Source organism: Bombus flavifrons, chromosome 17, assembly GCF_040668555.2.
Source record: "Bombus flavifrons isolate JBK064 chromosome 17, iyBomFlav1_principal, whole genome shotgun sequence".
Taxonomy (NCBI): domain Eukaryota; kingdom Metazoa; phylum Arthropoda; class Insecta; order Hymenoptera; family Apidae; genus Bombus; species Bombus flavifrons.
The window spans coordinates 137827-426184 of NC_138458.1; positions in this window are offsets into that span (position 1 = coordinate 137827).

The window sequence follows — 288358 nt, forward strand, 5'->3', positions numbered from 1 at the left end:
ATATAGTATAACGTTATATGGTATTACGTTAGAACGTATTACGTTATATAGTGTAACGTTATATGGTAGAACGTGAAAACGTATTACGTTATATGGTACTGCGTTATAACGTATTACGTTATACAGTATAACGTTATATGGCAAAACGTTATAACGTATTACGTTATATGGTATAACGTCATAACGTATTACGTTATATAGTATAACGTTATATGGTATAACGTTATAACGTATTACGTTATATAGTGTAACGTTATATGGTACTACGTTATAACGTATTAAGTTATACAGTATAACGTTATATGGTAAAACGTTATAACGTATTCCGTTATATGGTATAACGTCATAACGTATTACGTTTTATAGTATAACGTTATATGGTGTAACGTTATAACGTAATACGTTTTACGGTATAACGTCATAACGTATTACGTTATATAGTATAACGTTATATGGTATAACGTTATAACGAAATACGTTATATGGTATAACGTTATATCGTAATACGTTGTATGGTATAACGTTATAACGTAATACTTTATATGGTATAACGTCATAACGTATTACGTTATATACTATAACTTTATATGGTATAACGTTATAGCGTAATACGTTGTATAGTATAACGTCATAACGTATTACGTTATATAGTATAACGTTATGTGGTACTATGTTATGATGTATTACGTTATACAGTATAACGTTATATGGTGAAACGTGATAACGTATTACGTTATATGGTATAACGTCAAAACGTATTATGTTATATAGTATAACGTTATATGGTATAACGTTATAACGTAATACGTTACGTGGTATAACGTCATAACGTATTACGTTATATAGTATAACGTTATATGGTATTACGTTAGAACGTATTACGTTATATAGTGTAACGTTATATGGTATAACGTGAAAACGTATTACGTTATATGGTACTGCGTTATAACGTATTACGTTATACAGTATAACGTTATATGGCAAAACGTTATAACGTATTACGTTATATGGTATAACGTCATAACGTATTACGTTATATAGTATAACGTTATATGGTATAACGTTATAACGTAATACTTTATATGGTATAACGTCATAACGTATTACGTTATATAGTATAACGTTATATGGTATAACGTTATAACGTATTACGTTATATAGTGTAACGTTATATGGTACTACGTTATAACGTATTAAGTTATACAGTATAACGTAATATGGTAAAACGTTATAACGTATTCCGTTATATGGTATAACGTCATAACGTATTACGTTTTATAGTATAACGTTATATGGTGTAACGTTATAACGTAATACGTTTTACGGTATAACGTCATAACGTATTACGTTATATAGTATAACGTTATATGGTATAACGTTATAACGAAATACGTTATATGGTATAACGTTATATCGTAATACGTTGTATGGTATAACGTTATAACGTAATACTTTATATGGTATAACGTCATAACGTATTACGTTATATACTATAACTTTATATGGTATAACGTTATAGCGTAATACGTTATATAGTATAACGTCATAACGTATTACGTTATATAGTATAACGTTATGTGGTACTATGTTATGATGTATTACGTTATACAGTATAACGTTATATGGTGAAACGTGATAACGTATTACGTTATATGGTATAACGTCAAAACGTATTATGTTATATAGTATAACGTTATATGGTATAACGTTATAACGTAATATGTTATATGGTACAACGTCATAACGTATAACGTTATATAGTATAACGTTATATGGTATAACGTTATAACGTATTATGTTATATAGTATATAACGTCATAACGTGTTACATCATGTAGTATAACGTTATATGGAATTACGTTATTACGTATTACGTTATATGGTATAACGTTATATGGTATAACGTTATAACGTAATATGCTATATGGTACAACGTCATAACGTATAACGTTATATAGTATAACGTTATATGATATAACGTTATAACGTATTATGTTATATAGTATATAACGTCATAACATGTTACGTCATGTAGTATAACGTTATATGGAATTACGTTATAACGTATTACGTTATATGGTATAACGTTATATGGTATAACGTTATAACGTAATACTTTATATGGTATAACGTCATAATGTATTACGTTATATAGTATAACGTTATATGGTATAACGTTATAACGTAACACGTTATACAGTATAACGTCATAACGTATTACGTTATATAGTATAACGTTATGTGGTACTAGGTTATGATGTATTACGTTATACAGTATAACGTTATATGGTGAAACGTGATAACGTATTACGTTATATGGTATAACGTCATAACGTATTACGTTATATAGTATAACGTTATATGGTATAACGTTATAACGTATTACGTTATATAGTGTAACGTTATATGGTACTACGTTATAACGTATTAAGTTATACAGTATAACGTTATATGGTAAAACGTTATAACGTATTCCGTTATATGGTATGACGTCATAACGTATTACGTTTTATAGTATAACGTTATATGGTGTAACGTTATAACGTAATACGTTTTATGGTATAACGTCATAACGTATTACATTATATAGTATAACGTTATATGGTATAACGTTATAACGAAATACGTTATATGGTATAACGTTATATCGTAATACGTTGTATGGTATAACGTTATGTGGTACTAGGTTATGATGTATTACGTTATACAGTATAACGTTATATGGTGAAACGTGATAACGTATTACGTTATATGGTATAACGTCATAACGTATTATGTTATATAGTATAACGTTATATGGTATAACGTTATAACGTAATATGTTATATGGTACAACGTCATAACGTATAACGTTATATAGTATAACGTTATATGGTATAACGTTATAACGTATTATGTTATATAGTATATAACGTCATAACGTGTTACATCATGTAGTATAACGTTATATGGAATTACGTTATTACGTATTACGTTATATGGTATAACGTTATATGGTATAACGTTATAACGTAATACTTTATATGGTATAACGTCATAACGTATTACGTTATATAGTATAACGTTATATGGTATAACGTTATAACGTAACACGTTATACAGTATAACGTCATAACGTATTACTTTATATAATATAACGTTATATGGTACTACGTTATAAGGTATTACGTTATATAGTATAACGTTATATGGTATAACGTTATAACGTAATACGTTATATAGTATAACGGCATAACGTATTACGTTATATAGTATAACGTTATATGGTATAACGTTATAACGTATTACGTTATATAGCATAACGTTATATGGTACTACGTTATAAGGTATTACGTTATATAGTATAACGTTATATGGTATAACGTGATAACGTATTACGTTATATAGTATAACGTCATAACGTATTACGTCATATAGTATAACGTTATATGGTACAACGTGATAACGTATTACGTTATATAGTATAACGTCATAACGTATTACGTTATATAGTATAACGTTATATGGTATAACGTTATAACGTATTACGTTATATAATATAACGTTATATGGTATAACGTTATAACGTAATACGTTACGTGGTATAACGTCATAACGTATTACGTTATATAGTATAACGTTATATGGTATTACGTTAGAACGTATTACGTTATATAGTGTAACGTTATATGGTATAACGTGAAAACGTATTACGTTATATGGTACTGCGTTATAACGTATTACGTTATACAGTATAACGTTATATGGCAAAACGTTATAACGTATTACGTTATATGGTATAACGTCATAACGTATTACGTTATATAGTATAACGTTATATGGTATAACGTTATAACGTAATACTTTATATGGTATAACGTCATAACGTATTACGTTATATAGTATAACGTTATATGGTATAACGTTATAACGTATTACGTTATATAGTGTAACGTTATATGGTACTACGTTATAACGTATTAAGTTATACAGTATAACGTTATATGGTAAAACGTTATAACGTATTCCGTTATATGGTATAACGTCATAACGTATTACGTTTTATAGTATAACGTTATATGGTGTAACGTTATAACGTAATACGTTTTACGGTATAACGTCATAACGTATTACGTTATATAGTATAACGTTATATGGTATAACGTTATAACGAAATACGTTATATGGTATAACGTTATATCGTAATACGTTGTATGGTATAACGTTATAACGTAATACTTTATATGGTATAACGTCATAACGTATTACGTTATATACTATAACTTTATATGGTATAACGTTATAGCGTAATACGTTGTATAGTATAACGTCATAACGTATTACGTTATATAGTATAACGTTATGTGGTACTATGTTATGATGTATTACGTTATACAGTATAACGTTATATGGTGAAACGTGATAACGTATTACGTTATATGGTATAACGTCAAAACGTATTATGTTATATAGTATAACGTTATATGGTATAACGTTATAACGTAATATGTTATATGGTACAACGTCATAACGTATAACGTTATATAGTATAACGTCATAACGTATTACGTTATATAGTATAACGTTATATGGTATAACGTTATAACGTATTACGTTATATAATATAACGTTATATGGTATAACGTTATAACGTAATACGTTACGTGGTATAACGTCATAACGTATTACGTTATATAGTATAACGTTATATGGTATTACGTTAGAACGTATTACGTTATATAGTGTAACGTTATATGGTATAACGTGAAAACGTATTACGTTATATGGTACTGCGTTATAACGTATTACGTTATACAGTATAACGTTATATGGCAAAACGTTATAACGTATTACGTTATATGGTATAACGTCATAACGTATTACGTTATATAGTATAACGTTATATGGTATAACGTTATAACGTAATACTTTATATGGTATAACGTCATAACGTATTACGTTATATAGTATAACGTTATATGGTATAACGTTATAACGTATTACGTTATATAGTGTAACGTTATATGGTACTACGTTATAACGTATTAAGTTATACAGTATAACGTAATATGGTAAAACGTTATAACGTATTCCGTTATATGGTATAACGTCATAACGTATTACGTTTTATAGTATAACGTTATATGGTGTAACGTTATAACGTAATACGTTTTACGGTATAACGTCATAACGTATTACGTTATATAGTATAACGTTATATGGTATAACGTTATAACGAAATACGTTATATGGTATAACGTTATATCGTAATACGTTGTATGGTATAACGTTATAACGTAATACTTTATATGGTATAACGTCATAACGTATTACGTTATATACTATAACTTTATATGGTATAACGTTATAGCGTAATACGTTATATAGTATAACGTCATAACGTATTACGTTATATAGTATAACGTTATGTGGTACTATGTTATGATGTATTACGTTATACAGTATAACGTTATATGGTGAAACGTGATAACGTATTACGTTATATGGTATAACGTCAAAACGTATTATGTTATATAGTATAAAGTTATATGGTATAACGTTATAACGTAATATGTTATATGGTACAACGTCATAACGTATAACGTTATATAGTATAACGTTATATGGTATAACGTTATAACGTATTATGTTATATAGTATATAACGTCATAACGTGTTACATCATGTAGTATAACGTTATATGGAATTACGTTATTACGTATTACGTTATATGGTATAACGTTATAACGTAATATGCTATATGGTACAACGTCATAACGTATAACGTTATATAGTATAACGTTATATGATATAACGTTATAACGTATTATGTTATATAGTATATAACGTCATAACTTGTTACGTCATGTAGTATAACGTTATATGGAATTACGTTATAACGTATTACGTTATATGGTATAACGTTATATGGTATAACGTTATAACGTAATACTTTATATGGTATAACGTCATAATGTATTACGTTATATAGTATAACGTTATATGGTATAACGTTATAACGTAACACGTTATACAGTATAACGTCATAACGTATTACTTTATATAATATAACGTTATATGGTACTACGTTATAAGGTATTACGTTATATAGTATAACGTTATATGGTATAACGTTATAACGTAATACGTTATATAGTATAACGGCATAACGTATTACGTTATATAGTATAACGTTATATGGTATAACGTTATAACGTATTACGTTATATAGCATAACGTTATATGGTACTACGTTATAAGGTATTACGTTATATAGTATAACGTTATATGGTATAACGTGATAACGTATTACGTTATATAGTATAACGTCATAACGTATTACGTCATATAGTATAACGTTATATGGTACAACGTGATAACGTATTACGTTATATAGTATAACGTCATAACGTATTACGTTATATAGTATAACGTTATATGGTATAACGTTATAACGTATTACGTTATATAATATAACGTTATATGGTATAACGTTATAACGTAATACGTTACGTGGTATAACGTCATAACGTATTACGTTATATAGTATAACGTTATATGGTATTACGTTAGAACGTATTACGTTATATAGTGTAACGTTATATGGTATAACGTGAAAACGTATTACGTTATATGGTACTGCGTTATAACGTATTACGTTATACAGTATAACGTTATATGGCAAAACGTTATAACGTATTACGTTATATGGTATAACGTCATAACGTATTACGTTATATAGTATAACGTTATATGGTATAACGTTATAACGTAATACTTTATATGGTATAACGTCATAACGTATTACGTTATATAGTATAACGTTATATGGTATAACGTTATAACGTATTACGTTATATAGTGTAACGTTATATGGTACTACGTTATAACGTATTAAGTTATACAGTATAACGTTATATGGTAAAACGTTATAACGTATTCCGTTATATGGTATAACGTCATAACGTATTACGTTTTATAGTATAACGTTATATGGTGTAACGTTATAACGTAATACGTTTTACGGTATAACGTCATAACGTATTACGTTATATAGTATAACGTTATATGGTATAACGTTATAACGAAATACGTTATATGGTATAACGTTATATCGTAATACGTTGTATGGTATAACGTTATAACGTAATACTTTATATGGTATAACGTCATAACGTATTACGTTATATACTATAACTTTATATGGTATAACGTTATAGCGTAATACGTTGTATAGTATAACGTCATAACGTATTACGTTATATAGTATAACGTTATGTGGTACTATGTTATGATGTATTACGTTATACAGTATAACGTTATATGGTGAAACGTGATAACGTATTACGTTATATGGTATAACGTCAAAACGTATTATGTTATATAGTATAACGTTATATGGTATAACGTTATAACGTAATATGTTATATGGTACAACGTCATAACGTATAACGTTATATAGTATAACGTCATAACGTATTACGTTATATAGTATAACGTTATATGGTATAACGTTATAACGTATTACGTTATATAATATAACGTTATATGGTATAACGTTATAACGTAATACGTTACGTGGTATAACGTCATAACGTATTACGTTATATAGTATAACGTTATATGGTATTACGTTAGAACGTATTACGTTATATAGTGTAACGTTATATGGTATAACGTGAAAACGTATTACGTTATATGGTACTGCGTTATAACGTATTACGTTATACAGTATAACGTTATATGGCAAAACGTTATAACGTATTACGTTATATGGTATAACGTCATAACGTATTACGTTATATAGTATAACGTTATATGGTATAACGTTATAACGTAATACTTTATATGGTATAACGTCATAACGTATTACGTTATATAGTATAACGTTATATGGTATAACGTTATAACGTATTACGTTATATAGTGTAACGTTATATGGTACTACGTTATAACGTATTAAGTTATACAGTATAACGTAATATGGTAAAACGTTATAACGTATTCCGTTATATGGTATAACGTCATAACGTATTACGTTTTATAGTATAACGTTATATGGTGTAACGTTATAACGTAATACGTTTTACGGTATAACGTCATAACGTATTACGTTATATAGTATAACGTTATATGGTATAACGTTATAACGAAATACGTTATATGGTATAACGTTATATCGTAATACGTTGTATGGTATAACGTTATAACGTAATACTTTATATGGTATAACGTCATAACGTATTACGTTATATACTATAACTTTATATGGTATAACGTTATAGCGTAATACGTTATATAGTATAACGTCATAACGTATTACGTTATATAGTATAACGTTATGTGGTACTATGTTATGATGTATTACGTTATACAGTATAACGTTATATGGTGAAACGTGATAACGTATTACGTTATATGGTATAACGTCAAAACGTATTATGTTATATAGTATAAAGTTATATGGTATAACGTTATAACGTAATATGTTATATGGTACAACGTCATAACGTATAACGTTATATAGTATAACGTTATATGGTATAACGTTATAACGTATTATGTTATATAGTATATAACGTCATAACGTGTTACATCATGTAGTATAACGTTATATGGAATTACGTTATTACGTATTACGTTATATGGTATAACGTTATAACGTAATATGCTATATGGTACAACGTCATAACGTATAACGTTATATAGTATAACGTTATATGATATAACGTTATAACGTATTATGTTATATAGTATATAACGTCATAACTTGTTACGTCATGTAGTATAACGTTATATGGAATTACGTTATAACGTATTACGTTATATGGTATAACGTTATATGGTATAACGTTATAACGTAATACTTTATATGGTATAACGTCATAATGTATTACGTTATATAGTATAACGTTATATGGTATAACGTTATAACGTAACACGTTATACAGTATAACGTCATAACGTATTACTTTATATAATATAACGTTATATGGTACTACGTTATAAGGTATTACGTTATATAGTATAACGTTATATGGTATAACGTTATAACGTAATACGTTATATAGTATAACGGCATAACGTATTACGTTATATAGTATAACGTTATATGGTATAACGTTATAACGTATTACGTTATATAGCATAACGTTATATGGTAAAACGTTATAACGTATTACATTATATGGAATTACGTTATAACGTATTACGTTATATGGTATAACGTTATATGGTATAACGTTATAACGTAATACTTTATATGGTATAACGCCATAACGTATTACGTTATATAGTATAACGTTATATGGTATAACGTTATAACGTATCACGTTATACAGTATAACGTCATAACGTATTACGTTATATAGTATAACGTTATATGGTATAACGTTATCACGTAATACGTTATATAGTATAACGTCATAACGTATTAAGTTATATAGTATAACGTTATATAGTATAACGTTATATGGTATAACGTTATAACGTAATACGTTACATAGTATAACGGCATAACGTATTACGTTATATAGTATAACGTTATATGGTATAACGTTATAACGTATTACGTTATATAGTATAACGTCATAACGTATTACGTCATATAGTATAACGTTATATGGTATTACGTCATAACGTATTAAGTTATACAGTATAACGTTATATGGTAAAACGTTATAACGTATTACTTTATATGGTATAACGTCATAACGTATTACGTTATATAGTATAACGTTATAACGTATTACGTTATACAGTATAACGTTATATGGTAAAACGTTATAATGTATTACGTTATATGGTATAACGTCATAACGTATTACGTTATATAGTATAACGTTATATGGTATAACGTTATAACGTAATATGTTATATGGTACAACGTCATAACGTATAACGTCATATAGTACAACGTTATATGGTATAACGTTATAACGTATTACGTTATATAGTATATAACGTCATAACGTGTTACGTCATGTAGAATAACGTTATATGGAATTACGTTATAACGTATTACGTTATATAGTATAACGTTATATGGTATAACGTGAAAACGTATTACGTTATATGGTACTGCGTTATAACGTATTACGTTATACAGTATAACGTTATATGGCAAAACGTTATAACGTATTACGTTATATGGTATAACGTCATAACGTATTACGTTATATAGTATAACGTTATATGGTATAACGTTATAACGTAATACTTTATATGGTATAACGTCATAACGTATGACGTTATATACTATAACTTTATATGGTATAACGTTATAACGTATTACGTTATATGGTATAACGTCATAACGTATTACGTTATATAGTATAACGTTATATGGTATAACGTGATAACGTATTACGTTATATAGTATAACGTTATATGATATAACGTTATAACGTATTACGTTATATAGTATAACGTCATAACGTATTACGTTATATAGTATATAACGTCATAACGTATTACTTTATATAATATAACGTTATATGGTACTACGTTATAAGGTATTACGATATATAGTATAACGTTATATGGTATAACGTTATAACGTAATAAGTTATATAGTATAACGGCATAACGTATTACGTTATATAGTATAACGTTATATGATATAACGTTATAACGTATTACGTTATATAGTATAACGTCATAACGTATTACGTCATATAGTATAACGTTATATGGTGTTACGTTATAACGTAATACGTTATATAGTATAACGTTATATGGTATAACGTGATAACGTAATACGTTACATAGTATAACGGCATAACGTATTACGTTATATAGTATAACGTTATATGGTATAACGTTATAACGTATTACGTTATATAGTATAACGTCATAACGTATTACGTCATATAGTATAACGTTATATGGTATTACGTCATAACGTATTAAGTTATACAGTATAACGTTATATGGTAAAACGTTATAACGTATTACTTTATATGGTATAACGTCATAACGTATTACGTTATATAGTATAACGTTATAACGTATTACGTTATACAGTATAACGTTATATGGTAAAACGTTATAATGTATTACGTTATATGGTATAACGTCATAACGTATTACGTTATATAGTATAACGTTATATGGTATAACGTTATAACGTAATATGTTATATGGTACAACGTCATAACGTATAACGTCATATAGTACAACGTTATATGGTATAACGTTATAACGTATTACGTTATATAGTATATAACGTCATAACGTGTTACGTCATGTAGAATAACGTTATATGGAATTACGTTATAACGTATTACGTTATATAGTATAACGTTATATGGTATAACGTGAAAACGTATTACGTTATATGGTACTGCGTTATAACGTATTACGTTATACAGTATAACGTTATATGGCAAAACGTTATAACGTATTACGTTATATGGTATAACGTCATAACGTATTACGTTATATAGTATAACGTTATATGGTATAACGTTATAACGTAATACTTTATATGGTATAACGTCATAACGTATGACGTTATATACTATAACTTTATATGGTATAACGTTATAACGTATTACGTTATATGGTATAACGTCATAACGTATTACGTTATATAGTATAACGTTATATGGTATAACGTGATAACGTATTACGTTATATAGTATAACGTTATATGATATAACGTTATAACGTATTACGTTATATAGTATAACGTCATAACGTATTACGTTATATAGTATATAACGTCATAACGTATTACTTTATATAATATAACGTTATATGGTACTACGTTATAAGGTATTACGATATATAGTATAACGTTATATGGTATAACGTTATAACGTAATAAGTTATATAGTATAACGGCATAACGTATTACGTTATATAGTATAACGTTATATGATATAACGTTATAACGTATTACGTTATATAGTATAACGTCATAACGTATTACGTCATATAGTATAACGTTATATGGTGTTACGTTATAACGTAATACGTTATATAGTATAACGTTATATGGTATAACGTGATAACGTATTACGTTATATGGTACTGCGTTATAACGTATTACGTTATACAGTATAACGTTATATGGTAAAACGTTATAACGTATTACGTTATATGGTATAACGTCATAACGTATTACGTTATATAGTATAATGTTATATGGTATAACGTGATAACATATTACGTTATATGGTATAACGTCATAACGTATTACGTTATATAGTATAACGTTATATGGTAAAACGTTATAACGTATTACGTTATATGGTATAACGTCATAACGTATTACGTTATATAGTATAACGTTATATGGTATAACGTTATAACGTAATATGTTATATGGTACAATGTCATAACGTATAACGTTATATAGTATAACGTTATATGGTATAACGTTATAACGTATTATGTTATATAGTATATAACGTCATAACGTATTACTTTATATAATATAACGTTATATGGTACTACGTTATAAGGTATTACGTTATATAGTATAACGTTATATGGTATAACGTTATAACGTAATACGTTATATAGTATAACGGCATAACGTATTACGTTATATAGTATAACGTTATATGATATAACGTTATAACGTATTACGTTATATAGTATAACGTCATAACGTATTACGTCATATAGTATAACGTTATATGGTATTACGTTATAACGTAATACGTTATATAGTGTAACGTTATATGGTAAAACGTTATAACGTATTACGTTATATGGTATAACGTTATAACGTATTACGTTATATGGTATAACGTCATAACGTATTACGTTATATAGTATAACGTTATATGGTATAACGTGATAACGTATTACGTTATATGGTATAACGTCATAACGTATTACGTTATATAGTATAACGTTATATGGTAAAACGTTATAACGTATTACGTTATAAGGTATAACGTCATAACGTATTACGTTATATAGTATAACGTTATATGGTATAACGTGATAACGCATTACGTTATATGGTATAATGTCATAACGTATTACGTTATATAGTATAACGTTATATGGTAAAACGTTATAACGTATTACGTTATATAGTATAACGTTATATGTTATAACGTTATAACGTAACACGTTATATAGTATAACGTCATAACGTATTACGTTATATAGTATAACGTTATATGGTACTACGTTATAAGGTATTACGTTATATAGTATAACGTTATATGGTATAACGTGATAACGTATTACGTTATATAGTATAACGTCATAACGTATTACGTCATATAGTATAACGTTATATGGTATAACGTGATAACGTATTACGTTATATAGTATAACGTTATATGGTATAACGTAATAACGTATTACGTTATATAGTATAACGTCATAACGTATTACGTCATATAGTATAACGTTATATGGTATAACGTGATAACGTATTACGTTATATAGTATAACGTTATATGGTATAACGTCATAACGTATTACGTTATATAGTATAACGTTATATGGTATAACGTGATAACGTATTACGTTATATGGTATAACGTCATAACGTATTACGTTATATAGTATAACGTTATATGGTAAAACGTTATAACGTATTACGTTATATGGTATAACGTCATAACGTACTACGTTATATAGTATAACGTTATATGGTATAACGTTATAGCGTAATACGTTATATAGTATAACGTCATAACGTATTACGTTATATAGTATAACGTTATGTGGTACTAGGTTATGATGTATTACGTTATACAGTATAACGTTATATGGTGAAACGTGATAACGTATTACGTTATATGGTATAACGTCATAACGTGTTACGTCATGTAGTATAACGTTATATGGAATTACGTTATAACGTATTACGTTATATGGTATAACGTTATATGGTATAACGTTATAACGTAATACTTTATATGGTATAACGTCATAACGTATTACGTTATATAGTATAACGTTATATTGTATAACGTTATAACGTAACACGTTATACAGTATAACGTCATAACGTATTACTTTATATAATATAACGTTATATGGTACTACGTTATAAGGTATTACGTTATATAGTATAACGTTATATGGTATAACGTTATAACGTAATACGTTATATAGTATAACGGCATAACGTATTACGTTATAAAGTATAACGTTATATGGTATAACGTTATAACGTATTACGTTATATAGTATAACGTTATATGGTAAAACGTTATAACGTATTACGTTATATGGTATAAGGTCATAACGTATTACGTCATATAGTATAACGTTATATGGTATAACGTTATAACGTAATATGTTATATGGTACAATGTCATAACGTATAACGTTATATAGTATAACGTTATATGGTATAACGTTATAACGTATTATGTTATATAGTATACAACGTCATGACGTATTACTTTATATAATATAACGTTATATGGTACTACGTTATAAGGTATTACGTTATATAGTATAACGTTATATGGTATAACGTTATAACGTAATACGTTATATAGTATAACGGCATAACGTATTACGTTATATAGTATAACGTTATATGGTACTACGTTATAAGGTATTACGTTATATAGTATAACGTTATATGGTATAACGTTATAACGTAATACGTTATATAGTATAACGGCATAACGTATTACGTTATATAGTATAACGTTATATTGTATAACGTTATAACGTAACACGTTATACAGTATAACGTCATAACGTATTACTTTATATAATATAACGTTATATGGTACTACGTTATAAGGTATTACGTTATATAGTATAACGTTATATGGTATAACGTGATAACGCATTACGTTATATGGTATAATGTCATAACGTATTACGTTATATAGTATAACGTTATATGGTAAAACGTTATAACGTATTACGTTATATAGTATAACGATATATGTTATAACGTTATAACGTAACACGTTATATAGTATAACGGCATAACGTATTACGTTATATAGTATAACGTTATATGGTACTACGTTATAAGGTATTACGTTATATAGTATAACGTTATATGGTAAAACGTTATAGCGTATTACGTTATATAGTATAACGTTATATGGTATAACGTGATAACGTATTACGTTATATAGTATAACGTCATAACGTATTACGTCATATAGTATAACGTTATATGGTATAACGTGATAACGTATTACGTTATATAGTATAACGTTATATGGTATAACGTCATAACGTATTACGTTATATAGTATAACGTTATATGGTATAACGTGATAACGTATTACGTAATATGGTATAACGTGATAACGTATTACGTTATATGGTATAACGTCATAACGTATTACGTTATATAGTATAACGTTATATGGTAAAACGTTATAACGTATTACGTTATATGGTATAACGTCATAACGTATTACGTTATATAGTATAACGTTATGTGGTACTAGGTTATGATGTATTACGTTATACAGTATAACGTTATATGGTGAAACGTGATAACGTATTACGTTATATGGTATAACGTCATAACGTATTACGTTATATAGTATAACGTTATATGGTATAACGTGATAACGCATTACGTTATATGGTATAATGTCATAACGTATTACGTTATATAGTATAACGTTATATGGTAAAACGTTATAACGTATTACGTTATATAGTATAACGTTATATGTTATAACGTTATAACGTAACACGTTATATAGTATAACGTCATAACGTATTACGTTATATAGTATAACGTTATATGGTACTACGTTATAAGGTATTACGTTATATAGTATAACGTTATATGGTATAACGTGATAACGTATTACGTTATATAGTATAACGTCATAACGTATTACGTCATATAGTATAACGTTATATGGTATAACGTGATAACGTATTACGTTATATAGTATAACGTTATATGGTATAACGTGATAACGTATTACGTTATATAGTATAACGTCATAACGTATTACGTCATATAGTATAACGTTATATGGTATAACGTGATAACGTATTACGTTATATAGTATAACGTTATATGGTATAACGTCATAACGTATTACGTTATATAGTATAACGTTATATGGTATAACGTGATAACGTATTACGTTATATGGTATAACGTCATAACGTATTACGTTATATAGTATAACGTTATATGGTAAAACGTTATAACGTATTACGTTATATGGTATAACGTCATAACGTACTACGTTATATAGTATAACGTTATATGGTATAACGTTATAGCGTAATACGTTATATAGTATAACGTCATAACGTATTACGTTATATAGTATAACGTTATGTGGTACTAGGTTATGATGTATTACGTTATACAGTATAACGTTATATGGTGAAACGTGATAACGTATTACGTTATATGGTATAACGTCATAACGTGTTACGTCATGTAGTATAACGTTATATGGAATTACGTTATAACGTATTACGTTATATGGTATAACGTTATATGGTATAACGTTATAACGTAATACTTTATATGGTATAACGTCATAACGTATTACGTTATATAGTATAACGTTATATTGTATAACGTTATAACGTAACACGTTATACAGTATAACGTCATAACGTATTACTTTATATAATATAACGTTATATGGTACTACGTTATAAGGTATTACGTTATATAGTATAACGTTATATGGTATAACGTTATAACGTAATACGTTATATAGTATAACGGCATAACGTATTACGTTATATAGTATAACGTTATATGGTATAACGTTATAACGTATTACGTTATATAGTATAACGTTATATGGTAAAACGTTATAACGTATTACGTTATATGGTATAAGGTCATAACGTATTACGTCATATAGTATAACGTTATATGGTATAACGTTATAACGTAATATGTTATATGGTACAATGTCATAACGTATAACGTTATATAGTATAACGTTATATGGTATAACGTTATAACGTATTATGTTATATAGTATACAACGTCATGACGTATTACTTTATATAATATAACGTTATATGGTACTACGTTATAAGGTATTACGTTATATAGTATAACGTTATATGGTATAACGTTATAACGTAATACGTTATATAGTATAACGGCATAGCGTATTACGTTATATAGTATAACGTTATATGGTACTACGTTATAAGGTATTACGTTATATAGTATAACGTTATATGGTATAACGTTATAACGTAATACGTTATATAGTATAACGGCATAACGTATTACGTTATATAGTATAACGTTATATTGTATAACGTTATAACGTAACACGTTATACAGTATAACGTCATAACGTATTACTTTATATAATATAACGTTATATGGTACTACGTTATAAGGTATTACGTTATATAGTATAACGTTATATGGTATAACGTGATAACGCATTACGTTATATGGTATAATGTCATAACGTATTACGTTATATAGTATAACGTTATATGGTAAAACGTTATAACGTATTACGTTATATAGTATAACGATATATGTTATAACGTTATAACGTAACACGTTATATAGTATAACGGCATAACGTATTACGTTATATAGTATAACGTTATATGGTACTACGTTATAAGGTATTACGTTATATAGTATAACGTTATATGGTAAAACGTTATAGCGTATTACGTTATATAGTATAACGTTATATGGTATAACGTGATAACGTATTACGTTATATAGTATAACGTCATAACGTATTACGTCATATAGTATAACGTTATATGGTATAACGTGATAACGTATTACGTTATATAGTATAACGTTATATGGTATAACGTCATAACGTATTACGTTATATAGTATAACGTTATATGGTATAACGTGATAACGTATTACGTTATATGGTATAACGTGATAACGTATTACGTTATATGGTATAACGTCATAACGTATTACGTTATATAGTATAACGTTATATGGTAAAACGTTATAACGTATTACGTTATATGGTATAACGTCATAACGTATTACGTTATATAGTATAACGTTATGTGGTACTAGGTTATGATGTATTACGTTATACAGTATAACGTTATATGGTGAAACGTGATAACGTATTACGTTATATGGTATAACGTCATAACGTATTACGTTATATAGTATAACGTTATATGGTATAACGTTATAACGTAATACGTTATATAGTATAACGTCATAACGTATTACGTTATATAGTATAACGTTATATGGTACAACGTCATAACGTATTACGTTATATAGTATATAACGTCATAACGTATTACTTTATATAATATAACGTTATATGGTACTACGTTATAAGGTATTACGATATATAGTATAACGTTATATGGTATAACGTTATAACGTAATACGTTATATAGTATAACGGCATAACGTATTACGTTATATAGTATAACGTTATATGATATAACGTTATAACGTATTACGTTATATAGTATAACGTCATAACGTATTACGTCATATAGTATAACGTTATATGGTGTTACGTTATAACGTAATACGTTATATAGTATAACGTTATATGGTATAACGTGATAACGTATTACGTTATATGGTACTGCGTTATAACGTATTACGTTATACAGTATAACGTTATATGGTAAAACGTTATAACGTATTACGTTATATGGTATAACGTCATAACGTATTACGTTATATAGTATAATGTTATATGGTATAACGTGATAACGTATTACGTTATATGGTATAACGTCATAACGTATTACGTTATATAGTATAACGTTATATGGTAAAACGTTATAACGTATTACGTTATATGGTATAACGTCATAACGTATTACGTTATATAGTATAACGTTATATGGTATAACGTGATAACGTATTACGTTATATGGTATAACGTCATAACGTATTACGTTATATAGTATAACGTTATATAGTATAACGTCATAACGTATTACGTTATATAGTATAACGTTATATGGTATAACGTTATAACGTAATATGTTATATGGTACAATGTCATAACGTATAACGTTATATAGTATAACGTTATATGGTATTACGTTATAACGTAATACGTTATATAGTGTAACGTTATATGGTAAAACGTTATAACGTATTACGTTATATGGTATAACGTTATAACGTATTACGTTATATGGTATAACGTCATAACGTATTACGTTATATAGTATAACGTTATATGGTATAACGTGATAACGCATTACGTTATATAGTATAACGTTATATGGTAAAACGTTATAACGTATTACGTTATATGGTATAACGTCATAACGTATTACGTTATATAGTATAACGTTATATGGTATAACGTTATAACGTAATATGTTATATGGTACAATGTCATAACGTATAACGTTATATAGTATAACGTTATATGGTATTACGTTATAACGTAATACGTTATATAGTGTAACGTTATATGGTAAAACGTTATAACGTATTACGTTATATGGTATAACGTGATAACGTATTACGTTATATGGTATAACGTCATAACGTATTACGTTATATAGTATAACGTTATATAGTATAACGTCATAACGTATTACGTTATATAGTATAACGTTATATGGTATAACGTTATAACGTAATATGTTATATGGTACAATGTCATAACGTATAACGTTATATAGTATAACGTTATATGGTATTACGTTATAACGTAATACGTTATATAGTGTAACGTTATATGGTAAAACGTTATAACGTATTACGTTATATGGTATAACGTCATAACGTATTACGTTATATAGTATAACGTTATATGGTATAACGTGATAACGTATTACGTTATATGGTATAACGTCATAACGTATTACGTTATATAGTATAACGTTATATGGTAAAACGTTATAACGTATTACGTTATATGGTATAACGTCATAACGTATTACGTTATATAGTATAACGTTATATGGTATAACGTGATAACGCATTACGTTATATGGTATAATGTCATAACGTATTACGTTATATAGTATAACGTTATATGGTAAAACGTTATAACGTATTACGTTATATAGTATAACGTTATATGTTATAACGTTATAACGTAACACGTTATATAGTATAACGTCATAACGTATTACGTTATATAGTATAACGTTATATGGTACTACGTTATAAGGTATTACGTTATATAGTATAACGTTATATGGTATAACGTGATAACATATTACGTTATATAGTATAACGTCATAACGTATTACGTCATATAGTATAACGTTATATGGTATAACGTGATAACGTATTACGTTATATAGTATAACGTTATATGGTATAACGTGATAACGTATTACGTTATATAGTATAACGTCATAACGTATTACGTCATATAGTATAACGTTATATGGTATAACGTGATAACGTATTACGTTATATAGTATAACGTTATATGGTATAACGTCATAACGTATTACGTTATATAGTATAACGTTATATGGTATAACGTGATAACGTATTACGTTATATGGTATAACGTCATAACGTATTACGTTATATAGTATAACGTTATATGGTAAAACGTTATAACGTATTACGTTATATGGTATAACGTCATAACGTATTACGTTATATAGTATAACGTTATATGGTATAACGTTATAGCGTAATACGTTATATAGTATAACGTCATAACGTATTACGTTATATAGTATAACGTTATGTGGTACTAGGTTATGATGTATTACGTTATACAGTATAACGTTATATGGTGAAACGTGATAACGTATTACGTTATATGGTATAACGTCATAACGTGTAACGTCATGTAGTATAACGTTATATGGAATTACGTTATAACGTATTACGTTATATGGTATAACGTTATATGGTATAACGTTATAACGTAATACTTTATATGGTATAACGTCATAACGTATTACGTTATATAGTATAACGTTATATTGTATAACGTTATAACGTAACACGTTATACAGTATAACGTCATAACGTATTACTTTATATAATATAACGTTATATGGTACTACGTTATAAGGTATTACGTTATATAGTATAACGTTATATGGTATAACGTTATAACGTAATACGTTATATAGTATAACGGCATAACGTATTACGTTATATAGTATAACGTTATATGGTATAACGTTATAACGTATTACGTTATATAGTATAACGTTATATGGTAAAACGTTATAACGTATTACGTTATATGGTATAAGGTCATAACGTATTACGTCATATAGTATAACGTTATATGGTATTACGTTATAACGTATTACGTTATATAGTATAACGTCATAACGTATTACGTCATATAGTATAACGTTATATGGTATTACGTTATAACGTAATACGTTATATAGTATAACGTTACATGGTATAACGTGATAACGTATTGCGTTATATGGTACTGCGTTATAACGTATTACGTTATACAGTGTAACGTTATATGGTAAAACGTTATAACGTATTACGTTATATGGTATAACGTCATAACGTATTACGTTATATAGTATAACGTTATATGGTATAACGTGATAACGTATTACGTTATATGGTATAACGTCATAACGTATTACGTTATATAGTATAATGTTATATGGTAAAACGTTATAACGTATTACGTTATATGGTATAACGTCATAACGTATTACGTTATATAGTATAACGTTATATGGTATAACGTGATAACGTATTACGTTATATGGTATAACGTCATAACGTATTACGTTATATAGTATAACGTTATATAGTATAACGTCATAACGTATTACGTTATATAGTATAACGTTATATGGTATAACGTTATAACGTAATATGTTATATGGTACAATGTCATAACGTATAACGTTATATAGTATAACGTTATATGGTATAACGTTATAACGTATTATGTTATATAGTATATAACGTCATAACGTATTACTTTATATAATATAACGTTATATGGTACCACGTTATAAGGTATTACGTTATATAGTATAACGTTATATGGTATAACGTTATAACGTAATACGTTATATAGTATAACGGCATAACGTATTACGTTATATAGTATAACGTGATATGATATAACGTTATAACGTATTACGTTATATAGTATAACGTCATAACGTATTACGTCATATAGTATAACGTTATATGGTATTACGTTATAACGTAATACGTTATATAGTATAACGTTATATGGTATAACGTGATAACGTATTACGTTATATGGCACTGCGTTATAACGTATTACGTTATACAGTATAACGTTATATGGTAAAACGTTATAACGTATTACGTTATATGGTATAACGTTATAACGTATTACGTTATATGGTATAACGTCATAACGTATTACGTTATATAGTATAACGTTATATGGTAAAACGTTATAACGTATTACGTTATATGGTATAACGTCATAACGTATTACGTTATATAGTATAACGTTATATGGTATAACGTGATAACGTATTACGTTATATGGTATAATGTCATAACGTATTACGTTATATAGTATAACGTTATATGGTAAAACGTTATAACGTATTACGTTATATAGTATAACGATATATGTTATAACGTTATAACGTAACACGTTATATAGTATAACGGCATAACGTATTACGTTATATAGTATAACGTTATATGGTACTACGTTATAAGGTATTACGTTATATAGTATAACGTTATATGGTAAAACGTTATAGCGTATTACGTTATATAGTATAACGTTATATGGTATAACGTGATAACGTATTACGTTATATAGTATAACGTCATAACGTATTACGTCATATAGTATAACGTTATATGGTATAACGTGATAACGTATTACGTTATATAGTATAACGTTATATGGTATAACGTCATAACGTATTACGTTATATAGTATAACGTTATATGGTATAACGTGATAACGTATTACGTTATATGGTATAACGTCATAACGTATTACGTTATATAGTATAACGTTATGTGGTAAAACGTTATAACGTATTACGTTATATGGTATAACGTCATAACGTATTACGTTATATAGTATAACGTTATATGGTATAACGTTATAGCGTAATACGTTATATAGTATAACGTCATAACGTATTACGTTATATAGTATAACGTTATGTGGTACTAGGTTATGATGTATTACGTTATACAGTATAACGTTATATGGTGAAACGTGATAACGTATTACGTTATATGGTATAACGTCATAACGTGTTACGTCATGTAGTATAACGTTATATGGAATTACGTTATAACGTATTACGTTATATGGTATAACGTTATATGGTATAACGTTATAACGTAATACTTTATATGGTATAACGTCATAACGTATAACGTTATATAGTATAACGTTATATGGTATAACGTTATAACGTAATACGTTATATAGTATAACGGCATAACGTATTACGTTATATAGTATAACGTTATATGGTATAACGTTATAACGTAATACGTTATATAGTATAACGTTATATGCTATAACGTGATAACGTATTACGTTATATGGTACTGCGTCATAACGTATTACGTTATACAGTATAACGTTATATGGTAAAACGTTATAACGTATTACGTTATATGGTATAACGTCATAACGTATTACTTTATATAGTATAACGTTATATGGTATAACGTGATAACGTATTACGTTATATGGTATAACGTCATAACGTATTACGTTATATAGTATAACGTTATATGGTAAAACGTTATAACGTATTACGTTATATGGTATAACGTCATTACGTATTACGTTATATAGTATAACGTTATACGGTATAACGTGATAACGTGTTACGTTATATGGTACTACGTTATAACGTATTACGTTATACAGTATAACGTTATATGGTAAAACGTTATAACGTATTACGTTATATTGTATAACGTCATAACGTATTACGTTATATAGTATAACGATATATGGTATAACGTTATAACGTAATACGTTTTATGGTATAACGTCATAACGTATTACGTTATATAGTATAACGTTATATGGTATAACGTGATAACGTATTACGTTATATGGTATAACGTTACAACGTATTACGTTTTACAGTATAACGTTATATGGTACAACGTTATAAGGTATTACGTTATATAGTATAACGTTATAACGTAATACTTTATATGGTATAACGTCATTACGTATTACGTTATATAGTATAACGTTATATGGTATAACGTTATAACGTATTACGTTCTATATTATAACGTCATAACGTATTACGTTATATAGTATAACGTTATATGGTATAACGTGATAACGTATTACGTTATATGGTATAACGTTACAACGTAATACTTTATATGGTATAACGTCATTACGTATTACGTCATATAGTGTAACGTTATATGGTATTACGTCATAACGTATTACGTTATATAGTATAACGTTATATGGTATAACGTGATAACGTATTACGTTATATGGTATAACGTTACAACGTATTACGTTTTACAGTATAACGTTATATGGTACAACGTTATAAGGTATTACGTTATATAGTATAACGTTATAACGTAATACTTTATATGGTATAACGTCATTACGTATTACGTTATATAGTATAACGTTATATGGTATAACGTTATAACGTATTACGTTCTATATTATAACGTCATAACGTATTACGTTATATTGTATAACGTCATAACGTATTACGTTATATAGTATAACGATATATGGTATAACGTTATAACGTAATACGTTTTATGGTATAACGTTACAACGTATTACGTTATATAGTATAACGTTATATGGTATAACGTGATAACGTATTACGTTATATGGTATAACGTTACAACGTAATACTTTATATGGTATAACGTCATTACGTATTACGTCATATAGTGTAACGTTATATGGTATTACGTCATAACGTATTACGTTATATAGTATAACGTTATATGGTACTACGTTATAAGGTATTACGTTATATAGTATAACGTTGTATGGTATAACGTGATAACGTATTACGTTATATGGTATAACGTCATAACGTATTACGTTATATAGTATAACGGTATATGGTATAACGTTATAACGTAATACGTTATATGGTATAACGTTATATCGTAATACGTTGTATGGTACAACGTTATAACGTAATACTTTATATGGTATAACGTCATAACTTATTACTTTATATACTATAACTTTATATGGTATAACGTTATAGCGTAATACGTTATGTAGTATAACGTCATAACGTATTACGTTATATAGTATAACGTTATGAGGTACTAGGTTATGATGTATTACGTTATACAGTATAACGTTATATGGTGAAACGTGATAACGTATTACGTTATATGGTATAACGTCATAACGTATTACGTTATATAGTATAACGTTATATGGTATAACGTTATAACGTAATATGTTATATGGTACAACGTCATAACGTATAACGTTATATAGTATAACGTTATATGGTATAACGTTATAATGTATTATGCTATATAGTATATAACGCCATAACATGTTACGTCATGTAGTATAACGTTATATGGAATTACGTTATAACGTATTACGTTATATGGTATAACGTTATATGGTATAACGTTATAACGTAATATGTTATATAGTACAACGTCATAACGTATAACGTTATATAGTATAACGTTATATGGTATAACGTTATAACGTATTATGTTATATAGTATATAACGTCATAACGTGTTACGTCATGTAGTATAACGTTATATGGAATTACGTTATAACGTATTACGGTATATGGTATAACGTTAAATGGTATAACGTTATACCGTAATACTTTATATGGTATAACGTCATAACGTATTACTTTATATAGTATAACGTTATATGGTATAACGTTATAACGTAACACGTTATACAGTATAACGTCATAACGTATTACGTTATATAATATAACGTTATATGGTATAACGTTATAACGTAACACGTTATACAGTATAACGTCATAACGTATTACTTTATATAATATAACGTTATATGGTACTACGTTATAAGGTATTACGTTATATAGTATAACGTTATATGGTATAACGTTATAACGTAACACGTTATACAGTATAACGTCATAACGTATTACTTTATATAATATAACGTTATATGGTACTACGTTATAAGGTATTACGTTATATAGTATAACGTTATATGGTATAACGTTATAACGTAATACGTTATATAGTATAACGGCATAACGTATTACGTTATATAGTATAACGTTATATGGTATAACGTTATAACGTATTACGTTATACAGTATAACGTTATATGGTAAAACGTTATAACGTATTACGTTATATGGTATAACGTCATAACGTATTACGTTATATAGTATAACGTTATATGGTATAACGTCATAACGTATTACGTCATATAGTATAACGATATATGGTATTACGTTATAACGTATTACGTTATATAGTATAACGTTATATGGTATAACGTGATAACGTGTTACGTTATATGGTACTACGTTATAACGTATTACGTTATACAGTATAACGTTATATGGTAAAACGTTATAACGTATTACGTTATATGGTATAACGTCATAACGTATTACGTTATATAGTATAACGATATATGGTATAACGTTATAACGTAATACGTTATATGGTACTGCGTCATAACGTATTACGTTATACAGTATAACGTTATATGGTAAAACGTTATAACGTATTACGTTATATGGTATAACGTCATAACGTATTACGTCATATAGTATAACGTTATATGGTATTACGTTATAACGTATTACGTTATATAGTATAACGTTATATGGTATAACGTGATAACGTAATACGTTATATGGTACTGCGTCATAACGTATTACGTTATACAGTATAACGTTATATGGTACAACGTTATAAGGTATTACGTTATATAGTATAACGTTATAATGTAATACTTTATATGGTATAACGACATTACGTATTACGTTATATAGTATAACGTTATATGGTATAACGTTATAACGTATTACGTTCTATAGTATAACGTCATAACGTATTACGTTATATAGTATAACGTTATATGGTATAACGTGATAACGTATTACGTTATATAGTATAACGTTACAACGTATTACGTTATATAGTATAACGTTATATGGTATAACGTGATAACGTATTACGTTATATGGTATAACGTTACAACGTAATACTTTATATGGTATAACGTCATTACGTATTACGTCATATAGTGTAACGTTATATGGTATTACGTCATAACGTATTACGTTATATAGTATAACGTTATATGGTACTACGTTATAAGGTATTACGTTATATAGTATAACGTTATATGGTATAACGTTATAACGTAATACTTTATATGGTATAAAGTCATAACGTATTACGTTATATAGTATAACGTTATATGGTATAACGTTATAACGTAACACGTTATACAGTATAACGTCATAACGTATTACTTTATATAATATAACGTTATATGGTACTACGTTATAAGGTATTAAGTTATATAGTATAACGTTATATGGTATAACGTTATAACGTAATACGTTATATAGTATAACGGCATAACGTATTACGTTATATAGTATAACGTTATATGGTATAACGTTATAACGTATTACGTTATATAGTATAACGTTATATGGTATAACGTGATAACGTAATACGTTATATGGTACTGCGTCATAACGTATTACGTTATACAGTATAACGTTATATGGTAAAACGTTATAACGTATTACGTTATATGGTATAACGCCATAACGTATTACGTTATATAGTATAACGTTATATGGTACTACGTTATAAGGTATTACGTTATATAGTATAACGTTATATGGTATAACGTTATAACGTAATACTTTATATGGTATAACGTCATAACGTATTACGTTATATACTATAACGTTATATGGTATAACGTTATAACGTAACACGTTATACAGTATAACGTCATAACGTATTACTTTATATAATATAACGTTATATGGTACTACGTTATAAGGTATTAAGTTATATAGTATAACGTTATATGGTATAACGTTATAACGTAATACGTTATATAGTATAACGGCATAACGTATTACGTTATATAGTATAACGTTATATGGTATAACGTGATAACGTATTACGTTATATGGTATAACGTTACAACGTAATACTTTATATGGTATAACGTCATTACGTATTACGTCATATAGTGTAACGTTATATGGTATTACGTCATAACGTATTACGTTATATAGTATAACGTTATATGGTACTACGTTATAAGGTATTACGTTATATAGTATAACGTTATATGGTATAACGTTATAACGTAATACTTTATATGGTATAACGTCATAACGTATTACGTTATATAGTATAACGTTATATGGTATAACGTTATAACGTAACACGTTATACAGTATAACGTCATAACGTATTACTTTATATAATATAACGTTATATGGTACTACGTTATAAGGTATTAAGTTATATGGTATAACGTTATATGGTATAACGTTATAACGTAATACGTTTTATGGTATAACGTCATAACGTATTACGTTATATAGTATAACGTTATATGGTATAACGTGATAACGTATTATGTTGTATAGAATATAACGTCATAACGTGTTACGTCATGTAGTATAACATTATATGGGATTACGTTATAACGTATTACGTTATATGGTATAACGTTATATGGTATAACGTTATAACGTAATACTTTATATGGTATAACGTCATAACGTATTACGTTATATAGTATAACGTTATATGGTATAACGTTATAACGTAACACGTTATACAGTATAACGTCATAACGTATTACGTTATATAGTATAACGATATATGGTATAACGTTATAACGTAATACGTTTTATGGTATAACGTCATAACGTATTACGTTATATAGTATAACGTTATATGGTATAACGTGATAACGTATTACGTTATATGGTATAACGTTACAACGTATTACGTTTTACAGTATAACGTTATATGGTACAACGTTATAAGGTATTACGTTATATAGTATAACGTTATAATGTAATACTTTATATGGTATAACGACATTACGTATTACGTTATATAGTATAACGTTATATGGTATAACGTTATAACGTATTACGTTCTATAGTATAACGTCATAACGTATTACGTTATATAGTATATCGTTATATGGTATAACGTGATAACGTATTACGTTATATGGTATAACGTTACAACGTATTACGTTATATAGTATAACGTTATATGGTATAACGTGATAACGTATTACGTTATATGGTATAACGTTACAACGTAATACTTTATATGGTATAACGTCATTACGTATTACGTCATATAGTGTAACGTTATATGGTATTACGTCATAACGTATTACGTTATATAGTATAACGTTATATGGTACTACGTTATAAGGTATTACGTCATATAGTATAACGTTATATGGTATAACGTTATAACGTAATACTTTATATGGTATAACGTCATAACTTATTACGTTATATACTATAACTTTGTATGGTATAACGTGATAACGTATTACGTTATATGGTATAACGTCATAACGTATTACGTTATATAGTATAACGTTATATGGTATAACGTTATAACGTAATACGTTATATGGTATAACGTTATATCGTAATACGTTGTATGGTACAACGTTATAACATAATACTTTATATGGTATAACGTCATAACTTATTACGTTATATACTATAACTTTATATGGTATAACGTTATAGCGTAATACGTTATATAGTATAACGTCATAACGTATTACGTTATATAGTATAACGTTATGTGGTACTAGGTTATGATGTATTACGTTATACAGTGTAACGTTATATGGTGAAACGTGATAACGTATTACGTTATATGGTATAACGTCATAACGTATTACGTTATATAGTATAACGTTATATGGTATAACGTTATAACGTAATATGTTATATGGTACAACGTCATAACGTATAACGTTATATAGTATAACGTTATATGGTATAACGTTATAACGTATTATGTTATATAGTATATAACGTCATAACATGTTACGTCATGTAGTATAACGTTATATGGAATTACGTTATAACGTATTACGTTATATGGTATAACGTTATATGGTATAACGTTATAACGTAATATGTTATATGGTACAACGTCATAACGTATAACGTTATATAGTATAACGTTATATGGTATAACGTTATAACGTATTATGTTATATAGTATATAACGTCATAACGTGTTACGTCATGTAGTATAACGTTATATGGAATTAGGTTATAACGTATTACGTTATATGGTATAACGTTATATGGTATAACGTTATAACGTAATACTCTATATGATATAACGTCATAACGTATTACGTTACATAGTATAACGTTATATGGTATAACGTTATAACGTAACACGTTATATGGTATAACGTCATAACGTATTACGTTATATAGTATAACGATATATGGTATAACGTTATAACGTAATACGTTTTATGGTATAACGTCATAACGTATTACGTTATATAATATAACGTTATATGGTATAACGTGATAACGTATTACGTTATATAATATAAATTTATATGGTATAACGTGATAACGTATTACGTTATATGGTACTGCGTCATAACGTATTACGTTATACAGTATAACGTTATATGGTAAAACGTTATAACGTATTACGTTATATGGTATAACGTCATAACGTATAACGTTATATAATATAACGTTATATAGTACTACGTTATAAGGTATTACGTTATATAGTATAACGTTATACGGTATAACGTTATAACGTATTACGTTATATAGTATAACGTTACATGGTATAACGTGATAACGTATTACGTTATATGGTATAACGTTATAACGTATTACGTTATACAGTATAACGTTATATGGTACAACGTTATAACGTATTACGTTATATAGTATAACGTTATAACGTAATACTTTATATGGTATAACGTCATTACGTATTACGTTATATAGTATAACGTTATATGGTATAACGTTATAACGTATTACGTTATATAGTATAACGTCATAACGTATTACGTTATATATTATAACGTTATATGGTATAACGTTATAACGTAATACGTTATATGGTATAACGTCATAACGTATTACGTTATATAGTATAACGTTATATGGCATAACGTTATAACGTAATACGTTATATGGTATAACGTCATAACGTATAACGTTATATAGTATAACGTTATATGGTATAACGATATATGGTATAACGTTATAACGTATTACGTTATATAGTTTAACGTAATAACATATTACGTCATGTAGTATAACGTTATATAGTATAACGTTATATGGTATAACGTTATAACGTAATATATTATATGGTATAACGTCATAACGTATTACGTTATATAGTATAACGGCATAACGTATTACGTTATATAGTATAACGTTATATGGTATAATGTTATAACGTAATACGTTTTATGGTATAACGTCATAACGTATTACGTTATATAGTATAACGTTATATGGTATAACGTGATAACGTATTGCGTTATATGGTATAGCGTCATAACGTATTACGTCATATAGTATAACGTTATATGGTATTACGTTATAACGTATTACGTTATATAGTATAACGTTATATGGTATAGCGTGATAACGTATTACGTTATATGGTATAACGTCATAACGTATTACGTTATATAGTATAACGTTATATGGTAAAACGTTATAACGTATTACGTTATATAGTATAACGTTATATGGTATAACGTTATAACGTAACACGTTATATGGTAAAACGTTATAACGTATTACGTTATATAGTATAACGTTATATGGTAAAACGTTATAACATATTACGTTATATAGTATAACGTTATATGGTATAACGTTATAACGTAACACGTTATATTGTATAACGTCATAACGTATTACGTCATATAGTATAACGTTATATGGTAAAACGTTATAACGTATTACGTTATATAGTATAACGTTATATGGTATAACGTTATATCGTAATACGTTATATGGTATAACGTTAGAACGTAATACTTTATATGGTATAACGTCATAACGTATTACGTTATATAGTATAACGTTATATGGTACTACGTTATAAGGTATTACGTTATATAGTATAACGTTATATGGTATAACGTTATAACGTATTACGTTATATAGTATAACGTTATATGGTATAACGTTATATAGTATAACGTTATATGGTAAAACGTTATAACGTATTACGTTATACAGTATAACGTTATATGGTACAACGTTATAACGTATTACGTTATATAGTATAACGTTATAACGTAATACTTTATATGGTATAACGTCATTACGTATTACGTTATATAGTATAACGTTATATGGTATAACGTTATAACGTATTACGTTATATAGTATAACGTCATAACGTATTACGTTATATATTATAACGTTATATGGTATAACGTTATAACGTAATACGTTATATGGTATAACGTCATAACGTATTACGTTATATAGTATAACGTTATATGGCATAACGTTATAACGTAATACGTTATATGGTATAACGTCATAACGTATAACGTTATATAGTATAACGTTATATGGTATAACGTTATATGGTATTACGTTATAACGTATTACGTTATATAGTATAACGTTATATGGTATAGCGTGATAACGTATTACGTTATATGGTATAACGTCATAACGTATTACGTTATATAGTATAACGTTATATGGTAAAACGTTATAACGTATTACGTTATATAGTATAACGTTATATGGTATAACGTTATAACGTAACACGTTATATGGTAAAACGTTATAACGTATTACGTTATATAGTATAACGTTATATGGTAAAACGTTATAACATATTACGTTATATAGTATAACGTTATATGGTATAACGTTATAACGTAACACGTTATATTGTATAACGTCATAACGTATTACGTCATATAGTATAACGTTATATGGTAAAACGTTATAACGTATTACGTTATATAGTATAACGTTATATGGTATAACGTTATATCGTAATACGTTATATGGTATAACGTTAGAACGTAATACTTTATATGGTATAACGTCATAACGTATTACGTTATATAGTATAACGTTATATGGTACTACGTTATAAGGTATTACGTTATATAGTATAACGTTATATGGTATAACGTTATAACGTATTACGTTATATAGTATAACGTTATATGGTATAACGTTATATAGTATAACGTTATATGGTAAAACGTTATAACGTATTACGTTATACAGTATAACGTTATATGGTACAACGTTATAACGTATTACGTTATATAGTATAACGTTATAACGTAATACTTTATATGGTATAACGTCATTACGTATTACGTTATATAGTATAACGTTATATGGTATAACGTTATAACGTATTACGTTATATAGTATAACGTCATAACGTATTACGTTATATATTATAACGTTATATGGTATAACGTTATAACGTAATACGTTATATGGTATAACGTCATAACGTATTACGTTATATAGTATAACGTTATATGGCATAACGTTATAACGTAATACGTTATATGGTATAACGTCATAACGTATAACGTTATATAGTATAACGTTATATGGTATAACGATATATGGTATAACGTTATAACGTATTACGTTATATAGTTTAACGTAATAACATATTACGTCATGTAGTATAACGTTATATAGTATAACGTTATATGGTATAACGTTATAACGTAATATATTATATGGTATAACGTCATAACGTATTACGTTATATAGTATAACGGCATAACGTATTACGTTATATAGTATAACGTTATATGGTATAATGTTATAACGTAATACGTTTTATGGTATAACGTCATAACGTATTACGTTATATAGTATAACGTTATATGGTATAACGTGATAACGTATTGCGTTATATGGTATAGCGTCATAACGTATTACGTCATATAGTATAACGTTATATGGTAAAACGTTATAACGTATTACGTTATACAGTATAACGTTATATGGTATAACGTTATAACGTAACACGTTATATGGTAAAACGTTATAACGTATTACGTTATATAGTATAACGTTATATGGTAAAACGTTATAACGTATTACGTTATATAGTATAACGTTATATGGTATAACGTTATAACGTAACACGTTATATGGTAAAACGTTATAACGTATTACGTTATATAGTATAACGTTATATGGTAAAACGTTATAACATATTACGTTATATAGTATAACGTTATATGGTATAACGTTATAACGTAACACGTTATATAGTATAACGTCATAACGTATTACGTCATATAGTATAACGTTATATGGTAAAACGTTATAACGTATTACGTTATATAGTATAACGTTATATGGTATAACGTTATATCGTAATACGTTATATGGTATAACGTTAGAACGTAATACTTTATATGGTATAACGTCATAACGTATTACGTTATATAGTATAACGTTATATGGTACTACGTTATAAGGTATTACGTTATATAGTATAGCGTTATACGGTATAACGTTATAACGTATTACGTTATATAGTATAACGTTATATGGTATAACGTTATATAGTATAACGTTATATGGTATAACGTTATAACGTATTACGTTATATAGTATAACGTTACATGGTATAACGTGATAACGTATTACGTTATATGGTATAACGTTATAACGTATTACGTTATACAGTATAACGTTATATGGTACAACGTTATAACGTATTACGTTATATAGTATAACGTTATAACGTAATACTTTATATGGTATAACGTCATTACGTATTACGTTATATAGTATAACGTTATATGGTATAACGTTATAACGTATTACGTTCTATAGTATAACGTCATAACGTATTACGTTATATAGTATAACGTTATATGGTATAACGTGATAACGTATTACGTTATATGGTATAACGTTGCAACGTATTACGTTATGTAGTATAACGTTATATGGTATAACGTGATAACGTATTACGTTATATAGTATAACGTTATATGGTAAAACGTTATAACGTATTACGTTATATAGTATAACGTTATATGGTATAACGTTATAACGTAACACGTTATATAGTATAACGTCATAACGTATTACGTCATATAGTATAACGTTATATGGTAAAACGTTATAACGTATTACGTTATATAGTATAACGTTATATGGTATAACGTTATATCGTAATACGTTATATGGTATAACGTTAGAACGTAATACTTTATATGGTATAACGTCATAACGTATTACTTTATATAGTATAACGTTATATGGTACTACGTTATAAGGTATTACGTTATATAGTATAACGTTATATGGTATAACGTTATAACGTATTACGATATATAGTATAACGTTATATGGTATAACGTTATATAGTATAACGTTATATGGTAAAACGTTATAACGTATTACGTTATATAGTATAACGTTATATGGTAAAACGTCATAACGTATTACGTTATATAATATAACGTTATATGGTATAACGTCATAACGTATTACGTTATATAGTATAACGGCATAACGTATTACGTTATATAGTATAACGTTATATGGTATAATGTTATAACGTAATACGTTTTATGGTATAACGTCATAACGTATTACGTTATATAGTATAACGTTATATGGTATAACGTGATAACGTATTACGTTATATGGTATAGCGTCATAACGTATTACGTTATATAGTATAACGTTATATGGTATAACGTTATAACGTATTACGTTATATTGTATAACGTCATAACGTATTACGTTATATAGTATAACGATATATGGTATAACGTTATAACGTAATACGTTTTATGGTATAACGCCATAACGTATTACGTTATATAGTATAACGTTATATGGTGTAACGTGATAACGTATTACGTTATATGGTATAACGTTACAAAGTATTACGTTTTACAGTATAACGTTATATGGTACAACGTTATAAGGTATTACGTTATATAGTATAACGTTATAACGTAATACTTTATATGGTATAACGTCATTACGTATTACGTTATATAGTATTACGTTATATGGTATAACGTTATAACGTATTACGTTCTATAGTATAACGTCATAACGTATTACGTTATATAGTATAACGTTATATGGTATAACGTGGTAACGTATTACGTTATATGGTATAACGTTACAACGTATTACGTTATATAGTATAACGTTATATGGTATAACGTGATAACGTATTACGTTATATGGTATAACGTTACAACGTAATACTTTATATGGTATAACGTCATTACGTATTACGTCATATAGTGTAACGTTATATGGTATTACGTCATAACGTATTACGTTATATAGTATAACGTTATATGGTACTACGTTATAAGGTATTACGTTATATAGTATAACGTTGTATGGTATAACGTGATAACGTATTACGTTATATGGTATAACGTCATAACGTATTACGTTATATAGTATAACGTTATATGGTATAACGTTATGACGTAATACGTTATATGGTATAACGTTATATCGTAATACGTTGTATGGTACAACGTTATAACGTAATACTTTATATGGTATAACGTCATAACTTATTACGTTATATACTATAACTTTATATGGTATAACGTTATAGCGTAATACGTTATATAGTATAACGTCATAACGTATTACGTTATATAGTATAACGTTATGTGGTACTAGGTTATGATGTATTACGTTATACAGTATAACGTTATATGGTGAAACGTGATAACGTATTACGTTATATGGTATAACGTCATAACGTATTACGTTATATAGTATAACGTTATATGGTATAACGTGATAACGTATTACGTTATATGGTATAACGTTATAACGTATTACGTCATATAGTACAACGTTGTATGGTATTACGTTATAACGTATTACGTTATATAGTATAACGTTATATGGTATAACGTTATAACGTAATATGTTATATGGTACAACGTCATAACGTATAACGTTATATAATATAACGTTATATAGTACTACGTTATAAGGTATTACGTTATATAGTATAACGTTATATGGTATAACGTTATAACGTATTACGTTATATAGTATAACGTTACATGGTATAACGTGATAACGTATTACGTTATATGGTATAACGTTATAACGTATTACGTTATACAGTATAACGTTATATGGTACAACGTTATAACGTATTACGTTATATAGTATAACGTTATAACGTAATACTTTATATGGTATAACGTCATTACGTATTACGTTATATAGTATAACGTTATATGGTATAACGTTATAACGTATTACGTTATATAGTATAACGTCATAACGTATTACGTTATATATTATAACGTTATATGGTATAACGTTATAACGTAATACGTTATATGGTATAACGTCATAACGTATTACGTTATATAGTATAACGTTATATGGCATAACGTTATAACGTAATACGTTATATGGTATAACGTCATAACGTATAACGTTATATAGTATAACGTTATATGGTATAACGATATATGGTATAACGTTATAACGTATTACGTTATATAGTTTAACGTAATAACATATTACGTCATGTAGTATAACGTTATATAGTATAACGTTATATGGTATAACGTTATAACGTAATATATTATATGGTATAACGTCATAACGTATTACGTTATATAGTATAACGGCATAACGTATTACGTTATATAGTATAACGTTATATGGTATAATGTTATAACGTAATACGTTTTATGGTATAACGTCATAACGTATTACGTTATATAGTATAACGTTATATGGTATAACGTGATAACGTATTGCGTTATATGGTATAGCGTCATAACGTATTACGTCATATAGTATAACGTTATATGGTATTACGTTATAACGTATTACGTTATATAGTATAACGTTATATGGTATAGCGTGATAACGTATTACGTTATATGGTATAACGTCATAACGTATTACGTTATATAGTATAACGTTATATGGTAAAACGTTATAACGTATTACGTTATATAGTATAACGTTACATGGTATAACGTTATAACGTAACACGTTATATGGTAAAACGTTATAACGTATTACGTTATATAGTATAACGTTATATGGTAAAACGTTATAACATATTACGTTATATAGTATAACGTTATATGGTATAACGTTATAACGTAACACGTTATATAGTATAACGTCATAACGTATTACGTCATATAGTATAACGTTATATGGTAAAACGTTGTAACGTATTACGTTATATAGTATAACGTTATATGGTATAACGTTATATCGTAATACGTTATATGGTATAACGTTAGAACGTAATACTTTATATGGTATAACGTCATAACGTATTACGTTATATAGTATAACGTTATATGGTACTACGTTATAAGGTATTACGTTATATAGTATAACGTTATATGGTATAACGTTATAACGTATTACGTTATATAGTATAACGTTATATGGTATAGCGTTATATAGTATAACGTTATATGGTAAAACGTTATAACGTATTACGTTATATAGTATAACGTTATATGGTAAAACGTCATAACGTATTACGTTATATAATATAACGTTATATGGCATAACGTCATAACGTATTACGTTATATAGTATAACGGCATAACGTATTACGTTATATAGTATAACGTTATATGGTATAATGTTATAACGTAATACGTTTTATGGTATAACGTCATAACGTATTACGTTATATAGTATAACGTTATATGGTATAACGTGATAACGTATTACGTTATATGGTATAGCGTCATAACGTATTACGTTATATAGTATAACGTTATATGGTATAACGTTATAACATAATACGTTATATGGTATAACGTTATATCGTAATACGTTATATGGTATAACGTTAGAACGTAATACTTTATATGGTATAACGTCATAACGTATTACGTTATATAGTATAACGTTATATGGTACTACGTTATAAGGTATTACGTTATATAGTATAGCGTTATATGGTATAACGTTATAACGTATTACGTTATATAGTATAACGTTATATGGTATAACGTTATATAGTATAACGTTATATGGTAAAACGTTATAACGTATTACGTTATATAGTATAACGTTATATGGTAAAACGTTATAACATATTACGTTATATAGTATAACGTTATATGGTATAACGTTATAACGTAACACGTTATATAGTATAAGGTCATAACGTATTACGTCATATAGTATAACGTTATATGGTACTACGTTATAACGTATTACGTTATATAGTATAACGTTATATGGTATAGCGTGATAACGTATTACGCTATATGGTATAACGTCATAACGTATTACGTTACATAGTATAACGTTATATGGTATAACGTTATAACGTAATACGTTATACGGTATAACGTTATAACGTAATACGTTATATGGTATAACGTTATAACGTAATACTTTATATGGTATAACGTCATAACGTATTACGTTATATAGTATAACGTTATATGGTAAAACGTTATAACGTATTACGTTATATAGTATAACGTTATATGGTATAACGTTATAACGTAACACGATATATAGTATAACGTCATAACGTATTACGTCATATAGTATAACGTTATATGGTATTACGTTATAACGTATTACGTTATATAGTATAACGTTATATGGTATAGCGTGAAAACGTATTACGTTATATGGTATAACGTCATCACGTATTACGTTATATAGTATAACATTATATGCTATAACGTTATAACGTAATACGTTATATAGTATAACGTCATAACGTATTACGTTATATGGTATAACGTTATAACGTATTACGTTATATACTATAACGTTATATGGTAATACGTGATAACGTAATACGTTATACGGTATAACGTTATAACGTAATACGTTATATGGTATAACGTTATAACGTAATACTTTATATGGTATAACGTCATAACGTATTACGTTATATAGTATAACGTTATATGGTAAAACGTTATAACGTATTACGTTATATAGTATAACGTTATATGGTATAACGTTATAACGTAACACGATATATAGTATAACGTCATAACGTATTACGTCATATAGTATAACGTTATATGGTATTACGTTATAACGTATTACGTTATATAGTATAACGTTATATGGTATAGCGTGAAAACGTATTACGTTATATGGTATAACGTCATCACGTATTACGTTATATAGTATAACATTATATGCTATAACGTTATAACGTAACACGTTATATGGTAAAACGTTATAACGTATTACGTTATATAGTATAACGTTATATGGTAAAACGTTATAACATATTACGTTATATAGTATAACGTTATATGGTATAACGTTATAACGTAACACGTTATATAGTATAACGTCATAACGTATTACGTCATATAGTATAACGTTATATGGTAAAACGTTATAACGTATTACGTTATATAGTATAACGTTATATGGTATAACGTTATATCGTAATACGTTATATGGTATAACGTTAGAACGTAATACTTTATATGGTATAACGTCATAACGTATTACGTTATATAGTATAACGTTATATGGTACTACGTTATAAGGTATTACGTTATATAGTATAACGTTATATGGTATAACGTTATAACGTATTACGTTATATAGTATAACGTTATATGGTATAGCGTTATATAGTATAACGTTATATGGTAAAACGTTATAACGTATTACGTTATATAGTATAACGTTATATGGTAAAACGTCATAACGTATTACGTTATATAATATAACGTTATATGGTATAACGTCATAACGTATTACGTTATATAGTATAACGGCATAACGTATTACGTTATATAGTATAACGTTATATGGTATAATGTTATAACGTAATACGTTTTATGGTATAACGTCATAACGTATTACGTTATATAGTATAACGTTATATGGTATAACGTGATAACGTATTACGTTATATGGTATAGCGTCATAACGTATTACGTTATATAGTATAACGTTATATGGTATAACGTTATAACATAATACGTTATATGGTATAACGTTATATCGTAATACGTTATATGGTATAACGTTAGAACGTAATACTTTATATGGTATAACGTCATAACGTATTACGTTATATAGTATAACGTTATATGGTACTACGTTATAAGGTATTACGTTATATAGTATAGCGTTATATGGTATAACGTTATAACGTATTACGTTATATAGTATAACGTTATATGGTATAACGTTATATAGTATAACGTTATATGGTAAAACGTTATAACGTATTACGTTATATAGTATAACGTTATATGGTAAAACGTTATAACATATTACGTTATATAGTATAACGTTATATGGTATAACGTTATAACGTAACACGTTATATAGTATAAGGTCATAACGTATTACGTCATATAGTATAACGTTATATGGTACTACGTTATAACGTATTACGTTATATAGTATAACGTTATATGGTATAGCGTGATAACGTATTACGCTATATGGTATAACGTCATAACGTATTACGTTACATAGTATAACGTTATATGGTATAACGTTATAACGTAATACGTTATACGGTATAACGTTATAACGTAATACGTTATATGGTATAACGTTATAACGTAATACTTTATATGGTATAACGTCATAACGTATTACGTTATATAGTATAACGTTATATGGTAAAACGTTATAACGTATTACGTTATATAGTATAACGTTATATGGTATAACGTTATAACGTAACACGATATATAGTATAACGTCATAACGTATTACGTCATATAGTATAACGTTATATGGTATTACGTTATAACGTATTACGTTATATAGTATAACGTTATATGGTATAGCGTGAAAACGTATTACGTTATATGGTATAACGTCATCACGTATTACGTTATATAGTATAACATTATATGCTATAACGTTATAACGTAATACGTTATATAGTATAACGTCATAACGTATTACGTTATATGGTATAACGTTATAACGTATTACGTTATATACTATAACGTTATATGGTAATACGTGATAACGTATTACGTTATATGGTATAACGTCATAGCGCATTACGTTATATAGTATAACGTTATATGGTAAAACGTTATAACGTATTACGTTATATAGTATAACGTTATATGGTATAACGTTATAACGTAATACGTTATATAGTATAACGTTATATGGTATAACGTTATAACGTAACACGTTATATAGTATAACGTCATAACGTATTACGTTATATAGTATAACGTTATATGGTACTACATTATACGGTATTACGTTATATAGTATAACGTTATATGGTATAACGTGATAACGTATTACGTTATATGGTATAACGTCATAACGTATTACGTTATATAGTATAACGTTATATGGTATAACGTTATAACGTAATACGTTATATGGTATAACGTTATAACGTAATACGTTATATGGTATAACGTTATATGGTATAACGTTATAACGTAATACGTTATATAGTATAACGTCATAATGTATTACGTTATATAGTATAACGTTATATGGTACTACGTTATAACATATTACGTTATAGAGTATAACGTTATATGGTAAAACGTGATAACGTATTACGTTATATGTCATAACGTCATTACGTATTACGTTATATAGTATAACGTTATATGGTATAACGTTATAACGTAATTCGTTATATGGTATAACGTCATAACGTATAACGTTATATAGTATAACGTTATATGGTATAACGATATATGGTATATAACGTTTAAGCAATAGAAAATAGGATAAATTCTAAAAATTTATAATAAAATTTGCAAAAGACAATCGCGATATCGTAATTCGCAACTCTAAAGCAAACGCGATTATCATTTTATCGCAACTCTAATTCAAACCGTAATCATTTTCTCGCTACACTAATGAAAAGCCGCGATGTTGTTTCGCAACTTTAATACAACCCGTGATTAATTTGTCGCAACACTAATAAGAAAAATCGCGATTTGCCCAATGGGACGATGGACCGATATACACATCGGGCAAAAAAACAAAGACTACTACTACTACTACAAATACTAAAAGCGAGCATAGTGACAAAGTAGTAACAATGATGACTTCCCATGCTCTGGATTACCCAGAGGATGGGGAGCCATTAGTAGTTGCCCTCTTGAGTGTCAGTTTGCCGGGCCTCTTCGGCTTATAGCCTCTTCTTTCTTCGGGCGCAATGCCCGCTGAAACTTAAATCTAAGCTCGAGACTTCTAAATCGCAAACAAAAGAAAAACTCATAAAGGTGAAATAATAATATAAACCGCGGAAGCTGATTGAAGTGCACATGGACTGACCAACGATCACGGCAGTGATCGTTGCCCACTCGCATGTGCGTGCTCGAGCAATATGCGTTCGTTTCGAACTCACTCGCGACCGCGACCGCGACCGCGAAGTTCGAAAAATCGATAGGTAAAACCAGAGACGAGAGCATGCTCTACCCGTGCCAGTTTCACCGTCGATTTTTCAAATTAGATTTCCAGAAACAGGTTGGTCACACGAAAACGCGCCTACCCGACCAGAGACTGTGCCAACCTGCCCGGCCCTACCTACTTATAATTAACAGACATACCAGAAAGTATACTACCTATCCTACCTAGCGCTATATTTAAAAATGGCAAAACAGGCACACCAACACACTCGCTCCACGGTTCTCACACAAACGCTCGGGCGCAAAGGTCCTACACTAGAGAGGACGTCCCGGGACGCCTCCGACACCCGAGCTTAACACACACCATGCACACTCTAAGGTACGTACCGTTTTCCTGAAATCGACTGACGAAGGCTAGTGACCATTGCATAAAACGTGATAAAACACGTCTGAGGAAATGATATCGTTAAAATAAATGTAAGTAAACTTGGAATTATGATTGTAATTTACGGCAATATTTAAAGCGTGGTAACACTTAATCGCGTGGACGATATTATCACAAATTACGATTCTATCGAGACGTAAATTGAATCGATATATGTCTCGACATTTTTAATATTTGAAGTTTTAACGAATGAGAAAAAGCGACGCAATTCCACGGCCTAACAACACACACACATAATGTGGAAAATACGTCGTGCACGATACACTAACACATCGTCAGTCGCTGATCAATTATTACATTACTTAATTCTAGATCATCGTGCCCAATGTCTCTCTCCCATTCAAGTAGCACCTGGGCACGTGAATGAGATCCTGACAATGGGCACGGAAAGGGTTAAACCTGAAAATCCTGATCTAAAAAGATGATTAGTTTGTGTAATTTTTATTTAACGGACTAATGTTCTTTGATTTTATATTTTACTACTTCGTTTCTGATTAAATCAACTTTATTAATTTAATAGTAACTAAGTAACTCTACTTTATTAATTTAATAAATTACAACAAAAGTTTAATACTGCAAAAAAGGTAGCGTTAATTGAAAAAGACTGAGACTCGATCAAATGGAATAATTGACTCTAAATATATTACTAAGAAAGAAACAATCTCAGGCGATCTCTTTATCAAAGCATATACTCGAAAGTGCAGAAGCAGTGTTCAAAATTATTGCTTTGATTCAAAAATCCGCCTGTCGCGAAGTGCCTTCTTGCACGTAAAATTTCACACATTCTTCTACGGGAAAAAATGAATTTTAACTCATATTTTAAATTCTAGCCAAAGTGAAATAAACGAACGTGACTTAATATTGTCACGATTAATTCATTGCTTAAGATCAAGTATATTTGTGTCAAACAGATATATTCGTGTAGATATTTGCCATTTGCAAATATTCATACGGAATATTAACATGCATATTTATAAATAACACGAATATATTCTCAAGTGTATATGTTTAAACTAATTATTATAATCGCGCTGTGCAAGAAGACCTATCCTAAACTAATAAATTTAAAAACAGAATGTTACTACTCACGGGTATAAAAAATACCCGCGGTCACTATGCTCGCAAAAAATTCTACGTCATACAACCAGTCACCCGTGTCGATTCGGACCTTTCGTCCTACGACATGATTGAGTGACCGGAGGGACAAAAATGCATGCGACTCACCGTTCGAAGCGGAGAAACAGAGGACGTACCATGGATGCTGCGCCATCCCAGCGAATATTATCAGGGAGACTAACATCAGGCAGGAACCGTGTAAAGTCCAGTGGTGGAAATGGCGGTTGTTTAAGGGCGGGTGGGAGGGGGGTGAGGAAGAAGCGAAAGGTCGTTTCGACAATTTTCTTCTTTTTCCTATCGAACGTTTATTTAGAAAATACTGCTACTTCTTTTACACTTAAAAATTATTATTGAGTAATTGGAACAAGTTTGAAAAATATTATTTACTTGAAAATTGTGAGATATTTCTCGATAGCAAACAAATGCTTACGAATACCGTGAATGCAATGCAATCGTTTGCAAGAATTATACTATTCGCAATTAGAATATATACTCTGAATTTTCGTTATTAGAATACGAAATATACATTCCACTAATATACTATAGTCGCGTGTTATAAATATTGGAAAATATTTGCAAGAATTCAAAAGTTCGCCACTTAAATATACTTAAAGAATACTGCAAAAACACGCGCGAAACCTTGTTTCGAGGTATTTGAATCTAACTGTTACTAAGTTGCAAGTTTATGACATTATAACTCAATTTGAAACAATAAGATAATACGATAAAAATTCATTTGAAATAAGAGAAGAGAATAATTTTATACATCGGGATCTTTCAAAAGAATCGATGGACTCACATGACGCACTCTTGTGCACAAAATAACTGCAAGATTCAGAGGAAAAGAAGAATAGATTTTTATATCTCGTTCCAAGTGAGATAAGTATCATTGTACAGAAAGGCTCAGAATGGATTCGACACAGTCAAGACATATCCAACGGTGTCCAACGGTGTCCAACGGTGTCTAACGATGTCCAACTGTGTCCAACGGTGTCCAACGGTGTCCAACGATGTCCCACGGTGCAGTCCAGTCTAGATCATCCAAAATTCTTTTAGAGGCTTTTGGTGATCCAAACTGGACTGTTGCGTAGTTCTTGGCTTGGTATCGTTTGACAAAGATTAATCGACTGATTAATTTTTGGAAATCGATGCCAATTACCAGGTCTCACCACGAGGAGGTGACTACGCACGAGACCCGCCCATGGGTTATTTAAAAACTACACATCGATCTCGACATTCAACCTATTGGCAGAATGTCCAGTTTTGACTCTACTTGACCATGGGCCTGCGTAAAGAAACAGTTGCCTCGTAGTCTAACTGCGAAACACATATCTCCAACGCAGCGCTTACATGAATCTTTACAAACGTAGAACAAGGCATACGTAACGCAACATCTATCTCCCACACAACGACTACATCGATCAGTACAAATATTATACAATAATTCGCATGCCTACTGGCAGCATTCGGTATCGAAGACACATTTATCTAACTTGGAACGAAAAGAAGAAAATGAAGCTATTGACACTGTATATACCATTTCGTGTCTTGCAGAAGGGACATACGAGTCGCTGTACTAAACTGTTTAACGTTCTTCTTTTGCGACGCTATAAGATATTGAAGATATTGAAAAGTTATTTAACGTGATTTCAATAAGTTTCCCTTAAAAATGTGAAAACAAGAAGATGCCCGATGTATCAGATGATAAAGGAAAAAATCGCGGCGCGCCCGAAACGAACGAGATCGCGATCTCTCGAAGGAACTAACAAACCTACGCGACGTACTCCCGTGTACCAGATAACTCTAAGGTTCAGCGGAAAGCCCAAGCATTGACCTTCTCTCGATACCTGTCAAGTAGTCTGGATCTTATCACGGTCGATGGCAAAGACCGATGATACTAGTGACCCAGCAAACAGGCCTGCAATTTAACACACTCCAACTGAAACAAGTGAGTACCCGGGGAGGGACCGCTGAACAGGATTACGAAGGCAAGAGGCCTCAACTGCACAGTGGGGTCCACTCACGAGGATGGACCGCTGAACAGGATTACGAAGGCATTACCCCAACTGAACAGTGGGGTCCCCCCGCCCGCGAGTTTGTCACTTAAACAGGATTACGGAGGACGTGAAATGCAGGTCTCTGACCGAGTACCGAAGTACCAATCGGACAGTATTGCGGATCCCAGGTATCACCAGTGCGATGACAACTCCCGTGATTCGAGGCAAACGACGGGCAGTTTTCGAGCAGTTACTAACCACAGAGGTGTGCTTGGGGCGACTTACGAATCCAAAGATTTGTCCAGTACACGTTGACTCGCACGTACCCGGAATACGCGCGAACGAGTACGTCACGCTACGGTTTGAAAGAACTGAGCGACCGTGATCCGATATATCGAGGGAACAATTTTTCCAGTGTGGTAAGCGAGGGGATCAAGAGAGACGAGATATTTATTTTTCGTTCCAAGATAGATAAGTATCTTTGTACAGAATGAGCTTACAATGCACATAACATAGGTATCTGTCTTATGATTAATTAATTTTGGATGATCAAGACCAGATTATATTCAAGTAGTTTATAGCTTGATATCGTTTTCAAATAATAATACTAATATTCAAAATAGTACTTGGTGTATTATTATTTGGAAAACGATACCAATTACCGGGACCCACCACGAGGAGGTAACTACTTTCGGGTCCCATTTACATAAAGAGTTTCTAAGCATTGGAAGCAGAGATGTAAAATTATTTTATAATAAAGAAGTGGCGTGTATTGATATTTATTAATTGGATGTAGAGTTACAAATTAATGGCTTAAGTGTTATAAATTAATAGCTTAAATGTTGTTAATTAATGGGTTAAATGTTATAAATTAATAGTTTAAATGTTGGAAATTAATAGTTTAGACGGTCTAAATTAATTGCTTAAATGTTACAAATTAATGGCTTAAATGTTATACATTAATAGTTTAAATGTTAGAAATTAATGGCTTAAATGTTAGAAATTAATAGTTTAAATGTTATAAGTTAATGGCTTAAATGTATAAAATAACAGTTTAAATGTTGTAAATTAATGGCTTTGATGTTGTAAATTAGTAGCTTAAATGTTATAAATTAATGGCTTAAATGTTATAAATTAACAGTTTAAATGTTGTAAATTAGTGACTTAGATGTTAGAAATTAATAGTTTAAATGTTATAAATTAATGGCTTAAATGTATAAAATAACAGTTTAAATGTTGTAAATTAATGGCTCTGATGTTGTAAATTGGTAGCTTAAATGTTATAAATTAATGGCTTAAATGTTATAAATTAACAGTTTAAATGTTGTAAATTAGTGACTTAGATGTTAGAAATTAATAGTTTAAATGTTATAAATTAATGGCTTAAATGTATAAAATAACAGTTTAAATGTTGTAAATTAATGGCTCTGATGTTGTAAATTGGTAGCTTAAATGTTATAAATTAATGGCTTAAATGTTATAAATTGATAGTTTAAATGTTGTAAATTAATGGCTTAGATGCTGTAAATTAATAGCTTAATTGTTATAAATTAATGGCTTAAATGTTATACATTAATGGCTTAAGTGTTAGAAATTAATAGTTTAAATGTTATAAAATAACAGTTTAAACGTTGTAAATTAATGGCTTGGATGTTGTAAATCAATAGCTTAAATTTTATAAATTAATAGCTTAAATTTTATAAATTAATGGCTTAAATGTTATAAATTAATAGCTTATATTTCATAAATTAATAGCTTAAATTTTATAAATTAACGGCTTAAATGTTATAAATTAATTGCTTAAATGCATAAAATAACAGTTTAAATATTGTAAATTAGTGGCTTAGATGTTGTAAATTAATAGCTTAATTGTTATAAATTAATGTCTTAAATGTTATACATTAATGGCTCAAATGTTAGAAATTAATAGTTTAAATGTTATAAAATAACAGCTTAAACGTTGTAAATTAATGGCTTGGATGTTGTAAATTAATAGCTTAAATTTTTTAAATTAGTAGCTTAAATTTTGTAAATTAATGGCTTAAATGTTATAAATTAATAGTTTAAATGTTATAAATTAACGGCTTAAATGTCATAAAGTAATTGCTTAAATGCATAAAATAACAGTGTAAATATTGTAAATTAGTGGCTTAGATGTTGTAAATTAATAGCTTAATTGTTATAAATTAATAGCTTAAATTTTATAAATTAATGGCTTTAATGTTATAAATTAATAGCTTAAGTGTTGTAAATTAATGGTTTAGACGTTATAAATTACTAGTTGCAATGTTGTTGTTTGATATTTTTTTTACTTACCTTATTTATGTTCTTCTTAGATGTTCACTCTCCGGAATTTCAGGCACAAAAGAGCTCGCGCGCGACTTCCGTGTTCCTTATATAACTTGACAAGGTGTCGGTTTGTTAATCAAACGGTAACGATTTTTTGACATAGCAGGAGGCGGTTTGTCCATTATAACAAAATCGGATTGAAGGATTTCTTAATTTTTATCGTAAATTGGCATCTTTTACGATTTAATACGATATCCATTTTTATCATTTTAATAGTTTCTACAAACTAAGACTAAATTCACACCTCCTTGATACTAGTTTTCGACTATCAATTAGTTTGAACGAAAAGGGGAAAGAGCCTAACAGCAGTCGATGACGGTACTGTGAAATTAGTTAAGGTATTAAATAATCAGACAGATAACATTCATATTAAACGTTATATTATATTATCGATATTCGTTCACTTTCTCGTGCTAATTAAAAAATAAAATGTTCCTTTTTCCTGAATAACACCTACATCACTGTTTGCGATATTTAAGATTCTTATTTAATGCTTATTTAGAAGTCAGGTACCTTTTTAATTCTTCTCAAGTTAAACCAGTAGATTTACTCGTTATAGTTGTAACATAAAATGGCTTTATTTCTTCAATACCGCCTTCATCGCTGTACGTGATACAGTTATTAATTATGTAGTAAATAATATGATCTAATTGGCTGTAATCGCGGTTAGGTATTTCTTCGTCAAATCTATCGATGTATTGGGCTATTAGCGGGAGACTTACTGATTCCTCGAGGAATGGTTTGATTCTTATTAATTAATGTTTTAAATGTTGCCAATTAATGATTCAATTGTTATAAATTAATAGTTTAATCGTTGTTAATTATGTGCTTAAATGTTATAAATTAATGGCTTAGACGTTATAAATTAATAGCTTAAATGATAGAAATTGGTAGTTTGAATGTTATAAATTAATAGTTTGAGTGTTATAAATTAATGGCTTAGATGTTGTAAATTAATAGCTTAAATTTTATAAATTAATAGTTTAAATGTTAGAAATTAATGGCTTAAATGTTAGAAATTCATAATTTAAATGTTATAAATTAATAGCTTAAATGTTATAAATTAATAGCATAAATGTTACAAATTAATAGTTTAGACGTTATAAATTAATTCCTTAAATGTTATAAATTAATGGCTTAAATGTTATAAATTAACAGTTTAAATGTTGTAAATTAATGGCTTAGATGTTGTAAATTAATAGCTTAAATGTTATAAATTAATAGCTTAAGTGTTGTAAATTAATGTTTTAGACGTTATAAATTAGTAGTTACAATGTTGTTGTTTGATATTTTTTTTACTTACCTTATATTTATGTTCTTCTTCGATGTTCACTCTCCGGAACTTCAGGCACAAAAGAGCTCGCGCGCGACTTCCGCGTTCCTTATATAACTTGACAAGGTGTCGGTTTGTTAATCAAACGGTAACGATTTTTTGACATAGCGGGAGACGGTTTTTTCATTGTAACAAAATCAAATTGAACGATTTCTTAATTTTTATCGTAAATTGGCATCTTTAATGATTTAATACGATATATATTTTTATCATTTTAATAGTTTCTACAAACTAAGACTAAATTCACACCTCCTTGATACTAGTTTTCGACTACCAATTAGTTTGAACAAAAAGGGAAAAGAGCCTAAGGGCAGTCGATGACGTTACTGTGAAATAAGTTAAGCTATTAAATAATCAGACAGATAACATTCATATTAAGCGTTATATTATATTATCGATATTCGTTTATTTACTCCTGTTAATTAAAAAATAAAATGACCTTTTTTCTTGAATAACACCTACATCACTGTTTGCGATATTTAAAATTCTTATTTAATACTTACTTAAAAGTCAGGTTCTTTTTTAATTCCTCTGAAGTTGAATGAGTAAATTTACTCGTTATAGCTGTAACATAAAATGGCTCTTTGTTCTTCAACACCGCCTGCATCGCAGTACGTGATACAATTATTAATTATGTAGCGAATAATATGCACTACTCGACTATAATCCCGGTTAGATACATCACAAGGTTTGCACTGTGTCCACACCGGTGCCAGCCAAATCCGATGCAATTATAGTTTTTTTTAATGTTCATGACTAAAAATTCAATTCAACGTATCTCCGCTATTTTCGGGATACATGGACAATTCGATACGCGTTTTACTCCACATTTGCTACTTTATACAGCGCTCATCAGAAGGTTTGCACTGTGTTCACACTGGTCCCAGTGAAATCCGATACAATTTTAGTCTTTTTTAATGCTCAAGGCTAAAAATTCAATTCAACGTATATCCGCTATTTTTCGGGATACACCCACAATACGATACGCGTTCTACTCCACATTTGCTGCTTTATACTGCGCACATCAGAAGGATTGCACTGTGTTCACACTGGTCCCAGTCGAATCCCATACAATTTTAGTCTTTTTTAATGTTCAAGGCTAAAAATACAATTCATTGTATCACCGCTGTTTTTAGGGATACATGGACAATTCGATACGCGTTCTACTCCACATTTGCTGCTTTATACAGCGCATATCAGAAGGTTTGCACTGTGTTCACACTGGTCTCAGTCAATTCCGATACAATTTTAGTTTTTTTTAATGCTCAAGGCTAAAAATTCAATTCAACGTATCTCCGCTAGATCACACAAAATTCTCTTCATGGCTTTTGGTGATCCACGCTGGACCGACGATGTCCCACGTTGCAGTCCACTCTAGTTCATCCAAAATTCTTTTCGCGTCATTTGGAGATCCACACTGGACCAACGGCGTCCCACGGTGTCCAACGGCGTCCAGCGACTTCCAGCGGCGTCCAGCGGCGTCCAGCGGCGTCCAGCGGCGTCCAGCGGCGTCCAGTGCGTCCAGCGGCTTGCAGCGGCTTGCAGCGGCTTGCAGCGGCGTCCAAGGGCGTCCAAGGGCGTCCCACGTTGCAGTCCATTTTAGATTATCCATAATTCTCTTCGTGGCTTTTCATAATCCAAACTGGACTGTATTAGCGTGGTTCTTAGCTTGGTATATTGTGCAATGTTTTTACTTATCGATGTAGTGGTTTTCCAAAAATTAATCATCTGATTAATTTGCGAAAACGATTACATCGATCAGTAGAAACATTGTCCAATAATTCGTAACCGTACTGGCAACATACGGTATCAAAGATACATTTGTCTAACTTGGAACGAAAGAATGGAAATGAAACTATTGACACTGCATATACAAATTAGAGTCTTGCAAAAGAGACATACGACTCGTTGTACCAAACTTATGAAGATATCGAGAAATTATATACTCCAAAGTGATCGTAATATGCTTCTTTTAAAAATGGAGAAACGGGAAGAAGCCTGCACAATCAGACAATGAAAGAAAAATCACTTGAGCTTCTGGTATACATATTTAATATGCTATGAAATGTTCGTATATGTATCTGATATGTAATTTCTGTAAATTGATTAATCTGGAACAAACACATTTTCTGGTTTCTATATGAAAGAAACCGGCATCTTTAAAACGAGAACAATTTAAAAAATGAAAAATAAACAACTAATAATGGTCAATTATAGATCCATTACTATTGATTAAATTTTAGCAAATATAGAGAATCATTTGTATCTTTTTAATCGAAACTAGGGTTACGTTGAAAACAAGAATTTTAAGTAATTGAATTTAAACTGAATTAAAAATTGAAAAGTTCATTTGGAATAACTAATATGAGGAAAACCCCGATTATTATAAAATCACTTGCTTTGTCTTTTAACTTTTAACTTTTAAGAATATGTCTTATAGCAGTATTTTCAGTAATAAACGTAGTAATAAGGGGCGCTGAAAAAGAAACAAAGCAGTAGCCAGAAGGGCTACTAAAATTCAATCGTCTTCCACTCTATTGGTAAACCCGATCAACACGCCGAGAGTGGAACTGAATATTCTTGTTTCGCAACGCTACTTTACTACTAATATTTATAAAGCAGAAAATTCTCAAAATCAAACGCGATGAGTGCTTTGTTATATCTGCAATATCAATTAATCTACCATTAAAAAAAAAAAAAAAAGAAAAGTCTGAAAATTCCCGATATTTGATACGCATCGCTAATAAGTATAATTCTACGCACTCGTATTTAAGCAATACGCAACACTAATAGCGAGAGATCGAAGTGCAATCATTTAAGAGGTTGCTGATGAACGATCACACTTGCACAGCTCTTGCAGCTGTACGTGTGATCCAGGAACAGTGTCCGACAATTGTAGTCGGAGGGTTGGGGTCGTTTGTGAACGCAACTCTACTCAACAAAACGCGATCATTCATTATCGCAACGCTAACAGGAAAAATTAGCAGACCTCGCGATGGAACAATATCGCAACGCTAACTCTTATAGTGAATTTAATAAAAATTGCTATTTACTATATAAAAAAGCTACTTTAAATATTCTGGTATTGCTTCTTGCAATACTATAAAATTAATTGAAAACTAACACTTTTATAATCTAATTTTAAACAATAGAAAACAAAATAAATTCTGATACGTATAGTTCTATAAGAAATTCTAAAAATTCATAATAAAATTTGCAAAAGTCAATCGCGGTATCGTAATTCGCAACTCTAAAGCAAACGCCATAATCATTTTCTCGCCACACTAATGAAAGGCCGCGATGTTATTTCGCAACTCTAATACAACCCGTAATTAATTTGTCGCAACACTAATAAGAAAAATCGCGATTTGCCCAATGGGACGATGGACCGATATATCATATACATCGGCCAAAAAAGTAAACTACTACTACTACTACTACTACAAATACTAAAATCGAGCATAGTGACAAAGTAGTAACAATAATGACTTCCCATGCTCTGGATGACCCAGAGGATGGGGAGCCATTAGTAGTTGCCCTCTTGAGTGGCAGTTTGCCGGGCCTCTTCGGCTTATAGCCTCTTCTTTCTTCGGGCGCAATGCCCGCTGAAACTTAAATCTAAGCTCGAGACTTCTAAATCGCAAACAAAAGAAAAAAAAACTTGAAAATAAAAATATAAACCGCGGAAACTGATTGAAGTGCACATGGACTGACCAACGATCACGGCAGTGATCGTTGCCCACTCGCATGTGCGTGCTCGAGCGATAAACGTTCGTTTCGAGCCCACTCGCGACCGCGACCGCGAAATTCGAAAAATCGATAGGCAAAACCAGAGACGAGAGCATGCTCTACCCGTGCCAGTTTCACCGTCGATTTTTCAAATTAGATTTCCAGAAACAGGTTGGTCACACGAAAACGCGCCTACCCGACCAGAGACTGTGCCAACCTGCCCGGCCCTACCTACTTATAATTAACAGACATACCAGAAAGTATACTACCTATCCTACCTAGCGCTATATTTAAAAATGGCAAAACAGGCACACCAACACACTCGCTCCACGGTTCTCACACAAACGCTCGGGCGCAAAGGTCCTACACTAGAGAGGACGTCCCGGGACGCCTCCGACACCCGAGCTTAACACACACCATGCACACTCTAAGGTACGTACCGTTTTCCTGAAATCGACTGACGAAGGCTAGTGACCATTGCATAAAACGTGATAAAACACGTCTGAGGAAATGATATCGTTAAAATAAATGTAAGTAAACTTGGAATTATGATTGTAATTTACGGCAATATTTAAAGCGTGGTAACACTTAATCGCGTGGACGATATTATCACAAATTACGATTCTATCGAGACGTAAATTGAATCGATATATGTCTCGACATTTTTAATATTTGAAGTTTTAACGAATGAGAAAAAGCGACGCAATTCCACGGCCTAACAACACACACACATAATGTGGAAAATACGTCGTGCACGATACACTAACACATCGTCAGTCGCTGATCAATTATTACATTACTTAATTCTAGATCATCGTGCCCAATGTCTCTCTCCCATTCAAGTAGCACCTGGGCACGTGAATGAGATCCTGACAATGGGCACGGAAAGGGTTAAACCTGAAAATCCTGATCTAAAAAGATGATTAGTTTGTGTAATTTTTATTTAACGGACTAATGTTCTTTGATTTTATATTTTACTACTTCGTTTCTGATTAAATCAACTTTATTAATTTAATAGTAACTAAGTAACTCTACTTTATTAATTTAATAAATTACAACAAAAGTTTAATACTGCAAAAAAGGTAGCGTTAATTGAAAAAGACTGAGACTCGATCAAATGGAATAATTGACTCTAAATATATTACTAAGAAAGAAACAATCTCAGGCGATCTCTTTATCAAAGCATATACTCGAAAGTGCAGAAGCAGTGTTCAAAATTATTGCTTTGATTCAAAAATCCGCCTGTCGCGAAGTGCCTTCTTGCACGTAAAATTTCACACATTCTTCTACGGGAAAAAATGAATTTTAACTCATATTTTAAATTCTAGCCAAAGTGAAATAAACGAACGTGACTTAATATTGTCACGATTAATTCATTGCTTAAGATCAAGTATATTTGTGTCAAACAGATATATTCGTGTAGATATTTGCCATTTGCAAATATTCATACGGAATATTAACATGCATATTTATAAATAACACGAATATATTCTCAAGTGTATATGTTTAAACTAATTATTATAATCGCGCTGTGCAAGAAGACCTATCCTAAACTAATAAATTTAAAAACAGAATGTTACTACTCACGGGTATAAAAAATACCCGCGGTCACTATGCTCGCAAAAAATTCTACGTCATACAACCAGTCACCCGTGTCGATTCGGACCTTTCGTCCTACGACATGATTGAGTGACCGGAGGGACAAAAATGCATGCGACTCACCGTTCGAAGCGGAGAAACAGAGGACGTACCATGGATGCTGCGCCATCCCAGCGAATATTATCAGGGAGACTAACATCAGGCAGGAACCGTGTAAAGTCCAGTGGTGGAAATGGCGGTTGTTTAAGGGCGGGTGGGAGGGGGGTGAGGAAGAAGCGAAACGTCGTTTCGACAATTTTCTTCTTTTTCCTATCGAACGTTTATTTAGAAAATACTGCTACTTCTTTTACACTTAAAAATTATTATTGAGTAATTGGAACAAGTTTGAAAAATATTATTTACTTGAAAATTGTGAGATATTTCTCGATAGCAAACAAATGCTTACGAATACCGTGAATGCAATGCAATCGTTTGCAAGAATTATACTATTCGCAATTAGAATATATACTCTGAATTTTCGTTATTAGAATACGAAATATACATTCCACTAATATACTATAGTCGCGTGTTATAAATATTGGAAAATATTTGCAAGAATTCAAAAGTTCGCCACTTAAATATACTTAAAGAATACTGCAAAAACACGCGCGAAACCTTGTTTCGAGGTATTTGAATCTAACTGTTACTAAGTTGCAAGTTTATGACATTATAACTCAATTTGAAACAATAAGATAATACGATAAAAATTCATTTGAAATAAGAGAAGAGAATAATTTTATACATCGGGATCTTTCAAAAGAATCGATGGACTCACATGACGCACTCTTGTGCACAAAATAACTGCAAGATTCAGAGGAAAAGAAGAATAGATTTTTATATCTCGTTCCAAGTGAGATAAGTATCATTGTACAGAAAGGCTCAGAATGGATTCGACACAGTCAAGACATATCCAACGGTGTCCAACGGTGTCCAACGGTGTCTAACGATGTCCAACTGTGTCCAACGGTGTCCAACGGTGTCCAACGATGTCCCACGGTGCAGTCCAGTCTAGATCATCCAAAATTCTTTTAGAGGCTTTTGGTGATCCAAACTGGACTGTTGCGTAGTTCTTGGCTTGGTATCGTTTGACAAAGATTAATCGACTGATTAATTTTTGGAAATCGATGCCAATTACCAGGTCTCACCACGAGGAGGTGACTACGCACGAGACCCGCCCATGGGTTATTTAAAAACTACACATCGATCTCGACATTCAACCTATTGGCAGAATGTCCAGTTTTGACTCTACTTGACCATGGGCCTGCGTAAAGAAACAGTTGCCTCGTAGTCTAACTGCGAAACACATATCTCCAACGCAGCGCTTACATGAATCTTTACAAACGTAGAACAAGGCATACGTAACGCAACATCTATCTCCCACACAACGACTACATCGATCAGTACAAATATTATACAATAATTCGCATGCCTACTGGCAGCATTCGGTATCGAAGACACATTTATCTAACTTGGAACGAAAAGAAGAAAATGAAGCTATTGACACTGTATATACCATTTCGTGTCTTGCAGAAGGGACATACGAGTCGCTGTACTAAACTGTTTAACGTTCTTCTTTTGCGACGCTATAAGATATTGAAGATATTGAAAAGTTATTTAACGTGATTTCAATAAGTTTCCCTTAAAAATGTGAAAACAAGAAGATGCCCGATGTATCAGATGATAAAGGAAAAAATCGCGGCGCGCCCGAAACGAACGAGATCGCGATCTCTCGAAGGAACTAACAAACCTACGCGACGTACTCCCGTGTACCAGATAACTCTAAGGTTCAGCGGAAAGCCCAAGCATTGACCTTCTCTCGATACCTGTCAAGTAGTCTGGATCTTATCACGGTCGATGGCAAAGACCGATGATACTAGTGACCCAGCAAACAGGCCTGCAATTTAACACACTCCAACTGAAACAAGTGAGTACCCGGGGAGGGACCGCTGAACAGGATTACGAAGGCAAGAGGCCTCAACTGCACAGTGGGGTCCACTCACGAGGATGGACCGCTGAACAGGATTACGAAGGCATTACCCCAACTGAACAGTGGGGTCCCCCCGCCCGCGAGTTTTTCACTTAAACAGGATTACGGAGGACGTGAAATGCAGGTCTCTGACCGAGTACCGAAGTACCAATCGGACAGTATTGCGCATCGCAGGTATCACCAGTGCGATGACAACTCCCGTGATTCGAGGCAAACGACGGGCAGTTTTCGAGCAGTTACTAATCACAGAGGTGTGCTTGGGGCGACTTACGAATCCAAAGATTTGTCCAGTACACGTTGACCCGCACGTACCCGGAATACGCGCGAACGAGTACGTCACGCTACGGTTTGAAAGAACTGAGCGACCGTGAACCGATATATCGAGGGAACAATTTTTCCAGTGTAGTAAGCGAGGGGACCAAGAGAGACGAGATCTTTATTTTTCGTTCCAAGATAGATAAGTATCTTTGTACAGAATGAGCTTACAATGCACATAACATAGGTATCTATCTTATGATTAATTAAGGCTAAAACGCTCGCATCCTACGGTGTCCTGCGATGTCCCACGATGTCCCACGGTGCCCCCGCGGGGGGTTATTAGTCCAGTCTAGATCACCAAAACTATTTTGGATGATCAAGACCAGACTATGTTCAAGTAGTTTTTAGCTTGATATCGTTTTCAAATAATAATACTAATATTCAAAATAGTACTTGGTGTATTATTATTTGGAAAACGATATCAATTACCGGGACCCACCACGAGGAGGTAACTACTTTCGGGTCCCATTTACATAAAGAGTTTCTAAGCATTGGAAGCAGAGATGTAAAATTATTTTATAATAAAGAAGTGGCGTGTATTGAAATTTATTAATTAGAATAGCTGTAGTACGTGGATCCGCATAATCGTACTTGAATTTTGAACTTATCATCGAAGAAACGAAGCTGTGCGAGGTACCAATTGTAGCGCGTATGGAGAAATTATAAGATGTTGTTGCCTTCGGTTAAATTGCACTTGCTTCGTTGATTCCATGAATATGGTGTTGTCGCCTTGGTTTTGAGCAGAAATGGAAAATTATATCTTAAAATTGAACTCTGTGTTACCACAGGTGTTACGAAAACACCACTGTGTTACGAAATAATGAAATGAGAGATTAAATACTGTATTTAAAATTAAAAGATAATGCTATATAGAAATAAAATAGCACTTCAAAGAATTGATGGATTCCGTTAATAAAATAAAACAAAATAAATCATTAATTCACTCACTACGAATTGATGGTATTGATTTAAATCAATGGATGTAGAGTTACTTCCGAGTAACGGTACTTCTGTTATAAATTAAGAACATAATTACTTTGAATTAATGGGAGAATGTGGTTATAAATTATTGGTATAACTGTTAAGAATTAATGGAGTAATTGTTTTAAATTAATGGCTTAAATGTTATAAATTAATAGTTTACATGTTAAAAATTAATTGTTTAACTGTCATAAATTAATGGCTTAAATGTATAATATAACAGTTTAAATATTGTAAATTAGTGGCTTAGATGTTGTAAATTAATAGCTCAAATTTTATAAATTAATGGCATAAATATTATAAATTAATATCTTAAATGTTGTAAATTAATAGCTTAAATGTTATAAATTAATAGCTTAAATGTTATAAATTAATTGCTTAAATGAATAAAATAACAGTTTAAATGTTGTAAATTAATGGCTTAGATGTTGTAAATTAATAGCTTGAATGTTATAAATTAATAGCATAAATGTTATAAATTAATAGTTTAGACGTTATAAATTAATTCCTTAAATGTTATAAATTAATGGCTTAAATGTTATAAATTAATAGCTTAAGTGTTGTAAATTAATGGTTTAGACGTTATAAATTACTAGTTACCATGTTGTTGTTTAATATTTTTTCTTACTTACCTGATATTTATGTTCTTCTTCGATGTTCACTCTCCGGAATTTCAGGCACAAAAGAGCTCGCGCGCGAATTCCGTGTTCCTTATATAACTTAACAAGGCGTCGGTTTGTTAATCTAACGGTAACGATTTTTTGACATAGCAGGAGGGGGTTTTTCCATTGAAACAAAATCAAATTGAACGATTTCTTACTTTTTATCGTAAATTGGCATCTTTTACGATTTAATACGATATCCATTTTTATCATTTTAATAGTTTCTACAAACTACGACTAAATTCACACCTCCTTGGTACTAGTTTTCGACTACCAATTAGTTTGAACAAAAAGGGAAAAAAGCCTAAGGGCATAAAGCCCTTAAAGGGTATAAAGCAGCAAATGTGGAGTAGAACGCGTATCGAATTGTCCATGTATCCCGAAAAACAGCGGAGATAAGTTGAATTGAATTATTGGCCTTGAGAACTAAACAAACCTAAAATTGTATCGGACTTGACTGGGACCAGTGTGAGCACAGTGCAAACATTCTCATATGCGCTGTATAAAGCAGCAAATGTGGAGTAGAACGCGTATCGAATTGTCCATGTAACCCGAAAAAACAGCGGAGGTACGATGAATTGAATTATTGGAATTAAGAATTAAAAAAAACAAAAATTGTAGAGGATTCGACTTCTTCCAGTGGGAACACAGTGCAAACATTCTGATATGCGCTGTATAAAGCAGCATATGTGTAGTATAACGCTTATCGAATTGTCCATGTAACCCGAAAAAACAGCGGAGGTACGATGAATTGAATTATTGGCCTTGAGAGTTAAAAAAAACTAAAATTGTAGAGGATTCGACATCGACCAGTGGGAACACAGTGCAAACATTCTGATATGCGCTGTATAAAGCAGCATATGTGGAGTATAACGCGTATAGAATTGTCCATGTATCCCGAAAAACAGAAGATCTACGTTGAATTGAATTATTGGTCCTGAGAATTAAAAAAGACTATAATTGTGTCGGACTTCACTGGGACCAGTGTGAACACAGTGCAAACATTCTGATATGCGCTGTATAAAGCAGCAAATGTGGAGTAGAACGCGTATCGAATTGTCCGTGTATTCCGAAAAACAGCTGAGATACGTTGAATTGAATTTTTGGCCTTGAGATTAAAAAAAACTAAAATTATATCGCATTCGACTGCAACCAGTGTGAACACAGTGCAAACATTCTGATATGCGCTGTATAAAGCAGCAAATGTGCAGTAGAACGCGTATCGAATTGTCCATGTACCCCAAAAAAAACAGCGGAGATACGTTGAATTGAATTATTGGCCTTGAGAATTAAAAAACCCTAAAATTGTATCGGACATGACTGGGACCAGTGTTAGCACAGTGCAAACATTCTCATATGCGCTGTATAAAGCAGCAAATGTGGAGTAGGACGCGTATCGAATTGCCCATGTATCCCGAAAAACAGCGGAGATACGTTGAATTGAATTAATGGCCTTGAGAATTAAAAAAAACTAAAATTGTATAGGATTTGACTGGGCCCAGTGTGAACAAAGTGCAAACATTCTCATATACGCTGTATAAAGCAGCGAATGTGGAGTAGAACGCGTATCGAATTGTCCATGTAACCCGAAAAACAGCGGAGATACGTTGAATTGAATTATTGGCCTTGAGAATTAAAAAACCCTAAAACTGTATCGGACTTGACTGGGACCAGTGCTAGCACAGTGCAAACATTCTCATATGCGCTGTATAAAGCAGCAAATGTGGAGTAGAACGCGTATCGAATTGTCCATTTAACCCGAAAAACAGCGGAGATACGTTGAATTGAATTTTTGGCCTTGAGATTTAAAAAAAACTAAAATTGTATCGCATTCGACTGGGACCAGTGTGAACAGAGTGCAAACATTCTCATATGCGCTGTATAAAGCAGCAAATGTGGAGTAGAACGCGTATCGAATTGTCCATGTATCCCGAAAAACAGCGGAGATACGTTGAATTGATCTTTTTGCCTTGAGAATTAAAAAAAACTAAAATTGTGTCGGATTCGGCTGGGACCAGTGTGAACACAGTGCAAACATTCTCATATGAGCTGTATAAAGCAGCAAATGTGGAGTAGAACGCGTATCGAATTGTCCATGTATCCCGAAAAACAGAGGATCTACGTTGAATTGAATTATTGGCATTGAGAATTAAAAAAGACTAATATTGTATCGGATTTGACTGGAACCAGTGCGAACACAGTGCAAACATTCTAATATGCGCTGTATAAGGCAGCAAATGTGGAGTAGAAGGCGTATCGAATTGTCCATGTATCCCGAAAAACAGCGAAGATACGTTGAATTGAATTTTTGGCCTTGAGATTTTAAAAAGACTAAAATTGTATCGGATTCGACAGGGACCAGTGTGAACACAGTGCAAACATTCTCATATGCGCTGTATAAAGCAGCAAATGTGGAGTAGAACGCGTATCGAATTGTCCATGTATCCCGAAAAACAGCGGAGATACGTTGAATTGAATTATTGGCCTTGCGAATTATAAAACCCTAAAATTGTATCGGATTTGACTGGAACCAGTGCGAACACAGTGCAAACATTCTGATTTGCGCTGTATAAGGCAGCAAATGTGGAGTAGAACGCGTATCGAATTGTCCATCTATCCCGAAAAACGGCGAAGATACGTTGAATTGAATTTTTGGACTTGAGATTTAAAAAAAACTAAAATTGTATCGGATTTGACTGGGACCAGTGTGAACACAGTGCAAACATTCTGATATGCGCTGTATAAAGCAACAAATGTGGAGTAGAACGCATATCGTTTTGTCCATGTATCCCTAAAAACTGCGGAGATACGATGAATTGTATTTTTAGCCTTGAGCATTAAAAACAACTAAAATTGTATGGGGTTTGACTGGAACCAGTGTGAACACAGTGCAAACCTTCTGATGTGCGCTGTATAGAGCAGCAAATGTGGAGTAGAACGCGTATCGAATTGTAGATGTATCCCGATGAACAGCGGAATTTTGGGCGCGTGACAATTCTTCACGTGAGTTATCCATTGTTTAACACAACTAAGATTATATTTTCACGTATACACAAGTCTACTACAAAGATTAACAAATAATAAGTCTAGTGAATAATAAACTTAACAAATAATGAAGTTAGTGGAAAATAAATTGAACGAATAATAAATTAAACAAATAATAAATTTAATGGATAATAAGTTGAATGGTTAGTAAGTCTAACAGATAATAAAGCTAATGAGTAATACGTTTAACGGATAGTAAGTTCAATGAATAATATGGTTTACAAACAATAAGTTAATAATCGTTATAAACAATAATTTTGAGTTCAAACGAATCCACGATCAACGGGATGACTCCTTACTACGCGTAGACTGGTCTTAAGCACAGAAACACGACGTGTCACTTTCCAAAGCAGTCACAAGACGAATGCCAGCCTCGTCGAGATTTTTCTCGCTGTACAATTGCATTTGTTTTTCTATACCCGTTTGGAAGCATCGAGAAGGTTCCAAACGCCGTTGTTAGGCAGACTCGTTGGAAGCATCGAGAAAGTTCCAAACGCCGTTGTTAGGCAGACTCGTTGGAAGCATCGAGAAAATTCCAAACGCCGTTGTTAGGCAGTTTCTGCCTGAGTTCATCCCGTGACCGTGGCTACGTTCGGCGACCAATTGTCGCCTCGAACCCAATCTTGATATCACAAATCTCGAACAATTACAGCTATGATAAAATCCAGGCTAGACTACTAGAAGATGTTCCCAAAATTTCCAAGGAACGGCTTCGGCTTTCCTTTCATCTCCGACATATATATGTCGGGGTGTGATTGGAATTTTGGGCGCGTGACAATTCTTCACGTGAGTTATCCATTGTTTAACACAACTAAGATTATATTTTCACGTATACACAAGTCTATTACAAAGATTAACAAATAATAAGTCTAGAGAATAATAAACTTAACAAATAATGAAGTTAGCGGAAAATATATTGAACGAATAATAAATTAAGCAAATAATAAAGTTAGTGGATAATAAGTTGAACGGTTAGTAAGTCTAACAGATAATAAAGCTAATGAATAATTACGTTTAACGGATAGTAAGTTCAATGAATAATATGGTTTACAAACAATAAGTTAATAATCGTTATAAACAATAATTTGAGTTCAAACGAATCCACGATCAACGGGATGACTCCTTACTAAGCGTAGACTGATCTTAAGCACAGAAACACGACGTGTCACTCTCTAAAGCAGTCACAAGACGAATGCCAGTCTCGTGGAGATTTTTCTCCCTGTACGATTGCATTTTGTTTTCTATACCCGTTTGGAAGCATCGAGAAGGTTCCAAACGCCGTTGCTAGGCACACTCGTTGGAAGCATCGAGAAAGTTCCAAACGCCGTTGCTAGGCAGTTTCTGCCTGGAGTTTTGATTACTAATACAATGTATGTCCCATTGCATCGGCACCTCCGAGGCAACATCACACGTGGCTAGGCCCGCTCTCGAGGTCGCATGCCGCCACAACCACATTTCTCGGAGAACACATACAACCACTCCAGACCTCCGTTAGATAAAACATCCATCCCGTGACCGTGGCTACGTTCGGCGACCATATATATATATATATACATATATATATATATATATATATGTCGGAGATGAAAGGAAAGCCGAAGCCGTTCCTTGGAAACTTTGGGAACATCTTCTAGTAGTCTAGCCTGGATTTTATCATAGCTGTAATTGTTCGAGATTTGTGATATCAGGATTGGGTTCGAGGCGACAGTTGGTCGCCGAACGTAGCCACGGTCACGGGATGTATTCAGGCAGAAACTGCCTAGCAACGGCGTTTGGAATTTTCTCGATGCTTCCAACGAGCCTGCCTAACAACGGAGTTTGGAACTTTCTCGATGCTTCCAACGAGTCTGCCTAACAACGGCGTTTGGAACCTTCTCGATGCTTCCAAACGGGTATAGAAAAACAAAATGCAATCGTACAGCGAGAATGATCTCGACGAGGCTGGCATTCGTCTTGTGACTGCTTTAGAGAGTGACACGTCGTGTTTCTGTGCTTAAGATCAGTCTACGCTTAGTAAGGAGTCATCCCGTTGATCGTGGATTCGTTTGAACTCAAATTATTGTTTATAACGATTATTAACTTATTGTTTGTAAACCATATTATTCATTGAACTTACTATCCGTTAAACGTAATTATTCATTAGCTTTATTATCTGTTAGACTTACTAACCGTTCAACTTATTATCCACTAACTTTATTATTTGCTTAATTTATTATTCGTTCAATATATTTTCCGCTAACTTCATTATTTGTTAAGTTTATTATTCTCTAGACTTATTATTTGTTAATCTTTGTAATAGACTTGTGTATACGTGAAAATATAATCTTAGTTGTGTTAAACAATGGATAACTCACGTGAAGAATTGTCACGCGCCCAAAATTCCAATCTCTCCCCGACATCAGAAGTGGGATCAGTGCCGACTATGACAATACAAGAACATATGGCCATCATGCGCGAGTTAATTCAGACGCTGGCGCCGAAGTCAAGTGCGGAACCTAAAAACATCGTGCTACCACGTTTTAACCCCGCGATCGCGGGCGCCGATCCAGCCGCATGGTGCTCGACTGTGGACCTGCTTATGAAGGGTAATCCTCTGCAAGACAGTGCACTAGTTTCTGTTTTAAATAGTGCTCTAGAGGGTCGTGCAGCGCATTGGCTCACGCAGATAGTGACCGGCGAAGGGCTTACCTGGCCAACGTTTAGGGAACTTTTCATTACACGTTTTGGTAGCAAAGATACGGCAACCTCGACGCTAATGAAGACACTCAGGGAATCACCACAAGAGGACGAAAACATGGCTGCGTACGCCATCCGTCTCCGTTCCCTCCTGGAGACGAAGTGGCAAAATGCCACTATGGCTGAAGTAATCAACGCTGTCGTTCTTTGTCACCTGAGCTCACGGGATCAGCGCATCGAAGAGATAGCAGCTATGAAGGATATCAAGACCAAGGACCAATTTTTAGACGAAATGAGAGCTACTGCTTTCGCGAAGAGGCCCGTATTTTCGACGAGCGACACCTCCACGGGTCCTGAAGCCAAAAGACACAAGCCGTCGGCCCACCACGTGAAGTGCCTCTACTGTGGTAAACACGGACACAGAATAGCGGAGTGCCGCAGTAGGATGCAGAAAGAGCAGCGAGGAAATACACAACGCCCGGAAGGAAGACGACCGGCAACATCGCCCCAGGTGGTTTGCTTCAAGTGTAAGGCGGAGGGCCATATCGCACCTGATTGTCCGTTACTGCAGCACAAGAAAACCGGCTCCAAGAACGAACGACGAGTCGACTCCTGCATGGTGGAGTCTCCAGCTGGTAGTTTAAGTCATCTGGCTACACACGAGGACGTATGACAGTCAGAATGGCCGTGTCGGAGATGAAAGGAAAGCCGAAGCCGTTCCTTGGAAACTTTGGGAACATCTTCTAGTAGTCTAGCCTGGATTTTATCATAGCTGTAATTGTTCGAGATTTGTGATATCAGGATTGGGTTCGAGGCGACAGTTGGTCGCCGAACGTAGCCACGGTCACGGGATGTATTCAGGCAGAAACTGCCTAGCAACGGCGTTTGGAATTTTCTCGATGCTTCCAACGAGCCTGCCTAACAACGGAGTTTGGAACTTTCTCGATGCTTCCAACGAGTCTGCCTAACAACGGCGTTTGGAACCTTCTCGATGCTTCCAAACGGGTATAGAAAAACAAAATGCAATCGTACAGCGAGAATGATCTCGACGAGGCTGGCATTCGTCTTGTGACTGCTTTAGAGAGTGACACGTCGTGTTTCTGTGCTTAAGATCAGTCTACGCTTAGTAAGGAGTCATCCCGTTGATCGTGGATTCGTTTGAACTCAAATTATTGTTTATAACGATTATTAACTTATTGTTTGTAAACCATATTATTCATTGAACTTACTATCCGTTAAACGTAATTATTCATTAGCTTTATTATCTGTTAGACTTACTAACCGTTCAACTTATTATCCACTAACTTTATTATTTGCTTAATTTATTATTCGTTCAATATATTTTCCGCTAACTTCATTATTTGTTAAGTTTATTATTCTCTAGACTTATTATTTGTTAATCTTTGTAATAGACTTGTGTATACGTGAAAATATAATCTTAGTTGTGTTAAACAATGGATAACTCACGTGAAGAATTGTCACGCGCCCAAAATTCCAATCTCTCCCCGACATATATATATATATATATATATCTGCTCTATATTTGTTAGTTCGCTAATGGGAATCGTTTAACAATTTTAGTTTCAGTGGTGTAATGTCGTTCATTTTATTTCATTTATATACATTTCGATATATATGTTTCACAATATAGTTTCATATAGAATTCATATAATTTTAAAGTGTTAATTAATGTTAGTTTTGATAACCTATAGATATATATATATGTATTTGTATATATAAAAATATAATTTTCATATAGCATTTGTCTGTTGAAGTATAGTTTCGTATATGTATTTTTATTTTATTTATGTTTGTTAGGTTATATATATACGGTGTTGATTGTTCTTAATCGCTTGATTTGTTAACAGGTTTACTTAGTCGGTGATATTTTATCCATTTTATTCCTTGTATTTGTTAATTAAAAATATGTATTCCTGTTGTTTCAATTATTTTCCTTTTGCTATTATGTCATATGTAGTCATTCTTATTTTGATTCATCAGGACAGTTTACGGCTCGTTCAGTTTATTAATTAGTTTCTTCAGTCATTTTATATATTTTATACTTGTAGATTAATTAAAATGTGTCCTCCTATTGTTCCATTTATTCTCCCTTACTATTATGGTGTATGTAATTGCTTTTATTTCTTGATTTATTTGTTCGGGCCGCGTCTAGTTTAGTTTATTAATCGATTTTATTTATTTTATTTTATACTGATTGTTATTGGTTACATTTTTGAATCATAGTTTATTCTTCGTCGAGTTGTCGAATCATAGGTTATTCTTGCTTAATTGTAGTATTACATTATGTGATATTGAACCATAGGTTTCAAATCGCGAGTCGGTTATTGGTAGGCTTATTTAATGTTACATACATATATTTTGTTTATTGGTTGATTTATATGATATTGAGCCATAGATTTTCAAATCGCGAGTCGGCTATTGGTAGTAGCGCGTGTTCATTTGTGTATTCGAATCCTTACTCGCGCGATTTGCATATAGCAGTTTTCGTTTCTTCGTTTCGGCACGCGCGGAACGCGGGACGTGACACCCCCGCCCCTGGAGTTCAAATTTCCAGAGGAAATTTGACTGATAATGTCCCTGAGTTCGCTAAGGGCGGATGTAGATGCTGTTGGTTGTTGAGTAACTGTTGGTGTTATTAATACTCCTTGAGGTTGTGCCGTTTGATCGTCGACATTTCGTCCTCTTTTGAAGTATAATAGCAGGTGGGTGACTGTGCCGCATATTGCTCCTAGTAGGGCGATTCCACATCCGTAAGTCTCGCTTAACTGTTATCCGTGTATAGCTATATCTACTATCTTGATTAGTTTAAATGTTACAAGTTTTCCAAATATTGCTGCACTGACCGTTCCAAATTCCATAGGACCAGTCCATAATTTCGATGCGGTGCGATTTCCTTGCCAAACCGGTAGTTTCGAATAACATTCCGTTGTATGTCGTACTTTTATTTGTACTGGAATGCATTTGACTATATGGACTACTTCTCCTGCGATCAAAGCCATGTGTCCTGGGGTTTTGGTTATTGTATATATGCGAATTCGTCGGGCAGTAGGGTTGCTAAACTTAAAGCGTTTTCTATTAATTTCTTTTCGGTGGTGCATCTTCGTGTCAGTACATCGTGGTATAGTGCCGTTTGTTTCATAAAATTTTATGTGTATATGTTATCAGTGGAAATAAGTATAATATTACAAATGCTGCTTGGTTTACAAATATATACATATATGTGTATGTATCGGTAGGTATTATAAATGAGATTTGTTTTATAATTATATATATGTATATATATTGATAGAAATAAATGTTATAAATGTTGCTCATTTTACGAATATATATGTCGGGGTGGGATTGGAATTTTGGGCGCGTGACAATTCTTCACGTGAGTTATCCATTGTTTAACACAACTAAGATTATATTTTCACTTATACACAAGTCTGTTACAAAGATTAACAAATAATAAGTCTAGAGAATAATAAACTTAACAAATAATGAAGTTAGCGAAAAATATATTGAACGAATAATAAACTAAACAAATAATAAAGTTAGTGGATAATAAGTTGAACGGTTAGTAAGTCTAACAGATAATAAAGCTAATGAGTAATACGTTTAACGGATAGTAAGTTCAATGAATAATATGGTTTACAAACAATAAGTTAATAATCGTTATAAACAATAATTTGAGTTCAAACGAATCCACGATCAACGGGATGACTCCTTACTAAGCGCAGACTGATCTTAAGCGCAGAAACACGACGTGTCACTCTCTAAAGCAGCCATAAGACGAATGCCAGTCTCGTGGAGATTTTTCTCCCCGTACGATTGCATTTTGTTTTCTATGCCCGTTTGGAAGCATCGAGAAGGTTCCAAACGCCGTTGCTAGGCACACTCGTTGGAAGCATCGAGAAAGTTCCAAACGCCGTTGCTAGGCAGTTTCTGCCTGGAGTTTTGATTACTAATACAATGTATGTCCCATTGCATCGGCACCTCCGAGGCAACGTCACACGTGGCTAGGCCCGCTCTCGAGGTCGCATGCCGCCACAACCACATTTCTCGGAGAACACATACAACCACTCCAGACCTCCGTTAGATAAAACATCCATCCCGTGACCGTGGCTACGTTCGGCGACCAATTGTCGCCTCGAACCCAATCTTGATATCACAAATCTCTAACAATTACAGCTATGATAAAATCCAGGCTAGACTACTAGAAGATGTTCCCAAAATTTCCAAGGAACGGCTTCGGCTTTCCTTTCATCTCCGACACGGCCATTCTGACTGTCACACGTCCTCGTGTGTAGCTAAAATACAGAGTTTTTTTTTTTAACATTAGACTCGTTGTAACTAATATTATCTACCATTCAGTTAAATGTTCCAAATAAGTCAAGGGTCCAGTTTGACAGCAAGATTCCGTTCGAAGGTTTAACAAACAAAGAAATGAAAGAGAACTCAAATTGGTAGTGTCATAGTTTGTATTTCGAAGTGCTAGTTGCATTCTGTGAGTCACCAGTCAGACCGCAACGACACGACAGATCATTTTCGATTCCGTACACGGGTGAATCTCAGATTGTTGGATCGTGTTACCACATTGGGCGTACTACGAAAGCGCAGAACATCTCACTGGACATATTACAAAAGCGCAGAACATCTCACTGGACGTATTACGAACGCGCAGAGCACCACACTGGGTGTATTACTAAAGCGCAGAGGGTCACAGTGGACGTATTACGAACGCGCAGAGAGTCACAGTGGACGTATTACGAACGCGCAGAGCATCTCACTGGACGTATTACGAACGCGCACAGCACCACACTGGGTGTATTACTAAGGCGCAGAGGGTCACAGTGGACGTATTACGAACGCGCAGAGCATCTCACTGGACGTATTACGAACGCGCACAGCACCACACTGGGTGTATTACTAAGGCGCAGAGGGTCACAGTGGACGCATTACGAACGCGCAGAGCACCACACTGGGTGTACGACCACGACGTGGTATTAATGATCCTCTGAGGTCCGTGCACTCGCATCGTTATTATCACCGTCGCTGTCATCGTCGCAGACGTCCAACTCATCAGGAACGCAACTATTTGGCATTTTTCTTAGTTTGTCATGTCTGTCCTTGTATGTCCGTTTACCGTCTAAGGTCTTTAATGTATATCGGTCCCCTTCCAAAATCTCTGCTATCACGAATGGACCCCTGAATTTCGGGTCCAACTTCGTTTGGTTCCTTTCCTCATTTTTTCGTAACACAAAGTCACCAAGGTTAAACCTAACTATCTTGGCTTTCGTTTTGTCGAACCTGTCTTTATCATAGCTAGCGCAAGTCTCCATGTTCCGTATCGCCTGTTGTCTTACACTGGAGATGTCTACTTCCTTTTCCTCGACACTATCAGACAACGTTAAACCGTAGGGCCTTGCTGCCTTGCCAATTAATAACTCCAGAGGACTTGACTTAGTTACACGATTGGTGGTGCAATTCAAGGCTAACTGTATCTCGCCAATCGCGTCTTGCCACGTTCGCCCGGTCGTTTCTACCGTCGAAAACATATTTTTTAGGGTGCTCATAGTACGCTCTACCTGTCCATTGGCCCTACTAGCACCGGTTGCTATTAAGTGGAGTTTAATGTGCCTATCTTGACAGAAGCTTTGGAAATCTTTACCCGTAAAGCATCTCCCCTGGTCCGCTATTACCCGGCAGGGGTTACCGAATAAAAATATAGCGGACTTAAGCGCTTTAATGGTATTTAGGGAGTCTATCTTACGGGTATGGTGCAAATATACGAACTTGGTGAAGGCGTCGACCAGCACAACGACATATTCCTTCGAGTCGCTTTTACCACTTAGTTTTCCCGTGATATCCATGTGAACCGTGTGCCAAGGTATGCTGGTCTTAGGTATGGGATGTAGTTCGGCTTGTGTTTTGCCTGAACTAGCCTTTGAAACTCGACAAGCATGACAGTTCTCGACGAATTTGCGAACGTATTTCGCCATTCCCTCGAACCAATAACACTCGTACAGTTTCTCGAGCGTTTTATCCCATCCTAAGTGCATAATTGACTGGTGCACATGGTTGATCACGGACCACCTAAAGCCTCTTGGGACAATGGGCAAGCAGAGAGTTCTGCCTCTCCTTTGTATCTTACGATACAGGGTGCCGGATCGTAATTCGTACGTGTTCGCAACGTCGTCCGCAAGCTCGTCGTTCCGCAACTTATCGACGATTTCCATAATTTGAGGATCGCGACGTTGCTCCGCCAAGAGCCAATCTTCGGAAATTTCGGCCAGATTGATTTCTTTTTCGGCAATTTTGACGATCGTACGGTGATCCGAGTCTACGGGGTTCCGCGAAAAAATATCGACGTGAGCCATTCGTCTGCCTTCCCGATACATAATGTCAAAGGTAAAAGTTTGTAGGTAAGCCCACCACCTGTAAATCCTGTCATTCAAATGCACCTTATTGCTGGATGCCTTCAAGGAATTGCAATCAGTAACGACAAGGAATTCTCGCCCGTGTAGATAGTGGCGAAAATGCTTGACGGCGTTTACGACTGCTAACGTTTCTAATTCGTAGGAATGATATCTAGATTCCGTTGGGCTAGTCTTTTTGCTGTAATACTCTACTACTCTATTTTTACCTTCGACCTTCTGCATTAGGATAGCCCCGTAGCCTTCTGAACTAGCGTCGGTGTGTAGCTCTATTGGGTAATTGGGATCAAATATCATTAGCACCGGTTCATCGGTCAGAATAGAAATTATTTTTTGCCTTATCTTTTCGTGTTTATCCGTCCAATTTATGTTCTTGTTACCGGAAGTGAGTGCATACAAAGGTTTCATTACTTGTGAGAATTTTGGAACGAATTTTCGAAAATAAGAAGCTAGACCGATGAACTGCCGAAGCTGTGTAACGGTCGTCGGTGCGGGTAAAGAGCTTAAGGCGTGTATTTTTCCCGGGTTGGGGCGAACTTCTCCGTTACAAATTACATAACCCAAATAGAGTACCGAGGTCGTTAGAAAAGAACATTTTGCAAAGTTAAAAGAGAATCCGGCTTTTACAAGGGTATCTAATACGATGTCCAATCGTTCTAGGGCTTGATCTACCGAGTCAGCGATAATTAAGACGTCATCCAGGTAAACTATGACGTATGAATAAGCAAGGTCGCCTAAGGCTTTGAAAATGGCTCTTTGGAAAACGGCTGGTGCATTTTTCAACCCAAACGGCATCGTTACATATTCGTACTGACCGTCGGGGGTGACGAACGCTGTATATTCAGTGGAGTTAGGGTGAATAGGGATCTGATGAAATCCACTGGCCATGTCCAAGCTAATAAAGTATCTCGCACTCTGCAATCTCACGATTTGATCAGCAATAAGGGGTAAGGGATACCGATCCGCGACCGTGTTTTTATTTAGCGCCCGGAAATCTACACACAATCTGTCCGATCCGTCCTTCTTCTTCACGAGTAACATGGGGCTCGCGAACGGCGAATTACTAGGTTTTACAATTTTTGCCCTAATCAGTTCACTTATCCGCTCGCGCACTATTCTCCGCTCTTCCCCGCTAAGTCTGTAAGGACTTCTCTGTACGGTGACATTAGGGTCAATCAACCGAATTTCTAACTGGCCCGTACTCACACGCGTCCGCGGGAAACCCGTAATAAATGACTCTTTGAATTTTTCAAGGACAGAGATCAATCGATCTTTGTCGTTACCAACTACATCAGTGTTGATCTCGTTAATGTTGACCGCATCTTCCACGACTTTGCTACAGGCGTTAACCATTTTTGTCTTGCAAATATCGACGCTATTTCGTGTAATATTCACGTCAAAACCTTGGCTCAAAATTTCACGACCAATCATGATACCATATTTTAAGTAGCTATCAGCAAGGACATGAAAAGTTATCTCCAGTGTAAAACCGTTAATACATACAGTGGACAAGATCTGAAGTGTACTGTTAACACAAGTATTTCCTATACCTCGCATTACTACTACATCAGTCGTTCGTTTGCCGGAAAATTTCGAAGATATAGATTCTTTAATTAACGAGCATTCAGCTCCGGAATCGAAACAAAATGGGTACGACTCACCCAGATGACTTAAACTACCAGCTGGAGACTCCACCATGCAGGAGTCGACTCGTCGTTCGTTCTTGGAGCCGGTTTTCTTGTGCTGCAGTAGCGGACAATCAGGTGCGATATGGCCCTCCGCCTTACACTTGAAGCAAACCACCTGGGGCGATGTTGCCGGTCGTCTTCCTTCCGGGCGTTGTGTATTTCCTCGCTGCTCTTTCTGCATCCTACTGCGGCACTCCGCTATTCTGTGTCCGTGTTTACCACAGTAGAGGCACTTCACGTGGTGGGCCGACGGCTTGTGTCTTTTGGCTTCAGGGCCCGTGGAGGTGTCGCTCGTCGCAAATACGGGCCTTTTCGCGAAAGCAGTAGCTCTCATTTCGTCTAAAAATTGGTCCTTGGTCTTGATATCCTTCATAGCTGCTATCTCTTCGATGCGCTGATCCCGTGAGCTCAGGTGATAAAGAACGACAGCGTTGATTACTTCAGCCATAGTGGCATTTTGCCACTTCGTCTCCAGGAGGGAACGGAGACGGATGGCGTACGCAGCCATGTTTTCGTCCTCTTGTGGTGGTTCCCTGAGTGTCTTCATTAGCGTCGAGGTTGCCGTATCTTTGCTACCAAAACGTGTAATGAAAAGTTCCCTAAACGTTGGCCAGGTAAGCCCTTCGCCGGTCACTATCTGCGTGAGCCAATGCGCTGCACGACCCTCTAGAGCACTATTTAAAACAGAAACTAATGCACTGTCTTGCAGAGGATTACCCTTCATAAGCAGGTCCACAGTCGAGCACCATGCGGCTGGATCGGCGCCCGCGATCGCGGGGTTAAAACGTGGTAGCACGATGTTTTTAGGTTCCGCACTTGACTTCGGCGCCAGCGTCTGAATTAACTCGCGCATGATGGCCATATGTTCTTGTATTGTCATAGTCGGCACTGATCCCACTTCTGATGTCGGGGTGGGATTGGAATTTTGGGCGCGTGACAATTCTTCACGTGAGTTATCCATTGTTTAACACAACTAAGATTATATTTTCACTTATACACAAGTCTGTTACAAAGATTAACAAATAATAAGTCTAGAGAATAATAAACTTAACAAATAATGAAGTTAGCGAAAAATATATTGAACGAATAATAAACTAAACAAATAATAAAGTTAGTGGATAATAAGTTGAACGGTTAGTAAGTCTAACAGATAATAAAGCTAATGAGTAATACGTTTAACGGATAGTAAGTTCAATGAATAATATGGTTTACAAACAATAAGTTAATAATCGTTATAAACAATAATTTGAGTTCAAACGAATCCACGATCAACGGGATGACTCCTTACTAAGCGCAGACTGATCTTAAGCGCAGAAACACGACGTGTCACTCTCTAAAGCAGCCATAAGACGAATGCCAGTCTCGTGGAGATTTTTCTCCCCGTACGATTGCATTTTGTTTTCTATGCCCGTTTGGAAGCATCGAGAAGGTTCCAAACGCCGTTGCTAGGCACACTCGTTGGAAGCATCGAGAAAGTTCCAAACGCCGTTGCTAGGCAGTTTCTGCCTGGAGTTTTGATTACTAATACAATGTATGTCCCATTGCATCGGCACCTCCGAGGCAACGTCACACGTGGCTAGGCCCGCTCTCGAGGTCGCATGCCGCCACAACCACATTTCTCGGAGAACACATACAACCACTCCAGACCTCCGTTAGATAAAACATCCATCCCGTGACCGTGGCTACGTTCGGCGACCAATTGTCGCCTCGAACCCAATCTTGATATCACAAATCTCTAACAATTACAGCTATGATAAAATCCAGGCTAGACTACTAGAAGATGTTCCCAAAATTTCCAAGGAACGGCTTCGGCTTTCCTTTCATCTCCGACATATATATATATATATATATATATATATATATATATATATATATGTCGGAGATGAAAGGACATCGGAGTCCTCCCTTTGGAACCCCGGGAAAATCCCTTAACACCGTAGTCTAGATTCTATCATAGGCGTAATTAAACAATTGTCGTCTTTCGATCCGATTGTATTTGTTCAAGATTTGTGATAATGAGCTTGGGCTCGAGGCGATAGCCAGTCGCCGAACGTAGCCGCGGTCAAGGGATGAACGTTTTGCCTAACAAAGGTATGAAGTAATTCTATAGCTCTCCTTAAAAGAAATATCTCTGGCGACACATGACAGTAAACATTCCAACGGTCTCTGTCCCGTGGCCACACGCAGTTCCTATTCTTCGAGAAAGATGATTGCCAGATGTCGATGTCTCTCGACAGTACGTGATCAGCTAGCCCGAGGGCCGTTATAAACACTAATATCTAGTTACCTAAAGTCCTTCGAACAGATAAACAGTCTTTGTCCCAACTACGGGAAGATAGGGGAGATCTATTTCTTTCAACGAACGGCGTCTCCCACTAGCAACTTTCCCTCGAGGGCGGCTAGCATCTTTTTCTAACCACCGATATGGAGATTGACCAATTAGCAGCAACGCCAATTTCCCTCACCTTCTAAACGAAGGCTATCCTCGACGAATCCAAGAATCTCGTGTCCTTAGACACACCCCATCATAGTTTTCCTCTGCAGCATAATCGCGAAGGAAAGTCATTCTCTCTGGTGAAGTCGTATTAGCGAGTTACGTAACGTCTGCACGCTCGGTGGATATTCCACGTTTTAACAAAGAGTCCGACTTAGATTTTGTGAGCATGTTCATCCACCATCCCGTCGACCGCGGATTCGTTATTGAGCCTAGGATCATTGTCATTAGTTTCTCGAGTATCTAATTACCACGGTTCCTTGTCCAATCCTATAATAATCGTATCTGCACTAGTCAATGTCTTCTCTATTGCTTATCGACAATGCGTAAACCAAACGACGATTCGTTTCACGCCCCTAATCCTAATTGCAATGTAAACCCGACATATATATATATATGTCGGAGAAGGACGCATGCTAGGGCCATGACGGCCATCATGACCTTATCCCGCGTACTTGAACTCGTATTCCGTGAGCAAGCACTCCAGACGCGACAATCAAAGACGGTGACTACACTCGCGATAATCGAATTGGTATCCCTATGTCCCTAACGAATCCGTGACCAACGGGATGCACTTACTCGGATCAGAAGGCGCGACTACCTTCGTAGGCGAGCTCTCCAGAATGAATGAATCTCGTCTCAATCATGCCACCGAGGGCAACTCTGATGCGGGTGTCTCCCAGGACACGAAATCATCGAACTCGTCCAGGATAGCCCTCGTTCTCGAAGTGAGGGAAGTTGACGTCGCTGTCTATTGGTCAACTTGAGACAAAGACTACTTGTCCGTTAGAAGCATCTTAATTACCAAAAAAACCCAGGTTTTATAGCCGGTCCTAGGCTAACTGGACTTGTGCTGTGTACGTGCCTCAATATCTAATATTCCTTGTCCGAAGGAACCGTTAGCGTGTTTTACTGCCGGGTACCTCTATGGGTATCCTTTTAATGAGGGTCATACTATCGCTCCATGCCTTTTTTTCTAAATCGCACGCCCGTCCCGTTGGCCGCGGCTACGTTCGGCGACGGATGGTCGCCTTGGGTCTAGGCCCTATTATCGCAAATCAAACACGACTAGATCGAGTAACAGTACTTCACTCAACCACCCTCGTTACATGTTCATAGCTTTTTCCGAGGCTCCGGCGAGGGTTCTGGTGTCCTTTTCGTCTCCGACATATATATATATATATGTGCATGTGTCGATAAATATAAACGGACTTTATTTTATAAGTCTTATGCATTATCGATGAGAGTGGGTGTTATAAATGTTAACTGTCTTACAAACATGCATGTGTATGTATCGATAAATATAAATGAAAATTATATGCATTGCTATAAATGTTGGTCGTTTTACAAGCGGATAGCATAAATATTTATTTTGTGCGTATACTCAGTTAATAGTAAATACCGTATCCCTGTGTATACTATACTATATATTTATTATAAAGTTATAATAACTAATTATTGTTTATTAGTTTTCTCTAGTTCCATAATAACGAAAGTTAGAATAATATATGATAATAATAATTATTATTTATTAGTTTCTTTAGTTCGATAAATGTATTACATTGTATTAATTATTATTTATTATTTTTCCTTAGTTTATTGAAATAGTAGTTTAATAGTCGTAGCGTTGTTCCTTATGGCTGATTTCCATAAATTCCTAATATTCCTGTTATAATGCTGTATTATATTGCATTAGCTATTATTCATTTCTTGTTATAATGTTCTCTTTGTTTTATTACCATCTTATTAATTATTTATTTCTTCGTTGAAAATACAATTTATTTTGTAACGCATGCACGTGTTGATTATCCAAAATGGCCGCTTGCCTATATCTTCAGTAGAAATATGGTGTTAATTTAATGTCAACAGTAACGTGTCGTCGAAATAACTAATCATTGTGATTTTATTTACTGGATGCCGAATTGAAGGGGAATAATATTGTTTTGTGTTTATAATAAGGTGCGCCTCATTGCACATGCGCGAACGATATTTTGTGTTCGGGTGGAATTTTCAAATGGCTGTTCGTGTGTATCTTTAGTGAAGGTAACGTGTTATGCAGCGTTTTACCAAAATAATTATTTACTTGTGTTAGATTTTATTTAATGAGGTGTGAATAATATTGTTTTATATTCTTTGTAATGTGTGTATATGTACTGTGTGTTGTTTTAATGTAATAGCGTGGATTATATTATTATCGAATTTATTAATTGCTAATAGAGTCGTTTCACTGTTTGATTATACGTGGTTTGTATTTATATAAGTTTCGTTTAATTTGGTTAATTCAATGTGTGCATTGTGTATTGTGTCACCAGTCACTTTTGTGTAGCACAACCTTATTTCCTTATACCAAGTTTAGTATAGCTCAATTCAATATAATATTTTCTAATTCTAATCATGTTTTGTTGTAAATACTCAGTTAATCTATCTTGATTAATTTCTAACCTACTTTTGTGTTTATTGACTGTTCTTATTTCTTTCCTATTAATTTGTCGTTGCTTTGTACTTGTTATTTGTTGTTATTTCATGTATAGTATGAATTTTAAGTTAATCCACGTATTGATGATTAAAATTTATGTATTGAATTACTATGGTCTGTAATTCTTCAGATTCTATTCTTTCGATGCTGCTTCGCTTACCTGGAACATTCCTTCAGCATTATCCAGTTCTTCGTTACACCTTAAATACTTACTGCGGGCGCCTTCAATCATCCTACATCTGTGAGCATAAAGGTATCATTTAATTCATTTAATTTAATATGTGTGTAATGCATTATGTGAGCAACCGCTATTGTGCATTACAAAATCTGTTTCTATATGTTAGATATAATAATATAACAGTATTACGTAGGTTAGTACAGTATAGTATCTTTCTATTCTGGTTATATTTATTATTAACTTTCAATTATCCTGTCTTAATTATTTCCTAACCACTTTCTATACTTATCAGCTATTTTATTTCTTCTTATTAATTGTTTATTACTTCATAACTATTTAATATAAGTCGAAACTAATCCATATCTTATAGGCTAGAACTTATTCACTATATTATTACTGTTTATGGCTACTTTGTCCATTTCTCCAGGTCTACATACTGCGTCGCTCATGCAAGACACCTACACAGTACGCACTTGGCGTCACTGAGTTCTTCAATACGTTTTCGACACTCATTACGAGTGCTTTCATTTATTCTACATTTGTAAGTACTAAGAACGCTATTTAATTAATTTAAATCAATAGGTATTGTATGGTATCAGCGATCGCTGTTGTGTATTATAGAATTTATTTCAAAATACAATAATTTGACAATATTATATAAGCTAACATAGTATAATACCTTCTTATTATAGTCATATTTAGTATTGACATTCGGTTAACCTATTTTAATTATTTTACAACCTCTTTTCACACTTATTAACTGATTTTTGTCTCTTCCCATTGAGATCGCTGCGTTGATGTTGAGTCACTAGTTTCCTTGATTTTTCAGTTTAATTTTCCATTGGTCAACTGTAAGTTTGTTGTCGAGCATCAATTATTGATTATCATTGTGTTTCTTTTAGTAAAATTTTTAATGGTATTATTTTCTTTTGTATATATCAAGGTGGTTGGGGATAGTATATCCATTTGTTCTGACTGACAGTCGTATACTATATTCTACGGAGTGGATGCGTAATTTGTTCCTGCGAAATTCATGCATGTACACTTCCTTGTATGGTGATTGATTGTTCGCAAGGTAAATTACACTTTCACTATTTTAATTATTCATTGAATTAACACGTTTTATATTCAAATAATAATCGGAGCACACATAATAATTTTCATCTTTTTTTCTCTTTTTAGGTTTCCGCTATCTGTATAATTCAACGAACAGTGTCACACTTCCTTTGATTTCCTTCCACAACATTTAGTAATATTGTATTTTGCATTAAAACAATTGAAGTTAATTCATTCATTTATTTCAGCTGGTTGTCGTACATTGTATTCCGCAAACAGGGATCCATAACCTATATTTGCACATACACTTTCTTGTATGATGATTACTTGTTCACAAGGTAAATTTCACTTTCACTATTTTAATTATTCATTGAATTAACACGTTTTATATTCAAATAATAATCGGAGCACACGTAATAATTTTCTTTTTCCTTTTTAGGTTTCCACTATCTGTATTATTCGACGAACAGTGTCACACTTCCTTTTCTTCATTTTAGTTTTACCATTGGTAAACCATGGTATAACGTTATATCGTAATACATTATATGGTATAACGTTATCACGTATTACGTTATATGGTATAACGTTATAAAGTAATACGTTATATGGTATGACGTATCAACGTATTACGTTATATAGTATAACGTTATATGGTATAACCTTATATCGTAATACGTTATATGGTATAAAGTTATAACGTATTACGTTATATAGTATAACGTTGTATGGCATAACATTATAACGTAATACATTATATGGTATAACGTTATCACGTATTACGTTATATGGTATAACGTTATAACGTAATACGTTATATGGTCTAATGTTTCAACGTATTACGTTATATAGTATAACGTCATATGGTATAACGTTATAACGTAATACATTATATGGTATAACGTTAATAGGCCAATTCCGGTTTCATATTTACAGAACTGATATAACGTATTACGTTATATGGTATAACGTTATAATGTACTATGTTATATAGTATAACGTTGTATGCTATAACGTTATAACGTATTACGTTATATGGTATAACGTTATAACGTAATACATTATATGGTATAACGTTATCACGTATTACGTTATATGGTATAACGTTATAACGTAATACGTTATATGGTCTAATGTTTCAACGTATTACGTTATATAGTATAACGTTATATGGTATAACGTTAGATCGTAATACGTTATATGGTATAACGTTATATAGTATAACGTTGTATGGTATATCGTTATAACGTAATACATTATATGGTATAACGTTATCACGTATTACGTTATATGGTATAACGTTATAACGTATTACGTTATATAGTATTACGTTATAACGTATAACGTTATATAGTATAACGTGTTATGGTATAACGTTGTAACGTAATACGTTATATGGTATAACGTTATAACGTATTACGTTGTGTAGTATAAGGTTATATGGTAAAAAGTTATAACGTACAACGCTATATAGTATAGCGTTATATGGTATAACGCTGTAACGTAATACGTTATATGGTAATACTATAATGTTATACGTCATAACATAATACTATATAACGTTATACGTTATAACGTATTACTCTATAACGTTATACGTTATACGGTAATACCTTATAACGTTATACGTTATATGGTAATACTATATAACGTTATACGGTATAACATAATACTATATAACGTTATACGTTATAACGTATTACTATATAACGTTATACGTTATACGGTAATACCTTATAACGTTATACGTTATAACGTAATACTATATAACGTTATACGTAATATGGTAATACTATATAACGTTATACGTTATAACGTAATACTATATAACGTTATACGTTATAACGTATTACTATATAACGTTATACGTTATAACGTAATACTATATAACGTTATACGTTATATGGTAATACTATATAACGTTATACGTTATAACATAATACTATATAACGTTATACGTTATATGGTAAGACTATATAATGTTATACGTTATAACGTAATACTATATAACGTTACACGTTATAACGTAATACTATATAACGTTATACGTTATATGGTAATACTACATAACGTAATACTATATAACGTTATACGTTATATGGTAATACTATATAACGTCATACGTTATAACGTAATACTATATAACGTTATACGTTATAACGTATTACTATATAACGTTATACGTTATAACGTATTACTATATAACGTTATACGTTATACGGTAATACTATATAACGTTATACGTCATAACGTAATACTATATAACGTTATACGTTATAACGTAATACTATATAACGTTATACGTTATAACGTAATACTATATAGCGTAATACTATATAACGTTATACGTTATATGGTTATACTATATAACGTTGTACGTTATAACGTAATACTATATAACGTTATACGTTATAACGTAATACTATATAACGTTACACGTTATAACGTAATACTATATAACGTTATACGTTATAACGTATTACTATATAACGTTATACGTTATACGGTAATACTATATAACGTTCTACGTTATAACGTAATACTATATAACGTTATACGTTATATGGTAATACTATATAACGTTATACGTTATAACATAATACTATATAACGTTATACGTTATATGGTAATACTATATAACGTTATACGTTATATGGTAATACTATATAACGTTATACGTTATAACATAATACTATATAACGTTATACGTTATATGGTAAGACTATATAATGTTATACGTTATAACGTAATACTATATAACGTTATACGTTATACGGTAATACTATATAACGTTATACGTTATACGGTAATACTATATAACGTTATACGTTATAACGTAATAATATATAACGTTATACGTTATATGGTAATACAATATAACGTTATACGTTATATGGTAATACTACATAACGTAATACTATATAACGTTATACGTTATATGGTAATACTATATAACGTCATACGTTATAACGTAATACTATATAACGTTATACGTTATAACGTATTACTATATAACGTTATACGTTATACGGTAATACTATATAACGTTATACGTTATAACGTAATACTATATAACGTTATACGTTATAACGTATTACTATATAACGTTATACGTTACACGGTAATACTGTATACCGTTAGACGTTATAACGTAATATTATATAGCGTTATACGTTATAACGTAATACTATATAACGTTATACGTTATAACGTATTACTATATAACGTTATACGTTATACGGTAATACTATATAACGTTCTACGTTATAACGTAATACTATATAACGTTATACGTTATATGGTAATACTATATAACGTTATACGTTATAACATAATACTATATAACGTTATACGTTATATGGTAATACTATATAACGTTATACGTTATATGGTAATACTATATAACGTTATACGTTATAACATAATACTATATAACGTTATACGTTATATGGTAAGACTATATAATGTTATACGTTATAACGTAATACTATATAACGTTACACGTTATAACGTAATACTATATAACGTTATACGTTATATGGTAATTCTATATAACGTTATACGTTATAACGTAATATTATATAGCGTTATACGTTATAACGTAATACTATATAACGTAATACTATATAACGTTATACGTTATAACGTATTACTATATAACGTTATACGTTACACGGTAATACTGTATACCGTTAGACGTTATAACGTAATATTATATAGCGTTATACGTTATAACGTAATACTATATAACGTAATACTATATAACGTTCTACGTTATAACGTAATACTATATAACGTTATACGTTATATGGTAATACTATATAACGTTATACGTTATAACATAATACTATATAACGTTATACGTTATATGGTAATACTATATAACGTTATACGTTATAACATAATACTATATAACGTTATACATTATATGGTAATACTATATAACGTTATACGTTATATGGTAATACTATATAACGTTATACGTTATAACATAATACTATATAACGTTATACGTTATATGGTAAGACTATATAATGTTATACGTTATAACGTAATACTATATAACGTTATACGTTATAACGTAATAATATATAACGTTATACGTTATATGGTAATACAATATAACGTTATACGTTATATGGTAATACTACATAACGTAATACTATATAACGTTATACGTTATATGGTAATACTATATAACGTCATACGTTATAACGTAATACTATATAACGTTATACGTTATAACGTAATACTATATAACGTTATACGTTATATGGTAATTCTATATAACGTTATACGTTATAACGTAATACTATATTACGTTATACGTTATATTTTAATACTATATAACGTTATACGTTATAACGTAATACTATATAACGTTATACGTAATATGGTAATACTATATAACGTTATACGTTATAACGTAATACTATATAACGTTATACGTTATAACGTAATACTATATAACGTTATACGTTATATGGTAATACTATATAACGTTATACGTTATATGGTAATACTATATAACGTTGTACGTTATATGGTAATACTATGATGTTATACGTCATAACATAATACTATATAACGTTATACGTTATATGGTAATACTATATAACGTTATACGTTATAACGTACTACTATATAACGTTATACGTTATAACGTATTACTATATAACGTTATACGTTACACGGTAATACTGTATACCGTTAGACGTTATAACGTAATATTATATAGCGTTATACGTTATAACGTAATACTATATAACGTTATACGTTATACGGTAATACTATATAACGTTATACGTTATACGGTAATACTATATAACGTTATACGTTATAACGTAATAATATATAACGTTATACGTTATATGGTAATACAATATAACGTTATACGTTATATGGTAATACTACATAACGTAATACTATATAACGTTATCCGTTATATGGTAATACTATATAACGTCATACGTTATAACGTAATACTATATAACGTTATACGTTATAACGTATTACTATATAACGTTATACGTTATACGGTAATACTATATAACGTTATACGTTATAACGTAATACTATATAACGTTATACGTTATAACGTATTACTATATAACGTTATACGTTACACGGTAATACTGTATACCGTTAGACGTTATAACGTAATATTATATAGCGTTATACGTTATAACGTAATACTATATAACGTTATACGTTATAACGTATTACTATATAACGTTATACGTTATACGGTAATACTATATAACGTTCTACGTTATAACGTAATACTATATAACGTTATACGTTATATGGTAATACTATATAACGTTATACGTTATAACATAATACTATATAACGTTATACGTTATATGGTAATACTATATAACGTTATACGTTATATGGTAATTCTATATAACGTTATACGTTATAACGTAATATTATATAGCGTTATACGTTATAACGTAATACTATATAACGTAATACTATATAACGTTATACGTTATAACGTATTACTATATAACGTTATACGTTACACGGTAATACTGTATACCGTTAGACGTTATAACGTAATATTATATAGCGTTGTACGTTATAACGTAATACTATATAACGTAATACTATATAACGTTCTACGTTATAACGTAATGCTATATAACGTTATACGTTATATGGTAATACTATATAACGTTATACGTTATAACATAATACTATATAACGTTATACGTTATATGGTAATACTATATAACGTTACACGTTATAACATAATACTATATAACGTTATACGTTATATGGTAAGACTATATAATGTTATACGTTATAACGTAATACTATATAACGTTATACGTTATACGGTAATACTATATAACGTTATACGTTATACGGTAATACTATATAACGTTATACGTTATACGGTAATACTATATAACGTTATACGTTATAACGTAATAATATATAACGTTATACGTTATATGGTAATACAATATAACGTTATACGTTATATGGTAATACTACATAACGTAATACTATATAACGTTATACGTTATATGGTAATACTATATAACGTCATACGTTATAACGTAATACTATATAACGTTATACGTTATAACGTATTACTATATAACGTTATACGTTATACGGTAATACTATATAACGTTATACGTTATAACGTAATACTATATAACGTTATACGTTATATGGTAATACTATATAACGTTATACGTTATAACATAATACTATATAACGTTATACGTTATATGGTAATACTATATAACGTTATACGTTATATGGTAATACTATATAACGTTATACGTTATAACATAATACTATATAACGTTATACGTTATATGGTAAGACTATATAATGTTATACGTTATAACGTAATACTATATAACGTTATACGTTATACGGTAATACTATATAACGTTATACGTTATACGGTAATACTATATAACGTTATACGTTATAACGTAATAATATATAACGTTATACGTTATATGGTAATACAATATAACGTTATACGTTATATGGTAATACTACATAACGTAATACTATATAACGTTATACGTTATATGGTAATACTATATAACGTCATACGTTATAACGTAATACTATATAACGTTATACGTTATAACGTATTACTATATAACGTTATACGTTATACGGTAATACTATATAACGTTATACGTTATAACGTAATACTATATAACGTTATACGTTATAACGTATTACTATATAACGTTATACGTTACACGGTAATACTGTATACCGTTAGACGTTATAACGTAATATTATATAGCGTTATACGTTATAACGTAATACTATATAACGTTATACGTTATAACGTATTACTATATAACGTTATACGTTATACGGTAATACTATATAACGTTCTACGTTATAACGTAATACTATATAACGTTATACGTTATATGGTAATACTATATAACGTTATACGTTATAACATAATACTATATAACGTTATACGTTATATGGTAATACTATATAACGTTATACGTTATATGGTAATACTATATAACGTTATACGTTATAACATAATACTATATAACGTTATACGTTATATGGTAAGACTATATAATGTTATACGTTATAACGTAATACTATATAACGTTACACGTTATAACGTAATACTATATAACGTTATACGTTATATGGTAATTCTATATAACGTTATACGTTATAACGTAATATTATATAGCGTTATACGTTATAACGTAATACTATATAACGTAATACTATATAACGTTATACGTTATAACGTATTACTATATAACGTTATACGTTACACGGTAATACTGTATACCGTTAGACGTTATAACGTAATATTATATAGCGTTATACGTTATAACGTAATACTATATAACGTAATACTATATAACGTTCTACGTTATAACGTAATACTATATAACGTTATACGTTATATGGTAATACTATATAACGTTATACGTTATAACATAATACTATATAACGTTATACGTTATATGGTAATACTATATAACGTTATACGTTATAACATAATACTATATAACGTTATACATTATATGGTAATACTATATAACGTTATACGTTATATGGTAATACTATATAACGTTATACGTTATAACATAATACTATATAACGTTATACGTTATATGGTAAGACTATATAATGTTATACGTTATAACGTAATACTATATAACGTTATACGTTATAACGTAATAATATATAACGTTATACGTTATATGGTAATACAATATAACGTTATACGTTATATGGTAATACTACATAACGTAATACTATATAACGTTATACGTTATATGGTAATACTATATAACGTCATACGTTATAACGTAATACTATATAACGTTATACGTTATAACGTAATACTATATAACGTTATACGTTATATGGTAATTCTATATAACGTTATACGTTATAACGTAATACTATATTACGTTATACGTTATATTTTAATACTATATAACGTTATACGTTATAACGTAATACTATATAACGTTATACGTAATATGGTAATACTATATAACGTTATACGTTATAACGTAATACTATATAACGTTATACGTTATAACGTAATACTATATAACGTTATACGTTATATGGTAATACTATATAACGTTATACGTTATATGGTAATACTATATAACGTTGTACGTTATATGGTAATACTATGATGTTATACGTCATAACATAATACTATATAACGTTATACGTTATATGGTAATACTATATAACGTTATACGTTATAACGTACTACTATATAACGTTATACGTTATAACGTATTACTATATAACGTTATACGTTACACGGTAATACTGTATACCGTTAGACGTTATAACGTAATATTATATAGCGTTATACGTTATAACGTAATACTATATAACGTAATACTATATAACGTTATACGTTATATGGTAATACTATATAACGTTATACGTTATATGGTAATACTATATAACGTTATACGTTATAACATAATACTATATAACGTTATACGTTATATGGTAAGACTATATAATGTTATACGTTATAACATAATACTATATAACGTTATACGTTATATGGTAAGACTATATAATGTTATACGTTATAACGTAATACTATATAACGTTATACGTTATACGGTAATACTATATAACGTTATACGTTATACGGTAATACTATATAACGTTATACGTTATAACGTAATAATATATAACGTTATACGTTATATGGTAATACAATATAACGTTATACGTTATATGGTAATACTACATAACGTAATACTATATAACGTTATCCGTTATATGGTAATACTATATAACGTCATACGTTATAACGTAATACTATATAACGTTATACGTTATAACGTATTACTATATAACGTTATACGTTATACGGTAATACTATATAACGTTATACGTTATAACGTAATACTATATAACGTTATACGTTATAACGTATTACTATATAACGTTATACGTTACACGGTAATACTGTATACCGTTAGACGTTATAACGTAATATTATATAGCGTTATACGTTATAACGTAATACTATATAACGTTATACGTTATAACGTATTACTATATAACGTTATACGTTATACGGTAATACTATATAACGTTCTACGTTATAACGTAATACTATATAACGTTATACGTTATATGGTAATACTATATAACGTTATACGTTATAACATAATACTATATAACGTTATACGTTATATGGTAATACTATATAACGTTATACGTTATATGGTAATTCTATATAACGTTATACGTTATAACGTAATATTATATAGCGTTATACGTTATAACGTAATACTATATAACGTAATACTATATAACGTTATACGTTATAACGTATTACTATATAACGTTATACGTTACACGGTAATACTGTATACCGTTAGACGTTATAACGTAATATTATATAGCGTTGTACGTTATAACGTAATACTATATAACGTAATACTATATAACGTTCTACGTTATAACGTAATACTATATAACGTTATACGTTATATGGTAATACTATATAACGTTATACGTTATAACATAATACTATATAACGTTATACGTTATATGGTAATACTATATAACGTTACACGTTATAACATAATACTATATAACGTTATACGTTATATGGTAAGACTATATAATGTTATACGTTATAACGTAATACTATATAACGTTATACGTTATACGGTAATACTATATAACGTTATACGTTATACGGTAATACTATATAACGTTATACGTTATACGGTAATACTATATAACGTTATACGTTATAACGTAATAATATATAACGTTATACGTTATATGGTAATACAATATAACGTTATACGTTATATGGTAATACTACATAACGTAATACTATATAACGTTATACGTTATATGGTAATACTATATAACGTCATACGTTATAACGTAATACTATATAACGTTATACGTTATAACGTATTACTATATAACGTTATACGTTATACGGTAATACTATATAACGTTATACGTTATAACGTAATACTATATAACGTTATACGTTATAACGTATTACTATATAACGTTATACGTTACACGGTAATACTGTATACCGTTAGACGTTATAACGTAATATTATATAGCGTTATACGTTATAACGTAATACTATATAACGTAATACTATATAACGTTATACGTTATAACGTATTACTATATAACGTTATACGTTATACGGTAATACTATATAACGTTCTACGTTATAACGTAATACTATATAACGTTATACGTTATATGGTAATACTATATAACGTTATACGTTATAACATAATACTATATAACGTTATACGTTATATGGTAATACTATATAACGTTATACGTTATATGGTAATACTATATAACGTTATACGTTATAACATAATACTATATAACGTTATACGTTATATGGTAAGACTATATAATGTTATACGTTATAACGTAATACTATATAACGTTACACGTTATAACGTAATACTATATAACGTTATACGTTATATGGTAATTCTATATAACGTTATACGTTATAACGTAATACTATATTACGTTATACGTTATATTTTAATACTATATAACGTTATACGTTATAACGTACTACTATATAACGTTATACGTTATAACGTAATACTATATAACGTTATACGTTATAACGTAATACTATATAACGTTATACGTTATATGGTAATACTATATAACGTCATACGTTATATGGTAATACTATATAACGTTATACGTTATATGGTAATACTATGATGTTATACGTCATAACATAATACTATATAACGTTATACGTTATATGGTAATACTATATAACGTTATACGTTATAACGTACTACTATATAACGTTATACGTTATAACGTAATACTATATAACGTTATACGTAATATGGTAATACTATATAACGTTACACGTTATAACGTAATACTATATAACGTTATACGTTATAACGTATTACTATATAACGTTATACGTTATACGGTAATACTATATAACGTTCTACGTTATAACGTAATACTATATAACGTTATACGTTATATGGTAATACTATATAACGTTATACGTTATAACATAATACTATATAACGTTATACGTTATATGGTAATACTATATAACGTTATACGTTATATGGTAATACTATATAACGTTATACGTTATAACATAATACTATATAACGTTATACGTTATATGGTAAGACTATATAATGTTATACGTTATAACGTAATACTATATAACGTTACACGTTATAACGTAATACTATATAACGTTATACGTTATATGGTAATTCTATATAACGTTATACGTTATAACGTAATATTATATAGCGTTATACGTTATAACGTAATACTATATAACGTAATACTATATAACGTTATACGTTATAACGTATTACTATATAACGTTATACGTTACACGGTAATACTGTATACCGTTAGACGTTATAACGTAATACTATATAACGTAATACTATATAACGTTCTACGTTATAACGTAATACTATATAACGTTATACGTTATATGGTAATACTATATAACGTTATACGTTATAACATAATACTATATAACGTTATACGTTATATGGTAATACTATATAACGTTATACGTTATAACATAATACTATATAACGTTATACGTTATATGGTAATACTATATAACGTTAAACGTTATATGGTAATACTATATAACGTTATACGTTATAACATAATACTATATAACGTTATACGTTATATGGTAAGACTATATAATGTTATACGTTATAACGTAATACTATATAACGTTATACGTTATACGGTAATACTATATAACGTTATACGTTATACGGTAATACTATATAACGTTATACGTTATACGGTAATACTATATAACGTTATACGTTATAACGTAATAATATATAACGTTATACGTTATATGGTAATACAATATAACGTTATACGTTATATGGTAATACTACATAACGTAATACTATATAACGTTATACGTTATATGGTAATACTATATAACGTCATACGTTATAACGTAATACTATATAACGTTATACGTTATAACGTATTACTATATAACGTTATACGTTATACGGTAATACTATATAACGTTATACGTTATAACGTAATACTATATAACGTTATACGTTATAACGTATTACTATATAACGTTATACGTTACACGGTAATACTGTATACCGTTAGACGTTATAACGTAATATTATATAGCGTTATACGTTATAACGTAATACTATATAACGTAATACTATATAACGTTATACGTTATAACGTATTACTATATAACGTTATACGTTATACGGTAATACTATATAACGTTCCACGTTATAACGTAATACTATATAACGTTATACGTTATATGGTAATACTATATAACGTTATACGTTATAACATAATACTATATAACGTTATACGTTATATGGTAATACTATATAACGTTATACGTTATATGGTAATACTATATAACGTTATACGTTATAACATAATACTATATAACGTTATACGTTATATGGTAAGACTATATAATGTTATACGTTATAACGTAATACTATATAACGTTACACGTTATAACGTAATACTATATAACGTTATACGTTATATGGTAATTCTATATAACGTTATACGTTATAACGTAATACTATATTACGTTATACGTTATATTTTAATACTATATAACGTTATACGTTATAACGTACTACTATATAACGTTATACGTTATAACGTAATACTATATAACGTTATACGTTATAACGTAATACTATATAACGTTATACGTTATATGGTAATACTATATAACGTCATACGTTATATGGTAATACTATATAACGTTGTACGTTATATGGTAATACTATGATGTTATACGTCATAACATAATACTATATAACGTTATACGTTATATGGTAATACTATATAACGTTATACGTTATAACGTACTACTATATAACGTTATACGTTATAACGTAATACTATATAACGTTATACGTAATATGGTAATACTATATAACGTTACACGTTATATGGTAATACTACATAACGTAATACTATATAACGTTATACGTTATAACGTATTACTATATAACGTTATACGTTATACGGTAATACTATATAACGTTCTACGTTATAACGTAATACTATATAACGTTATACGTTATAACGTATTACTATATAACGTTATACGTTATAACGTATTACTATATAACGTTATACGTTACACGGTAATACTGTATACCGTTAGACGTTATAACGTAATATTATATAGCGTTATACGTTATAACGTAATACTATATAACGTAATACTATATAACGTTATACGTTATAACGTATTACTATATAACGTTATACGTTATACGGTAATACTATATAACGTTCTACGTTATAACGTAATACTATATAACGTTATACGTTATATGGTAATACTATATAACGTTATACGTTATAACATAATACTATATAACGTTATACGTTATATGGTAATACTATATAACGTTATACGTTATATGGTAATTCTATATAACGTTATACGTTATAACATAATACTATATAACGTTATACGTTATATGGTAAGACTATATAATGTTATACGTTATAACGTAATACTATATAGCGTTATACGTTATACGGTAATACTATATAACGTTATACGTTATACGGTAATACTATATAACGTTATACGTTATACGGTAATACTATATAACGTTATACGTTATAACGTAATAATATATAACGTTATACGTTATATGGTAATACAATATAACGTTATACGTTATATGGTAATACTACATAACGTAATACTATATAACGTTATACGTTATAACGTATTACTATATAACGTTATACGTTATACGGTAATACTATATAACGTTCTACGTTATAACGTAATACTATATAACGTTATACGTTATATGGTAATACTATATAACGTTATACGTTATAACATAATACTATATAACGTTATACGTTATATGGTAAGACTATATAACGTTATACGTTATATGGTAATACTATATAACGTCATACGTTATATGGTAATACTATATAACGTTGTACGTTATATGGTAATTCTATGATGTTATACGTCATAACATAATACTATATAACGTTATACGTTATATGGTAATACTATATAACGTTATACGTTATAACGTACTACTATATAACGTTATACGTTATAACGTAATACTATATAACGTTATACGTAATATGGTAATACTATATAACGTTATACGTTATAACGTAATACTATATAACGTTATACGTTATAACGTAATACTATATAACGTTATACGTTATAACGTAATACTATATAACGTTATACGTTATAACGTATTACTATATAACGTTATACGTTATACGGTAATACTATATAACGTTCTACGTTATAACGTAATACTATATAACGTTATACGTTATATGGTAATACTATATAACGTTATACGTTATAACATAATACTATATAACGTTATACGTTATATGGTAAGACTATATAACGTTATACGTTATATGGTAATACTATATAACGTCATACGTTATATGGTAATACTATATAACGTTGTACGTTATATGGTAAGTCTATGATGTTATACGTCATAACATAATACTATATAACGTTATACGTTATATGGTAATACTATATAACGTTATACGTTATAACGTACTACTATATAACGTTATACGTTATAACGTAATACTATATAACGTTATACGTAATATGGTAATACTATATAACGTTATACGTTATAACGTAATACTATATAACGTTGTACGTTATAACGTAATACTATATAACGTTATACGTTATAACGTAATACTATATAACTTTATACGTTATATGGTAATACTATATAACGTTATACGTTATACGGTAATACAATATAACGTTATACGTTATACGGTAATACTATATAACGTTAAACGTTATAATGTAATAATATATAACGTTATACGTTATATGGTTATACTATATAACGTTGTACGTTATAACGTAATACTATATAACGTTATACGTTATAACGTAATACTATTACGTTATACGTTATAACGTATTACTATATAACGTTATACGTTATACGGTAATTCTGTATAACGTTATACGTTATAACGTAATACTATATTACGTTATACGTTATATTTTAATACTATATAACGTTATACGTTATAACGTACTACTATATAACGTTATACGTTATAACGTAATACTATATAACGTTATACGTAATATGGTAATACTATATAACGTTATACGTTATAACGTAATACTATATAACGTTATACGTTATAACGTAATACTATATAACGTTATACGTTATAACATAATACTATATAGCGTAATACTATATAACGTTATACGTTATATGGTTATACTATATAACGTTGTACGTTATAACGTAATACTATATAACGTTATACGTTATAACGTAATACTATATAACGTTATACGTAATATGGTAATACTATATAACGTTATACGTTATAACGTAATATTATATAGCGTTATACGTTATAACGTAATACTATATAACGTAATACTATATAACGTTATACGTTATAACGTATTACTATATAACGTTATACGTTATACGGTAATACTATATAACGTTCTACGTTATAACATAATACTATATAACGTTATACGTTATACGGTAATACTATATAACGTTATACGTTATACGGTAATACTATATAACGTTATACGTTATAACGTAATAATATATAACGTTATACGTTATATGGTAATACAATATAACGTTATACGTTATATGGTAATACTACATAACGTAATACTATATAACGTTATACGTTATATGGTAATACTATATAACGTCATACGTTACACGGTAATACTGTATACCGTTAGACGTTATAACGTAATATTATATAGCGTTATACGTTATAACGTAATACTATATAACGTAATACTATATAACGTTATACGTTATAACGTATTACCATATAACGTTATACGTTATACGGTAATACTATATAACGTTCTACGTTATAACGTAATACTATATAACGTTATACGTTATATGGTAATACTATATAACGTTATACGTTATAACATAATACTATATAACGTTATACGTTATATGGTAATACTATATAACGTTATACGTTATAACATAATACTATATAACGTTATACGTTATATGGTAATACTATATAACGTTATACGTTATATGGTAATACTATATAACGTTATACGTTATAACATAATACTATATAACGTTATACGTTATATGGTAAGACTATATAATGTTATACGTTATAACGTAATACTATATAACGTTATACGTTATACGGTAATACTATATAACGTTATACGTTATACGGTAATACTATATAACGTTATACGTTATACGGTAATACTATATAACGTTATACGTTATAACGTAATAATATATAACGTTATACGTTATATGGTAATACAATATAACGTTATACGTTATATGGTAATACTACATAACGTAATACTATATAACGTTATACGTTATATGGTAATACTATATAACGTCATACGTTATAACGTAATACTATATAACGTTATACGTTATAACGTATTACTATATAACGTTATACGTTATAACGTATTACCATATAACGTTATACGTTATACGGTAATACTATACAACGTTCTACGTTATAACGTAATACTATATAACGTTATACGTTATATGGTAATACTATATAACGTTATACGTTATAACATAATACTATATAACGTTATACGTTATATGGTAATACTATATAACGTTATACGTTATAACATAATACTATATAACGTTATACGTTATATGGTAATACTATATAACGTTATACGTTATATGGTAATACTATATAACGTTATACGTTATAACATAATACTATATAACGTTATACGTTATATGGTAAGACTATATAATGTTATACGTTATAACGTAATACTATATAACGTTATACGTTATACGGTAATACTATATAACGTTATACGTTATACGGTAATACTATATAACGTTATACGTTATACGGTAATACTATATAACGTTATACGTTATTACGTAATAATATATAACGTTATACGTTATATGGTAATACAATATAACGTTATACGTTATATGGTAATACTACATAACGTAATACTATATAACGTTATACGTTATATGGTAATACTATATAACGTCATACGTTATAACGTAATACTATATAACGTTATACGTTATAACGTATTACTATATAACGTTATACGTTATACGGTAATACTATATAACGTTATACGTTATAACGTAATACTATATAACGTTATACGTTATAACGTATTACTATATAACGTTATACGTTACACGGTAATACTGTATACCGTTGGATGTTATAACGTAATATTATATAGCGTTATACGTTATAACGTAATACTATATAACGTAATACTATATAACGTTATACGTTATAACGTATTACTATATAACGTTATACTTTATAACGTATTACTATATAACGTTATACGTTATACGGTAATACTATATAACGTTATACGTTATAACGTAATACTATATAACGTTATACGTTATAACGTATTACTATATAACGTTATACGTTATACGGTAATACTATATAACGTTCTACGTTATAACGTAATACTATATAACGTTATACGTTATATGGTAATACTATATAACGTCATACGTTATAACGTAATACTATATAACGTTATACTTTATAACGTATTACTATATAACGTTATACGTTATACGGTAATACTATATAACGTTATACGTTATAACGTAATACTATATAACGTTATACGTTATAACGTATTACTATATAACGTTATACGTTATACGGTAATACTATATAACGTTCTACGTTATAACGTAATACTATATAACGTTATACGTTATATGGTAATACTATATAACGTTATACGTTATAACATAATACTATATAACGTTATACGTTATATGGTAATACTATATAACGTTATACGTTATAACATAATACTATATAACGTTATACGTTATATGGTAAGACTATATAACGTTATACGTTATATGGTAATACTATATAACGTCATACGTTATATGGTAATACTATATAACGTTGTACGTTATATGGTAATTCTATGATGTTATACGTCATAACATAATACTATATAACGTTATACGTTATATGGTAATACTATATAACGTTATACGTTATAACGTACTACTATATAACGTTATACGTTATAACGTAATACTATATAACGTTATACGTAATATGGTAATACTATATAACGTTATACGTTATAACGTAATACTATATAACGTTATACGTTATAACGTAATACTATATAACGTTATACGTTATAACGTAATACTATATAACTTTATACGTTATATGGTAATACTATATAACGTTATACGTTATACGGTAATACAATATAACGTTATACGTTATACGGTAATACTATATAACGTTAAACGTTATAACGTAATAATATATAACGTTATACGTTATATGGTAACACTATATAACGTTATACGTTATAACGTAATACTATATAGCGTAATACTATATAACGTTATACGTTATATGGTTATACTATATAACGTTGTACGTTATAACGTAATACTATATAACGTTATACGTTATAACGTAATACTATTACGTTATACGTTATAACGTATTACTATATAACGTTATACGTTATACGGTAATTCTGTATAACGTTATACGTTATAACGTAATACTATATTACGTTATACGTTATATTTTAATACTATATAACGTTATACGTTATAACGTACTACTATATAACGTTATACGTTATAACGTAATACTATATAACGTTATACGTAATATGGTAATACTATATAACGTTATACGTTATAACGTAATACTATATAACGTTATACGTTATAACGTAATACTATATAACGTTATACGTTATAACATAATACTATATAGCGTAATAATATATAACGTTATACGTTATATGGTTATACTATATAACGTTGTACGTTATAACGTAATACTATATAACGTTATACGTTATAACGTAATACTATATAACGTTATACGTAATATGGTAATACTATATAACGTTATACGTTATAACGTAATATTATATAGCGTTATACGTTATAACGTAATACTATATAACGTAATACTATATAACGTTATACGTTATAACGTATTACTATATAACGTTATACGTTATACGGTAATACTATATAACGTTCTACGTTATAACATAATACTATATAACGTTATACGTTATACGGTAATACTATATAACGTTATACGTTATACGGTAATACTATATAACGTTATACGTTATAACGTAATAATATATAACGTTATACGTTATATGGTAATACAATATAACGTTATACGTTATATGGTAATACTACATAACGTAATACTATATAACGTTATACGTTATATGGTAATACTATATAACGTCATACGTTACACGGTAATACTGTATACCGTTAGACGTTATAACGTAATATTATATAGCGTTATACGTTATAACGTAATACTATATAACGTAATACTATATAACGTTATACGTTATAACGTATTACCATATAACGTTATACGTTATACGGTAATACTATATAACGTTCTACGTTATAACGTAATACTATATAACGTTATACGTTATATGGTAATACTATATAACTTTATACGTTATAACATAATACTATATAACGTTATACGTTATATGGTAATACTATATAACGTTATACGTTATAACATAATACTATATAACGTTATACGTTATATGGTAATACTATATAACGTTATACGTTATATGGTAATACTATATAACGTTATACGTTATATGGTAATACTATATAACGTTATACGTTATAACATAATACTATATAACGTTATACGTTATATGGTAAGACTATATAATGTTATACGTTATAACGTAATACTATATAACGTTATACGTTATACGGTAATACTATATAACGTTATACGTTATACGGTAATACTATATAACGTTATACGTTATACGGTAATACTATATAACGTTATACGTTATAACGTAATAATATATAACGTTATACGTTATATGGTAATACAATATAACGTTATACGTTATATGGTAATACTACATAACGTAATACTATATAACGTTATACGTTATATGGTAATACTATATAACGTCATACGTTATAACGTAATACTATATAACGTTATACGTTATAACGTATTACTATATAACGTTATACGTTATAACGTATTACCATATAACGTTATACGTTATACGGTAATACTATACAACGTTCTTCGTTATAACGTAATACTATATAACGTTATACGTTATATGGTAATACTATATAACGTTATACGTTATAACATAATACTATATAACGTTATACGTTATATGGTAATACTATATAACGTTATACGTTATAACATAATACTATATAACGTTATACGTTATATGGTAATACTATATAACGTTATACGTTATATGGTAATACTATATAACGTTATACGTTATAACATAATACTATATAACGTTATACGTTATATGGTAAGACTATATAATGTTATACGTTATAACGTAATACTATATAACGTTATACGTTATACGGTAATACTATATAACGTTATACGTTATACGGTAATACTATATAACGTTATACGTTATACGGTAATACTATATAACGTTATACGTTATACGGTAATACTATATAACGTTATACGTTATACGGTAATACTATACAACGTTCTTCGTTATAACGTAATACTATATAACGTTATACGTTATATGGTAATACAATATAACGTTATACGTTATATGGTAATACAATATAACGTTATACGTTATATGGTAATACTACATAACGTAATACTATATAACGTTATACGTTATATGGTAATACTATATAACGTCATACGTTATAACGTAATACTATATAACGTTATACGTTATAACGTATTACTATATAACGTTATACGTTATACGGTAATACTATATAACGTTATACGTTATAACGTAATACTATATAACGTTATACGTTATAACGTATTACTATATAACGTTATACGTTACACGGTAATACTGTATACCGTTGGACGTTATAACGTAATATTATATAGCGTTATACGTTATAACGTAATACTATATAACGTAATACTATATAACGTTATACGTTATAACGTATTACTATATAACGTTATACGTTATACGGTAATACTATATAACGTTCTACGTTATAACGTAATACTATATAACGTTATACGTTATATGGTAATACTATATAACGTTATACGTTATAACATAATACTATATAACGTTATACGTTATATGGTAATACTATATAACGTTATACGTTATATGGTAATACTATATAACGTTATACGTTATAACATAATACTATATAACGTTATACGTTATATGGTAAGACTATATAATGTTATACGTTATAACGTAATACTATATAACGTTACACGTTATAACGTAATACTATATAACGTTATACGTTATATGGTAATTCTATATAACGTTATACGTTATAACGTAATACTATATTACGTTATACGTTATATTTTAATACTATATAACGTTATACGTTATAACGTAATACTATATAACGTTATACGTTATAACGTAATACTATATAACGTTATACGTTATATGGTAATACTATATAACGTTGTACGTTATATGGTAATACTATGATGTTATACGTCATAACATAATACTATATAACGTTATACGTTATATGGTAATACTATATAACGTTATACGTTATAACGTACTACTATATAACGTTATACGTTATAACGTAATACTATATAACGTTATACGTAATATGGTAATACTATATAACGTTACACGTTATAACGTAATACTATATAACGTTATACGTTATAACGTAATACTATATAACTTTATACGTTATAACGTAATACTATATAACGTTATACGTTATACGGTAATACAATATAACGTTATACGTTATACGGTAATACTATATAACGTTAAACGTTATAACGTAATAATATATAACGTTATACGTTATATGGTAACACTATATAACGTTATACGTTATAACGTAATACTATATAGCGTAATACTATATAACGTTATACGTTATACGGTAATACTATATAACGTTATACGTTATAACGTAATACTATATAACGTTATACGTTATAACGTATTACTATATAACGTTATACGTTATAACGTATTACTATATAACGTTATACGTTACACGGTAATACTGTATACCGTTAGACGTTATAACGTAATATTATATAGCGTTATACGTTATAACGTAATACTATATAACGTAATACTATATAACGTTATACGTTATAACGTATTACTATATAACGTTATACGTTATACGGTAATACTATATAACGTTCTACGTTATAACGTAATACTATATAACGTTATACGTTATATGGTAATACTATATAACGTTATACGTTATATGGTAATACTATATAACGTTATACGTTATAGCATAATACTATATAACGTTATACGTTATATGGTAAGACTATATAATGTTATACGTTATAACGTAATACTATTACGTTATACGTTATAACGTATTACTATATAACGTTATACGTTATACGGTAATTCTATATAACGTTATACGTTATAACGTAATACTATATTACGTTATACGTTATATTTTAATACTATATAACGTTATACGTTATAACGTACTACTATATAACGTTATACGTTATAACGTAATACTATATAACGTTATACGTAATATGGTAATACTATATAACGTTATAAGTTATAACGTAATACTATATAACGTTATACGTTGTAACGTAATACTATATAACGTTATACGTTGTAACATAATACTATATAGCGTAATACTATATAACGTTATACGTTATATGGTTATACTATATAACGTTGTACGTTATAACGTAATACTATATAACGTTATACGTTATAACGTAATACTATATAACGTTATACGTAATATGGTAATACTATATAACGTTATACGTTATAACGTAATATTATATAGCGTTATACGTTATAACGTAATACTATATAACGTAATACTATATAACGTTATACGTTATAACGTATTACTATATAACGTTATACGTTATACGGTAATACTATATAACGCTCTACGTTATAACATAATACTATATAACGTTATACGTTATATGGTAATACTATATAACGTTATACGTTATAACATAATATTATACTATATAACGTTATACGTTATATGGTAATACTATATAACGTTATACGTTATATGGTAATGCTATATAACGTTATACGTTATAACATAATACTATATAACGTTATACGTTATATGGTAAGACTATATAATGTTATACGTTATAACGTAATACTATATAACGTTATACGTTATACGGTAATACTATATAACGTTATACGTTATACGGTAATACTAGATAACGTTATACGTTATACGGTAATACTATATAACGTTATACGTTATAACGTAATAATATATAACGTTATACGTTATATGGTAATACAATATAACGTTATACGTTATATGGTAATACTACATAACGTAATACTATATAACGTTATACGTTATATGGTAATACTATATAACGTCATACGTTATAACGTAATACTATATAACGTTATACGTTATAACGTATTACTATATAACGTTATACGTTATACGGTAATACTATATAACGTTATACGTTATAACATAATACTATATAACGTTATACGTTATATTTTAATACTATATAACGTTATACGTTATAACGTACTACTATATAACGTTATACGTTATAACGTAATACTATATAACGTTATACGTAATATGGTAATACTATATAACGTTATACGTTATAACGTAATACTATATAACGTTATACGTTATAACGTAATACTATATAACGTTATACGTTATATGGTAATACTATATAACGTCATACGTAATATGGTAATACTATATAACGTTATACGTTATAACGTAATACTATATAACGTTACACGTTATAACGTAATACTATATAACGTTATACGTTATATGGTAATACTATATAACGTCATACGTTATATGGTAATACTATATAACGTTGTACGTTATATGGTAATACTATGATGTTATACGTCATAACATAATACTATATAACGTTATACGTTATAACGTAATACTATATAGCGTAATACTATATAACGTTATACGTTATATGGTTATACTATATAACGTTGTACGTTATAACGTAATACTATATAACGTTATACGTTATAACGTAATACTATTACGTTATACGTTATAACGTATTACTATATAACGTTATACGTTATACGGTAATACCTTATAACGTTATACGTTATATGGTAATACTATATAACGTTATACGTTATATGGTAATACTATATAACGTTATACGGTATAACATAATACTATATAACGTTATACGTAATAACGTATTACTATATAACGTTATACGTTATATGGTAATACTATATAACGTAATACTATATAACGTTACACGTTATAACGTAATACTATATAACGTTATACGTTATATGGTAATTCTATATAACGTTATACGTTATAACGTAATACTATATTACGTTATACGTTATATTTTAATACTATATAACGTTATACGTTATAACGTACTACTATATAACGTTATACGTTATAACGTAATACTATATAACGTTATACGTTATAACGTAATACTATATAACGTTATACGTTATATGGTAATACTATATAACGTTGTACGTTATATGGTAATACTATGATGTTATACGTCATAACATAATACTATATAACGTTATACGTTATATGGTAATACTATATAACGTTATACGTTATAACGTACTACTATATAACGTTATACGTTATAACGTAATACTATATAACGTTATACGTAATATGGTAATACTATATAACGTTACACGTTATAACGTAATACTATATAACGTTATACGTTATAACGTAATACTATATAACTTTATACGTTATATGGTAATACTATATAACGTTATACGTTATACGGTAATACAATATAACGTTATACGTTATAACGTAATACTATATAACGTTATACGTAATATGGTAATACTATATAACGTTATACGTTATAACGTAATACTATATAACGTTATACGTTATAACGTAATACTATATAACGTTATACGTTATATGGTAATACTATATAACGTCATACGTAATATGGTAATACTATATAACGTTATACGTTATAACGTAATACTATATAACGTTACACGTTATAACGTAATACTATATAACGTTATACGTTATATGGTAATACTATATAACGTCATACGTTATATGGTAATACTATATAACGTTGTACGTTATATGGTAATACTATGATGTTATACGTCATAACATAATACTATATAACGTTATACGTTATAACGTAATACTATATAGCGTAATACTATATAACGTTATACGTTATATGGTTATACTATATAACGTTGTACGTTATAACGTAATACTATATAACGTTATACGTTATAACGTAATACTATTACGTTATACGTTATAACGTATTACTATATAACGTTATACGTTATACGGTAATACCTTATAACGTTATACGTTATATGGTAATACTATATAACGTTATACGTTATATGGTAATACTATATAACGTTATACGGTATAACATAATACTATATAACGTTATACGTAATAACGTATTACTATATAACGTTATACGTTATATGGTAATACTATATAACGTAATACTATATAACGTTACACGTTATAACGTAATAATATATAACGTTATACGTTATATGGTAACACTATATAACGTTATACGTTATAACGTAATACTATATAGCGTAATACTATATAACGTTATACGTTATACGGTAATACTATATAACGTTATACGTTATAACGTAATACTATATAACGTTATACGTTATAACGTATTACTATATAACGTTATACGTTATAACGTATTACTATATAACGTTATACGTTACACGGTAATACTGTATACCGTTAGACGTTATAACGTAATATTATATAGCGTTATACGTTATAACGTAATACTATATAACGTAATACTATATAACGTTATACGTTATAACGTATTACTATATAACGTTATACGTTATACGGGAATACTATATAACGTTCTACGTTATAACGTAATACTATATAACGTTATACGTTATATGGTAATGCTATATAACGTTATACGTTATAACATAATACTATATAACGTTATACGTTATATGGTAATACTATATAACGTTATACGTTATATGGTAATACTATATAACGTTATACGTTATAACATAATACTATATAACGTTATACGTTATATGGTAAGACTATATAATGTTATACGTTATAACGTAATACTATATAACGTTACACGTTATAACGTAATACTATATAACGTTATACGTTATATGGTAATTCTATATAACGTTATACGTTATAACGTAATATTATATAGCGTTATACGTTATAACGTAATACTATATAACGTAATACTATATAACGTTATACGTTATAACGTATTACTATATAACGTTATACGTTATAACGTATTACTATATAACGTTATACGTTATACGGTAATACTATATAACGTTCTACGTTATAACGTAATACTATATAACGTTATACGTTATATGGTAATACTATATAACGTTATACGTTATAACATAATACTATATAACGTTATACGTTATATGGTAATACTATATAACGTTATACGTTATAACATAATACTATATAACGTTATACGTTATATGGTAATACTATATAACGTTATACGTTATATGGTAATACTATATAACGTTATACGTTATAGCATAATACTATATAACGTTATACGTTATATGGTAAGACTATATAATGTTATACGTTATAACGTAATACTATATAACGTTATACGTTATACGGTAATACTATATAACGTTATACGTTATACGGTAATACTATATAACGTTATACGTTATAACGTAATAATATATAACGTTATACGTTATATGGTAATACAATATAACGTTATACGTTATATGGTAATACTACATAACGTAATACTATATAACGTTATACGTTATATGGTAATACTATATAACGTCATACGTTATAACGTAATACTATATAACGTTATACGTTATAACGTATTACTATATAACGTTATACGTTATACGGTAATACTATATAACGTTATACGCTATAACGTAATACTATATAACGTTATACGTTATAACGTATTACTATATAACGTTATACGTTATACGGTAATACTATATAACGTTCTACGTTATAACGTAATACTATATAACGTTATACGTTATATGGTAATACTATATAACGTTATACGTTATAACATAATACTATATAACGTTATACGTTATATGGTAATACTATATAACGTTATACGTTATATGGTAATACTATATAACGTTATACGTTATAACATAATACTATATAACGTTATACGTTATATGGTAAGACTATATAATGTTATACGTTATAACGTAATACTATATAACGTTACACGTTATAACGTAATACTATATAACGTTATACGTTATATGGTAATTCTATATAACGTTATACGTTATAACGTAATATTATATAGCGTTATACGTTATAACGTAATACTATATAACGTAATACTATATAACGTTATACGTTATAACGTATTACTATATAACGTTATACGTTATAACGTATTACTATATAACGTTATACGTTATACGGTAATACTATATAACGTTCTACGTTATAACGTAATACTATATAACGTTATACGTTATATGGTAATACTATATAACGTTATACGTTATAACATAATACTATATAACGTTATACGTTATATGGTAATACTATATAACGTTATACGTTATAACATAATACTATATAACGTTATACGTTATATGGTAATACTATATAACGTTATACGTTATATGGTAATACTATATAACGTTATACGTTATAGCATAATACTATATAACGTTATACGTTATATGGTAAGACTATATAATGTTATACGTTATAACGTAATACTATATAACGTTATACGTTATACGGTAATACTATATAACGTTATACGTTATACGGTAATACTATATAACGTTATACGTTATAACGTAATAATATATAACGTTATACGTTATATGGTAATACAATATAACGTTATACGTTATATGGTAATACTACATAACGTAATACTATATAACGTTATACGTTATATGGTAATACTATATAACGTCATACGTTATAACGTAATACTATATAACGTTATACGTTATAACGTATTACTATATAACGTTATACGTTATACGGTAATACTATATAACGTTATACGCTATAACGTAATACTATATAACGTTATACGTTATAACGTATTACTATATAACGTTATACGTTACACGGTAATACTGTATACCGTTAGACGTTATAACGTAATATTATATAGCGTTATACGTTATAACGTAATACTATATAACGTAATACTATATAACGTTATACGTTATAACGTATTACTATATAACGTTATACGTTATACGGTAATACTATATAACGTTCTACGTTATAACGTAATACTATATAACGTTATACGTTATATGGTAATACTATATAACGTTATACGTTATAACATAATACTATATAACGTTATACGTTATATGGTAATACTATATAACGTTATACGTTATAACATAATACTATATAACGTTATACGTTATATGGTAAGACTATATAACGTTATACGTTATATGGTAATACTATATAACGTCATACGTTATATGGTAATACTATATAACGTTGTACGTTATATGGTAATACTATGATGTTATACGTCATAACATAATACTATATAACGTTATACGTTATATGGTAATACTATATAACGTTATACGTTATAACGTACTACTATATAACGTTATACGTTATAACGTAATACTATATAACGTTATACGTAATATGGTAATACTATATAACGTTATACGTTATAACGTAATACTATATAACGTTATACGTTATAACGTAATACTATATAACTTTATACGTTATATGGTAATACTATATAACGTTATACGTTATACGGTAATACAATATAACGTTATACGTTATACGGTAATACTATATAACGTTAAACGTTATAACGTAATAATATATAACGTTATACGTTATATGCTAACACTATATAACGTTATACGTTATAACGTAATACTATATAGCGTAATACTATATAACGTTATACGTTATATGGTTATATTATATAACGTTGTACGTTATAACGTAATACTATATAACGTTATACGTTATAACGTAATACTATTACGTTATACGTTATAACGTATTACTATATAACGTTATACGTTATACGGTAATTCTATATAACGTTATACGTTATAACGTAATACTATATTACGTTATACGTTATATTTTAATACTATATAACGTTATACGTTATAACGTACTACTATATAACGTTATACGTTATAACGTAATACTATATAACGTTATACGTAATATGGTAATACTATATAACGTTATAAGTTATAACGTAATACTATATAACGTTATACGTTATAACGTAATACTATATAACGTTATACGTTGTAACATAATACTATATAGCGTAATACTATATAACGTTATACGTTATATGGTTATACTATATAACGTTGTACGTTATAACGTAATACTATATAACGTTATACGTTATAACGTAATACTATATAACGTTATACGTAATATGGTAATACTATATAACGTTATACGTTATAACGTAATATTATATAGCGTTATACGTTATAACGTAATACTATATAACGTAATACTATATAACGTTATACGTTATAACGTATTACTATATAACGTTATACGTTATACGGTAATACTATATAACGTTCTACGTTATAACATAATACTATATAACGTTATACGTTATATGGTAATACTATATAACGTTATACGTTATAACATAATATTATACTATATAACGTTATACGTTATATGGTAATACTATATAACGTTATACGTTATATGGTAATGCTATATAACGTTATACGTTATAACATAATACTATATAACGTTATACGTTATATGGTAAGACTATATAATGTTATACGTTATAACGTAATACTATATAACGTTATACGTTATACGGTAATACTATATAACGTTATACGTTATACGGTAATACTAGATAACGTTATACGTTATACGGTAATACTATATAACGTTATACGTTATAACGTAATAATATATAACGTTATACGTTATATGGTAATACAATATAACGTTATACGTTATATGGTAATACTACATAACGTAATACTATATAACGTTATACGTTATATGGTAATACTATATAACGTCATACGTTATAACGTAATACTATATAACGTTATACGTTATAACGTATTACTATATAACGTTATACGTTATACGGTAATACTATATAACGTTATACGTTATAACATAATACTATATAACGTTATACGTTATATGGTAATACTATATAACGTTATACGTTATATGGTAATACTATATAACGTTATACGTTATAACATAATACTATATAACGTTATACGTTATATGGTAAGACTATATAATGTTATACGTTATAACGTAATACTATATAACGTTACACGTTATAACGTAATACTATATAACGTTATACGTTATATGGTAATTCTATATAACGTTATACGTTATAACGTAATACTATATTACGTTATACGTTATATTTTAATACTATATAACGTTATACGTTATAACGTACTACTATATAACGTTATACGTTATAACGTAATACTATATAACGTTATACGTAATATGGTAATACTATATAACGTTATACGTTATAACGTAATACTATATAACGTTATACGTTATAACGTAATACTATATAACGTTATACGTTATATGGTAATACTATATAACGTCATACGTAATATGGTAATACTATATAACGTTATACGTTATAACGTAATACTATATAACGTTACACGTTATAACGTAATACTATATAACGTTATACGTTATATGGTAATACTATATAACGTCATACGTTATATGGTAATACTATATAACGTTGTACGTTATATGGTAATACTATGATGTTATACGTCATAACATAATACTATATAACGTTATACGTTATAACGTAATACTATATAGCGTAATACTATATAACGTTATACGTTATATGGTTATACTATATAACGTTGTACGTTATAACGTAATACTATATAACGTTATACGTTATAACGTAATACTATTACGTTATACGTTATAACGTATTACTATATAACGTTATACGTTATACGGTAATACCTTATAACGTTATACGTTATATGGTAATACTATATAACGTTATACGTTATAACATAATACTATATAACGTTATACGTTATATGGTAAGACTATATAATGTTATACGTTATAACGTAATACTATATAACGTTACACGTTATAACGTAATACTATATAACGTTATACGTTATATGGTAATTCTATATAACGTTATACGTTATAACGTAATACTATATTACGTTATACGTTATATTTTAATACTATATAACGTTATACGTTATAACGTACTACTATATAACGTTATACGTTATAACGTAATACTATATAACGTTATACGTAATATGGTAATACTATATAACGTTATACGTTATAACGTAATATTATATAGCGTTATACGTTATAACGTAATACTATATAACGTAATACTATATAACGTTATACGTTATAACGTATTACTATATAACGTTATACGTTATACGGTAATACTATATAACGTTCTACGTTATAACATAATACTATATAACGTTATACGTTATATGGTAATACTATATAACGTTATACGTTATAACATAATATTATACTATATAACGTTATACGTTATATGGTAATACTATATAACGTTATACGTTATATGGTAATGCTATATAACGTTATACGTTATAACATAATACTATATAACGTTATACGTTATATGGTAAGACTATATAATGTTATACGTTATAACGTAATACTATATAACGTTATACGTTATACGGTAATACTATATAACGTTATACGTTATACGGTAATACTAGATAACGTTATACGTTATACGGTAATACTATATAACGTTATACGTTATAACGTAATAATATATAACGTTATACGTTATATGGTAATACAATATAACGTTATACGTTATATGGTAATACTACATAACGTAATACTATATAACGTTATACGTTATATGGTAATACTATATAACGTCATACGTTATAACGTAATACTATATAACGTTATACGTTATAACGTATTACTATATAACGTTATACGTTATACGGTAATACTATATAACGTTATACGTTATAACATAATACTATATAACGTTATACGTTATATGGTAATACTATATAACGTTATACGTTATATGGTAATACTATATAACGTTATACGTTATAACATAATACTATATAACGTTATACGTTATATGGTAAGACTATATAATGTTATACGTTATAACGTAATACTATATAACGTTACACGTTATAACGTAATACTATATAACGTTATACGTTATATGGTAATTCTATATAACGTTATACGTTATAACGTAATACTATATTACGTTATACGTTATATTTTAATACTATATAACGTTATACGTTATAACGTACTACTATATAACGTTATACGTTATAACGTAATACTATATAACGTTATACGTAATATGGTAATACTATATAACGTTATACGTTATAACGTAATACTATATAACGTTATACGTTATAACGTAATACTATATAACGTTATACGTTATATGGTAATACTATATAACGTCATACGTAATATGGTAATACTATATAACGTTATACGTTATAACGTAATACTATATAACGTTACACGTTATAACGTAATACTATATAACGTTATACGTTATATGGTAATACTATATAACGTCATACGTTATATGGTAATACTATATAACGTTGTACGTTATATGGTAATACTATGATGTTATACGTCATAACATAATACTATATAACGTTATACGTTATAACGTAATACTATATAGCGTAATACTATATAACGTTATACGTTATATGGTTATACTATATAACGTTGTACGTTATAACGTAATACTATATAACGTTATACGTTATAACGTAATACTATTACGTTATACGTTATAACGTATTACTATATAACGTTATACGTTATACGGTAATACCTTATAACGTTATACGTTATATGGTAATACTATATAACGTTATACGTTATATGGTAATACTATATAACGTTATACGGTATAACATAATACTATATAACGTTATACGTAATAACGTATTACTATATAACGTTATACGTTATATGGTAATACTATATAACGTAATACTATATAACGTTAGACGTTATAACGTATTACTATATAACGTTATACGTTATACGGTAATACCTTATAACGTTATACGTTATATGGTAATACTATATAACGTTATACGTTATATGGTTATACTATATAACGTTGTACGTTATAACGTAATACTATATAACGTTATACGTTATAGCGTAATACTATATAACGTTATACGTAATATGGTAATACTATATAACGTTATACGTTATAACGTAATATTATATAGCGTTATACGTTATAACGTAATACTATATAACGTAATACTATATAACGTTATACGTTATAACGTATTACTATATAACGTTATACGTTATACGGTAATACTATATAACGTTCTACGTTATAACATAATACTATATAACGTTATACGTTATACGGTAATACTATATAACGTTATACGTTATACGGTAATACTATATAACGTTATACGTTATAACGTAATAATATATAACGTTATACGTTATATGGTAATACAATATAACGTTATACGTTATATGGTAATACTACATAACGTAATACTATATAACGTTATACGTTATATGGTAATACTATATAACGTCATACGTTACACGGTAATACTGTATACCGTTAGACGTTATAACGTAATATTATATAGCGTTATACGTTATAACGTAATACTATATAACGTAATACTATATAACGTTATACGTTATAACGTATTACCATATAACGTTATACGTTATACGGTAATACTATATAACGTTCTACGTTATTACGTAATACTATATAACGTTATACGTTATATGGTAATACTATATAACGTTATACGTTATAACATAATACTATATAACGTTATACGTTATATGGTAATACTATATAACGTTATACGTTATAACATAATACTATATAACGTTATACGTTATATGGTAATACTATATAACGTTATACGTTATATGGTAATACTATATAACGTTATACGTTATAACATAATACTATATAACGTTATACGTTATATGGTAAGACTATATAATGTTATACGTTATAACGTAATACTATATAACGTTATACGTTATACGGTAATACTATATAACGTTATACGTTATACGGTAATACTATATAACGTTATACGTTATACGGTAATACTATATAACGTTATACGTTATAACGTAATAATATATAACGTTATACGTTATATGGTAATACAATATAACGTTATACGTTATATGGTAATACTACATAACGTAATACTATATAACGTTATACGTTATATGGTAATACTATATAACGTCATACGTTATAACGTAATACTATATAACGTTATACGTTATAACGTATTACTATATAACGTTATACGTTATAACGTATTACCATATAACGTTATACGTTATACGGTAATACTATATAACGTTCTACGTTATAACGTAATACTATATAACGTTATACGTTATATGGTAATACTATATAACGTTATACGTTATAACATAATACTATATAACGTTATACGTTATATGGTAATACTATATAACGTTATACGTTATAACATAATACTATATAACGTTATACGTTATATGGTAAGACTATATAATGTTATACGTTATAACGTAATACTATATAACGTTATACGTTATACGGTAATACTATATAACGTTATACGTTATACGGTAATACTATATAACGTTATACGTTATACGGTAATACTATATAACGTTATACGTTATAACGTAATAATATATAACGTTATACGTTATATGGTAATACAATATAACGTTATACGTTATATGGTAATACTACATAACGTAATACTATATAACGTTATACGTTATATGGTAATACTATATAACGTCATACGTTATAACGTAATACTATATAACGTTATACGTTATAACGTATTACTATATAACGTTATACGTTATACGGTAATACTATATAACGTTATACGTTATAACGTAATACTATATAACGTTATACGTTATAACGTATTACTATATAACGTTATACGTTACACGGTAATACTGTATACCGTTGGACGTTATAACGTAATATTATATAGCGTTATACGTTATAACGTAATACTATATAACGTAATACTATATAACGTTATACGTTATAACGTATTACTATATAACGTTATACGTTATACGGTAATACTATATAACGTTCTACGTTATAACGTAATACTATATAACGTTATACGTTATATGGTAATACTTTATAACGTTATACGTTATAACATAATACTATATAACGTTATACGTTATATGGTAATACTATATAACGTTATACGTTATATGGTAATACTATATAACGTTATACGTTATAACATAATACTATATAACGTTATACGTTATATGGTAAGACTATATAATGTTATACGTTATAACGTAATACTATATAACGTTACACGTTATAACGTAATACTATATAACGTTATACGTTATATGGTAATTCTATATAACGTTATACGTTATAACGTAATACTATATTACGTTATACGTTATATTTTAATACTATATAACGTTATACGTTATAACGTACTACTATATAACGTTATACGTTATAACGTAATACTATATAACGTTATACGTTATAACGTAATACTATATAACGTTATACGTTATATGGTAATACTATATAACGTCATACGTTATATGGTAATACTATATAACGTTGTACGTTATATGGTAATACTATGATGTTATACGTCATAACATAATACTATATAACGTTATACGTTATATGGTAATACTATATAACGTTATACGTTATAACGTACTACTATATAACGTTATACGTTATAACGTAATACTATATAACGTTATACGTAATATGGTAATACTATATAACGTTACACGTTATAACGTAATACTATATAACGTTATACGTTATAACGTAATACTATATAACTTTATACGTTATATGGTAATACTATATAACGTTATACGTTATACGGTAATACAATATAACGTTATACGTTATACGGTAATACTATATAACGTTAAACGTTATAACGTAATAATATATAACGTTATACGTTATATGGTAACACTATATAACGTTATACGTTATAACGTAATACTATATAGCGTAATACTATATAACGTTATACGTTATATGGTTATACTATATAACGTTGTACGTTATAACGTAATACTATATAACGTTATACGTTATAACGTAATACTATATAACGTTATACGTTATAACGTATTACTATATAACGTTATACGTTATACGGTAATACTATATAACGTTATACGTTATAACGTAATACTATATAACGTTATACGTTATAACGTATTACTATATAACGTTATACGTTATAACGTATTACTATATAACGTTATACGTTATACGGTAATACTATATAACGTTCTACGTTATAACGTAATACTATATAACGTTATACGTTATATGGTAATACTATATAACGTTATACGTTATAACATAATACTATATAACGTTATACGTTATATGGTAATACTATATAACGTTATACGTTATATGGTAATACTATATAACGTTATACGTTATAACATAATACTATATAACGTTATACGTTATATGGTAAGACTATATAATGTTATACGTTATAACGTAATACTATATAACGTTACACGTTATAACGTAATACTATATAACGTTATACGTTATATGGTAATTCTATATAACGTTATACGTTATAACGTAATATTATATAGCGTTATACGTTATAACGTAATACTATATAACGTAATACTATATAACGTTATACGTTATAACGTATTACTATATAACGTTATACGTTACACGGTAATACTGTATACCGTTAGACGTTATAACGTAATATTATATAGCGTTATACGTTATAACGTAATACTATATAACGTAATACTATATAACGTTATACGTTATAACGTATTACTATATAACGTTATACGTTATACGGTAATACTATATAACGTTCTACGTTATAACGTAATACTATATAACGTTATACGTTATATGGTAATACTATATAACGTTATACGTTATAACATAATACTATATAACGTTATACGTTATATGGTAATACTATATAACGTTATACGTTATATGGTAATACTATATAACGTTATACGTTATAACGTACTACTATATAACGTTATACGTTATAACGTAATACTATATAACTTTATACGTTATATGGTAATACTATATAACGTTATACGTTATACGGTAATACAATATAACGTTATACGTTATACGGTAATACTATATAACGTTAAACGTTATAACGTAATAATATATAACGTTATACGTTATATGCTAACACTATATAACGTTATACGTTATAACGTAATACTATATAGCGTAATACTATATAACGTTATACGTTATATGGTTATACTATATAACGTTGTACGTTATAACGTAATACTATATAACGTTATACGTTATAACGTAATACTATATAACGTTATACGTTATAACGTATTACTATATAACGTTATACGTTATACGGTAATACTATATAACGTTATACGTTATAACGTAATACTATATAACGTTATACGTTATAACGTATTACTATATAACGTTATACGTTATAACGTATTACTATATAACGTTATACGTTATATGGTAATACTATATAACGTCATACGTTATATGGTAATACTATATAACGTTGTACGTTATATGGTAATACTATGATGTTATACGTCATAACATAATACTATATAACGTTATACGTTATATGGTAATACTATATAACGTTATACGTTATAACGTACTACTATATAACGTTATACGTTATAACGTAATACTATATAACGTTATACGTAATATGGTAATACTATATAACGTTACACGTTATAACGTAATACTATATAACGTTATACGTTATAACGTAATACTATATAACTTTATACGTTATATGGTAATACTATATAACGTTATACGTTATACGGTAATACAATATAACGTTATACGTTATACGGTAATACTATATAACGTTAAACGTTATAACGTAATAATATATAACGTTATACGTTATATGGTAACACTATATAACGTTATACGTTATAACGTAATACTATATAGCGTAATACTATATAACGTTATACGTTATATGGTTATACTATATAACGTTGTACGTTATAACGTAATACTATATAACGTTATACGTTATAACGTAATACTATATAACGTTATACGTTATAACGTATTACTATATAACGTTATACGTTATACGGTAATACTATATAACGTTATACGTTATAACGTAATACTATATAACGTTATACGTTATAACGTATTACTATATAACGTTATACGTTATAACGTATTACTATATAACGTTATACGTTATACGGTAATACTATATAACGTTCTACGTTATAACGTAATACTATATAACGTTATACGTTATATGGTAATACTATATAACGTTATACGTTATAACATAATACTATATAACGTTATACGTTATATGGTAATACTATATAACGTTATACGTTATATGGTAATACTATATAACGTTATACGTTATAACATAATACTATATAACGTTATACGTTATATGGTAAGACTATATAATGTTATACGTTATAACGTAATACTATATAACGTTACACGTTATAACGTAATACTATATAACGTTATACGTTATATGGTAATTCTATATAACGTTATACGTTATAACGTAATATTATATAGCGTTATTCGTTATAACGTAATACTATATAACGTAATACTATATAACGTTATACGTTATAACGTATTACTATATAACGTTATACGTTACACGGTAATACTGTATACCGTTAGACGTTATAACGTAATATTATATAGCGTTATACGTTATAACGTAATACTATATAACGTAATACTATATAACGTTATACGTTATAACGTATTACTATATAACGTTATACGTTATACGGTAATACTATATAACGTTCTACGTTATAACGTAATACTATATAACGTTATACGTTATATGGTAATACTATATAACGTTATACGTTATAACATAATACTATATAACGTTATACGTTATATGGTAATACTATATAACGTTATACGTTATAACATAATACTATATAACGTTATACGTTATATGGTAATACTATATAACGTTATACGTTATATGGTAATACTATATAACGTTATACGTTATAGCATAATACTATATAACGTTATACGTTATATGGTAAGACTATATAATGTTATACGTTATAACGTAATACTATATAACGTTATACGTTATACGGTAATACTATATAACGTTATACGTTATACGGTAATACTATATAACGTCATACGTTATAACGTAATACTATATAACGTTATACGTTATAACGTAATAATATATAACGTTATACGTTATATGGTAACACTATATAACGTTATACGTTATAACGTAATACTATATAGCGTAATACTATATAACGTTATACGTTATATGGTTATACTATATAACGTTGTACGTTATAACGTAATACTATATAACGTTATACGTTATAACGTAATACTATATAACGTTATACGTTATAACGTATTACTATATAACGTTATACGTTATACGGTAATACTATATAACGTTATACGTTATAACGTAATACTATATAACGTTATACGTTATAACGTATTACTATATAACGTTATACGTTATAACGTATTACTATATAACGTTATACGTTATACGGTAATACTATATAACGTTCTACGTTATAACGTAATACTATATAACGTTATACGTTATATGGTAATACTATATAACGTTATACGTTATAACATAATACTATATAACGTTATACGTTATATGGTAATACTATATAACGTTATACGTTATATGGTAATACTATATAACGTTATACGTTATAACATAATACTATATAACGTTATACGTTATATGGTAAGACTATATAATGTTATACGTTATAACGTAATACTATATAACGTTACACGTTATAACGTAATACTATATAACGTTATACGTTATATGGTAATTCTATATAACGTTATACGTTATAACGTAATATTATATAGCGTTATTCGTTATAACGTAATACTATATAACGTAATACTATATAACGTTATACGTTATAACGTATTACTATATAACGTTATACGTTACACGGTAATACTGTATACCGTTAGACGTTATAACGTAATATTATATAGCGTTATACGTTATAACGTAATACTATATAACGTAATACTATATAACGTTATACGTTATAACGTATTACTATATAACGTTATACGTTATACGGTAATACTATATAACGTTCTACGTTATAACGTAATACTATATAACGTTATACGTTATATGGTAATACTATATAACGTTATACGTTATAACATAATACTATATAACGTTATACGTTATATGGTAATACTATATAACGTTATACGTTATAACATAATACTATATAACGTTATACGTTATATGGTAATACTATATAACGTTATACGTTATATGGTAATACTATATAACGTTATACGTTATAGCATAATACTATATAACGTTATACGTTATATGGTAAGACTATATAATGTTATACGTTATAACGTAATACTATATAACGTTATACGTTATACGGTAATACTATATAACGTTATACGTTATACGGTAATACTATATAACGTCATACGTTATAACGTAATACTATATAACGTTATACGTTATAACGTATTACTATATAACGTTATACGTTATACGGTAATACTATATAACGTTATACGCTATAACGTAATACTATATAACGTTATACGTTATAACGTATTACTATATAACGTTATACGTTACACGGTAATACTGTATACCGTTAGACGTTATAACGTAATATTATATAGCGTTATACGTTATAACGTATTACTATATAACGTTATACGTTATACGGTAATACTATATAACGTTATACGCTATAACGTAATACTATATAACGTTATACGTTATAACGTATTACTATATAACGTTATACGTTACACGGTAATACTGTATACCGTTAGACGTTATAACGTAATATTATATAGCGTTATACGTTATAACGTAATACTATATAACGTAATACTATATAACGTTATACGTTATAACGTATTACTATATAACGTTATACGTTATACGGTAATATTAGGTAAAGTAAAAAGTTCTGAGCGCTTTTTCGCTTTATTTCGACGATGAAATTAACATAGTCAAGATTATTCGATTTAGATTAAATATGCGCCGTTTTGTTCGATTACTTTTGTCCATTTTGAAGGCAATTTCATAATTCCGCGGTTGAAGAAGTCCTCTTCCCTATTGGTAAAAAACTTGACCAGCTCATTTTCACAAGCCTCTCTTGAGGCCAGTTTTGTACCATCAAGAAAATTTTGCAAAAACTTAAAAAGGTGATAATCGCTTGGTGCCAGGTCTGGACTGTACGGCGGATGCGATAGAACCTCCCAGCCAAGCTCTCGGAGCTTCTGACGCGTCGTTAAATATGTGTGCGGCCTGGCGTTGTCTTGATGGAACACAACACCTTTCCTATTGGCCAATTCTGGCCGCTTCTGGTCGATCGCCTGCTTCAGTCTGGTCAGTTGTTGACAATAGAGGTCCGAATTAAGTGTTTGCCCCGATGGGAGCAGCTCATAATGGATGATTCCCTTCCAATCCCACCAAACACACAATAAAACCTTCTTGGCCGTTAATCCACGCTTGGCGATCGTTTGGGCCGGCCCACCGCGATTGGACCACGATCTTTTTCGGCTGTTGTTCTCGTATGTGACCCATTTTTCATCGCCAGTCACCATCCGCTTCAAAAATGGGTCGATTTCGTTACGTCTCAACAAAGAATCGCAGGCATCAATTCGGTCCAAAAGGTTCTTTTGCGTCAATTCATGTGGCACCCATACGTCGAGCTTCTTCTTGAGACCAGCCTTATGCAAATGGTTCCAAACGGTTTTCTGGCTAATCTTCAGTTCCTGGGCAATGGAATAAGTGCTCACATGCCGGTCCGACTCGACGATTTCCATGATTTTATCCACATTTTCGACGATTGGCCTACCAGAGCGTGCCTCATCTTCGACGTCCATATTACCAGAACGGAATCGTTGGAACCACCGCTTTGCTGTTGCATTCGATACTGTACTGGGTCCATAAACAGCACAAATTTTTTTGGCCGCCTGCTCCGCCTTTTCACCTTGGTCGTAGTGGTACTGAAGAATGTATCGAATTTTCTCTTTTTTTATCTCCATTTTCGAACGCTGTAACACACAACTGGCTTCACCGAACACAAAACTGACAAAGAACCTTTTTGATGCGTAATATCACCTTGAAATCGGTGTATACTATGACTCGATGCGATGTGCACATCGTGAGATATGGCTCACTAAAGACATCTAGCGAAAAACGCTCAGAACTTTTTACTTAACCTAATACTATATAACGTTCTACGTTATAACGTAATACTATATAACGTTATACGTTATATGGTAATACTATATAACGTTATACGTTATAACATAATACTATATAACGTTATACGTTATATGGTAATACTATATAACGTTATACGTTATAACATAATACTATATAACGTTATACGTTATATGGTAAGACTATATAACGTTATACGTTATATGGTAATACTATATAACGTCATACGTTATATGGTAATACTATATAACGTTGTACGTTATATGGTAATACTATGATGTTATACGTCATAACATAATACTATATAACGTTATACGTTATATGGTAATACTATATAACGTTATACGTTATAACGTACTACTATATAACGTTATACGTTATAACGTAATACTATATAACGTTATACGTAATATGGTAATACTATATAACGTTATACGTTATAACGTAATACTATATAACGTTATACGTTATAACGTAATACTATATAACTTTATACGTTATATGGTAATACTATATAACGTTATACGTTATACGGTAATACAATATAACGTTATACGTTATACGGTAATACTATATAACGTTAAACGTTATAACGTAATAATATATAACGTTATACGTTATATGCTAACACTATATAACGTTATACGTTATAACGTAATACTATATAGCGTAATACTATATAACGTTATACGTTATATGGTTATACTATATAACGTTGTACGTTATAACGTAATACTATATAACGTTATACGTTATAACGTAATGCTATTACGTTATACGTTATAACGTATTACTATATAACGTTATACGTTATACGGTAATTCTATATAACGTTATACGTTATAACGTAATACTATATTACGTTATACGTTATATTTTAATACTATATAACGTTATACGTTATAACGTACTACTATATAACGTTATACGTTATAACGTAATACTATATAACGTTATACGTTATATGGTAATACTATATAACGTTGTACATTATATGGTAATACTATAATGTTATACGTCATAACATAATACTATATAACGTTATACTTTATAACGTATTACTATATAACGTTATACGTTATACGGTAATACCTTATAACGTTATACGTTATATGGTAATACTATATAACGTTATACGTTATATGGTAATACTATATAACGTTATACGGTATAACATAATACTATATAACGTTATACGTTATAACGTATTACTATATAACGTTATACGTTATATGGTAATACTATATAACGTAATACTATATAACGTTAGACGTTATAACGTAATACTATATAACGTAATACTGTATAACGTTATACGTTATACGGTAATACTATATAACGTTATACGTTATACGGTAATACTATATAACGTAATACTATATAACGTTATACGTTATATGGTAATACTATATAACGTTATACGGTATAACATAATACTATATAACGTTATACGTTATAACGTAATAATATATAACGTTATACGTTATATGGCAATACTATATAACGTAATACTATATAACGTTAGACGTTATAACGTAATACTATATAACGTAATACTATATAACGTTATACGTTATATGGTAATACTATATAACGTTATACGTTATATGGTAATACTATATAACGTTATACGTTATAACGTATTACTATATAACGTCATACGTTATACGGTAATACTATATAACGTTAGACGTTATAACGTAATACTATATAACGTAATACTATATAACGTTATACGTTATATGGTAACACTATATAACGTTATACGTTATATGGTAATACTATATAACGTTATACGTTATAACGTATTACTGTATAACGTTATACGTTATACGGTAATACTATATAACGTTATACGGTATAACGTACTACTATATAACGTTAAACGTTATATGGCAATACTATATAACGTTAAACGTTATATGGCAATACTATATAACGTTATACGTTATAACGTACTACTATATAACGTTATACGTTATAACGTAATACTATATAACTTTATACGTTATATGGTAAGACTATATAATGTTATACGTTATAACGTAATACTATATAACGTTATACGTTATACGGTAATACTATATAACGTTATACGTTATACGGTAATACTATATAACGTCATACGTTATAACGTAATACTATATAACGTTATACGTTATAACGTATTACTATATAACGTTATACGTTATACGGTAATACTATATAACGTTATACGCTATAACGTAATACTATATAACGTTATACGTTATAACGTATTACTATATAACGTTATACGTTACACGGTAATACTGTATACCGTTAGACGTTATAACGTAATATTATATAGCGTTATACGTTATAACGTATTACTATATAACGTTATACGTTATACGGTAATACTATATAACGTTATACGCTATAACGTAATACTATATAACGTTATACGTTATAACGTATTACTATATAACGTCATACGTTACACGGTAATACTGTATACCGTTAGACGTTATAACGTAATATTATATAGCGTTATACGTTATAACGTAATACTATATAACGTAATACTATATAACGTTATACGTTATAACGTATTACTATATAACGTTATACGTTATACGGTAATATTAGGTAAAGTAAAAAGTTCTGAGCGCTTTTTCGCTTTATTTCGACGATGAAATTAACATAGTCAAGATTATTCGATTTAGATTAAATATGCGCCGTTTTGTTCGATTACTTTTGTCCATTTTGAAGGCAATTTCATAATTCCGCGGTTGAAGAAGTCCTCTTCCCTATTGGTAAAAAACTTGACCAGCTCATTTTCACAAGCCTCTCTTGAGGCCAGTTTTGTACCATCAAGAAAATTTTGCAAAAACTTAAAAAGGTGATAATCGCTTGGTGCCAGGTCTGGACTGTACGGCGGATGCGATAGAACCTCCCAGCCAAGCTCTCGGAGCTTCTGACGCGTCGTTAAAGATGTGTGCGGTCTGGCGTTGTCTTGATGGAACACAACACCTTTCCTATTGGCCAATTCTGGCCGCTTCTGGTCGATCGCCTGCTTCAGTCTGGTCAGTTGTTGACAATAGAGGTCCGAATTAAGTGTTTGCCCCGATGGGAGCAGCTCATAATGGATGATTCCCTTCCAATCCCACCAAACACACAATAAAACCTTCTTGGCCGTTAATCCACGCTTGGCGATCGTTTGGGCCGGCCCACCGCGATTGGACCACGATCTTTTTCGGCTGTTGTTCTCGTATGTGACCCATTTTTCATCGCCAGTCACCATCCGCTTCAAAAATGGGTCGATTTCGTTACGTCTCAACAAAGAATCGCAGGCATCAATTCGGTCCAAAAGGTTCTTTTGCGTCAATTCATGTGGCACCCATACGTCGAGCTTCTTCTTGAGACCAGCCTTATGCAAATGGTTCCAAACGGTTTTCTGGCTAATCTTCAGTTCCTGGGCAATGGAATAAGTGCTCACATGCCGGTCCGACTCGACGATTTCCATGATTTTATCCACATTTTCGACGATTGGCCTACCAGAGCGTGCCTCATCTTCGACGTCCATATTACCAGAACGGAATCGTTGGAACCACCGCTTTGCTGTTGCATTCGATACTGTACTGGGTCCATAAACAGCACAAATTTTTTTGGCCGCCTGCTCCGCCTTTTCACCTTGGTCGTAGTGGTACTGAAGAATGTATCGAATTTTCTCTTTTTTTATCTCCATTTTCGAACGCTGTAACACACAACTGGCTTCACCGAACACAAAACTGACAAAGAACCTTTTTGATGCGTAATATCACCTTGAAATCGGTGTATACTATGACTCGATGCGATGTGCACATCGTGAGATATGGCTCACTAAAGACATCTAGCGAAAAACGCTCAGAACTTTTTACTTAACCTAATACTATATAACGTTCTACGTTATAACGTAATACTATATAACGTTATACGTTATATGGTAATACTATATAACGTTATACGTTATAACATAATACTATATAACGTTATACGTTATATGGTAATACTATATAACGTTATACGTTATAACATAATACTATATAACGTTATACGTTATATGGTAAGACTATATAACGTTATACGTTATATGGTAATACTATATAACGTCATACGTTATATGGTAATACTATATAACGTTGTACGTTATATGGTAATACTATGATGTTATACGTCATAACATAATACTATATAACGTTATACGTTATATGGTAATACTATATAACGTTATACGTTATAACGTACTACTATATAACGTTATACGTTATAACGTAATACTATATAACGTTATACGTAATATGGTAATACTATATAACGTTATACGTTATAACGTAATACTATATAACGTTATACGTTATAACGTAATACTATATAACTTTATACGTTATATGGTAATACTATATAACGTTATACGTTATACGGTAATACAATATAACGTTATACGTTATACGGTAATACTATATAACGTTAAACGTTATAACGTAATAATATATAACGTTATACGTTATATGCTAACACTATATAACGTTATACGTTATAACGTAATACTATATAGCGTAATACTATATAACGTTATACGTTATATGGTTATACTATATAACGTTGTACGTTATAACGTAATACTATATAACGTTATACGTTATAACGTAATGCTATTACGTTATACGTTATAACGTATTACTATATAACGTTATACGTTATACGGTAATTCTATATAACGTTATACGTTATAACGTAATACTATATTACGTTATACGTTATATTTTAATACTATATAACGTTATACGTTATAACGTACTACTATATAACGTTATACGTTATAACGTAATACTATATAACGTTATACGTTATATGGTAATACTATATAACGTTGTACATTATATGGTAATACTATAATGTTATACGTCATAACATAATACTATATAACGTTATACTTTATAACGTATTACTATATAACGTTATACGTTATACGGTAATACCTTATAACGTTATACGTTATATGGTAATACTATATAACGTTATACGTTATATGGTAATACTATATAACGTTATACGGTATAACATAATACTATATAACGTTATACGTTATAACGTATTACTATATAACGTTATACGTTATATGGTAATACTATATAACGTAATACTATATAACGTTAGACGTTATAACGTAATACTATATAACGTAATACTGTATAACGTTATACGTTATACGGTAATACTATATAACGTTATACGTTATACGGTAATACTATATAACGTAATACTATATAACGTTATACGTTATATGGTAATACTATATAACGTTATACGGTATAACATAATACTATATAACGTTATACGTTATAACGTAATAATATATAACGTTATACGTTATATGGCAATACTATATAACGTAATACTATATAACGTTAGACGTTATAACGTAATACTATATAACGTAATACTATATAACGTTATACGTTATATGGTAATACTATATAACGTTATACGTTATATGGTAATACTATATAACGTTATACGTTATAACGTATTACTATATAACGTCATACGTTATACGGTAATACTATATAACGTTAGACGTTATAACGTAATACTATATAACGTAATACTATATAACGTTATACGTTATATGGTAACACTATATAACGTTATACGTTATATGGTAATACTATATAACGTTATACGTTATAACGTATTACTGTATAACGTTATACGTTATACGGTAATACTATATAACGTTATACGGTATAACGTACTACTATATAACGTTAAACGTTATATGGCAATACTATATAACGTTAAACGTTATATGGCAATACTATATAACGTTATACGTTATAACGTACTACTATATAACGTTATACGTTATAACGTAATACTATATAACTTTATACGTTATATGGTAATACTATATAACGTTATACGTTATACGGTAATACAAGATAACGTTATACGTTATACGGTAATACTATATAACGTTATACGTTATAACGTAATAATATATAACGTTATACGTTATATGGTAACACTATATAACGTTATACGTTATAACGTAATACTATATAGCGTAATACTATATAACGTTATACGTTATATGGTTATACTATATAACGTTGTACGTTATAACGTAATACTATATAACGTTATACGTTATAACGTAATACTATATAACGTTATACGTCATAACGTAATACTATATAACGTTATACGTTATATGGTAATACTATATAACGTTATACGTTATAACGTATTACTATATAACGTATTGCTATATAACGTTATACGTTATACCGTAATACTATATAACGATATACGTTATATGGTAACACCATATAACGTTGTACGCTATAACGTAATACTATACAACGTTATACTATATTACGTTATACGTTATATGGTAATACTATATAACGTTATACGTTATAACATAATACTATATAACGTTATACGTTATATGGTAAGACTATATAACGTTATACGTTATATGGTAATACTATATAACGTCATACGTTATATGGTAATACTATATAACGTTGTACGTTATAACATAATACTATATAACGTTATACGTTATATGGTAAGACTATATAACGTTGTACGTTATATGGTAATACTATGATGTTATACGTCATAACATAATACTATATAACGTTATACGTTATATGGTAATACTATATAACGTTATACGTTATAACGTACTACTATATAACGTTATACGTTATAACGTAATACTATTACGTTATACGTTATAACGTAATACTATATAACTTTATACGTTATATGGTAATACTATATAACGTTATACGTTATACGGTAATACAATATAACGTTATACGTTATACGGTAATACTATATAACGTTAAACGTTATAACGTAATAATATATAACGTTATACGTTATAACGTAATAATATATAACGTTATACGTTATATGGTAATACAATATAACGTTATACGTTATATGGTAATACTACATAACGTAATACTATATAACGTTATACGTTATATGGTAATACTATATAACGTCATACGTTATAACGTAATACTATATAACGTTATACGTTATATGGTTATACTATATAACGTTGTACGTTATAACGTAATACTATATAACGTTATACGTTATAACGTAATACTATATAACGTTATACGTAATATGGTAATACTATATAACGTTATACGTTATAACGTAATATTATATAGCGTTATACGTTATAACGTAATACTATATAACGTAATACTATATAACGTTATACGTTATAACGTATTACTATATAACGTTATACGTTATACGGTAATACTATATAACGTTCTACGTTATAACATAATACTATATAACGTTATACGTTATATGGTAATACTATATAACGTTATACGTTATAACATAATACTATATAACGTTATACGTTATATGGTAATACTATATAACGTTATACGTTATATGGTAATACTATATAACGTTATACGTTATATGGTAATACTATATAACGTTATACGTTATAACATAATACTATATAACGTTATACGTTATATGGTAAGACTATATAATGTTATACGTTATAACGTAATACTATATAACGTTACACGTTATAACGTAATACTATATAACGTTATACGTTATATGGTTATACTATATAACGTTGTACGTTATAACGTAATACTATATAACGTTATACGTTATAACGTAATGCTATTACGTTATACGTTATAACGTATTACTATATAACGTTATACGTTATACGGTAATTCTATATAACGTTATACGTTATAACGTAATACTATATTACGTTATACGTTATATTTTAATACTATATAACGTTATACGTTATAACGTACTACTATATAACGTTATACGTTATAACGTAATACTATATAACGTTATACGTTATATGGTAATACTATATAACGTTGTACATTATATGGTAATACTATAATGTTATACGTCATAACATAATACTATATAACGTTATACTTTATAACGTATTACTATATAACGTTATACGTTATACGGTAATACCTTATAACGTTATACGTTATATGGTAATACTATATAACGTTATACGTTATATGGTAATACTATATAACGTTATACGGTATAACATAATACTATATAACGTTATACGTTATAACGTATTACTATATAACGTTATACGTTATATGGTAATACTATATAACGTAATACTATATAACGTTAGACGTTATAACGTAATACTATATAACGTAATACTGTATAACGTTATACGTTATACGGTAATACTATATAACGTTATACGTTATACGGTAATACTATATAACGTAATACTATATAACGTTATACGTTATATGGTAATACTATATAACGTTATACGGTATAACATAATACTATATAACGTTATACGTTATAACGTAATAATATATAACGTTATACGTTATATGGCAATACTATATAACGTAATACTATATAACGTTAGACGTTATAACGTAATACTATATAACGTAATACTATATAACGTTATACGTTATATGGTAACACTATATAACGTTATACGTTATATGGTAATACTATATAACGTTATACGTTATAACGTATTACTGTATAACGTTATACGTTATATGGTAATACTATATAACGTTATACGTTATAACATAATACTATATAACGTTATACGTTATATGGTAATACTATATAACGTTATACGTTATAACATAATACTATATAACGTTATACGTTATAACGTATTACTATATAACGTTATACGTTATACGGTAATATTAGGTAAAGTAAAAAGTTCTGAGCGCTTTTTCGCTTTATTTCGACGATGAAATTAACATAGTCAAGATTATTCGATTTAGATTAAATATGCGCCGTTTTGTTCGATTACTTTTGTCCATTTTGAAGGCAATTTCATAATTCCGCGGTTGAAGAAGTCCTCTTCCCTATTGGTAAAAAACTTGACCAGCTCATTTTCACAAGCCTCTCTTGAGGCCAGTTTTGTACCATCAAGAAAATTTTGCAAAAACTTAAAAAGGTGATAATCGCTTGGTGCCAGGTCTGGACTGTACGGCGGATGCGATAGAACCTCCCAGCCAAGCTCTCGGAGCTTCTGACGCGTCGTTAAAGATGTGTGCGGCCTGGCGTTGTCTTGATGGAACACAACACCTTTCCTATTGGCCAATTCTGGCCGCTTCTGGTCGATCGCCTGCTTCAGTCTGGTCAGTTGTTGACAATAGAGGTCCGAATTAAGTGTTTGCCCCGATGGGAGCAGCTCATAATGGATGATTCCCTTCCAATCCCACCAAACACACAATAAAACCTTCTTGGCCGTTAATCCACGCTTGGCGATCGTTTGGGCCGGCCCACCGCGATTGGACCACGATCTTTTTCGGCTGTTGTTCTCGTATGTGACCCATTTTTCATCGCCAGTCACCATCCGCTTCAAAAATGGGTCGATTTCGTTACGTCTCAACAAAGAATCGCAGGCATCAATTCGGTCCAAAAGGTTCTTTTGCGTCAATTCATGTGGCACCCATACGTCGAGCTTCTTCTTGAGACCAGCCTTATGCAAATGGTTCCAAACGGTTTTCTGGCTAATCTTCAGTTCCTGGGCAATGGAATAAGTGCTCACATGCCGGTCCGACTCGACGATTTCCATGATTTTATCCACATTTTCGACGATTGGCCTACCAGAGCGTGCCTCATCTTCGACGTCCATATTACCAGAACGGAATCGTTGGAACCACCGCTTTGCTGTTGCATTCGATACTGTACTGGGTCCATAAACAGCACAAATTTTTTTGGCCGCCTGCTCCGCCTTTTCACCTTGGTCGTAGTGGTACTGAAGAATGTATCGAATTTTCTCTTTTTTTATCTCCATTTTCGAACGCTGTAACACACAACTGGCTTCACCGAACACAAAACTGACAAAGAACCTTTTTGATGCGTAATATCACCTTGAAATCGGTGTATACTATGACTCGATGCGATGTGCACATCGTGAGATATGGCTCACTAAAGACATCTAGCGAAAAACGCTCAGAACTTTTTACTTAACCTAATACTATATAACGTTCTACGTTATAACGTAATACTATATAACGTTATACGTTATATGGTAATACTATATAACGTTATACGTTATAACATAATACTATATAACGTTATACGTTATATGGTAATACTATATAACGTTATACGTTATAACATAATACTATATAACGTTATACGTTATATGGTAAGACTATATAACGTTATACGTTATATGGTAATACTATATAACGTCATACGTTATATGGTAATACTATATAACGTTGTACGTTATATGGTAATACTATGATGTTATACGTCATAACATAATACTATATAACGTTATACGTTATATGGTAATACTATATAACGTTATACGTTATAACGTACTACTATATAACGTTATACGTTATAACGTAATACTATATAACGTTATACGTAATATGGTAATACTATATAACGTTATACGTTATAACGTAATACTATATAACGTTATACGTTATAACGTAATACTATATAACTTTATACGTTATATGGTAATACTATATAACGTTATACGTTATACGGTAATACAATATAACGTTATACGTTATACGGTAATACTATATAACGTTAAACGTTATAACGTAATAATATATAACGTTATACGTTATATGCTAACACTATATAACGTTATACGTTATAACGTAATACTATATAGCGTAATACTATATAACGTTATACGTTATATGGTTATACTATATAACGTTGTACGTTATAACGTAATACTATATAACGTTATACGTTATAACGTAATGCTATTACGTTATACGTTATAACGTATTACTATATAACGTTATACGTTATACGGTAATTCTATATAACGTTATACGTTATAACGTAATACTATATTACGTTATACGTTATATTTTAATACTATATAACGTTATACGTTATAACGTACTACTATATAACGTTATACGTTATAACGTAATACTATATAACGTTATACGTTATATGGTAATACTATATAACGTTGTACATTATATGGTAATACTATAATGTTATACGTCATAACATAATACTATATAACGTTATACTTTATAACGTATTACTATATAACGTTATACGTTATACGGTAATACCTTATAACGTTATACGTTATATGGTAATACTATATAACGTTATACGTTATATGGTAATACTATATAACGTTATACGGTATAACATAATACTATATAACGTTATACGTTATAACGTATTACTATATAACGTTATACGTTATATGGTAATACTATATAACGTTAGACGTTATAACGTAATACTATATAACGTAATACTGTATAACGTTATACGTTATACGGTAATACTATATAACGTTATACGTTATACGGTAATACTATATAACGTAATACTATATAACGTTATACGTTATATGGTAATACTATATAACGTTATACGGTATAACATAATACTATATAACGTTATACGTTATAACGTAATAATATATAACGTTATACGTTATATGGCAATACTATATAACGTAATACTATATAACGTTAGACGTTATAACGTAATACTATATAACGTAATACTATATAACGTTATACGTTATATGGTAATACTATATAACGTTATACGTTATATGGTAATACTATATAACGTTATACGTTATAACGTATTACTATATAACGTCATACGTTATACGGTAATACTATATAACGTTAGACGTTATAACGTAATACTATATAACGTAATACTATATAACGTTATACGTTATATGGTAACACTATATAACGTTATACGTTATATGGTAATACTATATAACGTTATACGTTATAACGTATTACTGTATAACGTTATACGTTATACGGTAATACTATATAACGTTATACGGTATAACGTACTACTATATAACGTTAAACGTTATATGGCAATACTATATAACGTTAAACGTTATATGGCAATACTATATAACGTTATACGTTATAACGTACTACTATATAACGTTATACGTTATAACGTAATACTATATAACTTTATACGTTATATGGTAATACTATATAACGTTATACGTTATACGGTAATACAAGATAACGTTATACGTTATACGGTAATACTATATAACGTTATACGTTATAACGTAATAATATATAACGTTATACGTTATATGGTAACACTATATAACGTTATACGTTATAACGTAATACTATATAGCGTAATACTATATAACGTTATACGTTATATGGTTATACTATATAACGTTGTACGTTATAACGTAATACTATATAACGTTATACGTTATAACGTAATACTATATAACGTTATACGTCATAACGTAATACTATATAACGTTATACGTTATATGGTAATACTATATAACGTTATACGTTATAACGTATTACTATATAACGTATTGCTATATAACGTTATACGTTATACCGTAATACTATATAACGATATACGTTATATGGTAACACCATATAACGTTGTACGCTATAACGTAATACTATACAACGTTATACTATATTACGTTATACGTTATATGGTAATACTATATAACGTTATACGTTATAACATAATACTATATAACGTTATACGTTATATGGTAAGACTATATAACGTTATACGTTATATGGTAATACTATATAACGTCATACGTTATATGGTAATACTATATAACGTTGTACGTTATAACATAATACTATATAACGTTATACGTTATATGGTAAGACTATATAACGTTGTACGTTATATGGTAATACTATGATGTTATACGTCATAACATAATACTATATAACGTTATACGTTATATGGTAATACTATATAACGTTATACGTTATAACGTACTACTATATAACGTTATACGTTATAACGTAATACTATTACGTTATACGTTATAACGTAATACTATATAACTTTATACGTTATATGGTAATACTATATAACGTTATACGTTATACGGTAATACAATATAACGTTATACGTTATACGGTAATACTATATAACGTTAAACGTTATAACGTAATAATATATAACGTTATACGTGATAACGTAATAATATATAACGTTATACGTTATATGGTAATACAATATAACGTTATACGTTATATGGTAATACTACATAACGTAATACTATATAACGTTATACGTTATATGGTAATACTATATAACGTCATACGTTATAACGTAATACTATATAACGTTATACGTTATATGGTTATACTATATAACGTTGTACGTTATAACGTAATACTATATAACGTTATACGTTATAACGTAATACTATATAACGTTATACGTAATATGGTAATACTATATAACGTTATACGTTATAACGTAATATTATATAGCGTTATACGTTATAACGTAATACTATATAACGTAATACTATATAACGTTATACGTTATAACGTATTACTATATAACGTTATACGTTATACGGTAATACTATATAACGTTCTACGTTATAACATAATACTATATAACGTTATACGTTATATGGTAATACTATATAACGTTATACGTTATAACATAATACTATATAACGTTATACGTTATATGGTAATACTATATAACGTTATACGTTATATGGTAATACTATATAACGTTATACGTTATATGGTAATACTATATAACGTTATACGTTATAACATAATACTATATAACGTTATACGTTATATGGTAAGACTATATAATGTTATACGTTATAACGTAATACTATATAACGTTACACGTTATAACGTAATACTATATAACGTTATACGTTATATGGTAATTCTATATAACGTTATACGTTATAACGTAATACTATATTACGTTATACGTTATATTTTAATACTATATAACGTTATACGTTATAACGTACTACTATATAACGTTATACGTTATAACGTAATACTATATAACGTTATACGTAATATGGTAATACTATATAACGTTATACGTTATAGCGTAATACTATATAACGTTATACGTTATAACGTAATACTATATAACGTTATACGTTATATGGTAATACTATATAACGTCATACGTTATATGGTAATACTATATAACGTTGTACGTTATATGGTAATACTATGATGTTATACGTCATAACATAATACTATATAACGTTATACGTTATATGGTAATACTATATAACGTTATACGTTATAACGTACTACTATATAACGTTATACGTTATAACGTAATACTATATAACGTTATACGTTATATGGTAACACTATATAACGTTATACGTTATAACGTAATACTATATAGCGTAATACTATATAACGTTATACGTTATATGGTTATACTATATAACGTTGTACGTTATAACGTAATACTATATAACGTTATACGTTATAACGTAATACTATTACGTTATACGTTATAACGTATTACTATATAACGTTATACGTTATACGGTAATACCTTATAACGTTATACGTTATATGGTAATACTATATAACGTTATACGTTATATGGTAATACTATATAACGTTATACGGTATAACATAATACTATATAACGTTATACGTAATAACGTATTACTATATAACGTTATACGTTATATGGTAATACTATATAACGTAATACTATATAACGTTAGACGTTATAACGTAATACTATATAACGTAATACTGTATAACGTTATACGTTATACGGTAATACTATATAACGTTATACGTTATATGGTAATACTATATAACGTTGTACATTATATGGTAATACTATAATGTTATACGTCATAACATAATACTATATAACGTTATACTTTATAACGTATTACTATATAACGTTATACGTTATACGGTAATACCTTATAACGTTATACGTTATATGGTAATACTATATAACGTTATACGTTATATGGTAATACTATATAACGTTATACGGTATAACATAATACTATATAACGTTATACGTTATAACGTATTACTATATAACGTTATACGTTATATGGTAATACTATATAACGTAATACTATATAACGTTAGACGTTATAACGTAATACTATATAACGTAATACTGTATAACGTTATACGTTATACGGTAATACTATATAACGTTATACGTTATACGGTAATACTATATAACGTTATACGTTATAACGTAATAATATATAACGTTATACGTTATATGGCAATACTATATAACGTAATACTATATAACGTTAGACGTTATAACGTAATACTATATAACGTAATACTATATAACGTTATACGTTATATGGTAATACTATATAACGTTATACGTTATATGGTAATACTATATAACGTTATACGTTATAACGTATTACTATATAACGTCATACGTTATACGGTAATACTATATAACGTTAGACGTTATAACGTAATACTATATAACGTAATACTATATAACGTTATACGTTATATGGTAATACTATATAACGTTATACGTTATACGGTGATACTATATAACGTTATACGTCATAACGTAATACTATATAACGTTATACGTTATAACGTATTACGATATAACGTTATACGTTATACTGTAACACTATATAACGTTATACGTTATACGGTAATACTATATAACGTCATACGTTATAACGTAATACTATATAACGTTATACGCTATAACGTAATACTATATAACGTTATACGTTATGTGGTAATACTATATAACGTTATACGTTATAACGTAATACTATATAACGTAATACTATATAACGTTATACGTTATACGGTAATACTATATAACGTTATACGTTATAACGTAATACTATATAACGTCATACGTTATATGGTAATACTATATAACGTTGTACGTTATAACATAATACTATATAACGTTATACGTTATATGGTAAGACTATATAACGTTATACGTTATATGGTAAGACTATATAACGTTATACGTTATATGGTAATACTATATAACGTCATACGTTATATGGTAATACTATATAACGTTGTACGTTATAACATAATACTATATAACGTTATACGTTATATGGTAAGACTATATAACGTTATACGTTATATGGTAATACTATATAACGTCATACGTTATATGGTAATACTATATAACGTTGTACGTTATATGGTAATACTATGATGTTATACGTCATAACATAATACTATATAACGTTATACGTTATATGGTAATACTATATAACGTTATACGTTATAACGTACTACTATATAACGTTATACGTTATAACGTAATACTATTACGTTATACGTTATAACGTAATACTATATAACTTTATACGTTATATGGTAATACTATATAACGTTATACGTTATACGGTAATACAATATAACGTTATACGTTATACGGTAATACTATATAACGTTAAACGTTATAACGTAATAATATATAACGTTATACGTTATATGCTAACACTATATAACGTTATACGTTATAACGTAATACTATATAGCGTAATACTATATAACGTTATACGTTATATGGTTATGCTATATAACGTTGTACGTTATAACGTAATACTATATAACGTTATACGTTATAACGTAATACTATTACGTTATACGTTATAACGTATTACTATATAACGTTATACGTTATACGGTAATTCTATATAACGTTATACGTTATAACGTAATACTATATTACGTTATACGTTATATTTTAATACTATATAACGTTATACGTTATAACGTACTACTATATAACGTTATACGTTATAACGTAATACTATATAACGTTATACGTAATATGGTAATACTATATAACGTTATACGTTATAACGTAATACTATATAACGTTATACGTTATAACGTAATACTATATAACGTTATACGTTATAACATAATACTATATAGCGTAATACTACATAACGTTATACGTTATATGGTTATACTATATAACGTTGTACGTTATAACGTAATACTATATAACGTTATACGTTATAACGTAATACTATATAACGTTATACGTAATATGGTAATACTATATAACGTTATACGTTATACCGTAATATTATATAGCGTTATACGTTATAACGTAATACTATATAACGTAATACTATATAACGTTATACGTTATAACGTATTACTATATAACGTTATACGTTATACGGTAATACTATATAACGTTCTACGTTATAACATAATACTATATAACGTTATACGTTATATGGTAATACTATATAACGTTATACGTTATAACATAATACTATATAACGTTATACGTTATATGGTAATACTATATAACGTTATACGTTATATGGTAATGCTATATAACGTTATACGTTATAACATAATACTATATAACGTTATACGTTATATGGTAAGACTATATAATGTTATACGTTATAACGTAATACTATATAACGTTATACGTTATACGGTAATACTATATAACGTTATACGTTATACGGTAATACTATATAACGTTATACGTTATACGGTAATACTATATAACGTTATACGTTATAACGTAATAATATATAACGTTATACGTTATATGGTAATACAATATAACGTTATACGTTATATGGTAATACTACATAACGTAATACTATATAACGTTATACGTTATATGGTAATACTATATAACGTCATACGTTATAACGTAATACTATATAACGTTATACGTTATAACGTATTACTATATAACGTTATACGTTATACGGTAATACTATATAACGTTATACGTTATAACGTAATACTATATAACGTTATACGTTATAACGTATTACTATATAACGTTATACGTTACACGGTAATACTGTATACCGTTAGACGTTATAACGTAATATTATATAGCGTTATACGTTATAACATAATACTATATAACGTAATACTATATAACGTTATACGTTATAACGTATTACTATATAACGTTATACGTTATACGGTAATACTATATAACGTTCTACGTTATAACGTAATACTATATAACGTTATACGTTATATGGTAATACTATATAACGTTATACGTTATAACATAATACTATATAACGTTATACGTTATATGGTAATACTATATAACGTTATACGTTATATGGTAATACTATATAACGTTATACGTTATATGGTAATACTATATAACGTTATACGTTATAACATAATACTATATAACGTTATACGTTATATGGTAATACTATATAACGTTATACGTTATATGGTAATACTATATAACGTTATACGTTATAACATAATACTATATAACGTTATACGTTATATGGTAAGACTATATAATGTTATACGTTATAACGTAATACTATATAACGTTGTACGTTATAACGTAATACTATATAACGTTATACGTTATAACGTAATACTATATAACGTTATACGTCATAACGTAATACTATATAACGTTATACGTTATATGGTAATACTATATAACGTTATACGTTATAACGTATTACTATATAACGTTATACGTTATACGGTAATACTATATAACGTTATACGTTATATGGTAATACTATATAACGTTATACGTTATATGGTAATACTATATAACGTTATACGTTATACGGTGATACTATATAACGTTATACGTCATATCGTAATACTATATAACGTTATACGTTATAACGTATTACGATATAACGTTATACGTTATACTGTAACACTATATAACGTTATACGTTATATGGTAATACTATATAACGTTATACGTTATATGGTAATACTATATAACGTTATACGTTATAACATAATACTATATAACGTTATACGTTATATGGTAAGACTATATAATGTTATACGTTATAACGTAATACTATATAACGTTACACGTTATAACGTAATACTATATAACGTTATACGTTATATGGTAATTCTATATAACGTTATACGTTATAACGTAATACTATATTACGTTATACGTTATATTTTAATACTATATAACGTTATACGTTATAACGTACTACTATATAACGTTATACGTTATAACGTAATACTATATAACGTTATACGTAATATGGTAATACTATATAACGTTATACGTTATAACGTAATACTATATAACGTTATACGTTATAACGTAATACTATATAACGTTATACGTTATATGGTAATACTATATAACGTCATACGTTATATGGTAATACTATATAACGTTGTACGTTATATGGTAATACTATGATGTTATACGTCATAACATAATACTATATAACGTTATACGTTATATGGTAATACTATATAACGTTATACGTTATAACGTACTACTATATAACGTTATACGTTATAACGTAATACTATATAACGTTATACGTTATATGGTAACACTATATAACGTTATACGTTATAACGTAATACTATATAGCGTAATACTATATAACGTTATACGTTATATGGTTATACTATATAACGTTGTACGTTATAACATAATACTATATAACGTTATACGTTATAACGTAATACTATTACGTTATACGTTATAACGTATTACTATATAACGTTATACGTTATACGGTAATACCTTATAACGTTATACGTTATATGGTAATACTATATAACGTAATACGTTATATGGTAATACTATATAACGTTATACGGTATAACATAATACTATATAACGTTATACGTAATAACGTATTACTATATAACGTTATACGTTATATGGTAATACTATATAACGTAATACTATATAACGTTAGACGTTATAACGTAATACTATATAACGTAATACTGTATAACGTTATACGTTATACGGTAATACTATATAACGTTATACGTTATATGGTAATACTATATAACGTTGTACATTATATGGTAATACTATAATGTTATACGTCATAACATAATACTATATAACGTTATACTTTATAACGTATTACTATATAACGTTATACGTTATACGGTAATACCTTATAACGTTATACGTTATATGGTAATACTATATAACGTTATACGTTATATGGTAATACTATATAACGTTATACGGTATAACATAATACTATATAACGTTATACGTTATAACGTATTACTATATAACGTTATACGTTATATGGTAATACTATATAACGTAATACTATATAACGTTAGACGTTATAACGTAATACTATATAACGTAATACTATATAACGTTATACGTTATACGGTAATACTATATAACGTTCTACGTTATAACGTAATACTATATAACGTTATACGTTATATGGTAATACTATATAACGTTATACGTTATAACATAATACTATATAACGTTATACGTTATATGGTAATACTATATAACGTTATACGTTATATGGTAATACTATATAACGTTATACGTTATATGGTAATACTATATAACGTTATACGTTATAACATAATACTATATAACGTTATACGTTATATGGTAATACTATATAACGTTATACGTTATATGGTAATACTATATAACGTTATACGTTATAACATAATACTATATAACGTTATACGTTATATGGTAAGACTATATAATGTTATACGTTATAACGTAATACTATATAACGTTGTACGTTATAACGTAATACTATATAACGTTATACGTTATAACGTAATACTATATAACGTTATACGTCATAACGTAATACTATATAACGTTATACGTTATATGGTAATACTATATAACGTTATACGTTATAACGTATTACTATATAACGTTATACGTTATACGGTAATACTATATAACGTTATACGTTATATGGTAATACTATATAACGTTATACGTTATATGGTAATACTATATAACGTTATACGTTATACGGTGATACTATATAACGTTATACGTCATATCGTAATACTATATAACGTTATACGTTATAACGTATTACGATATAACGTTATACGTTATACTGTAACACTATATAACGTTATACGTTATATGGTAATACTATATAACGTTATACGTTATATGGTAATACTATATAACGTTATACGTTATAACATAATACTATATAACGTTATACGTTATATGGTAAGACTATATAATGTTATACGTTATAACGTAATACTATATAACGTTACACGTTATAACGTAATACTATATAACGTTATACGTTATATGGTAATTCTATATAACGTTATACGTTATAACGTAATACTATATTACGTTATACGTTATATTTTAATACTATATAACGTTATACGTTATAACGTACTACTATATAACGTTATACGTTATAACGTAATACTATATAACGTTATACGTAATATGGTAATACTATATAACGTTATACGTTATAACGTAATACTATATAACGTTATACGTTATAACGTAATACTATATAACGTTATACGTTATATGGTAATACTATATAACGTCATACGTTATATGGTAATACTATATAACGTTGTACGTTATATGGTAATACTATGATGTTATACGTCATAACATAATACTATATAACGTTATACGTTATATGGTAATACTATATAACGTTATACGTTATAACGTACTACTATATAACGTTATACGTTATAACGTAATACTATATAACGTTATACGTTATATGGTAACACTATATAACGTTATACGTTATAACGTAATACTATATAGCGTAATACTATATAACGTTATACGTTATATGGTTATACTATATAACGTTGTACGTTATAACATAATACTATATAACGTTATACGTTATAACGTAATACTATTACGTTATACGTTATAACGTATTACTATATAACGTTATACGTTATACGGTAATACCTTATAACGTTATACGTTATATGGTAATACTATATAACGTAATAAGTTATATGGTAATACTATATAACGTTATACGGTATAACATAATACTATATAACGTTATACGTAATAACGTATTACTATATAACGTTATACGTTATATGGTAATACTATATAACGTAATACTATATAACGTTAGACGTTATAACGTAATACTATATAACGTAATACTGTATAACGTTATACGTTATACGGTAATACTATATAACGTTATACGTTATATGGTAATACTATATAACGTTGTACATTATATGGTAATACTATAATGTTATACGTCATAACATAATACTATATAACGTTATACTTTATAACGTATTACTATATAACGTTATACGTTATACGGTAATACCTTATAACGTTATACGTTATATGGTAATACTATATAACGTTATACGTTATATGGTAATACTATATAACGTTATACGGTATAACATAATACTATATAACGTTATACGTTATAACGTATTACTATATAACGTTATACGTTATATGGTAATACTATATAACGTAATACTATATAACGTTAGACGTTATAACGTAATACTATATAACGTAATACTATATAACGTTATACGTTATATGGTAATACTATATAACGTTATACGTTATATGGTAATACTATATAACGTTATACGTTATAACGTATTACTATATAACGTCATACGTTATACGGTAATACTATATAACGTTAGACGTTATAACGTAATACTATATAACGTAATACTATATAACGTTATACGTTATATGGTAACACTATATAACGTTATACGTTATAACGTAATACTATATAGCGTAATACTATATAACGTTATACGTTATATGGTTATACTATATAACGTTGTACGTTATAACGTAATACTATATAACGTTATACGTTATAACGTAATGCTATTACGTTATACGTTATAACGTATTACTATATAACGTTATACGTTATACGGTAATTCTATATAACGTTATACGTTATAACGTAATACTATATTACGTTATACGTTATATTTTAATACTATATAACGTTATACGTTATAACGTACTACTATATAACGTTATACGTTATAACGTAATACTATATAACGTTATACGTAATATGGTAATACTATATAACGTTATACGTTATAACGTAATACTATATAACGTTATACGTTATAACGTAATACTATATAACTTTATACGTTATATGGTAATACTATATAACGTTATACGTTTTACGGTAATACAATATAACGTTATACGTTATACGGTAATACTATATAACGTTAAACGTTATAACGTAATAATATATAACGTTATACGTTATATGCTAACACTATATAACGTTATACGTTATAACGTAATACTATATAGCGTAATACTATATAACGTTATACGTTATATGGTTATACTATATAACGTTGTACGTTATAACGTAATACTATATAACGTTATACGTTATAACGTAATGCTATTACGTTATACGTTATAACGTATTACTATATAACGTTATACGTTATACGGTAATTCTATATAACGTTATACGTTATAACGTAATACTATATTACGTTATACGTTATATTTTAATACTATATAACGTTATACGTTATAACGTAATACTATATAACGTTATACGTAATATGGTAATACTATATAACGTTATACGTTATAACGTAATACTATATAACGTTATACGTTATAACGTAATACTATATAACGTTATACGTTATAACATAATACTATATAGCGTAATACTATATAACGTTATACGTTATATGGTTATACTATATAACGTTGTACGTTATAACGTAATACTATATAACGTTATACGTTATAACGTAATACTATATAACGTTATACGTAATATGGTAATACTATATAACGTTATACGTTATAACGTAATATTATATAGCGTTATACGTTATAACGTAATACTATATAACGTAATACTATATAACGTTATACGTTATAACGTATTACTATATAACGTTATACGTTATACGGTAATACTATATAACGTTCTACGTTATAACATAATACTATATAACGTTATACGTTATATGGTAATACTATATAACGTTATACGTTATATGGTAATGCTATATAACGTTATACGTTATAACATAATACTATATAACGTTATACGTTATATGGTAAGACTATATAATGTTATACGTTATAACGTAATACTATATAACGTTATACGTTATACGGTAATACTATATAACGTTATACGTTATACGGTAATACTATATAACGTTATACGTTATACGGTAATACTATATAACGTTATACGTTATAACGTAATAATATATAACGTTATACGTTATATGGTAATACAATATAACGTTATACGTTATATGGTAATACTACATAACGTAATACTATATAACGTTATACGTTATATGGTAATACTATATAACGTCATACGTTATAACGTAATACTATATAACGTTATACGTTATATGGTTATACTATATAACGTTGTACGTTATAACGTAATACTATATAACGTTATACGTTATAACGTAATGCTATTACGTTATACGTTATAACGTATTACTATATAACGTTATACGTTATACGGTAATTCTATATAACGTTATACGTTATAACGTAATACTATATTACGTTATACGTTATATTTTAATACTATATAACGTTATACGTTATAACGTAATGCTATTACGTTATACGTTATAACGTATTACTATATAACGTTATACGTTATACGGTAATACTATATAACGTTATACGTTATATGGTAACACTATATAACGTTATACGTTATAACGTAATACTATATAGCGTAATACTATATAACGTTATACGTTATATGGTTATACTATATAACGTTGTACGTTATAACGTAATACTATATAACGTTATACGTTATAACGTAATGCTATTACGTTATACGTTATAACGTATTACTATATAACGTTATACGTTATACGGTAATTCTATATAACGTTATACGTTATAACGTAATACTATATTACGTTATACGTTATATTTTAATACTATATAACGTTATACGTTATAACGTACTACTATATAACGTTATACGTTATAACGTAATACTATATAACGTTATACGTAATATGGTAATACTATATAACGTTATACGTTATAACGTAATACTATATAACGTTATACGTTATAACGTAATACTATATAACTTTATACGTTATATGGTAATACTATATAACGTTATACGTTATACGGTAATACAATATAACGTTATACGTTATACGGTAATACTATATAACGTTAAACGTTATAACGTAATAATATATAACGTTATACGTTATATGCTAACACTATATAACGTTATACGTTATAACGTAATACTATATAGCGTAATACTATATAACGTTATACGTTATATGGTTATACTATATAACGTTGTACGTTATAACGTAATACTATATAACGTTATACGTTATAACGTAATGCTATTACGTTATACGTTATAACGTATTACTATATAACGTTATACGTTATACGGTAATTCTATATAACGTTATACGTTATAACGTAATACTATATTACGTTATACGTTATATTTTAATACTATATAACGTTATACGTTATAACGTAATACTATATAACGTTATACGTAATATGGTAATACTATATAACGTTATACGTTATAACGTAATACTATATAACGTTATACGTTATAACGTAATACTATATAACGTTATACGTTATAACATAATACTATATAGCGTAATACTATATAACGTTATACGTTATATGGTTATACTATATAACGTTGTACGTTATAACGTAATACTATATAACGTTATACGTTATAACGTAATACTATATAACGTTATACGTAATATGGTAATACTATATAACGTTATACGTTATAACGTAATATTATATAGCGTTATACGTTATAACGTAATACTATATAACGTAATACTATATAACGTTATACGTTATAACGTATTACTATATAACGTTATACGTTATACGGTAATACTATATAACGTTCTACGTTATAACATAATACTATATAACGTTATACGTTATATGGTAATACTATATAACGTTATACGTTATATGGTAATGCTATATAACGTTATACGTTATAACATAATACTATATAACGTTATACGTTATATGGTAAGACTATATAATGTTATACGTTATAACGTAATACTATATAACGTTATACGTTATACGGTAATACTATATAACGTTATACGTTATAACGTAATAATATATAACGTTATACGTTATATGGTAATACAATATAACGTTATACGTTATATGGTAATACTACATAACGTAATACTATATAACGTTATACGTTATATGGTAATACTATATAACGTCATACGTTATAACGTAATACTATATAAGGTTATACGTTATATGGTTATACTATATAACGTTGTACGTTATAACGTAATACTATATAACGTTATACGTTATAACGTAATGCTATTACGTTATACGTTATAACGTATTACTATATAACGTTATACGTTATACGGTAATTCTATATAACGTTATACGTTATAACGTAATACTATATTACGTTATACGTTATATTTTAATACTATATAACGTTATACGTTATAACGTAATGCTATTACGTTATACGTTATAACGTATTACTATATAACGTTATACGTTATACGGTAATACTATATAACGTTATACGTTATATGGTAACACTATATAACGTTATACGTTATAACGTAATACTATATAGCGTAATACTATATAACGTTATACGTTATATGGTTATACTATATAACGTTGTACGTTATAACGTAATACTATATAACGTTATACGTTATAACGTAATGCTATTACGTTATACGTTATAACGTATTACTATATAACGTTATACGTTATACGGTAATTCTATATAACGTTATACGTTATAACGTAATACTATATTACGGTATACGTTATATTTTAATACTATATAACGTTATACGTTATAACGTACTACTATATAACGTTATACGTTATAACGTAATACTATATAACGTTATACGTAATATGGTAATACTATATAACGTTATACGTTATAACGTAATACTATATAACGTTATACGTTATAACGTAATACTATATAACTTTATACGTTATATGGTAATACTATATAACGTTATACGTTATACGGTAATACAATATAACGTTATACGTTATACGGTAATACTATATAACGTTAAATGTTATAACGTAATAATATATAACGTTATACGTTATATGCTAACACTATATAACGTTATACGTTATAACGTAATACTATATAGCGTAATACTATATAACGTTATACGTTATATGGTTATACTATATAACGTTGTACGTTATAACGTAATACTATATAACGTTATACGTTATAACGTAATGCTATTACGTTATACGTTATAACGTATTACTATATAACGTTATACGTTATACGGTAATTCTATATAACGTTATACGTTATAACGTAATACTATATTACGTTATACGTTATATTTTAATACTATATAACGTTATACGTTATAACGTAATACTATATAACGTTATACGTAATATGGTAATACTATATAACGTTATACGTTATAACGTAATACTATATAACGTTATACGTTATAACGTAATACTATATAACGTTATACGTTATAACATAATACTATATAGCGTAATACTATATAACGTTATACGTTATATGGTTATACTATATAACGTTGTACGTTATAACGTAATACTATATAACGTTATACGTTATAACGTAATACTATATAACGTTATACGTAATATGGTAATACTATATAACGTTATACGTTATAACGTAATATTATATAGCGTTATACGTTATAACGTAATACTATATAACGTAATACTATATAACGTTATACGTTATAACGTATTACTATATAACGTTATACGTTATACGGTAATACGATATAACGTTCTACGTTATAACATAATACTATATAACGTTATACGTTATATGGTAATACTATATAACGTTATACGTTATATGGTAATGCTATATAACGTTATACGTTATAACATAATACTATATAACGTTATACGTTATATGGTAAGACTATATAATGTTATACGTTATAACGTAATACTATATAACGTTATACGTTATACGGTAATACTATATAACGTTATACGTTATACGGTAATACTATATAACGTTATACGTTATACGGTAATACTATATAACGTTATACGTTATAACGTAATAATATATAACGTTATACGTTATATGGTAATACAATATAACGTTATACGTTATATGGTAATACTACATAACGTAATACTATATAACGTTATACGTTATATGGTAATACTATATAACGTCATACGTTATAACGTAATACTATATAACGTTATACGTTATAACGTATTACTATATAACGTTATACGTTATACGGTAATACTATATAACGTTATACGTTATAACGTAATGCTATTACGTTATACGTTATAACGTATTACTATATAACGTTATACGTTATACGGTAATTCTATATAACGTTATACGTTATAACGTAATACTATATTACGTTATACGTTATATTTTAATACTATATAACGTTATACGTTATAACGTAATACTATATTACGTTATACGTTATATTTTAATACTATATAACGTTATACGTTATAACGTACTACTATATAACGTTATACGTTATAACGTAATACTATATAACGTTATACGTAATATGGTAATACTATATAACGTTATACGTTATAGCGTAATACTATATAACGTTATACGTTATAACGTAATACTATATAACGTTATACGTTATATGGTAATACTATATAACGTCATACGTTATATGGTAATACTATATAACGTTGTACGTTATATGGTAATACTATGATGTTATACGTCATAACATAATACTATATAACGTTATACGTTATATGGTAATACTATATAACGTTATACGTTATAACGTACTACTATATAACGTTATACGTTATAACGTAATACTATATAACGTTATACGTTATATGGTAACACTATATAACGTTATACGTTATAACGTAATACTATATAGCGTAATACTATATAACGTTATACGTTATATGGTTATACTATATAACGTTGTACGTTATAACGTAATACTATATAACGTTATACGTTATAACGTAATACTATTACGTTATACGTTATAACGTATTACTATATAACGTTATACGTTATACGGTAATACCTTATAACGTTATACGTTATATGGTAATACTATATAACGTTATACGTTATATGGTAATACTATATAACGTTATACGGTATAACATAATACTATATAACGTTATACGTAATAACGTATTACTATATAACGTTATACGTTATATGGTAATACTATATAACGTAATACTATATAACGTTAGACGTTATAACGTAATACTATATAACGTAATACTGTATAACGTTATACGTTATACGGTAATACTATATAACGTTATACGTTATATGGTAATACTATATAACGTTGTACATTATATGGTAATACTATAATGTTATACGTCATAACATAATACTATATAACGTTATACTTTATAACGTATTACTATATAACGTTATACGTTATACGGTAATACCTTATAACGTTATACGTTATATGGTAATACTATATAACGTTATACGTTATATGGTAATACTATATAACGTTATACGGTATAACATAATACTATATAACGTTATACGTTATAACGTATTACTATATAACGTTATACGTTATATGGTAATACTATATAACGTAATACTATATAACGTTAGACGTTATAACGTAATACTATATAACGTAATACTGTATAACGTTATACGTTATACGGTAATACTATATAACGTTATACGTTATACGGTAATACTATATAACGTTATACGTTATAACGTAATAATATATAACGTTATACGTTATATGGCAATACTATATAACGTAATACTATATAACGTTAGACGTTATAACGTAATACTATATAACGTAATACTATATAACGTTATACGTTATATGGTAATACTATATAACGTTATACGTTATATGGTAATACTATATAACGTTATACGTTATAACGTATTACTATATAACGTCATACGTTATACGGTAATACTATATAACGTTAGACGTTATAACGTAATACTATATAACGTAATACTATATAACGTTATACGTTATATGGTAACACTATATAACGTTATACGTTATATGGTAATACTATATAACGTTATACGTTATAACGTATTACTGTATAACGTTATACGTTATACGGTAATACTATATAACGTTATACGGTATAACGTACTACTATATAACGTTATACGTTATAACGTAATACTATATAACTTTATACGTTATATGGTAATACTATATAACGTTATACGTTATACGGTAATACAAGATAACGTTATACGTTATACGGTAATACTATATAACGTTATACGTTATAACGTAATAATATATAACGTTATACGTTATATGGTAACACTATATAACGTTATACGTTATAACGTAATACTATATAGCGTAATACTATATAACGTTATACGTTATATGGTTATACTATATAACGTTGTACGTTATAACGTAATACTATATAACGTTATACGTTATAACGTAATACTATATAACGTTATACGTCATAACGTAATACTATATAACGTTATACGTTATATGGTAATACTATATAACGTTATACGTTATAACGTATTACTATATAACGTTATACGTTATACGGTAATACTATATAACGTTATACGTTATATGGTAATACTATATAACGTTATACGTTATATGGTAATACTATATAACGTTATACGTTATACGGTGATACTATATAACGTTATACGTCATAACGTAATACTATATAACGTTATACGTTATAACGTATTACGATATAACGTTATACGTTATACTGTAACACTATATAACGTTATACGTTATACGGTAATACTATATAACGTCATACGTTATAACGTAATACTATATAACGTTATACGCTATAACGTAATACTATATAACGTTATACGTTATGTGGTAATACTATATAACGTTATACGTTATAACGTAATACTATATAACGTAATACTATATAACGTTATACGTTTTACGGTAATACTATATAACGTTATACGTTATAACGTAATACTATATAACGTTATACGTTATAACGTATTACTATATAACGTATTGCTATATAACGTTATACGTTATACCGTAATACTATATAACGATATACGTTATATGGTAACACCATATAACGTTGTACGCTATAACGTAATACTATACAACGTTATACTATATTACGTTATACGTTATATGGTAATACTATATAACGTTCTACGTTATAACGTAATACTATATAACGTTATACGTTATATGGTAATACTATATAACGTTATACGTTATAACATAATACTATATAACGTTATACGTTATATGGTAATACTATATAACGTTATACGTTATAACATAATACAATATAACGTTATACGTTATATGGTAAGACTATATAACGTTATACGTTATATGGTAATACTATATAACGTCATACGTTATATGGTAATACTATATAACGTTGTACGTTATATGGTAATACTATGATGTTATACGTCATAACATAATACTATATAACGTTATACGTTATATGGTAATACTATATAACGTTATACGTTATAACGTACTACTATATAACGTTATACGTTATAACGTAATACTATTACGTTATACGTTATAAGGTAATACTATATAACTTTATACGTTATATGGTAATACTATATAACGTTATACGTTATACGGTAATACAATATAACGTTATACGTTATACGGTAATACTATATAACGTTAAACGTTATAACGTAATAATATATAACGTTATACGTTATATGCTAACACTATATAACGTTATACGTTATAACGTAATACTATATAGCGTAATACTATATAACGTTATACGTTATATGGTTATACTATATAACGTTGTACGTTATAACGTAATACTATATAACGTTATACGTTATAACGTAATACTATTATGTTATACGTTATAACGTATTACTATATAACGTTATACGTTATACGGTAATTCTATATAACGTTATACGTTATAACGTAATACTATATTACGTTATACGTTATATTTTAATACTATATAACGTTATACGTTATAACGTACTACTATATAACGTTATACGTTATAACGTAATACTATATAACGTTATACGTAATATGGTAATACTATATAACGTTATACGTTATAACGTAATACTATATAACGTTATACGTTATAACGTAATACTATATAACGTTATACGTTATAACATAATACTATATAGCGTAATACTATATAACGTTATACGTTATATGGTTATACTATATAACGTTGTACGTTATAACGTAATACTATATAACGTTATACGTTATAACGTAATACTATATAACGTTATACGTAATATGGTAATACTATATAACGTTATACGTTATAACGTAATATTATATAGCGTTATACGTTATAACGTAATACTATATAACGTAATACTATATAACGTTATACGTTATAACGTATTACTATTTAACGTTATACGTTATACGGTAATACTATATAACGTTCTACGTTATAACATAATACTATATAACGTTATACGTTATATGGTAATACTATATAACGTTATACGTTATAACATAATACTATATAACGTTATACGTTATATGGTAATACTATATAACGTTATACGTTATATGGTAATGCTATATAACGTTATACGTTATAACATAATACTATATAACGTTATACGTTATATGGTAAGACTATATAATGTTATACGTTATAACGTAATACTATATAACGTTATACGTTATACGGTAATACTATATAACGTTATACGTTATACGGTAATACTATATAACGTTATACGTTATACGGTAATACTATATAACGTTATACGTTATAACGTAATAATATATAACGTTATACGTTATATGGTAATACAATATAACGTTATACGTTATATGGTAATACTACATAACGTAATACTATATAACGTTATACGTTATATGGTAATACTATATAACGTCATACGTTATAACGTAATACTATATAACGTTATACGTTATAACGTATTACTATATAACGTTATACGTTATACGGTAATACTATATAACGTTATACGTTATAACGTAATACTATATAACGTTATACGTTATAACGTATTACTATATAACGTTATACGTTACACGGTAATACTGTATACCGTTAGACGTTATAACGTAATATTATATAGCGTTATACGTTATAACGTAATACTATATAACGTAATACTATATAACGTTATACGTTATAACGTATTACTATATAACGTTATACGTTATACGGTAATACTATATAACGTTCTACGTTATAACGTAATACTATATAACGTTATACGTTATATGGTAATACTATATAACGTTATACGTTATAACATAATACTATATAACGTTATACGTTATATGGTAATACTATATAACGTTATACGTTATATGGTAATACTATATAACGTTATACGTTATATGGTAATACTATATAACGTTATACGTTATAACATAATACTATATAACGTTATACGTTATATGGTAATACTATATAACGTTATACGTTATATGGTAATACTATATAACGTTATACGTTATATGGTAATACTATATAACGTTATACGTTATAACATAATACTATATAACGTTATACGTTATATGGTAAGACTATATAATGTTATACGTTATAACGTAATACTATATAACGTTACACGTTATAACGTAATACTATATAACGTTATACGTTATATGGTAATTCTATATAACGTTATACGTTATAACGTAATACTATATTACGTTATACGTTATATTTTAATACTATATAACGTTATACGTTATAACGTACTACTATATAACGTTATACGTTATAACGTAATACTATATAACGTTATACGTAATATGGTAATACTATATAACGTTATACGTTATAACGTAATACTATATAACGTTATACGTTATAACGTAATACTATATAACGTTATACGTTATATGGTAATACTATATAACGTCATACGTTATATGGTAATACTATATAACGTTGTACGTTATATGGTAATACTATGATGTTATACGTCATAACATAATACTATATAACGTTATACGTTATATGGTAATACTATATAACGTTATACGTTATAACGTACTACTATATAACGTTATACGTTATAACGTAATACTATATAACGTTATACGTTATATGGTAACACTATATAACGTTATACGTTATAACGTAATACTATATAGCGTAATACTATATAACGTTATACGTTATATGGTTATACTATATAACGTTGTACGTTATAACGTAATACTATTACGTTATACGTTATAACGTATTACTATATAACGTTATACGTTATACGGTAATACCTTATAACGTTATACGTTATATGGTAATACTATATAACGTTATACGTTATATGGTAATACTATATAACGTTATACGGTATAACATAATACTATATAACGTTATACGTAATAACGTATTACTATATAACGTTATACGTTATATGGTAATACTATATAACGTAATACTATATAACGTTAGACGTTATAACGTAATACTATATAACGTAATACTGTATAACGTTATACGTTATACGGTAATACTATATAACGTTATACGTTATATGGTAATACTATATAACGTTATACGTTATAACGTATTACTGTATAACGTTATACGTTATACGGTAATACTATATAACGTTATACGGTATAACGTACTACTATATAACGTTAAACGTTATATGGCAATACTATATAACGTTATACGTTATAACGTACTACTATATAACGTTATACGTTATAACGTAATACTATATAACTTTATACGTTATATGGTAATACTATATAACGTTATACGTTATAACGTAATAATATATAACGTTATACGTTATATGGTAACACTATATAACGTTATACGTTATAACGTAATACTATATAGCGTAATACTATATAACGTTACACGTTATATGGTTATACTATATAACGTTGTACGTTATAACGTAATACTATATAACGTTATACGTTATAACGTAATACTATATAACGTTATACGTCATAACGTAATACTATATAACGTTATACGTTATATGGTAATACTATATAACGTTATACGTTATAACGTATTACTATATAACGTTATACGTTATACGGTAATACTATATAACGTTATACGTTATATGGTAATACTATATAACGTTATACGTCATATGGTAATACTATATAACGTTATACGTTATACGGTGATACTATATAACGTTATACGTCATAACGTAATACTATATAACGTTATACGTTATAACGTATTACGATATAACGTTATACGTTATACTGTAACACTATATAACGTTATACGTTATACGGTAATACTATATAACGTCATACGTTATAACGTAATACTATATAACGTTATACGCTATAACGTAATACTATATAACGTTATACGTTATGTGGTAATACTATATAACGTTATACGTTATAACGTAATACTATATAACGTAATACTATATAACGTTATACGTTATACGGTAATACTATATAACGTTATACGTTATAACGTAATACTATATAACGTTATACGTTATAACGTATTACTATATAACGTATTGCTATATAACGTTATACGTTATACCGTAATACTATATAACGTTATACGTTATATGGTAACACCATATAACGTTGTACGCTATAACGTAATACTATACAACGTTATACTATATTACGTTATACGTTATATGGTAATAGTGTATAACGTTATACGTTATAACGTAATAATATATAACGTTATACGTTATAACGTATTACTATATAACGTTAGACGTTATAACGTAATATTATATAACGTTATACGTTATAACGTAATACTATATAACGTAATACTATATTACGTTATACGTCATAACGTAATACTATATAACGTTATACGTTATATGGTAATACTATATAACGTTATACGTTATAACGTAATACTATATAACGTTATACGTTATAACGTAATACTATATAGCGTAATACGTTATAACGTACTACTATATAACGTTATACGTTATAACGTAATACTATATAACGTTATACGTTATAACGTAATACTATATAACGTTATACGTTATAACGTAATAATATATAACGTTATACGTTATATGGTAATACAATATAACGTTATACGTTATATGGTAATACTATGATGTTATACGTCATAACATAATACTATATAACGTTATACGTTATATGGTAATACTATATAACTTTATACGTTATATGGTAATACTATATAACGTTATACGTTATACGGTAATACAATATAACGTTATACGTTATACGGTAATACTATATAACGTTATACGTTATAACGTAATAATATATAACGTTATACGTTATATGGTAACACTATATAACGTTATACATTATAACGTAATACTATATAGCGTAATACTATATAACGTTATACGTTATATGGTAATACTATATAACGTTGTACGTTATATGGTAATACTATGATGTTATACGTCATAACATAATACTATATAACGTTATACGTTATATGGTAATACTATATAATGTTATACGGTATAACATAATACTATATAACGTTATACGTTATAACGTATTACTATATAACGTGATACGTTATATGGTAATACTATATAACGTAATACTATATAACGTTAGACGTTATAACGTAATACTATATAACGTAATACTGTATAACGTTATACGTTATACGGTAATACTATATAACGTTATACGTTATACGGTAATACTATATAACGTTATACGTTATAACGTAATAATATATAACGTTATACGTTATATGGTAATACTATATAACGTAATACTATATAACGTTAGACGTTATAACGTAATACTATATAACGTAATACTATATAACGTTATACGTTATTTGGTAATACTATATAACGTTATACGTTATAACGTATTACTGTATAACGTTATACGTTATACGGTAATACTATATAACGTTATACGGTTTAACGTACTACTATATAACGTTAAACGTTATACGGTAATACTATATAACGTTATACGTTATAACGTAATAATATATAACGTTATACGTTATATGGTAACACTATATAACGTTATACGTTATAACGTAATACTATATAGCGTAATACTATATAACGTTATACGTTATATGGTTATACTATATAACGTTGTACGTTATAACGTAATACTATATAACGTTATACGTTATAACGTACTACTATATAACGTTATACGTTATAACGTAATACTATATAACGTTATACGTAATATGGTAATACTATATAACGTTGTACGTTATATGGTAATACTATGATGTTATACGTCATAACATAATACTATATAACGTTATACGTTATATGGTAATACTATATAACGTTATACATTATAACGTACTACTATATAACGTTATACGTTATAACGTAATACTATATAACGTTATACGTAATATGGTAATACTATATAACGTTATACGTTATAACGTAATACTATATAACGTTATACGTTATAACGTAATACTATATAACTTTATACGTTATATGGTAATACTATATAACGTTATACGTTATAACGTAATACTATATTACGTTATACGTTATATTTTAATACTATATAACGTTATACGTTATAACGTACTACTATATAATGTTATACGTTATACCGTAATACTATATAACGTTATACGTTATACGGTAATACTATATAACGTTATACGTTATAACGTAATACTATATAACGTTATACGTTATACCGTAATACTATATAACGTTATACGTTATACGGTAATACTATATAACGTTATACGTTATAACGTAATAATATATAACGTTATACGTTATATGGTAATACTATATAACGTTGTACGTTATAACGTAATACTATATAACGTTATACGTTATACGGTATTACTATATAACGTTATACGTTATATGGTAATACTATATAACGTAATACTATATACCGTTATACGTTATAACGTAATACTATATAGCGTAATACTATATAACGTTATACGTTATATGGTTATACTATATAACGTTGTACGTTATAACGTAATACTATATAACGTTATACGTTATAACGTAATACTATATAACGTTACACGTTATAACGTAATACTATATAACGTTATACGTTATATGGTAATACTATATAACGTTGTACGTTATATGGTAATACTATGATGTTATACGTCATAACATAATACTATATAACGTTATACGTTATATGGTAATACTATATAACGTTATACGTTATAACGTACTAATATATAACGTTATACGTTATAACGTAATACTATATAACGTAATACTATATAACGTTAGACGTTATAACGTAATACTATATAACGTAATACTATATAACGTTATACGTTATTTGGTAATACTATATAACTTTATACGTTATAACGTATTACTGTATAACGTTATACGTTATACGGTAATACTATATAACGTTATACGGTTTAACGTACTACTATATAACGTTAAACGTTATATGGCAATACTATATAACGTTATACGTTATAACGTACTACTATATAACGTTATACGTTATAACGTAATACTATATAACTTTATACGTTATATGGTCATACTATATAACGTTATACGTTATACGGTAATACAATATAACGTTATACGTTATACGGTAATACTATATAACGTTATACGTTATAACGTAATAATATATAACGTTATACGTTATATGGTAACACTATATAACGTTATACGTTATAACGTAATACTATATAGCGTAATACTATATAACGTTATACGTTATATGGTTATACTATATAACGTTGTACGTTATAACGTAATACTATATAACGTTATACGTCATAACGTAATACTATATAACGTTACACGTTATAACGTAATACTATATAACGTTATACGTTATATGGTAATTCTATATAACGTTATACGTTATAACGTAATACTATATTACGTTATACGTTATATTTTAATACTATATAACGTTATACGTTATAACGTACTACTATATAACGTTATACGTTATAACGTAATACTATATAACGTTATACGTAATATGGTAATACTATATAACGTTGTACGTTATATGGTAATACTATGATGTTATACGTCATAACATAATACTATATAACGTTATACGTTATATGGTAATACTATATAACGTTATACGTCATAACGTAATACTATATAACGTTACACGTTATAACGTAATAATATATAACGTTATACGTTATATGGTAACACTATATAACGTTATACGTTATAACGTAATACTATATAGCGTAATACTATATAACGTTATACGTTATATGGTTATACTATATAACGTTGTACGTTATAACGTAATACTATATAACGTTATACGTCATAACGTAATACTATATAACGTTACACGTTATAACGTAATACTATATAACGTTATACGTTATATGGTAATTCTATATAACGTTATACGTTATAACGTAATACTATATTACGTTATACGTTATATTTTAATACTATATAACGTTATACGTTATAACGTACTACTATATAACGTTATACGTTATAACGTAATACTATATAACGTTATACGTAATATGGTAATACAATATAACGTTGTACGTTATATGGTAATACTATGATGTTATACGTCATAACATAATACTATATAACGTTATACGTTATATGGTAATACTATATAACGTTATACGTCATAACGTAATACTATATAACGTTACACGTTATAACGTAATACTATATAACGTTATACGTTATATGGTAATTCTATATAACGTTATACGTTATAACGTAATACTATATTACGTTATACGTTATATTTTAATACTATATAACGTTATACGTTATAACGTACTACTATATAATGTTATACGTCATAACATAATACTATATAACGTTATACGTTATACGGTAATACTATATAACGTTATACGTTATACGGTAATACTATATAACGTTATACGTTATAACGTAATAATATATAACGTTATACGTTATATGGTAATACTATATAACGTAATACTATATAACGTTAGACGTTATAACGTAATACTATATAACGTAATACTATATAACGTTATACGTTATATGGTAATAATATATAACGTTATACGTTATATGGTAATACTATATAACGTTATACGTTATAACGTATTACTATATAACGTCATACGTTATACGGTAATACTATATAACGTTAGACGTTATAACGTAATACTATATAACGTAATATTATATAACGTTATACGTTATAACGTAATAATATATAACGTTATACGTTATATGGTAATACTATATAACGTAATACTATATAACGTTAGACGTTATAACGTAATACTATATAACGTAATACTATATAACGTTATACGTTATATGGTAATAATATATAACGTTATACGTTATAACGTACTACTATATAACGTTATACGTTATAACGTAATAGTATATAACGTTATACGTTATATGGTAATACTATATAACGTTATACGTTATAACGTAATACTATATAACGTTATACGTTATATGGTAATACTATATAACGTAATACTATATAACGTTATACGTTATATGGTAATACTATATAACGTTATACGTTATATGGTAATACTATATAACGTCATACGTTATAACGTAATACTATATAACGTTATACGTTATATGGTAATACTATATAACGTTATACGTTATATGGTAATACTATATAACGTCAAACGTTATAACGTAATACTATATAACGTTATACGTTATAACGAATTACTATATAACGTTATACGTTATACGGTAATACTATATAACGTTATACGTTATAACGTAATACTATATACCGTTATATGTTATACCGTAATACTATATAACGTTATACGTTATACGGTAATACTATATAACGTTATACGTTATAACGTAATAATATATAACGTTATACGTTATATGGTAATACTATATAACGTTGTACGTTATAACGTAATACTATATAACGTTATACGTTATACGGTAATACTATATAACGTTATACGTTATAACGTAATAATATATAACGTTATACGTTATATGGTAACACTATATAGCGTTATACGTTATAACGTAATACTATATAGCGTAATACTATATAACGTTATACGTTATATGGTAATACCATATAACGTTGTACGTTATAACGTAATACTATATAACGTTATACGTTATACGGTAATACTATATAACGTTATACGTTATACGGTAATACTATATAACGTTCTACGGTATAACGTACTACTATATAACGTTAAACGTTGTATGGCAATACTATATAACGTTATACGTTATAACGTACTACTATATAACGTTATACGTTATATGGTAATACTATATAACGTTATACGTTATACGGTAATACTATATAACGTTCTACGGTATAACGTACTACTATATAACGTTAAACGTTGTATGGCAATACTATATAACGTTATACGTTATAACGTACTACTATATAACGTTATACGTTATAACGTAATACTATATAACGTTATACGTTATATGGTAATACTATATAACGTTATACGTTATAACGTAATACTATATAACGTTATACGTTATATGGTAATACAATATAACGTAATACTATATAACGTTATACGTTATATGGTAATACTATATAACGTTATACGTTATATGGTAATACTATATAACGTCATACGTTATAACGTAATACTATATAACGTTATACGTTATATGGTAATACTATATAACGTTATACGTTATAACGTAATACTATATAGCGTAATACTATATAACGTTATACGTTATATGGTAATACTATATAACGTTATACGTCATAACGTAATACTATATAACGTTATACGTTATATGGTAATACTATATAACGTTATACGTTATAACGTATTACTATATAACGTTATACGTTATACGGTAATACTATATAACGTTATACGTTATATGGTAATACTATATAACGTTATACGTTATACGGTGATACTATATAACGTTATACGTCATAACGTAATACTATATAACGTTATACGTTATGTGGTAATACTATATAACGTTATACGTTATAACGTAATACTATATAACGTAATTCTATATAACGTTATACGTTATACGGTAATACTATATAACGTTATACGTTATAACGTAATACTATATAACGTTATACGTTATAACGTAATACTATATAACGTTATACGTTATAACGTATTACTATATAACGTATTGCTATATAACGTTATACGTTATAACGTAATACTATATAACGTTATACGTTATATGGTAACACCATATAACGTTGTACGCTATAACGTAATACTATACAACGTTATACTATATTACGTTATACGTTATATGGTAATAGTGTATAACGTTATACGTTATAACGTAATAATATATAACGTTATACGTTATATCGTAATACTATATAACGTTAGACGTTATAACGTAATATTATATAACGTTATACGTTATAACGTAATACTATATAACGTAATACTATATTACGTTATACGTCATAACGTAATACTATATAACGTTATACGTTATATGGTAATACTATATAACGTTATACGTTATAACGTAATACTATATAACGTTATACGTTATAACGTAATACTATATAGCGTAATACGTTATAACGTAATACTATATAACGTTATACGTTATAACGTATTACTATATAACGTATTGCTATATAACGTTATACGTTATAACGTAATACTATATAACGTTATACGTTATATGGTAATACTACATAACGTAATACTATATAACGTTATACGTTATATGGTAACACCATATAACGTTGTACGCTATAACGTAATACTATACAACTTTATACTATATTACGTTATACGTTATATGGTAATAGTGTATAACGTTATACGTTATAACGTAATAATATATAACGTTATACGTTATAACGTAATACTATATAACGTTATACGTTATAACGTAATACTATATAACGTTATACGTTATATGGTAATACTATATAACGTTATACGTTATAACGTAATACTATATAACGTTATACGTTATATGGTAATACAATATAACGTAATACTATATAACGTTATACGTTATATGGTAATACTATATAACGTTATACGTTATATGGTAATACTATATAACGTCATACGTTATAACGTAATACTATATAACGTTATACGTTATATGGTAATACTATATAACGTTATACGTTATAACGTAATACTATATAGCGTAATACTATATAACGTTATACGTTATAACGTATTACGATACAACGTTATACGTTATAACGTATTACGATATAACGTTATACGTTATACTGTAACACTATATAACGTTATACGTTATACGGTAATACTATATAACGTCATACGTTATAACGTAATACTATATAACGTTATACGCTATAACGTAATACTATATAACGTTATACGTTATGTGGTAATACTATATAACGTTATACGTTATAACGTATTACTATATAACGTATTGCTATATAACGTTATACGTTATATGGTAATACTATATAACGTTATACGTTATATGGTAATACTATATAACGTTATACGTTATAACGTATTACTATATAACGTTATACGTTATACGGTAATACTATATAACGTTATACGTTATATGGTAATACTATATAACGTTATACGTTATACGGTGATACTATATAACGTTATACGTCATAACGTAATACTATATAACGTTATACGTTATATGGTAATACTATATAACGTTATACGTTATAACGTATTACGATACAACGTTATACGTTATAACGTATTACGATATAACGTTATACGTTATACTGTAACACTATATAACGTTATACGTTATACGGTAATACTATATAACGTCATACGTTATAACGTAATACTATATAACGTTATACGCTATAACGTAATACTATATAACGTTATACGTTATGTGGTAATACTATATAACGTTATACGTTATAACGTAATACTATATAACGTAATTCTATATAACGTTATACGTTATACGGTAATACTATATAACGTTATACGTTATAACGTAATACTATATAACGTAATTCTATATAACGTTATACGTTATACGGTAATACTATATAACGTTATACGTTATAACGTAATACTATATAACGTAATTCTATATAACGTTATACGTTATACGGTAATACTATATAACGTTATACGTTATAACGTAATACTATATAACGTTATACTATATTACGTTATACGTTATATGGTAATAGTGTATAACGTTATACGTTATAACGTAATACTATATAACGTTATACGTTATAACGTATTACTATATAACGTATTGCTATATAACGTTATACGTTATAACGTAATACTATATAACGTTATACGTTATATGGTAACACCATATAACGTTGTACGCTATAACGTAATACTATACAACGTTATACTATATTACGTTATACGTTATATGGTAATAGTGTATAACGTTATACGTTATAACGTAATAATATATAACGTTATACGTTATAACGTAATACTATATAACGTTAGACGTTATAACGTAATATTATATAACGTTATACGTTATAACGTAATACTATATAACGTAATACTATATTTCGTTATACGTCATAACGTAATACTATATTACGTTATACGTCATAACGTAATACTATATAACGTTATACGTTATATGGTAATACTATATAACGTTATACGTTATAACGTAATACTATATAACGTTATACGTTATAACGTAATACTATATAGCGTAATACGTTATAACGTACTACTATATAACGTTATACGTTATAACGTAATACTATATAACGTTATACGTTATAACGTAATACTATATAACGTTATACGTTATAACGTAATACTATATAACGTTATACGTTATATAGTAATACTATATAACGTTATACGCTATAACGTAATACTATATAACGTTATACGTTATGTGGTAATACTATATAACGTTATACGTTATAACGTAATACTATATAACGTAATTCTATATAACGTTATACGTTATACGGTAATACTATATAACGTTATACGTTATAACGTAATACTATATAACGTTATACGTTATAACGTATTACTATATAACGTATTGCTATATAACGTTATACGTTATAACGTAATACTATATAACGTTATACGTTATAACGTAATACTATATAACGTTATACGTTATGTGGTAATACTATATAACGTTATACGTTATAACGTATTACTATATAACGTATTGCTATATAACGTTATACGTTATATGGTAATACTATATAACGTTATACGTTATATGGTAATACTATATAACGTTATACGTTATAACGTATTACTATATAACGTTATACGTTATACGGTAATACTATATAACGTTATACGTTATATGGTAATACTATATAACGTTATACGTTATACGGTGATACTATATAACGTTATACGTCATAACGTAATACTATATAACGTTATACGTTATATGGTAATACTATATAACGTTATACGTTATAACGTATTACGATACAACGTTATACGTTATAACGTATTACGATATAACGTTATACGTTATACTGTAACACTATATAACGTTATACGTTATACGGTAATACTATATAACGTCATACGTTATAACGTAATACTATATAACGTTATACGCTATAACGTAATACTATATAACGTTATACGTTATGTGGTAATACTATATAACGTTATACGTTATAACGTAATACTATATAACGTAATTCTATATAACGTTATACGTTATACGGTAATACTATATAACGTTATACGTTATAACGTAATACTATATAACGTAATTCTATATAACGTTATACGTTATACGGTAATACTATATAACGTTATACGTTATAACGTAATACTATATAACGTAATTCTATATAACGTTATACGTTATACGGTAATACTATATAACGTTATACGTTATAACGTAATACTATATAACGTTATACTATATTACGTTATACGTTATATGGTAATAGTGTATAACGTTATACGTTATAACGTAATACTATATAACGTTATACGTTATAACGTATTACTATATAACGTATTGCTATATAACGTTATACGTTATAACGTAATACTATATAACGTTATACGTTATATGGTAACACCATATAACGTTGTACGCTATAACGTAATACTATACAACGTTATACTATATTACGTTATACGTTATATGGTAATAGTGTATAACGTTATACGTTATAACGTAATAATATATAACGTTATACGTTATAACGTAATACTATATAACGTTAGACGTTATAACGTAATATTATATAACGTTATACGTTATAACGTAATACTATATAACGTAATACTATATTTCGTTATACGTCATAACGTAATACTATATTACGTTATACGTCATAACGTAATACTATATAACGTTATACGTTATATGGTAATACTATATAACGTTATACGTTATAACGTAATACTATATAACGTTATACGTTATAACGTAATACTATATAGCGTAATACGTTATAACGTACTACTATATAACGTTATACGTTATAACGTAATACTATATAACGTTATACGTTATAACGTAATACTATATAACGTTATACGTTATAACGTAATACTATATAACGTTATACGTTATATAGTAATACTATATAACGTTATACGCTATAACGTAATACTATATAACGTTATACGTTATGTGGTAATACTATATAACGTTATACGTTATAACGTAATACTATATAACGTAATTCTATATAACGTTATACGTTATACGGTAATACTATATAACGTTATACGTTATAACGTAATACTATATAACGTTATACGTTATAACGTATTACTATATAACGTATTGCTATATAACGTTATACGTTATAACGTAATACTATATAACGTTATACGTTATAACGTAATACTATATAACGTTATACGTTATAACGTAATACTATATAGCGTAATACGTTATAACGTACTACTATATAACGTTATACGTTATAACGTAATACTATATAACGTTATACGTTATAACGTAATACTCTATAACGTTATACGTTATAACGTAATAATATATAACGTTATACGTTATATGGTAATACAATATAACGTTATACGTTATATGGTAATACTACATAACGTAATACTATATAACGTTATACGTTATATGGTAACACCATATAACGTTGTACGCTATAACGTAATACTATACAACGTTATACTATATTACGTTATACGTTATATGGTAATAGTGTATAACGTTATACGTTATAACGTAATAATATATAACGTTATACGTTATAACGTAATACTATATAACGTTAGACGTTATAACGTAATATTATATAACGTTATACGTTATAACGTAATACTATATAACGTAATACTATATTACGTTATACGTCATAACGTAATACTATATAACGTTATACGTTATATGGTAATACTATATAACGTTATACGTTATAACGTAATACTATATAACGTTATACGTTATAACGTAATACTATATAGCGTAATACGTTATAACGTACTACTATATAACGTTATACGTTATAACGTAATACTATATAGCGTAATACGTTATAACGTACTACTATATAACGTTATACGTTATAACGTAATACTATATAACGTTATACGTTATAACGTAATACTATATAACGTTATACGCTATAACGTAATAATATATAACGTTATACGTTATATGGTAATACAATATAACGTTATACGTTATATGGTAATACTACATAACGTAATACTATATAACGTTATACGTTATATGGTAATACTATATAACGTCATACGTTATAACGTATTACTATATAATGTTATAGGTTATACGGTAATACTATATAACGTTAGACGTTATAACGTAATATTATATAACGTTATACGTCATAACGTAATACTATATAACGTTATACGTTATATGGTAATACTATATAACGTTATACGTTATAACGTAATACTATATAACGTAATACGTTATAACGTACTACTATTTAACGTTATACGTTATAACGTAATACTAAATAACGTTATACGTTATAACGTAATACTATATAACGTTATACGTTATAACGTATTACTATATAACGTTATACGTTATACGGTAATACTATATAACGTTATACGTTATACGGTAATACTATATAACGTTATGCGTTATACGGTAATACTATATAACGTTATACTTTATAACGTAATAATATATAACGTTATACGTTATATGGTAATACAATATAACGTTATACGTTATATGGTAATACTACATAACGTAATACTATATAACGTTATACGTTATATGGTAATACTATATAAAGTCATACGTTATAACGTAATACTATATAACGTTATACGTTATAACGTATTACTATATAACGTTATACGTTATACGGTAATACTATATAACGTTATACGTTATAACGTAATAATATATAACGTTATACGTTATAACGTAATACTATATAACGTTATACGTTATAACGTATTACTATATAACGTATTGCTATATAACGTTATACGTTATAACGTAATACTATATAACGTTATACGTTATATGGTAACACCATATAACGTTGTACGCTATAACGTAATACTATACAACGTTATACTATATTACGTTATACGTTATATGGTAATAGTGTATAACGTTATACGTTATAACGTAATACTATATAACGTTATACGCTATAACGTAATACTATATAACGTTATACGTTATGTGGTAATACTATATAACGTTATACGTTATAACGTAATACTATATAACGTAATTCTATATAACGTTATACGTTATACGGTAATACTATATAACGTTATACGTTATAACGTAATACTATATAACGTTATACGTTATAACGTATTACTATATAACGTATTGCTATATAACGTTATACGTTATAACGTAATACTATATAACGTTATACGTTATAACGTAATACTATATAACGTTATACGTTATAACGTATTACTATATAACGTATTGCTATATAACGTTATACGTTATAACGTAATACTATATAACGTTAGACGTTATAAGGTAATATTATATAACGTTATACGTTATAACGTAATACTATATAACGTAATACTATATTACGTTATACGTCATAACGTAATACTATATAACGTTATACGTTATATGGTAATACTATATAACGTTATACGTTATAACGTAATACTATATAACGTTATACGTTATAACGTAATACTATATAGCGTAATACGTTATAACGTACTACTATATAACGTTATACGTTATAACGTAATACTATATAACGTTATACGTTATACGGTAATACTATATAACGTTATACGTTATAACGTAATACTATATAACGTTATACGTTATAACGTAATACTATATAACGTAATACTATATTACGTTATACGTCATAACGTAATACTATATAACGTTATACGTTATATGGTAATACTATATAACGTTATACGTTATAACGTAATACTATATAACGTTATACGTTATAACGTAATACTATATAGCGTAATACGTTATAACGTACTACTATATAACGTTATACGTTATAACGTAATACTATATAACGTTATACGTTATACGGTAATACTATATAACGTTATACGTTATAACGTAATACTATATAACGTTATACGTTATAACGTAATACTATATAACGTAATACTATATTACGTTATACGTCATAACGTAATACTATATAACGTTATACGTTATATGGTAATACTATATAACGTTATACGTTATAACGTAATACTATATAACGTTATACGTTATAACGTAATACTATATAGCGTAATACGTTATAACGTACTACTATATAACGTTATACGTTATAACGTAATACTATATAACGTTATACGTTATAACGTAATACTATATAACGTTATACGTTATAACGTAATAATATATAACGTTATACGTTATATGGTAATACAATATAACGTTATACGTTATATGGTAATACTACATAACGTAATACTATATAACGTTATACGTTATATGGTAATACTATATAACGTTATACGTTATACGGTAATACTATATAACGTTAGACGTTATAACGTAATATTATACAACGTTATACGTCATAACGTAATACTATATAACGTTATATGTTATAACGTAATAATATATAACGTTATACGTTATATCGTAATAATATATAACGTTATACGTTATAACGTAATACTATATAACGTTAGACGTTATAACGTAATATTATATAACGTTATACGTCATAACGTAATACTATATAACGTTATACGTTATAACGTAATACTATATAACGTTATACGTTATAACGTAATACTATATAACGTAATACGTTATAACGTACTACTATATAACGTTATACGTTATAACGTAGTACTAAATAACGTTATACGTTATAACGTAATACTATATAACGTTATACGTAATATGGTAATACTATATAACGTTATACGTTATAACGTAATACTATATAACGTTATACGTTATAACGTAATACTATATAACGTTATACGTAATATGGTAATACTATATAACGTTATACGTTATAACGTAATACTATATAACGTTATACGTTATAACGTAATACTATATAACGTTATACGTTATATGGTAATACTATATAACGTTATACGTTATATGGTAATACTATATAACGCTATACGTTATATGGTAATACTATATAACGTTGTACGTTATATGGTAATACTATGATGTTATACGTCATAACATAATACTATATAACGTTATACGTTATATGGTAATACTATATAACGTTATACGTTATAACGTACTACTATATAACGTTATACGTGATAACGTAATACTTTATAACGTTATACGTTATACGGTAATACAATATAACGTTATACGTTATACGGTAATACTATATAACGTTATACGTTATAACGTAATAATATATAACGTTATACGTTATATGGTAACACTATATAACGTTACAAGTTATAACGTAATAATATATAACGTTATACGTTATATGGTAACACTATATAACGTTATACGTTATATGGTAATACTATATAACGTTATACGTTATATGGTAATACTATATAACGTTATACGGTATAACATAATACTATATAACGTTATACGTTATAACGTATTACTATATAACGTTATACGTTATACGGTAATACCTTATAACGTTATACGTTATATGGTAATACTATATAACGTTATACGTTATATGGTAATACTATATAACGTTATACGGTATAACATAATACTATATAACGTTATACGTTATAACGTATTACTATATAACGTTATACGTTATATGGTAATACTATATAACGTAATACTATATAACGTTAGACGTTATAACGTAATACTATATAACGTAATACTGTATAACGTTATACGTTATACGGTAATACTATATAACGTTATACGTTATATGGTAATACTATATAACGTTGTACATTATATGGTAATACTATAATGTTATACGTCATAACATAATACTATATAACGTTATACGTTATAACGTATTACTATATAACGTTATACGTTATACGGTAATACCTTATAACGTTATACGTTATATGGTAATACTATATAACGTTATACGTTATATGGTAATACTATATAACGTTATACGGTATAACATAATACTATATAACGTTATACGTTATAACGTATTACTATATAACGATATACGTTATATGGTAATACTATATAACGTTATACGTTATACGGTAATACAATATAACGTTATACGTTATACGGTAATACTATATAACGTTATACGTTATAACGTAATAATATATAACGTTATACGTTATATGGTAACACTATATAACGTTATACGTTATAACGTAATACTATATAGCGTAATACTATATAACGTTATACGTTATATGGTTATACTATATAACGTTGTACGTTATAACGTAATACTATATAACGTTATACGTTATAACGTAATACTATATAACGTTACACGTTATAACGTAATACTATATAACGTTATACGTTATATGGTAATTCTATATAACGTTATACGTTATAACGTAATACTATATTACGTTATACGTTATATTTTAATACTATATAACGTTATACGTTATATGGTAATACTATATAACGTTGTACGTTATAACGTAATACTATATAACGTTATACGTTATAACGTAATACTATATAACGTTACACGTTATAACGTAATACTATATAACGTTATACGTTATATGGTAATTCTATATAACGTTATACGTTATAACGTAATACTATATTACGTTATACGTTATATTTTAATACTATATAACGTTATACGTTATAAAATACTACTATATAACGTTATACGTTATAACGTAATACTATATAACGTTATACGTTATATGGTAATACTATCTAACGTTATACGGTATAACATAATACTATATAACGTGATACTATATAACGTTATACGTTATACGGTAATACTATATAACGTTATACGTTATATGGTAATACTATATAACGTTATACGTTATAACGTATTACTATATAACGTTATACGTTATATGGTAATACTATATAACGTTATACGTTATATGGTAATACTATATAACGTTATACGTTATACGGTGATACTATATAACGTTATACGTCATAACGTAATACTATATAACGTTATACGTTATAACGTAATACTATATAACGTTATACGTTATAACGTATTACTATATAACGTATTGCTATATAACGTTATACGTTATAACGTAATACTATATAACGTAATACTATATAACGTTAGACGTTATAACGTAATACTATATAACGTTATACGTTATATGGTAATACTATATAACGTTATACGTTATATGGTAATACCATATAACGTCAAACGTTATAACGTAATACTATATAACGTTATACGTTATACTTTAACACTATATAACGTTATACGTTATACGGTAATACTATATAACGTCATACGTTATAACGTAATACTATATAACGTTATACGCTATAACGTAATACTATATAGCGTTATACGTTATGTGGTAATACTATATAACGTTATACGTTATAACGTAATACTATATAACGTGATACTATATAACGTTATACGTTATACGGTAATACTATATAACGTTATACGTTATAACGTAATACTATATAACGTTATACGTTATAACGTATTACTATATAACGTATTGCTATATAACGTTATACGTTATAACGTAATACTATATAACGTTATACGTTATATGGTAATACTATATAACGTTATACGTTATAACGTACTACTATATAACGTTATACGCTATATGGTAATACTATATAACGTTATACGTTATATGGTAATACTATATAACGTTATACGTTATATGGTAATACTATATAACGTTGTACGTTATATGGTAATACTATGATGTTATACGTCATAACATAATACTATATAACGTTATACGTTATATGGTAATACTATATAACGTTATACGTTATAACGTACTACTATATAACGTTATACGTTATAACGTAATACTTTATAACGTTATACGTTATACGGTAATACAATATAACGTTATACGTTATACGGTAATACTATATAACGTTATACGTTATAACGTAATAATATATAACGTTATACGTTATATGGTAACACTATATAACGTTACAAGTTATAACGTAATAATATATAACGTTATACGTTATATGGTAATACTATATAACGTAATACTATATAACGTTAGACGTTATAACGTAATACTATATAACGTAATACTGTATAACGTTATACGTTATACGGTAATACTATATAACGTTATACGTTATATGGTAATACTATATAACGTTGTACATTATATGGTAATACTATAATGTTATACGTCATAACATAATACTATATAACGTTATACGTTATAACGTATTACTATATAACGTTATACGTTATACGGTAATACCTTATAACGTTATACGTTATAACGTAATACTATATAACGTTATACGTTATAACGTATTACTATATAACGTATTGCTATATAACGTTATACGTTATAACGTAATACTATATAACGTAATACTATATAACGTTAGACGTTATAACGTAATACTATATAACGTTATACGTTATATGGTAATACTATATAACGTTATACGTTATATGGTAATACTATATAACGTTATACGTTATATGGTAATACTATATAACGTTATACGGTATAACATAATACTATATAACGTTATACGTTATAACGTATTACTATATAACGATATACGTTATATGGTAATACTATATAACGTTATACGTTATACGGTAATACAATATAACGTTATACGTTATACGGTAATACTATATAACGTTATACGTTATAACGTAATAATATATAACGTTATACGTTATATGGTAACACTATATAACGTTATACGTTATAACGTAATACTATATAGCGTAATACTATATAACGTTATACGTTATATGGTTATACTATATAACGTTGTACGTTATAACGTAATACTATATAACGTTATACGTTATAACGTAATACTATATAACGTAATACTGTATAACGTTATACGTTATACGGTATACTATATAACGTTATACGTTATATGGTAATACTATATAACGTTATACGTTATATGGTAATACTATCTAACGTTATACGGTATAACATAATACTATATAACGTTATACGTTATAACGTATTACTATATAACGTTATACGTTATATGGTAATACTATATAACGTAATACTATATAACGTTAGACGTTATAACGTAATACTATATAACGTTATACGTTATAACGTAATACTATATAACTTTATACGTTATATGGTAATACTATATAACGTGATACGTTATACGGTAATACAATATAACGTTATACGTTATACGGTAATACTATATAACGTTATACGTTATATGGTAATACTATCTAACGTTATACGGTATAACATAATACTATATAACGTTATACGTTATAACGTATTACTATATAACGTTATACGTTATATGGTAATACTATATAACGTAATACTATATAACGTTAGACGTTATAACGTAATACTATATAACGTTATACGTTATATGGTAATACTATATAACGTTATACGTTATATGGTAATACTATATAACGTCAAACGTTATAACGTAATACTATATAACGTTATACGTTATAACGTATTACTATATAACGTTATACGTTATACGGTAATACTATATAACGTTATACGTTATAACGTAATACTATATAACGTTATACGTTATACGGTAATACTATATAACGTTATACGTTATAACGTAATAATATATAACGTTATACGTTATATGGTAACACTATATAACGTTATACGTTATAACGTAATACTATATAGCGTAATACTATATAACGTTATACGTTATATGGTAATACCATATAACGTTGTACGTTATAACGTAATACTATATAACGTTATACGTTATACGGTAATACTATATAACGTTATACGTTATAACGTAATAATATATAACGTTATACGTTATATGGTAACACTATATAACGTTATACGTTATAACGTAATACTATATAGCGTAATACTATATAACGTTATACGTTATATGGTAATACTATATAACGTTATACGTCATAACGTAATACTATATAACGTTATGCGTTATATGGTAATACTATATAACGTTATACGTTATAACGTATTACTATATAACGTTATACGTTATAACGTATTACTATATAACGTTATACGTTATACGGTAATACTATATAACGTTATACGTTATATGGTAATACTATATAACGTTATACGTTATATGGTAATACTATATAACGTTATACGTTATACGGTGATACTATATAACGTTATACGTCATAACGTAATACTATATAACGTTATACGTTATAACGTAATACTATATAACGTTATACGTTATAACGTATTACTATATAACGTATTGCTATATAACGTTATACGTTATAACGTAATACTATATAACGTAATACTATATAACGTTAGACGTTATATGGTAATACTATATAAAGTTATACGTTATAACGTATTACGATACAACGTTATACGTTATAACGTATTACGATATAACGTTATACGTTATACTTTAACACTATATAACGTTATACGTTATACGGTAATACTATATAACGTCATACGTTATAACGTAATACTATATAACGTTATACGCTATAACGTAATACTATATAGCGTTATACGTTATGTGGTAATACTATATAACGTTATACGTTATAACGTAATACTATATAACGTGATACTATATAACGTTATACGTTATACGGTAATACTATATAACGTTATACGTTATAACGTAATACTATATAACGTTATACGTTATAACGTATTACTATATAACGTATTGCTATATAACGTTATACGTTATAACGTAATACTATATAACGTTATACGTTATATGGTAACACCATATAACGTTGTACGCTATAACGTAATACTATACAACGTTATACTATATTACGTTATACGTTATATGGTAATAGTGTATAACGTTATACGTTATAACGTAATAATATATAACGTTATACGTTATATGGTAATACCATATAACGTTGTACGTTATAACGTAATACTATATAACGTTATACGTTATACGGTAATACTATATAACGTTATACGTTATAACGTAATAATATATAACGTTATACGTTATATGGTAACACTATATAACGTTATACGTTATAACGTAATACTATATAGCGTAATACTATATAACGTTATACGTTATAACGTATTACTATATAACGTTATACGTTATACGGTAATACTATATAACGTTATACGTTATATGGTAATACTATATAACGTTATACGTTATATGGTAATACTATATAACGTTATACGTTATACGGTGATACTATATAACGTTATACGTCATAACGTAATACTATATAACGTTATACGTTATAACGTAATACTATATAACGTTATACGTTATAACGTATTACTATATAACGTATTGCTATATAACGTTATACGTTATAACGTAATACTATATAACGTAATACTATATAACGTTAGACGTTATAACGTAATACTATATAACGTTATACGTTATATGGTAATACTATATAACGTTATACGTTATATGGTAATACTATATAACGTCAAACGTTATAACGTAATACTATATAACGTTATACGTTATACGGTGATACTATATAACGTTATACGTCATAACGTAATACTATATAACGTTATACGTTATATGGTAATACTATATAAAGTTATACGTTATAACGTATTACGATACAACGTTATACGTTATAACGTATTACGATATAACGTTATACGTTATACTTTAACACTATATAACGTTATACGTTATACGGTAATACTATATAACGTCATACGTTATAACGTAATACTATATAACGTTATACGCTATAACGTAATACTATATAGCGTTATACGTTATGTGGTAATACTATATAACGTTATACGTTATAACGTAATACTATATAACGTAATACTATATAGCGTTATACGTTATGTGGTAATACTATATAACGTTATACGTTATAACGTATTACTATATAACGTTATACGTTATACGGTAATACTATATAACGTTATACGCTATAACGTAATACTATATAGCGTTATACGTTATGTGGTAATACTATATAACGTTATACGTTATAACGTAATACTATATAACGTAATACTATATAACGTTATACGTTATACGGTAATACTATATAACGTTATACGTTATAACGTAATACTATATAACGTTATACGTTATAACGTATTACTATATAACGTATTGCTATATAACGTTATACGTTATAACGTAATACTATATAACGTTATACGTTATATGGTAACACCATATAACGTTGTACGCTATAACGTAATACTATACAACGTTATACTATATTACGTTATACGTTATATGGTAATAGTGTATAACGTTATACGTTATAACGTAATAATATATAACGTTATACGTTATAACGTAATACTATATAACGTTAGACGTTATAACGTAATACTATATAACGTAATACTATATTACGTTATACGTCATAACGTAATACTATATAACGTTATACGTTATATGGTAATACTATATAACGTTATACGTTATAACGTAATACTATATAACGTTATACGTTATAACGTAATAATATATAACGTTATACGTTATAACGTAATACTATATAGCGTAATACGTTATAACGTAATAATATATAACGTTATACGTTATAACGTAATACTATATAACGTTAGACGTTATAACGTAATATTATATAACGTTATACGTTATAACGTAATACTATATAACGTAATACTATATTACGTTATACGTCATAACGTAATACTATATAACGTTATACGTTATATGGTAATACTATATAACGTTATACGTTATAACGTAATACTATATAACGTTATACGTTATAACGTAATACTATATAGCGTAATACGTTATAACGTACTACTATATAACGTTATACGTTATAACGTAATACTATATAACGTTATACGTTATAACGTAATACTATATAACGTTATACGTTATAACGTATTACTATATAACGTTATACGTTATACGGTAATACTATATAACGTTATACGTTATAACGTAATAATATATAACGTTATACGTTATATGGTAATAAAATATAACGTTATACGTTATATGGTAATACTACATAACGTAATACTATATAACGTTATACGTTATATTGTAATACTATATAACGTTATACGTTATATTTTAATACTATATAACGTCATACGTTATAACGTAATACTATATAACGTTATACGTTATAACGTATTACTATATAACGTTATACGTTATACGGTAATACTATATAACGTTATACGTTATAACGTAATACTATATAACGTAATACTATATAACGTTATACGTTATATGGTAATACTATATAACGTTATACGTTATATGGTAATACTATATAACGTCATACGTTATAACGTAATACTATATAACGTTATACGTTATAACGTATTACTATATAATGTTATACGTTATAACGTAATACTATATAACGTTATACGTTATATGGTAATACTATATAACGTTATACGTTATAACGTATTACGATACAACGTTATACGTTATAACGTATTACGTTATAACGTTATACGTTATATGGTAATACTATATAACGTTATACGTTATATGGTAATACTATATAACGTTATACGTTATACGGTGATACTATATAACGTTATACGTCATAACGTAATACTATATAACGTTATACGTTATATGGTAATACTATATAACGTTATACGTTATAACGTATTACGATACAACGTTATACGTTATAACGTATTACGATATAACGTTATACGTTATACTGTAACACTATATAACGTTATACGTTATACGGTAATACTATATAAGGTCATACGTTATAACGTAATACTATATAACGTTATACGCTATAACGTAATACTATATAGCGTTATACGTTATGTGGTAATACTATATAACGTTATACGTTATAACGTAGTACTATATAACGTAATACGTTATATGGTAACACCATATAACGTTGTACGCTATAACGTAATACTATACAACGTTATACTATATTACGTTATACGTTATATGGTAATAGTGTATAACGTTATACGTTATAACGTAATAATATATAACGTTATACGTTATAACGTAATACTATATAACGTTATACGTTATAACGTATTACTATATAACGTTATACGTTATACGGTAATACTATATAACGTTATACGTTATAACGTAATAATATATAACGTTATACGTTATATGGTAATACAATATAACGTTATACGTTATATGGTAATACTACATAACGTAATACTATATAACGTCATACGTTATAACGTAATACTATATAACGTTATACGCTATAACGTAATACTATATAGCGTTATACGTTATGTGGTAATACTATATAACGTTATACGTTATAACGTAATACTATATAACGTAATACTATATAACGTTATACGTTATACGGTAATACTATATAACGTTATACGTTATAACGTAATACTATATAACGTTATACGTTATAACGTATTACTATATAACGTATTGCTATATAACGTTATACGTTATAACGTAATACTATATAACGTTATACGTTATATGGTAACACCATATAACGTTGTACGCTATAACGTAATACTATACAACGTTATACTATATTACGTTATACGTTATATGGTAATAGTGTATATCGTTATACGTTATAACGTAATAATATATAACGTTATACGTTATAACGTAATACTATATAACGTTAGACGTTATAACGTAATATTATATAACGTTATACGTTATAACGTAATACTATATAACGTAATACTATATTACGTTATACGTCATAACGTAATACTATATAACGTTATACGTTATATGGTAATACTATATAACGTTATACGTTATAACGTAATACTATATAACGTTATACGTTACAACGTAATACTATATAGCGTAATGCGTTATAACGTACTACTATATAACGTTATACGTTATAACGTAATACTATATAACGTTATACGTTATAACGTATTACGATACAACGTTATACGTTATAACGTATTACGATATAACGTTATACGTTATATGGTAATACTATATAACGTTATACGTTATATGGTAATACTATATAACGTTATACGTTATAACGTATTACTATATAACGTTATACGTTATACGGTAATACTATATAACGTTATACGTTATAACGTAATAATATATAACGTTATACGTTATATGGTAATACAATATAACGTTATACGTTATATGGTAATACTACATAACGTAATACTATATAACGTTATACGTTATATGGTAATACTATATAACGTTATACGTTATATTTTAATGCTATATAACGTCATACGTTATAACGTAATACTATATAACGTTATACGTTATAACGTATTACTATATAACGTTATACGTTATACGGTAATACTATATAACGTTATACGTTATAACGTAATACTATATAACGTAATACTATATAACGTTAAACGTTATATGGTAATACTATATAACGTTATACGTTATATGGTAATACTATATAACGTCATACGTTATAACGTAATACTATATAACGTTATACGTTATAACGTATTACTATATAATGTTATACGTTATACGGTAATACTATATAACGTTAGACGTTATAACGTAATATTATATAACGTTATACGTCATAACGTAATACTATATAACGTTATACGTTATATGGTAATACTATATAACGTTATACGTTATAACGTAATACTATATAACGTAATACGTTATAACGTACTACTATATAACGTTATACGTTATAACGTAATACTAAATAACGTTATACGTTATAACGTAATACTATATAACGTTATACGTTATAACGTATTACTATATAACGTTATACGTTATAACGTAATACTATATAACGTTAGACGTTATAACGTAATATTATATAACGTTATACGTCATAACGTAATACTATATAACGTTATATGTTATAACGTAATAATATATAACGTTATACGTTATATCGTAATAATATATAACGTTATAGGTTATAACGTAATACTATATAACGTTAGACGTTATAACGTAATATTATATAACGTTATACGTCATAACGTAATACTATATAACGTTATACGTTATAACGTAATACTATATAACGTTATACGTTATAACGTAATACTATATAACGTAATACGTTATAACGTACTACTATATAACGTTATACGTTATAACGTAATACTAAATAACGTTATACGTTATAACGTAATACTATATAACATTTTACGTTATAACGTATTACTATATAACGTTATACGTTATACGGTAATACTATATAACGTTATACGTTATACGGTAATACTATATAACGTTATGCGTTATACGGTAATACTATATAACGTTATACTTTATAACGTAATAATATATAACGTTATACGTTATATGGTAATACAATATAACGTTATACGTTATATGGTAATACTACATAACGTAATACTATATAACGTTATACGTTATATGGTAATACTATATAACGTCATACGTTATAACGTAATACTATATAACGTTATACGTTATACGGTAATACTATATAACGTTATACGTTATAACGTAATACTATATAACGTAATACTATATAACGTTATACGTTATATGGTAATACTATATAACGTTATACGTTATATGGTAATACTATATAACGTCATACGTTATAACGTAATACTATATAACGTTATACGTTATAACGTATTACTATATAACGTTATACGTTATACGGTAATACTATATAACGTTATACGTCATAACGTAATACTATATAACGTTATACGTTATATGGTAATACTATATAACGTTATACGTTATAACGTATTACGATACAACGTTATACGTTATAACGTATTACGATATAACGTTATACGTTATACTGTAACACTATATAACGTTATACGTTATACGGTAATACTATATAAGGTCATACGTTATAACGTAATACTATATAACGTTATACGCTATAACGTAATACTATATAGCGTTATACGTTATGTGGTAATACTATATAACGTTATACGTTATAACGTAGTACTATATAACGTAATACGTTATATGGTAACACCATATAACGTTGTACGCTATAACGTAATACTATACAACGTTATACTATATTACGTTATACGTTATATGGTAATAGTGTATAACGTTATACGTTATAACGTAATAATATATAACGTTATACGTTATAACGTAATACTATATAACGTTATACGTTATAACGTATTACTATATAACGTTATACGTTATACGGTAATACTATATAACGTTATACGTTATAACGTAATAATATATAACGTTATACGTTATATGGTAATACAATATAACGTTATACGTTATATGGTAATACTACATAACGTAATACTATATAACGTCATACGTTATAACGTAATACTATATAACGTTATACGCTATAACGTAATACTATATAGCGTTATACGTTATGTGGTAATACTATATAACGTTATACGTTATAACGTAATACTATATAACGTAATACTATATAACGTTATACGTTATACGGTAATACTATATAACGTTATACGTTATAACGTAATACTATATAACGTTATACGTTATAACGTATTACTATATAACGTATTGCTATATAACGTTATACGTTATAACGTAATACTATATAACGTTATACGTTATATGGTAACACCATATAACGTTGTACGCTATAACGTAATACTATACAACGTTATACTATATTACGTTATACGTTATATGGTAATAGTGTATATCGTTATACGTTATAACGTAATAATATATAACGTTATACGTTATAACGTAATACTATATAACGTTAGACGTTATAACGTAATATTATATAACGTTATACGTTATAACGTAATACTATATAACGTAATACTATATTACGTTATACGTCATAACGTAATACTATATAACGTTATACGTTATATGGTAATACTATATAACGTTATACGTTATAACGTAATACTATATAACGTTATACGTTACAACGTAATACTATATAGCGTAATACGTTATAACGTACTACTATATAACGTTATACGTTATAACGTAATACTATATAACGTTATACGTTATAACGTATTACGATACAACGTTATACGTTATAACGTATTACGATATAACGTTATACGTTATATGGTAATACTATATAACGTTATACGTTATATGGTAATACTATATAACGTTATACGTTATAACGTATTACTATATAACGTTATACGTTATACGGTAATACTATATAACGTTATACGTTATAACGTAATAATATATAACGTTATACGTTATATGGTAATACAATATAACGTTATACGTTATATGGTAATACTACATAACGTAATACTATATAACGTTATACGTTATATGGTAATACTATATAACGTTATACGTTATATTTTAATGCTATATAACGTCATACGTTATAACGTAATACTATATAACGTTATACGTTATAACGTATTACTATATAACGTTATACGTTATACGGTAATACTATATAACGTTATACGTTATAACGTAATACTATATAACGTAATACTATATAACGTTAAACGTTATATGGTAATACTATATAACGTTATACGTTATATGGTAATACTATATAACGTCATACGTTATAACGTAATACTATATAACGTTATACGTTATAACGTATTACTATATAATGTTATACGTTATACGGTAATACTATATAACGTTAGACGTTATAACGTAATATTATATAACGTTATACGTCATAACGTAATACTATATAACGTTATACGTTATATGGTAATACTATATAACGTTATACGTTATAACGTAATACTATATAACGTAATACGTTATAACGTACTACTATATAACGTTATACGTTATAACGTAATACTAAATAACGTTATACGTTAAAACGTAATACTATATAACGTTATACGTTATAACGTATTACTATATAACGTTATACGTTATAACGTAATACTATATAACGTTAGACGTTATAACGTAATATTATATAACGTTATACGTCATAACGTAATACTATATAACGTTATATGTTATAACGTAATAATATATAACGTTATACGTTATATCGTAATAATATATAACGTTATAGGTTATAACGTAATACTATATAACGTTAGACGTTATAACGTAATATTATATAACGTTATACGTCATAACGTAATACTATATAACGTTATACGTTATAACGTAATACTATATAACGTTATACGTTATAACGTAATACTATATAACGTAATACGTTATAACGTACTACTATATAACGTTATACGTTATAACGTAATACTAAATAACGTTATACGTTATAACGTAATACTATATAACATTTTACGTTATAACGTATTACTATATAACGTTATACGTTATACGGTAATACTATATAACGTTATACGTTATACGGTAATACTATATAACGTTATGCGTTATACGGTAATACTATATAACGTTATACTTTATAACGTAATAATATATAACGTTATACGTTATATGGTAATACAATATAACGTTATACGTTATATGGTAATACTACATAACGTAATACTATATAACGTTATACGTTATATGGTAATACTATATAACGTCATACGTTATAACGTAATACTATATAACGTTATACGTTATACGGTAATACTATATAACGTTATACGTTATAACGTAATACTATATAACGTAATACTATATAACGTTATACGTTATATGGTAATACTATATAACGTTATACGTTATATGGTAATACTATATAACGTCATACGTTATAACGTAATACTATATAACGTTATACGTTATAACGTATTACTATATAACGTTATACGTTATACGGTAATACTATATAACGTTATACGTTATAACGTAATACTATATAACGTTACACGTTATATGGTAATACTATATAACGTTATACGTTATAACGTACTACTATATAACGTTATACGTTATAACGTAATACTATATAACGTTATACGTAATATGGTAATACTATATAACGTTATACGTTATAACGTAATACTATATAACGTTATACGTTATAACGTAATACTATATAACGTTATACGTTATAACGTATTACTATATAACGTATTGCTATATAACGTTATACGTTATATGGTAACACCATATAACGATGTACGCTATAACGTAATACTATATAACGTTATACTATATAACGTTATACGTTATATGGTAATAGTGTATAACGTTATACGTTATAACGTAATAATATATAACGTTATACGTTATAACGTATTACTATATAACGTATTGCTATATAACGTTATACGTTATATGGTAACACCATATAACGATGTACGTTATAACGTAATACTATATAACGTTAGACGTTATAACGTAATATTATATAACGTTATACGTCATAACGTAATACTATATAACGTTATACGTTATAACGTAATAATATATAACGTTATACGTTATAACGTAATAATATATAACGTTATACGTTATAACGTAATACTATATAACGTTATACGTTATACGGTAATACTATATAACGTTATGCGTTATACGGTAGTACTATATAACGTTATGCGTTATACGGTAATACTATATAACGTTATACTTTATAACGTAATAATATATAACGTTATACGTTATATGGTAATACAATATAACGTTATACGTTATATGGTAATACTACATAACGTAATACTATATAACGTTATACGTTATATGGTAATACTATATAACGTCATACGTTATGACGTAATACTATATAACGTTATACGTTATAACGTATTACCATATAACGTTATACGTTATACGGTAATACTATATAACGTTATGCGTTATACGGTAATACTATATAACGTTATACGTTATACGGTAATACTATATAACGTTATACGTTATACGGTAATACTATATAACGTTATAGGTTATAACGTAATAATATATAACGTTATACGTTATAACGTAATACTATATAACGTTATACGTTATAACGTAATACTATATAACGTAATACTATATAACGTTATACGTTATATGGTAATACTATATAACGTCATACGTTATAACGTAATACTATATAACGTTATACGTTATACGGTAATACTATATAACGTTATAGGTTATAACGTAATAATATATAACGTTATACGTTATAACGTAATACTATATAACGTTATACGTTATAACGTAATACTATATAACGTAATACTATATAACGTTATACGTTATACGGTAATACTATATAACGTTATAGGTTATAACGTAATAATATATAACGTTATACGTTATAACGTAATACTATATAACGTTATACGTTATACGGTAATACTATATAACGTTATAGGTTATAACGTAATAATATATAACGTTATACGTTATAACGTAATACTATATAACGTTATACGTAATATGGTAATACTATATAACGTTATACGTTATAACGTAATACTGTATAACGTTATACGTTATAACGTAATAATATATAACGTTATACGTTATAACGTAATACTATATAACGTTATACGTTATACGGTAATACTATATAACGTTATGCGTTATACGGTAATACTATATAACGTTATGCGTTATACGGTAATACTATATAACGTTATACTTTATAACGTAATAATATATAACGTTATACGTTAGATGGTAATACAATATAACGTTATACGTTATATGGTTATACTACATAACGTAATACTATATAACGTTATACGTTATATGGTAATACTATATAACGCCATACGTTATAACGTAATACTATATAACGTTATACGTTATAACGTAATACTATATAACGTTATATGTTATAACGTAATACTATATAACGTAATACTATATAACGTTATACGTTATATGGTAATACTATATAACGTCATACGTTATAACGTAATACTATATAACGTTATACGTTATACGGTAATACTATATAACGTTATACGTTATAACGTAATACTATATAACGTTATACGTTATAACGTATTACTATATAACGTTATACGTTATACGGTAATACTATATAACGTTATACGTTATAACGTAATACTATATAACGTTATACGTTATATGGTAATACTATATAACGTTATACGTTATAACGTAATACTATATAACGTTATACGTTATAACGTAATACTATATAACGTTATACGTTATAACGTATTACTATATAACGTTATACGTTATACGGTAATACTATATAACGTTATACGTTATAACGTAATACTATATAACGTTATACGTTATAACGTATTACTATATAACGTTATACGTTATACGGTAATACTATATAACGTTATACGTTATAACGTAATAGTATATAACGTTATACGTTATAACGTAATACTATATAACGTTAGACGTTATAACGTAATATTATATAACGTTATACGTCATAACGTAATACTATATAACGTTATACGTTATAACGTAATAATATATAACGTTATACGTTATAACGTAATAATATATAACGTTATACGTTATAACGTAATACTATATAACGTTATACGTTATACGGTAATACTATATAACGTTATGCGTCATAACGTAATACTATATAATGTTATACGTTATATGGTAACACTATATAACGTTATACGTTATAACGTAATACTATATAACGTTATACGTTATAACGTAATACTATATAACGTTAGACGTTATAACGTAATACTATATAACGTTAGACGTTATAACGTAATACTATACAACGTAATACTATATAACGTTATACGTTATAACGTACAACTGTATAACGTTATACGTTATAACGCATTACTATATAACGTTATACGTTATAACGTAATACTATATAACGTTAGACGTTATATCGTAATACTATATAACGTTATACGTTATATGGTAATACTATATAACGTTATACGTTATAACGTAATACTATATAACGTTATACGTTATAACGTAATACTATATAACGTTAGACGTTATATCGTAATACTATATAACGTTATACGTTATATGGTAATACTATATAACGTTATACGTTATAACGTATTACTATATAACGTTATACGTTATACCATAATACTATATAACGTTATACGTCATAACGTAATACTATATAATGTTATACGTTATATGGTAACACTATATAACGTTATACGTTATAACGTAATACTATATAACGTTATACGTTATAACGTAATACTATATAACGTTAGACGTTATAACGTAATACTATACAACGTAATACTATATAACGTTATACGTTATAACGTACAACTGTATAACGTTATACGTTATAACGCATTACTATATAACGTTATACGTTATAACGTAATACTATATAACGTTAGACGTTATATCGTAATACTATATAACGTTATACGTTATATGGTAATACTATATAACGTTATACGTTATAACGTATTACTATATAACGTTATACGTTATACCATAATACTATATAACGTTATACGTCATAACGTAATACTATATAATGTTATACGTTATATGGTAACACTATATAACGTTGTACGCTATAACGTAATAATATATAACGTTATACGTTATACGGTAATACTATATAACGTTAGACGTTATAACGTAATACTATACAACGTAATACTATATAACGTTATACGTTATAACGTACAACTGTATAACGTTATACGTTATAACGCATTACTATATAACGTTATACGTTATAACGTAATACTATATAACGTTATACGTTATACGGTAATACTATATAACGTTATACGTTATATGGTAATACTATATAACGTTATACGTTATACGGTAATACTATATAACGTTATACGTCATAACGTAATACTATATAACGTTATACGTTATATGGTAATACTATATAACGTTATACGTTATACGGTAATACTATATAACGTTATACGTTATACGGTAATACTATATAACGTTATGCGTTATACGGTAATACTATATAACGTTATACTTTATAACGTAATAATATATAACGTTATACGCTATATGGTAATACAATATAACGTTATACGTTATATGGTAATACTACATAACGTAATACTATATAACGTTATACGTTATTTGGTAATACTATATAACGCCATACGTTATAACGTAATACTATATAACGTTATACGTTATAACGTATTACTATATAACGTTATACGTTATACGGTAATACTATATAACGTTATACGTTATAACGTAATAGTATATAACGTTATACGTTATAACGTAATACTATATAACGTTAGACGTTATAACGTAATATTATATAACGTTATACGTCATAACGTAATACTATATAACGTTATACGTTATAACGTAATAATATATAACGTTATACGTTATAACGTAATAATATATAACGTTATACGTTATAACGTAATACTATATAACGTTATACGTTATACGGTAATACTATATAACGTTATGCGTTATACGGTAATACTATATAACGTTATGCGTTATACGGTAATACTATATAACGTTATACTTTATAACGTAATAATATATAACGTTATACGTTATATGGTAATACAATATAACGTTATACGTTATATGGTAATACTACATAACGTAATACTATATAACGTTATACGTTATATGGTAATACTATATAACGTCATACGTTATAACGTAATACTATATAACGTTAGACGTTATAACGTAATATTATATAACGTTATACGTCATAACGTAATACTATATAACGTTATACGTTATAACGTAATAATATATAACGTTATACGTTATAACGTAATAATATATAACGTTATACGTTATAACGTAATACTATATAACGTTATACGTTATACGGTAATACTATATAACGTTATGCGTTATACGGTAATACTATATAACGTTATGCGTTATACGGTAATACTATATAACGTTATGCGTTATACGGTAATACTATATAACGTTATGCGTTATACGGTAATACTATATAACGTTATACTTTATAACGTAATAATATATAACGTTATGCGTTATACGGTAATACTATATAACGTTATACGTTATTCGGTAATACTATATAACGTTATGCGTTATACGGTAATACTATATAACGTTATGCGTTATACGGTAATACTATATAACGTTATACTTTATAACGTAATAATATATAACGTTATGCGTTATACGGTAATACTATATAACGTTATACGTTATACGGTAATACTATATAACGTTATACGTTATACGGTAATACTATATAACGTTATAGGTTATAACGTAATAATATATAACGTTATACGTTATAACGTAATAATATATAACGTTATACGTTATAACGTAATACTATATAACGTTATACGTTATAACGTAATACTATATAACGTAATACTATATAACGTTATACGTTATATGGTAATACTATATAACGTCATACGTTATAACGTAATACTATATAACGTTATACGTTATAACGTATTACTATATAACGTTATACGTTATACGGTAATACTATATAACGTTATGCGTTATACGGTAATACTATATAACGTTATACTTTATAACGTAATAATATATAACGTTATACGTTATATGGTAATACAATATAACGTTATACGTTATATGGTAATACTACATAACGTAATACTATATAACGTTATACGTTATATGGTAATACTATATAACGTCATACGTTATAACGTAATACTATATAACGTCATACGTTATAACGTAATACTATATAACGTTATACGTTATAACGTATTACTATATAACGTTATACGTTATACGGTAATACTATATAACGTTATACGTTATAACGTAATACTATATAACGTAATACTATATAACGTTATACGTTATATGGTAATACTATATAACGTTATACGTTATATGGTAATACTATATAACGTCATACGTTATAACGTAATACTATATAACGTTATACGTTATAACGTATTACTATATAATGTTATACGTTATACGGTAATACTATATAACGTTATACGTTATAACGTAATACTATATAACGTCATACGTTATAACGTAATACTATATAACGTTATACGTTATAACGTACTACTATATAACGTTATACGTTATAACGTAATACTATATAACGTTATACGTAATATGGTAATACTATATAACGTTATACGTTATAACGTAATACTGTATAACGTTATACGTAGAAGGTAATACTATATAACGTTATACGGTATCTCATAATACTATATAACGTTATACGTTATAACGTAATACTATATAACGTAATACTATATAACGTTATACGTTATAACGTAATACTATATAACGTTATACGTTATAACGTAATACTATATAACGTTATACGTTATAACGTATTACTATATAACGTTATACGTTATACGGTAATACTATATAACGTTATACGTTATAACGTAATACTATATAACGTTATACGTTATATGGTAATACTATATAACGTTATACGTTATAACGTAATACTATATAACGTTATACGTTATAACGTAATACTATATAACGTTATACGTTATAACGTATTACTATATAACGTTATACGTTATACGGTAATACTATATAACGTTATACGTTATAACGTAATACTATATAACGTAATACTATATAACGTTATACGTTATATGGTAATACTATATAACGTTATACGTTATATGGTAATATTATATAACGTCATACGTTATAACGTAATACTATATAACGTTATACGTTATATGGTAATACTATATAACGTTATACGTTATAACGTATTACTATATAACGTTATACGTTATACCATAATACTATATAACGTTATACGTCATAACGTAATACTATATAATGTTATACGTTATATGGTAACACTATATAACGTTATACGTTATAACGTAATACTATATAACGTTATACGTTATAACGTAATACTATATAACGTTAGACGTTATAACGTAATACTATATAACGTTGTACGCTATAACGTAATAATATATAACGTTATACGTTATACGGTAATACTATATAACGTTATACGTTATAACGTAATACTATATAACGTAATACTATATAACGTTATACGTTATAACGTATTACTATATAACGTTATACGTTATACGGTAATACTATATAACGTTATACGTTATAACGTAATAATATATAACGTTATACGTTATAACGTAATACTATATAACGTTAGACGTTATAACGTAATATTATATAACGTTATACGTCATAACGTAATACTATATAACGTTATACGTTATAACGTAATAATATATAACGTTATACGTTATAACGTAATAATATATAACGTTATACGTTATAACGTAATACTATATAACGTTATACGTTATATGGTAATACTATATAACGTTATACGTTATATGGTAATATTATATAACGTCATACGTTATAACGTAATACTATATAACGTTATACGTTATAACGTAATACTATATAACGTTAGACGTTATATCGTAATACTATATAACGTTATACGTTATATGGTAATACTATATAACGTTATACGTTATAACGTATTACTATATAACGTTATACGTTATACCATAATACTATATAACGTTATACGTCATAACGTAATACTATATAATGTTATACGTTATATGGTAACACTATATAACGTTATACGTTATAACGTAATACTATATAACGTTATACGTTATAACGTAATACTATATAACGTTAGACGTTATAACGTAATACTATATAACGTTGTACGCTATAACGTAATAATATATAACGTTATACGTTATACGGTAATACTATATAACGTTAGACGTTATAACGTAATACTATACAACGTAATACTATATAACGTTATACGTTATAACGTACAACTGTATAACGTTATACGTTATAACGCATTACTATATAACGTTATACGTTATAACGTAATACTATATAACGTTATACGTTATATGGTAATACTATATAACGTTATACGTTATACGGTAATACTATATAACGTTATACGTCATAACGTAATACTATATAACGTTATACGTTATATGGTAATACTATATAACGTTATACGTTATACGGTAATACTATATAACGTTATACGTTATACGGTAATACTATATAACGTTATGCGTTATACGGTAATACTATATAACGTTATACTTTATAACGTAATAATATATAACGTTATACGCTATATGGTAATACAATATAACGTTATACGTTATATGGTAATACTACATAACGTAATACTATATAACGTTATACGTTATATGGTAATACTATATAACGCCATACGTTATAACGTAATACTATATAACGTTATACGTTATAACGTATTACTATATAACGTTATACGTTATACGGTAATACTATATAACGTTATACGTTATAACGTAATAGTATATAACGTTATACGTTATAACGTAATACTATATAACGTTAGACGTTATAACGTAATATTATATAACGTTATACGTCATAACGTAATACTATATAACGTTATACGTTATAACGTAATAATATATAACGTTATACGTTATAGCGTAATAATATATAACGTTATACGTTATAACGTAATACTATATAACGTTATACGTTATACGGTAATACTATATAACGTTATGCGTTATACGGTAATACTATATAACGTTATGCGTTATACGGTAATACTATATAACGTTATACTTTATAACGTAATAATATATAACGTTATACGTTATATGGTAATACAATATAACGTTATACGTTATATGGTAATACTACATAACGTAATACTATATAACGTTATACGTTATATGGTAATACTATATAACGTCATACGTTATAACGTAATACTATATAACGTTATACGTTATAACGTATTACCATATAACGTTATACGTTATACGGTAATACTATATAACGTTATGCGTTATACGGTAATACTATATAACGTTATACGTTATACGGTAATACTATATAACGTTATACGTTATACGGTAATACTATATAACGTTATAGGTTATAACGTAATAATATATAACGTTATACGTTATAACGTAATAATATATAACGTTATACGTTATAACGTAATACTATATAACGTTATACGTTATAACGTAATACTATATAACGTAATACTATATAACGTTATACGTTATATGGTAATACTATATAACGTCATACGTTATAACGTAATACTATATAACGTTATACGTTATAACGTATTACTATATAACGTTATACGTTATACGGTAATACTATATAACGTTATGCGTTATACGGTAATACTATATAACGTTATACTTTATAACGTAATAATATATAACGTTATACGTTATATGGTAATACAATATAACGTTATACGTTATATGGTAATACTACATAACGTAATACTATATAACGTTATACGTTATATGGTAATACTATATAACGTCATACGTTATAACGTAATACTATATAACGTCATACGTTATAACGTAATACTATATAACGTTATACGTTATAACGTATTACTATATAACGTTATACGTTATACGGTAATACTATATAACGTTATACGTTATAACGTAATACTATATAACGTAATACTATATAACGTTATACGTTATACGGTAATACTATATAACGTTATACGTTATACGGTAATACTATATAACGTTATGCGTTATACGGTAATACTATATAACGTTATACTTTATAACGTAATAATATATAACGTTATACGCTATATGGTAATACAATATAACGTTATACGTTATATGGTAATACTACATAACGTAATACTATATAACGTTATACGTTATTTGGTAATACTATATAACGCCATACGTTATAACGTAATACTATATAACGTTATACGTTATAACGTATTACTATATAACGTTATACGTTATACGGTAATACTATATAACGTTATACGTTATAACGTAATAGTATATAACGTTATACGTTATAACGTAATACTATATAACGTTAGACGTTATAACGTAATATTATATAACGTTATACGTCATAACGTAATACTATATAACGTTATACGTTATAACGTAATAATATATAACGTTATACGTTATAACGTAATAATATATAACGTTATACGTTATAACGTAATACTATATAACGTTATACGTTATACGGTAATACTATATAACGTTATGCGTTATACGGTAATACTATATAACGTTATGCGTTATACGGTAATACTATATAACGTTATACTTTATAACGTAATAATATATAACGTTATACGTTATATGGTAATACAATATAACGTTATACGTTATATGGTAATACTACATAACGTAATACTATATAACGTTATACGTTATATGGTAATACTATATAACGTCATACGTTATAACGTAATACTATATAACGTTAGACGTTATAACGTAATATTATATAACGTTATACGTCATAACGTAATACTATATAACGTTATACGTTATAACGTAATAATATATAACGTTATACGTTATAACGTAATAATATATAACGTTATACGTTATAACGTAATACTATATAACGTTATACGTTATACGGTAATACTATATAACGTTATGCGTTATACGGTAATACTATATAACGTTATGCGTTATACGGTAATACTATATAACGTTATGCGTTATACGGTAATACTATATAACGTTATGCGTTATACGGTAATACTATATAACGTTATACTTTATAACGTAATAATATATAACGTTATGCGTTATACGGTAATACTATATAACGTTATACGTTATTCGGTAATACTATATAACGTTATGCGTTATACGGTAGTACTATATAACGTTATGCGTTATACGGTAATACTATATAACGTTATACTTTATAACGTAATAATATATAACGTTATGCGTTATACGGTAATACTATATAACGTTATACGTTATACGGTAATACTATATAACGTTATACGTTATACGGTAATACTATATAACGTTATAGGTTATAACGTAATAATATATAACGTTATACGTTATAACGTAATAATATATAACGTTATACGTTATAACGTACTACTATATAACGTTATACGTTATAACGTAATACTATATAACGTTATACGTAATATGGTAATACTATATAACGTTATACGTTATAACGTAATACTGTATAACGTTATACGTAGAAGGTAATACTATATAACGTTATACGGTATCTCATAATACTATATAACGTTATACGTTATAACGTAATACTATATAACGTAATACTATATAACGTTATACGTTATAACGTAATACTATATAACGTTATACGTTATAACGTAATACTATATAACGTTATACGTTATAACGTATTACTATATAACGTTATACGTTATACGGTAATACTATATAACGTTATACGATATAACGTAATACTATATAACGTTATACGTTATATGGTAATACTATATAACGTTATACGTTATAACGTAATACTATATAACGTTATACGTTATAACGTAATACTATATAACGTTATACGTTATAACGTATTACTATATAACGTTATACGTTATACGGTAATACTATATAACGTTATACGTTATAACGTAATACTATATAACGTAATACTATATAACGTTATACGTTATATGGTAATACTATATAACGTTATACGTTATATGGTAATATTATATAACGTCATACGTTATAACGTAATACTATATAACGTTATACGTTATATGGTAATACTATATAACGTTATACGTTATAACGTATTACTATATAACGTCATACGTTATACCATAATACTATATAACGTTATACGTCATAACGTAATACTATATAATGTTATACGTTATATGGTAACACTATATAACGTTATACGTTATAACGTAATACTATATAACGTTATACGTTATAACGTAATACTATATAACGTTAGACGTTATAACGTAATACTATATAACGTTGTACGCTATAACGTAATAATATATAACGTTATACGTTATACGGTAATACTATATAACGTTATACGTTATAACGTAATACTATATAACGTAATACTATATAACGTTATACGTTATAACGTATTACTATATAACGTTATACGTTATACGGTAATACTATATAACGTTATACGTTATAACGTAATAATATATAACGTTATACGTTATAACGTAATACTATATAACGTTAGACGTTATAACGTAATATTATATAACGTTATACGTCATAACGTAATACTATATAACGTTATACGTTATAACGTAATAATATATAACGTTATACGTTATAACGTAATAATATATAACGTTATACGTTATAACGTAATACTATATAACGTTATACGTTATATGGTAATACTATATAACGTTATACGTTATATGGTAATATTATATAACGTCATACGTTATAACGTAATACTATATAACGTTATACGTTATAACGTAATACTATATAACGTTAGACGTTATATCGTAATACTATATAACGTTATACGTTATATGGTAATACTATATAACGTTATACGTTATAACGTATTACTATATAACGTTATACGTTATACCATAATACTATATAACGTTATACGTCATAACGTAATACTATATAATGTTATACGTTATATGGTAACACTATATAACGTTATACGTTATAACGTAATACTATATAACGTTATACGTTATAACGTAATACTATATAACGTTAGACGTTATAACGTAATACTATATAACGTTGTACGCTATAACGTAATAATATATAACGTTATACGTTATACGGTAATACTATATAACGTTAGACGTTATAACGTAATACTATACAACGTAATACTATATAACGTTATACGTTATAACGTACAACTGTATAACGTTATACGTTATAACGCATTACTATATAACGTTATACGTTATAACGTAATACTATATAACGTTATACGTTATATGGTAATACTATATAACGTTATACGTTATACGGTAATACTATATAACGTTATACGTCATAACGTAATACTATATAACGTTATACGTTATATGGTAATACTATATAACGTTATACGTTATACGGTAATACTATATAACGTTATACGTTATACGGTAATACTATATAACGTTATGCGTTATACGGTAATACTATATAACGTTATACTTTATAACGTAATAATATATAACGTTATACGCTATATGGTAATACAATATAACGTTATACGTTATATGGTAATACTACATAACGTAATACTATATAACGTTATACGTTATATGGTAATACTATATAACGCCATACGTTATAACGTAATACTATATAACGTTATACGTTATAACGTATTACTATATAACGTTATACGTTATACGGTAATACTATATAACGTTATACGTTATAACGTAATAGTATATAACGTTATACGTTATAACGTAATACTATATAACGTTAGACGTTATAACGTAATATTATATAACGTTATACGTCATAACGTAATACTATATAACGTTATACGTTATAACGTAATAATATATAACGTTATACGTTATAGCGTAATAATATATAACGTTATACGTTATAACGTAATACTATATAACGTTATACGTTATACGGTAATACTATATAACGTTATGCGTTATACGGTAATACTATATAACGTTATGCGTTATACGGTAATACTATATAACGTTATACTTTATAACGTAATAATATATAACGTTATACGTTATATGGTAATACAATATAACGTTATACGTTATATGGTAATACTACATAACGTAATACTATATAACGTTATACGTTATATGGTAATACTATATAACGTCATACGTTATAACGTAATACTATATAACGTTATACGTTATAACGTATTACCATATAACGTTATACGTTATACGGTAATACTATATAACGTTATGCGTTATACGGTAATACTATATAACGTTATACGTTATACGGTAATACTATATAACGTTATACGTTATACGGTAATACTATATAACGTTATAGGTTATAACGTAATAATATATAACGTTATACGTTATAACGTAATAATATATAACGTTATACGTTATAACGTAATACTATATAACGTTATACGTTATAACGTAATACTATATAACGTAATACTATATAACGTTATACGTTATATGGTAATACTATATAACGTCATACGTTATAACGTAATACTATATAACGTTATACGTTATAACGTATTACTATATAACGTTATACGTTATACGGTAATACTATATAACGTTATGCGTTATACGGTAATACTATATAACGTTATACTTTATAACGTAATAATATATAACGTTATACGTTATATGGTAATACAATATAACGTTATACGTTATATGGTAATACTACATAACGTAATACTATATAACGTTATACGTTATATGGTAATACTATATAACGTCATACGTTATAACGTAATACTATATAACGTCATACGTTATAACGTAATACTATATAACGTTATACGTTATAACGTATTACTATATAACGTTATACGTTATACGGTAATACTATATAACGTTATACGTTATAACGTAATACTATATAACGTAATACTATATAACGTTATACGTTATATGGTAATACTATATAACGTTATACGTTATATGGTAATACTATATAACGTCATACGTTATAACGTAATACTATATAACGTCATACGTTATAACGTAATACTATATAACGTTATACGTTATAACGTACTACTATATAACGTTATACGTTATAACGTAATACTATATAACGTTATACGTAATATGGTAATACTATATAACGTTATACGTTATAACGTAATACTGTATAACGTTATACGTAGAAGGTAATACTATATAACGTTATACGGTATCTCATAATACTATATAACGTTATACGTTATAACGTAATACTATATAACGTAATACTATATAACGTTATACGTTATAACGTAATACTATATAACGTTATACGTTATAACGTAATACTATATAACGTTATACGTTATAACGTATTACTATATAACGTTATACGTTATACGGTAATACTATATAACGTTATACGTTATAACGTAATACTATATAACGTTATACGTTATATGGTAATACTATATAACGTTATACGTTATAACGTAATACTATATAACGTTATACGTTATAACGTAATACTATATAACGTTATACGTTATAACGTATTACTATATAACGTTATACGTTATACGGTAATACTATATAACGTTATACGTTATAACGTAATACTATATAACGTAATACTATATAACGTTATACGTTATATGGTAATACTATATAACGTTATACGTTATATGGTAATATTATATAACGTCATACGTTATAACGTAATACTATATAACGTTATACGTTATATGGTAATACTATATAACGTTATACGTTATAACGTATTACTATATAACGTTATACGTTATACCATAATACTATATAACGTTATACGTCATAACGTAATACTATATAATGTTATACGTTATATGGTAACACTATATAACGTTATACGTTATAACGTAATACTATATAACGTTATACGTTATAACGTAATACTATATAACGTTAGACGTTATAACGTAATACTATATAACGTTGTACGCTATAACGTAATAATATATAACGTTATACGTTATACGGTAATACTATATAACGTTAGACGTTATAACGTAATACTATACAACGTAATACTATATAACGTTATACGTTATAACGTACAACTGTATAACGTTATACGTTATAACGCATTACTATATAACGTTATACGTTATAACGTAATACTATATAACGTTATACGTTATACGGTAATACTATATAACGTTATACGTTATATGGTAATACTATATAACGTTATACGTTATACGGTAATACTATATAACGTTATACGTCATAACGTAATACTATATAACGTTATACGTTATATGGTAATACTATATAACGTTATACGTTATAAGGTAATACTATATAACGTTATACGTTATACGGTAATACTATATAACGTTATGCGTTATACGGTAATACTATATAACGTTATACTTTATAACGTAATAATATATAACGTTATACGCTATATGGTAATACAATATAACGTTATACGTTATATGGTAATACTACATAACGTAATACTATATAACGTTATACGTTATATGGTAATACTATATAACGCCATACGTTATAACGTAATACTATATAACGTTATACGTTATAACGTATTACTATATAACGTTATACGTTGTACGGTAATACTATATAACGTTATACGTTATAACGTAATAATATATAACGTTATACGTTATAACGTAATACTATATAACGTTAGACGTTATAACGTAATATTATATAACGTTATACGTCATAACGTAATACTATATAACGTTATACGTTATAACGTAATAATATATAACGTTGTACGCTATAACGTAATAATATATAACGTTATACGTTATACGGTAATACTATATAACGTTAGACGATATAACGTAATACTATACAACGTAATACTATATAACGTTATACGTTATAACGTACAACTGTATAACGTTATACGTTATAACGCATTACTATATAACGTTATACGTTATAACGTAATACTATATAACGTTATACGTTATACGGTAATACTATATAACGTTATACGTTATATGGTAATACTATATAACGTTATACGTTATACGGTAATACTATATAACGTTATACGTCATAACGTAATACTATATAACGTTATACGTTATATGGTAATACTATATAACGTTATACGTTATACGGTAATACTATATAACGTTATACGTTATACGGTAATACTATATAACGTTATGCGTTATACGGTAATACTATATAACGTTATACTTTATAACGTAATAATATATAACGTTATACGCTATATGGTAATACAATATAACGTTATACGTTATATGGTAATACTACATAACGTAATACTATATAACGTTATACGTTATATGGTAATACTATATAACGCCATACGTTATAACGTAATACTATATAACGTTATACGTTATAACGTATTACTATATAACGTTATACGTTATACGGTAATACTATATAACGTTATACGTTATAACGTAATAATATATAACGTTATACGTTATAACGTAATACTATATAACGTTAGACGTTATAACGTAATATTATATAACGTTATACGTCATAACGTAATACTATATAACGTTATACGTTATAACGTAATAATATATAACGTTATACGTTATAACGTAATAATATATAACGTTATACGTTATAACGTAATACTATATTACGTTATACGTTATACGGTAATACTATATAACGTTATGCGTTATACGGTAATACTATATAACGTTATGCGTTATACGGTAATACTATATAACGTTATACTTTATAACGTAATAATATATAACGTTATACGTTATATGGTAATACAATATAACGTTAGACGTTATAACGTAATATTATATAACGTTATACGTCATAACGTAATACTATATAACGTTATACGTTATAACGTAATAATATATAACGTTATACGTTATAACGTAATAATATATAACGTTATACGTTATAACGTAATACTATATAACGTTATACGTTATACGGTAATACTATATAACGTTATACGTTATACGGTAATACTATATAACGTTATGCGTTATACGGTAATACTATATAACGTTATACTTTATAACGTAATAATATATAACGTTATACGCTATATGGTAATACAATATAACGTTATACGTTATATGGTAATACTACATAACGTAATAATATATAACGTTATACGTTATATGGTAATACTATATAACGCCATACGTTATAACGTAATACTATATAACGTTATACGTTATAACGTATTACTATATAACGTTATACGTTATACGGTAATACTATATAACGTTATACGTTATAACGTAATAATATATAACGTTATACGTTATAACGTAATACTATATAACGTTAGACGTTATAACGTAATATTATATAACGTTATACGTTATAACGTAATACTATATAACGTTAGACGTTATAACGTAATACTATATAACGTTGTACGCTATAACGTAATAATATATAACGTTATACGTTATACGGTAATACTATATAACGTTAGACGTTATAACGTAATACTATACAACGTAATACTATATAACGTTATACGTTATAACGTACAACTGTATAACGTTATACGTTATAACGCATTACTATATAACGTTATACGTTATAACGTAATACTATATAACGTTATACGTTATACGGTAATACTATATAACGTTATACGTTATATGGTAATACTATATAACGTTATACGTTATACGGTAATACTATATAACGTTATACGTCATAACGTAATACTATATAACGTTATACGTTATATGGTAATACTATATAACGTTATACGTTATACGGTAATACTATATAACGTTATACGTTATACGGTAATACTATATAACGTTATGCGTTATACGGTAATACTATATAACGTTATACTTTATAACGTAATAATATATAACGTTATACGCTATATGGTAATACAATATAACGTTATACGTTATATGGTAATACTACATAACGTAATACTATATAACGTTATACGTTATATGGTAATACTATATAACGCCATACGTTATAACGTAATACTATATAACGTTATACGTTATAACGTATTACTATATAACGTTATACGTTATACGGTAATACTATATAACGTTATACGTTATAACGTAATAATATATAACGTTATACGTTATAACGTAATACTATATAACGTTAGACGTTATAACGTAATATTATATAACGTTATACGTCATAACGTAATACTATATAACGTTATACGTTATAACGTAATAATATATAACGTTATACGTTATAACGTAATAATATATAACGTTATACGTTATAACGTAATACTATATAACGTTATACGTTATACGGTAATACTATATAACGTTATGCGTTATACGGTAATACTATATAACGTTATGCGTTATACGGTAATACTATATAACGTTATACTTTATAACGTAATAATATATAACGTTATACGTTATATGGTAATACAATATAACGTTATACGTTATATGGTAATACTACATAACGTAATACTATATAACGTTATACGTTATATGGTAATACTATATAACGTCATACGTTATAACGTAATACTATATAACGTTATACGTTATAACGTATTACCATATAACGTTATACGTTATACGGTAATACTATATAACGTTATGCGTTATACGGTAATACTATATAACGTTATACTTTATAACGTAATAATATATAACGTTATACGCTATATGGTAATACAATATAACGTTATACGTTATATGGTAATACTACATAACGTAATACTATATAACGTTATACGTTATATGGTAATACTATATAACGCCATACGTTATAACGTAATACTATATAACGTTATACGTTATAACGTATTACTATATAACGTTATACGTTATACGGTAATACTATATAACGTTATACGTTATAACGTAATAATATATAACGTTATACGTTATAACGTAATACTATATAACGTTAGACGTTATAACGTAATATTATATAACGTTATACGTCATAACGTAATACTATATAACGTTATACGTTATAACGTAATAATATATAACGTTATACGTTATAACGTAATAATATATAACGTTATACGTTATAACGTAATACTATATAACGTTATACGTTATACGGTAATACTATATAACGTTATGCGTTATACGGTAATACTATATAACGTTATGCGTTATACGGTAATACTATATAACGTTATACTTTATAACGTAATAATATATAACGTTATACGTTATATGGTAATACAATATAACGTTATACGTTATATGGTAATACTACATAACGTAATACTATATAACGTTATACGTTATATGGTAATACTATATAACGTCATACGTTATAACGTAATACTATATAACGTTATACGTTATAACGTATTACCATATAACGTTATACGTTATACGGTAATACTATATAACGTTATGCGTTATACGGTAATACTATATAACGTTATACGTTATACGGTAATACTATATAACGTTATACGTTATACGGTAATACTATATAACGTTATAGGTTATAACGTAATAATATATAACGTTATACGTTATAACGTAATAATATATAACGTTATACGTTATATGGTAATACAATATAACGTTATACGTTATATGGTAATACTACATAACGTAATACTATATGTCGGGGTGAGATTGGAATTTTGGGCGCGTGACAATTCTTCACGTGAGTTATCCATTGTTTAACACAACTAAGATTATATTTTCACTTATACACAAGTCTGTTACAAAGATTAACAAATAATAAGTCTAGAGAATAATAAACTTAACAAATAATGAAGTTAGCGAAAAATATATTGAACGAATAATAAACTAAACAAATAATAAAGTTAGTGGATAATAAGTTGAACGGTTAGTAAGTCTAACAGATAATAAAGCTAATGAGTAATACGTTTAACGGATAGTAAGTTCAATGAATAATATGGTTTACAAACAATAAGTTAATAATCGTTATAAACAATAATTTGAGTTCAAACGAATCCACGATCAACGGGATGACTCCTTACTAAGCGCAGACTGATCTTAAGCGCAGAAACACGACGTGTCACTCTCTAAAGCAGCCACAAGACGAATGCCAGTCTCGTGGAGATTTTTCTCCCCGTACGATTGCATTTTGTTTTCTATGCCCGTTTGGAAGCATCGAGAAGGTTCCAAACGCCGTTGCTAGGCACACTCGTTGGAAGCATCGAGAAAGTTCCAAACGCCGTTGCTAGGCAGTTTCTGCCTGGAGTTTTGATTACTAATACAATGTATGTCCCATTGCATCGGCACCTCCGAGGCAACGTCACACGTGGCTAGGCCCGCTCTCGAGGTCGCATGCCGCCACAACCACATTTCTCGGAGAACACATACAACCACTCCAGACCTCCGTTAGATAAAACATCCATCCCGTGACCGTGGCTACGTTCGGCGACCAATTGTCGCCTCGAACCCAATCTTGATATCACAAATCTCTAACAATTACAGCTATGATAAAATCCAGGCTAGACTACTAGAAGATGTTCCCAAAATTTCCAAGGAACGGCTTCGGCTTTCCTTTCATCTCCGACACGGCCATTCTGACTGTCACACGTCCTCGTGTGTAGCTAAAATACAGAGTTTTTTTTTTAACATTAGACTCGTTGTAACTAATATTATCTACCATTCAGTTAAATGTTCCAAATAAGTCAAGGGTCCAGTTTGACAGCAAGATTCCGTTCGAAGGTTTAACAAACAAAGAAATGAAAGAGAACTCAAATTGGTAGTGTCATAGTTTGTATTTCGAAGTACTAGTTGCATTCTGTGAGTCACCAGTCAGACCGCAACGACACGACAGATCATTTTCGATTCCGTACACGGGTGAATCTCAGATTGTTGGATCGTGTTACCACATTGGGCGTACTACGAAAGCGCAGAACATCTCACTGGACATATTACAAAAGCGCAGAACATCTCACTGGACGTATTACGAACGCGCAGAGCACCACACTGGGTGTATTACTAAAGCGCAGAGGGTCACAGTGGACGTATTACGAACGCGCAGAGAGTCACAGTGGACGTATTACGAACGCGCAGAGCATCTCACTGGACGTATTACGAACGCGCACAGCACCACACTGGGTGTATTACTAAGGCGCAGAGGGTCACAGTGGACGTATTACGAACGCGCAGAGCATCTCACTGGACGTATTACGAACGCGCACAGCACCACACTGGGTGTATTACTAAGGCGCAGAGGGTCACAGTGGACGCATTACGAACGCGCAGAGCACCACACTGGGTGTACGACCACGACGTGGTATTAATGATCCTCTGAGGTCCGTGCACTCGCATCGTTATTATCACCGTCGCCGTCATCGTCGCAGACGTCCAACTCATCAGGAACGCAACTATTTGGCATTTTTCTTAGTTTGTCATGTCTGTCCTTGTATGTCCGTTTACCGTCTAAGGTCTTTAATGTATATCGGTCCCCTTCCAAAATCTCTGCTATCACGAATGGACCCCTGAATTTCGGGTCCAACTTCGTTTGGTTCCTTTCCTCATTTTTTCGTAACACAAAGTCACCAAGGTTAAACCTAACTATCTTGGCTTTCGTTTTGTCGAACCTGTCTTTATCATAGCTAGCGCAAGTCTCCATGTTCCGTATCGCCTGTTGTCTTACACTGGAGATGTCTACTTCCTTTTCCTCGACACTATCAGACAACGTTAAACCGTAGGGCCTTGCTGCCTTGCCAATTAATAACTCCAGAGGACTTGACTTAGTTACACGATTGGTGGTGCAATTCAAGGCTAACTGTATCTCGCCAATCGCGTCTTGCCACGTTCGCCCGGTCGTTTCTACCGTCGAAAACATATTTTTTAGGGTGCTCATAGTACGCTCTACCTGTCCATTGGCCCTACTAGCACCGGTTGCTATTAAGTGGAGTTTAATGTGCCTATCTTGACAGAAACTTTGGAAATCTTTACCCGTAAAGCATCTCCCCTGGTCCGCTATTACCCGGCAGGGGTTACCGAATAAAAATATAGCGGACTTAAGCGCTTTAATGGTATTTAGGGAGTCTATCTTACGGGTATGGTGCAAATATACGAACTTGGTGAAGGCGTCGACCAGCACAACGACATATTCCTTCGAGTCGCTTTTACCACTTAGTTTTCCCGTGATATCCATGTGAACCGTGTGCCAAGGTATGCTGGTCTTAGGTATGGGATGTAGTTCGGCTTGTGTTTTGCCTGAACTAGCCTTTGAAACTCGACAAGCATGACAGTTCTCGACGAATTTGCGAACGTATTTCGCCATTCCCTCGAACCAATAACACTCGTACAGTTTCTCGAGCGTTTTATCCCATCCTAAGTGCATAATTGACTGGTGCACATGGTTGATCACGGACCACCTAAAGCCTCTTGGGACAATGGGCAAGCAGAGAGTTCTGCCTCTCCTTTGTATCTTACGATACAGGGTGCCGGATCGTAATTCGTACGTGTTCGCAACGTCGTCCGCAAGCTCGTCGTTCCGCAACTTATCGACGATTTCCATAATTTGAGGATCGCGACGTTGCTCCGCCAAGAGCCAATCTTCGGAAATTTCGGCCAGATTGATTTCTTTTTCGGCAATTTTGACGATCGTACGGTGATCCGAGTCTACGGGGTTCCGCGAAAAAAAATCGACGTGAGCCATTCGTCTGCCTTCCCGATACATAACGTCAAAGGTAAAAGTTTGTAGGTAAGCCCACCACCTGTAAATCCTGTCATTCAAATGCACCTTATTGCTGGATGCCTTCAAGGAATTGCAATCAGTAACGACAAGGAATTCTCGCCCGTGTAGATAGTGGCGAAAATGCTTGACGGCGTTTACGACTGCTAACGTTTCTAATTCGTAGGAATGATATCTAGATTCCGTTGGGCTAGTCTTTTTGCTGTAATACTCTACTACTCTATTTTTACCTTCGACCTTCTGCATTAGGATAGCCCCGTAGCCTTCTGAACTAGCGTCGGTGTGTAGCTCTATTGGGTAATTGGGATCAAATATCATTAGCACCGGTTCATCGGTCAGAATAGAAATTATTTTTTGCCTTATCTTTTCATGTTTATCCGTCCAATTTATGTTCTTGTTACCGGAAGTGAGTGCATACAAAGGTTTCATTACTTGTGAGAATTTTGGAACGAATTTTCGAAAATAAGAAGCTAGACCGATGAACTGCCGAAGCTGTGTAACGGTCGTCGGTGCGGGTAAAGAGCTTAAGGCGTGTATTTTTCCCGGGTTGGGGCGAACTTCTCCGTTACAAATTACATAACCCAAATAGAGTACCGAGGTCGTTAGAAAAGAACATTTTGCAAAGTTAAAAGAGAATCCGGCTTTTACAAGGGTATCTAATACGATGTCCAATCGTTCTAGGGCTTGATCTACCGAGTCAGCGATAATTAAGACGTCATCCAGGTAAACTATGACGTATGAATAAGCAAGGTCGCCTAAGGCTTTGAAAATGGCTCTTTGGAAAACGGCTGGTGCATTTTTCAACCCAAACGGCATCGTTACATATTCGTACTGACCGTCGGGGGTGACGAACGCTGTATATTCAGTGGAGTTAGGGTGAATAGGGATCTGATGAAATCCACTGGCCATGTCCAAGCTAATAAAGTATCTCGCACTCTGCAATCTCACGATTTGATCAGCAATAAGGGGTAAGGGATACCGATCCGCGACCGTGTTTTTATTTAGCGCCCGGAAATCTACACACAATCTGTCCGATCCGTCCTTCTTCTTCACGAGTAACATGGGGCTCGCGAACGGCGAATTACTAGGTTTTACAATTTTTGCCCTAATCAGTTCACTTATCCGCTCGCGCACTATTCTCCGCTCTTCCCCGCTAAGTCTGTAAGGACTTCTCTGTACGGTGACATTAGGGTCAATCAACCGAATTTCTAACTGGCCCGTACTCACACGCGTCCGCGGGAAACCCGTAATAAATGACTCTTTGAATTTTTCAAGGACAGAGATCAATCGATCTTTGTCGTTACCAACTACATCAGTGTTGATCTCGTTAATGTTGACCGCATCTTCCACGACTTTGCTACAGGCGTTAACCATTTTTGTCTTGCAAATATCGACGCTATTTCGTGTAATATTCACGTCAAAACCTTGGCTCAAAATTTCACGACCAATCATGATACCATATTTTAAGTAGCTATCAGCAAGGACATGAAAAGTTATCTCCAGTGTAAAACCGTTAATACATACAGTGGACAAGATCTGAAGTGTACTGTTAACACAAGTATTTCCTATACCTCGCATTACTACTACATCAGTCGTTCGTTTGCCAGAAAATTTCGAAGATATAGATTCTTTAATTAACGAGCATTCAGCTCCGGAATCGAAACAAAATGGGTACGACTCACCCAGATGACTTAAACTACCTGCTGGAGACTCCACCATGCAGGAGTCGACTCGTCGTTCGTTCTTGGAGCCGGTTTTCTTGTGCTGCAGTAGCGGACAATCAGGTGCGATATGGCCCTCCGCCTTACACTTGAAGCAAACCACCTGGGGCGATGTTGCCGGTCGTCTTCCTTCCGGGCGTTGTGTATTTCCTCGCTGCTCTTTCTGCATCCTACTGCGGCACTCCGCTATTCTGTGTCCGTGTTTACCACAGTAGAGGCACTTCACGTGGTGGGCCGACGGCTTGTGTCTTTTGGCTTCAGGGCCCGTGGAGGTGTCGCTCGTCGAAAATACGGGCCTTTTCGCGAAAGCAGTAGCTCTCATTTCGTCTAAAAATTGGTCCTTGGTCTTGATATCCTTCATAGCTGCTATCTCTTCGATGCGCTGATCCCGTGAGCTCAGGTGATAAAGAACGACAGCGTTGATTACTTCAGCCATAGTGGCATTTTGCCACTTCGTCTCCAGGAGGGAACGGAGACGGATGGCGTACGCAGCCATGTTTTCGTCCTCTTGTGGTGGTTCCCTGAGTATCTTCATTAGCGTCGAGGTTGCCGTATCTTTGCTACCAAAACGTGTAATGAAAAGTTCCCTAAACGTTGGCCAGGTAAGCCCTTCGCCGGTCACTATCTGCGTGAGCCAATGCGCTGCACGACCCTCTAGAGCACTATTTAAAACAGAAACTAATGCACTGTCTTGCAGAGGATTACCCTTCATAAGCAAGTCCACAGTCGAGCACCATGCGGCTGGATCGGCGCCCGCGATCGCGGGGTTAAAACGTGGTAGCACGATGTTTTTAGGTTCCGCACTTGACTTCGGCGCCAGCGTCTGAATTAACTCGCGCATGATGGCCATATGTTCTTGTATTGTCATAGTCGGCACTGATCCCACTTCTGATGTCGGGGTGAGATTGGAATTTTGGGCGCGTGACAATTCTTCACGTGAGTTATCCATTGTTTAACACAACTAAGATTATATTTTCACTTATACACAAGTCTGTTACAAAGATTAACAAATAATAAGTCTAGAGAATAATAAACTTAACAAATAATGAAGTTAGCGAAAAATATATTGAACGAATAATAAACTAAACAAATAATAAAGTTAGTGGATAATAAGTTGAACGGTTAGTAAGTCTAACAGATAATAAAGCTAATGAGTAATACGTTTAACGGATAGTAAGTTCAATGAATAATATGGTTTACAAACAATAAGTTAATAATCGTTATAAACAATAATTTGAGTTCAAACGAATCCACGATCAACGGGATGACTCCTTACTAAGCGCAGACTGATCTTAAGCGCAGAAACACGACGTGTCACTCTCTAAAGCAGCCACAAGACGAATGCCAGTCTCGTGGAGATTTTTCTCCCCGTACGATTGCATTTTGTTTTCTATGCCCGTTTGGAAGCATCGAGAAGGTTCCAAACGCCGTTGCTAGGCACACTCGTTGGAAGCATCGAGAAAGTTCCAAACGCCGTTGCTAGGCAGTTTCTGCCTGGAGTTTTGATTACTAATACAATGTATGTCCCATTGCATCGGCACCTCCGAGGCAACGTCACACGTGGCTAGGCCCGCTCTCGAGGTCGCATGCCGCCACAACCACATTTCTCGGAGAACACATACAACCACTCCAGACCTCCGTTAGATAAAACATCCATCCCGTGACCGTGGCTACGTTCGGCGACCAATTGTCGCCTCGAACCCAATCTTGATATCACAAATCTCTAACAATTACAGCTATGATAAAATCCAGGCTAGACTACTAGAAGATGTTCCCAAAATTTCCAAGGAACGGCTTCGGCTTTCCTTTCATCTCCGACATATATAACGTTATACGTTATATGGTAATACTATATAACGTCATACGTTATAACGTAATACTATATAACGTTATACGTTATAACGTATTACTATATAACGTTATACGTTATACGGTAATACTATATAACGTTATACGTTATACGGTAATACTATATAACGTTATGCGTTATACGGTAATACTATATAACGTTATACTTTATAACGTAATAATATATAACGTTATACGCTATATGGTAATACAATATAACGTTATACGTTATATGGTAATACTACATAACGTAATACTATATAACGTTATACGTTATATGGTAATACTATATAACGCCATACGTTATAACGTAATACTATATAACGTTATACGTTATAACGTATTACTATATAACGTTATACGTTATACGGTAATACTATATAACGTTATACGTTATAACGTAATAATATATAACGTTATACGTTATAACGTAATACTATATAACGTTAGACGTTATAACGTAATATTATATAACGTTATACGTCATAACGTAATACTATATAACGTTATACGTTATAACGTAATAATATATAACGTTATACGTTATAACGTAATAATATATAACGTTATACGTTATAACGTAATACTATATAACGTTATACGTTATACGGTAATACTATATAACGTTATGCGTTATACGGTAATACTATATAACGTTATGCGTTATACGGTAATACTATATAACGTTATACTTTATAACGTAATAATATATAACGTTATACGTTATATGGTAATACAATATAACGTTATACGTTATATGGTAATACTACATAACGTAATACTATATAACGTTATACGTTATATGGTAATACTATATAACGTCATACGTTATAACGTAATACTATATAACGTTATACGTTATAACGTATTACCATATAACGTTATACGTTATACGGTAATACTATATAACGTTATGCGTTATACGGTAATACTATATAACGTTATACGTTATACGGTAATACTATATAACGTTATACGTTATACGGTAATACTATATAACGTTAGACGTTATAACGTAATACTATACAACGTAATACTATATAACGTTATACGTTATAACGTACAACTGTATAACGTTATACGTTATAACGCATTACTATATAACGTTATACGTTATAACGTAATACTATATAACGTTATACGTTATACGGTAATACTATATAACGTTATACGTTATATGGTAATACTATATAACGTTATACGTTATACGGTAATACTATATAACGTTATACGTCATAACGTAATACTATATAACGTTATACGTTATATGGTAATACTATATAACGTTATACGTTATACGGTAATACTATATAACGTTATACGTTATATGGTAATACTATATAACGTTATACGTTATACGGTAATACTATATAACGTTATACGTTATAACGTAATAATATATAACGTTATACGTTATAACGTAATACTATATAACGTTAGACGTTATAACGTAATATTATATAACGTTATACGTTATAACGTAATACTATATAACGTTAGACGTTATAACGTAATACTATATAACGTTGTACGCTATAACGTAATAATATATAACGTTATACGTTATACGGTAATACTATATAACGTTAGACGTTATAACGTAATACTATACAACGTAATACTATATAACGTTATACGTTATAACGTACAACTGTATAACGTTATACGTTATAACGCATTACTATATAACGTTATACGTTATAACGTAATACTATATAACGTTATACGTTATACGGTAATACTATATAACGTTATACGTTATATGGTAATACTATATAACGTTATACGTTATACGGTAATACTATATAACGTTATACGTCATAACGTAATACTATATAACGTTATACGTTATATGGTAATACTATATAACGTTATACGTTATACGGTAATACTATATAACGTTATACGTTATACGGTAATACTATATAACGTTATGCGTTATACGGTAATACTATATAACGTTATACTTTATAACGTAATAATATATAACGTTATACGCTATATGGTAATACAATATAACGTTATACGTTATATGGTAATACTACATAACGTAATACTATATAACGTTATACGTTATATGGTAATACTATATAACGCCATACGTTATAACGTAATACTATATAACGTTATACGTTATAACGTATTACTATATAACGTTATACGTTATACGGTAATACTATATAACGTTATACGTTATAACGTAATAATATATAACGTTATACGTTATAACGTAATACTATATAACGTTAGACGTTATAACGTAATATTATATAACGTTATACGTCATAACGTAATACTATATAACGTTATACGTTATAACGTAATAATATATAACGTTATACGTTATAACGTAATAATATATAACGTTATACGTTATAACGTAATACTATATAACGTTATACGTTATACGGTAATACTATATAACGTTATGCGTTATACGGTAATACTATATAACGTTATGCGTTATACGGTAATACTATATAACGTTATACTTTATAACGTAATAATATATAACGTTATACGTTATATGGTAATACAATATAACGTTATACGTTATATGGTAATACTACATAACGTAATACTATATAACGTTATACGTTATATGGTAATACTATATAACGTCATACGTTATAACGTAATACTATATAACGTTATACGTTATAACGTATTACCATATAACGTTATACGTTATACGGTAATACTATATAACGTTATGCGTTATACGGTAATACTATATAACGTTATACTTTATAACGTAATAATATATAACGTTATACGCTATATGGTAATACAATATAACGTTATACGTTATATGGTAATACTACATAACGTAATACTATATAACGTTATACGTTATATGGTAATACTATATAACGCCATACGTTATAACGTAATACTATATAACGTTATACGTTATAACGTATTACTATATAACGTTATACGTTATACGGTAATACTATATAACGTTATACGTTATAACGTAATAATATATAACGTTATACGTTATAACGTAATACTATATAACGTTAGACGTTATAACGTAATATTATATAACGTTATACGTCATAACGTAATACTATATAACGTTATACGTTATAACGTAATAATATATAACGTTATACGTTATAACGTAATAATATATAACGTTATACGTTATAACGTAATACTATATAACGTTATACGTTATACGGTAATACTATATAACGTTATGCGTTATACGGTAATACTATATAACGTTATGCGTTATACGGTAATACTATATAACGTTATACTTTATAACGTAATAATATATAACGTTATACGTTATATGGTAATACAATATAACGTTATACGTTATATGGTAATACTACATAACGTAATACTATATAACGTTATACGTTATATGGTAATACTATATAACGTCATACGTTATAACGTAATACTATATAACGTTATACGTTATAACGTATTACCATATAACGTTATACGTTATACGGTAATACTATATAACGTTATGCGTTATACGGTAATACTATATAACGTTATACGTTATAACGTAATACTATATAACGTTAGACGTTATAACGTAATACTATATAACGTTGTACGCTATAACGTAATAATATATAACGTTATACGTTATACGGTAATACTATATAACGTTAGACGTTATAACGTAATACTATACAACGTAATACTATATAACGTTATACGTTATAACGTACAACTGTATAACGTTATACGTTATAACGCATTACTATATAACGTTATACGTTATAACGTAATACTATATAACGTTATACGTTATACGGTAATACTATATAACGTTATACGTTATATGGTAATACTATATAACGTTATACGTTATACGGTAATACTATATAACGTTATACGTCATAACGTAATACTATATAACGTTATACGTTATATGGTAATACTATATAACGTTATACGTTATACGGTAATACTATATAACGTTATACGTTATACGGTAATACTATATAACGTTATGCGTTATACGGTAATACTATATAACGTTATACTTTATAACGTAATAATATATAACGTTATACGCTATATGGTAATACAATATAACGTTATACGTTATATGGTAATACTACATAACGTAATACTATATAACGTTATACGTTATATGGTAATACTATATAACGCCATACGTTATAACGTAATACTATATAACGTTATACGTTATAACGTATTACTATATAACGTTATACGTTATACGGTAATACTATATAACGTTATACGTTATAACGTAATAATATATAACGTTATACGTTATAACGTAATACTATATAACGTTAGACGTTATAACGTAATATTATATAACGTTATACGTCATAACGTAATACTATATAACGTTATACGTTATAACGTAATAATATATAACGTTATACGTTATAACGTAATAATATATAACGTTATACGTTATAACGTAATACTATATAACGTTATACGTTATACGGTAATACTATATAACGTTATGCGTTATACGGTAATACTATATAACGTTATGCGTTATACGGTAATACTATATAACGTTATACTTTATAACGTAATAATATATAACGTTATACGTTATATGGTAATACAATATAACGTTATACGTTATATGGTAATACTACATAACGTAATACTATATAACGTTATACGTTATATGGTAATACTATATAACGTCATACGTTATAACGTAATACTATATAACGTTATACGTTATAACGTATTACCATATAACGTTATACGTTATACGGTAATACTATATAACGTTATGCGTTATACGGTAATACTATATAACGTTATACTTTATAACGTAATAATATATAACGTTATACGCTATATGGTAATACAATATAACGTTATACGTTATATGGTAATACTACATAACGTAATACTATATAACGTTATACGTTATATGGTAATACTATATAACGCCATACGTTATAACGTAATACTATATAACGTTATACGTTATAACGTATTACTATATAACGTTATACGTTATACGGTAATACTATATAACGTTATACGTTATAACGTAATAATATATAACGTTATACGTTATAACGTAATACTATATAACGTTAGACGTTATAACGTAATATTATATAACGTTATACGTCATAACGTAATACTATATAACGTTATACGTTATAACGTAATAATATATAACGTTATACGTTATAACGTAATAATATATAACGTTATACGTTATAACGTAATACTATATAACGTTATACGTTATACGGTAATACTATATAACGTTATGCGTTATACGGTAATACTATATAACGTTATGCGTTATACGGTAATACTATATAACGTTATACTTTATAACGTAATAATATATAACGTTATACGTTATATGGTAATACAATATAACGTTATACGTTATATGGTAATACTACATAACGTAATACTATATAACGTTATACGTTATATGGTAATACTATATAACGTCATACGTTATAACGTAATACTATATAACGTTATACGTTATAACGTATTACCATATAACGTTATACGTTATACGGTAATACTATATAACGTTATGCGTTATACGGTAATACTATATAACGTTATACGTTATACGGTAATACTATATAACGTTATACGTTATACGGTAATACTATATAACGTTATAGGTTATAACGTAATAATATATAACGTTATACGTTATAACGTAATAATATATAACGTTATACGTTATATGGTAATACAATATAACGTTATACGTTATATGGTAATACTACATAACGTAATACTATATAACGTTATACGTTATATGGTAATACTATATAACGTCATACGTTATAACGTAATACTATATAACGTTATACGTTATAACGTATTACTATATAACGTTATACGTTATACGGTAATACTATATAACGTTATACGTTATACGGTAATACTATATAACGTTATGCGTTATACGGTAATACTATATAACGTTATACTTTATAACGTAATAATATATAACGTTATACGCTATATGGTAATACAATATAACGTTATACGTTATATGGTAATACTACATAACGTAATACTATATAACGTTATACGTTATATGGTAATACTATATAACGCCATACGTTATAACGTAATACTATATAACGTTATACGTTATAACGTATTACTATATAACGTTATACGTTATACGGTAATACTATATAACGTTATACGTTATAACGTAATAATATATAACGTTATACGTTATAACGTAATACTATATAACGTTAGACGTTATAACGTAATATTATATAACGTTATACGTCATAACGTAATACTATATAACGTTATACGTTATAACGTAATAATATATAACGTTATACGTTATAACGTAATAATATATAACGTTATACGTTATAACGTAATACTATATAACGTTATACGTTATACGGTAATACTATATAACGTTATGCGTTATACGGTAATACTATATAACGTTATGCGTTATACGGTAATACTATATAACGTTATACTTTATAACGTAATAATATATAACGTTATACGTTATATGGTAATACAATATAACGTTATACGTTATATGGTAATACTACATAACGTAATACTATATAACGTTATACGTTATATGGTAATACTATATAACGTCATACGTTATAACGTAATACTATATAACGTTATACGTTATAACGTATTACCATATAACGTTATACGTTATACGGTAATACTATATAACGTTATGCGTTATACGGTAATACTATATAACGTTATACGTTATACGGTAATACTATATAACGTTATACGTTATACGGTAATACTATATAACGTTATAGGTTATAACGTAATAATATATAACGTTATACGCTATATGGTAATACAATATAACGTTATACGTTATATGGTAATACTACATAACGTAATACTATATAACGTTATACGTTATATGGTAATACTATATAACGCCATACGTTATAACGTAATACTATATAACGTTATACGTTATAACGTATTACTATATAACGTTATACGTTATACGGTAATACTATATAACGTTATACGTTATAACGTAATAATATATAACGTTATACGTTATAACGTAATACTATATAACGTTAGACGTTATAACGTAATATTATATAACGTTATACGTTATAACGTAATACTATATAACGTTAGACGTTATAACGTAATACTATATAACGTTGTACGCTATAACGTAATAATATATAACGTTATACGTTATACGGTAATACTATATAACGTTATGCGTTATACGGTAATACTATATAACGTTATACTTTATAACGTAATAATATATAACGTTATACGCTATATGGTAATACAATATAACGTTATACGTTATATGGTAATACTACATAACGTAATACTATATAACGTTATACGTTATATGGTAATACTATATAACGCCATACGTTATAACGTAATACTATATAACGTTATACGTTATAACGTATTACTATATAACGTTATACGTTATACGGTAATACTATATAACGTTATACGTTATAACGTAATAATATATAACGTTATACGTTATAACGTAATACTATATAACGTTAGACGTTATAACGTAATATTATATAACGTTATACGTTATAACGTAATACTATATAACGTTAGACGTTATAACGTAATACTATATAACGTTGTACGCTATAACGTAATAATATATAACGTTATACGTTATACGGTAATACTATATAACGTTAGACGTTATAACGTAATACTATACAACGTAATACTATATAACGTTATACGTTATAACGTACAACTGTATAACGTTATACGTTATAACGCATTACTATATAACGTTATACGTTATAACGTAATACTATATAACGTTATACGTTATACGGTAATACTATATAACGTTATACGTTATATGGTAATACTATATAACGTTATACGTTATACGGTAATACTATATAACGTTATACGTCATAACGTAATACTATATAACGTTATACGTTATATGGTAATACTATATAACGTTATACGTTATACGGTAATACTATATAACGTTATACGTTATACGGTAATACTATATAACGTTATACGTTATACGGTAATACTATATAACGTTATGCGTTATACGGTAATACTATATAACGTTATACGTTATACGGTAATACTATATAACGTTATACGTTATACGGTAATACTATATAACGTTATAGGTTATAACGTAATAATATATAACGTTATACGCTATATGGTAATACAATATAACGTTATACGTTATATGGTAATACTACATAACGTAATACTATATAACGTTATACGTTATATGGTAATACTATATAACGCCATACGTTATAACGTAATACTATATAACGTTATACGTTATAACGTATTACTATATAACGTTATACGTTATACGGTAATACTATATAACGTTATACGTTATAACGTAATAATATATAACGTTATACGTTATAACGTAATACTATATAACGTTAGACGTTATAACGTAATATTATATAACGTTATACGTTATAACGTAATACTATATAACGTTAGACGTTATAACGTAATACTATATAACGTTGTACGCTATAACGTAATAATATATAACGTTATACGTTATACGGTAATACTATATAACGTTATGCGTTATACGGTAATACTATATAACGTTATACTTTATAACGTAATAATATATAACGTTATACGCTATATGGTAATACAATATAACGTTATACGTTATATGGTAATACTACATAACGTAATACTATATAACGTTATACGTTATATGGTAATACTATATAACGCCATACGTTATAACGTAATACTATATAACGTTATACGTTATAACGTATTACTATATAACGTTATACGTTATACGGTAATACTATATAACGTTATACGTTATAACGTAATAATATATAACGTTATACGTTATAACGTAATACTATATAACGTTAGACGTTATAACGTAATATTATATAACGTTATACGTTATAACGTAATACTATATAACGTTAGACGTTATAACGTAATACTATATAACGTTGTACGCTATAACGTAATAATATATAACGTTATACGTTATACGGTAATACTATATAACGTTAGACGTTATAACGTAATACTATACAACGTAATACTATATAACGTTATACGTTATAACGTACAACTGTATAACGTTATACGTTATAACGCATTACTATATAACGTTATACGTTATAACGTAATACTATATAACGTTATACGTTATACGGTAATACTATATAACGTTATACGTTATATGGTAATACTATATAACGTTATACGTTATACGGTAATACTATATAACGTTATACGTCATAACGTAATACTATATAACGTTATACGTTATATGGTAATACTATATAACGTTATACGTTATACGGTAATACTATATAACGTTATACGTTATACGGTAATACTATATAACGTTATGCGTTATACGGTAATACTATATAACGTTATACTTTATAACGTAATAATATATAACGTTATACGCTATATGGTAATACAATATAACGTTATACGTTATATGGTAATACTACATAACGTAATACTATATAACGTTATACGTTATATGGTAATACTATATAACGCCATACGTTATAACGTAATACTATATAACGTTATACGTTATAACGTATTACTATATAACGTTATACGTTATACGGTAATACTATATAACGTTATACGTTATAACGTAATAATATATAACGTTATACGTTATAACGTAATACTATATAACGTTAGACGTTATAACGTAATATTATATAACGTTATACGTCATAACGTAATACTATATAACGTTATACGTTATAACGTAATAATATATAACGTTATACGTTATAACGTAATAATATATAACGTTATACGTTATAACGTAATACTATATAACGTTATACGTTATACGGTAATACTATATAACGTTATGCGTTATACGGTAATACTATATAACGTTATGCGTTATACGGTAATACTATATAACGTTATACTTTATAACGTAATAATATATAACGTTATACGTTATATGGTAATACAATATAACGTTATACGTTATATGGTAATACTACATAACGTAATACTATATAACGTTATACGTTATATGGTAATACTATATAACGTCATACGTTATAACGTAATACTATATAACGTTATACGTTATAACGTATTACCATATAACGTTATACGTTATACGGTAATACTATATAACGTTATGCGTTATACGGTAATACTATATAACGTTATACGTTATACGGTAATACTATATAACGTTATACGTTATACGGTAATACTATATAACGTTATAGGTTATAACGTAATAATATATAACGTTATACGCTATATGGTAATACAATATAACGTTATACGTTATATGGTAATACTACATAACGTAATACTATATAACGTTATACGTTATATGGTAATACTATATAACGCCATACGTTATAACGTAATACTATATAACGTTATACGTTATAACGTATTACTATATAACGTTATACGTTATACGGTAATACTATATAACGTTATACGTTATAACGTATTACTATATAACGTTATACGTTATACGGTAATACTATATAACGTTATACGTTATAACGTAATAATATATAACGTTATACGTTATAACGTAATACTATATAACGTTATACGTTATACGGTAATATTATATAACGTTATGCGTTATACGGTAATACTATATAACGTTATACGTTATACGGTAATATTATATAACGTTATGCGTTATACGGTAATACTATATAACGTTATACTTTATAACGTAATAATATATAACGTTATACGCTATATGGTAATACAATATAACGTTATACGTTATATGGTAATACTACATAACGTAATACTATATAACGTTATACGTTATATGGTAATACTATATAACGCCATACGTTATAACGTAATACTATATAACGTTATACGTTATAACGTATTACTATATAACGTTATACGTTATACGGTAATACTATATAACGTTATACGTTATAACGTAATAATATATAACGTTATACGTTATAACGTAATACTATATAACGTTAGACGTTATAACGTAATATTATATAACGTTATACGTTATAACGTAATACTATATAACGTTAGACGTTATAACGTAATACTATATAACGTTGTACGCTATAACGTAATAATATATAACGTTATACGTTATACGGTAATACTATATAACGTTAGACGTTATAACGTAATACTATACAACGTAATACTATATAACGTTATACGTTATAACGTACAACTGTATAACGTTATACGTTATAACGCATTACTATATAACGTTATACGTTATAACGTAATACTATATAACGTTATACGTTATACGGTAATACTATATAACGTTATACGTTATATGGTAATACTATATAACGTTATACGTTATACGGTAATACTATATAACGTTATACGTCAATACGTAATACTATATAACGTTATACGTTATATGGTAATACTATATAACGTTATACGTTATACGGTAATACTATATAACGTTATACGTTATACGGTAATACTATATAACGTTATGCGTTATACGGTAATACTATATAACGTTATACTTTATAACGTAATAATATATAACGTTATACGCTATATGGTAATACAATATAACGTTATACGTTATATGGTAATACTACATAACGTAATACTATATAACGTTATACGTTATATGGTAATACTATATAACGCCATACGTTATAACGTAATACTATATAACGTTATACGTTATAACGTATTACTATATAACGTTATACGTTATACGGTAATACTATATAACGTTATACGTTATAACGTAATAATATATAACGTTATACGTTATAACGTAATATTATATAACGTTATACGTCATAACGTAATACTATATAACGTTATACGTTATAACGTAATAATATATAACGTTATACGTTATAACGTAATAATATATAACGTTATACGTTATAACGTAATACTATATAACGTTATACGTTATACGGTAATACTATATAACGTTATGCGTTATACGGTAATACTATATAACGTTATGCGTTATACGGTAATACTATATAACGTTATACTTTATAACGTAATAATATATAACGTTATACGTTATATGGTAATACAATATAACGTTATACGTTATATGGTAATACTACATAACGTAATACTATATAACGTTATACGTTATATGGTAATACTATATAACGTCATACGTTATAACGTAATACTATATAACGTTATACGTTATAACGTATTACCATATAACGTTATACGTTATACGGTAATACTATATAACGTTATGCGTTATACGGTAATACTATATAACGTTATACGTTATACGGTAATACTATATAACGTTATACGTTATACGGTAATACTATATAACGTTATAGGTTATAACGTAATAATATATAACGTTATACGTTATAACGTAATAATATATAACGTTATACGTTATAACGTAATACTATATAACGTTATACGTTATAACGTAATACTATATAACGTAATACTATATAACGTTATACGTTATATGGTAATACTATATAACGTCATACGTTATAACGTAATACTATATAACGTTATACGTTATAACGTATTACTATATAACGTTATACGTTATACGGTAATACTATATAACGTTATGCGTTATACGGTAATACTATATAACGTTATACGTTATAACGTAATACTATATAACGTCATACGTTATAACGTAATACTATATAACGTTATACGTTATAACGTAATACTATATAACGTAATACTATATAACGTTATACGTTATATGGTAATACTATATAACGTTATACGTTATATGGTAATACTATATAACGTCATACGTTATAACGTAATACTATATAACGTTATACTTTATAACGTATTACTATATAACGTTATACGTTATACGGTAATACTATATAACGTTATACGTTATAACGTAATACTATATAACGTAATACTATATAACGTTATACGTTATATGGTAATACTATATAACGTTATACGTTATATGGTAATACTATATAACGTCATACGTTATAACGTAATACTATATAACGTTATACTTTATAACGTATTACTATATAATGTTATACGTTATACGGTAATACTATATAACGTTATACGTTATAACGTAATACTATATAACGTCATACGTTATAACGTAATACTATATAACGTTATACGTTATAACGTACTACTATATAACGTTATACGTTATAACGTAATACTATATAACGTTATACGTAATATGGTAATACTATATAACGTTATACGTTATAACGTAATACTGTATAACGTTATACGTAGAAGGTAATACTATATAACGTTATACGGTATCTCATAATACTATATAACGTTATACGTTATAACGTAATACTATATAACGTAATACTATATAACGTTATACGTTATAACGTAATACTATATAACGTTATACGTTATAACGTAATACTATATAACGTTATACGTTATACGGTAATACTATATAACGTTATACGTTATAACGTAATACTATATAACGTTATACGTTATATGGTAATACTATATAACGTTATACGTTATATGGTAATACTATATAACGTTATACGTTATATGGTAATATTATATAATGTCATACGTTATAACGTAATACTATATAACGTTATACGTTATAACGTAATACTATATAACGTTATACGTTATAACGTAATACTATATAACGTTATACGTTATAACGTAATACTACATAACGTTATACGTTATAACGTATTACTATATAACGTTATACGTTATACGGTAATACTATATAACGTTATACGTTATATGGTAATACTATATAACGTTATACGTTATAACGTAATACTATATAACGTTAGACGTTATATCGTAATACTATATAACGTTATACTATATAACGTTATACGTTATAACGTATTACTATATAACGTTATACGTTATAACGTAATACTATATAACGTTATACGTTATAACGTAATACTATATAACGTTATACGTTATAACGTAATACTACATAACGTTATACGTTATAACGTATTACTATATAACGTTATACGTTATACGGTAATACTATATAACGTTATACGTTATATGGTAATACTATATAACGTTATACGTTATAACGTAATACTATATAACGTTAGACGTTATATCGTAATACTATATAACGTTATACTATATAACGTTATACGTTATAACGTATTACTATATAACGTTATACGTTATACGGTAATACTATATAACGTTATGCGTTATACGGTAATACTATATAACGTTATACTTTATAACGTAATAATATATAACGTTATACGTTATATGGTAATACAATATAACGTTATACGTTATATCGTAATACTATATAACGTTATACGTTATATGGTAATACTATATAACGTTATACGTTATAACGTATTACTATATAACGTTATACGTTATACCATAATACTATATAACGTTATACGTCATAACGTAATACTATATAACGTTATACGTTATACGGTAATACTATATAACGTTATGCGTTATACGGTAATACTATATAACGTTATACTTTATAACGTAATAATATATAACGTTATACGTTATATGGTAATACAATATAACGTTATACGTTATATGGTAATACAATATAACGTTATACGTTATATGGTAATACTACATAACGTAATACTATATAACGTTATACGTTATATGGTAATACTATATAACGTCATACGTTATAACGTAATACTATATAACGTTATACGTTATAACGTATTACTATATAACGTTATACGTTATACGGTAATACTATATAACGTTATACGTTATAACGTAATACTATATAACGTAATACTATATAACGTTATACGTTATATGGTAATACTATATAACGTTATACGTTATATGGTAATACTATATAACGTCATACGTTATAACGTAATACTATATAACGTTATACTTTATAACGTATTACTATATAATGTTATACGTTATACGGTAATACTATATAACGTTATACGTTATAACGTAATACTATATAACGTCATACGTTATAACGTAATACTATATAACGTTATACGTTATAACGTACTACTATATAACGTTATACGTTATAACGTAATACTATATAACGTTATACGTAATATGGTAATACTATATAACGTTATACGTTATAACGTAATACTGTATAACGTTGTACGTAGAAGGTAATACTATATAACGTTATACGGTATCTCATAATACTATATAACGTTATACGTTATAACGTAATACTATATAACGTAATACTATATAACGTTATACGTTATAACGTAATACTATATAACGTTATACGTTATAACGTAATACTATATAACGTTATACGTTATACGGTAATACTATATAACGTTATACGTTATAACGTAATACTATATAACGTTATACGTTATATGGTAATACTATATAACGTTATACGTTATAACGTAATACTATATAACGTAATACTATATAACGTTATACGTTATATGGTAATACTATATAACGTTATACGTTATATGGTAATATTATATAACGTCATACGTTATAACGTAATACTATATAACGTTATACGTTATAACGTAATACTATATAACGTTATACGTTATAACGTAATACTATATAACGTTATACGTTATAACGTAATACTACATAACGTTATACGTTATAACGTATTACTATATAACGTTATACGTTATACGGTAATACTATATAACGTTATACGTTATATGGTAATACTATATAACGTTATACGTTATAACGTAATACTATATAACGTTAGACGTTATATCGTAATACTATATAACGTTATACGTTATATGGTAATACTATATAACGTTATACGTTATAACGTATTACTATATAACGTTATACGTTATACCATAATACTATATAACGTTATACGTCATAACGTAATACTATATAATGTTATACGTTATATGGTAACACTATATAACGTTATACGTTATAACGTAATACTATATAACGTTATACGTTATAACGTAATACTATATAACGTTATACGTTATAACGTAATACTATATAACGTTAGACGTTATAACGTAATACTATATAACGTTGTACGCTATAACGTAATAATATATAACGTTATACGTTATACGGTAATACTATATAACGTTAGACGTTATAACGTAATACTATACAACGTAATACTATATAACGTTATACGTTATAACGTACAACTGTATAACGTTATACGTTATAACGCATTACTATATAACGTTATACGTTATAACGTAATACTATATAACGTTATACGTTATACGGTAATACTATATAACGTTATACGTTATATGGTAATACTATATAACGTTATACGTTATACGGTAATACTATATAACGTTATACGTTATACGGTAATACTATATAACGTTATGCGTTATACGGTAATACTATATAACATTATACTTTATAACGTAATAATATATAACGTTATACGCTATATGGTAATACAATATAACGTTATACGTTATATGGTAATACTACATAACGTAATACTATATAACGTTATACGTTATATGGTAATACTATATAACGCCAAACGTTATAACGTAATACTATATAACGTTATACGTTATAACGTATTACTATATAACGTTATACGTTATACGGTAATACTATATAACGTTATACGTTATATCGTAATAATATATAACGTTATACGTTATAACGTAATACTATATAACGTTAGACGCTATAACGTAATATTATATAACGTTATACGTCATAACGTAATACTATATAACGTTATACGTTATAACGTAATAATATATAACGTTATACGTTATAACGTAATAATATATAACGTTATACGTTATAACGTAATACTATATAACGTTATACGTTATACGGTAATACTATATAACGTTATACGTTATACGGTAATACTATATAACGTTATAGGTTATAACGTAATAATATATAACGTTATACGTTATAACGTAATAATATATAACGTTATACGTTATAACGTAATACTATATAACGTTATACGTTATAACGTAATACTATATAACGTAATACTATATAACGTTATACGTTATATGGTAATACTATATAACGTCATACGTTATAACGTAATACTATATAACGTTATACGTTATAACGTATTACTATATAACGTTATACGTTATACGGTAATACTATATAACGTTATGCGTTATACGGTAATACTATATAACATTATACTTTATAACGTAATAATATATAACGTTATACGTTATATGGTAATACAATATAACGTTATACGTTATATGGTAATACTACATAACGTAATACTATATAACGTTATACGTTATATGGTAATACTATATAACGTCATACGTTATAACGTAATACTATATAACGTTATACGTTATAACGTATTACTATATAACGTTATACGTTATACGGTAATACTATATAACGTTATACGTTATAACGTAATACTATATAACGTAATACTATATAACGTTATACGTTATATGGTAATACTATATAACGTTATACGTTATATGGTAATACTATATAACGTCATACGTTATAACGTAATACTATATAACGTTATACGTTATAACGTAATACTATATAACGTAATACTATATAACGTTATACGTTGTATGGTAATACTATATAACGTTATACGTTATATGGTAATACTATATAACGTTATACGTTATACGGTAATACTATATAACGTTATGCGTTATACGGTAATACTATATAACGTTATACTTTATAACGTAATAATATATAACGTTATACGTTATATGGTAATACAATATAACGTTATACGTTATATGGTAATACTACATAACGTAATACTATATAACGTTATACGTTATATGGTAATACTATATAACGTCATACGTTATAACGTAATACTATATAACGTTATACGTTATAACGTATTACTATATAACGTTATACGTTATACGGTAATACTATATAACGTTATACGTCATAACGTAATACTATATAATGTTATACGTTATATGGTAACACTATATAACGTTATACGTTATAACGTAATACTATATAACGTTATACGTTATAACGTAATACTATATAACGTTAGACGTTATAACGTAATACTATATAACGTTGTACGCTATAACGTAATAATATATAACGTTATACGTTATACGGTAATACTATATAACGTTAGACGTTATAACGTAATACTATACAACGTAATACTATATAACGTTATACGTTATAACGTACAACTGTATAACGTTATACGTTATAACGCATTACTATATAACGTTATACGTTATAACGTAATACTATATAACGTTATACGTTATACGGTAATACTATATAACGTTATACGTTATATGGTAATACTATATAACGTTATACGTTATACGGTAATACTATATAACGTTATACGTCATAACGTAATACTATATAACGTTATACGTTATGTGGTAATACTATATAACTTTATACGTTATAACGTATTACTATATAACGTTATACGTTATACGGTAATACTATATAACGTTATACGTTATACGGTAACACTATATAACGTTATACGTTATACGGTAATACTATATAACGTTATACGCTATAACGTAATACTATATAACGTTATACGTTATAACGTAATACTATATAACGTAATACTATATAACGTTATACGTTATACGGTAATACTATATAACGTTATACGTTATAACGTAATACTATATAACGTTAGACGTTATAACGTAATATTATATAACGTTATACGTTATAACGTAATACTATATAACGTAATACTATATAACGTTATACGTTATATGGTAATACTATATAACGCTATACGTTATATGGTAATACTATATAACGTTATACGTTATAACGTAATACTATATAACGTTATAAGTTATATGGTAACACTCTATAACGTTATACGTTATAACGTAATACTATATAACGTTATACGTTATAACGTAATACTATATAACGTTAGACGTTATATGGTAATACTATATAACGTTATACGTTATAACGTATTACGATATAACGTTATACGTTATACGGTAACACTATATAACGTTATACGTTATACGGTAATACTATATAACGTCATACGTTATAACGTAATACTATATAACGTTATACGCTATAACGTAATACTATATAACGTTATACGTTATACCTAATACTATATAACGTCATACGTTATAACGTAATACTATATAACGTTATACGCTATAACGTAATACTATATAACGTTATACGTTATAACGTAATACTATATAACGTAATACTATATAACGTTATACGTTATACGGTAATACTATATAACGTTATACGTTATAACGTAATACTATATAACGTTAGACGTTATAACGTAATATTATATAACGTTATACGTTATAACGTAATACTATATAACGTAATATTATATAACGTTATACGTTATATGGTAATACTATATAACGCTATACGTTATATGGTAATACTATATAACGTTATACGTTATAACGTAATACTATATAACGTTATACGTTATATGGTAACACTCTATAGCGTTATACGTTATAACGTAATACTATATAACGTTATACGTTATAACGTAATACTATATAACGTAAGACGTTATATGGTAATACTATATAACGTTATACGTTATAACGTAATACTATATAACGTTATACGTTATATGGTAACACTCTATAACGTTATACGTTATACGGTAATACTATATAACGTTATACGTTATAACGTAATACTATATAACGTTATACGTTATATGATAATACTATATAACGTTATACGTTATAACATAATACTATAGTACGTTATACGTTATAACGTAATACTATATAACGTTATACGTTATACGGTAACACTATATAACGTTATAAGTTATACGGTAATACTATATAACGTCATACGTTATAACGTAATACTATATAACGTTATACGTTATGACGTAATACTATATAACGTTATACGTTATAACGTATTACTATATAACGTATTGCTATATAACGTTATACGATATAACGTAATACTATATAACGTTAGACGTTATAACGTAATATTATATAACGTTATACGTTATAACGTAATACTATATAACGTTAGACGTTATAACGTAATATTATATAACGTTATAAGTTATACGGTAATACTATATAACGTTATACGTTATAACATAATACTATAGTACGTAATACGTTATAACGTATTACTATATAACGTTATACGTTATATGGTAATACTATATAACGTTATACGTTATACGGTAATACTATATAACGTTATACGTTATATGGTAATACTATATAACGTTATACGTTATACGGTAATACTATATAACGTTATACGTCATAACGTAATACTATATAACGTTATACGTTATATGGTAACACCATATAACGTTGTACGCTATAACGTAATACTATATAACGTTATACTATATAACGTTATACAATATATGGTAATAGTGTATAACGTTATACGTTATAACGCATTACTATATAACGTTATACGTTATATGGTAATACTATATAACGTTATACGTTATAACGTAATACTATATAACGTTATACGTTATATGGTAACACTCTATAACGTTATACGATATATCATAATAATATATAACGTTATACGTTATAACGTAATACTATATAACGTTAGACGTTACATGGTAATACTATATAACGTTATACGTTATAACGTAACACTATATAACGTTATACGTTATAACGTAATACTATATAACGTAATACGTTATATGGTAATACTATATAACGTTGTACGTTATAACGTAATACTATATAACGTTATACGTTATAACGTAGTACTATATAACGTTATACGTTATAACGCAGTACTATATAACGTTATACGTTATATGGTAAAACTATATAACGTTATACGTTATAACGTAATACTATATAACGTTATACGTTATATGGTAACACTCTATAACGTTATACGATATATCATAATAATATATAACGTTATACGTTATAACGCATTACTATATAACGTTATACGTTATACGGTAATACTATATAACGTTATACGTTATAACGTAATACTATATAACGTTATACGTTATATGGTTATACTATATAACGTTACACGTTATATGGTAATATTATATAACGTCATACGTTATAACGTAATACTATATAACGTTATACGTTATAACGTAATACTATATAACGTTATACGTTATAACGTAATACTATATAACGTTATACGTTATAACGTAATACTACATAACGTTATACGTTATAACGTATTACTATATAACGTTATACGTTATACGGTAATACTATATAACGTTATACGTTATATGGTAATACTATATAACGTTATACGTTATAACGTAATACTATATAACGTTAGACGTTATATCGTAATACTATATAACGTTATACGTTATATGGTAATACTATATAACGTTATACGTTATAACGTATTACTATATAACGTTATACGTTATACCATAATACTATATAACGTTATACGTCATAACGTAATACTATATAATGTTATACGTTATATGGTAACACTATATAACGTTATACGTTATAACGTAATACTATATAACGTTATACGTTATAACGTAATACTATATAACGTTAGACGTTATAACGTAATACTATATAACGTTGTACGCTATAACGTAATAATATATAACGTTATACGTTATACGGTAATACTATATAACGTTAGACGTTATAACGTAATACTATACAACGTAATACTATATAACGTTATACGTTATAACGTACAACTGTATAACGTTATACGTTATAACGCATTACTATATAACGTTATACGTTATAACGTAATACTATATAACGTTATACGTTATACGGTAATACTATATAACGTTATACGTTATATGGTAATACTATATAACGTTATACGTTATACGGTAATACTATATAACGTTATACGTTATACGGTAATACTATATAACGTTATGCGTTATACGGTAATACTATATAACATTATACTTTATAACGTAATAATATATAACGTTATACGCTATATGGTAATACAATATAACGTTATACGTTATATGGTAATACTACATAACGTAATACTATATAACGTTATACGTTATATGGTAATACTATATAACGCCAAACGTTATAACGTAATACTATATAACGTTATACGTTATAACGTATTACTATATAACGTTATACGTTATACGGTAATACTATATAACGTTATACGTTATATCGTAATAATATATAACGTTATACGTTATAACGTAATACTATATAACGTTAGACGCTATAACGTAATATTATATAACGTTATACGTCATAACGTAATACTATATAACGTTATACGTTATAACGTAATAATATATAACGTTATACGTTATAACGTAATAATATATAACGTTATACGTTATAACGTAATACTATATAACGTTATACGTTATACGGTAATACTATATAACGTTATACGTTATACGGTAATACTATATAACGTTATAGGTTATAACGTAATAATATATAACGTTATACGTTATAACGTAATAATATATAACGTTATACGTTATAACGTAATACTATATAACGTTATACGTTATAACGTAATACTATATAACGTAATACTATATAACGTTATACGTTATATGGTAATACTATATAACGTCATACGTTATAACGTAATACTATATAACGTTATACGTTATAACGTATTACTATATAACGTTATACGTTATACGGTAATACTATATAACGTTATGCGTTATACGGTAATACTATATAACATTATACTTTATAACGTAATAATATATAACGTTATACGTTATATGGTAATACAATATAACGTTATACGTTATATGGTAATACTACATAACGTAATACTATATAACGTTATACGTTATATGGTAATACTATATAACGTCATACGTTATAACGTAATACTATATAACGTTATACGTTATAACGTATTACTATATAACGTTATACGTTATACGGTAATACTATATAACGTTATACGTTATAACGTAATACTATATAACGTAATACTATATAACGTTATACGTTATATGGTAATACTATATAACGTTATACGTTATATGGTAATACTATATAACGTCATACGTTATACGGTAATACTATATAACGTTATACGTTATAACGTAATACTATATAACGTCATACGTTATAACGTAATACTATATAACGTTATACGTTATAACGTACTACTATATAACGTTATACGTTATAACGTAATACTATATAACGTCATACGTTATAACGTAATACTATATAACGTTATACGTTATAACGTACTACTATATAACGTTATACGTTATAACGTAATACTATATAACGTTATACGTAATATGGTAATACTATATAACGTTATACGTTATAACGTAATACTGTATAACGTTATACGTAGAAGGTAATACTATATAACGTTATACGGTATCTCATAATACTATATAACGTTATACGGTATCTCATAATACTATATAACGTTATACGTTATAACGTAATACTATATAACGTAATACTATATAACGTTATACGTTATAACGTAATACTATATAACGTTATACGTTATAACGTATTACTATATAACGTTATACGTTATACGGTAATACTATATAACGTTATACGTTATAACGTAATACTATATAACGTAATACTATATAACGTTATACGTTGTATGGTAATACTATATAACGTTATACGTTATATGGTAATACTATATAACGTTATACGTTATACGGTAATACTATATAACGTTATGCGTTATACGGTAATACTATATAACGTTATACTTTATAACGTAATAATATATAACGTTATACGTTATATGGTAATACAATATAACGTTATACGTTATATGGTAATACTACATAACGTAATACTATATAACGTTATACGTTATATGGTAATACTATATAACGTCATACGTTATAACGTAATACTATATAACGTTATACGTTATAACGTATTACTATATAACGTTATACGTTATACGGTAATACTATATAACGTTATACGTCATAACGTAATACTATATAATGTTATACGTTATATGGTAACACTATATAACGTTATACGTTATAACGTAATACTATATAACGTTATACGTTATAACGTAATACTATATAACGTTAGACGTTATAACGTAATACTATATAACGTTGTACGCTATAACGTAATAATATATAACGTTATACGTTATACGGTAATACTATATAACGTTAGACGTTATAACGTAATACTATACAACGTAATACTATATAACGTTATACGTTATAACGTACAACTGTATAACGTTATACGTTATAACGCATTACTATATAACGTTATACGTTATAACGTAATACTATATAACGTTATACGTTATACGGTAATACTATATAACGTTATACGTTATATGGTAATACTATATAACGTTATACGTTATACGGTAATACTATATAACGTTATACGTCATAACGTAATACTATATAACGTTATACGTTATGTGGTAATACTATATAACTTTATACGTTATAACGTATTACTATATAACGTTATACGTTATACGGTAATACTATATAACGTTATACGTTATACGGTAACACTATATAACGTTATACGTTATACGGTAATACTATATAACGTTATACGCTATAACGTAATACTATATAACGTTATACGTTATAACGTAATACTATATAACGTAATACTATATAACGTTATACGTTATACGGTAATACTATATAACGTTATACGTTATAACGTAATACTATATAACGTTAGACGTTATAACGTAATATTATATAACGTTATACGTTATAACGTAATACTATATAACGTAATACTATATAACGTTATACGTTATATGGTAATACTATATAACGCTATACGTTATATGGTAATACTATATAACGTTATACGTTATAACGTAATACTATATAACGTTATAAGTTATATGGTAACACTCTATAACGTTATACGTTATAACGTAATACTATATAACGTTATACGTTATAACGTAATACTATATAACGTTAGACGTTATATGGTAATACTATATAACGTTATACGTTATAACGTATTACGATATAACGTTATACGTTATAACGTATTACGATATAACGTTATACGTTATACGGTAACACTATATAACGTTATACGTTATACGGTAATACTATATAACGTCATACGTTATAACGTAATACTATATAACGTTATACGCTATAACGTAATACTATATAACGTTATACGTTATACCTAATACTATATAACGTCATACGTTATAACGTAATACTATATAACGTTATACGCTATAACGTAATACTATATAACGTTATACGTTATAACGTAATACTATATAACGTAATACTATATAACGTTATACGTTATACGGTAATACTATATAACGTTATACGTTATAACGTAATACTATATAACGTTAGACGTTATAACGTAATATTATATAACGTTATACGTTATAACGTAATACTATATAACGTAATATTATATAACGTTATACGTTATATGGTAATACTATATAACGCTATACGTTATATGGTAATACTATATAACGTTATACGTTATAACGTAATACTATATAACGTTATACGTTATATGGTAACACTCTATAACGTTATACGTTATAACGTAATACTATATAACGTTATACGTTATAACGTAATACTATATAACGTAAGACGTTATATGGTAATACTATATAACGTTATACGTTATAACGTAATACTATATAACGTTATACGTTATATGGTAACACTCTATAACGTTATACGTTATACGGTAATACTATATAACGTTATACGTTATAACGTAATACTATATAACGTTATACGTTATATGATAATACTATATAACGTTATACGTTATAACATAATACTATAGTACGTTATACGTTATAACGTAATACTATATAACGTTATACGTTATACGGTAACACTATATAACGTTATAAGTTATACGGTAATACTATATAACGTCATACGTTATAACGTAATACTATATAACGTTATACGTTATGACGTAATACTATATAACGTTATACGTTATAACGTATTACTATATAACGTATTGCTATATAACGTTATACGATATAACGTAATACTATATAACGTTAGACGTTATAACGTAATATTATATAACGTTATACGTTATAACGTAATACTATATAACGTTAGACGTTATAACGTAATATTATATAACGTTATAAGTTATACGGTAATACTATATAACGTTATACGTTATAACATAATACTATAGTACGTAATACGTTATAACGTATTACTATATAACGTTATACGTTATATGGTAATACTATATAACGTTATACGTTATACGGTAATACTATATAACGTTATACGTTATATGGTAATACTATATAACGTTATACGTTATACGGTAATACTATATAACGTTATACGTCATAACGTAATACTATATAACGTTATACGTTATATGGTAACACCATATAACGTTGTACGCTATAACGTAATACTATATAACGTTATACTATATAACGTTATACAATATATGGTAATAGTGTATAACGTTATACGTTATAACGCATTACTATATAACGTTATACGTTATATGGTAATACTATATAACGTTATACGTTATAACGTAATACTATATAACGTTATACGTTATATGGTAACACTCTATAACGTTATACGATATATCATAATAATATATAACGTTATACGTTATAACGTAATACTATATAACGTTAGACGTTACATGGTAATACTATATAACGTTATACGTTATAACGTAACACTATATAACGTTATACGTTATAACGTAGTACTATATAACGTTATACGTTATAACGCAGTACTATATAACGTTATACGTTATATGGTAAAACTATATAACGTTATACGTTATAACGTAATACTATATAACGTTATACGTTATATGGTAACACTCTATAACGTTATACGATATATCATAATAATATATAACGTTATACGTTATAACGCATTACTATATAACGTTATACGTTATACGGTAATACTATATAACGTTATACGTTATAACGTAATACTATATAACGTTATACGTTATATGGTTATACTATATAACGTTACACGTTATATGGTAATACTATATAACGTTATACGTCATAACGTAATACTATATAACGTTATACGTTATATGGTAATACTATATAACGTTATACGTTATAACGTAATACTATATAACGTTATACGTTATAACGTAATACTATATAACGTTATACGTTATATGGTAACACTCTATAACGTTATACGTTATAACGTAATACTATATAGCGTTATACGTTATAACGTAATACTATATAACGTTAGACGTTATAACGTAATATTATATAACGTTATACGTTATAACGTAATACTATATAACGTAATACTATATAACGTTATACCTCATAACGTAATACTATATAACGTTATACGTTATATGGGAATACTATATAACGTTATACGTTATAACATAATACTATATAACGTTATACGTTATAACGTATTACTATATAACGTTATACGTTATAACGTATTAATATATAACGTTATACGTTATACGGTAATACTATATAACGTTATACGTTATAACGTAATACTATATAACGTAATACTATATAACGTTATACGTTATATGGTAATACTATATAACGTTATACGTTATATGGTAATACTATATAACGTCATACGTTATAACGTAATACTATATAACGTTATACGTTATAACGTATTACTATATAATGTTATACGTTATACGGTAATACTATATAACGTCATACGTTATAACGTAATACTATATAACGTTATACGTTATAACGTACTACTATATAACGTTATACGTTATAACGTAATACTATATAACGTTATACGTAATATGGTAATACTATATAACGTTATACGTTATAACGTAATACTGTATAACGTTATACGTAGAAGGTAATACTATATAACGTTATACGGTATCTCATAATACTATATAACGTTATACGGTATCTCATAATACTATATAACGTTATACGTTATAACGTAATACTATATAACGTAATACTATATAACGTTATACGTTATAACGTAATACTATATAACGTTATACGTTATAACGTATTACTATATAACGTTATACGTTATACGGTAATACTATATAACGTTATACGTTATAACGTAATACTATATAACGTAATACTATATAACGTTATACGTTATATGGTAATACTATATAACGTTATACGTTATATGGTAATATTATATAACGTCATACGTTATAACGTAATACTATATAACGTTATACGTTATAACGTAATACTATATAACGTTATACGTTATAACGTAATACTATATAACGTTATACGTTATAACGTATTACTATATAACGTTATACGTTATACGGTAATACTATATAACGTTATACGTTATATGGTAATACTATATAACGTTATACGTTATAACGTAATACTATATAACGTTAGACGTTATATCGTAATACTATATAACGTTATACGTTATATGGTAATACTATATAACGTTATACGTTATAACGTATTACTATATAACGTTATACGTTATACCATAATACTATATAACGTTATACGTCATAACGTAATACTATATAATGTTATACGTTATATGGTAACACTATATAACGTTATACGTTATAACGTAATACTATATAACGTTATACGTTATAACGTAATACTATATAACGTTAGACGTTATAACGTAATACTATATAACGTTGTACGCTATAACGTAATAATATATAACGTTATACGTTATACGGTAATACTATATAACGTTAGACGTTATAACGTAATACTATACAACGTAATACTATATAACGTTATACGTTATAACGTACAACTGTATAACGTTATACGTTATAACGCATTACTATATAACGTTATACGTTATAACGTAATACTATATAACGTTATACGTTATACGGTAATACTATATAACGTTATACGTCATAACGTAATACTATATAACGTTATACGTTATGTGGTAATACTATATAACTTTATACGTTATAACGTATTACTATATAACGTTATACGTTATACGGTAATACTATATAACGTTATACGTTATACGGTAACACTATATAACGTTATACGTTATACGGTAATACTATATAACGTTATACGCTATAACGTAATACTATATAACGTTATACGTTATAACGTAATACTATATAACGTAATACTATATAACGTTATACGTTATACGGTAATACTATATAACGTTATACGTTATAACGTAATACTATATAACGTTAGACGTTATAACGTAATATTATATAACGTTATACGTTATAACGTAATACTATATAACGTAATACTATATAACGTTATACGTTATATGGTAATACTATATAACGCTATACGTTATATGGTAATACTATATAACGTTATACGTTATAACGTAATACTATATAACGTTATAAGTTATATGGTAACACTCTATAACGTTATACGTTATAACGTAATACTATATAACGTTATACGTTATAACGTAATACTATATAACGTTAGACGTTATATGGTAATACTATATAACGTTATACGTTATAACGTATTACGATATAACGTTATACGTTATAACGTATTACGATATAACGTTATACGTTATACGGTAACACTATATAACGTTATACGTTATACGGTAATACTATATAACGTCATACGTTATAACGTAATACTATATAACGTTATACGCTATAACGTAATACTATATAACGTTATACGTTATACGGTAATACTATATAACGTCATACGTTATAACGTAATACTATATAACGTTATACGCTATAACGTAATACTATATAACGTTATACGTTATAACGTAATACTATATAACGTAATACTATATAACGTTATACGTTATACGGTAATACTATATAACGTTATACGTTATAACGTAATACTATATAACGTTAGACGTTATAACGTAATATTATATAACGTTATACGTTATAACGTAATACTATATAACGTAATATTATATAACGTTATACGTTATATGGTAATACTATATAACGCTATACGTTATATGGTAATACTATGTAACGTTATACGTTATAACGTAATACTATATAACGTTATACGTTATATGGTAACACTCTATAACGTTATACGTTATAACGTAATACTATATAACGTTATACGTTATAACGTAATACTATATAACGTAAGACGTTATATGGTAATACTATATAACGTTATACGTTATAACGTAATACTATATAACGTTATACGTTATATGGTAACACTCTATAACGTTATACGTTATACGGTAATACTATATAACGTTATACGTTATAACGTAATACTATATAACGTTATACGTTATATGATAATACTATATAACGTTATACGTTATAACATAATACTATAGTACGTTATACGTTATAACGTAATACTATATAACGTTATACGTTATGACGTAATACTATATAACGTTATACGTTATAACGTATTACTATATAACGTATTGCTATATAACGTTATACGTTATAACGTAATACTATATAACGTTAGACGTTATAACGTAATATTATATAACGTTATACGTTATAACGTAATACTATATAACGTAATACTATATATCGTTATACGTTATATGGTAATACTATATTACGCTATACGTTATATGGTAATACTATATAACGTTATACGTTATATGATAATACTATATAACGTTATACGTTATATGGTAACACTCTATAACGTTATACGTTATACGGTAATACTATATAACGTTATACGTTATAACGTAATACTATATAACGTAAGACGTTATATGGTAATACTATATAACGTTATACGTTATAACGCATTACTATATAACGTTATACGTTATAACGTAACACTATATAACGTTGTACGTTATAACGTAATACTATATAACGTTATACGTTATAACGTAGTACTATATAACGTTATACGTTATAACGTAATACTATATAACGTTATACGTTATAACGTAGTACTATATAACGTTATACGTTATAACGCAGTACTATATAACGTTATACGTTATATGGTAAAACTATATAACGTTATACGTTATAACGTAATACTATATAACGTTATACGTTATATGGTAACACTCTATAACGTTATACGATATATCATAATAATATATAACGTTATACGTTATAACGCATTACTATACAACGTTATACGTTATACGGTAATACTATATAACGTTATACGTTATAACGTAATACTATATAACGTTATACGTTATATGGTTATACTATATAACGTTACACGTTATATGGTAATACTATATAACGTTATACGTCATAACGTAATACTATATAACGTTATACGTTATATGGTAATACTATATAACGTTATACGTTATAACGTAATACTATATAACGTTATACGTTATAACGTAATACTATATAACGTTATACGTTATATGGTAACACTCTATAACGTTATACGTTATAACGTAATACTATATAGCGTTATACGTTATAACGTAATACTATATAACGTTAGACGTTATAACGTAATATTATATAACGTTATACGTTATAACGTAATACTATATAACGTAATACTATATAACGTTATACCTCATAACGTAATACTATATAACGTTATACGTTATATGGGAATACTATATAACGTTATACGTTATAACATAATACTATATAACGTTATACGTTATAACATAATACTATATAACGTTATACGTTATATGGTAACACTATATAACGTTATACGTTATAACGTAATACTATACAGCGTAATACTATATAACGTTATACGTTATATGGTAATACTATATAACGTTATACGTTATATGGTAATACAATATAACGTTATACGTTATATGGTAATACAATATAACGTTATACGTTATAACGTAACACTATATAACGTTATACGTTATAACGTAATACTATATAAAGTAATACGTTATATGGTAATACTATATAACGTTGTACGTTATAACGTAATACTATAGTACGTTATACGTTATAACGTATTACTATATAACGTTATACGTTATACGGTAATACTATATAACGTTATACGTTATATGGTAATACTATACAACGTTATACGTTATACGGTAATGCTATATAACGATATACGTCATAGCGTAATACTATATAACGTTATACGTTATACGGTAATGCTATATAACGTTATACGTCATAACGTAATACTATATAACGTTATACGTTATATGGTAACACTCTATAACGTTATACGTTATAACGTAATACTATATAACCTTATACGTTATATGGTAATACTATTTAACGTTATACGTTATATGGTAATACTATTTAACGTTATACGTTATATGGTAATACTATTTAACGTTATACGTTATAACATAATACTATATAACGTTATACGTTATACGGTAATACTATATAACGTTATACGTTATATGGAAATACTATACAACGTTATACGCTATATGGTAATACTATATAACGTTATACGTTATAACGTATTACTATATAACGTTATACGTAATAGCGTAATACTATAAAACGTTATACGTTATATGGTAACACTCTATAACGTTATACGTTATAACGTAATACTATATAACGTTATACGTTATAACGTAATACTATATAACCTTATACGTTATATGGTAATACTATTTAACGTTATACGTTATATGGTAATACTATATAACGTTATACGTTATATGGTAATACTATACAACGTTATACGCTATATGGTAATACTATATAACGTTATACGTTATAACGTATTACTATATAACGTTATACGTAATAACGTAATACTATAAAACGTTATACGTTATATGGTAACACTCTATAACGTTATACGTTATAACGTAATACTATATAACGTTATACGTTATAACGTAATACTATATAACCTTATACGTTATATGGTAATACTATATAACGTTATACGTTATAACGTAATACTATATAACGTTAGACGTTATATGGTAATACTATATAACGTTATACGTTATAACGTATTACGATATAACGTTATACGTTATAACGTAATACTATATAACGTTATACGTTATAACGTAATACTATATAACCTTATACGTTATATGGTAATACTATATAACGTCATACGTTATAACGTAATACTATATAACGTTATACGCTATAACGTAATACTATATAACGTTATACGTTATACGGTAATACTATATAACGTCATACGTTATAACGTAATACTATATAACGTTATACGCTATAACGTAATACTATATAACGTTATACGTTATAACGTAATACTATATAACGTAATACTATATAACGTTATACGTTATACGGTAATACTATATAACGTTATACGTTATAACGTAATACTATATAACGTTAGACGTTATAACGTAATATTATATAACGTTATACGTTATAACGTAATACTATATAACGTAATATTATATAACGTTATACGTTATATGGTAATACTATATAACGCTATACGTTATATGGTAATACTATGTAACGTTATACGTTATAACGTAATACTATATAACGTTATACGTTATATGGTAACACTCTATAACGTTATACGTTATAACGTAATACTATATAACGTTATACGTTATAACGTAATACTATATAACGTAAGACGTTATATGGTAATACTATATAACGTTATACGTTATAACGTAATACTATATAACGTTATACGTTATATGGTAACACTCTATAACGTTATACGTTATACGGTAATACTATATAACGTTATACGTTATAACGTAATACTATATAACGTTATACGTTATATGATAATACTATATAACGTTATACGTTATAACATAATACTATAGTACGTTATACGTTATAACGTAATACTATATAACGTTATACGTTATGACGTAATACTATATCGTTATACGTTATAACGTATTACTATATAACGTATTGCTATATAACGTTATACGTTATAACGTAATACTATATAACGTTAGACGTTATAACGTAATATTATATAACGTTATACGTTATAACGTAATACTATATAACGTAATACTATATAACGTTATACGTTATATGGTAATACTATATTACGCTATACGTTATATGGTAATACTATATAACGTTATACGTTATATGATAATACTATATAACGTTATACGTTATATGGTAACACTCTATAACGTTATACGTTATACGGTAATACTATATAACGTTATACGTTATAACGTAATACTATATAACGTAAGACGTTATATGGTAATACTATATAACGTTATACGTTATAACGCATTACTATATAACGTTATACGTTATAACGTAACACTATATAACGTTGTACGTTATAACGTAATACTATATAACGTTATACGTTATAACGTAGTACTATATAACGTTATACGTTATAACGTAATACTATATAACGTTATACGTTATAACGTAGTACTATATAACGTTATACGTTATAACGCAGTACTATATAACGTTATACGTTATATGGTAAAACTATATAACGTTATACGTTATAACGTAATACTATATAACGTTATACGTTATATGGTAACACTCCATAACGTTATACGATATATCATAATAATATATAACGTTATACGTTATAACGCATTACTATATAACGTTATACGTTATACGGTAATACTATATAACGTTATACGTTATAACGTAATACTATATAACGTTATACGTTATATGGTTATACTATATAACGTTACACGTTATATGGTAATACTATATAACGTTATACGTCATAACGTAATACTATATAACGTTATACGTTATATGGTAATACTATATAACGTTATACGTTATAACGTAATACTATATAACGTTATACGTTATAACGTAATACTATATAACGTTATACGTTATATGGTAACACTCTATAACGTTATACGTTATAACGTAATACTATATAGCGTTATACGTTATAACGTAATACTATATAACGTTAGACGTTATAACGTAATATTATATAACCTTATACGTTATAACGTAATACTATATAACGTAATACTATATAACGTTATACCTCATAACGTAATACTATATAACGTTATACGTTATATGGGAATACTATATAACGTTATACGTTATAACATAATACTATATAACGTTATACGTTATAACGTATTACTATATAACGTTATACGTTATACGGTAATACTATATAACGTTATACGTCATAACTTAATACTATATAACGTTATACGTTATATGGTAATACTATATAACGTTATACGTTATAACGTATTACTATATAACGTTATACGTTATATGGTAATACTATATAACGTTATTCGTTATAACATAATACTATATAACGTTATACGTTATAACGTATTACTATATAACGTTATACGTTATATTGTAATACTATATAACGTTATACGTTATAACGTAATACTATATAACGTTATACGTTATATGGTAACACTATATAACGTTATACGTTATAACGTAATACTATACAGCGTAATACTATATAACGTTATACGTTATATGGTAATACTATATAACGTTATACGTTATATGGTAATACAATATAACGTTATACGTTATATGGTAATACAATATAACGTTATACGTTATAACGTAACACTATATAACGTTATACGTTATAACGTAATACTATATAAAGTAATACGTTATATGGTAATACTATATAACGTTGTACGTTATAACGTAATACTATAGTACGTTATACGTTATAACGTATTACTATATAACGTTATACGTTATACGGTAATACTATATAACGTTATACGTTATATGGTAACACTCTATAACGTTATACGTTATAACGTAATACTATATAACCTTATACGTTATATGGTAATACTATTTAACGTTATACGTTATATGGTAATACTATTTAACGTTATACGTTATATGGTAATACTATTTAACGTTATACGTTATAACATAATACTATATAACGTTATACGTTATACGGTAATACTATATAACGTTATACGTTATATGGAAATACTATACAACGTTATACGCTATATGGTAATACTATATAACGTTATACGTTATAACGTATTACTATATAACGTTATACGTAATAGCGTAATACTATAAAACGTTATACGTTATATGGTAACACTCTATAACGTTATACGTTATAACGTAATACTATATAACGTTATACGTTATAACGTAATACTATATAACCTTATACGTTATATGGTAATACTATTTAACGTTATACGTTATATGGTAATACTATATAACGTTATACGTTATATGGTAATACTATACAACGTTATACGCTATATGGTAATACTATATAACGTTATACGTTATAACGTATTACTATATAACGTTATACGTAATAACGTAATACTATAAAACGTTATACGTTATATGGTAACACTCTATAACGTTATACGTTATAACGTAATACTATATAACGTTATACGTTATAACGTAATACTATATAACCTTATACGTTATATGGTAATACTATTTAACGTTATACGTTATATGGTAATACTATATAACGTTATACGTTATATGGTAATACTATACAACGTTATACGCTATATGGTAATACTATATAACGTTATAAGTTATAACGTATTACTATATAACGTTATACGTAATAACGTAATACTATAAAACGTTATACGTTATATGGTAACACTCTATAACGTTATACGTTATAACGTAATACTATATAACGTTATACGTTATAACGTAATACTATATAACCTTATACGTTATATGGTAATACTATTTAACGTTATACGTTATATGGTAATACTATATAACGTTATACGTTATATGGTAATACTATATAACGTTATACGTTATAACATAATACTATATAACGTTATACGTTATATGGTAATACTATATAACGTTATACGTTATACGGTAATACTATATAACGTTATACGTTATAACGTAATACTATATAACGTTATACGTTATATGGTTATACTATATAACGTTACACGTTATATGGTAATACTATATAACGTTATACGTCATAACGTAATACTATATAACGTTATACGTTATATGGTAATACTATATAACGTTATACGTTATAACATAATACTATATAACGTTATACGTTATAACGTATTACTATATAACGTTATACGTTATAACGTATTACTATATAACGTTATACGTTATATGGTAATACTATATAACGTTATACGTTATAACATAATACTATATAACGTTATACGTTAGAACGTATTACTATATAACGTTATACGTTATATGGTAACACTATATAACGTTATACGTTATAACGTAATACTATATAGCGTAATACTATATAACGTTATACGTTATATGGTAATACTATATAACGTTGTACGTTATAACGTAATACTATAGTACGTTATATGTTATAACGTATTACTATATAACGTTATACGTTATACGGTAATACTATATAACGTTATACGTTATACGGTAATGCTATATAACGTTATACGTCATAACGTAATACTATATAACGTTATACGTTATATGGTAACACTCTATAACGTTATACGTTATAACGTAATACTATATAACCTTATACGTTATATGGTAATACTATTTAACGTTATACGTTATATGGTAATACTATTTAACGTTATACGTTATATGGTAATACTATTTAACGTTATACGTTATAACATAATACTATATAACGTTATACGTTATATGGTAATACTATACAACGTTATACACTATATGGTAATACTATATAACGTTATACGTTATAACGTATTACTATATAACGTTATACGTAATAACGTAATACTATAAAACGTTATACGTTATAACGTATTACTATATAACGTTATACGTTATAACGTAATACTATATAACGTTATACGTTATATGGTAACACTATATAACGTTATACGTTATAACGTAATACTATAAAACGTTATACGTTATACGGTAATACTATATAACGTTATACGTTATATGATAATACTATATAACGTTATACGTTATACGCTAATACTATATAACGTTATACGTTATATGATAATACTATATAACGTTATACGTTATATGGTAATACTATTTAACGTTATACGTTATATGGTAATACTATATATCGTTATACGTTATATGGTAACACTATATAACGTTATACGTTATAACGTAATACTATATAACGTTATACGTTATACGGTAATACTATATAACGTTATACGTTATATGATAATACTATATAACGTTATACGTTGTACGGTAATACTATATAACGTTATACGTTATAACGTAACACTATATAACGTTATACGATATAACGCATTACTATATAACGTTATACGTTATATGGTAATACTATATAACGTTATACGTTATAACGTGATACTATATAACGTTATACGTTATATGGTAACACTCTATAACGTTATACGATATATCATAATAATATATAACGTTATACGTTATAACGCATTACTATATAACGTTATACGTTATACGGTAATACTATATAACGTTATACGTTATAACGTAATACTATATAACGTTATACGTTATATGGTTATACTATATAACGTTACACGTTATATGGTAATACTATATAACGTTATACGTTATAACATAATACTATATAACGTTATAAGTTATCACGTAATACTATATAACGTTAGACGTTATGACTTAATATTATATAACGTTATACGTTATATGGTAACACTCTATAACGTTATACGTTATAACGTAATACTATATAACGTTATACGTTATAACGTAATACTATATAACGTTAGACGTTATAACGTATTACTATATAACGTTATACGTTATATGGTAATACTATATAACGTTATACGTTATATGGTAACACTCTATAACGTTATACGTTATAACGTAATTCTATATAACGTTATACGCTATAACATAATACTATAGTACGTTATACGTTATAACGTATTACTATATAACGTTATACGAAATAACGCAATACTATCAAACGTTATACGTTATATGGTAACACTCTATAACGTTATACGTTATAACGTAATACTATATAACGTTATACGTTATACGCTAATACTATATAACGTTATACGTTATATGATAATACTATATAACGTTATACGTTATATGGTAATACTATTTAACGTTATACGTTATATGGTAATACTATATAACGTTATACGTTATATGGTAATACTACATAACGTTATACGTTATAACATAATACTATATAACGTTATACGTTATATGGTAATACTATATAACGTTATACGTTATATGGTAATACTATATAACGTTATACGTTATAACGTATTACTATATAACGTTATACGTTATAACGTAATACTATATAACGTTATACGTTATATGGTAACACTATATAACGTTATACGTTATAACGTAATACTATATAGCGTAATACTATATAACGTTATACGTTATATGGTAATACTATATAACGTTATACGTTGTATGGTAATACAATATAACGTTATACGTTATAACGTAACACTATATAACGTTATACGTTATAACGTAATACTATATAACGTAATACGTTATATGGTAATACTATATAACGTTGTACGTTATAACGTAATACTATAGTACGTTATACGTTATAACGTATTACTATATAACGTTATACGTTATACGGTAATACTATATAACGTTATACGTTATATGGTAATACTATACAACGTTATACGTTATACGGTAATGCTATATAACGTTATACGTCATAACGTAATACTATATAACGTTATACGTTATACGGTAATGCTATATAACGTTATACGTCATAACGTAATACTATATAACGTTATACGTTACATGGTAACACTCTATAACGTTATACGTTATAACGTAATACTACATAACCTGATACGTTATATGGTAATACTATTTAACGTTATACGTTATATGGTAATACTATTTAACGTTATACGTTATAACATAATACTATATAACTTTATACGTTATACGGTAATACTATATAACGTTATACGTTATATGGTAGTACTATACAACGTTATACGCTATATGGTAATACTATATAACGTTATACGTTATAACGTATTACTATATAACGTTATACGTAATAACGTAATACTATAAAACGTTATACGTTATATGGTAACACTCTAGAACGTTATACGTTATAACGTAATACTATATAACGTTATACGTTATACGGTAATACTATATAACGTTATACGTTATAACGCATTACTATATAACGTTATACGTTATATGGTAATACTGTATAACGTTATACGTTATAACGTGATACTATATAACGTTATACGTTATATGGTAACACTCTATAACGTTATACGATATATCATAATAATATATAACGTTATACGTTATAACGCATTACTATATAACGTTATACGTTATACGGTAATACTATATAACGTTATACGTTATAACGTAATACTATATAACGTTACACGTTATATGGTAATACTATATAACGTTATACGTCATAACGTAATACTATATAACGTTATACGTTATATGGTAATACTATATAACGTTATACGTTATAACATAATACTATATAACGTTATACGTTATAACGTATTACTATATAACGTTATACGTTATACGGTAATACTATATAACGTTATACGTTATAACGTAATACTATATAACGTTATAAGTTATCACGTAATACTATATAACGTTAGACGTTATGACGTAATATTATATAACGTTATACGTTATATGGTAACACTCTATAACGTTATACGTTATAACGTAATACTATATAACGTTATACGTTATATGGTTATACTATATAACGTTACACGTTATATGGTAATACTATATAACGTTATACGTCATAACGTAATACTATATAACGTTATACGTTATATGGTAATACTATATAACGTTATACGTTATAACGTAATACTATATAACGTTATACGTTATAACGTAATACTATATAACGTTATACCTCATAACGTAATACTATATAACGTTATACGTTATATGGGAATACTATATAACGTTATACGTTATAACATAATACTATATAACGTTATACGTTATAACGTATTACTATATAACGTTATACGTTATACGGTAATACTATATAACGTTATACGTCATAACTTAATACTATATAACGTTATACGTTATATGGTAATACTATATAACGTTATACGTTATAACGTATTACTATATAACGTTATACGTTATATGGTAATACTATATAACGTTATTCGTTATAACATAATACTATATAACGTTATACGTTATAACGTATTACTATATAACGTTATACGTTATAACGTAATACTATATAACGTTATACGTTATATGGTAACACTATATAACGTTATACGTTATAACGTAATACTATACAGCGTAATACTATATAACGTTATACGTTATATGGTAATACTATATAACGTTATACGTTATATGGTAATACAATATAACGTTATACGTTATATGGTAATACAATATAACGTTATACGTTATAACGTAACACTATATAACGTTATACGTTATAACGTAATACTATATAAAGTAATACGTTATATGGTAATACTATATAACGTTGTACGTTATAACGTAATACTATAGTACGTTATACGTTATAACGTATTACTATATAACGTTATACGTTATACGGTAATACTATATAACGTTATACGTTATATGGTAACACTCTATAACGTTATACGTTATAACGTAATACTATATAACCTTATACGTTATATGGTAATACTATTTAACGTTATACGTTATATGGTAATACTATTTAACGTTATACGTTATATGGTAATACTATTTAACGTTATACGTTATAACATAATACTATATAACGTTATACGTTATACGGTAATACTATATAACGTTATACGTTATATGGAAATACTATACAACGTTATACGCTATATGGTAATACTATATAACGTTATACGTTATAACGTATTACTATATAACGTTATACGTAATAGCGTAATACTATAAAACGTTATACGTTATATGGTAACACTCTATAACGTTATACGTTATAACGTAATACTATATAACGTTATACGTTATAACGTAATACTATATAACCTTATACGTTATATGGTAATACTATTTAACGTTATACGTTATATGGTAATACTATATAACGTTATACGTTATATGGTAATACTATACAACGTTATACGCTATATGGTAATACTATATAACGTTATACGTTATAACGTATTACTATATAACGTTATACGTAATAACGTAATACTATAAAACGTTATACGTTATATGGTAACACTCTATAACGTTATACGTTATAACGTAATACTATATAACGTTATACGTTATAACGTAATACTATATAACCTTATACGTTATATGGTAATACTATTTAACGTTATACGTTATATGGTAATACTATATAACGTTATACGTTATATGGTAATACTATACAACGTTATACGCTATATGGTAATACTATATAACGTTATAAGTTATAACGTATTACTATATAACGTTATACGTAATAACGTAATACTATAAAACGTTATACGTTATATGGTAACACTCTATAACGTTATACGTTATAACGTAATACTATATAACGTTATACGTTATAACGTAATACTATATAACCTTATACGTTATATGGTAATACTATTTAACGTTATACGTTATATGGTAATACTATATAACGTTATACGTTATATGGTAATACTATATAACGTTATACGTTATAACATAATACTATATAACGTTATACGTTATATGGTAATACTATATAACGTTATACGTTATACGGTAATACTATATAACGTTATACGTTATAACGTAATACTATATAACGTTATACGTTATATGGTTATACTATATAACGTTACACGTTATATGGTAATACTATATAACGTTATACGTCATAACGTAATACTATATAACGTTATACGTTATATGGTAATACTATATAACGTTATACGTTATAACATAATACTATATAACGTTATACGTTATAACGTATTACTATATAACGTTATACGTTATAACGTATTACTATATAACGTTATACGTTATATGGTAATACTATATAACGTTATACGTTATAACATAATACTATATAACGTTATACGTTAGAACGTATTACTATATAACGTTATACGTTATATGGTAACACTATATAACGTTATACGTTATAACGTAATACTATATAGCGTAATACTATATAACGTTATACGTTATATGGTAATACTATATAACGTTGTACGTTATAACGTAATACTATAGTACGTTATATGTTATAACGTATTACTATATAACGTTATACGTTATACGGTAATACTATATAACGTTATACGTTATACGGTAATGCTATATAACGTTATACGTCATAACGTAATACTATATAACGTTATACGTTATATGGTAACACTCTATAACGTTATACGTTATAACGTAATACTATATAACCTTATACGTTATATGGTAATACTATTTAACGTTATACGTTATATGGTAATACTATTTAACGTTATACGTTATATGGTAATACTATTTAACGTTATACGTTATAACATAATACTATATAACGTTATACGTTATATGGTAATACTATACAACGTTATACACTATATGGTAATACTATATAACGTTATACGTTATAACGTATTACTATATAACGTTATACGTAATAACGTAATACTATAAAACGTTATACGTTATAACGTATTACTATATAACGTTATACGTTATAACGTAATACTATATAACGTTATACGTTATATGGTAACACTATATAACGTTATACGTTATAACGTAATACTATAAAACGTTATACGTTATACGGTAATACTATATAACGTTATACGTTATATGATAATACTATATAACGTTATACGTTATACGCTAATACTATATAACGTTATACGTTATATGATAATACTATATAACGTTATACGTTATATGGTAATACTATTTAACGTTATACGTTATATGGTAATACTATATATCGTTATACGTTATATGGTAACACTATATAACGTTATACGTTATAACGTAATACTATATAACGTTATACGTTATACGGTAATACTATATAACGTTATACGTTATATGATAATACTATATAACGTTATACGTTGTACGGTAATACTATATAACGTTATACGTTATAACGTAACACTATATAACGTTATACGATATAACGCATTACTATATAACGTTATACGTTATATGGTAATACTATATAACGTTATACGTTATAACGTGATACTATATAAAGTTATACGTTATATGGTAACACTCTATAACGTTATACGATATATCATAATAATATATAACGTTATACGTTATAACGCATTACTATATAACGTTATACGTTATACGGTAATACTATATAACGTTATACGTTATAACGTAATACTATATAACGTTATACGTTATATGGTTATACTATATAACGTTACACGTTATATGGTAATACTATATAACGTTATACGTTATAACATAATACTATATAACGTTATAAGTTATCACGTAATACTATATAACGTTAGACGTTATGACTTAATATTATATAACGTTATACGTTATATGGTAACACTCTATAACGTTATACGTTATAACGTAATACTATATAACGTTATACGTTATAACGTAATACTATATAACGTTAGACGTTATAACGTATTACTATATAACGTTATACGTTATATGGTAATACTATATAACGTTATACGTTATATGGTAACACTCTATAACGTTATACGTTATAACGTAATTCTATATAACGTTATACGCTATAACATAATACTATAGTACGTTATACGTTATAACGTATTACTATATAACGTTATACGAAATAACGCAATACTATCAAACGTTATACGTTATATGGTAACACTCTATAACGTTATACGTTATAACGTAATACTATATAACGTTATACGTTATACGCTAATACTATATAACGTTATACGTTATATGATAATACTATATAACGTTATACGTTATATGGTAATACTATTTAACGTTATACGTTATATGGTAATACTATATAACGTTATACGTTATATGGTAATACTACATAACGTTATACGTTATAACATAATACTATATAACGTTATACGTTATATGGTAATACTATATAACGTTATACGTTATATGGTAATACTATATAACGTTATACGTTATAACGTATTACTATATAACGTTATACGTTATAACGTAATACTATATAACGTTATACGTTATATGGTAACACTATATAACGTTATACGTTATAACGTAATACTATATAGCGTAATACTATATAACGTTATACGTTATATGGTAATACTATATAACGTTATACGTTGTATGGTAATACAATATAACGTTATACGTTATAACGTAACACTATATAACGTTATACGTTATAACGTAATACTATATAACGTAATACGTTATATGGTAATACTATATAACGTTGTACGTTATAACGTAATACTATAGTACGTTATACGTTATAACGTATTACTATATAACGTTATACGTTATACGGTAATACTATATAACGTTATACGTTATATGGTAATACTATACAACGTTATACGTTATACGGTAATGCTATATAACGTTATACGTCATAACGTAATACTATATAACGTTATACGTTATACGGTAATGCTATATAACGTTATACGTCATAACGTAATACTATATAACGTTATACGTTACATGGTAACACTCTATAACGTTATACGTTATAACGTAATACTACATAACCTGATACGTTATATGGTAATACTATTTAACGTTATACGTTATATGGTAATACTATTTAACGTTATACGTTATAACATAATACTATATAACTTTATACGTTATACGGTAATACTATATAACGTTATACGTTATATGGTAGTACTATACAACGTTATACGCTATATGGTAATACTATATAACGTTATACGTTATAACGTATTACTATATAACGTTATACGTAATAACGTAATACTATAAAACGTTATACGTTATATGGTAACACTCTAGAACGTTATACGTTATAACGTAATACTATATAACGTTATACGTTATACGGTAATACTATATAACGTTATACGTTATAACGCATTACTATATAACGTTATACGTTATATGGTAATACTGTATAACGTTATACGTTATAACGTGATACTATATAACGTTATACGTTATATGGTAACACTCTATAACGTTATACGATATATCATAATAATATATAACGTTATACGTTATAACGCATTACTATATAACGTTATACGTTATACGGTAATACTATATAACGTTATACGTTATAACGTAATACTATATAACGTTACACGTTATATGGTAATACTATATAACGTTATACGTCATAACGTAATACTATATAACGTTATACGTTATATGGTAATACTATATAACGTTATACGTTATAACATAATACTATATAACGTTATACGTTATAACGTATTACTATATAACGTTATACGTTATACGGTAATACTATATAACGTTATACGTTATAACGTAATACTATATAACGTTATAAGTTATCACGTAATACTATATAACGTTAGACGTTATGACGTAATATTATATAACGTTATACGTTATATGGTAACACTCTATAACGTTATACGTTATATGGTAATACTATATAACGTTATACGTTATATGGTAATACTATATAACGTTACACGTTATATGGTAATACTATATAACGTTATACGTTATAACATAATACTATATAACGTTATACGTTATATGGTAATACTATATAACGTTATACGTTATAACGTATTACTATATAACGTTATACGTTATAACGTAATACTATATAACGTTATACGTTATACGGTAATACTATATAACGTTATACGTTATAACATAATACTATATAACGTTATACGTTATATGGTAATACTATATAACGTTATACGTTATAACGTGATACTATATAAAGTTATACGTTATATGGTAACACTCTATAACGTTATACGATATATCATAATAATATATAACGTTATACGTTATAACGCATTACTATATAACGTTATACGTTATACGGTAATACTATATAACGTTATACGTTATAACGTAATACTATATAACGTTATACGTTATATGGTTATACTATATAACGTTACACGTTATATGGTAATACTATATAACGTTATACGTTATAACATAATACTATATAACGTTATAAGTTATCACGTAATACTATATAACGTTAGACGTTATGACTTAATATTATATAACGTTATACGTTATATGGTAACACTCTATAACGTTATACGTTATAACGTAATACTATATAACGTTATACGTTATAACGTAATACTATATAACGTTAGACGTTATAACGTATTACTATATAACGTTATACGTTATATGGTAATACTATATAACGTTATACGTTATATGGTAACACTCTATAACGTTATACGTTATAACGTAATTCTATATAACGTTATACGCTATAACATAATACTATAGTACGTTATACGTTATAACGTATTACTATATAACGTTATACGAAATAACGCAATACTATCAAACGTTATACGTTATATGGTAACACTCTATAACGTTATACGTTATAACGTAATACTATATAACGTTATACGTTATACGCTAATACTATATAACGTTATACGTTATATGATAATACTATATAACGTTATACGTTATATGGTAATACTATTTAACGTTATACGTTATATGGTAATACTATATAACGTTATACGTTATATGGTAATACTACATAACGTTATACGTTATAACATAATACTATATAACGTTATACGTTATATGGTAATACTATATAACGTTATACGTTATATGGTAATACTATATAACGTTATACGTTATAACGTATTACTATATAACGTTATACGTTATAACGTAATACTATATAACGTTATACGTTATATGGTAACACTATATAACGTTATACGTTATAACGTAATACTATATAGCGTAATACTATATAACGTTATACGTTATATGGTAATACTATATAACGTTATACGTTGTATGGTAATACAATATAACGTTATACGTTATAACGTAACACTATATAACGTTATACGTTATAACGTAATACTATATAACGTAATACGTTATATGGTAATACTATATAACGTTGTACGTTATAACGTAATACTATAGTACGTTATACGTTATAACGTATTACTATATAACGTTATACGTTATACGGTAATACTATATAACGTTATACGTTATATGGTAATACTATACAACGTTATACGTTATACGGTAATGCTATATAACGTTATACGTCATAACGTAATACTATATAACGTTATACGTTATACGGTAATGCTATATAACGTTATACGTCATAACGTAATACTATATAACGTTATACGTTACATGGTAACACTCTATAACGTTATACGTTATAACGTAATACTACATAACCTGATACGTTATATGGTAATACTATTTAACGTTATACGTTATATGGTAATACTATTTAACGTTATACGTTATAACATAATACTATATAACTTTATACGTTATACGGTAATACTATATAACGTTATACGTTATATGGTAGTACTATACAACGTTATACGCTATATGGTAATACTATATAACGTTATACGTTATAACGTATTACTATATAACGTTATACGTAATAACGTAATACTATAAAACGTTATACGTTATATGGTAACACTCTAGAACGTTATACGTTATAACGTAATACTATATAACGTTATACGTTATACGGTAATACTATATAACGTTATACGTTATAACGCATTACTATATAACGTTATACGTTATATGGTAATACTGTATAACGTTATACGTTATAACGTGATACTATATAACGTTATACGTTATATGGTAACACTCTATAACGTTATACGATATATCATAATAATATATAACGTTATACGTTATAACGCATTACTATATAACGTTATACGTTATACGGTAATACTATATAACGTTATACGTTATAACGTAATACTATATAACGTTACACGTTATATGGTAATACTATATAACGTTATACGTCATAACGTAATACTATATAACGTTATACGTTATATGGTAATACTATATAACGTTATACGTTATAACATAATACTATATAACGTTATACGTTATAACGTATTACTATATAACGTTATACGTTATACGGTAATACTATATAACGTTATACGTTATAACGTAATACTATATAACGTTATAAGTTATCACGTAATACTATATAACGTTAGACGTTATGACGTAATATTATATAACGTTATACGTTATATGGTAACACTCTATAACGTTATACGTTATATGGTAATACTATATAACGTTATACGTTATATGGTAATACTATATAACGTTACACGTTATATGGTAATACTATATAACGTTATACGTTATAACATAATACTATATAACGTTATACGTTATATGGTAATACTATATAACGTTATACGTTATAACGTATTACTATATAACGTTATACGTTATAACGTAATACTATATAACGTTATACGTTATATGGTAACACTATATAACGTTATACGTTATAACGTAATACTATATAGCGTAATACTATATAACGTTATACGTTATATGGTAATACTATATAACGTTATACGTTATATGGTAATACTATATAACGTAATACGTTATATGGTAATACTATATAACGTTGTACGTTATAACGTAATACTATATAACGTTATACGTTATAACGTAATACTATAAAACGTTATACGTTATAACGCAGTACTATATAACGTTATACGTTATAACGTATTACTATATAACGTTATACGTTATAACATAATACTATATAACGTTATACGTTATAACGTATTACTATATAACGTTATACGTTATATGGTAATACTATATAACGTTGTACGTTATATGGTAATACTATATAACGTTATACGTTATAACATAATACTATATAACGTTATACGTTATAACGTATTACTATATAACGTTATACGTTATACGGTAATACTATATAACGTTATACGTTATAACGTAATACTATATAACGTTACACGTTATATGGTAATACTATATAACGTTATACGTCATAACGTAATACTATATAACGTTATACGTTATATGGTAATACTATATAACGTTATACGTTATAACATAATACTATATAACGTTATACGTTATAACGTATTACTATATAACGTTATACGTTATACGGTAATACTATATAACGTTATACGTTATAACGTAATACTATATAACGTTACACGTTATATGGTAATACTATATAACGTTATACGTCATAACGTAATACTATATAACGTTATACGTTATATGGTAATACTATATAACGTTATACGTTATAACATAATACTATATAACGTTATACGTTATAACGTATTACTATATAACGTTATACGTTATACGGTAATACTATATAACGTTATACGTTATAACGTAATACTATATAACGTTATAAGTTATCACGCAATACTATATAACGTTAGACGTTATGACGTAATATTATATAACGTTATACGTTATATGGTAACCCTCTATAACGTTATACGTTATAACGTAATACTATATAACGTTATACGTTATACGCTAATACTATATAACGTTATACGTTATATGATAATACTATATAACGTTATACGTTATATGGTAGTACTATACAACGTTATACGCTATATGGTAATACTATATAACGTTATACGTTATAACGTATTACTATATAACGTTATACGTAATAACGTAATACTATAAAACGTTATACGTTATATGGTAACACTCTATAACGTTATACGTTATAACGTAATACTATATAACGTTATACGTTATAACGTAATACTATATAACCTTATACGTTATATGGTAATACTATTTAACGTTATACGTTATATGGTAATACTATATAACGTTATACGTTATATGGTAATACTATATAACGTTATACGTTATAACATAATACTATATAACGTTATACGTTATATGGTAATACTATATAACGTTATACGTTATAACGTATTACTATATAACGTTATACGTTATAACGTAATACTATATAACGTTATACGTTATATGGTAACACTATATAACGTTATACGTTATAACGTAATACTATATAGCGTAATACTATATAACGTTATACGTTATATGGTAATACTATATAACGTTATACGTTATATGGTAATACTATATAACGTAATACGTTATATCGTAATACTATATAACGTTGTACGTTATAACGTAATACTATATAACGTTATACGTTATAACGTAATACTATATAACGTTATACGTTATAACGCAGTACTATATAACGTTATACGTTATAACGTATTACTATATAACGTTATACGTTATATGGTAATACTATATAACGTTATACGTTATAACATAATACTATATAACGTTATACGTTATAACGTATTACTATATAACGTTATACGTTATATGGTAATACTATATAACGTTGTACGTTATAACGTAATACTATATAACGTTATACGTTATATGGTAACACTCTATAACGTTATACGATATATCATAATAATATATAACGTTATACGTTATAACGCATTACTATATAACGTTATACGTTATACTGTAATACTATATAACGTTATACGTTATAACGCATTACTATATAACGTTATACGTTATATGGTAACACTCTATAACGTTATACGTTATAACGTAATACTATATAGCGTTATACGTTATAACGTAATACTATATAACGTTAGACGTTATAACGTAATATTATATAACGTTATACGTTATAACGTAATACTATATAACGTAATACTATATAACGTTATACCTCATAACGTAATACTATATAACGTTATACGTTATACGCTAATACTATATAACGTTATACGTTATATGATAATACTATATAACGTTATACGTTATATGGTAATACTATTTAACGTTATACGTTATATGGTAATACTATATAACGTTATACGTTATATGGTAATACTATATAACGTTATACGTTATAACATAATACTATATAACGTTATACGTTATATGGTAATACTATATAACGTTATACGTTATAACGTATTACTATATAACGTTATACGTTATAACGTAATACTATATAACGTTATACGTTATATGGTAATACTATTTAACGTTATACGTTATATGGTAATACTATATAACGTTATACGTTATATGGTAATACTATATAACGTTATACGTTATAACATAATACTATATAACGTTATACGTTATAACGTATTACTATATAACGTTATACGTTATATGGTAATACTATATAACGTTAGACGTTATAACGTAATATTATATAACGTTATACGTTATAACGTAATACTATATAACGTAATACTATATAACGATATACCTCATAACGTAATACTATATAACGTTATACGTTTTATGGTAATACTATATAACGTTATACGTTATAACATAATACTATATAACGTTATACGTTATAACGTATTACTATATAACGTTATACGTTATACGGTAATACTATATAACGTTATACGTCATATGGTAATACTATATAACGTTATACGCTATATGGTAATACTATATAACGTTATACGTTATAACGTATTACTATATAACGTTATACGTAATAACGTAATACTATAAAACGTTATACGTTATATGGTAACACTCTATAACGTTATACGTTATAACGTAATACTATATAACGTTATACGTTATAACGTAATACTATATAACCTTATACGTTATATGGTAATACTATTTAACGTTATACGTTATATGGTAATACTATATAACGTTATACGTTATATGGTAATACTATATAACGTTATACGTTATAACATAATACTATATAACGTTATACGTTATATGGTAATACTATATAACGTTATACGTTATAACGTATTACTATATAACGTTATACGTTATAACGTAATACTATATAACGTTATACGTTATAACGTAATACTATATAACGTTAGACGTTATAACGTAATATTATATAACGTTATACGTTATAACGTAATACTATATAACGTAATACTATATAACGATATACCTCATAACGTAATACTATATAACGTTATACGTTATATGGTAATACTATATAACGTTATACGTTATAACATAATACTATATAACGTTATACGTTATAACGTATTACTATATAACGTTATACGTTATACGGTAATACTATATAACGTTATACGTTATATGGTAATACTATATAACGTAATACGTTATATGGTAATACTATATAACGTTGTACGTTATAACGTAATACTATATAACGTTATACGTTATAACGTAATACTATATAACGTTATACGTTATAACGCAGTACTATATAACGTTATACGTTATAACGTATTACTATATAACGTTATACGTTATATGGTAATACTATATAACGTTATACGTTATAACATAATACTATATAACGTTATACGTTATAACGTATTACTATATAACGTTATACGTTATATGGTAATACTATATAACGTTGTACGTTATAACGTAATACTATATAACGTTATACGTTATATGGTAACACTCTATAACGTTATACGATATATCATAATAATATATAACGTTATACGTTATAACGCATTACTATATAACGTTATACGTTATACTGTAATACTATATAACGTTATACGTTATAACGCATTACTATATAACGTTATACGTTATATGGTAACACTCTATAACGTTATACGTTATAACGTAATACTATATAGCGTTATACGTTATAACGTAATACTATATAACGTTAGACGTTATAACGTAATATTATATAACGTTATACGTTATAACGTAATACTATATAACGTAATACTATATAACGTTATACCTCATAACGTAATACTATATAACGTTATACGTTATATGGTAATACTATATAACGTTATACGTTATAACATAATACTATATAACGTTATACGTTATAACGTATTACTATATAACGTTATACGTTATACGGTAATACTATATAACGTTATACGTCATAACGTAATACTATATAACGTTATACGTTATATGGTAATACTATATAACGTTATACGTTATAACGTAATACTATATAACGTTATACGTTATATGGTAACACTATACAACGTTATACGTTATAACGTAATACTATATAACGTTATACGTTATATGGTAATACTATATAACATTATACGTTATAACATAATACTATATAACGTTATACGTTATATGGTAATACTATATAACGTTATACGTTATCACGTATTACTATATAACGTTATACGTTATATGGTAATACTATATAACGTTATACGTTATATGGTAACACTCTATAACGTTATACGTTATAACGTAATTCTATATAACGTTATACGCTATAACATAATACTATAGTACGTTATACGTTATAACGTATTACTATATAACGTTATACGTAATAACGTAATACTATAAAACGTTATACGTTATATGGTAACACTCTATAACGTTATACGTTATAACGTAATACTATATAACGTTATACGTTATACGCTAATACTATATAACGTTATACGTTATATGATAATACTATATAACGTTATACGTTATATGGTAATACTATTTAACGTTATACGTTATATGGTAATACTATATAACGTTATACGTTATATGGTAATACTATATAACGTTATACGTTATAACATAATACTATATAACGTTATACGTTATATGGTAATACTATATAACGTTATACGTTATAACGTATTACTATATAACGTTATACGTTATAACGTAATACTATATAACGTTATACGTTATATGGTAATACTATTTAACGTTATACGTTATATGGTAATACTATATAACGTTATACGTTATATGGTAATACTATATAACGTTATACGTTATAACATAATACTATATAACGTTATACGTTATATGGTAATACTATATAACGTTATACGCTATATGGTAATACTATATAACGTTATACGTTATAACGTATTACTATATAACGTTATACGTAATAACGTAATACTATAAAACGTTATACGTTATATGGTAACACTCTATAACGTTATACGTTATAACGTAATACTATATAACGTTATACGTTATAACGTAATACTATATAACGTTATACGTTATATGGTAATACTATATAACGTAATACGTTATATGGTAATACTATATAACGTTGTACGTTATAACGTAATACTATATAACGTTATACGTTATAACGTAATACTATATAACGTTATACGTTATAACGCAGTACTATATAACGTTATACGTTATAACGTATTACTATATAACGTTATACGTTATATGGTAATACTATATAACGTTATACGTTATAACATAATACTATATAACGTTATACGTTATAACGTATTACTATATAACGTTATACGTTATATGGTAATACTATATAACGTTGTACGTTATAACGTAATACTATATAACGTTATACGTTATATGGTAACACTCTATAACGTTATACGATATATCATAATAATATATAACGTTATACGTTATAACGCATTACTATATAACGTTATACGTTATACTGTAATACTATATAACGTTATACGTTATAACGCATTACTATATAACGTTATACGTTATATGGTAACACTCTATAACGTTATACGTTATAACGTAATACTATATAGCGTTATACGTTATAACGTAATACTATATAACGTTAGACGTTATAACGTAATACTATATAACGTTATACGTTATATGGTAATACTATATAACGTTATACGTTATAACATAATACTATATAACGTTATACGTTATATGGTAATACTATATAACGTTATACGTTATAACGTATTACTATATAACGTTATACGTTATAACGTAATACTATATAACGTTATACGTTATAACGTAATACTATATAACGTTAGACGTTATAACGTAATATTATATAACGTTATACGTTATAACGTAATACTATATAACGTAATACTATATAACGATATACCTCATAACGTAATACTATATAACGTTATACGTTATATGGTAATACTATATAACGTTATACGTTATAACATAATACTATATAACGTTATACGTTATAACGTATTACTATATAACGTTATACGTTATACGGTAATACTATATAACGTTATACGTTATATGGTAATACTATATAACGTAATACGTTATATGGTAATACTATATAACGTTGTACGTTATAACGTAATACTATATAACGTTATACGTTATAACGTAATACTATATAACGTTATACGTTATAACGCAGTACTATATAACGTTATACGTTATAACGTATTACTATATAACGTTATACGTTATATGGTAATACTATATAACGTTATACGTTATAACATAATAATATATAACGTTATACGTTATAACGCATTACTATATAACGTTATACGTTATACTGTAATACTATATAACGTTATACGTTATAACGCATTACTATATAACGTTATACGTTATATGGTAACACTCTATAACGTTATACGTTATAACGTAATACTATATAACGTTATACGTTATAACGTAATACCATATAACGTTATACGTTATAACGTAATACTATAAAACGTTATACGTTATATGGTAACACTATATAACGTCATACGTTATAACGTAATACTATATAGCGTAATACTATATAACGTTATACGTTATATGGTAATACTATATAACGTTATACGCTATAACATAATACTATAGTACGTTATACGTTATAACGTATTACTATATAACGTTATACGTTATAACGTAATACCATATAACGTTATACGTTATAACGTAATACTATAAAACGTTATACGTTATATGGTAACACTATATAACGTCATACGTTATAACGTAATACTATATAGCGTAATACTATATAACGTTATACGTTATATGGTAATACTATACAACGTTATACGGTATATGGTAATACTATATAACGTTATACGTCATAACGTAATACTATATAACGTTATACGTTATACGGTAATACTATATAACGTTATACGTTATATGGTAATACTATATAACGTTATACGTTATATGGTAATACTATATAACGTTATACGTTATACGGTAATACTATATAACGTTATACGTCATAACGTAATACTATATAACGTTATACGTTATATGGTAATACTATATAACTTTATACGTTATATGGTAATACTATATAACGTTATACGTTATAACGTATTACTATATAACGTTATACGTCATAACGTAATACTATATAACGTTATACGTTATATGGTAATACTATATAACGTTATACGTTATATGGTAATACTATATAACGTTATACGTTATAACGTATTACTATATAACGTTATACGTTATAACGTATTACTATATAACGTTATACGTCATAACGTAATACTATATAACGTTATACGTTATATGGTAATACTATATAACGTTATACGTTATAACGTATTACTATATAACGTTATACGTTATACGGTAATACTATATAACGTTATACGTTATATGGTAATACTATATAACGTTATACGTTATATGGTAATACTATATAACGTTATACGTTATACGGTAATACTATATAACGTTATACGTCATAACGTAATACTATATAACGTTATACGTCATAACGTAATACTATATAACGTTATACGTCATAACGTAATACTATATAACGTTATACGTTATATGGTAATACTATATAACGTTATACGTTATATGGTAATACTATACAACGTTATACGTCATAACGTAATACTATATAACGTTATACGTTATATGGTAATACTATATAACGTTATACGTTATATGGTAATACTATATAACGTTATATGTTATACGGTAATACTATATAACGTTATACGTCATAACGTAATACTATATAACGTTATACGTTATAACGTAATATTATATAACGTTATACGTTATAACGTAATACTATATAACGTTATACGTTATACGGTAATACTATATAACGTTATACGTTATAACGCATTACTATATAACGTTATACGTTATAACGCATTACTATATAACGTTATACGTTATAACGCATTACTATATAACGTTATACGTTATAACGCATTACTATATAACGTTATACGTTATAACGTAATACTATATAACGTTATACGTTATAACGCATTACTATATAACGTTATACGTTATCCGGTAATACTATATAACGTTATACGTTATAACGCATTACTATATAACGTTATACGTTATAACGTAATATTATATAACGTTATACGTTATAACGTAATACTATATAACGTTATACGTTATACGGTAATACTATATAATGTTATACGTTATATGGTAATACTATATAACGTTATACGTTATACGGTAATACTATATAACGTTATACGTTATATGGTAATACTATATAACGTTATACGTTATACGGTAATACTATATAACGTTATACGTTATATGATAATACTATATAACGTTATACGTTATACGGTAATGCTATATAACGTTATACGTCATAACGTAATACTATATAACGTTATACGTTATACGGTAATACTATATAACGTTATACGCTATAACATAATACTATAGTACGTTATACGTTATAACGTATTACTATATAACGTTATACGTTATACGGTAATACTATATAACGTTATACGTTATACGGTAATACTATATAACGTTATACGTTATAACGTATTACTATATAACGTTATACGTTATAACGTAATACTATATAACGTTATACGTTATATGATAATACTATATAACGTTATACGTTATACGGTAATGCTATATAACGTTATACGTCATAACGTAATACTATATAACGTTATACGTTATATGATAATACTATATAACGTTATACGTTATACGGTAATGCTATATAACGTTATACGTCATAACGTAATACTATATAGCGTTATACGTTATAACGTAATACTATATAACGTTAGACGTTATAACGTAATATTATATAACGTTATACGTTATAACGTAATACTATATAACGTTATACGTTATAACGTAATACTATATAACGTTATACGTTATACTGTAATACTATATAACGTTATACGTTATAACGCATTACTATATAACGTTATACGTTATATGGTAACACTCTATAACGTTATACGTTATAACGTAATACTATATAGCGTTATACGTTATAACGTAATACTATATAACGTTAGACGTTATAACGTAATATTATATAACGTTATACGTTATAACGTAATACTATATAACGTAATACTATATAACGATATACCTCATAACGTAATACTATATAACGTTATACGTTATATGGTAATACTATATAACGTTATACGTTATAACATAATACTATATAACGTTATACGTTATAACGTAATACTATATAACGTTATACGTTATATGGTAATACTATATAACTTTATACGTTATATGGTAATACTATATAACGTTATACGTTATAACGTATTACTATATAACGTTATACGTCATAACGTAATACTATATAACGTTATACGTTATATGGTAATACTATATAACGTTATACGTTATATGGTAATACTATATAACGTTATACGTTATAACGTATTACTATATAACGTTATACGTTATAACGTATTACTATATAACGTTATACGTCATAACGTAATACTATATAACGTTATACGTTATATGGTAATACTATATAACGTTATACGTTATAACGTATTACTATATAACGTTATACGTTATACGGTAATACTATATAACGTTATACGTTATATGGTAATACTATATAACGTTATACGTTATATGGTAATACTATATAACGTTATACGTTATACGGTAATACTATATAACGTTATACGTCATAACGTAATACTATATAACGTTATACGTCATAACGTAATACTATATAACGTTATACGTCATAACGTAATACTATATAACGTTATACGTTATATGGTAATACTATATAACGTTATACGTTATATGGTAATACTATACAACGTTATACGTCATAACGTAATACTATATAACGTTATACGTTATATGGTAATACTATATAACGTTATACGTTATATGGTAATACTATATAACGTTATATGTTATACGGTAATACTATATAACGTTATACGTCATAACGTAATACTATATAACGTTATACGTTATAACGTAATATTATATAACGTTATACGTTATAACGTAATACTATATAACGTTATACGTTATACGGTAATACTATATAACGTTATACGTTATAACGCATTACTATATAACGTTATACGTTATAACGCATTACTATATAACGTTATACGTTATAACGCATTACTATATAACGTTATACGTTATAACGCATTACTATATAACGTTATACGTTATAACGTAATACTATATAACGTTATACGTTATAACGCATTACTATATAACGTTATACGTTATCCGGTAATACTATATAACGTTATACGTTATATGGTAATACTACATAACGTTATACGTTATATGGTAATACTATATAACGTTATACGTTATATGGTAATAATATATAACGTTATACGTTATACGGTAATACTATATAACGTTATACGTTATAACGCATTACTATATAACGTTATACGTTATAACGTAATATTATATAACGTTATACGTTATAACGTAATACTATATAACGTTATACGTTATACGGTAATACTATATAATGTTATACGTTATATGGTAATACTATATAACGTTATACGTTATACGGTAATACTATATAACGTTATACGTTATATGGTAATACTATATAACGTTATACGTTATACGGTAATACTATATAACGTTATACGTTATATGGTAATACTATATAACGTTATACGTTATACGGTAATACTATATAACGTTATACGTTATAACGCATTACTATATAACGTTATACGTTATAACGTAATATTATATAACGTTATACGTTATAACGTAATACTATATAACGTTATACGTTATACGGTAATACTATATAATGTTATACGTTATATGATAATACTATATAACGTTATACGTTATACGGTAATGCTATATAACGTTATACGTCATAACGTAATACTATATAACGTTATACGTTATACGGTAATACTATATAACGTTATACGCTATAACATAATACTATAGTACGTTATACGTTATAACGTATTACTATATAACGTTATACGTTATACGGTAATACTATATAACGTTATACGTTATACGGTAATACTATATAACGTTATACGTTATAACGTATTACTATATAACGTTATACGTTATAACGTAATACTATATAACGTTATACGTTATATGATAATACTATATAACGTTATACGTTATACGGTAATGCTATATAACGTTATACGTCATAACGTAATACTATATAACGTTATACGTTATATGACAATACTATATAACGTTATACGTTATACGGTAATGCTATATAACGTTATACGTCATAACGTAATACTATATAGCGTTATACGTTATAACGTAATACTATATAACGTTAGACGTTATAACGTAATATTATATAACGTTATACGTTATAACGTAATACTATATAACGTTATACGTTATACTGTAATACTATATAACGTTATACGTTATAACGCATTACTATATAACGTTATACGTTATATGGTAACACTCTATAACGTTATACGTTATATGATAATACTAAATAACGTTATACGTTATAACGTAATTCTATATAACGTTATACGCTATAACATAATACTATAGTACGTTATACGTTATAACGTATTACTATATAACGTTATACGTAATAACGTAATACTATAAAACGTTATACGTTATATGGTAACACTCTATAACGTTATACGTTATAACGTAATACTATATAACGTTATACGTTATACGCTAATACTATATAACGTTATACGTTATATGATAATACTAAATAACGTTATACGTTATATGGTAATACTATATAACGTTATACGTTATATGGTAATACTATATAACGTTATACGTTATATGGTAATACTATATAACGTTATACGTTATAACGTATTACTATATAACGTTATACGTTATAACGTAATACTATATAACGTTATACGTTATAACGTAACACTATATAACGTTATACGTTATAACGTAATACTATATAACGTAATACGTTATATGGTAATACTATATAACGTTGTACGTTATAACGTCATACTATATAACGTTATACGTTATAACGTAATACCATATAACGTTATACGTTATAACGTAATACTATAAAACGTTATACGTTATATGGTAACACTATATAACGTCATACGTTATAACGTAATACTATATAGCGTAATACTATATAACGTTATACGTTATATGGTAATACTATATAACGTTATACGTTATAACGTATTACTATATAACGTTATACGTTATACGGTAATACTATATAACGTTATACGTTATATGGTAATACTATATAACGTTATACGTTATATGGTAATACTATATAACGTTATACGTTATACGGTAATACTATATAACGTTATACGTCATAACGTAATACTATATAACGTTATACGTCATAACGTAATACTATATAACGTTATACGTCATAACGTAATACTATATAACGTTATACGTTATATGGTAATACTATATAACGTTATACGTTATATGGTAATACTATACAACGTTATACGTCATAACGTAATACTATATAACGTTATACGTTATATGGTAATACTATATAACGTTATACGTTATATGGTAATACTATATAACGTTATATGTTATACGGTAATACTATATAACGTTATACGTCATAACGTAATACTATATAACGTTATACGTTATAACGTAATATTATATAACGTTATACGTTATAACGTAATACTATATAACGTTATACGTTATACGGTAATACTATATAACGTTATACGTTATAACGCATTACTATATAACGTTATACGTTATAACGCATTACTATATAACGTTATACGTTATAACGCATTACTATATAACGTTATACGTTATAACGCATTACTATATAACGTTATACGTTATAACGTAATACTATATAACGTTATACGTTATAACGCATTACTATATAACGTTATACGTTATCCGGTAATACTATATAACGTTATACGTTATAACGCATTACTATATAACGTTATACGTTATAACGTAATATTATATAACGTTATACGTTATAACGTAATACTATATAACGTTATACGTTATACGGTAATACTATATAATGTTATACGTTATATGGTAATACTATATAACGTTATACGTTATACGGTAATACTATATAACGTTATACGTTATATGGTAATACTATATAACGTTATACGTTATACGGTAATACTATATAACGTTATACGTTATATGATAATACTATATAACGTTATACGTTATACGGTAATGCTATATAACGTTATACGTCATAACGTAATACTATATAACGTTATACGTTATACGGTAATACTATATAACGTTATACGCTATAACATAATACTATAGTACGTTATACGTTATAACGTATTACTATATAACGTTATACGTTATACGGTAATACTATATAACGTTATACGTTATACGGTAATACTATATAACGTTATACGTTATAACGTATTACTATATAACGTTATACGTTATAACGTAATACTATATAACGTTATACGTTATATGATAATACTATATAACGTTATACGTTATACGGTAATGCTATATAACGTTATACGTCATAACGTAATACTATATAACGTTATACGTTATATGATAATACTATATAACGTTATACGTTATACGGTAATGCTATATAACGTTATACGTCATAACGTAATACTATATAGCGTTATACGTTATAACGTAATACTATATAACGTTAGACGTTATAACGTAATATTATATAACGTTATACGTTATAACGTAATACTATATAACGTTATACGTTATAACGTAATACTATATAACGTTATACGTTATACTGTAATACTATATAACGTTATACGTTATAACGCATTACTATATAACGTTATACGTTATATGGTAACACTCTATAACGTTATACGTTATAACGTAATACTATATAGCGTTATACGTTATAACGTAATACTATATAACGTTAGACGTTATAACGTAATATTATATAACGTTATACGTTATAACGTAATACTATATAACGTAATACTATATAACGATATACCTCATAACGTAATACTATATAACGTTATACGTTATATGGTAATACTATATAACGTTATACGTTATAACATAATACTATATAACGTTATACGTTATAACGTAATACTATATAACGTTATACGTTATATGGTAATACTATATAACTTTATACGTTATATGGTAATACTATATAACGTTATACGTTATAACGTATTACTATATAACGTTATACGTCATAACGTAATACTATATAACGTTATACGTTATATGGTAATACTATATAACGTTATACGTTATATGGTAATACTATATAACGTTATACGTTATAACGTATTACTATATAACGTTATACGTTATAACGTATTACTATATAACGTTATACGTCATAACGTAATACTATATAACGTTATACGTTATATGGTAATACTATATAACGTTATACGTTATAACGTATTACTATATAACGTTATACGTTATACGGTAATACTATATAACGTTATACGTTATATGGTAATACTATATAACGTTATACGTTATATGGTAATACTATATAACGTTATACGTTATACGGTAATACTATATAACGTTATACGTCATAACGTAATACTATATAACGTTATACGTCATAACGTAATACTATATAACGTTATACGTCATAACGTAATACTATATAACGTTATACGTTATATGGTAATACTATATAACGTTATACGTTATATGGTAATACTATACAACGTTATACGTCATAACGTAATACTATATAACGTTATACGTTATATGGTAATACTATATAACGTTATACGTTATATGGTAATACTATATAACGTTATATGTTATACGGTAATACTATATAACGTTATACGTCATAACGTAATACTATATAACGTTATACGTTATAACGTAATATTATATAACGTTATACGTTATAACGTAATACTATATAACGTTATACGTTATACGGTAATACTATATAACGTTATACGTTATAACGCATTACTATATACCGTTATACGTTATAACGCATTACTATATAACGTTATACGTTATAACGCATTACTATATAACGTTATACGTTATAACGCATTACTATATAACGTTATACGTTATAACGTAATACTATATAACGTTATACGTTATAACGCATTACTATATAACGTTATACGTTATCCGGTAATACTATATAACGTTATACGTTATATGGTAATACTACATAACGTTATACGTTATATGGTAATACTATATAACGTTATACGTTATATGGTAATAATATATAACGTTATACGTTATACGGTAATACTATATAACGTTATACGTTATAACGCATTACTATATAACGTTATACGTTATAACGTAATATTATATAACGTTATACGTTATAACGTAATACTATATAACGTTATACGTTATACGGTAATACTATATAATGTTATACGTTATATGGTAATACTATATAACGTTATACGTTATACGGTAATACTATATAACGTTATACGTTATATGGTAATACTATATAACGTTATACGTTATACGGTAATACTATATAACGTTATACGTTATATGGTAATACTATATAACGTTATACGTTATACGGTAATACTATATAACGTTATACGTTATAACGCATTACTATATAACGTTATACGTTATAACGTAATATTATATAACGTTATACGTTATAATATTATAATGTTATACGTTATATGATAATACTATATAACGTTATACGTTATACGGTAATGCTATATAACGTTATACGTCATAACGTAATACTATATAACGTTATACGTTATACGGTAATACTATATAACGTTATACGCTATAACATAATACTATAGTACGTTATACGTTATAACGTATTACTATATAACGTTATACGTTATACGGTAATACTATATAACGTTATACGTTATACGGTAATACTATATAACGTTATACGTTATAACGTATTACTATATAACGTTATACGTTATAACGTAATACTATATAACGTTATACGTTATATGATAATACTATATAACGTTATACGTTATACGGTAATGCTATATAACGTTATACGTCATAACGTAATACTATATAACGTTATACGTCATAACGTAATACTATATAACGTTATACGTTATATGGTAATACTATATAACGTTATACGTTATATGGTAATACTATACAACGTTATACGTCATAACGTAATACTATATAACGTTATACGTTATATGGTAATACTATATAACGTTATACGTTATATGGTAATACTATATAACGTTATATGTTATACGGTAATACTATATAACGTTATACGTCATAACGTAATACTATATAACGTTATACGTTATAACGTAATATTATATAACGTTATACGTTATAACGTAATACTATATAACGTTATACGTTATACGGTAATACTATATAACGTTATACGTTATAACGCATTACTATATAACGTTATACGTTATAACGCATTACTATATAACGTTATACGTTATAACGCATTACTATATAACGTTATACGTTATAACGCATTACTATATAACGTTATACGTTATAACGTAATACTATATAACGTTATACGTTATAACGCATTACTATATAACGTTATACGTTATCCGGTAATACTATATAACGTTATACGTTATATGGTAATACTACATAACGTTATACGTTATATGGTAATACTATATAACGTTATACGTTATATGGTAATAATATATAACGTTATACGTTATACGGTAATACTATATAACGTTATACGTTATAACGCATTACTATATAACGTTATACGTTATAACGTAATATTATATAACGTTATACGTTATAACGTAATACTATATAACGTTATACGTTATACGGTAATACTATATAATGTTATACGTTATATGGTAATACTATATAACGTTATACGTTATACGGTAATACTATATAACGTTATACGTTATATGGTAATACTATATAACGTTATACGTTATACGGTAATACTATATAACGTTATACGTTATATGGTAATACTATATAACGTTATACGTTATACGGTAATACTATATAACGTTATACGTTATAACGCATTACTATATAACGTTATACGTTATAACGTAATATTATATAACGTTATACGTTATAATATTATAATGTTATACGTTATATGATAATACTATATAACGTTATACGTTATACGGTAATGCTATATAACGTTATACGTCATAACGTAATACTATATAACGTTATACGTTATACGGTAATACTATATAACGTTATACGCTATAACATAATACTATAGTACGTTATACGTTATAACGTATTACTATATAACGTTATACGTTATACGGTAATACTATATAACGTTATACGTTATACGGTAATACTATATAACGTTATACGTTATAACGTATTACTATATAACGTTATACGTTATAACGTAATACTATATAACGTTATACGTTATATGATAATACTATATAACGTTATACGTTATACGGTAATGCTATATAACGTTATACGTCATAACGTAATACTATATAACGTTATACGTTATATGACAATACTATATAACGTTATACGTTATACGGTAATGCTATATAACGTTATACGTCATAACGTAATACTATATAGCGTTATACGTTATAACGTAATACTATATAACGTTAGACGTTATAACGTAATATTATATAACGTTATACGTTATAACGTAATACTATATAACGTTATACGTTATACTGTAATACTATATAACGTTATACGTTATAACGCATTACTATATAACGTTATACGTTATATGGTAACACTCTATAACGTTATACGTTATAACGTAATACTATATAGCGTTATACGTTATAACGTAATACTATATAACGTTAGACGTTATAACGTAATATTATATAACGTTATACGTTATAACGTAATACTATATAACGTAATACTATATAACGATATACCTCATAACGTAATACTATATAACGTTATACGTTATATGGTAATACTATATAACGTTATACGTTATAACATAATACTATATAACGTTATACGTTATAACGTATTACTATATAACGTTATACGTTATATGGTAATACTATATAACGTTATACGTTATAACGCATTACTATATAACGTTATACGTTATATGGTAACACTCTATAACGTTATACGTTATAACGTAATACTATATAGCGTTATACGTTATAACGTAATACTATATAACGTTAGACGTTATAACGTAATATTATATAACGTTATACGTTATAACGTAATACTATATAACGTAATACTATATAACGATATACCTCATAACGTAATACTATATAACGTTATACGTTATATGGTAATACTATATAACGTTATACGTTATAACATAATACTATATAACGTTATACGTTATAACGTATTACTATATAACGTTATACGTTATACGGTAATACTATATAACGTTATACGTCATAACGTAATACTATATAACGTTATACGTTATATGGTAATACTATATAACGTTATACGTTATAACGTAATACTATATAACGTTATACGTTATATGGTAACACTATACAACGTTATACGTTATAACGTAATACTATATAACGTTATACGTTATATGGTAATACTATATAACATTATACGTTATAACGTAATACTATATAACGTTATACGTTATATGGTAATACTATATAACGTTATACGTTATCACGTATTACTATATAACGTTATACGTTATATGGTAATACTATATAACGTTATACGTTATATGGTAACACTCTATAACGTTATACGTTATAACGTAATTCTATATAACGTTATACGCTATAACATAATACTATAGTACGTTATACGTTATAACGTATTACTATATAACGTTATACGTAATAACGTAATACTATAAAACGTTATACGTTATATGGTAACACTCTATAACGTTATACGTTATAACGTAATACTATATAACGTTATACGTTATACGCTAATACTATATAACGTTATACGTTATATGATAATACTAAATAACGTAATACGTTATATGGTAATACTATATAACGTAATACGTTATATGGTAATACTATATAACGTTGTACGTTATAACGTAATACTATATAACGTTATACGTTATAACGTAATACCATATAACGTTATACGTTATAACGTAATACTATATAACGTTATACGTTATATGGTAACACTATATAACGTTATACGTTATAACGTAATACTATATAACGTTATACGTTATACGGTAATACTATATAACGTTATACGTTATATGATAATACTATATAACGTTATACGTTATAACGTAATACTATATAACGTTATACGTTATACGGTAATACTATATAACGTTATACGTTATATGATAATACTATATAACGTTATACGTTATACGGTAATGCTATATAACGTTATACGTCATAACGTAATACTATATAACGTAATACGTTATAACATAATACTATATAACGTTATACGCTATAACATAATACTATAGTACGTTATACGTTATAACGTATTACTATATAACGTTATACGTTATAACGTAATACTATAAAACGTTATACGTTATATGGTAACACTATATAACGTCATACGTTATAACGTAATACTATATAGCGTAATACTATATAACGTTATACGTTATATGGTAATACTATATAACGTTATACGCTATAACATAATACTATAGTACGTTATACGTTATAACGTATTACTATATAACGTTATACGTTATACGGTAATACTATATAACGTTATACGTTATATGGTAATACTATACAACGTTATACGGTATATGGTAATACTATATAACGTTATACGTCATAACGTAATACTATATAACGTTATACGTTATATGGTAATACTATATAACTTTATACGTCATAACGTAATACTATATAACGTTATACGTTATATGGTAATACTATATAACGTTATACGTTATAACGTATTACTATATAACGTTATACGTTATATGGTAATACTATACAACGTTATACGTCATAACGTAATACTATATAACGTTATACGTTATATGGTAATACTATATAACGTTATACGTTATATGGTAATACTATATAACGTTATATGTTATACGGTAATACTATATAACGTTATACGTCATAACGCATTACTATATAACGTTATACGTTATAACGCATTACTATATAACGTTATACGTTATAACGTAATACTATATAACGTTATACGTTATAACGCATTACTATATAACGTTATACGTTATCCGGTAATACTATATAACGTTATACGTTATATGGTAATACTATATAACGTTATACGTTATATGGTAATACTATATAACGTTATACGTTATATGGTAATAATATATAACGTTATACGTTATACGGTAATACTATATAACGTTATACGTTATAACGCATTACTATATAACGTTATACGTTATACGGTAATACTATATAACGTTATACGCTATAACATAATACTATAGTACGTTATACGTTATAACGTATTACTATATAACGTTATACGTTATACGGTAATACTATATAACGTTATACGTTATACGGTAATACTATATAACGTTATACGCTATAACATAATACTATAGTACGTTATACGTTATAACGTATTACTATATAACGTTATACGTTATACGGTAATACTATATAACGTTATACGTTATACGGTAATACTATATAACGTTATACGTTATAACGTATTACTATATAACGTTATACGTTATAACGTAATACTATATAACGTTATACGTTATATGATAATACTATATAACGTTATACGTTATACGGTAATGCTATATAACGTTATACGTCATAACGTAATACTATATAACGTTATACGTTATACGGTAATACTATATAACGTTATACGCTATAACATAATACTATAGTACGTTATACGTTATAACGTATTACTATATAACGTTATACGTTATACGGTAATACTATATAACGTTATACGTTATATGGTAATACTATATAACGTTATACGTTATATGATAATACTATATAACGTTATACGTTATACGGTAATGCTATATAACGTTATACGTCATAACGTAATACTATATAACGTAATACGTTATAACATAATGCTATATAACGTTATACGCTATAACATAATACTATAGTACGTTATACGTTATAACGTATTACTATATAACGTTATACGTTATAACGTAATACTATAAAACGTTATACGTTATATGGTAACACTATATAACGTCATACGTTATAACGTAATACTATATAGCGTAATACTATATAACGTTATACGTTATATGGTAATACTATATAACGTTATACGCTATAACATAATACTATAGTACGTTATACGTTATAACGTATTACTATATAACGTTATACGTTATAACGTAATACTATAAAACGTTATACGTTATATGGTAACACTATATAACGTCATACGTTATAACGTAATACTATATAGCGTAATACTATATAACGTTATACGTTATATGGTAATACTATATAACGTTATACGTTATATGGTAATACTATATAACGTTATACGTTATATGGTAATACTATATAACGTTATACGTTATAACGTATTACTATATAACGTTATACGTTATAACGTAATACTATATAACGTAATACGTTATATGGTAATACTATATAACGTTATACGTCATAACGTAATACTATATAACGTTATACGTTATAACGTAATACTATATAACGTTATACGTCATAACGTAATACTATATAATGTTATACGTTATATGGTAATACTATATAACGTTATACGTTATACGGTAATACTATATAACGTTATACGTTATATGGTAATACTATATAACGTTATACGTTATATGGTAACACTCTATAACGTTATACGTTATAACGTAATACTATATAACGTTATACGTTATAACGTAATACTATATAACGTTATACGTTATAACGTAATACTATATAACGTTATACGTGATATGGTAATACTATTTAACGTTATACGTTATATGGTAATACTATATAACGTTATACGTTATATGGTAATACTATATAACGTTATACGTTATAACGTAATTCTATATAACGTTATACGTTATAACGTATTACTATATAACGTTATACGTAATAACGTAATACTATAAAACGTTATACGTTATATGGTAACACTCTATAACGTTATACGTTATAACGTAATACTATATAACCTTATACGTTATATGGTAATACTATTTAACGTTATACGTTATATGTTAATACTATATAACGTTATACGTTATAACATAATACTATATAACGTTATACGTTATAACGCATTACTATATAACGCTATACGTTATATGGTAACACTCTATAACGTTATACGTTATATGGTAACACTCTATAACGTTATACGTTATAACGTAATACTATATAACGTTATACGTTATAACGTAATACTATATAACGTTATACGTTATAACGTAATACTATATAACGTTATACGTGATATGGTAATACTATTTAACGTTATACGTTATATGGTAATACTATATAACGTTATACGTTATATGGTAATACTATATAACGTTATACGTTATACGGTAATACTATATAACGTTACACGTTATACGGTAATACTATATAACGTTATACGTTATATGGTAATACTATATAACGTTATACGTTATATGGTAATACTATATAACGTTGTACGTTATAACGTAATACTATATAACGTTATACGTCATAACGTAATACTATATAACGTTATACGTTATACGGTAATACTATATAACGTTATACGTTATACGGTAATACTGTATAACGTTATACGTTATATGGTAATACTATATAACGTTATACGTTATATGGTAATACTATATAACGTTATACGTTATATGGTAATCAATATAACGTTATACGTTATAACGTAACACTATATAACGTTATACGTTATAACGTAATACTATATAACGTAATACGTTATATGGTAAAACTATATAACGTTGTACGTTATAACGTAATACTATATAACGTTATACGTTATAACGTATTACTATATAACGTTATACGTTATATGGTAATACTATACAACGTTATACGTCATAACGTAATACTATATAACGTTATACGTTATATGGTAATACTATATAACGTTATACGTTATATGGTAATACTATATAACGTTATACGTTATACGGTAATACTATATAACGTTATACGTCATAACGTAATACTATATAACGTTATACGTTATATGGTAACACTCTATAACGTTATACGTTATAACGTATTACTATATAACGTTATACGTTATACGGTAATACTATATAACGTTATACGTTATAACGTAATACTATTTAACGTTATACGTCATAACGTAATACTATATAACGTTATACGTTATAACGTAATACTATATAACGTTATACGTTATAACGTAATACTATATGACGTTATACGTTATAACGTTATGCGTCATAACGTAATACTATATAACGTTATACGTTATAACGTAATACTATATAACGTTATACGTTATAACGTAATACTATATGACGTTATACGTTATAACGTTATGCGTCATAACGTAATACTATATAACGTTATACGTTATAACGTAATACTATATAACGTTATACGTTATAACGTATTACTATATAACGTTATACGTTACATGGTGATACTATATAACGTTACACGTTATAACGTAATACTATATAACGTTATACGTTATAACGTAATACTATATAACGTTATACGTTATAACGTAATACTATGTAACGTTATACGATATAACGTAATACTATATAACGTTATACGTTACAACGCAATACTACATAACGTTATGCGTTATAACGTAATACTATATAACGTTATACGTTACATGGTGATACTGTATATCGTTATACGTTATAACGTAATACTATATAAAGTTATACGTCATAACGTAATACTATATAACGTTATACGTTATAACGTAATACTATATAACGTTATACGTTACATGGTGATACTATATATCGTTATACGTTATAACGTAATACTATATGACGTTATACGTTATATGGTAATACTATATAA